General features: G+C 46.3%; 1 protein-coding gene across 6 annotated transcripts; it reads right to left on the reverse strand.

Annotated features, from left to right (window-relative positions):
* Nucleotides 1–1,364: 1,364 nt before the first annotated feature.
* Vps8 (VPS8 subunit of CORVET complex) lies at nucleotides 1,365–214,164 on the reverse strand. 6 transcript variants are annotated; one of them, XM_087902096.1, is made up of 49 exons: nucleotides 214,063–214,150; nucleotides 208,014–208,167; nucleotides 201,305–201,397; nucleotides 198,805–199,166; nucleotides 198,039–198,107; nucleotides 187,146–187,276; nucleotides 184,579–184,672; nucleotides 181,240–181,272; nucleotides 180,147–180,201; nucleotides 171,444–171,568; nucleotides 169,682–169,768; nucleotides 167,203–167,270; nucleotides 165,915–166,068; nucleotides 165,751–165,810; nucleotides 163,159–163,266; nucleotides 159,394–159,474; nucleotides 157,049–157,219; nucleotides 152,379–152,453; nucleotides 151,168–151,203; nucleotides 150,074–150,164; nucleotides 149,782–149,828; nucleotides 149,161–149,250; nucleotides 134,448–134,494; nucleotides 129,532–129,754; nucleotides 127,302–127,391; nucleotides 123,662–123,713; nucleotides 119,092–119,134; nucleotides 117,727–117,799; nucleotides 116,950–117,069; nucleotides 112,572–112,643; nucleotides 107,700–107,819; nucleotides 106,629–106,685; nucleotides 102,511–102,593; nucleotides 101,457–101,541; nucleotides 100,471–100,569; nucleotides 93,179–93,268; nucleotides 90,429–90,475; nucleotides 79,762–79,909; nucleotides 74,920–75,009; nucleotides 73,791–73,833; nucleotides 70,192–70,295; nucleotides 61,221–61,302; nucleotides 60,822–60,904; nucleotides 54,379–54,459; nucleotides 52,713–52,882; nucleotides 48,992–49,154; nucleotides 31,384–31,437; nucleotides 4,282–4,362; nucleotides 1,365–1,933 (listed from the first exon to the last, which is right to left on the reverse strand). In XM_087902096.1, exons 4-49 carry the CDS (start codon nucleotides 198,955–198,957, stop codon nucleotides 1,784–1,786), a joined length of 4,278 nt encoding a protein of 1,425 aa, XP_087758222.1. In that variant the 5' UTR covers nucleotides 198,958–199,166; nucleotides 201,305–201,397; nucleotides 208,014–208,167; nucleotides 214,063–214,150; the 3' UTR covers nucleotides 1,365–1,783. The 6 variants fall into 6 exon arrangements, with proteins under 6 accessions (XP_087758222.1, XP_087758221.1, XP_087758212.1 ...); XM_087902095.1 differs by lacking the exon at nucleotides 201,305–201,397 and having other exon boundaries at nucleotides 208,038–208,167; XM_087902086.1 differs by lacking the exon at nucleotides 201,305–201,397.
* Between the last annotated feature and the right edge of the window lie 74,194 nt (nucleotides 214,165–288,358).

The raw sequence follows: 288,358 nt of genomic DNA on the forward strand, positions 1-288,358 counted from the left end.
AATGTTTCTATCCACGCCTGAGAAAGATGGCAACTTTAGGAAACAGTAGTGACACTTGTTTGTAGCCGAGCATGGCACATGCTTGGCACTCAGAATCTGACTGTGCAAACAGAACGAAGAACACATACCCTCCTGCCGCCCTGAGCAGAGGAAGAGGCAGGAAAGATTAACAGGGCTCAGGAGCAGTATTATGGGGAGTGCTCCCTGGAGCACAGACAAGGTGAGAGCCAAATGCTGCTTTCTGCTCTGTGTGTGTGTGTGTGTGTGTGTGTGTGTGCACACACACACATGCATGTGTCTGAGAAGAGCTTCAAAAAGTATGTGCAGAGAAGCCTGGAGCCAAAAGAGGGAGCTGGGTGTCCTGGGGAGGAAGGGCCATGCACTTCCATGCTGGGGCAGTCCCGGGAGCTCAGCTGTGCTCTGGCCTTCCCTGGGGTGGCACTGACCTACCCAGAAGGCCACACTGCAGGAGGCCTTGTTTGTACTCTGGGCACAGCAGCATCTTTGGGAACCATTTTCCTGCAGACAGTGCTGAGTGGAAGCACGGCTCTAAAAGGATCCCCAACGCTCTGAATTATTTATCTGCTAAAGTATTCATCATGGATGAGCTGGTCTCCTCCTGCAGCTCCCTCCCCGCCTGGCAGCCATATTGGGTCACGCCTTTATAAAACATTTTCTCATACATTCCCAAGAGCTTTCTATGGCTGGAGTTTTCCAGAGGCGCCAACTGCCTTCCTTAGCTCTGGGTGTCTTCAGGGGGGCAGCATGGGCAGAGCCTGGAGCCCAGCCCCTGGCAGGCAGCCCGGCGCTGTCCCGAATGGGGACATTTGCAGCAGCACATCTCTGGTTCTCTGCCCTCAAGGCTGGAGCCTCACAGTTGTCAGAAAATTCTGTAGAGGGGCCTCACCTGACCCAACAAAAGCCGTGACCAACACTGGTGCTTCATGCCCTTGCCACCCCAGGTACCAGTGTGGCTGAAGTACAGACCAGGGCCTGCCCGCCTGAAGCGTTAGCTTAAGGGTCTCATGGCTAAAGGACAGCAATGGGTCATGATGTGCGGTTGGGAGGTGGGAAGGGAGGGGCTCTGTGGTAAGACCACTTGCTAGTCAATCCCCAGAACCTACATAAAAGCTAGGCAGGGCTGCATGTGCCTGGAACCCCACCAGAGAGGGGCAGAGACAGGTGCAACCTGAGAGCTCTCTGGTCAGAGCTCATATCTGGGCTCTTCTCTTTCCTGACCACACTGATCTGACCACAGGGGCACCTGGGTGTTGAGACCCACGTGCAGCCTGTGATAGAGCTGCTTATCTGAACAGTGTTAGGGTCCCTGACTTGACAGACTGACATCCGGGGACCGGCAGGCATGCAGGACAGGACTCAAACACTGAGACATTTATTGTGTTGAAGCACAGGTCTCGTGCTCACAGGGGTTTTCAGACAAACACCAACAGGCACGGCTGGCTCCAGACTGCTACTCTTTCTTGGCCGAGCTTTGCTTTCCACAGTGATGCGCCGTTCCCCATCTCCCACATTATTTATACGGAATGCCACTGGGTAAATGTTAGAGTCCAAAGGGCTGGGCAGCACTGTGAGCAAAATGGAACCGGCCTGTCTGCAGGACTGATGCTACCTACAACAGGGAGACTGCATTGAGATGGGAGGGTGGCAGGGCGGGCACAAGGGCCTCCTCGGGGCCTCTGTGCAGGAGTTTGGGAGGCAGAGGCTGAGCTGGTCCAGGAGGCCCCTCTTGCCTCCTGCAGTGCTGGGGTCTTCCAGGGAGGCCTCAGTCTTCAGCCACAGGAGGAGGTGCGAGCTGCAGCTGGAAGTTCTCATTCTGGAAGACGCTGTTGAAAGCAGGGCCACTCTGGGAGCCCGCAAATGGCCTACAGCTGTCACCGCTGCGGTTCTGCGAGAGTTCCGTAAGGAGAGCCAGCTGCGAGGAAGAGGGCACATGTGAGGTGTGGGAGGGCACAGCCTGTGGGGGGCAGAGGGAGAGAGGGTCCTGCTCTCTGCCTACAAGGAGTGGAAAACACTCAGTTTGGATCACAAGGTGGTATCTCCTGCAAGGGATGCCCCCCTCCCCCATGGGCACAAGAAGATGCTGCTCAGGTGGGAGCGCTCCAGACCCAGTTGCCTTCCTGTGCACAGCCTCCCTTGGACTCTCTCCTCCACACCTTTCCCATAGGCTGCCTGTGCACAGCCTTCCTCCCTTAGACTCTCTCCTCCACACCTTTCCCATAGGCTGCCTGTGCACAGCCTTCCTCCCTTAGACTCTCTCCTCCACACCTTTCCCATAGGCTTCCTGTGGTACCTTCCCGTGGTCCAGAATTATCATCACTGCCTTTCACCTCTCTCTATGGTACCCTGGATATCTGGCCACCAATTTGGTTTGGCCACCAAGTGACAGTCGTGGATCCCACCCCTCCTCCAACACACCCTCCCTACTCCGATCTGTTTGTAGTCACCAATGGCCTTGGCACTGCCCCTCGTCTGCAAGTGGTTTAGTCCTGGAACACCTACCAGGAGGAACCCTTCCTGCCAGCCCCCTGAAAGGCCATGCTGTACACCTGGCTGCCTCCTCTCGCCCAGCTGGCTTTCTGCAGGTTAGAATCTGGCAGCCTGGTGCTCAGATGCCCTTGCCGGTCAAAGGAAATGAGTCGGTAACCAGGAGCTGGGACTCCTGCCTGCTGAGCAACAGCACCTGGCTCTCCCGCAGTGCTAACCTGAAGACTCACTCAAGGTCAGGGCTTAAGCCCAGAACTGTGGCTGGGGCCTGGAGATGGAGCATAGTGCCCCAAGGCTGCTCTCAGGAGCTCTGCTGAGGCCTCATGGGAGGGCGATGAATGCCTTTCTGTAGGGACCGCCCCCAGGGGAGGCAAGTAGCAAGTGAGCCTTCAAATGCCCCAATGCAACTCTGTGCATCTGTCTCCTGGCATCAGTCCTCTGGCATCTCTGCAAGGCAGAGGCAACTGCCTTTACAGGGCCAGACAGGCTGGGTGCTTTTCATGGGTGGCATTTCTAGTCCTCCACAGAACCCCGAGGACAGACTCACTCCAGACCACCAAGCTGTGACAGGGTAGGATTCAAACTCAGATGCATGTGGCCATTTCTGCTCAGCCAAGTTGCCTGTGGTCTTGCCTTCTGGAGGTTACATTCCCATCACGTGTGCCCTGCTTGCCTGCCCTGACCTGGAGTGGAAGAGTTGACCTGTTCTTCCCTCCTTCCAGGGGCTGGGAGCTGGCCTGGGCTGTGCAGAAGGGAAGGGACAAGTCTCGCCAGTCAGACTTGCATGGCCCCCGTGCTAACATGGAGCCTTACCCAGAGCACAGGCAGTCTGAAGGAAAATGTCTAAGAGTGCAGAAAAGATGTTTCCAGGTTTCCACAGGGGAAGGCTGAGCCCAGGGTGCTGCCAGACCTGTGCTCTCGATGCCTGGATGGGACATGGACCATCCTGAAGGAAGGCAGGCGAAGAGCCCAGAGACACGCTTCCGTCTGCCATGGATGCCTGTGCAGGACTGACTGCTCTCCTCCCACAGTTGTAAGAGACCAAGAGTTCAGTCATGTCCAGTTCCCCAGTCTTCACCGCAGCTAGCTAGGTGGTCACAAACCTACCTTGTAGACAAGGGAAGTAGGATGTACAACTTCTAGCTACTGTTCCTGAAGAGAGGGCTAGCCTCATCTTCCTTTTACTCTGCTTGCTAGCTACTGTTCCTGAAGAGAGGGCTAGCCTCATCTTCCTTTTACTCTGCTTGCTAGCTGGCACGCAGAAGCAGTGGGCAGAGCTGGACCGACCATGCTGAACTAAGTGAGCAGAAGCCTCAAGCTGGGGGAGACCTGGAGGTTCAGGGAGGGTGTCCTGGCTTTCCGCATTTGCTCTTCCACCTAGTTCAAGCCACTGTTGCTTAGTATTGGTCTTTCGTGGCCCAGATACAACTAAAGCAGATGTTGGGGAGGGCATGGCTGTAGGGCAGGTTTGGCAGTCTCGGATGCGAGCATAGTCTTCCTGAAGGAGGACGTAGGCTTCTAGCTTGCTCTCTATGGAGACAGGCCATGCACAGCCCACCTGTGTCCTCACGGCCCCTGCCCCCTGAGAAGTAAGTAACAGATACCTATCTATTGCCTTTGTCTTTGCGGCAAATTCTGAGTGCCCTGGGGGGCCAGGACTGGTGGGCCATGTGGTCAGAACAGGTATAACGGGGCACCTTCCAAGCCAGAGCTGGAAGCAGGACTCCAAATAATAAGTTACAAATCAGAAACAGAAATATCAACCATAACCATTACCCGAGAACTTCCTCGGTAGAGCCGGCACAGCTGCTCGAAGGCTTGGATTTGCTGTGGATCCAGAGCAGGCTCTGAGTTTGCCTAGGGAATAAAAAACGGTCAGATCAGTCGTGACATGTCTATCCCTGGGTAGCCTCTGGCCTTCCTTACATGGATGAAGCAAGACACATTAGTTCCCTCATGTGGCTGAAGAAAATTAGTCCTGGCAGCTGGGAGATTTGTTTGAGTATCCTTCTGATGGCGGCTCTGATGCTCCTCCCAGCCGCATCCTCTATCCGTGAACCTAGCATCCTCCTGAAGGATGCTCTGATGCTCCTCCCAGCCGCATCCTCTATCTGTGGACCTAGCATCCTCCTGAAGGACGCTCTGATGCTCCTCCCAGCCGCATCCTCTATCTGTGAACCCTTTCCCCACCATGACCTCTGAACTTGCCCCACTTGTGGCCTCCCTGAGGGCTTCTGAGCAGAGTGCCTTTGACCCATCCACTCCTGGGCACCCACAGCCATTACCTAATGTGGCTCCCCCAGACAGTCTTTTTTTCTTTTTGCTATTTCCTTGTTCATTATAACTTCAGCTTCAAGACCAGTCTACTACTGCTTGCAGAAGGGACGCTGGAGCACCTCTGTCATCTGTCTGTCTGTTGTCCCCTGCCCCCAGGAGCCTGCCAGTGCTGCAGCAGACTTTGTCTGACTCACACTTGGGGAGGGGAGAGGGATTCCCGGGAAGGAGCCAGGAGGTCAGCAGCGTATCTGAACACTAGTGTTCATCCCACGTGACCTCGGGAAGTCATTTCAATCCTCTGACCCTGGAGGTGACCCTTGGGAGGTCACTAACAGTTAAGCTAGATGACAGCCTGCTTCCCACCAGGCAAGGGCTCAGTCATGCTAGCTGTTATAACTGTACCTGAGAGGCACCCTTGGTTAGAGGTTTGTCTCTGAAGTGTTTTGTATCTGTGCATTAGGCTAGTGAAAACCGTCTGTTGTTCCCTTACACTATGAACCTCTCAGGCAGAAAGAAAAAGGTTTCTCAAACACCCCCCCCCACACACACACACGGGTGGGGCTTCAGAGCTGAAGTGTGTGGGGTTGACTTTAGCTAGAGGGCAATAAGCACTGAGGCCTGGTGCAGACACAGCCATGAGGAACATCGCTGAGCGCATGTGGAGCCCTGGCTGCTGCGTGCCACCAGGGGCCATCCCACCAGGGTCTCAAAAGCGCTCTTAGAAAGGTCCTGGCAGATTCGTTTTCCCAGCCAGGAGGGTATTCACTTTAATTAATTAAATAAGTAAGTAATCTGGGGCATGTGTGCATGCCATGGTTCCTGAGGGGAGGCCACAGAACAACCTACAGAAGTCAGCCTTGTCCTGCTACTATGTGAGTCCTAGGGATGGAACCCAGATTTGTCAGGTTTAGTGGCAGCAGCCTTTACACTGAGGTGTCTCACTGAGCCAGATATGAACTTAAGATAGTATGAGATCTAGAAACTTTGTTCCCTTAACATTTGCACACCCCTCCCCCCCTACCCCTGGAGACAGCTGCCTAGGGCTGGGAATGGAAACAGCGCTGCACTTCCCGCGGCCTGCAGGTACCACAGCTGTCTTCCCGCAGGAGGAAAGGAAGTCTGAAGCCCCAGAAAGCAGCAGCTGAAGCGAAGAGCGCTCACATCTACCCAAACATAATGTCACAGCTGCTCTAGCGTGTGACTGCCTCCTTCTTGATACGTGTGATACTATGGCCGGCTGAGGAGGTACAGAGCAGATGAGGAGGGTAAGAGGGGGAGCTTTTGGGGTTTGCTCTCATTCGGCTACACTCATTCCAGTGGATCATGCGGACAGACGAAGGAGTCCCGACAAGCTGAGAGCGCTGGAGCTGCCTTGACACTTGTTAAGAGCCACTTGGCTTCAGCACTATTCGGCAGGAAAAATGATATTGGAGAGAGTACGTATCACACAATCGACAGATTTATAAGATGTCCAAGGAGGTCCTAATACCTGCAGGTCAGATAAATACACATGGCTCAAACCGAAGCCCAGCAGGGAATGCCACCACCGCTAAGGCACAACCACTGGCGAGCACGGCCCAGCACCTCTTTCAGACCCCTTAGCAGCGGTGCCCAGGCTGGGGCAGAGCATGTGTCCTGTACTGGCCGCTCTACACCACTGCCTCGTCCTATATAAGGGGCCCTCCCTGGCTATCGTGCGGCCTGGTGCTCTAGCTTCCTTTCTTTATTGTGGCAAACACCCCGACAAGGAGCAGCTTAGGGAAGGCGTTATTAGGTTTACAGTCCAGGTTTCGGCTCATTATTTCATGACGTCAAGGCAGGAAACTAAAGCCTTGCCCACAGTCGGGGCAGACAACACAAGCATCGGCCTTGCCTCCTAGAAGCTCCCTCCTCTCTGCATTGCTCAGGAGCCCCTTTGAGAGTGGGTGGCTGGGTAGGGGTGGTAGAAGGGGATATGGCTGGGGAGGGTATGAGTGAGGGATGGGAGTGGTAGAGGTGCGCTGGGAGGCCCCGCTGGTCAGATGCTGCAGTCTACCATAATTGAGCAGCCCTCCCAGGGGTCGGCACAATATGGAGGACTCCTTCTCCTGTCCTAGAGGGGCTTCCTGCTCTCTTCCTAACCTTATCTGGAGGATGTCTCTAGGCCTGGATGTCTGACTTATCTGTGACCCTTGACACAGTTCCCTGAAAATGTTCTTCCCCTGCTGCCCACATGGTAATTAAGTAGCATGTTCTAGCTATTTTCCTGGGGCCATGTTGCCATTAGCCCAGCTTATGACAGGAGCAGACCACCTAAAGCAAACTAGGGTTTGTCTCAGCTACCACTCCAATCATATGTTCCCTGTACTCTGGAACAAAGCTGAACTGTCTCACTTAAGTCGTATCCCAGAGGGCTAGCTCCGCCCTGTCCACGGGCTGGGTGCAAAGTTCTCTGTTGCCGCTTCTGCCCCCTTGTCCTCGTGGACTGGTGGCCAATGAACTGCTAGAAAAAAGGGAGCCCCACAGGTGGGTGTGGGAGTGATGAGGTCCACAGTGGGCTGGGCCCTTCTCCATCAAGTAACAATCAACAATCAAGTAACTCCCACAGACACCCCACAGGCTAACCTGGACTGAGATTAATTCTTCATTTAGACTCGAGGTGGTGTCAGGCTGAAAGATGAAACTAACTGGCACAGGAGGGCTTAATAAGAAGGGTCCAGCAAGAAGCAAACAGAGCAGGGACTTGTGGAATATTAGCTTAAGATGTGTGACATTTGTTTATGCTATGGAACATTTATTTAATGATGCAAAGATGTGTTGTACTCTTTTGTGTCGTGTTTGTTTAACTCTGTGAAGCTGTGTTACTCTGCCTGTCTAAGACACCTGATTGGTCTAATAAAGAGCTGAATGGCTAATAGCAAGCCAGGAGAAAGGACAGGCTGGGCTGGCAGGCAGAGAGAATAAATAGACAAAAAAAGAAGCAAGAGAGATCAAGGAGCAAGAGAACAAGAAGGGGAGGATACTAGGGGCCGGCCACCCAGCCACACAGCCAGTCACAGAGTAAAAGTGAAAGAAAGACATACAGAAGAAAAGGAAAAAGCCCAGAGGCAAAAGGTAGATGGGATAATTTAAGGAACTTTGGTTAGAAAAAAGCCACCTAAAGCCAGGCATTTATAAGTAATAATAAGCCTCTGTGTGTGATTTATTTGGGAACTGGGTGGCGGGCCCCCAAAAGGGCCAAAGAGCAAAGACAACCAACAACAGGAAAACACTAGGGAAGGCAGGCCATTTGAAAAAGACGCTGCAAAAGCCAAGTGACCACACGGCTGAGCGGCGACAGCAAGGAAAGCTGCCGCCTTACGGAGATACTTGTGTAAACTGTCTTTGGCCTGAAGAAATACTGGATCATGTACCAAATGTCATTAAACTACATGTCATGTAGAATCATATCATGATGGAAAATGCAGAGGTCCTGTCACTTCTGAAGAGCTACGGAAAGTTCCCTCAGACCCTGTAAAAAGAAAACCTGTGTTGGACACTGTGATCTCTTAAGCTTTTTGTTACTAATTGTGTTTCCTTCCTTCCTTCCTTCCTTCCTTCCTTCCTTCCTTCCTTCCTTCCTTCCTTCCTTCCTTCCTTCCTTCTTCCCTCCCTCCCTCCCTCCCTCCCTCCCTAACTTCAACCAGGTCTCCCTGTGCCTCAAACACACATTAGGCCTCTCTCTGCCTCCTGACGGCTGGGCCCAGTACATGCCACCTTGTTTAGATCAAATGGTCTGCTGCCAGAGAAACAGTGACTGACAGGAGCTTAGTCGTAACTATTTCTGGGGGCTGAGAGAAACGCTGGCTTTATATTATCTCTCACAGACATGCAGTTCTACAACATCTAGACCGTTCTCACTTACTCTATTCCAGCAGTTATATTTTGGACACAATTACGATCTTCTTAAGACAGTGAAGGTCATGTCACAGGGTAGCAGAGTGTGACGCTAAAAACAGAGTCATGACAACAAGCCCCTGGGAAATACTGGATAGCTGTGGGTCTGCTCTGGGCATGGGATACACTGTGCCCACCCTGGGAGTTTGCTGGTTGAGTGGGAAGTGCAGGAGCTCAGGTAAGGTTCACTCCGCAGTTTCTGACCCAGTGTGTCTCGGATTTCAGTGTGGAGGAGAAGTGCTCAGCATGCTGTTAAATGCCGCCTCTGGACGGCAGTGTCCAGTGGAGACCCCACAAAGTGGGAGGCTGAGGCAGGAGGAGAGTTTGTTCTAAACCAGCCTGGGGTATATGGTGAGACTCTCTTCAATGTTTTTGTAATAAAAGATTTGGGCTAGCAGGTATGGAGTGGGGGTTGAAGATAGGCACCTCACGCAGATGGTATCTGCACTGTTCCTTACAGTGTCCTGATGGTGACAGGCCACGTTTAGGTTATATGTTTTAGCTCCTGGTTCAACTGTATCCAGCCAATTAATTAGCGCCCTTCCCCCACCCCCACAAGATGACTCAATTAGGTATATTGCTTTCAACATTTGTTAGATTTACATGCACCCTGGAAATCCTTGCTAAGACTATTTAATTAGACCATAGTGTCCTTGCTAAACAGTTTGTTCAAATCTTATTGGATTGAACACTTAACATTTTTACCATGTACACAGGGGTATACAAACTGAAGATAGTTGGGAGGTTTGCCCAATAAAACATGTAGAATATACATGCCCATGGGAGATATTTTTCAAATTATATAGCATACCAGGGTGAGCTCTGGCCTTGCCAAGGTGCCATTTCTCCTATTAGGCCTTTAAATTTCTTGAAGCTGCCAGGTGAAGGGGGTTTTAATAATGTATCTGTGGTGGTCTGACTGAGAATGGCCTCCAATGGCTCATGTATCTGAATGCTTGGACCCCAGTTAGTGGAACTGCTTGGGAAGGATTAGGAGGTGTGGCCTTGTTGGAGAAGGTGTGCCACTAGGGGTGGGCTTTAAGGTTTCAGAAGCCCATACCAAGTCCATCCCCCTCCCTCTGTCTGCATCTTTCGGATCAGATGTGAGCTCTCCGCTATGCTCGAGCACCATGCATACCTGCTACCACCATGCGTCTGCCATGGACCAACCCTCTGCAACTACAAGCAACCTCCCAACTAAGCGCTTTATCTATAAGTTGCCTTGATCATGGTATCTTCTCACAGCATTCAAAGGGTGACGAAGATAACATGCTAGAACAGTGAAGAACATATCACTGAAAGTAACAGGTTCTTTCTTATGACATGAGCCTGTCACCCTAAGCACCAAGAAATTGCCTTCTAGGAGTTATGGGAGTTCTGAGACCATCCAAGAAGTAGAGCACGGCTGTGCTAACCCATGAGCGGCCAGAGCCGCACACAGTAAGCGTCTGCAGACAAGTGACTCAAGAGGCAATGAGACAGCTGTCTGTTGAAGCGCTTAGGACCTCGTAGGTGCTTGCTGCCATGGAGCCCTTCCTGAGCTGAGAGCCAGGAGTTTTAGGCGGCAGCAACAGATAGTGCATACAACAGTTGAGGTGACGACCCGAACCCTATGCCTCTAATGGGAGGACAGCGGGGGTGGACAGAACTCCTGCAAACAGATGTACCCAGAAGGCTGGGCATTTGGCTGTGGCCATGAATCTTCTGAGGTGCTGACTGGCTCCTGCCCACTCCCTCCAGGTTCATGAACTGGGATTTCTAGTGTTGCTAGAGTCAGTCCCTGGGTACAAGGATGAACGATGATGCCTTCTTCTGCAAGTTGTCTTGGTCATGGGATATCTTCACAGCAACAGAACAGTAACTAAGACATCTGTCAACAGCTCCCTGGGCACGAGTTTTCATTCTTAAACAATTCAGATCATTCTCTTCCCGACACTCCTTCTTGTCTCCCTCCCATCCCTACCACACTCTTCCCATCTTTAGCAGTTCTCTGATGACTTTTGGTTTGGTTGGGTTTATCCAGGGCCATCTGTGTACCCACTGGGTTAGAGGTGGAGCCTGGATGGGTCATTGATGGGTCCATGCCTGAAGGCAGTGATTTTCTCTCCCCTGAACTATCAGTAACACACAGCTCAGCAGTGAGAGGGAGGGCCTGGTAGGGCCAGCACTAGATCTTATTTGTTCTATCCTCAGCACTCTGTACCCCAAACCTGCTCAGTAAACATTTGCTAAAACACACATCATGCCTCATTCCGAGCCATCAGTTCTACAGCTGGATTCTGTAAAGGTTCCTGTGATCTCAGGTATGTTTGTCCTACATGTCAGCCAAACCATTAATTTCATCTTATTTAATCCAGTTTGGGAAAGGTATTTTTAAATGTCAGGAGAAAATGAACAAACAAGGCCTGTGCCACTGCAGATGCTGGGGCTGGAGGTCTGTGCTGTGCCCTTGTACCGGAGCTGATGCTCCCTTCAACAATCCTTACCGCACAATCTTAGGTGAGGCCCCTGCTCTCTCTGAGCAGGGCACTGTTGTTGACTTTTGGTAACCCAGGGAAACTGATCAGAGCTTCCAATATGAAATGACTAAGCAGCTGGAGGGAAAGCCATGCCCAGGACTCCAGGAGCTCTCTCAGGGGTGGCACTCAGAAGACACAATAACCTGCAGGCCCTGCATACACGGCCAGTCTCTATCATGTGCCTGCATGGGACATCATCCTAATGAGACCAGAGACCCAGAAACGGAGCACTGAAGCTCAGTGCAGAGTCCACAGTGATGGGGCCGGGGGACAAGCAAGGGTGTGCTGCATGAGAGAGTATGGGGCAAGAGAGAATGGCATCCTGGAAACAGAAGCTATCCGAGGGCAGGACCGTGCACGGCAGCCTGATCGCTAGTACCAAGCTTAGGCTGAAGCAGCTCTGGGATGAAGATCTGCCCATCAGATGACCAGAGACAGCATTCTCACTTCTTCCTTACTCAACAGCAGAACAGCCTCCTCCTGGGTTCCAGCTGAGTGGCTCTGGAGATATTTAGTGTCTCTCGGTCTGGTTTGCTGTCTACGAAGCTCTGCTTTGCAAAGCTATCACGAGACTTATAGACACCTGAGCTCTCACCTGCTCACCAGTTTCCCGTGAGCACCTCTGGGCCCACGCTCAGTGTAATTCAGAGTATTGCTACTATGTGCCAAAGTCTACCATCCAGGGGATGTAGATTTAGGGCAGGGAGCTTCAAGGCATACAGTGCTATTTACCGAAGTCAATCATGGCTTATAGTGCGAATCAAAAGAAAACTAGGGCAGCCAACTAGAGGCACTGCCACAACACAGCCCTGAAGGGAGATGAGAGTCAGTGAGAAGATGCTGTGCAGGAAACTGGTCTGCCAAGTCCGTGTCGTGCACAGGGGAAAGTGGGAGCAACAAGCATTCCACCCAAAACTTCTAGAAATGAGCAACACTTTCAGCAGAGGCAGGATACAAAGCCAAGGTAAACGACAGCCTTCCTACATGCCAATAACAAGCAATCTAAGGAACAGATCACGGACGCGTTTCCATTCACAATAGCCTCAAAAATTAAAATATCTAGGAATGAGCAAACCAAGTAGGTAAAAAACCTTGACAACTGAGAACACTAGAGGATAGAGAGCCCTCCCGTGCTCGTGGATCAGCAACATTAGAACTGTAAGAATGATCATCCTACCCAAGTCAAGGCAGCCCCAACTAAAATCCCTACAGAAAAAAAAATAAAACAAAACTCTGTACAACACAAAGGTGTGGGGAAAGTCTTTCTAAACGGGACTCCATTGGCTGAGGAACTGAGGCCAACAGCTGACAAATGAGACTCCATAAAACTAAAATGCTCTGCACAGCGAAGGGAAACAACCACGTGACGAGGACGCCCGCAGAGTCGGAGGGAACCTTTGTCATCTACGCTGAGATGGAGGATTCATGTCTAGACTACAAAGAACTCAAAAAACAGTAAAACAAACAAGCAAAATGACTCAAACAAAACAAACAAACAAACCAGGCTATAGATCCAAACAAAGAGGTCTCAAAAGATGAAATAAAACTGGTTAAGAAATACCCTCAAAAGTGTTCAGCTCAAGGCATGGTGGCATATGCCTTTAATCTCAGAAGGCAGAGGCAGGTGGATGTCTGTGAGTTAGAGCAGTTAGGGCTACATAGTGAGCCCCTGTAGACACTGTTCCCACCCCACCAAAATGCTTAACATCCTTAGCAATCAAGCAAATGCAAATTAGAGTCAGTGTACCCCTTACCCCTCCCCAGAGCTCCATCTGCACGATTCCTTTTACTCTGCTGGCTTTTGTGGTTACTTTATGACATATACTCAATTCTAAAGATTCAGAGCTAGGATCCATGTATGAGACAGACTATATGGCATTCGTATCCACAATATTTTCCAGTTCTATAGATTTACCTGCAAAATTTCATTTTTCTTGATAGCCGAATAGTATTCCATAGTGTGTGTGTGCATGTGTGTGTGCATGTGTGTGTGTCTCACATTTCCATCCTCTCAGTTGAAGGGACCATCTCCTAGCTCTTGTGAACAGAGTTGAGATGAACACGGCTGAGCAAGCAGCTGTGGAGCGGGATGCTGAGTCCTTTGCATGCTGGGCCAAACCTACCTTTAGCTTTTTATTTATTTATTTTAAAGCGTTCACCGCACTGACTCCCTTAGTGGCTACAGCAGTTTGTAACAGCATCAGTACTGAAGAAAGGCTGTCTTTCCCCTACATTCTCACCAACATTTGTTGTCTGTTGTTTACTGACTGACTAACCATTCTGACTGTGTTATCAACAACTGTCCAACTGAACTTAAGGCCTACTTAAAGAGGGAGTTCACACCTGGTACCATAAGCCTAGCCAGCTACAACAGCTGGAGAGGCTCTGGGCCTCCTATTGCCATTTCCCTAAATCAGTATAACTTCTAACTGTATTTTTCTGCAGCAGCACCCAGTTGGACATCTACAATGTTACATAAACAACTAAGGCTTTTGGGAAAATTACAGAGAAGGGGCAGAGAGACTGTAAGAGTCGAAGAATCATGATAGTGTCTTGTAGACATATCAAGATAGTACCTTCTAGACATTTCAGGGATGCTGCCCCCATGAAATCACTACAGTGTTGTCACCTAAACAAGACCTGCATAATGGCAACAACAGTTGACGTGACAACGTGGATGGGGACATAATGACAACAACAGTTGACGTGACAACGTGGATGGGGACATAATGACAACAACAGTTGACGTGACAACATGGATGGGGACATAATGACAACAGTTGACGTGACAACGTGGATGGGGACAGTTCTAAAAGGCTCCACCCCAAGATGAAGAGCTACAGGCAATCAATGGCTGCTGAAGAAGAAGAATCAGCTTTCTCCAGGGACAAGTCCCTCGATAGGCTTTCTAATCCTAGCAATCAACCCTAAACACATATGTATACACATGACATTAAATGGATTCAATAAGTTGTATGCATGTATGCATGCAGGCATGTGTGTGTATGTATGCATGTAGGTGCATATGTAACAATAATAATTAAAGAAGGTCATGAATTTGAGAGGGATTAGGGGCACAGGAGGAGTTAGGGAGGAGAGCAGGAATGGTGGAGGAGATGGAAATAGTCACATATTTGTAAACAAAATTCTTAAAAAAATTACAATTTAGATTAGAAAAAATGGGAGAGAAAAAACTAAAACTAAAACCCTGAGCAGTGTGGCAAGCCACAGCACAGAGCCCTACCCCATGTCCCAAACCATCCCAGCACAGAACTAGGGAGCACTGATTCCCCCAGTCACGAGAGGAGAAGCGACTGGTGCTAACCGCATCAAGTTTCTTTCCACTGCTAAGGGCTGGAAGTTAAATTGGAGCCGAACATTTTAGGGGAAGAAACAGTGCCGCTCTGGAAATGACCTGCAATGCTCAGCATTAAAGCAAATCCGCTCGAAAATGAGGTCTTGGTGATCTGCAGGAGCCCTGGGGAGAGGCAAGTGAGGTGAGCACAGATGCCGACGGGCGGGCTGCAAAGCCGGGCGACTCAGAGAGGAGCTGTGAGCGAGCTGTAATTACATCCGCCAGAGAAAACCAACCAGGGCATTCCGGACCCATGGTCCTCCCAGCCACAGAACCAGCTTCACTGCAGAAGCACCTGAGCCACCTCCACCCTGAAGGCTCTGCTCCCAGGAGGGATGTGAGGCTAGGGAGCCTGCACGTGAGCCTTCCAAGCACACACAAGAGCACGGACAGGCACAGAAAGCTGCACTCTGCTTGTTCATTTCTTGCTCATAATCCATATGCGAAGTTATCACCTCCTAATCGTCTTCCCACCTAACATGCTTCTGAGAGCCTTGGGCACTTGGTGTACTGAACCAACACAGTCTGTGTCTTCCATGGGCAGAACCATAATCTGTTGGGGTACGAGTGCAACAAAAACTGCATTTCTGCTGTTCTCCTGCCTGTCCTCAACTTCACTTTGAAACCTGTTATCATCGTAATTGGCTGCAGCTGTCAGCCAGACTTTTGCTACCGTCTGAGCTGTTCCAACCTAGAGCCCTAACCATTTAAAGCTCTTTTTTAAAAATGAAACCCCGGTCTCAAAGGTAAGAACAAACCACAGCTCCTGCTCTGCAAATAGAAAGCGCCCTTCCTGAAGGTCCAACACGGAATGCTCTCACACTGAGTACCCGACCCTTCAGGCCCTCCTATGTCCCAGTGACTCAACACTCCACAGGTCACAGCTAATAATGAGTTAGATAATGAGATAACACTCGGGCTATTAAGCAGCCCGAGAAAGTGACAAACCGGGCGGGACAGGTTGAAGAGGCAGTCAGGGCTCTAGGGTGATGGACACGCCAATGCTGGCAGTGCTGGCTGAAACTTCTGTGACGGGCAAAGAGCAGCCAGCAGGACTGCCGCAGCCCAGCGTCGCTGCCGGGCGCCGGGCATCTCTGCAGCATTCTATGCACTGTCTCTTCAGGCCCCACTGCACCCTACAAGGGACTTCTGTTGCTGTCTCTTTAGTGATGTGCCAAAGGTCACACCCACGGAGAAGCACAGATCTGAATGGAGGCAATCCAGTTCCAGGGACTTCTTTATCTGTCATGGTCTCAATATCAGTCTGAAAGACGCCTGACAAAAACAGTCACTTACAAGGAACACAAAGAACGGAAACGGGCCTGCTTGGTCACACAGGTGACCTCTGGCCTTCTAGGGAGTCTCCGTGATCCTGCTCTGCAATGACAAAGTTCATTCCATCAGGCCTTCACAAGACGATGAGAGGGAAAGCTAGCTGGGAGGTAAGCAGGCCATGTGAAGAACCAAGCCTGCTGCAGGGAGGAGCCTCAAGCCTCACGTAAACCAGCTGTGCCATCCTGGTGCTAACCATGCCTTCTGCAGCCCCGGTGTGGACTCCGAGCCTGACTCTGAGGCTGCACATTAGCAACACGAATCAGTTGTGCTTCTGCCCTTGATAGTCATTGCCTCATCTGTGAAGCAGGAGGAGGAGGGCAAGCAGGAGACGCAGGCCTCCTGCTGCCTGGAGGGCTCTTGGTCTCCTGTCGGATGCCTGTGTTGAAGTACACAGCAGCAACCCAAGGAGGACGGAGTTACTGTCTGTATCCCGCAGGACACTGAGGTTCTGACACGCTTACGTACTGTTTGGACATGACAAGGTGAGCCATTAAACCACATCTGTGGCAGACAGAAGGTGACAAGAAGTTACAAGGCATTATGGGTGTCCCACAGGCAGATTCAGCTGCTTAATTTGCTAGAGTGCTGAGTCTGCACCTGCCAAGTGACTTCCAGGTCACCCAAGAGGCAAGTATCACTAAATGCTGTTTCATTACCCAGAGAAGCACAAGTGTTCTGTGTGAAACGGTGTGTGGCGGCCTGGTGACCATGTGGGGTCGTCTGTCAGTCTCTTGTCTCTCTTTCTTCTTCCCCCTTGGGTATGGAGCTCATCAACTCGCTAAACAGCCAGCTTCGGGGATCCAGCTGCCTCTGCCTCCCCAGACCTGGGCCCACAGACCTGCCCTGCTTCTCAAACTGAGTGGTTTTTGTGTGCTTTGTTTGATCTATCCATTCTGTGCTCTCTCTTTCACACACAGAATGTCCCCGAATTAGTGGGATGTTTCTGAAAGCCATATGCTACCCATGCACACGCTTGGCTGCCCCCTGCCTAGCCTGCTGTGAGAGACAACACCTGGGGAACAGACACTGATGATCCTGTCACACCAGAGTGGATTTTGAGAGCTGTTTGACAACTTCAGAATGTACTTGGAAGGTTTAGACATGTAATGTAGTGTTTTGGCCAAATTCATCAAAGCCTGTCTGCCATCCTGACATCAGGGAGGGCTGATCACAACCGCCTCCTAGGTGGGGCAATCACCTCACTGCAATGCAGGCAGTACTCAGTCACCATCACCCAGAGGGCTGGACTGGATTCACTGTAACAAAGAACTCCTGCTGAGGTTGGGGCCCCCAGTGCATGCTCCTAAGCAGACTAGAAGTTTTACCACAAGGTATATTATGACCTTCCCATCACTGCTTTCTGTTCTGTTCAGAAAGGGAAAAATTTTAAATAACCTATTAAGATGTCTTCTTATGGGAAGCATGGTTTCAAAGAAGGCACCCTGGATGGTGGCATTCTTCCATTAGCAAAGAACCCTTCTCTTTTCATCACTGGCCAAATGTTTGGTCTTACTTAAAAAATGACTGAAAACAGGGAAAGACTTTGTTTTCATATAAATAAAATCAAGGTCTGCTAGTCCCTGGTCCCCACACTGATGGTTTCTACTTAGGAAAAAGTCAACAATTATCTTCACAGGCTGCTCAGAGCAGTAACTCTCACAAGCCTCCTCTGAGGGGCTGAAGCCATCATGATTGTTCTATCAGAATCCTGAGTTCTGGATTGCATTTGGCTCAAACATTCCCGCCCATCAGAACCAAACATGCCTGGAAATGATGGCCAGATAACAAGAGGTACGGAGAAGAAACCAGAATTGCGGGTTTACCTCTAAAATTATTATGCTAGTTTGGCTAAGAATGGCCCCAATAGGCTCATATACCAGAATTGCGGGTTTACCTCTAAAATTATTATGCTAGTTTGGCTAAGAATGGCCCCAATAGGCTCATATATTTGAATGCTTAGTCATCAGGGAGTGGCATTACTTGAGAAGGATTAGGAGGTGTGGCCTTGTTGGAGGAAGTATGGGGCTTTGAGGTTTCAAAAGGCCATGCCAGGCCCAGCACTCCACCCACTTTGCCTATGGATCAGGATGTAACTCTGAACTACTTCTCCAGCATCATGCCTACCATGCCGGCTGCCATGGTTCCTGCCCTGATGATTATGGACTAAGCCTCGGAAACTATAAGCAAGCTCCCAATTCAATGTTTTATAAGAGTTGCTGTGGTTATGGTACCTCTTTACACAGAACAGTGACTAAGACAGAAGTTGGTACCAGGGAATGGTACAAGGCTGTGACAAGCCTGACCATGTTGCTAGCTGGAACATGAAGAATTTAGAAGACTTTGGGACTTTGAGAAAAGTGGCTGGATGCTTTGGGGTGGGTGGTGGTCAAGGGGCCATCCCAGTAGAAATATGGAAGACAGTGTGAAGGCAAGCTGAACAGCAGGGGCCCAGCTCAAGAAGGTTCAGAGAGGAGGAATATTAGCAAGTAGTGTAGAGACCACTCTTGTGATATTTTGGCAAAGAATATGGCTGCTTTTTGCCCTTATCTTAAAAATATGCCTGAGGCTAAACTGAAGACTTTTCAATTAATGGTCTTGGCAGAGGAGATTTCAAGACAGCCCAGTATTGACTTTGTCGTGTGGTTATTAGTGACAACTCTTAAGCAGATCTATAATGAGGAGGACAAAGAGAAATACAAAATGTTTACTTTGAGGAGAAAAGGAGCACCAGGAAGTATAATGGGGATAAAAAGTTTAAAGGAAAGCTAGATGCTGAATGGAATAAAGGGAGTGGTGACCTCAGGGCAGGACCCTGTCCTTCTAAGCTTCCAACTTGTAAAAAGGAATTAAAGAAATCATTAACCAGTAAAGGAAACCACCGAAAACAAAAGGCTGATACAAATGTAACTGAAGATGAGGCCAAGTTCCAGCCACACCAAGCAGCAGAAGTTGGCAGCTTTGGTCATATGGTTCTAGCTTTGTAGTCAAGGATATAAGAAGGGGGTTGTGGAATCTCCCTCAGTGGTTAACGAAAACTTCCAAGGCCAGGCACATGTCAGGGATATCCCTGCATGGAGCCCCAGAGAGGCCACTGTATGTAGCTGTGAGGGTAAAGCCTGGATTGTGTTGGAGACGCCAAGATATTGAAGATGCCAGAGTTATAGGACACATGTCAAGGAAAGATGCTAACAGGGAGTGGAATCAGCCCAGGAGAGAGACAAGTGTGTTACAGGCAACAAATCTGAAAGGAGTTGGAGGTCTGAAGAGCACCTTGACATCTGTCATGGAGATGCTGAGTTTGGAGTTTGCCCAGTTGGTCTTTTGTTGTTGTTCAATATTTCCTCACTATGTTCCCTTCCCTCCCTTTTAGAACCATAATGCATATTCTGTGCTATTACATGTTAGAAGTATGTGATCTGATTTTTGATTTTGATTTCACAAGGGGATTTCAGGTTAAGAGATTGCCTAGAGTCTCAGAAGAGACTTTAAACTTTTAAGCAATCTCAACACTGTGAAAGACTATGGGGACTTTTGAAGTTAGACTGAATGCATTTTTGCATTAGATATAGCTTCAAACCTATGGCGGCCAGGGAGTGAAATGTGGTGGTTAAAATAGGTCATTCTTTGAATGAGTAAGTTTGAATTCTTAGTCATCGAGGAGTGGCACTATTTGAAAAGATTAGAAAGTGTGGCCTTGTTAGAGGAACTGTGTCACTGGGGTGGGCTTTAAGGTTTCAAAAGCCCATGCTAGGTCCTGGCAGTCTCTCTGCCTGAAGATCAGGATGTAGCTCTCAACTACTTCTCTAGGGCCAAACCTGCTGCCATGCCTCCTGCCTTGATGATAATGGACTAAGCCTCTGAAACTGTAAACCAGCCTCCAATTAAATGTTTCCCTCATAAGAGTTGTTGTGGTCATGGTGTCTCTTCAAAATAGTAGAATAGTGACTAAGAAGATTAGCAAAACCAAGTTAACAATCCACAAGGCTGTGCTATAGTTACTCTCAACAGAAATTTGCTGCCTGAAAAAGACAAGCATGTCTGAACTCTTGCAGAGAAGTAAAATTTTAAAAATTGTTAAAAAGGAACCAAGAGTTTCACACCAGCAGTGGGTAGAATTTGAAGAGGAGGGGCTCAGTTAAGCTCCAGAAATCCATATTAATTACTGGACTTAACACATTACTCACTTGTGCAGGTTCAACCCCAGAGGCCTGGTAGAAAATTTGGGACTCTGAAAGGCACACAAAAATTCCAGGCTTTGCAAAACAGCAGAAGACAAGAGACTAATGAGCCAGACTGGAAAGAGTGTGGCTAAAGATTCAGGTGTCAGAGAAGTCCAGCCCCAAGTCAGGCATAGGATCTGGGATACTTCAAACCTATTCCTAGAATAGCTAAGAACGAATTCTCTGAAAAATTTATCAGCAACTGACAGCCAAACTCGCATGCCACTAAAAGACAGGAAAATGCAGATGCTCAACAACACTGCTGTCAATGCACAGCATCTAATCTGCAATTCCTTGACAGGAGCAGTAGAAAATGTGACCCACAGCAAAGGGATCAGCAGCAGCAATGCTCAGAGATGCTCGAACACACAAAGAACTGGAAAAATAATTATGTGTGTGTGACGTGCATATGTGTGTGTGTGTGTGTGTGTGTGTGTGTGTGTGCATGTGTGCGTGTGTGCATAGTGAACAGCCTCAATATGGAAGTCAGCTGAGCCAACAACTATAATGTCGGATGCATTCAAAGATGACAGACATGATGGTATAGTTTTGATAAGTACTCTTTCGTTGGAAGAGAGGGAACAAAGATGGCCCAGAAAACTAGACTGGCACCCGAACGGTCTATGACAGCCCCACACCAACAGCCCCTGAGCCTTGCAGGAGCAACAATGAAATGCCCTGGGAAGCAGAAGAGCGGCATGGGGCTCTGCTCATGGCCTAGAGCTGCACTGCCAGCTCCAGTGTTGATAAAGGTGGGAGCGGCCTCTGTGTGGATGGGTAATAATGACTCCACACAGAACCAGAACAGGCCTGCCCTGGGCTCTGCAAGGCAGGAGTGTGCACATCGATGGCTGGTGTGAACGGACTCAGCAGCGTGATTGTGCCATGTTCACTTCAGGGCAAGCATGCAAAATGGGTGCTGAAAGGGACAATGTTCCAAAAGAAAGCCTAGGATAACGACAGAGTACTGGACTGGAGAGATGGCTCAGCAGTTAAGAGCACTGCCTGATCTTCCAAAGGTCCTGAGTTCAATTCCCAGCAACCACATGGTGGCTCACAACCATCTGTAATGGGATCTGGTGCCCTCTTGAGTAAGAGACCTGGTCAGTCATCCTCATCAACTTAGACCATGACACCCGATATGGACAAGTTCAACAAAACCACCATATACGGACTGCCCATGCCTGCTGCATAAATTTCATTTTTTCATTTATTGTTCATCAATGCTCTCACCTTTGTAGCATGACAAAGAATAGAACTGAGCCTGTTCTCCAGAGAAGACCAGGGCTGGGCCCGCTGGGGCAAACAGACTGCAAGCTGCCCAGAGAAAGGGGTTGAGTAGCCGTTGTGGCTTCCAGAGAGTAACAGCAGCAATGGTTGGTGGTGTTACCCCACTGAGAGCAGGCTAAGCCCCATTCTAAGTTACTCTGTAGTGTACAAGCCAGTAATTTTCAGGCTGAATGCCCTAGGAGACTCCATTTACAATCAGTTTTGACTCTACTTTGAGGGAGAAGGATGACAGCAGGCCCTAGGTGGGCCTAAAATTCTACCATCCTGTAGCTACCTCCTATCTAGAAGAGATGGACAAATGACTTATTCCTGTGACTAGAAGAAGGACCACCCTATAAATGCACTGGGGAGAATTGAAATGGTGGGGACACACGGGCATATGAAAATTCTCTTGAGGAGACTAGGTTCAAGAATTTATTGGGCTCACCAGATTTAGGAAAAAGTACAAGTCTCTTACCTATACCCCATAAAGTGAATACTTAAAATGTGGTAGCACAGCCCCAACACAATGGATCATCTGAAACCAGGTGTGCATTAAGGTCCGAGGGCTCCTGAACTCAGACTAGTCCCCCATTGTTAATGCAGCCTACTCCACACTGCCTGCCCACCTGTGTGCCCATCTGCTGTATCCTTTTCCCTTTGCAGTCACATTCTGCAGCTTTGCTCTCAAGCCCGACTACAGCAACTCTCTCTTTGCACTGGTCTAGTTTGTATCTGCTGCAGCCTCTTTATTTTATATTCATTCTGTAATACACGCACATGCACACATGCACATGCACGCATGCACATGCACACATGCACACACACAGTGTGTGTGCTATGTGATTTGAGAATTAATATTAGTAATTATTAGTAATTAAGACTGACCAGTGTTAAGTTTCAAACCCCAAATCTGGGACAAAAGGCTGAGGTGTCTATTTATATCAAGTTGGACCTGGCCTCCAGGTTCTCCCAGCATCCCTCAGTCCCTACCTATTACAGGGTATGGCTCACAAACCCTTCCTTCTACCCTGAACTCTCCAGCCCAGAGGCTGGGCTGCCTTTCCCCCAGCTACCCTTCCCTTGTAATCCGAATTTTGGTTACCCACTCTTTTCTGGATCTTTTGTTTCCTGGATGCTGCCCTGACTACCCTCTCTCCCTCCCCGCTTCTCCCACATGGCCCAGCTCAGCCTGGTCATGCCCCCTCTGGAGTCTCCCAGATGTCCCTGCGTCTGCTATGCTCTCCTACATGTCTACAATAAACCTTCACCACCAACCTAGGCACAGTCACGACTTTTCTTCTCCTTTTTCTTTTTTTCATTTAGCCAGGCTACCAAGATGGATGGATTTAATGGCAAAAGCAGTCACTGAACCACAAAACCTTGTGAATTTGATTGTACTCAATAAATTCTGACACTGTGGAAAGACATGCATGTTTCTTGTATGGCCTGTTCAGGAGAGGCCCCCACTATTAGGAAGACAGCTCTTAGTCAGGGCTTTTCAAGGTGGAACAGGAGAGGCAAGAAGCTCACCCCTGGCATGGCAGCCCAAGGGGCTCCACACATTCTGACCCTAACTGTGACTGGTGAAAAACACTAAAACCAAATCAAAAAGCCATGTAAAGATTATAGAAGAAGTCCTGGCAAAAAACGGAAAATGAAAAACTGAAGAAAAAAACAAGCCAATGACCTCAGTGAGAATAGTGTCTGTGTTTGAACAAAGCCTCTTCCTCCCAGCATCCAGCTCAGCAAGGGGGACTCCAAGCAGACACTGCACCCAGGAGCACGGGCACTCTGGGAGGAGGCAGCCGTCAGTACTCCTCAGCCTGCCTCCCATGATGTGTGTCTGGGCTAAGTCCTAGATGGACACCCCTGTTGGTGGGGTTCTCTCTGGGAGGCTGTGTGCTACCCTCCCACCCTTCCCCAGCTTGTGAGGCTGCTTCACAAGCCGAAAGCAAAAGAACTCAAAAGATAATCCTTTCTGTCAGACCCTCTAAAGCTTTCATTTATGACAAGGAATAAAATCTTTTCATTTCTCCCACCTTGTAAAACCTTAGGCAAATGTCTTAATCTCCTCCATGTAACTATTGTGTACAAAAAGGCCCTGTGGCATTCTTGGAACTGTAGGGACACGAGTGACCAACCCCTTCCCTAATTTCTTTTCTTTTGGGTCAATTGCAGGACTGGAGCAATGACTCAGCAGTAAGGAGCATGACCATTTTTGTAGGGCAATAGGATAGTTTTATAATTGCTGCTTTATGTCACATGGTTATATTAACATGGTGACATCACATGGCATGTACCTTTTAACTTTAGTAAAGATGGCTGCCAGCCATGTGACATCATCCATTTTGATGAGGTCATCAGTCAAGATGGAGGACAGCCATAGGGTTGCTATTTAAAAACATCTATTCTCCTAAACAAGAGTCAAATCTAAGTTATACAGTACATTCTAGACAAGAGATGAATCACATATATACCCATGTATAGATATTTAATTGTAAACCTTTTGTTAGATGTTTAAAGCCAAATTTTGTTACAGATTGTATAGATTTTTAAACCAACCCAATGAACTTATGTAGGGGACCTGAGTCCAGTTTCCAGCCACCACATGGTGGCTCACAATTGTCCAACTCCAGTTCCAGAGGATTCAATGCCCTCTTTTAGTCTCTGAGGTCACAAGGCGTGCACGTGATACACAGACATATATGCAGACAAAACACCCATACACATAAATATCTCTATCTCTCTGAAACTAGCCATCTGTTAAAGGCTGTGCAGTTGGACCCCAGCCAATGGGGAAAGGGCACAGCCACCACCTGTCTTAGGATGAAAACCTGTCTGGTTGAGCATGTCCTTCTGTTTCTGTGAACATGGCAACCTGCTTCATGGAGACACTTTAACTGGGGTGATGGGCTCTTATTTGTGACCCTGAGCTTATTTCTAACTGCTGACCACAGCCGGCACCGTTCTAATGGGGTGATACAGAACATTTCCATTGTCCCTGTCCAGAGCCGTAGATGTGGAAGGGAAGATTCTCCCCACAGGCTCATACATGGACAGCTCCTGCCCGCTCTCTTCTAAAAAGAACTTGCTTCATTAAAATTAGGCTTAGAGACGTTTAAACCCAGTTCTTAAGGACACAGGAGTTGTGAAAGGTAACAGAGAGATTTCCAGATGTGAAGTAGATACAGCCTAGACTACAGGGCGACTCTACAGGAGAACTGAGGAAAACGACAATTGGGAGGAGCCCTGGGGCAGCAGGAAGAAAGATAAATATAGACTTCAGGAATGATTACTTAGAAAGAATCAGAGTTGACACCCTAAGCTTGTACAACTATTTCTGTCTTAGTTCACTGTTGAAAACAAAACAGCTGGGTGTGCCCAAAGAGTGAAGCTAGAGTCTGCCAATACCACAACCCAGGGCTATCCCAGGGGACAGCAGCATTCTTCCCTAGGGAGCAGTGTCGGAAGCTTAATTGTGGAGGCCAGGCCATGGCTGCTGTTACTTCAGTGTGTACAACAGTGCGCTCGGCTGTGCCTGGCTTTGGGGAACTCCACAGTGTATACAACAGTGTGCTCGGCTGTGCCTGGCTTTGGGGAACTTCACAGTGTGTACAACAGTGTACTTGGCTGTGCCTGGCTTTGGGGAACTCCATTTTACAAAGCAGCATTTGGCTCCATTTTGAGCACAGACACAGAGGCAGGTGACTTAATCTCCTCCTTCCACCCTACAGTACCAGCTCTCAACACAATTCAGGTGGTATGGCCTGATAAGAGCTTATTCCTAAAGTAAAAAAGCACTACCTATAAGCTTATCCAAGTATACATGGATATCTGGGCTCATGTGCATATGAAGAACATATCAAAAAGCCAGGCCAATAATGTACCAAACACGCCAGGCTGACAAAGGGCAGAGAGCATCTTCACCTGGACTGAATAGGTTCAAAGCAGCCCCTCTAAATGGCAGTGCTCCTCTCCTAAATGACAGCATGGGTTCAGTTCAGGCTGGACTCTTGACCAGGTAAACACTATTGCTAGCTGTCTTAGTTAGAATTTCTATTGCTGTAGAGAGACATCATAATCAAGGCAACTCTTATAAAGGAAAATATTTAATTTGGGTTGGTTTACGGTTTCAGAGGTTTAGTCCAGTATCATCATGGTGGGACATGGCAGTGCAGACAGTCATGGTGCTGAAGGAGGAGTTGAGAGTTCTACATCTTGATACCCAGGCAGCAGGAAGAAACAGTAAGACACTAGGATCGGCTTAAGCTTCTGAAACCTCAAAGCCTCGCCTCCAGTAATAAAGATCCTCTAACAAGGCCACACCTCCTAATAGTGCCACCCCCTATGACATTATGGGGCCAATCACACTCAAACCACCACACCTTGGGAGGATTGCAGAGGTGGCTCAGTGGGAGAAAGTGCTTGCTCTGCAAGCCTGACCACCTGGTTTGATCCCTGGATGGAAGGAGAGAAGTGATTCCTGCAAGTTGTCCTCTGACCTCCACATGGTACAGAGGCATTCACATCCATGTCTGCCTCTCTCTGACAGGAGCGACTAAAGGGGTTCTTCAGAATGAAAATGATTCCAACTATTTCAAATGTACATGGATAAACAAGGAGAACCAGAAAATGTAACGTGTAATTGTAAAACTCTCTATAAATTCCTGTTTTCACAGTTTCTCACAACTGATTTTTAAAAAGTAACTGTATAATATGCATGCAATGGAAACAGAGCCTGTAACAAATCAGACCTATACAATCGGAATTGGTTTAAAACAGAAACAGAACCACAAAGTAAAACTGTGTGGCTCCTTTAAGAAGGTTTCCTGGTTCACCAGGACAAACAGCTTTGATTCTTTTGGGAGGTCTGGCGATGAATCATTTAAATAGGGTCTGTGAGCAGAGTACCACAGTTTGCTTCATGGCAACATAGACCCGCTGTGTGCCTAAAAATGGGACAATGTTCATGGCTCTCAGAGGCAGTGAACACACCTCTACCACAGAATGATGTGCCAATGTGGTTGACTACATCCACATAAAAAAGCCTGAGAGATCTCAAAAAGAAATTCTAAACACCAAAAAAAAAACCCAAAAACCAAAACCAAAACAAACAAACAAAAAAACCCACAGAGTTTAGGCAGCTTTTTGGTAGCAGCATTTTCTTGGGTGGGCTCTGTTTGATAGAAGGGAGAAGAAGTGTGATTCCTTTGAGAGGTCTTCCTGATTCAGCAGTAGCAACCCCCCAAAACAAACAAACAAACAAACAAACAAACAAACAAACAATGCATGGTTTCGAAATGCAGCTTCCTGGACCATGCTGCCAGCATGGACTGTCTCTTTCAGGAGGCCGAGCACTTGAATGGGGTTTGGAGGTAGCATGCTGCAAGTTACTTGATGGCAGCATGGGCCACCTGGTTACCAGAGTTGAGGCGGTGAGCCACGCTCCCACCTGGCAGTCTCAGAGGCAATAAACAGACCTCCACCTAGCGCTTTGCATTTTAAGAAGTACTCTTGGACAGAAAAGGATTCCAGATACACAATAGGACAGATTCAGACATAAAAGATCTCTAAACGAGACACTGTGTTTAAAAATGTATGTAGGGTTGGGAGAGAGAAGAAAAAGAATAAAGAGACAGAAAATGTAATATAAAAGAGTACAGACAGTCACAGATTAAAGAAGTAAAGATAATAAAATAAATATTAAACTTGCAGAAAAAGTAATAGAGTAAGAAAAATAAGACATGAAAAGATGGAATATACACAGATAGTCTGGATTATGTATATTATTGTGTTTTCTTTGAAAATTTTGATTGTGAAGGGGCTAAGTACAGAGAGACATTTCATTGTATGGGCTGCTAAGCTAAACCAACATATTTATTTTAAAGGTGTCTTGACTTCAAAATTTGGGTCTAAGGATATATCATTTTGGAAAAGAGGTTTTTCTTTTGTTTCCACAGAGGATGAGAACCTGTGGAATCCTTCCAGACTAATGTGGTTTGATGGACCAAGAACCCTCCCAAAAGGTCGCTGTGAACACCCCCAAAAATTACTGTGCCCAACAAAAAGCAGGAAGCAGTTTGGAGAGAGCTACACCCAAATTCCCTAAACAATTGTTTATAATTGTTTGTTTACATTTAAAGGAGGATATGATATAGATATGACTAATTTGCATTGGCATGAATCTTGGTTTACTGATACAAATTTTAAGGTCAGTTTTGTTATATGTATATTTCTGCTCTTGATTAAGGTATCATGTTTGTGCAGCTCATTTAAAAAGGTATGTATAATTAAGAAATATAGGTTAATAGATAGTCATCTATAATAGTCAAACTTGTAGCCATGTTAGTTAGGTTTTCTAGATCTAAGAGATGTATTTCAGATGGATAGTTATTCTTCAAACCTTTCAAAGACTACAGAATATGGTATTTAAAATGTTTTAAGAACTTAGACTTTTCATGACAATGAGACTCATCTGCTCCAGGCAGCACCAATTACTTCAAGAGATGTTGAGCACTGAAGAGGCTCCTTATGGTGTTGGTTAGCCATTGGGTAAGAGACTGCTCTTGCCTGGACTGCTTGATGCTATACTATATGAACTGGACATGCAGGGCCCACAGAAAAATGACTGCTGAAGCTGCCTTAAAAAGGTGAGACAGTCCTTTGGGGTTCCTGCTTCATGAAAGAGTCTGCTAGACATTCTGCAGGACACAGAAGAAAGCAACTGATGGACTTTGCCAGTACAAGGTAAAACAGATCTTCAAATTTTCTGCTTCATGGAAAAGTCTGCTGGATACTGTGGGTCTGTAGGTTGAAGATGGGTGCCTGCAACATTACAGAAGAACTTTGGGTGACTGTCCAGGCATCAAGATGTCTCTGTCAATTCCTAGAGTTTTGGAAATTGCTTACAATACACTTCCTGTTTACTTAGGTGATTTTATATCCTTCTGGAGTCTTTGATGGAGTTGAAGAATAGATAGTTATAATTACAGTTTTCCTTAGTTATGATAAAAGATAAAGTATATATAAATGCTGTAACTGGAGATACTTAAGACCCTGCAAATGAACTAAAAGAAAGATCAAAATTCTTAACTGGTAAAATTAATGGCTTTTAAATCAGTACAGTGAATGCTAGAAATAGATTCTCCTTGATAAAATAAAAGCTATTCAAGATGTGTAGGTAAGGAAGAATACTTGAAAAGTACCCATTCTTACATGGGGAAGAAACAAGTGTACACCTGGCCAATTAAAAATGACATGAAGGGTCATGTGCATGCAGTCCTGGCTTGGGAAGTTTCATTCTTGAAACAAAGTCTCACTATGTATCCCTGGCTGGTCTGGAACTCACAACACAGACCAGGCTCAACTCAAACTCATAGAGATCCACTTGTCTCTGTCTCCTGAGTGCTGGGACTAAAGGCACTCACACACATTCAGGACATTCCTTAAGATGCCATAAATTAGTGGAACTAACAGACATCTGAAGGTGGGCACCCTTCTCAGGTGTTGGTCAGACATCAGAAACTACACAGCAAGGCATTACCAAGTCTGAAAAACAGGTTGCATTAATCTACTTCTACATGAGTATTTATTTAATAAATGCCTAGCTGTGTGGCATCTGTAGAGGGGCAGCTAACCATCCTTCTGAGTCCCTCATTGCTCTTCTAATCACAAAGAACGCGAGGTTACACCGGACTGCTCAGCCACTCGAAAACAAAGCCCCATCTTGGTGCTGGCACAGCTTCCTGCACTCTTCACTTGGCATTGACACGCAGCACAGCAACTGTGAGATCACCTGTCTAATGCTGAGATTCATGAGGCCAGAGATAGCACTTTCACCTCTAGTTCAATGCTTAGCTCTGTGTCTCGCATTAAGAAATACTTGATGATTGGATGGTAATATGTAAGTGGCATGATTAACTGAAAACACACGTGGGAATCAGAAGGCCCATGTTAAACAGCAGTGTTCATTGCGGTATTTGCCATGCATCAAACATAAGTGTTTCATTTAGTTTTTAGCACAGTTCTAAGGTCATCACTATCTTACACAGGAAGAAGATTGATATGAGATGTCCTTCCATATGCTATTAATATTGGTTGATGAATAAAGGCTGCTTTGGCTTATGGCAGGACAGAATATAGCTAGGCAGGAAATCCAAGCAGAGATAACAGGAAGAAGGCAGGGTCAAGAGAGGCACTAGCAACCATCAGAGGAGAAAGATGTCAAAGCATCACCAGTAAGCCACGGGCCATATGGTGATGCGCAGATTAATAGAAATGGGTTAATTAAAAATAGGAACTAGCTAGTAATAAGTCTGAGCCATTGGCCAAACAATTATGGTTACTATTAACTCTCTGAACGATTATTTTTTATAAGCAGCTGTGGGACTGGGTGGGATGCAGAAAGTCTCCAGCTACAGAAAATAGAAGCCGCCTTTTCAGAGACTTTGAGTCTAGGTGAAGCCTATGCTTTAATTACCGTGCTGGAAGTGTTCTGCACGGATGGTGTTCAGGAGCTTCTACAAACCAATCCCTGTCTTCTAATTCATTCCTGTCTACTGAGTGAAACTAACGAGGCTCTACTGTGACTGGCTGCTGACTATACCCAGAGGTTTGTGAAGGTCTTCACAGCAGTTGCTATGGACATTTGGGAAGGGGCCTGATAGGAGTCTTTGGGAACTGTGGGATGCTGGCTCCATCCTCTCTCTGCTGTCTGGCTCATGATATGAACACCTGTTCAAATGTGCTCCTTCCATGATATATTTGTTGCTCTTAAAGCCCACACCCACAAAGCTGCCAGGACATAAATCCAAACCCCCTCGGGAAACGATCTCCTCTTCTGTGTAACTGTATTTCACAGGAGCGACAGAAAACCGCCTGGCTGCTCAAGTGACAACGAGGTGGCTCTGAGAAGTCACACTCTCCCCCTCATTCTTCCTGCCCGTGATGCCTTGAAAGAGCAGAGATATTCCCGTAAACCACGTTTCAGGACTTTGCAGACGTTGTGTCTAGCTTTCATCCTTTTCTGTTTGAAAACGTCAAGGCTTCCAGGCAGAGAAAAGGGACGGGTGTGTGTCACACTGCTTTGAAGCTAAAACCAGCTGTTAGTAAGCAGAGCCACAAGTTGTCATTTTTGTTCCACAAATACTTTGCTGACATCACTGCTAGCTAAAACTTAAAGAAAGGTTGGGAAGGGTACAAAATCAAAATAAAACACCAAAACCCAGCACTTCAACTATCAGAAAAAATGGTAAACGAAGGAGGCAGAAAGCCTGGCTACTCATATCCTTCAGCGCCAATGGCTCTCAACCTTCCTAATGCTGCGGCACTTTAATACCCCAACCATAAAATTATTTCATTGTTACTTCATAACTGTAATTTTGCCACTGTTATGAGTTGTAATGTAAACAGCTGCTATTAAGGATATTTGATAAGTGACCTCTGTGAACGGGCTGTGACCACAGGTAGAGAAGAGCAGGACAAAGAAAGGGGCTGCAGTGGCTCTCCTAACGCCGTCTGAGTACTGCTCAGGTCAGAGTTCATCAGCAGGATGCCTAGTCCAGCATCTACTGACGACCCTTTGTGTGGCGTGTGCTGAAATGCAGTTTCTCTAGACAGTTTATTTTGGGCACAGCTCTCTGGAAGGAAAAAGTGTCAGTGAGAAAGCTAGACAGCTTTCCCCTCAGAATATTCTTCATCTACCACTGCCTTGGACATGAGGATGCCAGCCCTGGCAGGCTGTGGGTGCTAACCCCACAATGCATCAGTTCTTAGTTGCCAGGAGACTGATTGCTGGGCCCGAAATCCCACAAGGCTGGTCTAGAAGAAGCAGGGAATCCTAGCAACATACGGAAGTACCCAATCAGAAGCAGCCTGAGAACACTATTGTGAGTATAGGGCATTGCTTCTTACAGAGGACTGACCACAGAGCAGAGGTTCAGGGGAGGAGGAGGCAGCTCTCTGGGCAGCTTGCCTTTGAGCTCACCTTTCTGACGGAAGGGTCCCCTTTGGTCTGATGATACGATAGTGGTGCTTTTGCCTGGAAAAGAGGGAAACATTTCAGTAACTTTTTAGATCTGATTAGACTTTATTTGACCCACACTGCCAAAAATTCAACTAAAATGGTGTAGGCAAACTTAAAACAACAAAACAGAACCTGAAACTCAAGCTATTTTCACAGGAACAATGAATAGAAATTTATGGAAAAAATTTCTGGAAATCACAGTCAGAAACCACAAAGTCAGAAGTATGAAAAGGGCACAACTGAATGATGGTGTGTGTCCATATGATTAGATGTATGTGGACGTGTATAGAGGCCAAAGGGCATCAGGTGTCCTCAGCCACACCTCCACCTCATTTTAGGACATATGGACAGGATCTCTTGCTGCATCTGGACTGGCTAGACTGGTTGACCAACGAAGTCCATGGATCCACTTGTTCCTGCCTCCCCAGAGCTGGGGTTACAGGTGGTAACCAGGCACCTGGCTTGCTATGTGACTGGTGGGAATCTGAAGAGGGCCCTTATGCTTACGACAAGCACTTTACCAAGTGAGTCATATGGCACCTTTACCTTCAGATTGATCAAATGGTGAGAAACTAAGGTGCTGTGGAGCCTCCCTGGTAATGTTAGTCAGTGGAGCATAGACAACACTCAGCATCGTAGAGGCCAGAAGAGAAAAAACTTTTACTACATCTGCTACAATGTGGGTGAATTGTAATCTGAGCTGCCTAGAAGTCAGAGAAAAAGCACATAGAGCGTACAGTTCTGTTTATCTAAAATTCGAGATAATGCAAATGAAGTTGGTGTGTCAAAGAACTAGTGTGTGGCTGCCAGAGGCGGGAGTAAGTTCCTGGTGGCACTGGGTGGAGGCAGAGCGTGATTGTGAGTGCGGCGATAGTCACTTCATTTGTACAGATCTCAAATTCATGCACACTATCTGGAATTTATATCAATGAGCACGTTAAAAACATTTAGGTAATTTATAGACTACAGCTACATCTTAGAAACTTATAGCTTTATGTGCTGTGTTAGAAAATAAGAAAGGCTTAAGAGCAAGAATCTACATTTCAAATTTGAGAAACTAAAAGAAGATTGAAATAAAATCAAACTAAGCAGAAGAAAGAAAAGCAGAGACATCAAGACAATCCAGGCCACTGCCACTCTGGTCCCCACTAAAACTTGCTGGCAATAGCATCCTGTTGACGTCCACATATACGAGTCACAGGAGAGATGAAGTTGGCACTGACCAAGAAGCTCCTCCTGCTAGCCTACTTTCACATTCCCAAGCCATGCTCACATTACCAAGACCACTGGCACTGGGGAGAGCCATCAGCAGTCTTCCCAGTTGTGAGCCTTGCGAGCTATAATAATGACAGGAATGGCAAGATCTGTCACAGGGGTGCATGAGTGTTATAGGAGTAACCAACTGCTTTGTGGTTGGATTTAAGGCCTGCTCTACAGGAGGAAGCACATGTTTGACACTATAATCTAAGAACCTGTGGCCTGGGAGCTTACAGGCCCTGGGGGAAAGTCTGTTATGATTATTCCTCTCGGTGGACACCGAATTAAACTGCCCTTGAAATTCCCATCTCCATACCCACACATTAGTACGGCTCTCGGGCTTCATCACAGGAGTCTGTGTGTGCAGGAGATGGCAGCTAGCACAGAAACTCACCACAGTCAACGAGACAGTTACATCACACCCACCCACGGCTCGGAGACCATGACAGAACAGGAATCAGAAAAATTTAAAAAGGCAGAGAACCAGAGCAAAACGGCATCTTCTGGACACAACAGGACCACTGCACTCATGAGCTCAGAGCAGTGGTGGTTGCCTGCACAAGGTCAACCCAGCAGACATCCAACGTGGACTGGGGAGACTCATGAGCCCAGCCCCTAACTGAGACGCCACCAGGAGGTGGCAGCTTATGGACAAGGGGGAGCCGGTTTTCTTTAAGGATGTGGCCTCTGGTAGGGAGACCACATCCCAGTGGATGGCCCCACAACCAGGGGTATAGGGTAGCACAAGCTGGACCTGGGGATTATTTAAAAAAGGAGATAAAGGTGGGAGGGAGAGGAGGAGGGGGCAGTAAGAATTAGGGGTGAGGGATGAATATGATCAAAATACATCATATGCATATATGAATTTCTCAAAGAATAAAAATATTAAATATGTTCAAGAACCAGCAGAGCCGCGGCCAGCAAGACGTTATCAATGCACATATGAACAGCATCAGCTGGAGATCAAATCTGAACACAGCCGGCAGCGGGTAAACAAAGGATGCCATTTGTGAGCTAAGTTAGGGTGAAAGAGGAAACGGATTCAAATTTTATCCAAAATGAGCTAGAAATGGTCAAATAATATAAAGAAATAAGATACAAACAGAAACATGAAATAAGACATGATAAAGAACCAGATGAAGTGCGTAAGTTGTCAGAAGCGTATAACTACAATGTCTCCCACAGGACCGTGACTACCAGCTTGCACTGCAATTTAATATTTGAAGTTAGGTTCCTAAAGCAATAAAACGCTAGCACACACAAGTTTTACATTATAACTTCTGAGATGTGGAGGAGTGAAACCATGATTCAGAATCTCATGTTTAAGATGTGCAAGCATAACCTCATTTTCCACAAAATACAGAATGAGGTGGCCGTATCTAAGCAACTTAGTTTCCCAGTGAGCATAAGCACTCATCTTAGTTAGTGTTCTATTGCTGTGAAGAGTCACCATGACCACAACAACTCTTATAAAGGGAAACATTTAAGGAGGTGTCTTATAGTTCAGAAGTTTAGTCCATTATTATCATGGTGGGAAACAAGGCAGCATGCAGGCAGACATGGTGCAGGAGCTGAGTCCTTACATGTTGATCCAAAGGCAAGAGAAAGTAGTCTGAGACACTGGTGTGGCTTGAGCATATATGAGACCTCAAAGCCCACCCCCACAGTGACATACTTCCTCCAACAAGGCCAACACCACTACTTTTGCGGTCATTTTCTTTCAAACCACCCTGGCCCCAAAGCCTTGTAGCCATATCATAATGCAAAAATGCATTCAGTCCAATTTCAAAAGTCTCCATAGTATATAACTTAAAAGTCTAAAGTTCAAAGTCTCTTCTGAGATTCATGCAATCTCTTAACTGTAATCCCCTATAAAATTAAAATAAAAAAGCAGATCACATACTTCAAACATATAATGGCACATGATATACATCACCATTCCAAAATGTAGGGAAAGGGAACATAGTGAGGAAATACTGGACCAAAGCAAGACTGAAAATCAGTTGGGCAAACTCCAAACTCTGCATCTCTATGTCTGATGTCAAAATGTTCTTCAGATCTTCAAATCCTTTCAGCTCTGTTGACTGCAACATACTTCTTTCTTTTGGGCTGTTTTCACTCCCTGTTAGCAGCTTTACTTAGCAGGTATCCCATGGCTGTCCTCTTAAACATCTTGGGGTCTCCTAGGTAATCCAAGCCTTACCTTTTCAGTTCACATAATGGCCTCCATTCAGGGACACCCCTGACACATGCCTGGCCTCAGTGGCATTTCTTAATCATGAAAGCAAATTCCATAGCCCCTTTCTTCCATCCTTAACTCTGGAAACACATGGCCAAAGCTGCCAAGTTCTGCTACTTACTGGGGCTGGAACATGGCCCCTTCGTTCAATTACATCTTCACCAACTTTCTGTTTTCAATGGTTTCCTTCACTGCCTAAGCTTGGGTGTCCTGAAACTGGATATGTAGACCAGGCTAGCCTTGAACTCAAAGACCCACTAGCCTCTGCCTTCCCAGTTCTGGATAAAGGCGTGCACCACCATGCCTGGCTCTAAAGTTTTCCTTTAGTTCCTTTTCACAGTTGGAAATTTACTGGGGTGGGATCTTGCCAGGAGGTCACCACCCCCTTTATTCCCTTTCCTAATCTGTTCCTCTCCTTGACTACAGGACTCAGCTCCAGTCCACTTCTGCTTCTTTTCTCCTCAAATATTTTCCCTTGTTCAGCATGCTCCTTTTCATTATACATCTTCATTAGAGCTACCACTTATGACCACACAACAGAGTCTACACTAGGATGTTTAGTGATTTCCTCTGCTAAGGCAATTAATCCAAAACTCTTCACTTTAGCCTCAGGAAACTTTTAGAGCAAGGGCAAAAAGCAGCCAGAAATATCATCAAAATATCAGAAGAATGATTTCTACACAACATACTAAAATTCTTCTCCTCTGAAACCTCTTAAGTTGTCCCCACAGTTCAAATCGCTCTTAGGGGCACTGTCTTCCATGTTCCTATTGGGATGGTCCATTAAGAGCAGCATTGAAAACATTCCACTGCTTTCCTAATGCAAACTCCCAAAGTCCAAATTCCTTTAAATAAAAGCATATCTGGGGCTTTCACACCAATACCCCAGTGTCATGATTTGAAAGAAAATGGCCTCCAAAGGGAGTGGCACTTTTAGGATGTATGGCCTTGTTGAAGTAGGTGTGGTCTTGTTGGAGGAAGTGTGTCACTGTGGAGGTGGGCTTTGGGGTCTCATATATGCTAAAGCTGTGCCAAGTGAGGCAGACCACTTCCTGTTGCCTGCCTATTAGGATGGAGGGCTTTCAGCTCCAGTACCATATCTGCCTGCACAACACTATGTTCCACTACGATAATAATGGACTAAACCTTTGAGCTGTAAGCAAGACACCACAATTAAGTTTTTCTTTTTACGAGGTGCCATGGTCATGGTGTCTCTTCACAGTAATAGAAACTCAAAGACACCCAGTCCCTAGAACCAACTTCTGCCTTAGTTAGGGTTTCTAAAGCTGTGAAGAAACCATGATCATGGCAACTTATAAAGGAAAACATTTAATTATGGTGGCTCGCTTACAGTTCAGATGTTTAGTCCATTACCGTCCTGGTGGAAAGCAAGGCAACATGCAGGCACACGTGGTGCTGCAGCTGAGAGTCCTTACGCCTTGATCCAAAGGCAACAGGAAATGAACTGAGACACTGGGTGTGGGTTGAGCATATGTGAGACCTCAAAGTCCACCCCTACACTGACATACTTCCTCCAACAAGGCCACACCTACCCCAACAAAGCCACAGCTCCTGATAGAATGGCACTATCCCTTTGGGTGTGATTTTCCAACCACCACAGCATCCTTACGGATTCTGGAAGCTGAACTAGTTTCAGAGCCTGCATTAAGAACAGTTACAGTACTGCATATTCAGCAAGTACCTGTAAGGAAGATGGGTTCTCTATCTGCGAAGTGTTTAGGAACTTTAAAGAAATGTAAGTTTTATTAGACATATGAAAATGTATCTACAATTATGTCTTAATTCTTACATATTTGTGCTGGTTGGTTTTTTTTTCTTTTGTCAACTTGACACAAACTGAGACATATCTGGGAATCTCAATTGAGAAAATGCCTCCTAAGACTGGCCTGTAGGCAAGTCTGCCAAGCATTTCCTTGATCAATGGTGGATGTGGGAAGGCCCAGATCGTGGTGGGTGGTGTCCCCCTTATCAGGTGGTCCTGGGGTGTATAAGAAAGCGGGCTTGGGTGTGGTGTGAGGAGAAAACCAGTAAGCAGCAGTACTCCTTCACTGCTAGGTTCCTGCCCGAGTTCCCGCCACACTGGACTATGACCTCAGAGTTGTGAAAGGCAATGAACCTGTCCTCCCCAAGCTGCTTTTGGTCATGGTGTTTGTCACAGCACAGAAACCCCAAGACAATATCTTACTACCCATATGGAGATGATTAAAAGAGAAATAATATAGTATATATTTTGAGATTTTATGTGTTAAGTACCACAGGAGGCTCACTGTGGGCACAATTTTCTTTAGTCTACACTACCTCTTCTAATGTGGCGTCTGCTACACATTTTAAGGATAAGAAAACTAAGTATAGTATTGGAAGAAGACCATGTGCTCTGAAGTGTTGTCTAAGAAAATTCAAGTGGCCTGTTTCTAGGATTTAGGTTTCTAACTGCTACATTATCTAACGTCTTGGCAGACAGAAAAGCAGGAAGGCTCCCACAGAAATGAACCTCTTCAAGCATGTTGTTAAGTTTCTAGGAAGGAACAGGGAAAAGTCAGTAAATGGCACAAAAGAGCCCCTTTCTGTTCTGCTTCACTGACACCACGAGCCTGTCGTCACACCTACGACATCTGCCCTAAGACTACTGGAATTAAACGTTTCTGTGCGGACCAAAGCTGTGAATGCAGACTCATGTCTACTAGGATGTGAAGACACTACTAATTTCTAGTACGGTCAGCTGCTTAGCAATCACAACCCTGCTGGTTTTACACGTTGCAATGCTGACCGATGCTCACGACCACTCCCCGCTGTGTCTGAGACGACAACTAGAGGCGCAGCAGTTCACCCTGTCTGCGGATACTAAAAGGGTCACAGTGGAGCATCTTATGCCAGACAAAATGAGACAGTTCTGCCAGTTTCTCCATGATTTTCATGGAAACCCCTCCCTCTGCAGATTTCTGGGGTTTCTTTATAATTCAACAAGGTAAACTGGAAAAAGACAATCAAACAACACATACTGCCTTTGTTGGATTTGTTTTGTGCTTTGTTTTTTTCTTCTGTTCTTATTTTCCCTGACAATTTCATACATGTATTTAATGTATTTTGATGATACATTTCTCCCCTCATGGATTTGACATACACAAAATCACTTCAAATCCTTAAAAGATAAAATATTCTTTAGGTTTTGACTGTTAAAATATTCAAAGTATAGTTGGTTTGCTGTTATATAGAAATAGTTATTTTTAATAATATTGACTTTATACCCTAGAAGTCTGCCAATAATTATTTATAGATTTTTGTGATAAACTTTGAAAAATATCAACAAAATTGACATAAATTAAATTCCAAAAAGGAAACATCAACAAAACTGATAATAAAGTAAATCTAAAGGGCATATTCTTTAAATACAGAACTTACAAGTATAGACCCAAGCACAATGAAACAGAAAATATGAACAGTTGTAGCTATTAAAGAAATTCAATTTCTTTTTTTTAATATTTTTTAAATATTTTTATCCTGTCTGTATGTGTGTCTGTGCAGGCCAGAAGAGGGCGCCAGATCCCATTACAGATGGTTGTGAGCCACCACGTGGTTGTGTTCTTAACCTCTGAGCCATCTCCCCAGTGCCCCCCCACCCTTCTTTTTTTAAGGTTTCTTTATTATGTACACAGTGTTCTGCCTGCATGTATGCCTGCAGGCCAGAAGAGGGCTCCAGATCTCACTGCAGATGGTTGTGAGCCACCATGTGGTTGCTGAGAATTGAATTCACGACCTTTGGAAGAGCAAGCAGTGCTCTTAATCTCTGAGCCATCTCTCCAGTCCCAAGAAATTCAATTTCTTATAGAACAAAATTCTAAATCTAGTAGTGAATTCCAGCACATATTAGTATCCCACTTGTGAAGTCAAAACATACATTTATCGATTATAAATAAAACATTACCATTACTGTAGGGTGGCAGGTTGGTCCCAGGCTCTGCATCCAAATGATATAGAAGAGGTCAAAACCAGTGCACCGAGCTCTCAGGCCCAGTGCGGTTCCTGTCTCAGCAGAGGAGCCCTCAGCACACACCAGCACAGTGACTGCGCGAGGGGAATTCTGGGTGCTTGTGAAGACGCTCAGAGAAAAGGAGTCTAGAGACCTCAGTTTCTTTAAAACATGGAATTGTTCTTGGAATTTGTTTTGTGCTTCTCCCGGGTGTATCAGATAGCAGTGAGTTTACTTCAGATTACTGATTATTGCTTGCTATTGCTATTCAATTAAATGCTTAAGTTAAGCCTTATATGCCTCTGTGGAAAAACATGGTTTTGCCATGTACAGCTTGTCCCTGTGACTGTACACAGTTTGAAGTCATGAGAACTTTACTCATGTGAGCTCTCTTAGCCCTCAGGGTATGAACTGTCTGAGGCTCTGGATAAAGTTGGTTATTGCAGAAGACTTTAGTCTGCTTCATTGATCAGCTCCATTCTCCCAGGTCCCACCACCTCCAGAGCAGAGACACCGTGTGACTTTCAGGAACTTCAGAGAGCATAACTCAGATTAAGGGTAAAACCTGTGGGCTGTCCAGACTGCCCTTTCCAAAGTCTGTAAGAGCAGGACTTGGCAGACCTTGGTGTGACCTTGCACGACATCAGTCCTGTGGAAGTCACACCAGATCGCTTGCAAAAAGCTATCCATTTTTAATTTCTGCTATGATCTTTTTGAAAAGGAAGAAAGGGAATTTCAAAGAAAAGTAGTTTAAGCTTAAAAAAAATGATCTCATGAAAGGCTCTTTAGACATTTTAAAGCAGGCCCGAAACTGGATGTGGTGGTGGTGACTCACCAGAGAAGGCTGTCCTCTTGAGGTTAAGTCTGGGAGCCTCTGGTGTGCAGCAGCAGAGGTTCAGCAGCCTCTAGAAAGGGCTTACTTTTGTTTAAAAAGATTCCTCTGGAAATGCCTCAGGCAATTCGGCTATAAATCCAGGTGCGCAGATAGCGGATCTGGGAACTTGGGCGATGCGCTGAGTGACGGCTTTAACAGTCAAGCCTTTGTGAGCTTTGCTAACACAAAATGATTTCTGACTCAGGAAAGTTTAAGTGAAAGAGTAATATCACCATTGTTTTCTCCTGGAAGTCTTATTTTTTCTGACTTTATTAGAAGGAATATATGCACACTGAGAGAAATCTACAGCCTACAGCAGACACTGCAAATAGAAGGGGGAGTCAGGTCCTACAGCAGGACACTGTGAGCACCAGCAGCCACACTCCTGCAATGTCTCCATACTGGACATTAAACAGTAGTTCATTGCATTGACATTTCCCTACAGTGTGGTATCTGTCATGGCTACAAAGTTCATTCACTGTATAGAAGAACCATAACGTAACCAACTGTGAGCTATGGGGCTATTCTGGTTCCTCTCAGTTTTTAAGTATTAAAAACATTGCCATGGGCATCCAAATCTGTAACACTTGGCACTCAGGCTTGACTGCCTACCTGTTAGAGTTCTGCATGCCACGCCTCAGGAGTGCAAGCACTTAGCAAGAATCATTGCCAGATTGTCTCCAAGATGGGCCATAAACCTTTTCTCTAAAACCCACAAGGCTCTGACACCAAAAGGATTGCTATCCAAATAATATAGTGCCAAAGAAAATATCAAGGTTTGGTATCAAACCTTAACTGAGAGCAAAATTCGACCTGAGCCACAGCAAGCTTTAAATAGTTTTTATTAACCTGCATGTGACGTTTGGTTAGGGAGGCTGCTGAGTTCACCTGGGACGACTGTGCAGCACACAGTCCATGGCTAATGTCCTCACATTATCAACAGTATGCGATTGCGCTCAGGAGCCATCTCTCTGTAACTGTCCACTCAGAGCCTCGTCTTCAGTCTGGACACTGCCGTTTTCATCTCCAGATGCTCTGACATTTTCTTTCCTAGCTCTCGTCAATATAGTCAATCTTCCTTGTGATTTCTCGAGCATATGGAATAAACTATCACTGTGATAGTTTGAATGCAATTGGCTCCCATAAGCTCATAGGGAGTGGCACTACTAGGAGGTGTGGCCTTGTTGGAGTGGGTATGGCCTTGTTAGAGGAAGTGCATCTCTGTGGGGTGGGCTTTGAGGTTTCCTATAGCCAGGGTACCGCCTAGAGTCTCAGTAGACTTCTTGTTACCTGCAAGATGTAGAACTCTCAGCTACTCCTCCAGCACCACATCTCTCTGCATGCTGCCATGCTTCCCACCATGATTGATGGTAATGGAACGAACCTCTGAAACTGTACGCAGGCCACACCTTAAATTTTTTTTTCATAAAAAAATTTAGTTATGTACAATGGCTGAAAATTCTTTTTGCATTGTTATTCTCAGGAGTCTTGGACACAGCCTTTGCTGACTGGTAGGAATGTTAGGCCATTCATTACAACAGATCTGGGAAAGAGGTAAAGACCAGGCCAGTGACAGCTATGGTTGTCTACACAGTTCAGCCCCCAGCAAGTGACAGCTATGGCTGTCTACACACAGCCCAGCCCCTGGCAAGTGACAGCTATGGCTGTCTACACAGTTCAGCCCCCAGCAAGTGACAGCTATGGCTGTCTACACACAGCCCAGCCCCTGGCAAATCCTGTCTACACACAGCCCAGGCCCCGGGCCATATTACCCGCTTTGCTTTAAAACCACCAGTGTCTCCTATCAGCAAACATGTTGTCACTGCTCCTTCCTTACCAGTTTCCACATTTACACCACCCCACACCATCTTACTATGTTGCTCAGGCTGGTCTCAAACTCCAGGATCCTTCCTGTCTCAGCTTTCCCAGTAGCTGGGCCTACATGCACGTGGCTGGCACTGTGCCTGGCCCCTCCACTCCCTTCCTCAGACCCTTTCTGCATGCTCTTCTGTTGCTACACATGTTTTGTCAACATGGCTCCTATCTTTGGACCCTTCCGAGATGCGCTTAAGGGTTCTATCTGTAGATATGTCTATTCCCTGCTGCTCAAACTGAGTTTCTCACCTTCCAACATTCTATTCGCCTCTCATACCAACTGTGTGCCGAAGACAATTTGAAACACAGTGTCTGCTATACACTTCATGGTTGTATCTTCCAGCTCTCTTGCTGGCTAAGCTAAACTGCTAGTGACAACTATGGTCTTGTTGTTTGCCAGTATGAGCTACAGGTGAGCTCGGTTGCTAACCTAACATACATGAAGCTCTGGGTTTGTTCCCCAGCACCATATAAAACTGGTCGCAGTGACACTTGGAAGGTAGGGGTGGGAAGAAGGTTCAGGTCAGTCTGGGCCAGATGAGACTTTGTCACAAGCAATAAAAACAAAATGAAACAAAGCTATAAACCAATGTATACTAGTGCTGGTTTAGAAGAAAATGGTGCCCAAAGGAAGCAGCACTATTAGTAGGTGTGGCCTGAGAGGAAGTAAGCCACCGTGGGGGTGGGCTTTGAGGTCTCTTTTGCTCAAGTTTCCCTCAGTGTAATTGTCAGTCAACTTCCTGTTACCTGCAAGATGCAGCACTCTCAACTCCAGCACCACATCTGCCTGCACGCTGCCATGCTCCTCATCATGATGATAATGGACTGGAATCTTTGAAACGGTAAGGAAGCCACCCCAATTAAATGTTTTCTTTATAAGAGTTGCCAAGGTCACGGTGTCTTTTCACAGCAATAGAAAACCTTAACTAAGACAGTTATAGTACCAAGAAAGACAACTGGCCCAAAGTAGGTGTATGTTAAATACTGGCTGGAGTATTGGTTACTTAGTACCATCCATCCATCCATCCATCCATCATTCATGTGCGTGTGCGCATGCACACACGCGCACAGTCACACACACACACACACACACACACACACACACACGATCATTGGAAAACAGACAACTCTGTTAACAAAGTTGCATTTATACTAGAATCACTGATCATCCCTATGTTTTCTGAGTCATATAAATGTTCAATTGATTTATAAAGTTTCATTTAGAAGAAATTCTTGAGAAATGCCATTATTACTAAACACTGAGATCTCATTTTTAATATACATATCTTCATTTTAATTTTTTATAGAAGAGTTAATATTCTTTAAAAATGGACTTCTGACTTTAAAAAACAAGCTTCTGATTTTATTAAACAGCAAGGTGATTTATACTTCCACAGTACTGTGGGAATTCAAAATACATTGCAATGTGCAAAGTATAGAGAACACAATATCATTTACTGAATAATTATTTGGAGGTAACAAATTCTGCCCACTAACACTGTTGTGAATTCATTCTCCAAGATAAGATGTGTTCTCAGATGTGTGCAGTGCTGAGGAACTGAGCCCAAACTCAATACAAGGGGAAGCTTGTGTCTTCTCCCCCGTGAGGTACACAGTCATCTTCCTATCAGTAAATGGGAAACTTTTATTTAGATGCCTGGTGTCTCTACAGTGGAGGCTGATTTTGAACAACATATTATAAAACTCTTAAAGAATATCTAATTTTTTGAAAATTTAAAAGAATCAACAACTTGAATGTGTCTGGTATGTGATACCTGCTGCTAGCTTACTATCTGCTCTGGAGAATGTCAGACCTGGGCTGTGGAGACAGTTCTGTGGGTATAAAAAGAAGAGTGTGCCTGTGTCTGAATCCCTGAGTCTGAATCCCAAGCCCACATAAAACCTGGACAGGAAGTTCGAGTATCTGTGATCCTGGTAACCCTATGATGAGGCGGATGACCGAGACAGGCAGATCCCTGCGAGCTCACCAGCAGCCGGCCTGTGCACACAGGGAATAAAGCACAGAGACAGAGTCCAGAGAAAGGGCGTGGGTCAATGCCCAGGTTGTTCTCTGCTTCCTGTGTGCACCATACTGACACAGACAAGGGGAACACACATGCCACAAATACATTAAGAAAAACGGAGAAACACCGTGGGTCGGGGTGGGCGCCACCGGGAGGAGAGAACAGGTGGTGAAGAGAAGTGAGTCATGGAGGGGCCGAGGGGTGCATGCGCTGTGGAAAGAGGTGGAGCTGGAGACATGACAGCAGTGACGGGCATGAGAGGCAGACTGTGCTCCATACTGTTGCCCAGCAAGGTCAGTGGGGCATCCGGGAGCTTAAGTACCTGCAGATTCAGACACCAAACAAGCTGCTCAGCCACAGGATCACTCGAGTTTAGGAAAATGATGCAGGCCTGAGATGAAGAATGGTCTACATTTTAAATTGGGCCTCCTTGAAGGACCACCATGTTCCATAAAGCTGCTGAGGGCCACATGTGTGTCAACAGCTCTGATATGGCTCGGTTCAGATTGATGTCTAAGGACCGTGTTATTACCTAATGACATGCAGATAGATGTTCATGGCCTGTCCCTTGGTGGTGTCTGGGTCTGGGCTGCCAGAGGGCCATGTCTGGGTCCGAGGTCCTGCTACAGCCAGGTTCTGAGTTGATGTCCATGGCCCATGTTACACCGAAAGTCGGGCAGAGGTCCCTGGCCTGCACTGCTGCCTGAAGTCATGTTGATGTTGGTGGGCCATGCTGTCACTGGGGGCCATACTGATGTGAGTGTGGCCTGAGCTGCCAAGGTGATGTCAGGTTTGTGCTGCTACAGAGGGCCATGTCTGGGTCCGAAGTCTTACTGTGGCCTGAATCCATGCTGATCTCTATGGTTCCTGCTACATCAGAGGGTCTGGTCTGGGTCCATGGCCCTACTGTAACTGGGAGCACTGTTTGTGGTCTGTGCTCAGGCCAGAAACCATGCCCCTCAGACCACAGAGAGCAAAGAAGCTACTTGACAGTGAGAAAGAAGAACATGGAAGACTTCCGTGACAACCCCACCTCCACTCCAGCCCGTCCCCCAAAATAGTAACAGCCTAAACAAGAAGCCATCGAAGAGAACTCTTAAAAATGGTGACAGGATGCTCAAATGTCCTTTTCCACCTTAGATGGCTTCCAGCAGGGGCGGGGGAGAGGAAGCACTCAGCTCTATTGTAAGGGGCAGGCCACCGAGAGTATATAGAGTATATAGATAACATGAATTGGACTTATTTTTGCTAGGGGAGGTCAGACACAAGGGGGGGGGGTGAACAGGGATGGACTGGGAAGCAAATGTGAGAGGGGTATGATGTGAAATCTCTAAAGAACCAATAAAAATATTATTTGGGGGGGGAAGAAAAGCAGAACAGAATAAAAATTACTAAGAGACAAAAGATTAAGAGAAACAGGACTCTGAACTTTGTTAATAATGTTTGAGAGCTAGCAAATCTTTTTTCTTTGAATTTGTACTTAAAAATGAAGATAAATTCAAGAGTCATTTTATAAAATTTAAGAGTGAGTTCACCCCATCGAATGCTTAACAGTGCCGATGAAGGTATTATTTGTTACTTTGACTCTAATAAATGGATAAACTAAGATGACCTGAGATTATTTGATATTAATATAAATGAATAAACATAAAGAGATGCTGAGTACTTCAACTGAATTAGCTTCTCTTGTGCATTCTATTTGTGCACGGAGAGAACAGGAGTGAGACAGGCCAGCCAGGACGACCTTGGCCCTGAGATCTCCCGATGTCCATACATCTGAGACTAAGGGACAAACTCATTTGGATACTTCTCTTGGTTATATAGGATTGAATCCTTATTCTAGGAGAGAACAGCTGTTCTGGGGAAATAACTCCTGCTATGGTCATGTTAATTTGCTAGAAGACAACTAACATGCAGACTGGATTGGCTGTATATGTTGGCTGACATGAAGTTAGGTAAGGATGGCAGGAGACAACACTTGACCAGCCAGGACCACAGGTGTATGTGTGTGTGTGTGGGGGGGTAGTGTTGCATGAAGCTGAGTTGGAGTCAGAAGTTGAAGAGTTAAATATCAGCTATCATGTTTCCTAAAACGATAAAACAAAAACCTATTTGACAGGATGGTGTTCCAAGGGCAATGAGATATTCCAAACACTGTACAGAGAGAAGCTGGTGAAAGCCGAGTGGCCCCAGCATGCTCTCTAGACAGACTTAAGCAGGATGGACAGACCTTCAGAGGGAACTAAAGCATCAAAGTAAAACTCCCACCACACTAGGGAATTGATAGTTACTACTTACAGACTCTTATGATCACAAATGTGAAAGAGTCATATGATGTGGAGGACCAGCAAGCGGGCCGAGCAATGTGTGTGCATCTCTTTTATTGTCAAAATTACCAGGCAGTTTCCTGGCAGGGTGGAGGGAGGTGGGCACTCCTAAAAACACAAGTTCAAACACTAGCTCTCCCGTCTGAGTTACATCTAGTTCCTTCAGTTGTTAAATCAGGGCTACCTTACCTCATGCAGCTGGTGTGAAGCTAAACAATACAAGTATCTGATATAGTTCATATCAACCCTTTTCCTTGCAGACTACCAGTTATTATGTAGAAGGGCCCTATCTGCCACAAAGATAGAACAGTCACAGGGAGAAATGCTATTAACATGGATGTCTAGATTTTAAAGTAGTCACCTTTCTGACATGCACTGAGGAGTTTTTTCTCTTCCAATGTCTGAGGCACGGAGATGTAGACGTGGGTAATGAATGTATTGCAAATGGTTTCAGAACTTATCATGCACTTAGATTTTTTATTATAGAGAACACTAAGCTGACTTTAAAATTTATAACGAGGCTTTCAATGAAAATGAGGGGGACAGGGAGGAAGAGCCCCATTTTTTTCACTATTAAACTACAGAATGTGTTTCCATCATGACTTTAAGTTGGGGGTCATGTAACCAACCCAGGCCAAGGCAGTTACAGGACAAGTCCGTCACAACCTTCAGGACACTTGTTGCAGGTAACTGAGAGGTAAGCAGGGTCCCCCAATTGTAAGCAGGTAACAGAGACACAAGCACGGTCCCCCAATTGTAAGCAGGTAACTGAGAGACAAAAGCAGGGTTCCCTCAATTGTAAGCAGGATTTTAAGATGTTTGCTTTGTTCCTTTTAGTTTTGTAAGATTTGAAACCTGGGATGCTGATGTAGACAGAGTAGCCGTTTTCACAGTACACACCATGTGATGCCCTGGAACGCCTGTTTCCCATTCAAGCAGCAAAACCCAGCACACTTTCCATCCTAAGCTTAGGAGCTACAGCTGCCGTGGCAGCTCTTTGCAAAGAGTACTGAGAAACTGAATTTACACCAGATGGACTGGCGGTAACAAGGGCTTTTACTGTTCTTTTCAGTGGAATCTTTTTGGTCAAACTGTAACTAGCTAGTACTGTATTTACATAAAGGGTCTCTCTTCCTGACAGATATATTTTTCTACTCATAGACAACCAGCAAATTCATTACTCGTTTCAAAAAACTGTAGTGAGCCGAGCGGTGGTGGTGCATGCCTTTAATCAAACCCTTGGGAAAAGGAGGCAGAGGCAGGTGAATCTCTGTGAGCTTTTGGCCAGCCTGGTCTACAGAGAGAGTTCCAGACATTCAGGGTTACATAGAGAAATCCTGTCTTGAAAAACCAAATTAAAACCAGCACACACACACACAGAAAGAAAGCAGGAGTAGACTAGTCAAATGTTAGAAATAAAAGCAAATCTGAAGGACTCACATAACTTTGCAGCCCAATTTCCTACAGAGGGACAGAACCAAGAAACTGTTTAGAGTGTGAGCTAAGCAACTTTTTACTAAGGTACAAAGACCATTCAACGACTAGGAACATGCAAAAGAGTAAGTCCCACTCCTGGTTCATGGCCTGTATGCAAAGTCAATCAAAAATGCATCAGGGGCTTCTGGTGCTTGAGAGTGGTGAGCAGAGGCTGGGTTCCAAGAGAGATGGCGACCTGTGAGGGAGGTGGCACTCATGAGGGAGCTCTTCACCTCTAGATACAGCCATGCTCACGTCCAAGGCACGCCCTCTTCTGTTGAGAGCAGAGGTTTGTTCTCCACCCGTTCTTCCTCTTACCTTTGCATCTAAACTTGCCTATCTTATTCCCCTCCCATTTCGCCTTGCAGGGGCAGCTAACATCATCTCCCATGATTTTTTACATTTGATTCAGGTACACTCATTTTCTGTTCTTCCGGCATGGTTCATCTATGTTTGTCAAGCAGCAAGAATACAAATAATCGGCCTTTGTCCCTGGATCCTAGCAAAGAGCTCCTTAAAATCTGGAACTGGGGCTCAGCAGTTAAGAGCACTAACTGCTCTTCCAGAGGACCCAGGTTCAATTCCCAGCACCCACAGGATGGCTCACAACCTTCTGTAATTCCATTTGCAAAAAATCCAATGCCCTCTTTCTGGCCCCCTTGGACTCTGCATGTATGTGGTACACAGACATACACATAAGCAAAACACACAAATACACAAAGTAAAAATAAATAAATCCAAACAACAAACAAAAAAACCAATCCCACTTTTAAATCTTCTCTGGAAGAAGAACACTCTCTTTTCTTTTTGGTTTTTCAAGGCAGAGTTTCTCTGTGTAACAGCCCTGGCTCCTGGTTGTCCTGGAACTCACTCTGTTACCAGGCTGGCCTTGAACTCACAGAGATCCGCCTGCCTCTGCCTCCCAAGTGCTGGGATAAAGGGCTGCGCTACCACCACCCAGCCAAGAAGATCACTTTCTATACGCCAATGAGATGACTGGAGCTGGGGACCCCTGTATAGTTTGGGGATGAGGGCTTGTTGTCGAGAAGATTAAGTTATGGGTCGAGGTTTAAAACTTTCAGTTCTATCCCTCCACCTCCAGGGGCAGCGAGAAGTTTATGAAATGAACACGATGCACCAAGTTCTTTAAGAAACATGCACAGAGCATACAAGCAGCTCCTTGTCCATCACCAGCTCTGAGAGAGCAGTGATGCCACACCCTTGCCAGCAGGTGCTCGTCAGTATCGGCATATGTCGCCTGTCCTCGCTGACTTGCTACTCTGTCAAAGGTCCCCGATGGGGCAGAAGACATTTCATCAGCTTGTGACAAGCTGATGGGGCAGGGCAGAGCAGACAGGCTCTTCAAATGCTCAACACGACTGAACAGGAGACGCCACACATTTCATTTCTATCAGGTAAAGTGGAGATGTGTGGGATCTGACAACGTAGGTCAGGCATAGCAGACTGACAAGAAAAGCAAAGGTCACGTGAGCAGCGAACCGGTCCTACCTGTGAGGTTACCCGGCCTTTCTTGTCTTCTGAAGGGTTCTCACTGAGTTTGCCCGCTTTACTGCTCGAGCTGCATTTGTAACAGATCCATCTCGTTTGACCCTCAATTTCCAGGGTGCATTCTTTGCTTTGTAGACAGAACGAATGATACAAATGGCCGCAGCTACAAAATGAAGACAAACAATTTGTTCTTTCCTTAGCATAAAGCCCATAAACACGAAGAGTGACAGGGTAGGGTGGTGCACTTGTGTATGGTAAAGAAAGATCCCGAAGGAACTGGTGTCTGGCTGCACAGGGACGAGAAGTCTCAAGCTGTGAGTGGGCATGCCTCCATAGTTCTCTGCCTGCAGAAGCTGAGCTCAGTAGGTGCTCAGTCCCAAACCATAGCTTTCTAACAATTGTTTCCGGTAGCTTTTTAAAAAGTAATTGGGGAAAACCATCACAATTACTTGAGTGGCTTGGTAAAAACACAAGTGCCCTCATCATGTTCAAGGAAGGTTTGAAACATGGACACAAATGCCAGGCTCTGAAGCTCCTAAGAAGGCATCCCGGGCTGGCTGCTGCTGATGCCTCTCTGTGCTCAACCCTGGATCCCTTTTTCTAACCAGAAACACAGGCTGAGTGTGGAAGGCGATCCTCTTCTCTTCGATCGCCTACTTTCTCTTCTTGGTGCTGTTTCTTTCCATACAGAACCTGTTTCTCCTACTCTTGCCTTTCCTCACCTAGCCCTGCTCCTTTAGTTATCAAACCTTCAAAACACCATGGGCTCCTGACTCCCAGGTGTATGCCGCCAGACAGTTCCCTTAGCCCTATGCTCCTGTCTCCCTGCGAACTCTACCCTGGGTGTCTGAGAGGGTCTTAAGCCCCTGACTTCCATCAACTCCACTGCATTGCACATCTTCCTCTACCCTTCCATCTCTCAGGAGCAGCGACTGCGCTCTCCCAGCTCCTCAGCGGAACTCTGGAGTCCTCCTTACTGTTTCTGCTTGCACATAAGGAGTGCATCTATCAGTAAATCCTGTTGGTTCTGCCCCACATGATACCCAGGGTTCTCACTTCTTAGTTCTTTGCTACCGACTGCACTGGGCCATCTCTCAAGCAGGCTACTGAAGTAGCCTTACTGGTCATTTTGTGTTCTTCCTCGGCCCACCCAAGTCCATTCTCAAAACAGCAACCACTGACACCTGGCATATCACTCCATCCTCAAAACTTCCCAGTGCCTTCTCAGAAAAAATGTCCAGCTTGGACAAGAACCCAGTTCTGTCCAGTTGGTCTCTGTTGTCCCTCGGGCATTCTCTCTTGTCAATTTCCTCTTCACTCTGTCCAGACCTCCTGTGCCACCCACTCACTGCCCCTCATGCCTGACATGAAGGGTGCTGCCCGACGGCCTCCCCATCCCTAACCCCTGGCTGAACACACGCCCTACAAACCAGATAGCCACTTCCTTATGTTTTAAAATCACTCAAACATAATTTAAACAGGGGGCGTTCCCTATCTGCTCTTTATAAATTAGTAGCTACCAGTATCCTTTTTCCTCTATACTGTTTTACCTTATTAATGTAATAAGCAGCTACATTTTTATTAGGTTTCAAAGCTGTCATTAAAAAGTTATTTCGACAGTGAGGTGTTTCTAACTGTGCTATACAAAACACCCAGTCCCCCAAACCTCTGCAAACCTCTCCCCGCATGTTTCATTCTTTTATTTCATAGTTATCACCACTTCATATTCCACTCGTGTGCTGGTGCTTTCCTTATCCTGAGGACTAGATCTGGCACACAGCACTGTCTTTGTTAGGGTTTCCACTGCTGTAATAAAACACCATGACTGCGATGGTTTGAATGGAAATGACCCTCACAGGCTCATATATATGGATGCTTGGTCCCCAGGTGGTAGAACTGTTCGGGAAGGATTAGGAGGTGTGGCCTTGAAGGAGGCCTGCCACTGGGAGTGGGTTTTGAGGTTTCAAAAGCTCATACCATTCCCAGTTAGCTCTCTCTGCCCTGAGCTTGTGGATGAAGATGTGGGCCTTCAGCTACTGCTCCAGAACCATGCCTGCCTTCCGTCTCCTGCCCTGCTCACCCAGGAGTCACCCGCTGAAACTGTAAGCCCCCAATAAATTCTTTCTTCTAAAAGGTGCCTTGGCTGTAGTGTCCTTTCATAGCAATAAAAAGATAGCTAGGACAATGACCAAAAGCAGCCTGGGGAGGAAGGGTTTCTTTCAGCTCACAACTCACAGGTCACATCTATCACTCAGGTGAGAAAAGGCAGGAACCCCAAGGCAAGAACTGAAGCAGAAGCCATGGAAAAATACTACCTACTGGCTTGCTTCTCATGGCCTGCTCAGCCTGCTTTCTTTTATTAATTCATTTTCTTATGCGTATGGGTATTTTGCCTGGATGCCTGATACCCATGGAGGCTAGAGGAGGATATCAGATCCCCCAGAATTGGAGTTACTGATGGTTGTGAGCTGCCATGTGGTACAGAGAACTGAACCCAACAGCCAGTGCTCTTAACCACTGAGCCGTCTCTCCAGCCCCAAGCCTGTTTCCTTATAGAACTCAGTATCACCTGCTCAAGGGTGGTACCATTTACACCGGTCTGGGTCCTCACAGAAACAATCATCAATTAAGGCCTAGAGGCCAGGCTTGTGGAGGCATTTTCTCCATTAGGTTCCTTCTAATTAGTTTGTGTTAAACTGACAAGACAGAACTAACGAACCAATCAGGATAAGTAGGTTCTCAATAACCGACTTTTGAAGGACTGGGTTCTTGGTCTCTGAGAACACTGTCCTCACTCATCTCAGACCTGCCAGCTCTCCTGCACAGCGGGCACGGACAAAAACACTCACTCATGCCAGGCACTCGGTGACTGATTACAAAACCTCAAGATTGTAGTTACTACTACTATCTCAATCTACAAATAAGGAAGCTAAGATATAATAAGATAAAATCAACTTGTCCAAAGTCTGAGCTAGCACATGTTTAATCAGTATGCTTGACTTGAGTATCTGCGAGTACTTGGACAAACTCTCTTTGGTCCTGAGACTAACCTCGCCATGTATCACTTGTGTATGAGTATCTCCTCTCCTGGTATTGCTGTGCTGCTGACCCCTAAGCATCTATTTCCAGAGTCAGCATGGCTTTAGATTTCTGATGGAAGTATGACTATTAGATAACCCTACCCAGAATCCAGCAGCTCCCTCAAGCCTAAGATCTGCAGACACCATTATTGCTTTCCCAAATCCTCCTCAACAAGGGCACCATGCTCATCCAGCTTCTCAGGTCAAAGACCTAGTTTTCACTTCCACATCCAATGCACCAGCAAGCTGGCCACACCTTTCAGAGCCCACTCTGAATCCAAACGGCTTTCCACATATCCACCTGTCTCTCATTCTGCTCAAGGTCACCCCTGAGAGATAAAGTCCCTTATCTTGCTTTCTTGACGTAGCACTGTTCTCTGGTACACACTTCATCCTCCCATTCTACTGCCTTGTGTTTATTTTCCATCTTAACTCTGAATATACAGGATATATATAGTGTCTGGGACCCTCAATCCCCCACACAAACACTCCCACAAAGACTGGAAGGGCCACGGGGCAGGAACTCTTGCCTATTTTCTCTGCGGCTTGAATAGCTGACTGTGTGGTCACATGGACAGGTGCTTGGCTGCTTCTACCACACACGTACACAGGTCTCGGCTGTTAATATCCCTACCTCTTACCTAAAGACAATGATTTCGTCGGCCATTTCTTGGCGTCTTTTGTACTGCTGTAAACATATAGAACAGTAGTCCTGTTTGGGATTGAGTCCTCTGGAGACCGAAGCCCTCAGGTTACACAGTGACCAGTGGAGGTCTTGGTTCAGAAGGCTGGTTGTTGTTTCCAGCAAGGTCTACAGAAGGTCAAACAACAGGAAAGGTTAAAACAAACAGCAGGGATTAATGAACAACACAGCGGAAGCTGGAGCATGCTATAGAGAAGATGAGATGACCCGACATCTCAAGTGGGAATCGCTCACGCACAGTGATGACGAATGTGCACATTAAAATGTTCAAATCTGTCACTAGCTCCTAAGAAATGTGTGCTCTGCCCTTCTGTGGCTCAGTTCAGCCCTGATGGCTTCCAGATGATTTGATATGCCCAAATCTATTTTGTGCATTTACAACTTCTCTCTGCACGGCCAGACAGTGGCGATAAGAACAGCCCCGATACCTGGCCTCGGCCGGAAGCTGCTGCACAGCAGTGTTTCAAGTAACAATCCACTGGGAAGATGATGGCCATGACTCAGTGCTCATTTCCCCTGGGCAGAGGTCTCGTTTTCTGATCGCACTTAAAAGTCACTTGAAGCTGCTCAAGTTCCTGCCATCTGTCACTAAGACGTCTTCACAGCTAACATGTCAGGTCACTTTCAGGTCGCCTGTGCTTGTGAGGTGCTTTCACCATAGCAGTCCTCAGCCCTCACACAGGTCACTGACAGACCTGGGCGCAGCCCACCTCCGTGCTATCCAGTTCGGCTCTTCAGCTTCACCTGTTAGTGCCCACCTTGCGCTTCTCTGTCCTGGAGGCGCTATCAGCCTCAGCCTCCTCTCTTCCTCTGTGACTCCCCAGCTGGGCTCAGCTTTCCTCCCACTCTCAGGGCCCGGGTCTGGGGGGCAATGGGCCTCCCCATACATCTGTGGCCAACATTTCAGAACAACTCTGCCTCTTAGTTCTTCTTTTGCTTCTCCTAAACTCTGAACAAAAGTGGACAGTGTATTTAACACAGTAGCTGGCACTTCAGACTGTTCCTAAGGAGATGCGTGCAGTGGCTGACACACTAGCTGGCACTTCAGACTGTTCCTAAGGAGAGACGTGTGCGTGGCTGACACACTAGCTGGCACTTCAGACTGTTGCTAAGAGGTGTGCAGCACCAGGCCAGTGCTGCATCTTAACAGCCTTAAGCAATCTTGACGTTAGAGAAGAATAATGACGATTTCTAGTTGGCAGCAGCAATGTTTCAGAATACTTAAATGAACATTCATTTAGTTTTACTTTGCTATTTTCTATATTTCTCTGACTCCTTTTATGAGCTAAAGAATTTTTAATTAATCATTTCCCAGAGAGTTTATCATATAATAAAATATCGGTCTGATTGCCAATGAATCATAAAATAAGATGCATTTCAATATTCTGTGTGTACAGGGGCACACACACACAAGTGTATAAATTAGTTTACAGGGAGCTTAAAAGTAGGGAAAGAAACATATATATCTTAATCTACGTTATTTTTACTAAGATGCAATTCTCAAAGACAAAAAATATTCGAGCAGAAGGAAAGAAAAGAATAGAAAAGAAAAGCATAAGTTTTTTCTATCTTTAGACAAACGTGGACGCAAGCAGCTCACTCACTTGCTCATAGTTAAAGGTGTCCAACATCCCCAGAATAAGGCCCTGAATTTCTCCAAGTTTTCCTTTTCCATAAATTGGGTCCTGATTGAAAAGAAAAGAAATTGTTATGATTCATGGGATTTTAACATCACATTAAGGGCTTGTTATGGCTGGCTGTTGTCATCTTCTGCAAAAGCATCTCACTCTAGCTCAGGCTTGGAGGTGGCCCAGGCTGGTGCCGGACTTACAGGAACGGGCTGCCATGGCAGCCTAGGTACTAACAGTCATGACACACTCGGTCTTCCAGGAACCCTCCCCAGAAGGTGCTTCACTTGTTTCTCTTGGGACCTCTCAAATACTTTGGAAAATAAAATGGAGGTGACCCAAGTCCCTTCTGTAAACAGCTTTTTGCAAGTCCAAACATTTTATCACTACTTCTTCTCTCAGAAGTTTCTGGGTATCAAACACCGAAGTTCTCTGAGTTCTTATGTATCCACGGCATGAAAACCAGTGTTATCTAAGAATACCAGAATAGGTACAACAATTTCTCGGTGTTCACACTGCTGCCTCTTCATTAAAAGTAGCTAAATTCTCCCAGTTTTAGAGACAGACAGCTTTCAGCATCTTTTCATAATAAAGTCATTTATGACAAATCACAACTATTTAGAAACCCATGTTCTCTCTATTATTTTTCATAGTAGGTATGCCAAGCCACTTAGTGTAGGTGGACCAAAAACTCTTCAAAAACCTCCAAACTGCAATCCGCTGTCCAGAGACTGCTGACTCTGGCAGCCACTCCTTCAGCCTTGCTTCTGGAGAGGATGAAAGAGGTTGTATTTCTCAGCATATACAATTAGTCACTTCACATCTACTTTTTACTTCATGTCATACAGTGAATGCATTCTGACATTATCAAATATTTCTGGAAACTACAGAATAGGAATCATGTTAAAATACCATTGTTTACCTAATCATTCTAAGCCGTTATGTCCAGGGTCTCCTCTTCCCCAGCCCCATTAACTAGTACCACGGTTGATGACTCTAATCTTGGTTTCAATCTTTGATTCCTTCTTAGGAGGACATCTCCAGAAAGGGAATTACAAACTAGAGGACAGTGTTATGGCTACAGGTATATACTATGTTGACAAATTGCTCTATCTAAAACATATCACGTGATTTTTCCATTTTCAAAAATTCTGTGCCCCCTTAATCTTTGACTAGATTGATATTACAATTTTAGGAATTGCTCACAAACGAGGCCTGTCAAAGATCCCTGTAACGGTGGCGGTCACTAACAAGTCCAGCTTATATCTCAGATGTGTGCTCTGGAAAGACAACTTATACCACACATCCACCAGACAACTTCATCTTTTCATTTTCCTTCCTTCATTTCATTGATCTATTTAATGTCTAGTGTCCTTATTTAATTATTTTTGTCCTTATTAATTATGTATTAATTATATTTTATTATATTTATATTTAATTATATATTATTAATTATTTTGTCCTTATTAATTATGTTCTAGTAAAGTTCCAATTAGATACACTAATTTCTTAGCCACAGTGTCTATCGATAGCACAATACTATAAACATCTGATTTCTATTCTAATCTGCCCATCGATATGCTAAGATATTAAAAGTTCTGGAGTTTGAAGAGAGACTAAAGAATAAAGAGGATCTTTTTCTCTTCTTCTTCAAGACAGGGTTTCTCTGTGTAGCTCTGGCAGTCCTGGAACTCACTCTATAGACCAGACTGCCTTGAACCCACAGAGATCCACCTACCTCTGCCTCCCAAGTGCTGGGATTAAAGGCATGTGCCACCATTGCCCAGAAGATAAAGATGTCTTAAAGGTTAAGTTCATAGAAAAAGGAGACATCTTTATAGGTCATTTCTATATTTACTTCAACATACATAATTTAAAAGGGAAACCAGGAAACTGTTCATGCTGGGGCAGCACATGAATTATAGAATTCGAGGTGAGCACAGGCTTCAAGGACAGTGTACAGCAGCCACCAGATCTCATTCTGTAACATCCAGCTAGTTCTCATAAAATAGCTGCTGATGTTTCTCTGTATGCTGCCATTAACTGTGCAGGAAGACACACTTGGTGTCACATACAATTTCAAAAGCTCACTGGCAAAAGATGTGATCTCCACTTACCCTACTGGTGACTAGAACTTTGTGGGGGTGGAGGCAGAGAGGCATGGGGGCACATGTGCAGAGACCAGGGACGACTTTACGGACCTGACTTTAACCCTGTACATTTACACAGGTTCTAGAGTTGTCAAGGTTATTAAGTTTCTTTCCCCCTGCCCCACCCAGGATGTCGCTGACTTAAGAGGTCGAATAAGGGTTCCTTAAAAGCTTCCTACTTATCAACCATTAGGCTCCTAGAGACGCTGTATAATTCAGGCCCCGGGTATCACTTTGAATAAATAAATATGCACCAGTCAAGACAATCTGACATTTCTCAGCATATGACCATCTCTTCTGAAAAAAGTAACTTAGTTCAGTTATATGTGGGCAATTATGTGCCTAAATAACTCCCCTCCCGACTTTCTCTCTGGGGACTGCAAGATTAATATGAACATGAAAAATGCATCAACCCATGCTACATAGAGTAGGAAGCCAGAGATACGAAGCTAGAAGATGCAGGAGCAGTAATTGGGGCCAGCTCAGAACGGGACCTTCCTCTCAGACACGGGAGGCTGTGAAGGACACTCAGCTAAGTCATCTGTGCGGCAATGCTAGGAGACAGGTGTGTTCTGGGGGTGTAATCACTCCCTCTTGCACAAGCCCTTGCCATATGATTACATACACTATGAGGTCTTCACAGTAGACCTGACACAAGGCATCTAGACCTGGGAGCTACAGAATAGCAATCTTTTATAAAGGAGTCTACGAGGTCAACTAGGAAAAATCACTGGAACCAATGAGGGAGTACACAAAAGCAAAGCCAAGATCTGATTATGATCATACGGAATTCAGTTTCTTTCTAATGCCAACAGCACACAGTTCACAGTGGCACCTAAAAGAGAACTGTCTAGCTACATACTATCTACACATAAATATATGGTAGATATGAGGAAAGCACAACTGATCAAGGACTTTATCAGGGACTAAATATAGAGAAACACTTCAAACCCACAGACAAGAGAGACAGACACCTGAAAAAGTGGGCAAAAGTTCTGGAATAGACATCTTGCTAATAAAGACAAACAGCTTAAGGAATATACTTAGTATGTTATGGGGAAACCGCTAATTTAAAAAGAAGATGTGTTCCAGGTCCAGGTCAGCCCTGCACATCTTACAGTGCGGCCCAGCCTGGTAAGTCTTACCTTGCCCAACCCTCAGATCTAGCCCAGGTTTCACAATCAGTGCCCAGCCTAATCTGGTGAGCCTTGCCTGCATCACCACAACCTCTGGGCTTGGGCCAGGATGCAGTTTTTGCTGCCAGTGCAGCCTCCCTGTGCACACCTGACCTCATCCCTTCTGCCCAGCCTCCAGACACAGCTGCCCTACGCCCTGCTGCCGCTCTCCCACTCTTCTGTGTAGACTGAGGCTAAGCAACGGAGATGTGCTAGCTGCTCAGGACAGTGGCAGCAGACAGTCCTTAAAATGGATGGTGTTTCCTGCATGAAACACCGCGAACACAGGAATCCAAACAAGTCTCTCACGAGAGCTCTTGTGGGCACACTTCATGTCATCTGCATAAGCAATCAGTTGAACAGGGTAAACAGAACTAATACACAATAACCGATTAGTGCCTCAAAAACACAAACTTAAACTGAGGAGCATTTAAATGACATAATCGAAAAAGTCCATCAGGAAACAAGAAGTAGTTTCGTCTGTCACCCAGGACAGGGTGTGCATTTAACTTCTCTATCCTTTAGTTTTTCTCCTTTGCCAGCAGACTCATTACTTTTACTTTTCTGGGAAAGGGTCTGATGTAACACAGATTGGTCTTGAACTTGCTATATAGCCAAGGATTACTTAGAACTTCTTCTAATCCTCTTCCCCACCTCCAGGGTGACAGCTCTGCATACACGCACCTGCACCCAGGGTGACAGCTCTGCATGCATGCACCTGCACCTAGGGTGATGGCTCTGCATGCATGCACTTGCATCCAGGATGACAGCTCTGTATACACGCACCTGCACCCAGGGTGACGGCTCTGCATGCACGCACCTGCACCCAGGGTGATGGCTCTGCATGCACGCACCTGTACCCAGGGTGACGGCTCTGCATGCACACACCTGTACCCAGGGTGACGGCTCTGCATGCATGCACCTATATCCAGGGGGTGACTCTGCATGAATGCAACTGTACCCAGGGTAACAGCTCTGCATGAATGCACATGCACCCAGGGTGATGACTCTGTATGCACACCTGAACACAGGGTTCTGATGTGGCGCTGGGTATTGGAACTGGGGTTTCCTGTAATCAAGGCAAACATGCTATCAACTGAGCTACACACCTATTAGTCACAATCTATATAACTACCTTCCTCACACCAAAAGATTGTTATGAATAAAAGTACTTTTAGAAAATCTTTGTTTATATATAGGGGCAAATGGTGCGGGACAATTCTGTATTCTGTCAATTATGTTTTAAATAAATGCCAATTGGCTAGTAGCCAGGCAGGAAGTATAGATGGGACAACCAGACAAGAAGTAGAGGTGGGGCAATGAGAACAGGAGAATTGTAGGAAGGAGGAAGCCCATTCCTCCCCAGTCCTGTCCAGACACTGAAGAAGTAGGATGTGACCTGCCCCTCTGGAAAAGGTACTGAGCCATGTGGCTAACATAGATAAGAATAATGGGTCAATATAAATTATAAGAGTTAATAAGAAGCCTGAGCTAATGGGCCAATCAGTTTATCATTAATATAGACCTCTGTGCAATTTCTTTGGGGCTTACTGGCTGTGGGAGCTGGGCAGGACAGAAACCCCAACAAGCAGACTCTCATGTAACAGGCAAAGTTATAGTAGACAAAAAAAAGAAGTAAATTTAAGACCAGAAAACCTTCATGAATAGTGAGAAGTTACTTAATGCTAGAAGCAGCACAATTATAAGAATCCCAGTGTAAGTCAAAGCCGAGATTTTCAAATATTAAAAGTTTCAGGGAGGTCAGTTTTGAAATACGAAATGTTTCTAAGTTACATGATGCTTGCAGAAGGAAAGGCAGACTTTTGCTATAATTTATACGGCTAAAGCTCACCATAAAGCACAATGTTCATACAGGACAGAACCCACTTTGGGATTTAGATTCATTTCTTCTAGTCTTATAGAGGTGCTTCTACATGTTTTCAGACTTTGGGATTAATATATTTAAAACACATGGAAATAGTCTACCTTGACTTTCTCAGACTGAATGTGGAAATACATACCTGAGGGCTGGGTGTGGTACACACCTTTAACCCCAGGACTGGGAGGCAGATAGGAGGAGATCTGTGAGTTCAAGGCCAGCCTGGGATACACAGTGAGACCTGTCTCAAAACACCAAGCAAACAAACAAATCCCATATACAATACTCATGTTTTCTTCCCTTTAGTACTGGGGATGAACCAGGACCTCACACAAGGCAAGCAAGGGCTCCAAAGCTGAACAACACCCTGAGTCCTAAATTCCTGTGGACAGAGCACTCTGTGGTGAGGGGGACTACTGCAGGCAGCACCCCGAATCAGACCGCTTGCCCAGAGGCCTCAGAGCTCATGGGAAGGAAGGAGCACTTGAAGAATCTTAGAAGGAGCTGTGGGGACATTCCAAAGGATAAGAGTTGAGACCAGTAGAGTCCTATCCCTATTTGACTGTGTGTGTGTTGGCGCACATGTGCATGTGAGCATTGTATCTGGGCTCAAGTGTGCATGTGTCACTACTGCACATAAAGTGAGAGAAGAAAGACTGATTGGTTTAATTCCTGCTGGCTCCCCAAGCATGTTCACAGGTTTTTCTAAAAATACAGCTTAGGGTATTTTTAGTGTTCTCTTTCTTATGAAGCTGGGAAGTTTCAAGTCTTATTGCCAAAGAAAACAGGAGAAAATGTTTCTTACAATAACTCTGGACAAAAGGCTAGCTAGAATTTACAGCTGGGCTGAGTTTTCAACTTCGAAGTATTTTTAGAATGAGCTAGAAAACTGAAATAACAACCATTACTTAGAATGCCTACATTCACTTCATTTATAGAGAATTCTCCTTTTTTTAAATTCTTAAAGTATGATAAGCTAGAAATAAGTGTCCATTGTCTCCCAGGGGCTATAAACAATAAGAAATGTGTATGCGAGCCCCCAAAGAAGCAAGGAAAGCCTATATACCCATGGGGTGACACCATGCAAGACTGACTCGAGGTTAGTTAGCAATTTAGGTAATGCCAAAACATAGGTGATATAAACCTCAGCCTCATTTACGGGTAAAATAACTGGAATCCATCAATATTCAGCCTCCCCTGCCCCTCTGAGCTCACCTGCAAGATTCTTTGTAAGATCGATGGGAGGGCAATGAACGTTGCCATACTGTTTAGAACTTGCATAGTCAAAGATTTCAGAGCTGTTGAAACAAAATATTAAGATTAGTTTTGCTTTTCTTTTTATTTAGGAGAAAGCAGTCACCTCACCTAGAAACTTTAGGCCAGTTTGGTATCTTAAAATTGACTGTTGGTCAGCTGCAAACACTATACATGTGCTAGATAAATTATACAAGGATCCCCCAGAAAGAAATGCACAGGTGGAACGGAGACTGCAGCAATGGCTTTACTGGGAAGACAACAGCAGAAAGCTACTGGGGAAGGAGACTGCACAGCAGGCTTTGCAGATAGAAAGTGGGCTGAAGAGTGGCCCCGTCAGGTATATTCTGATGGGTTTACCTTCACAGTGCCGATGAGGAGCAGCTGAGCTGGACAGCTTCTGTGGTGCCATCATTGCCTCCAACAATGGGAACCAGAGTGCCTGTGGCATCAGAGGAAACCAAACCATTAGCACAGTGTTGGCGGTTGAAATGTATGAGTACTGGCAAAAATCAGACAAAGAAGAAATTTAATGTAATTGGGGAAAGACAGTAAAAAGCATAGAGCTCAGACAGAAGAGAGCACCTTCATCTGCTGTGGGAAGCACACGTTGGATGCAGGATTATAATTCTGTTTCTATCTGGAGAGTTTGTATGCAAACCAGCCATGAGCGCATCCTATTAGGCTCTAACTAGTCACCAAAAAGGAATCACTGCCCCGCCCTGCGGCTCTTCGCCTCCACTCCTATTCTTCGGTTATTGGAAGACTTTCCTACACCAAGCATTAGGCTCTTTCCTAAACGCTACACATCTGGAGTAGAGGTTACGATGAACTCATTAACATTACCATTCTCACCAAGAGATAATCAGATTTACCAGTTACTTATTTACTTCTACTAAGGACTCCATTTAAGACCTTACACATATTTGTTTGCTCTCACAAACCTTATGTCATAGGTATCTTCGCTTGGTTTAAAGAAACTAAGTAATTTGCTGAAGGTAACACAATAATAACACTGACTCCAGGTCTTATTCTTCCAATCTTCACCACAAAAACCAAGTCAATCCATTTCAACATCTCAGTTAGGCGATTGTTTATAAATGCCTTACAGTACCTTAACAGGAAGCCCCGAGGAAGGGTCAGTGGAACAGGTAGGAGTGTGATGTCTCACAGGACACCAGTGTCTACTGCCGATGAACACAAACAGGTGCCCGCAAATAACAACACTTATTCTTTATGCAAGTTTGGCCTTTAGTTTAGGCATGTCCCCAGTCAGCTCTTATAACTTCAACTATTTATATCAATCTATGTTCTATCATGTGGTGTTACCTCTCTTCCACCTTGTACCTCCTGTTTCCTCTCCCTGTCTCCTGGTTTCTCCTGCGCTCCTCTGAGCCTGCAACTCTATCCTAGCACTTTACCCTCAGGCCCTCCACCTGCAGTTCCCTGGCTTGCTTTCCGATTATTTTAGCGATGTCTTATTTTACATGCTACACCTAATTTTTACTTTTAGTTTATCTATTTATTATGCTTAGAAATTTGATTTATAAAATTATTTAATCAAGATGGTTTTTAAAAACTTATCTTAAAAAGTTTTATTCTTGCTTCCCAAATGGTAGATGATATAAGTGAAGAGACAAAAGCCATGGGATCTATTCATACCTTAAATAGGAGAATTATTCTTCTACCAAATTTCTATATCAACCTTAAACATGGTAAACATGCTTTGAAAGGACTCTGGCAGGCCTTGCCCAACCCCTGGAATAGGATTTTCCTTGCTGATTACATTCCTAAAGCTAGTCACCAAGGTCTAGTCCCTTAGATGGCCACTTCCTTCTTCTGAGGTTGACTACCAAGGTCCAGCGACCTAAGAATTAAAGTACAGCAATCAAAAGTCCCCTTTTGCCCACCCTAATTAACATCAAAATTAAACACCTCATCCTAACACAGGGCTTCCCCTCTTACCTTTATAAACTGCCATTTGCCTACAGGCCATGCCTGTCTCTTCTCTGTCCAGAGGCATCTTTGGTCCCTCTGGGGCAAATGTCCCTTTCCCCTCTGTCCTTTGTCCCTTTTTCCTTCTCGTTTGCTGTCTTTGTCTCTTATTCCCTGCTCCTTGTCCCCTGGGGCAAATAAATCTCCTTTATTTTGAGAACTTGAGTGTTAGGGTGTCGGTTTTAAAACCAGTCCTTTCACCCTTTACTTTTTATTTCTTATTCTACTCTACTGATTTCTAAGATTTTTAGTTGGGTAAGTCTAAAAACCCACGTTAAAATAATGAATGACCCATAGTGTGATAATCCATCACCTGAGAAGATATAATTTGAATTGCTGCCTTGAGATATACAGGAAACAGTTAAGTTTTTAGGGACGTGTATGGTGTCATCACCCTTGTTAAGAGCAATCACAGGGCATGGGACAACAGCATATAAAACAGCTATTCAGTGGTGGGGGTTCTATATAGGTGCTATATTCAGCACATAGGAGCAGATATGCAGAAGTGGGGACTGTTGCAGAATATTTGTTTATACTGTGTAAGGATGTGTTACTATGATTGGCTTAATAAAGAGCTGAATGGCCAGTAGCTAGGTAGGAGGTATAGGTGGGATTTCCTGGGAGAGAGAGAACTCTGGGAAGAAGGGAGGTAGAGATATATCAACAAGACGTGGAACAAGTTGAACATATGGTACAGAGGAGAAGTAACTGAGCTATATGGCAAAACACAGATTAATAGAAGCAGGTTAATTTAAGTTATAAGAGCCAGCTGGGGACAAGACTAAACTAAAGGCCAAGCTTTCATAATTAGTAAGAAGTATGTTGGTGGCCCAAAAGAAAGCTTGCTACATTTAGCACCCAACATGGGGCACAACTACAGGAACAGAGAAGTTGCCATCTGGGTCTATGAACACTCAAGAGCAGTTGACTGCTGCATACAGGACTCCAAAACTGGGCTCAGCAACTTCCCAGAGCTGGGAAGGTAAACATGGCTCCCACTGGTAGGTACCCGTTGGCATGAGGCCAGGCTCTCAGAGAATGGGGGAGGGGCAAAGCCAGCCACCAGGGCCACTCTGCAGCAGAAGACTAGCAGTTTAAGATATGTATCCCGTGATCAGAGAACACTGCAAGTGTGTAGTTGCAGGCAATGCAAAAAGTCAGGTCCAGACCAAGAAATCCTCTGAACAGATATAATATACTTAATAAGGTGTTTAGGTGCTGAATAATAAAAATGGGGACAGATGGTCATAAAAAAATAAAGTTAAAAATAATAGAAAAGTCTTTAAGAGAGAGTAAAGTAATATTAAAAAGAATAAGCCACGAAAAGAAGGAAAATACACACGATATCTGAATCCTGTATGGTGGTACTTTGCTGACTTTGAATTTTTTAAATGTTAGTGAACAAAAACCAATTGCTGCTGAGAGACATTGGATGAGGGGAACTAATAAATTAAAACAACCTATATATGTTTAAAATGTCTTAACTTCAGAATGGAAGTCAGAAAATATGTTATTGGGGGAAAGGTTATTCCTTTTTTCCCACAGGACAAAATCTATGGATTTCTTCAAAAATTAATAAAACCCAGATTTGACTGGGGGAAACCTCCTGAAAACCTTGGCAGTAGACATAAAGAAAAACAAAAAACAAACAAAAAACCTACAAGACAGGTGATATATATTCTGATTCCTCTTCATTGGAACGGCTAAGACAAGATAAATCTTGTTGGTTAAGAGTCCTCATGACTTATTATTACATGCCATCCTTTCAGGTCAGGGACAAAGGTTTCACTTATAGTATGAACAGATTTAAAGCTAACAAATGCCATTTACATTTTCAAAGAGAAAACAAAATTATCTTTAGCTGATTTGTACATGTTGCATATTCCAGACAGATATGTATGTTACCTTTAAAAGTTTGTATGTTTTCAGGAAAAAAAGAACCAGACACCAATGAAGACAAGTAGCCCAGGTGATCCAACCTCTCAGAATATCTGTTACAATGTCCTCAAAATTCAACATCCAAGACAACTTCAAAGCTGCTAGCTGAGATGGCCCAGCCTCAATGACTACTCCCAGGACTTTGGATAAGCCCTGCACTTTCCCATTACACAGAGAGTAAACAAAAATAATAAGATAGCTCTCACAGGACTTGACCATTATCTCAATTTTCTCAGTGTCCCCTGAGGATGTCATTGTCACCAAATAACAGAAAGCAGTCTAGAACACAAAACCCAAATTCCCAAGAGGTGGGGTATGTGGTTTCTGGTCATTCAGTGGATGTTTGTCATTGTGTAGGGTTGGTTGCAAGTTGTTACCCATCATGGTCAGAAAAATACTAAGCAAGAAAGGTTAGATTTAAAGATTTCTTTCTGAAAAGAAAAAAAAAGGGGATATAGAAATGATAGAATAAAAGAGTATATTATTGAATCTATTTTTAACTAAAAAATACAACTACTAATCTTAAATATTTTATATTGGTATGAATCTTTTATATTGATATAAATTTAAGGCTATTTTTGTTATAACATGCTGTATATATGTTTCTACTCTTGTTTAAGGTATTGTAGTTATTCAGCTCATTTTAAAATGTAAAGTTCCACTCCCTAAAAGCTATTATTACAAATTGTTTAGGATAATTAAGAAATGCAGGTTAGTAGTCAGTCATCTATAACAATCAAACTTCTAGTCAAGTAGGTACGTTTTCAAGGTGAAGAAGAGATATAGTTTAGATAAATGATCTTCAACCATTTCATAGATCTACAGAATATAGCATTTACGATGTTTAAATAACATAAGGCTTCTCTGGACAGTGAGACATGTCTGCTCTTGGCAACACCAATTTATTTCAAAAAAGGATGATGAGCATAGAAGAACCTTCATATGGAGTTTGCTTTCACTGTGGCAGTGCCAGCCACTGGGCAAGAAACTGCCCTTGTCTCAGCTGCTGACAGTATGCTGTGCAAACTGGACAAGGAAGACACAAAAGAAGGCAACTGTCAAACTTTGCCAAGACAAGGTAGGACAGTTCTTCAAAATTCCCACTTCACAAAAAGTCTGTCAGATATTCTAGGCCAAAGATGAATGCCCCAACATTTCAGAGGAACCTTGGGTGACTGTCCGGGCAGCCAGCTGTTTCTGTCATTTCTATAGTTTTGGAAGTTGTTTGTTTGGCACTTCCCATCACCTCAGGAAATATTATATCCTTTTCAGCTCTTTGATGGGGTTGAAGACTAGATAGTTATAGTTTTACCATTTTCTTTGTTTCCAAATTCAAAAAAGAAACTCACAAAAGAGGTGTAAAGTTTATAAAGGTTGAAAGACATAAAAGCATAAATTATTTATTAAAGAAAATGCTTTCAGGTCTGAAAGGATATCTTTAGGTTGGTAACACAAGTTATGATAGAAAGCGGTTTCAGTGTAAAACTATGGGCTCACCAAGATGGAATTAATATTAAAGTACTTTCTCTGAATTTGTCACATACAAATGGATTGGATATTTTGAATATAATTCTTACCTGATGATTATTCTTAATGTATATAGTTTTACTGTGTTAGAGTTAAACTCTTTCCTTTTTACTCTGATAAGAAGGGGAAAATGCTGTGGAATATTTGATGGCATGGTGTGAAAGCCCCTTCTGATTGGTTTAATAAAGAGCTGAATGGCCTACAGTTAGGCAGGAGAGGATGGGCGGGACTTCTGGGAAGAGACGGCAACTCTGGGAAGAATAAGAGAAGTGGGAATTCACCGGCAAGATGCAGAGCAAATCGGACATAAATACTGAGGAGAGGCAATAAGCCATGTGGCAGAACATAGATTACTATAAACAGGTTAATTTAAGTTATAAGAGCTAGTTGGATACAAACCTAAGCTAAGTCCAAGCTTTCATAATTAATAACAATTTTCCATGTCATTATTTTGGAACTGATAGTCCAGACAAAGTTCAACTATAGAAATCATTATTTTATATTTACTTAAAACTCTGAGTATATGTGTATATATATATATATACATATATATAAAATATATATAAATATATATATATATACACACACACACACACACACACACACACATACACACACACTTGGGTTCACAATGCTCACCACTAAATCCAATAACACCCCCAGTACCAGGGACAAGAGAATACCCCTCTCTCTCTTTCTCTCTCTCTCTCTCTCTCCCTCCCTCCCTCCCTCCCTCCCCACCCCACCCACTGCCCTGGATCAGAAAGTCGCTCTCACCTACCTTTCCAGCACAATGCCTGCCTGTGTGCCACCAGGCTCCCTGACGTTTAAAAGCTTTACTTTAAAAGAGTAACTGTAGTCATGGTTTCTCCTCACAGCACTAAGGCAGAGGGAGAAACACTTTTCTCTAAGGACATAGTTACTCGTAATTGAAGGACCCCAACTCGTTTAACCACAGTTATGCCGTTCTGCAAAGGTTTTCAGATAGCAAGCTTAATTAAGGGCCTCCGGAGTTCAGGGCCTCCGGAATGCTGAGCAGATAACAAGCTCCATTAAAGGCCTCCGGAATTCAGTGCCTCCGGAATGCTGAGCGAAGATACCTGAGGTTAGAGCAAGGACAGCCTTATCTGTCTGCAAGACAGGAGATTTATGAACTGGCCATAGAAACAAAGAAAGAGAGGATTGCGAGGCCTGAGTCACGTATAAAGTGGGGCTCGTCACGAGTCAGAGGCTGTGCAATCAGACATCTGGTCGCCAGCCAGGAAGGAGGGGCAGGATAAGAGGAACAGTAAACCGCTGAGTAGTCCCCTCATTGTTATTTAGGTTAAGAATTTACCACCCTGCATCTTGCTTCTGTAAACCTCGCTTTTTGCTCTCCTATAAAAACCCCTCACCCCCAACCTGCGGTGCGCAAGTCCTCCAAGACTTTGCCGCCCCAGGTACCTGCGTATCCAATAAACCTCTTGCTGTTTGCATCCGGCTGCGTGTTTTCGACTGATCTTTGGGCATGGGGTCTCTCCCGAAGGAAGACGCCCACGGGAGTCTTTCAGTAATCTGACCACTCTCCAGCGAAAACCACACATCAAGGATATTTAGGCAGCAAAACTGGTTTTGAGGGAATATGGGAGAAGGAGGTGGATATGGCGAGGGGTGAGTGTGACCAGCATGCACGCTATGAACTCTCAAAGAACTAATTTTAGGAACTGTAAGACACAGGATGTGGCACTCACAACAAATCAATGACAGAGTGGTAAATTCAAGTATGCCCAGATAAAAGAGAAGGACCTTCATGTAAGACGTAAAATCCAATGGTTCATTTTCAATTGGTATAAGGGCCAGAAGATCTTTTTGTAACCTCTACTTGCTTTAAAAATAACAGATGAATGAGCCGATACAAACAGAATAATGGAGGGTGGGACTGCAGAACTCTGTGGTCTTAAAATTGCAGAACTAAAAAATGAACAAACAAGATGGGGAAATCTAGGCAATGGGAGTGGTACTGGGTGGGCCAGGCGGTTCGACCATCTTTGAGAGCTAAGCCAGAGGAAAAGAGAACGCTCGTACACCAGGACTGCAAGAGTGACTACTCTGAGCTCAGTGTCAGGTCCACCATCTTGCCTTAGCTGGAGCCCAACCTTCAGGTTCAAAGTGAAAATTGCTTTGAGTTCAAAACCATCCCTCAATACAACCAACCAACCAAAGGATGAAGAAAAAACAGCTCAGAAATAGAAAAATTATGGCATGCATTTTTGTGAATTCTGCAATGGCACGCCATCATGGTATAATAAAACTGAACATTAAGAATAAGCATAAAACAAAATCCTAACCTATTGCAGTTACTCAGACTTTACGTTGTTGGAAGGTTTATTAAGAGCTAATAAGTCAAAGAAACGTTTATATGCAGTTTAGAGAGTCCTCGGCTCCTAGAGAAGATCAAACACAGTATTTTTTTAGAGAAAGTGTCTCTGGTTAATGTTTCCCTAAAAGCGTATCAGCCTTGGCAAAAACCACACAGGGAGTATTTCCCAAATGGTACTAATGGCCACTTCTGAGTTACCATGTGACTCTACAGAAAGACTTTTCAAAATCCTTCTGTGCACTTTCTACAGTTTTTCTTATTTTCATGTATGAGTGTGCACATGGAGACCTTCAGTCAAACCTGAAGCATGTAGACGGCTAGTCCTCTAACAGACACCACATCCACCTGGAATTTATGTGGACTTTGAGGTCTGAACAGCCATTGTCCATGTCAAGTACTGTAACTGCTCCGACATGCCCCAGTCTCCACTACTGCATTTCTTTAAGGTATCTGTATTATTTCTCCAAAAAGATTTTAATAAGAAAAAGATAACATCTATATGTGAATATGCTTCATATGCATACTTTTTACAATCTCTGACAAAACCTAATAGAGAAATTATAAAATTATGAAGACAGAAGACATGCCAAGACATATTCTTTTTGTTTTAATAAATATAGTACATACATGTGAAAACTTAAGCTTAGCTCCCCATTTCAGAAACCCGGTGCATGCCAGATCAGGAGCACTGAGCGGCAAGCACAGAACGTGCAGCTGTGCACTGTGCTACAGCTGACACTATCAGCTGCCCCTGAGGACGGAGCCCAGGCCTCACAAAGGCGAGGCCAGTGCCTGTCACTTTACTTCTAAAGCACCAGAGGACTCGGCTCTCCGTCCCACGCTGCCTGCAGTGTCTATCTCACTGCACCAGGTGCTCATCCACACACCTCAACCACCCTGGGTTGTGCTTTGACTTCCTTCAGTCTGCCCTGTCAGCAGCAGAGCTTCCTAAGCTTGGCTGCTCACTAGAGTCAGGAACACAGCATTAGGACGTACCAACAACTGGGTCTTAGCTGCGGAGAATGTCAGTTAATTATACGGGGGTATAGCACAACTAATGAAAAAGTTCAAAGCCCCCGGGCCACCCCCATGTGTGGCCAAGGCTGAGAATCACCGTGTAACAGCCTCCCTTTCCCCTCTGCTGCACTTTAGGTCCCCTTGAGGGCTCTGCTATCTTCCTGCTCACCCGTACCCACTGTGAGCAGATGAGATGACAACCGACTACAAGTTCCACCACCTGGCGCAAACAGCCCCGCAGGGACCCAGCATTCCCACACCAGCACTCTGCATCTGAATGCATGGGCGTGAGGCCTTTGCGCACAAAAGGAGCCAGCTCCTCCAGATCCTCCTGATGGTAATGTCAAGAGCCTTATGCTCCTGGGAACACTAAGAAGTGATTAAAGCCCAAACAAATTAAATTCAGGTTGCCAAGAGGGCAGTAGAAATAGAATTAACTGCGAGTTTCCACACAGAACACATTTTTTTTAAACGCCTAAGCAGATATTAGCCTACCTCTCGTTGCTGCTGATTCAAATTCTGAGAATTTCTCTGGCAAAGAGCAATTGTCTCTACCATGGTATCTTCAACAGCCTTCAGTGGAAAAGCCTCTGTTGTATCTAGATTTGGAAAGAGGATTAATGTCACTTAAAAGATATCCTACTATGAACTCAGAGTTTCTGTGAATCACACACTTTTTTCCCTCTCTGTGTGTAGCTTTAGTTGGTTAATCTTCATTGTCAACTCAACTGAATTCAGAATCACCATGGAAACATACCCCTTGGGGTGTGTGTGTGTGTTGTGTGTGTGTGTAGGGGGGGATCCAAAGAGTTTTAACTGATGAGCTGGGGAGCCAAGTAAGTGTTGCTACCAAGAGGGCTAGAGTTCTGTGAGACCCCTGAACATGGGTGTCACTACCCTGAGGGCTAGAGTTCTAGGAGAGCCCCCCTGAACATGAGTGTCACTACCCCGAGGGCTAGAGTCCTGTGAGACCCCTGAACATGGGTGTCACTAACCCGAGGGCTAGAGTCCTAGGAGAGCCCCCCTGAACATGAGTGTCACTACCCCGAGGGCTAGAGTTCTGTGAGACCCCTAAACATGGGTGTTACTACCCCGAGGGCTAGAGTCCTGGGAGAGCCCCCCTGAACATGGGTGTCACTAACCCGAGGGCTAGAGTCCAGACTCAATAAAGCAAAACAAGCAGAATGCCTGTGCTTCTCTCTGCCTGACCCAAAGTCACATGACCAGCTGCCTCAGGCTCCTGCTGCAAAAGCCTGAGCTGCTCTTGCCTTACATTCTTCCTGCTGTGAAGGACTGTACCCTCACCTCTTTCCTCAGTCACCCTGATCAAGGACCCTGTCCCAGCACCGAGAGGTATCTAATACAGGAGCCAAGCCCAACCTACCTTACTCACCTCAGATCTGCTTCTCCCCGTCATTTCCAGAGCAGTTAGAGCCATCATCTCCAAGTTCCCTGGTCTGAGTCGTTCTCATCTTTGACACTTCTTTCTCTGTACCCCTTGTTCACTACCTGTAAGCCTGCTGTGCCCTCCCTGTCCTCAGATGGAGCATTGTATCTTCATTGCATTTCTGACCTCCTAAGCCTGCCTTTCTGTTCTCTTTCATACAAGTCCAATCAGATCACCTCTCTGTAAAGAAGCCACCAAAGACCCCCAGTCCTTAAAAGCAGACTCTGCCTGCTCTCACCTGTGCTCTCCCAGGGCTACTGGCTAGTCATGTCCACGCACTCCTGTCCTGAGCCTCGAAGCCCCCTTCCATGCTCTGTATAGTACGTCTTTCCGCAACACAGACTGAGTCACAACTAGTCCCTGAACTCTCTCAACTCCTTTGCCATTCCCACGGTATCTCTGGCACACTCTGTTCCATTTATATTACAAGCTTTATCTCCCTGTGTCTCCTTCACAAGACTAAGGCTTCAAAGGAGGGCAGGCTACCTATGGAAGCTAAACACAAGGCCATACACTCAGCAGATGTCTGGATCTCTTAGCACACTGACAACAGCAGATCTGAAGGCAGAAGGCTGTTACTAAATGGGTTATGAGACCATGAACTTTGGAAAACTGGCTTCCAAACAAGCTGCCTACAAATTACCGGAGCAATCAGGAAATGCCCTTCCTAATTTCCCTTGGCTATTCATATATTTGCAAAATTATTCTTTTAATGTTAGATTTAAGAAAAACATCACAAAATGCACCAAATATAACATAATCAAATTGATTGAGCATGTATTGACAGTTCAAAAGTAATAACTAGATTCTAGTTTGATCACTAATATGAAAAGTAAATCAAGTATTTTCATAGGTTCCAAAAAGTCATAGTGTAATAGAAGATGGTCAGGATTCAACACAAACTCTGTTACCTAGAACTTCAGGATCAAAAAGTCAGGGTAAATTATCTACAGACTTGCTGGATGAAAGAGTACTAGAAGAATGTATGGAAGAAGGGTTCAAGAAACATGTTTTCAAGAGGTGAGATAACCCATGAAGGATTCCCTCACCTTCTGCAAGAGAAATTAGACTGTCAGCAAACAGCTGACTAAAAATGGATGGAAGAGCAGAACAGATATTTTTCCAGGAAAAAAAAAATGTGAGTGATCAAAACAAATACAAAACATCTGATGCCACAGATGGAAACAAGGGATGAAGGGAGAGAGGAGTGGAGTGGAAGGCAGCCCCCCCCCACCCGACACCCATCGTGACTGAGGAGCTAGAAGGAGAGAGAAGGGGCAAGGATGGATACGTCAGTGAGAATGCAGTGCGACTGATCTCACGCACTGCAAAGGATGTGAACCGTGGCCTGGGTATGGAGAACCCTAAATACAGGGCTAAAGCACCTGTCTGGCAGGCATGAATGACGCTCTGGGTTCAACTCCCGGCACAAAGGAACTTTTGAAGTTACTGTTTTATCAAGCAATCCCACATTTGGCTTTATACCCAAGAAAAATGAAAGTGAGAACCCAAAAATACCTGCATACCAAGGATGTTCATAGCAACTATCTAGCAGACCAAAGGTGGGCCAGCCCAAGTGTCTGCTAACAGGGAAATGCACATGGTAGACACCCACACAGCGGAACACTGTGCAGCTGTAGAGGACCATTCTGACATGTTTCCCAACATTTATGAACCTTAAAGACATTACACCAAAGGAAATGAGCCAATCATAAACTCAAATGCACTAGGATTTCACTCTCATGAGTCAGACAAATTCAGAAATGAAATGCTGGAACTGGAGAGCAGAACAGAAGACAGAGTGGTGTTGGGGGAACTGCTGCCCATGAGAACAAAGGCTCTGCTGGGGTGATAAAAAAAAATTCAGCCAGATAGTGGTGATGTATATACTGCAGTATGATAATATTTATTGTTGCTAAGTCTTTGGTAGTTTTTTCTTGTTTTATAATAATTTTTAAAAATTAAAAGAAACATCAATGGACACAACAAAGCTTATATATCTGTGTCAGTCACTCCAGATTTACTGTGTGGGGTACAGTCGACAAGAAGCTCTGATCTGCTGCTGTTTGGCATAGACACCAAGTTTAAGCCTGTTAGTCATGGACCTACATGTAGTCGAACACCTTGGGGACCAGTGAAAAGATGCCATGTAGCCTCCCCTGGGGACAGATGAGCCAGAATCTTGCTGGTGAGTCACAGCCACGTAGTGATACACAGATTAATCGAAATGAGTTAAATTAAGATGTAAGAGCTAACCAGTAAGAAGCTAGAGCTAATAGACCAAGCAGTGATTTAATTAATACAGTTTCTGTGTGGTTATTTCGAGTCTCGGCAGCCGGGAACGAACGTGCAGCCTCTCCCAAGGCCTACACACAGCCAAATCACACGTATGCAGTGCAATGGGGGATGACCACGGGACAGTGAGAGGAGCCACAGTCCCGGCACAGCTGACCCCATCACGTCACAGTAGTGCATAACTTTCCATCGAGTGTCCTCGAAAACCACTAAAACTTCAATCTACTATGAAAATAAAGGGTAACTATGAAAATGGCTATGTGTAGTTATTACTAAATTAAGGCAGTATATTATATAAAAAATTTACAACATATGGTTAGTGGAGGAAAAGCATTTACATCCAAGAACTTACTTCCACCCTGCCGAGTTATCTCTTGCAGCCTGCTCTGCAGTCTCTAGAAGGTAAAAACACAGAGGTGACCAAACAGTTTATATGTCTACCCTCTACATACTTCCAGCAACAAATTTTAGAGGTGAACTCCAAAGAAACAGGTGATGAGATGGCTCAGTATCCGCCAGCAAGCCTTGAAGACCTGAGTTCCATCTCTGGGACCCACATGGTGGAAGGCGAGAAATGACCTCCACATGAACACTGTGGCTTGCGTGCGCCCACAGAGATATACGTGTAAACAAATAAACATACAATGTCTTCTGCTGTTATTCAGCACTGACTACTTATCTACATAGTTTGCAGCGTAGGAATGGCTACAAGATCAAATGTCACCAGTCTGCCCATACATGCCCCTCTGCACCACTGAGCAGCCACCACTGAGGGTAGCAATTTATCATGTTTTGGATGTGGGTGTAAAATTCTTATTGGGTCATGATACACATGGGTGAGTTGCACAGGTATTAACAAAAGGACACGACAAACTTATGCTCATAGCACAGGTCCCAGCCCCGGGTCTGACTTTCCCCAACATCCACAGTTGTAAGTACAACATTTGATAAAGTTTATTTTGAAAAATGAACATATTTGTGCAGAGTCTGCAAAGAAAATAGTGATCATCGCTACCTTTGCGTTATATTAAGAGAAAACCACTCATGCACTTTCTCAGTGTCCAATGTTTTCTTTTGTGTAATTCTTTCACGTCACATGACGTTTTTGAGATTTCATTCCTATTACATTTATCAGTGATGTTGTGTTGTGTAATATTCAGTTATGAGCAAACTGTCACTGCGTCACTCTAGTCTCTTGAAACCTGGCATATTTCTAGATTTGGGATCTTCAGGAATATGATTGTTTTATCACTCTTGTGCTAATGATTTTTGCAAGGGCTATACCATTTTACACTGTGGATCCTTTTCATGAATATAAATTACGACTTTAAAAATAGTGCCATACATAAATGTGGGGCTGTTCTCAATGAACCCCAAGATAGAACATACTTCTGTCTACAGCTTAGCTCGAAACACACGAGACAAGGACAGAATGGGGATTTCAGAGAGACAGAGTGACAATGAGCGCAGTCAAACGCTACCTCCAGCAGCAGGAGGAAGGCACCGTGAACATCCCCTTTCTTCTCCAGCAGATACGCAGTGACTTCGTGGAGCTGATACTTCTGCGTAATCTAGGAAAGGAAGAAAGCACTTCTGTAAACCTTGTTTACAGAGTACAAAGAGTACAGCACACGAAGCACACGTGACAGTCACTAACGAACCCGTGCCTTTGCAGCACGCTACTGCACAGTACAGAACGTGGAGCCTGTCCCATAGTGAACCATCTGGCAGCTCCACTTTGAACCAATTCATTCCTTTGTCTATTTTCCAAATTTGTCACACATCTGAGTGAGGTACATCCCCTGGAGAAAAGCCAACACACATAAACAAACAATATGCTATAAAGGAGACAGTGTCAGCTGTAATTCTACATAAGCATACAGAACAAAACGATGGCAAAGGTAGACACTGGCGGACTTACGGGGTTTAGTAAAAGTTAATAAACTAGGAATATCTAAATCAGTAAAAGAAGACTAAGTGTGTTGAGAGAAAAAAGGGGAAAGCACAGAAAATGGAAGCAAACGAATACTAAAGGAGGCTAAAGTGGTACAGTGAAGGGCAGGCTCCCAGATTGTCTCAGCTTCTCCACTGCTGTGAGGATACACCTGATGGATGACTTAAGGGAAAAGGGTCACTCTAGCTCACAGTTCAAAGCCACCGTCCCCCACGACGAAGAAGTTAAAACAGCAGCAGGTTGGAAGCGGCTGCTCACACCTCATTCACAATCAGGGAGCAGAGCAGTGTGAGGAACGGCTGCCGGAGCACAGCTCACTTTCTGCTTCAGAGAGTTCCCTCCGTGCCAACTAACCTACTCAAGATGGCCCCTCATCGGGGCCCAGAGGCTAGAGTACCCCTGTGGTGTCAACCTTTCATAGGTACTCAGAGGCTGGAGTATCTCACTGGTCAACCCCTCCTAGGTGCCCAGGGGCTGGAGCACCCACTTGTGCACCTAGTGGCTTCTTTCTCAGGTGACTCGAGAACTGATCAAGCTGACAATTAACTGACCATCACACAGATCAAAGGAGAAAACATCTCAATAAATGTAGAAAATCATTTGGTAAAACATGCTTTCACAGTCACACAACCAACCTGAGCAGAAATTTAAGAGATGTTATCTCTGATTATCCTATAATAAACACCATAATCACTGCAAAGTATCTGCCAGGCTCCCTTTAAATCAGAAACAGGATGGAAGGCACGCTGCTTCTATTCAATCGTGTCCCAGACACCTAAGAACAAGGCTGGGCTGTAGGAACCCCCAAACTCTTACTGTTCTTGGAAAGTGTCATTGTCATAAAATACATACAAACAACTTGAATTGAAAAAGAATTTAGCTGGTTGCTAAGTGCAGCCCAGCACAAATATGCCCCTGCATTTAAATGCCACCGCAGCAAACAGTGAGACTGCCCTTGTAGAGACAGGGCAGAGTGGTGCAAGGCTTTATAATGACAGTCTGCTCTACATATCAAGTTCTAGGTTAGCCAGGAATACACAGTAAGACTCTGTCTTGAAAAATAAAAAAAGGTCCTAAAACCTTACCAAAGACACAGAGGCATTTTAAAAGGGCAAATATTTCTGAATGTGAAGCATCAGGACCACAGAGTTGACGATGCCCTCTGCACTGGTACAATTTGCACTTCACAGTTGAAGCTCCAGGTCTCTAAAGAAATCTGGTTTTGTGGTTCCTGAGTGATGCAGGGCTGGGAAGAGGCAGGAAACTGATGGAGTACTGTCAAGACAGGGAGGGAGCATGGCTGTCTCTGGACAGTAAGCCTTCCTGTAAAGCTGCAGGGACTACCATGTGATGTGTATGTAGGGAAAGACGTCCAAGGAACAGAGGAGAACCACATATAGATCCGTGCATGTGTAGAGTTTAATCTAACACAGCATGCTGTTGAAATCAGTATGAAGGTCACCCGGTAGTCAGATTGAGGACTATCTTAAATGACATCATAGAACCTTCATCCAGCATCTGATGGAAGCAGATGCAGAGATCTACAAAGGAGCACTGGGCTAAGCTCCCAAAGTCAAAGACAGAAAGGAGTGAAAATATGAGCAAAGGGCTCAAGACCATGATGAGGATACCCACTTAAACAGCTTACCTGAGCTAATGGGAGCCCACTGACTTTGGCCTGACAGCAGGGATACCAGCATAGGACCAAACTAGGCCCTCTAAATGTGGGTGACAGTTGTATGGCTGAGGCAGACTGTGGGGCCATTGTCAGGACCAGGATTTCTCCCTACTGCTTGTATTTACTTTCTGGAACCCATTCTCTTTGGAGAGATACTTTGCTCAGGCTAGATAGTGGGAAAGGCCTTGGTCCTGCCTCAAAGCAACGTGCTAGACTTTGGTGACTTCCCATGGGAAACCTTACCCTCTCTAAGGAGTGGATGGGGGTAGGGTGAGGGAGGTGTAGGGAGCAGGAGGAGAGGAAGAAGTGGGAATTGGAATTGGAATGTAAAATGAGAAAAGATAGGTTCTTTTAAATAAATAAATAAATAAATCAGTAAGGAGGGTGTGTTAAGTAGTTTTATGTCAACTTGACACAAGCCAGAGTCATCTGAGAGGAGGGAGCCTCCACTGAAGACTAGGTTATAGGCAAGCCTGTGGGGCATTTTCTTAATTAGTGACTGATACGGGGACGGCCCAGTCCTTTGTGGGTGGTACCATTCCTGGGTTGGTGGTTCTGGGTTCTCTAAGAAAGCACACTGAGTGAGCCATGTGGAGCAAGTCAGTAAGCAGCTCCCCTCTATGGCCTCTGCATCAGCTCCTGCTTCCATATTCTTGCCCTGTTTGCGTTCCTGTCCTGACTTCCTTCAGTGATGAGGAAGAATAAGCCAAATCAACTCTTATCTCCCCAAGTTTCTTTGGTCATGGTGTCTCATCACAACAATAGAAACCCTGACTCTGACAGAGGCCAACAAAATGGTTCAGTGGGGAAAGGGGCTGCCTGAAAACTGATGGCCTCAGTTCAGTCCCCAGATGCCATGGTGGAAGGACTCTTGAAAGTTGTCCACACATGCATATGTCTCTATGTGTGTGTGTATATCTCCATATGTGTGTGTATAGATATATATATATGTGTGTGTGTGTGTAATATATACATATATATATGCATACAACACATGCATACAATGATAATACATAATTTTCTTTAAAAAATCAGTGAGGAAAGCTCATAAAATATCATCAGTAAGGTCATTTAGCATCATGTAAGGCAGACGATACAACCCTTTCTCTTGATCAGCCTACAGATGGATTAAAGTCTAAAATATAAGATGCTAAATTACAGAAACCAGAAGGGAAACCTTTTGTGTCAGGAGTGCACTAGCTTAGACTTTAGAAGAGTGAGCTGAAAGAGAAGTAGAAGCCATGCTAAAGATGCACCCAACAGGATGAAGACGCTTTTAATCCACAGCTGGTGGAGAACAAGGGATGTGGAAATCAAACCAGCTTCTACAAGTGAATGAGAAGGGCAAACACCTAGTAGGAAAATGGAACCGACGTGAATGCCTACCAGGGACACCATCGTACTATCAAAATGAAACATACTAAATACATTAAGTGGAAATGTTTCCAAACTGGTTAAAAAAAAAATTAAGACTCATTAAGGCTGTGGGGAAATGACACACATCAAAAATACTGATGAGAACAGAAACTGTTGGGAATACTGAAAATATCAGCACTTGGCTACTATAGCAGGCACGGGCCACCTGAGGTGCACAGGCCACACGCATCCCAGGACACCTATGAATGCATCCTAGCACATGTTTAGAAGTCACATGATGTCAAAGGATAGGTCACACCTGGGCCAACTCCATTTCCAGTGGGAAGCCAGCAGGTCACATGAATTTATGCACAAGAATACAGACTTGCAGCTCTGATAATAATAGCAAAAAAACCACGGGGTTGAAGGGTAAACACCACACCACGCATTTGGTTGATGGTAACCTCAGAGGAAAAGGGATGGGAGAAAGACAGACAAAAAGGTGCTTTATCTGTAAAATAAGTAAGGCAAGGTTGGAACTGAAATTTACTTTTTTTGTCCATATGGAGTTGATACTGTGCACATCCCCCAATACCTGAAATATTTCATAACTCAATATTTTTAAAGTACAAAGGCAGCAGGAAGTGGATGCAGAAAATACAGGTCGCTGTTGGTTAGGAGAAAAAGGAAAGAAGACACAATGTTCTATCTAAATGTTAAATGGGGAACATACTAGTCTCATAATGCACACACACACACACACACACACACACAGAGTCTCTGTCTGTCTGTCTCTCACTCATTGAGAAACAGAAGAAAGTAAATAAGAAAATTCAAGGTGCATGCCTTTAATCCCAGCACTTAGGAGGCAGAGGTAGGCAGATTTCTATGAGTTCAAGGCCAGCCTGGTCTACAGAGTGAGTTCCAGGACAACCAGGGATACACAGAGAAACCCTGTCTCAAAAAGGAAGGAAGGAAATGGAGGCAAGGAAGGAGAGTGCTGAAGCTGCTGGGCTGTTATTTAGCCTGCTGCACTTCCTGGCTCGCCAGGACTGTTTAACCTTCACAGTCTGCAGACAGGAACTTGCTGAGGTCCCTTTTCCAGGCTTACTTTCCTAGTTAGAATTTAAATAAAACCTGACTCATTGCAGGGACGGCTGAGTGTTGTCTCAAAGCAGCTGACTATTGCAGTGATGATGCCACCTTGGGTGCCAGCACTTAATACTTTCCAGCTTCTGCAAGAACCGCACACCTGGGTCTCTGTGCTCACCTGGGAAGGGGAGACCCTGCGGGGAACCTCACACTTGTCTTGTGCATGCGCACGGCAGGCCTTACCTGAATGGTTTCCTCCAGACGGTAGCACTCGAGGACTTGCAGCGTCTCTATGACTTGGTCTGGACTGAACTGACACAGCAGCTCGATGAACTGCTCTGTAACAGAAGGTGGTATCTGCAGCAACTCCTGATTGACGTGAATACCCTCCCTGAAAGCAGAAGGCAAGAGGGCACATCTATAATCAAAGGGAACAGCTTACCTCGTTAGAGCAAGGCCACCTTTATGAGCTAAAACTATGAACTCAACCTGCCTATTGTATTGGACTACTCAGCTGCACTGGACCATACATAACAGTGGAGGTGTGGAATAGGTCTCGGCTCACGTGGAACAACTGACAAAAGTCATACTTTGTCCTAAAAGAAATAAGACCCAATTCAGCTTAAACAACGAGAACTATGAGCTGCCGTACTTACCACAGAGCCCCAGTCTGCGTTGCTGTTCCCACTGTACTTCCCCTCCCAGCCTCAAGGACAGCACTGTGCTGCCTAGTGTCTGTAACCTGACACAGACTACAGTCCTTTGGGAAGTCTGCTAAGAAAATGCCCCCACCAGACTGAGCCCATCCCATGGGGGCAGTGTCACCCTGGTGGTGGCCCTGGGTCATTATAAGAAAGCAAGCTGACACTCTGCTCGAACAGACGGGCGCCTACTACATTCTACATCTCATCCTTCGGAAAAGGAAGTGCGGCTTCCACCCCCCACCAAAGAAGCGTCTCTATACTGCGAATGAAGGCTTTGGGGCAAGGTTTCACAACCTCCCTCAGTACTTTAACAAACTGGGATCACTAAGCTAAGCAACTCTGTCTACTTGAAAACTCTTTGTCCTTAGATGTGGTAGTAAACCACCGAGTACTTTTGATGCTTAGACTGAGAACTCAACTACATACCCCAATGCAGACCTTAACACGCAACCGTTAACTTGTTTTCTCCATCGCTTTCACTCGGGTCAACTTGCTTCACAAGACCTAAAGGCTGAAGTTTCAGCTTTTCACATACATTCCATGTTAGAAAGGCCACAGTTAGTCCTGGACCATCAAAGCACGCAACCGTTTCAGACTGCCTGAACAAAGGCCTCGCCCCCAGATATTATCAGTAGCAAAGAACTATAAAATCGATGTGGAACTGTGAAATAATATATACTACACTGTATAAAACTCAACAAGCAACTGGCTTAGGTAGTGTGATAATCAACACTGTCATCTTGACAAGATCAAGAGCCACCTGGGAGACAAGTCTCTGGGAACCTGTGTGGAGGTCTCAGTAAGGAGCTGTGGTGTGAAGACTCATCCAGATTGTGGGCGCACCATTCTGTGGGCTCAGGTCCTAAGCTGAGTAGAAAGGAGAAAACAGCTGGGACACAGCATTCATCTGCCCATGCTTCCAGACTGAAGGTGCACTGTGATCCCATAGGATACCTCGTGCCCCACCTTCCCTGCCAGGACGTACAGTCCAACTGTGAGGCACATAAGCCCTACCTGCTTTAGGCTGCTTTTTAACAGCAAATGGAAAAGGAACTGATACAGATGGAGCCCTGTTCCCTGGCAAGGAGGAATCAGTGGTATTGATTCCTCCCCAGCTGTCTGTAATGACTCTTCACCTTGTGAATAGCTGTCTGGAGTTCCTCAGATAGGAACAGTTGCAATGCCATAAGTTTTGTTTGTTTGTCTGGATGTGGTAGAAACCAAAGAAAACAACATATCATTCTGTGTGACAGCCCACCCCTCTGTTACATCATACTGACATAGCCATAGACCTGGGATTTGGTCACTTTCTGCATCCTTAGATTGACTAATAAGTCAGATTTTTCTAATTTCTTCTGCTTGTGTTATGTGTTGCATGTGTGCATGCATGTTTGCGTGTACGCATGTGTGCACGTGTGCATGTGCACCGAGGTCTGAAGTTGACATCAGATGTTTCCACAATTTCACTCCACTCTGTGTATTGAGGCAAGGTCTCTCAATGAATCTTGAACTCAACAATACCAACTACTCGTTAGCCAACTTGCCCTAGGGATTGTCCTGCCTCTGCCGCCTGAGTGCCGGGGTCACAGGTGGCCTTAATGCCTGCCCAGCTTTTATAAGATTCTAAGATTCAAACTGTGGTCCTTATACTTTTGTGACAAGTGCCCAATTCTCTGAGTCATCTTGCCAACCCTCCAAGTCTTATTAAAAATTTGGCTATTCCTATGATAGTCATGAAAAAGAATGTTTTATTCCTCTTGCTCTCCCACGTGGACAGAAAGACAGCCTTTATAAGTCACCAGGAAAGACAAAAAGAATCCGCTCAAATGGCATCCGATACAGACACTATTTAGGCCAGTCCAATGTTGTACAGACTAAATTAAAAGCTCATGGGAAAGGGAGGGCCAAATACACAAAATACCCATAGGTAAATAAAACTATTCCAAAGTACCATTAATTATGATACGAGCTCTGAAACCATCCTCATCACGTATGCAATCTTCCTTAAGCCGATATTCTTCTGAATGCAAGGCTCTCACCCATCACTAGAATCGGTTAGCTGTCCCTAGCAAGGGCTGTGTGCCCCAGTCTGAAGTCTGGAAAGAGGCATCTCAGCAGTCTCCACAGGCACACTTCCAGGCTCAGGTGAGGCTCCTGACGCGCCCTCCTGCTCCTGTGAGGCAGACCAGAGGCAGTTCTGTGACACCACAAGACACTCTCTAAACATCTCCCAGCAATGGTTTGGGAACCAATGCTGGGGCAGCTCCTAGGCAGTCACTGTGAGCACACAAACCAGCACAAGCCAATACCTGGCTGACCTGCTCTGTAAGAAGACTGAAAACCACCCTATGCCCCCAAATGAAAACAATCAAAACTCAAAGGCAAACAATCATTTCATCCACGACTTAAGGCAATGCCAGCGGCAAAGACAGGTGGGAACAATCACTACAAGCAGAAGCCAGAGCAGACATTAGGCTTCTGGGTTCCTGCAGGAGACCCATTGGTCCAACTATGAAGGACATTGAAAACTCCCCTCCTGTCCACCAGGAGGAAGAGAGAAACAGACACCTCAAAATACACATGGCAGGTACTCTTCTCAACAGGCCTTCCTGGGTGGACGGGGCTGTATCACGCCCACTTGATTCGAATACCTTGGCTGTGGCGTTTGAAAACACAATCTTCGCAGACACAGTGAGTTGAATAAGGTCGCAGGGGAGGTCAGTGCACCTCTTGACTGGACAAATTTCCCATGACAGAGACATGCACTCTGGGAGAATACTGGGTGAAAATGGGGTTTCTAAGCCTAAGAAAGTCAGACTGCCATAATCCACCAAAAATAGTGAAAGGGGACAAGGGCTCTCCCTTGTGGCCTTTGGAGGGAGCAACCCTGCCAGTCCAGCCTCTAGAGCTAAAGCAGGGAGCTTCTCTGCAGCTGGAGTTCTTGGGTTGCTAACACTGTCAGGAAACAAGCACACCTGCTTCTGAGCAGCCCACATACTAGGGTTCACAGCGCTTAACTGACCTGGAGGAGACAAAGGCCAACTCCAGCCTTTCTGCCTCAGATATGGGGCTGCAAGAGAAAGGCTGACACTCTATGAACACAAGGGACAGGGCCTCAATGGCTAAAATCCAGCTGAAAAACACTGGTGGAAACCAGTGTCCAGATTTTCCTCAAGAAGCAACTTCTACTGGAACCCAAGGAAAGGAAGAAGGGGGGAGAGGCAATTCCAGCCTCAGACATTTCAGCTACAGCAAGCAATAAATACAGACTCTTAGGCAGATGAACATTAGAACTCCAAATCTGAGAATCCATTTACTTGGGTTTCTTACACATAGAGATGTCTAACTTTCATCCCCAAATTACAAGACATACGAGGAAACAAACAATGTGGTTTGAAAAGATGCAGCAAGCAACAGAAGCAGACTGAGCGGTGGTGCTGGGATGTGAAATAACGCCCTAAGAGTTTTGAGAGGAAAAGCAGGCAAGCAAGAAGAGAATACCATAAGCACACAGACTCGAAAAATGGATGAAAACCTAGAAGAAAAAACAATACAGAAGTGAGGAGCGCTTTGACATGTTCACAGGACTGCAGGAACAGCATTTAAAGTGCCAAAGGGAAAAGCAACCAGCGACTGGGGCAGCTGAAGGCAGAGTCTGGGAACTTCTCTTGCAGTCCACAGACATGTCCCAAACTGGAAAGCAACAAAGAAAGGCAGAACAGAATATCCAAGAACTACAGTGAGACCTGAAAGAATAAATACATAGTGGAACTGTGAGAAAGAAAACGAATGTAGGAAAAGAAATAAATAGTAACCAAATTTAAACCATAGATCTGAGAAGAGTAAAAATACAATAAATGCTTAAAAAACAAAACAGAACAAGCAAACAAAACAAAACAAAGCACCCCACACAGAGGAGCATCAGACTCAGCACAGACTCAGCATCAGTGGAGGGGACCCGGCTCAGCAGAGCCACGGCACAGGCAGCACAGCTCACTGAGCACAGCACGGCCTGAAAGGAGCCATGGACTTCTGATGCCCACAGCTCTCAGACTCCATTACTGTAAACAGATCTGGCCAAATACAGGGAAGCTGCTGGAAAGGAAGGGTTTTTCTCTTTTAAATAATTTTTAATAATTACTTATTCCTCTGTCGTGTGTGTGTGTGTGTGTGTGTGTGTGTGTGTGTGTATCTGGGGATAAAATGCACATATGGTAGCCAGAGGACAACCTGTGGGAATTGCTCCTTCTACCATGTGATTTCTAGGGACTGAACTTTGGTTGTCAGTCTTGGGTGCAAGTACCTTATGAAGCCATCACATACCTCTAGTTTTTTGTTTGTTTTGCTTTTTGTTTGTTTTTTAATGGATGCACATAAACCGTCCAATTGCAATCAGGGAAGGCGGAAAATAAGTGAAGAGGAACAGGTGAAGAAGAGCAATGTCTACTCACAGAAGAGTAGAATTTTAATGACCCCTTTTGATTGCAAAGTGGAGAAATGTGAGTATTTTTCAAAGCGGGTTAAAAATAGCAAAATTTATGGAACTTCAGTTGTGGCACTAACATACCAGCTGTCACTGTGTCAGAAGTGTGCAGTGCAAAGGGCGAAACCTCCAAGGGCACCAAGCAAGCTTCTGCTTTTAACTTAACTGGCCAGGGCAGACAGCAGGTGGCTAGGCACGCCCACGCTCTCCTGATCAGTGTGCACTGCTAATACACATCGTCCTCGTCTCTGGTGTTCCTCACTCATGTTGTCGTGCTTGCTGATTTAGATTCAATTAGATTCCCAAGTGTTTAATTGGCCACCTTCCCTACTTCCTTCTTAGAATAGCTTTTTCTATTATGAATGCTAAGATGGTAACTTTTCTATTAATCATTCTTTAAATAGTCTCTAAAACAGAATCAAATCAAAGCACATTACGGCTGTACAGCTGGGACCTGCAGTGAGGAAGAACGAGGGATGGAGATGGCAGTGCGCCCTCCACGCTGCCCAGCTGCTGTGCAGTAACTCTTCTGTACGCTGTGCAGATGGATCACTCCGATTGGTTTAATAAAAAGCTAAATGGCCAATAGCTAGGTAGGATTTCCAGAGGATGCTGGGAAGAAAAAGGGCAGAGATGCCAGAAGATGCAGAGAAAGTAGCATGGGCAATACAGAGCAAAGGTAACCAAATCATGTAAAAGAACAGAGATTAAAAAATATGGGTTAACTTAAGTTATAAGAGCTAGTTAGAAAGAAGCCTATGCTATCGGCTGAACTTTCATAGTTAATGACAAGTCTCTGTATCATTATTGGGGAGCCAATGACCCCAATGAAATGTCCAACTACACCAAGTACTGCTAAGGGGTAAAGAGACAGGAGGAACAAGAGGAAAGAAGCCCATGAAGCTAGGCAGATGGGCCAGGTCAGGTTAAGAAAAGCTGGGATTTTTGCTGTGTGTGACAGTCGCAGAAAGAAGTTTAAAGACAGGAGGGTGATAACTGCACACTGTGCTCACTGAGGGTAGAGCAGCTGGATGGGAGAGATGAGGGTGTGGACGTCAGAGAGTCTAATACTCAAGAGATGTGGGAGAGGGGAGTTTGTAGATTTCAACTGCTTGTTCTGATATAATATAGTCTCTTACCAGGTTGCCCAGGCTGGTCTCAACTGCCCCGGCCCCCAGAGTAGCCCACATTACACATAGGTACCATCGTGGCTGGTCTGTAGATTCTAAGGGCTGTCTGACTGTGTGCTATACCTAAGAAGATGGAATGGCAGTGGGTCAGAAAGTGAAACTACATTGTCTTTGAGGATTCTACCAGAGCACATGAGAACTGCCCGCACATCAGCCTGTGTCTTCTGGTCAGCAGAAAGTGAGTTCTTTGACGGCAGGGCTCTGCTGTCATCTCTATTTGATTCCCCCACCCCAGCCACCATGCTCAGCAGGCTTCAGCTGACATTATTAAATGATTTAGTAAGTCGATAAAGCCATTTGCTATAAAATAAAGTGAAGGGAGAGGTTTGAGTTAGAAAAAGAGTACCTTTAGCAACCTCTCTGTAAGGGTAGTATAAAGAAATAAATGTGTATAGGCTGCACACACGGCGCAGGGAGAACATAGAGAGAGAGGCAAGGAGGTGGTGCTACAATTGAAAATGTTGAATCTGGGCTTCGACTATACTAGTCAAGAGGAGACAAGGTTGACCAGGCTGACAAACGTATTTCTCACTGGTGACTACTGAAGAGGGCTGTATTTCTGTATGTAAAAGTTCAAGATCATCTATTATGTTCTAATTTTTAATTTTGAGGCGCCCCATTTCAACACTGATATTGGGTATCTTAAGATGTCCCTTCAAAGATATTCACAGAAATACTGACAGATCCAATGAAAACTCAGAACCATTTCCATAATCTGTATTTTGCTTCTTGGCAAAGTGACTCATGGTCAGTTTTTACTTTATCTTGATTGAAGACTTAAAATACAACACGCCATTTGAAGTGAGAGTTTTAGAAAACCCCTATTATATACTTCAGAGCCTCCAAGATACTGTTAACAAAAGCCCCCAACATCCAGAGGAAATTCACCCTTGGGAAGAGCTTTGAGTATAAATTCACTTGCACATTCTTAAGAGTCTATGCATCTCATGTTCTCACAAAGGCCACCAGTGTCCCTTGTAGTGCCCATTAAACATGCCCTCTGCACAGATGCCAGTCTGTCAGGAGTCCTGCAGGGACTGGTGGTCAGCAGGAGTCAGGAAGAGGAGGTGGGGCAGGCCCTGGGTAGTAGCTGCCAGGGGAGAGAAATAGAAAAGGATAGAGGATCCCTTCTTTCTCAAGTGGATCTACCATGTTTCTGGAGGATTAACCCCCTCCAACTATTGAATCTTTCTTTCCAAGTACAGACACTATATTATCTTTGTAGGTCATTTAAGTCTAGACAAAATTATTATATAATAAAGAAAACTTAAAGGATTTGAGTAAAGAAAAAGATCTAAAAATTTAGCTAGATAATGTGTTCCTTTAAAAATGTTGTTGACAGCTGGGTGGTGGTGGTGCTTTAATCCCAGCACTCGGGAGGCAGAGGCAGGCGGACCTCTGTGAGTTCAAGGCCAACCTGGTCTACACCCAAAGAAATCTTAAACAGAAAGAGCACTGCCACAGTGCTGGACCTTGAACTATGTTGCAGAGCTATAGTGATGCGCACAGCATGGTACTGGCACCAAACAGACAGACCAACAGGACATATTAGAGGACCCAGAAACAAACCTGCACAGGTATGCCCACTTAATTTTTTGACAAAGGTGTCAAAAACCGTATACTGGAAAAAAGCCTTCCTATTTAACAAACAGTGCTGGCAAAAATGGATTTCCACCTGCAGAAAAATAAAACGGGATCCATATCTCTCACCCTGTAAAAAATAAATTCAGAGTGGATCAAAGAACTTCATTTAAACCCCAAAACAACAACACTGCAAGAAGGGAATACAGTGAAAACATCTTGATACATAGTATAGCCAAGAATTGTTTACATGAAATCAAAAGGATTCTGTGAACAGCAGAGGAAACCATCAGGGGAGTGAAAAACCAGCCTGCAGATAGGCGAAAACCTTTCCCAGCTACACATCAGATAGGAGTCACACTTGGAATGCATACTTTTAAAACTGCAAAAAAAAATTTAAATGCTAAAAAAACCCCATTGCCAATCATTAAATGCACCAATGAACTAAATAGTTCTCAAAGAACTATATATTGGTAACAAATATTCTAAAGAGTGTTCAACACTCTTAGCCACTGGGGAAAGGCAGACTAAAAGCACTTTGAGACCCCACTTCACACAGGTCAGAAAGGCTATAATTAAGAAGAGACTCGGGGGGGGGGGGGGGGGAGGAACTATGATGGCGCTCTCACCATGTCCAGGATCAGGCTGAAATTACCACTGCAGCAAAAACAGCATGGTGCTGCTGCAACAGGCAAAGGGTAACAGACACACAGACAAAGATGGCACAGAATTGGTGGTCTACATATAAACCCACACAGCTATAGCCCCCAATCTCTGACAAAAACATTAAGAATACACATTGAGGAAAAGACACATTGTCCACAAATGATGCTGGAAAGCTGGATGTAGAAGGACACAAGATCCCTCTCAGTCATCCTGCGTAAAAATCAACTCAGATGACCTTCATGTCAAACCTGCCTCTAAGCCTGGCAGTGAAAAAAATAAGAAAAACACTTACAATGTCAGGGGAAGTCAGGGCTTTCTAAATAGGACTTCAGTCACCTGGAGACAGCACCAACAACAGACACACAAACAACAAACCGAGTAAAGAGACAGCCTCCAGGAAGAGAGATCTCTGCTAGCTATACATCGGACAGATGGTCATATGTAGACTATACAAAGAACTCAAGATGAAGAACAAATAGCCAAAAGTGGATGGAAACAGAGAAATGCGAATAAAAATTAAATTGAGATTCTGCCTTGTCCTGGTTAGAAGGGCAATCATCGGGACAAGAAACAGCAAATGCTGTCAGGGATGAGGATCCAAGAGAAGCCTTATATACTGCTGGGGGAGTATAAACCAGTCCTGCCACTGTGGGCGTTCCTTATATACTGCTGGGGGAGTATAAACCAGTCCTGCCACTGTGGGCGTTCCTTATATACTGCTGGGGGAGTATAAACCAGTCCTGCCACTGTGGGCGTTCCATAACAATCAGCACTAAAAATACCCTGGGTGCTGGGTAGCTTTATGTCAACCTGACACAAGTTAAAGTCATCTGAGAGGAGGGAACCTCAATTAAGAAAAGTCTTCATAACATCAGGCTGTAGACAAGCCTGGAGGGCATTTTCCTAATTAGCATTGATGGGGGAGAGCCCAGCTCATTGTGAGCAGTACCATCCCTGGGCAGGTAGTCCTGGGTTCCATAAAGCAGGCTCAAAATCAAATTTAAGGAAAAGAAAAGAAAAAGGCAGGCTCAGCAAGCCAAGAGGAGCAAACCAATAAACAGCACCCTCAGTGGCCATCAACTCCTGCCTCCAGGCTCCTGCCCTGCTTGAGATCCAATTCTGACTTCCTTCAGTGATAAACAGTGAGATGAAGTGTTAAGTCAAACAGACCCTTTTCTCTCCAACTTGGTTTTTGGTCAAGGTGTTTCACATACCAGTAGAGCCCTAACTAAGATACTATGCGTCCCAGCTGGATGTTTAACACTGGAAGTCAACACATCACAAAGACACTTCACACCAATGTTTACTGTAGCATATTCACAACCGCTATGTGATGAACCAATCCAGGTGTCAATCAACAGAGGAATGGATAAGAAAGCATTTTCAGCACAAAGAACAAGTCACGCCATTTGCAGGAAAATGGATGCACCTGGAGAGCATCATATTAAGAAAATTAAGTCTCAAAGACAAACATTGTATGTTTTCCTCTTTTTTCCTGGGTGCTGGACCAAGACAACTGCATAAAATCATGTACGTACAGATGAGAAGAAAGTAGAAGCAGAACTGTCCTGGGGCCAGAGGGGCTCACGAGATGGGGAGGAAGCGAGGCATGGGGGCATGCACACAGTACATTATGTACTTGTATAAATGCTTGATGTAATCCAGCACACAACCAAAGACAGCTGTTTAGAGGATGTTACCCGTCACTACGCTCAGCGCCTAACGTTAGCATTCCACCCGGTCACAATCGAACTTCAGGATCTCACATGTGGACCTGATTTGCTCACATATCCATTACTAATTCCATCATCTCCTGGGGTTTGCTTCACTGTGATTTGGTTATTTTTAGAGCAGCAACTAAAAATTACATGTGATCTGCCCTTCCTACATTACCAGGAAGTTATACAAGCTAAATATATTGGGTGAGGGTGAATACATTGACAGGCAGGCTGGGAACTAGATGTTCACCCCATCTACACTGCAGAGTAAGGCCTAGGCCGGAGGGACTGAGGGTGGAAAGGGTCCTTCCTGAATGGACAGTCTGTAGAGAGTTTCGCTATTTACTCACAACAGTGGGAACTCATCGTGTATGCTGATGTTTGAAGTATGACTTCACATCCTTTTTCAGAGCATAGACGATTTATCTGTGTAATAATCACTCCTTGTTATATTAAAAATAAAGAGCTAATTTACTGTTTGAATGCCAAGGGCCAGTATCGTAACTCCAGCTTTTTTCTTCCCATCCTTCCACGTGTGTATTATGAAAGCCAAAGTTTATTGACATACCTTGGGTCAAGAAGACTCCTCAAAAACTTGAAAAGCAAGACCTGGTTCTGAATAGAAAAAAAATGAAAAGTACAATTAAATACAGAAGTTCCAAAATCATGCAATGCTAAAGCACTCTAGACAGCCGCTTCAGAGTGCAGAGGCTGCACCGTGGAGCCTGTTCCTACCATGGCGCTGCAGACTCTCAGTGGCTCCAGTGACTGCCATTAGCACGTGGGAGGACACACAGAGCTTCCCCAGCACGAGGGGCTCCAGCGACCGGTGCTCGGACCTTGCTGCTGACAGTGGACCTGGGCTGTAGAGACAGCATCAGCCTGGCTCACCTGTCCTCTGTCTCTCACGGGGGCTGCTATGAGAGTTAGCAGTAGGGGGTGACACTTGGGGGAAATTTAAGGTCCAAATTAAAAATGACCTCCAAGTCCCACTCATCATCTCTGCAACAGAATCGACTCAGCTGTGAAGTGAGCTATCAGGACACCATGAAATCTGGGTCCTAGTTCCAGAATTCACTAGTTACATGGCTGTGTGACTCAGTATTCAGTTTCTTTACATGAAAACAAAACCAAACCGCTCCATGGCTACCATCACCTCCAAACCCCAGTTTGTCTTCCTGCCTCTGTCACAGAGTAGCGACAGTGAAATAAGGTAAAACTCTTATACCACATAAATATAGTTTCCAAATTATTAAGAAGCCTAAGCAAAAATGAGGGCTTTTTTTTTCTGTGTATTCAAATTTCTTCTGTAAGAAGCAGGGAACATCCAAAGTAAAAATAATAATAAAAAGTAAAAATAATAGTATCATTTTAAATATGATTTTGAAATATATTTATAGTTAGGGGTGTAGCTCAGAGATAGAATCTATGCCTAGCATGCACAAAACCTACGGCTTAATCTCATACTGGAAAAGGGCATGGGTGCATGTTCACGTGAGTGTACACACTCACACATTTATTCATGTGTATATACAAATATGGTAATACACACTCGTTTTTAAAAAGGACTGACTCAGATATAGTCATTAGTATCATCAGTTTTCATATCCTGTCTTCTCTATACTGGTTTATTCTATTTTACATTACTTCCTTTGGGTTATAACTTAATATTCTGGCTAATTTTTCATTCCAAGCATTCTGGGAACTATTCTTCAGAAGCAAATTGCACTAAAAGTAAAGGAACTACCTAAGATCTGTATGCGGTTTATATGATCACTAAAACTTGGCAGTAAAATACAATTTCTTTAAAAGAACAGCGTAGGACTCAACAAACAAACCAAAGGCAATCAAACAGTTGCCTTTTTCTTACACCCAGCTTTTACTGACTTGACTGACAAATGATATTCACATTTATTTATTATATATACAGTGTTCTGTCTGCATGTATGTCCACACGCCAAAAGAGGGCACCAGATCTCATTACAAATAGTTGTAGAAATAGTTGGAAGAGCAGTCAGGGCTCTTAACCACCGCGCCATCTCTCCAGCCCTTGAGCTACTTTCTAAGAGGACAAATTCATCTGGAACGCATCTCCTTCAATGCCACTGACTTTGTTCTGGTCACCACCGCGTTGCCTGGCCCTCTTGCTTTTCAAGACCTTATTGCTCCATTTGTGCTCTTTTCCAAAGTTAATTTTCTGTAAAGAAGGTCTAAGGAGACCATCCTTTGCTTAAACCACTGGCCATTCTCCAACACAGAAATACAGTTTCTTAGCATTACAACAGGCTCGGGCCGCACCTGTGCTTTCTGGGCTCTGCCATCATAACTCACCCTTCTACACGCCTTTACGTCCTTCCATACCAGAGCCCTTTTAACCAAGAAAGCCTTTCCCAACCCTGTTTGCAAATCAGACACCTGTCCTAGTCCTGGCAGCTTTGGAGCTGTTTTCTCAGCCCTCGCCCACCCATCACTCTCCTGTGCCTTGTTCTCATGGTCCCTTTAATGTATTTGTAGCACAGCGCGACAGCATCATACTGCAGTCACATCAGTGTTCCCATGCTCCTTGGAGTCTAACATTAAGAGTCCCGTGGTACAGTGGGGCCACACAGGTTTAAATGAATGAGTCCCACTTTCGTCTCCCGTTACTCCCTACTTACTCAACCTTTTATTTTGCCATCATTCCCGACCACTGCTGCTGCATCGGAGGACTGTGGACTGTACTTCACGTCTCTCGTGTTGCCCTATTGCCTAGCTCTCTTCTGATCCTCATAAGCCAGCTCCATACTGGTGCTGTAGGGGTAAACATTGAGCAGCAGCAGGCACTCACACAGTACATCTCGCAAGCTCCTCAGTGCTCACCATGCGTGCAGCCACATCTAGAGAACCTGTCCCTTGAAAAAAACTCTAAAACGTTACTCTGGTTCAAGTTGGGGGTGGCAAAGTGCATAAGCCACATGAACCACCAGCAGAATAGGATTGTGGGTCCTAGAGCCAGAGAAAATGGGAGCATCTTCTATGGGCTAAGATTTTCAGACCAGTGTAGGTTAGAGCTTCAAAGATACTTCTTTAGTATCAGCATTTGATATCCAAAATGAACTCAGAGATTAATACACATCTGCTCCCACCCCCACAACACATACACAGAACACACACAACATACTACACATACCACACACAGTACAGACACCACATACACAGGGCGCACATACACACCACCATTAACCTACTATTATCTGGCAACTACGAATTCAGGCGACAACTACCATCAAGTGCCCTCAGACAAAGACGCCCCTTTCATCATATGCTCACAGTCCCTACCTGTAGCTGTCCAATGACCACTTCAATCTGTCCGGAAAAGTGAGTAGCAACCAGCTCTGCAGCTTTACAGGGCTTCAGGGACACAAGTTCCTGCAGACAACAGAAAAGACAAGGGTTTTTTTTTAATGGTACACTTAATGGGCTACACATAGACAGCAGGGTCGGTATTGTCACGAGCTTCCATAGTGTCCTTTAAGATGACCTGCTATGGCCTTAATTTAGGGGTCACATTACCAATTAGCAAAGTTAGAAAATCCCATATTGTAAATCAGAATTAGGGTTTTGTTTTTTTGTTTGTTTGTTTGTTTTAGCTACTCTAGGATTTCTGGAGAGTGACTGCTTTATGAAATTCTGGATTCTGGCCATGGGAGCTATTGGTAGACAGAAGAGAGAAAGATCCCCAAACTCCCCGCAGAGTCTCACATTTTCTTTAGCTAAAATTCTAGCTTCGCCTCTGGTGCAGGCTGCATCTCAAGCTGGAAGTAGAACTTAGCAATGTTAAAGAATCTTTCACGTGGTGCTGGTTTTGAAGGCATGAAGGGGTCATGGAGAGCAGCGGAGGTTTGGCGCCATGTGGCAATATTAGTTCCTGAAGGGGTGGCCAGGAGGCCATTGTTGAAGGTGCAGCTTCAGCTGCAGTGGAGACTCCCACAGACTGGAGATGCCTGGACCATGGGATGACCATCCAGAGCAGTGGTAGTTGTGGAGTGGAGCTGGCCTGAGTCAAGGAGACAAGCTGTGTAATGTGGATGGCAGAATTGGAGAAGTGGGGCTACCCAAGCCCATCGGAGTCCAGAAGACCACGTGTGACTCTCAGAGGTATCATACATGAAGCATTTTACATTATTGGATCTGAGTTCTGCTTTGCTCTGATTGTATTTGTGCCCTGGTTCAAGAAGTATATAACTTATTTTGAATTTTCCAGGTACCCAGAGTTAGTAGATTTTGGATTTTTTCAAAGAGAATTTAGACTTTTCAAACTGATAGGGTTGTGTTGTATATTATGGTATCAATATTAACATGAGATCTTGAATATAACCCAAAAAAAGGCAAGTTATTATTTAACCATGATATGTTTGTATGTCAAGTTGACAGGGAGTAAGTGGGCTCATGACAGCTAATCTTGCTTGTCAACTTGAGCCGGTTCTCTGGGCATGCCTGCGAGGCATCTTCCTAATTGCTAGCAGGAGGGCCAAAACACTGTGGATGGGGCTGGGAAGGCAAGCCTGTGCATCAGAGGAAGAGAATCAGTAGGCAGCCCTTCTCCATGTTTTCTGGTTGGGTTCCTGGTTCAGGCTCCTGCCCCCCCGTGACATACCTATCCTGAGAGCCAAATGAACCCTTTCCTTCCCCCAAGCTGCTTCAGGTCAGTGTTCTCTCAGAGTCATGGAGACCTAACCAGAACAAAGGACAAAAAAAAGCTACACGTGCTAGACATAAACCAAATGAATTCATGACAACCAAGGTCACTACAGAAGATACTTGAAGGAATCCTTTATATTGAAGAGAAAAAGAAGCATCAGCGAAGTCGTTAAGAATAAAGTGCACTTAGAAAAGTAGGCAAGCCAAAAGAGTAGTAAAGTCCCAAACCACAAAAACAACAAAATAAAAGGAATTAATAAAATAACTATTAAACATTAATGGCCTCAACTCTCCAATGAAAAGATGCAGACTACCATATTAGATTAAAATGGGATCCAACAATTTGTATCTCTTCTATTCTGTATGATCACAAGGGACTAAAATAAGAACTCAATACCAAAGTGAATTCCAGGAAAAGTAAAAGCAAAAAACAAAAACAAACAAACGAAACCCTCACAGAGACTGAACAACACACCAATGAATGATGAATGGTTCATAGAGGTGATCAGGAGAGGAATTTAAAATTCCTAGGATCAAATGATAATGAAAACACAACATATCAGATGTAACTGGATACAATGAAAGCTGTTCTAAAAGGAATGCCTGCAGTCATAAACACCTATATTTAAAAACCAGAGATCTCTCACATAATGATGCATTTCAATGTATTAGAAAATAAGAACAAAAAAATCCCCAAACCAGTAAGATTAGGACAGAGGAGCTGGAGAGATGGCTCAGTGGTTAGGACCACTTACTTCTCAATTATAAGGACCAGAGTTCGGATACACATGGGGCAGTTCACAAATATCTATACCTCCAGCTCCAAGGGATCTGATGCCCTCTTTGGGCCTCTGTACACACATGTACACATACTATCACATACGTGCATTAATAAAACAAATTAAAATATTTTATAAAACAATGGGGTGGAGTCAATGGAATGAAAACAAGGAGAACAGATGAAGAATCAATGAATCTTCACAACGTCAGCAAACCCAGAGTTAAAACTAACTCAAAGAAGAAGATCCAGATTAACAAAATTAGATAAAAACCGAGGCATTACAACACACCAATAAAATGCGGAAGATTGTAAGGGCATGCTCTGAAAACATATTTCAATAAATTGGGATGCTAGAAATGGATAGATGTCTATACATCTAACCCATCAAATTAAACCACAAAGACAGAAACAAGTAAAATAAATCTATAACTAACATACAATCAAAGCAAAAAATAAGTCTTCCAACTGAAAAAGTACAGGCCCAGAAGGGGTGGCTGGGAGGTTCTGCAATTCCTTCAAGGACTAACACCAATGTTCTCAAACTATCCCACAAAATAGGAGGAGAAAGAACACTGCCACACTTGTAGTGAAAGTCAATACTACCCCAATATTAGAACCAGATAAAGACACAATACAAACTAGTACTGTCATCAATATCCCAGATGAACATGAATGTAAAAATTCTCAAATAGTAGGAAATTAATTTCAACACCTCTCAACTTGATCTCAGGTATGTTAGGATGGTTCACCATATGCAAGTCCATGAATGCGATACACCGCATGAGTCGACTTAAGGAGAGAAAACACAGATCATGTAAATATATACAGAAAGGCTCTACCAAAATGAAAGAGCATCCCTTCGCTTCATGATAAAAATCTTGGGGCAAGAAAGAATAGTAGGAACACATACCTCAGCATAATAAAGGCTTGCTGCAGCCACATTATACTAAACACGAGAAAAACTTAAAGCCATTTCCATTAAAACATGGAATGACACCAAAGTCGACTCCTATTTGTGGACAGTATGATCTCATATGTAAAAGACTGTAAGACTCTGCCAGAAAATTCTTAGAACCGATATTTTCCAAAACTAGCAGAATGCAAAATCAATGTGAGAAAAACTCAGAACCTGTCCCTATATATCAGCAATGAACATGCTCTGAGAAATCAGGAACAGAACCCTATTCACTATAGCTAAGAACAAAACAAAACAAACATGAAAACTCTTGAAATAAATCCAAGGAAATGAAAGACTTCTACAGTGAAAGATTTAGAGCACTGAAGAAATTGAAAAAGTCGCTGGAAGATGGACAGACTTTCCATCTTCAGATGACTATTATGGATAAAAACATGAAAAAGTTTATATTACCAAATATTATTGTTCTGGCTAGTTTTATGTCAACTCAACACAAGCTAGAGTCATCTCGGAAGAAGGAACCTTACTTGAGAAAATGCCTCCATCAGACTGGCCAGTAGACAGGTCTGTGGGGCATTTTCTTGGTTGACAATTGATAGGGAAGGGCCAGCTCACTGTGTGTGGTGCCACTCCTGGCAGATGGTCTTGGGTGCTATAAGAAAGCAGGCTGAGCCCAGCTGAGAACATAGCGGAGCAGGTCCTGCACCCTGCCTGGACAGCACACCAGAGCTGACCCTGGTGTGTGTGTGGGGGGGGGGTACACAACAGATGCATGAGCCCTGAGGGCACTAGAGGTGTCCCCCATGTCTCCTACAGCAATTGAGAGAGAGGACCCTGCACCTTGCCTGGGCAAAACAGTAGAACTGATCCTGGTATTGTGATTACAGTAATGTTGGTGCCCAAGGGCAGTGCTACTGCCCAGGCCATATAGATCTGAGTAGTCCATGCTGTCACCTGGGGCCATGGTGTCATCCAAGTCAGGGCTGCTGCCGAGAGCCATGTCAAGGTCCATGGCCCTACAGCAGCCAGGGTCTGTGTTGATGTCCATGGGTCCTGATACTGTCAAAGGCCATGCAGATGCCAAGGGTCAGTGCCACCACCTGAGGTCATGTTAGTGTCTGAGAGCCATGCTGCCATGGGCACCAAGCCAATCTGATGGCCTGTGCTGCCACCTGGGGCCATGGTGACATCTAAGCTCAGACTGCTACTGAGAACCATGTCTGGATTCATGGTCCTACCACAACTGGGTTCTGGGTGGATGTCCATGGCCCATATACCATTAAAGGCCATACACAGGTCCAGGGTCTGGGGTACGACCTGTGGCCATATTGGTGTCTGAGGGCTTTGCTACCACCATGACCATGACTATCTGTGTGGCCTGCACTGCCACACAGGGCCAAGGCGTCGGCCAGGCCCAGACTTCTATGGTGGGACATGTCTGGGTCTGTGGCCCAGCAACAGCCAGGGTCTGGGTTGTGTCCGTGACTCCTATTGCCACTGGGGGATGAGCAGATGCCCTGGATCTGGACAGCCACCTGAGAACCATGCTGGTGTCTGAGGGCCTTGCTGCCACCCGGGCCATACTGATCTATAGTGCTATTTTGTTTGTGTTTTAAAAAGTAAAACTTGTCTGAAGATCAGAGTGCAGAGTTAAGCCACTAAAGACCAGGGAGTGGTGGCACAAACCTTTAATCTCAGGACTCAGGAGACAGAGGCAGAGGGATCTGTTAGTTCAAGGCCACCCTGGACTACAGGAGACTGAATCTGTTGAAGAGAAACAGATCTCACACAAAGGTGATCCCAGCACTAAGGAGATAGAGACAGGAGTATAGGGCTAGGCAGAGAGGAATGTAAGGTGGGAGGAGACAGAAGCTCAGGGCAGCCTGAGGAGCAGTGCAGTCTGAAGCACTCTGAGGGCGCAGCCTGAGGACAGAATCACCCTTTTGGTCTGAGCACTGGTAGAGGAGAGAACTCTCTAGTGGTTGGCTGTTCTGCTTCTCTGATCTCTCAGTTTTCACCCCCTAATATCTGACTCTGAGTTTTTATTATTAAGACCAACTAGAATTCGTGCTACACTGATCTTGGTGACTTGTGCTGCTACAGGGGCCATGGTGACATCTGAGTCCGAGTTGCTGCCAAGGGCACGTCTGGATCCATGTTCCTGTTGCAGCTGGCATCTGTGATGATGTCCATGGCCTGTGTTACCACAGGGAGTAACAGGAATCTTATGTGTTAAAATCCAAGGGTCACGCTGAGCTGGCCCCGCCCCTCACTAGACACTGCAGCAGGAGAGCTGCCCCCGCTTGCTCCCGCACTTGGGAGTAATGGTCCTACCACTCACCACGGGTATGGGAGAGCTGGGCCTGACGGCATGAGCCTGAAGAGAACAGGCTCTGTCGCTTTCCTGGGCGGGGGGGGGGGGGGGGGGGAGGGCAATGGTCACAGTGGCCCAGACCAACCAGTTCGGCTACCACCCAGACCCACAACCTGGGCCTTAGGTTTGCCTCCCCTAGGATCTACCCCATCTATGACCTGCTGGAGTGCATGAAGGGACTGGTCCTACAGAATGGTAACTGCAGGACATCCGAGGGGAGTTTCAGTGAGGGCCCAGTGATGATGGTGTGCCAGAGGCCTTGAGCCTGACCAATGACTCATAGCAATGAACATTTTGTGGGTGGGGCTGATTGGACAAAGGGCATACATACTACATGACACACCACAGCTCCCCATGCCGGTAGAATGAAGAGGAGTTGGAAAGATGGAGGAGTGAGGTGCTTTGTTTTGTTTTTAAATTAATACTGGGAGGACACATGCTGCAAGGTGAGGGACAGATATGGAGGGACTGGAAGGTGAGAGGGATTGGGGTGCATGATATAAAATTCCCAAAGAATCAATAAAGAACTATGCAAAAAAGAACAACAGTTACAGTTCCTGCGGAAAACTCCCGTAATACCTGCCACTACTTAGCTAGCAAAAGTTAACTTGAAAAACGCCCATTCAAATGGTACAATTTAGAAGGTGTAGCAGCCACAGCTCTGGTCACCATTTGAGGTAAAAATGTGCCCATTCTTCAGCCCCAGCTCCATCTGGTCAGTGGAGGTTAGTGTTGTGCCCAGCCCTAATTAGTAAATCTCACAGCAGCAGGCAGAGGTTAATGCAGAAACCCAGAACTGGCTACAGCGCTGAGAACACGTGGTGGAGGCCTACTCAGGCCTGCATGCTCAGGCCTGCATGCTCAGGCCTGCATGGGATGGCTCAGGGAATATCTAAGAAAGCAGGGGTAGGAAGAATTAAGAGCCGGAAGAAGGGGAGATATGCAGCAAAAAGACATCTTTTGGACACGACACAGCCGATGCACTCACGGACTGACTGTAGCTGTGGTCATCTGTACAACAGAGCCCATCACCATTTTATCCTGGAGGAGAGGCCCATGAAGCCCCAGCCCACCCTTAGAGACTATGGGCAATTAGTGGTAGTTGGGAGAGATGGGTGTTGTTTTCTTCAGAGGCATAGCCACTGCTCCAGCAAATAACCTCTCACCTACATCTGGGCACTCAGTGGGTCACACACAAAAAGATGTGAAAATTGTGGTGGTTTGACAAAAAAAAAAAGGCCCCCAAAAGGAATGCACTATTAGGAGGTGTGGCTTTATTGGAGTAGGTGTGCCTTTGTTGGTGTCACTGTGGAGGTGGGCTTTGAGGTCTCACATATGCTCAAGCTTGATGTGGGATTTCTCTCTGTATGCTGTGATTACCATTAATGAATAAAGAAACTGCTTTGGACCTATAGCAGGGCAGAACTTAGGTAGGCGGGGAAAACTAAACTGAATGCTGGGAGAAAGAAAGGCAGCACCAGAGAGAAGCCATGTGGCTACGCTGGAGACAGATGCCAGAACTTTAGCAGGTAAGCCACAGTCACGTGGCAATACACAGATTAATAGATATGGGTTAAATTAATATGTAAGAGTTAGCCAATAAAAAGCTAGAGCTAATGGGCCAAGCAGTGCTTTAATTAATACAGTTTCTGTGTGATTATTTTGGGGCTAAGCAGCTGGGAACCAACAAGCAGCCTGTTGTCTCTTCACAACAATAGAAACCCTAACTAAAAGTAAGAGGGGGGACTTGAAAAGCAGGGTTCTAGAGAGAGAAGGAGGGGGAATGAGGAGAAAGATGCAAAATCATTACATAAACATGAAACTGTCAAAAACAATCCTTAAGGATTTGGAGTGCGTACCTCCATGTGATCCATTGCTTTCTGCCACACAGACTGCTTCTCCTCAGCACTGTGGCCAGGAATAGACAAGATGTTGTGGATATAATTGAAGACGTCTTCCTGTGAGCACAAGACAATGCATTCAGCCCTTCACTCAAGCAGAACTCAAAGACGGCTGCTATCCACAGCAGCCTCCACAAGCATCTATTATTAGATGAAAAACTATTTGGGTTTGGAGATAATTTATAGAAACTGGCATTAAAGAGGAAGAGTAAGTGCAAAAGCCATAGGGTAGCCTCTCTGAAGTTCTAAGTTTATTCCACCTACATCAGGTCTCAATTTGTTAACCTCACTGACAAACTGAACAGTATCCTTTTGCTTTTGGTGATGCCCTTGTCAACTACGCTCCATCTGTACTGATTCCCATTTCACCCTCTGATCTCCAGTTCTCTGAAGATGTCCTTTACACCCTGCTTTGGGACCTTCACGTTCACTCCTCCCTGTGCACTCCTCCCTGTCCGCTCCTCTCTGTGCACTCCTCCCCATGCACTCCTCACCATACACTCCTTCCCATGCACTCCTCCCTGTGCACTCCTCCCCATGCACTCCTCCCCATATACTCCTCCCCATGCACTCCTTCCTGTCCGCTCCTCCCCGAGCACTCCCCTGTACATTCCTCCCTATTTCAGAGCTCATCTTGGAGTGGCTTCTGTGATGCTAAAGGTCAGTTTACACGCTACTTTTCTGAGACTTCTCTGCATGCTAAGTGTAAGTCAGTCCCCTGTTACCCTCCAGAACCACACACCACCCTCTTCCCTTTACAATATTCACAATATTTAATTCTACAATTGCTCACTATCAGTATCTGTCACTGAGTTATATACTCAAACTTTGGGAACTGCACGTTTTAATTATAGCAGAAACTCAACAAAAACCAAGTGACTAAGGCTAGGGGAGTGAGACTGTGGGGGAGGCTCAGACACAGGTGAAGCCATTTTTAAACTTACCTCCCTCAATGGGTCATGCAGGTAGCAGTCAATGATTTTGTCATACTGGTGTGCTCGCTCATACATGAATTCACAGATTTGATAGCTGGAATGCGAAAGGACAAACTTCAGTTGCCAAACAGGCAGGTGGCAATGCGCTTCTGACATTCAGAACTTTATTCAAGCGTGTGTAAAAGGGAATGATGTCATTTTTAGTGCCAAATAAAGGTCTAAGAATGTTAAATACAAGGGCGTCTCAGACTTGGAATTCACGTCAGGGACAAAATAAATGACATGAATATTTGAATGCTGCGAACCTCTGAAATCTGGTCCCAGGTATTTCAGACAAGGGTACGTGATGGGTATTAGGTATCTAAGAAAGATGAGTGCCTGCCTCTCTCCTGCCTCCTGACTGAAGATGCTGCTAAATGCTGTTTACAAAGGCCTTAAAGAGACAGTGTGCTGTCTATTTTCTAAAGAAATAGCTGGTGTTAGGTATCAATAATTTTCAATATAGTTTCTTTGTTCAAAACTAAATACAATAAACTAGGTAGGTGTTAGCGTACTGCATCTTATTTATTATGCTAAACTGTACATCATTTCTATTGCATATAACTGTCATAATCTAACAGATACCACAGGTATATTACTTTAAAAAATCTAGAGCTGGGCATGTGTATGGTGCCAGCACTTGGGAGGGAGAGGCAGTAACAAGACAAGCACACGTCATACGGTGCACATTCCAGGCTGCACAGTGAGAACCTGCCTCAAAACACCAGACATAAATAAATACGAGGATAAATAAGGTGAGCACAGGAAGACTACTTGTTCACCTTCGTGTTAAAGCAAATATACATTTCTAATTCAGGCTATACATTTCTCAAATTTTGCTAACTTTTAGAATTCATGTGAAAGGCAAAAAACAAAAACAAACAAAAAACCTTATGTTTTTGTTACTGAGGCTGTTATTCCTATGCCCTTTCTTAATTAAAATAGCAGAAATGCAAAATAAAATTTCATGTTAGAGAATTAACAGTACTATGGAAAATTAATACACAACTTCAAAACAGCTCACAATTCAGCCTTTTCTGCCATGCGGATGAGCCGACTCTCTTCAAATTGAACTACGCCTCCAGCCTGCAGCAATTCTAAAAGGACCTGAAGATTTAAAACAAATGAGAAAACACTGTGAGGTTTATTCACCCATGCAAGCCCATGACCGTGTCTCCCTTGTGTCTTACTACTGCGTTCACTACCATGTGCTGACTCTACTTTTCAAACATGGAAGGAATACCACAGCATCCTCAGGTACAGCCCGCACACTCACACTAACCGCTAAAAACCTGTGTATACCATTCTAAGAAGTCTGTTTTTATTTGTTTGTACTTTATATGTATGAGTGTTTTGCTGCATGTATGTGTACCATGTATGCATGCTTGGAACCTGCAGATGCCAGAAGAGGGTGCTGCATCCCCATGGATGGCAGGAATCAAACACAGTTCCTGTTGTGAGGATCTAGCAGAGTGACTCTAGGGTAGACATTAAAACACAGTATTTGTTTTCTAGAAGTACTCTGATCTTGAAGAAATCTTGGAAAAGCAGTGACTGTTTTCTGTGGTTTACAGAGTTGTTTTTCTGAAGCAGTTTTATAGCCCACAATCCTCACACACAGAAAGATCAGGAATTCAAGGTCAGCTCACATAGTGAATACACCTAGTGTACTCAAGGCCAGCCTGGGCCACATGAGAGTCGCCTCAAAAAAGGGGGGACATTTTAATCCAAGTGTCACAACACACACATAAATCCCAACACTCGGAATGCTGAGACAGGAGGATCATAAATTCTACACCAGCCTGGGCTTTAAACAAGACCTCATTTCGAAAACAAAGACAAAAAGCAAAAACAATAAAAGCCCAAAATAATGGTGCTCGCATCACTTTCCCATAGTAGCCGGAGATAGAGTTTGAGCAGAACAACGGTGCGGTTAGGATCTTAGGCCTGCATGCCAGCTCAGGATGCAGACGAACATGACCCTTGCCAGGGTGCCAGGAAACCTTCACCATGAACTTTTTATTATTTTGATGTTAAACAAAACTGATCTGAATTTTATATTCAAGACCCAAATTTAATCTGTTTGGAGCAATGGAATGTACTGTCATATGCAATAAAAGAGGAAAGAAACCTATTCACTGTGTCAGTTTGGAATAAAATAATGTAATGAATTGAAGACAATCTTACCAACTCATTAGAGTATCATCACAATTTTTGTGAGCAAGTTATTCAGTATTATTAAAAATTAAATTAAATTTATAACTATGTATATTAAAAAACAAAAGTAATGAAACTCAAAATTCATCGTTTCCCATTATTTCATCAAATTTTGGTGCTCTATCTGTTCTTGAGGCTGTTTATTCCCATGCAGCTGCCTCTAAATGGGGGCAGCGGCACACAGGTGTGCATGAATGGGGGTGGTGGCACACAGGTGTGCATGAATGGGGTACTGACACACAGGTGTGCATGAATGGGGTGGTGGCACACAGGTGTGCAGGAATGGGGTACTGACACACAGGTGTGCATGAATGGGGATGGTGGCACACAGGTGTGCATGAATGGGGGTACTGACACACAGGTGTGCATGAATGGGGGTACTGACACACAGGTGTGCATGAATGGGGATGGTGGCACACAGGTGTGCATGAATGGGGGTACTGACACACAGGTGTGCATGAATGGGGATGGTGGCACACAGGTGTGCATGAATGGGGGTAATGACACACAGGTGTGCATGAATGAGGGTGGTGGCAGACAGGTGTACATGAATGGGGGTGGTGGCACACAGGTGTGCATGAATGGGGGTAATGACACACAGGTGTGCATGAATGGGGTACTGACACACAGGTGTGCATGAATGGGGTGGTGGCACACAGGTGTGCATGAATGGGAGTGGTGGCACACAGGTGTGCATGAATGGGGTAATGACACACAGGTGTGCATGAATGGGAGTGGTGGCACACAGGTGTGTATGAATGGGGGCGGTAGCACACAGCTATGCAGTTAGGCATCTTCCAGTTCCATAATTTGTAACAACACACTGGAAGACTAAATAAGTCATAGTGACATGTCTATAAATCATCAAAATGTTGTTTTAAAAAAAAATCTTACTTTTTGAAGGGTTGTAAAAACAAGAAAGCAAACAAAAGAAGTTAGACCCATTGTGGTCAACACAAGCTAAAATGTTTATTCATTGGTTCTTTGACATAGATAGTTTGTTAGTCCCTGGTGAAGAACGTGGAAAAAATATTAGTTAAGCAGTTAAGCTAAAAAGTGTGACTGTCTGGGCTGGCAAGTAGGTGAAGGGGCTTGCCCCCTGCCTGACAACTTGATCCACTCAATCCCAGGGCCTATGTGGTGAAAGGAGAGACTTAATCCTGAGAGCTGCCTTTGCTACCTACACTGCGGCTCATGCTCGCACACACAAGTAAATAAAGGTAATTTTTTTTGAAGTGTGTCTGTCTGTAGACATTACATTGTGAAGGGGAAAAGGCGTTATTTATTTTTTATTCAAAATGTTCCCTGTGAGGAGTAGCAAGAGAGTAACGGGTAGGGTTGTGCAGGTGCCGGTATGAGTGTACAGGACTGCACAGAGTGACAGGAAATGTCCAGGAGAAACCCTCATCTTGTCTGCTAGCTAACAGAAAGTGATAAAAACACAATGTGCTATCTGATTGGGCAGAACAGTCATGTTTTGCTCTCACCTTATCATTTACATAAATTTACATAAATGGCAACAATCATATCAGAACTACTTGGGGAGCTAATCATTGACTATGAGCACACCACTGGAGAACACTGAGACATACTGCAAGAACTAAATCTGATACATGACAACCTGTAGAAGGAATTCTGGGTTAGCAGGGAAGGAAGTTGCCAAATCTTTATCTGAATTGTGACCTTGAACAACTTTTTATCAATCTTCAGTATCTCAAAGACTGAGGAGGGAGAGTCATCTGAATGGGGCACCTCTGTAATCAGTGTGGCTAAGGTGTGGCTGTTTTTCAAGGTTTGGCTTTAATGTTCAGACTTGGCAGCATCTAAGCACTAAAGCCAAAGCTGAAGAGGAAACACACTGTGTTAATTCACCTTCTGTCAATGAAGCCTTTTGTACTTGGAGGTTATATGCTCACACCAAGCACACCACGATCTGCCCTCACCGTGTAGACAAACAGGTATATAAAATAAGAGTTCCCTCGCTGCTATTTATACTCAGTGTAGTTAACAGGAAATCAAGTGCTGGCCTTGTTCTCAGGCAGTCTGCACCGTGGCTGGGCGACAGCAGAGCACTAGCCTTCGCGGAGTCTCCGTGCGGGGTCTGTGCGCTACACCCAGGAAAGCCACTCAACAGCCACGCTCTAAATCCGTGTGACTTGTACTTACAATTTTAAGTGGGCTGGCTTAGCACCCACAGTTTCAGTGCACAGGCTATGAAGGACCTCTGGAGAAAGTGGCGTGAGAAGAAATGGTAGCCAGTAACTGTCCCAGTGATTAATGGGGTGTGTGGGAGTGGAGAGGCGCATTCTAGTCCCCAAACGAGGCGCTCCATTCGGCAGCACCTTAGTGTACCCCCAGAACTGAACGCACCAACACTCAGGGTCCTGTAGTTTGTGGTTCTGGAACAAGCTCTGCCCCCGTCTTCCTGCCCACACTGACTGCCACCGCTGTGAGGTCGGGTCTGTTGTGCAGCGCAGCTACCACCACAGAGCTCTTTCTGAGAGCGCTGGCTGACAGGAGCTGAGACCATTCAGGGAGGCTCCAGGCACACCTGGGGGGGAGTGTCTTGACTAGGTTAGCCTCTGGCCATGCTGTGAGGGACTGTCTTGATGTTTGTGGAGTGGAAAGAGGAAAGAGTCACCGTACAGGGGGCAGCACCATTCTCTGTGCTTGGGTCCTGGACTGCAGGAAAAGGGAACCACTGGCTCAGTGCCGGCTTTTGTCAACCTCTGCTTCCTGAGTGCGTGTTAACATAGCCAGCTGCGTCAAGGTTCTACAGAGGAAAGTGCTCAGCCACGATGAACTAAAAGAAATTCTGTCTCCCTTAAGGGCTTTGGTTAGAGCATTTTATCAGGTAACAGCAAAGGTAACTAAGACAGACTTTCCTCCCAGTCTCTATCTAGCAAAGGGTGCTAGCGCTCATACCTGCTGCCTTTCAGAGTGGCGGGAGTCATCGTCAGGGCTGCAGAGGAACTCGAGGACCTGGCCAAAGGTAACAGCAAAAGTTACCCTTCCGTGTCAGCAATTCCTGCTCACCTGTAACGACACCGCCTTGTGCAGTGCTGTCCCAGCTGATGGAGACTGTGTGAAGCATGGGCTTCAAGGAGGCCTACAATTTGACATGTACACCATATGCGGTTTTGTTTTTTATTAATTAGTTTGTTTTTCAAGACAGGGTTTTTCTGTGTAGCCCTGGCTGTCCTGGAACTAACTTTGCAGACCAGGTTGGCCTCATATTGAAGAGATAAAAACTGCCTTTGCCTCCCCATGCTGGGATTAAAGGTGTTTGCCGCCATCGCCTGGCTGCGTATACACATTTCTTTACTGCTGAGAAATATAACTGAAAGCACTTCACTTTGAGGAAGCATAGACTTCAGTCAGGGTGCTTGAATCTGAATCCTATCCTAATATATATAATAAGATTTCTGCTAGAAAAAAAAATAATAATCTGAGTCTGGCTTTAGACAAGTTGTTTTAACCTTTCTAAGATTTCTCTGAAAAATGAGGATTATTAGACTGATTTTAGAGCATCTGGCAGACTTGGTAACACACACAGCGCTCTCCTGGCTCTAAGAAGTGCTCCCCACAGCACACGGTTATCACCGACTTCTGCAGACAATGGAAGTCTTCGTGCTCCCTGTGGACATGCAGGGGAGGGATGTTCACACTGTGACTGAGGACACCTGGAGACTCAGGGTCATGTATAAGGAGACTAGGATTTTCCAAAGTAATCTCTTCTCCAAACCATCAATATGGTCTTACCATCCGTCAAAGTTAGCAAATTCAGAACAAGAAATTCTCGGCAACTTAGAGTAACCAAATAACTGTTAATAGAATATTGATAAGCCATGCTCCCATAATGCTAGGCATCCGGCAGAATCATATCGCCCAGAACATATCATTAAAACAAATATCTCAAATTCAGATCCTGAACTTGAATACAGTCCCCAAGAGAACAGAAGAACCCAGCTCCAGGTCTCACTATGAGACACTCACTTGATCGAAGAGAGTTCTGTTCACAAACAAGGTGTTGTCAGGCTTTGCGAGCTGCCGAGCGAGGAACGTGAAGAGACACCCCACTTGTGATGGGGTAAAATCTGAATTCTCCACCATAACCTGGTGAGAAAAATGAATCCTTTAGGCAATACTCATCTGGTTTGAATCAAAAGCATGCACACACACACACACACACACACACACACACACAGGAGCTTCATGAGTAAAGACTCACAAGAATTTGTTTTTGTTTTTGTTTTTCGAGACAGGGTTTGTCTGTAGCTTTGTGCCTGTCCTGGAACTAGCTCTTATAGACCAGGCTGGCCTCAAACTCACAGAGATCCGCCTGCCTCTGCCACCCGAGCGCTGGGATTAAAGGCATGCGCTGCCACCACCCAGCTAAGAATATTCTTTTATGAGTGGTACAGGAGCTGGGCTCAGTACCGTCTTGAGAAGGAACATAGCTACCTGTACATTCTCAAGGAAAACACCAGGGTGGTCTTGTCATGTTTCTAGCAAACGAGAACTACACTCCAGAAGAATTCGAAGAAACAATGATTGCTTCTCTCTGAGATCCTTAGTGACTCCTACTAAAATAATTTTCATTTAATTTTGCTAACCTTACTACAGATCTGCCTATCAACAAGGAAAGAAGAATGCTGCTTTGGGGATTAAAAGTAAGATAACCTGCCAGCTACGGAATCCCAGAAGGAAGGCAGTCAGTGCTGCCTTCCTGGGGTGACGGCTGCTTGTGTGACCAATCAGTCATTGCTCTCGTGTCCTATGTCCCCCAGTACACACGGTGCTATGACAGGGGCCTTTCACAGTGTGATGGTAAGCACAGATTGCCAACCTGACAGAATCTGGAATCACCTGGGCCACAGACCTCTGGGCATCCTGTAGGTGTGTGTAGGGGGAGGGGGGTTATCTTGATTGTGTTAAGTGAGGTGGGGACTTGCCATCTTGGAGAAGGGGGCTGAGAAGCAGCATTTGAAGTTATGAACTAGGAAGGAAGATGAGTCAGATAAACATCCTAAAACGTATAGTCAGATTATATCATTATAAATGTATAGTCAGATTACATCGTTATAAATGTATAGTCAGATTACATCATTGTAAACGTATAGCCAGATTGCATCATTGTAAACACAGACAAACAAAAAAATGTGGAAGTCTAATGTTTTTCTTAAAAAAAAAAAACAAACAAAAAAAACCTACAACACAATAGCACGTTAGATTCACGGTTACAGAAGGAATCTCTGAGGAAATGAGAGAGAAACCGCTCCTAAGCAAAGCTCTGAAGTTTTATAGAACCGTAGGAAATAACAATGGAGAGAGGCGAGAACAATGGTGTGTGTGGGTATTGGGGCAGTCGTCTGCCAGGGAAACCCCCACATTCTTCTGGGACGCAGAAGCAGAGAGAGGAGAAATCAGATGACAGCCTTGCTAATCTGGAAGATAGGACACAAACCATGTGACGAAGGGGTGGACTGAGACCAGGGCTGTGCTGAGAACTGATCCTGTGTACAGAGGGGACAGTGTGTGAGGGCTGCATGGGCCCGCGGGAGGAAGGTCCCACACGGCAGCAGCAGTGACGGAACAGATGCTCAGTGCAGAGAGCGGTCAGGACAAGTGTCCCCGCATACGGACACACTGTGAGCGTGATCAGTGGGCGGATGATCCTGCCATTAGCAAAGAAAGAATGCAGACATTTTGTGACTGAAGATCCTGGATGTTGAGGGCTGTCAAGTTGGATTAACTGGGGTAAATTTACCACAAGTGAAGGTGGAGAACCCAGCACATCCACTTTAAGACTTTCAAGTTCCATTCGTTACCCTCCACTCAGAGACAAAGAGATGTGAGATCTCGCCTGCTATGAAACGCTACCCCAGGGCACTTGTTCAAGTATGCTATCATCGCTAAGTAACAGTACCAAGACGCACAGCCCCGAGTTACACCTCCAGTTATACACTCCCAGCCAGCTACATCACCACATAACACATGTTCCAGGCTGCGATCTTTAGGGAGATTTCCCAGGCTCAGTCATCAACCTGCTTGGTGCCCAAGGGCCCTTGTCCAGGACTCCAATCTCAGGGCCCAACTAGTGCGCCTCTCTGCCATTAGCCCTTCTTCTGCTCTGCAAGGCCCCAAACTGCCTGACTTTACACAAACATTTTAAGAAAGCAGTTCAAACTCACAACAGATTCCCTTGCCAACTCAGCAAGTGTCTAACTGATTCTATCTTATAATTTCATTTTTCCTCCAAAATACTTCAAAGGCCTTAAAAACCTTCCTAGGCATCCCTTGGTCTCTTGAGTTCTTTCCCTCTCTGCAACCACACAGCCCAAAACCTCGGCTACCTGTCCCCTGCCATTCATCCTCTTGAAACTTCCCTTATAGCACACTTCAGCACACGTACAACACTGTCACCAGAAACCAGTGGCCTCTATGTTCACGCCTTATTGATTCGAGGTTAATTGTATGAGGACAGCATGGAAGCACAGTCGCCTGCTGGCCGTCACGGGGAGTGTCGGAGCCCCAGCCCAGCCTCTGCATCTGCAACATCCTTCCAGACTACCGTAACTTCAAATTCAAATTCCAACTTGACCGATGTATAAATGTTTTCTAGATAGGTACTAGATTTCAGGCACTGGAAAGCACATGCTCTGGGCATCCTACAACAATGGGCTTCGGTGAATATAGTAAATACAGCACAACATAATAACACAATTAATATAGCAAGTACCACTAATAATAATCCTCAGTTCCTATCTTCAGAAAGCTCAAGTCGAGACAGGAAAATCTGTAAACAATTCTAACGCAGTGTGCAAGTGCAGCACAAAGTCTCTTGAGAATACTGAGGTGCCCTAGCCCGCAGAGAAGGGTGTGAGAGGACACAGAAGGCGGTCCAGAATCTAACAGATAAGGGTGGAAAGCGGCGTTGAGTAGCTGAAAGAGCGTAAGCCGTGATGCTGACACGGAAGCTTGGCGACTTCCGGTAAGTAAGCATGGGTGAAGAGCATGCGGAATAGCGTGTGTGTGGAGGTGGGGGGCAGAGAAGGGAAGGAATCAGCTAGAGAGTAGTCAGGGACTATAAAATATAGAGGATCTTAGGTATCATAGCAAACCACTTGGATGGATATAGCAAAAATTGCTATATACTAGGCAATAGTTTAGATAAAGTTTGTTCCCCCCAGGTATACAAGCTGGAAGCTTGGTCTCACTTGGAAAACATGAAATTTTTGATAGGCAGGGCCTGGTAGGCAGAACCTAGGTGATGGCAGACATTGCTCTGGGACAAGATTAATGCTGGCTGTCACAAAAAGAGTTCACCTGGTCCCTACACTCTCTCTCTGACTGCTTGACTTCCCCTCACATTCCCTGATATTCGATGCCATCCACCATATTGTAACAAAATCGAGGAGACCTTTACTAGAAGCCGGACAGGCAAGGCTACCCAATTTTATGCTTTCAGCTTCCAACACTGTGAGCTAAATAAACCCCTTCTCAATAAAATCTCGGGTCTGTCTGATGGTAAAAGTGCACTAACACATTTTCTAGGATCTGTTCTTCCCTCCTAACCGATAAACACAAGTTCTCATTTTTAGCTGAGCATATGGTAACCCAGAATGCTTTGGTCTCTCTTAGTAGCTCTCAAAGTTCTGGATAACGTGCCATAAGCAGATTTATAGTACGCAACTTCAAAGGTGTTTCCTTAAGGACACAGCTCCTCCTGGGTCTGGATGACATGGGCTTGTTAGCTGCAGGGAACAGCTGGCCCTGAACAGCTACACTGAACTAGACAGAACCCATGTGCTAAGTGTAATAGAAACAGAGCGGGCTCAATCCCTGGGGGTTCTGAAGCACTCTATTGGATCAGATTGCCTAGCTCCAGCTTATAAAAGAATAATACATCTCCGTAATAGACTACTGTCACTTTGAGTTATCTCTCAGGTACAATTTAACTGCAAATGATCTAACAGAGAGTCACAGAAAAATACCAGATAGAAGAAAGGCAGATCTACAAGTAGGTAGACTATCTGGGAATGTAGACGAAAATTCTTTATATTAACCACCTGGATTTAACTGGCTTTGAAAATTCAAAAATTCTGTTCTCATAGTCACCATTGCCTGTCTTACAAGGCTAATAAATAGCTGAGCTGAGCTGATGTGTACACTGCATGCACGCTCTGTATGTTACCAAGAATATCACAGCTGCAGTGTGTTTATGCTACATATAACTAGAGGACATTTTAATTATGGCCTTTTGACCACAGTAATCTAAAAGGAATAAACCTCTACTTTACGGGCAGATGAAGAGTGGTAACGCTAAGCTTTTCATGGAAACCTTCTGAAGAGCTGAGCCAACACAGGACAAGAGCCCGTCTGTCTCTGCACGCATGCATAGCAACAGCACGAAGCCTAAAATAGGTCTTTGCCAACTCTGAAGCTGGGTTGAGATAATCCTCAAATCATTTTTAAGTGACAACTGCCGTCTTCATGCCACAGCAGAGCATGGTAAACCATAGTAACCAATGGAGGCTGGGAAGAGACAGCTCCTTGGCATTATTACTTGTTAAAGCTGTCTCTATTATTACATACAGTCAGACTAATAAAGTGATTGTCACAATAAGATTTCTAGAGGCTCGTACACTGTACCCCAGCATCCAGTCTAACACTATGACACAGTAAGCTTTTTCAATTAATCACTAATATTTCATTCACCTCTTGAGGACCAAACACCATAATCTAATACTAGCACTGCAACAAATGGCTCCACTGAACAAATTGTTTCAAATCTTGCTATAAAAAGTTCAATTCGCTTAATATAGTATCAATCAATAGAAAGACATGCACTCTTTGAATACTTGCTTTCAGTAAAATATCCACAATGCGTTGCTGGTATTCCACGGCTTGTTTGTCATTTTTAAAATCTTCAAAGGTCTAAAAGAGAGAAAGACAAAATTGAAAATAAGTGCTTTTTGCTAATTTTGGAAGGAAACAAATTGTTAAATCCCCCTTTTAGCAAGAAACAACAGAATTTATTTTCTTTTATAAAATGCCTCAATGATTATTAAAGCATTTGAGAAATAAAATGAGGATAATCTTTGTATTCTAATTTTTAAGGAATATTATTCAGTAATATCCAGTAATTTCTTCAATTCAGATACATTTTGTGGAGAAAATATGCATTCAGAATGTTATCCACCCCAGCATGGTCAAAAGTAACTGGAGTCTCATATGGTGAGTACAAATATTTCAAATACAAAGAATGGCCATTCATAGGTGATGTTTCTTATATTACAGCAGCCAAGCCAGGAACATGGACAGACTGTCTTTCCACAGAAATGACACAGTGTAAAGCCTACACAAATTTACAAATACAGTTTGTTTTTGCTATGTGGTAGTGGCACATGTTTTTAATCCCAGCATTGATGAGGCAGAGACAGGTGAGTCTCTGAGTTCAAGGCTAGCCTGGTCCAGGATAGCCAGGGCTACACAGAGAAACCTTGTCTTGAAAAGAAAAAAAGATTTATTTTTAAATATTTACTTTTACTATTTTTAATTCCATGATTATATAACTTGTATAATTAACTACATTATATATAATTATATATACACACATAAGCACACACACACGGGGTGGGGGATAGTGGGAGTTCTCTACAAGAGTACAGGTGCCTGCAGAGGCCAGAGGTGCTAGATGCCCCTGGAGCTACAGGTGGTTGTGAGCCACTGACACAGGTGCTGGGAATTGAACTCAGGCCCTCCAGAACAGTAATACATGCTCTTAACCACTGAGCTCTCTCTCCAGCCACTCTTTAAGATTCATTTTCTATTTCATGTGTATGAGTGTTTTGCCTACATGTATGTGCATCTACCACATGCCTACCTAGTGCCAGTGGAGGTCAGAAAAGGACATCAGATCTCCTGTAACTGGAGTTACAGATGGCTGTGAGGTGCCACATAGGGGCTAGGAATCAAACCCAAGTCCTCCACAAAAGCAGCAAGTGCTCTTAACCACTGAGCCCACTCTAGTCCCAGTTATGTCTTATATTTATGCTAACATATTTCTATGAAATTAAGCAGAAAACTACAGCATTTAATATTTCATGACAGTCTACATTCTAAGGTCTTAAAATGAGTATGATATATGATAGTGTTGTCATACAACCGAAGTGATGAAGAAGAAAGTAGAGTAGTCACAGATAAACACTAGGGAACCTGGGATGCTAAACACACAGAGCTGTCCATTAAGGGGAGGAATGCAATGTTAGCTGCCCAAAAAGCTGGGGCGGACAAGCTTTCCAGCCTGGTGTCGCTGCTCTGTGTCTGTGGCTGGAGACCACACCAGATCCTCCCCCACGCCATTATCAAAGACTTGTTTTTCTCAATCTATAGAACATGTCTTTATGGAAAAATGTTAAGTAATCGTTATTTGCTAATTTCAGATGGAAACAAATTACTAAATTCTCCCTCATCTCTGTACTCTATGTACAGAGCCTTTCTTTACAGAAGGCGTCCTGTGGAATCTCAATGCAGTCATGTCCAATCTTTCTTTAACTTACTTTGTTCCTCAAGGAGATTTATGTTTAATTTGTTGTACACATGAGACTGAGTTAATTATCACCAGGAAAATTTTCACCGAGTTATTCTGCACTTAAATATGCCTATGATACCAACACCAGCTACTGAACCGTGTGGAACTGAACCTTCTTTCCTCCCTTTGACCACCTCTCTGCAGGCCTGTGGACTGGGCAACCTGGAACCAAGTCCTCAGGACAGAAAGGTGCAAAGCCACAGGTTAGTCACTACTCAGATTAGTGCTTGGAAATAACTAAAGTGCCATTTACTGTCATGAAAAATTATTTTCATGATTTCTACAATTAAGAAAAAGGGTTTTCAGGGATAGGCATTTTAAAATAATCGTGGTTTACAGCTGTGCAATTCACAACAGCCAGGAAATGGAGCCAGCTTTGGTGCCCATCAACAGATGAATGGATAGAGAATATGTGGACCATACACACAACACAATTTTATACAGCCATAAAGAAAAGTGAAATTAGGAAATCTGCAGGAAAATGAATGTAATTGGAAATCATTATGTGAAGGAAATAAGCCAGACTGACAAAGACAAATATTGCATGCTTTCTTCACATGCAGAACCTAGTTTTACAGTGTTTGTGCATCTGCATGTTTGTGTGTGTGTGTGTGAATTTACAAAAACAAAGTATAATGAATGCATGTATGAAGATGCCATGAGGAAACCAAGGACTTAATATGATAACCTAAAAAATTTTAAATGTATTTTAATAATAAAAAGTGTAAAAATAAAGAAAAATAATTATGGCATGGCTTCTGAAAGGCCAATATTTTTAAGCCTAATTACCAGAACGAATTACCATATCCTCCAAATAGTGCCAAGCACAGCACTTAAAATTTTTTTATTAGTCCTTAATGTGTTCTGAATATAAAATGCATCAAGAACACTAGATTCTGAGTGGCAACATGAAAGTAGAATGTTACAAAAGCACTAAGTCCATACAGGACTACACACAAAGGGATGGAAACTGAGTCACATGGGGCACACTGAGCAGGAGTGAAAAAAGACCCCGGAGCATCTTCTGCTGGTTTGCACTTAGCACCCCTGGTTCTGAGGAATGCTAAATAACATAGAAACAATGGTTGCTATGTTCTTGATCAAGGAAACAGACTGCATGTTGTCCTCGTGGACGGTTTAAAAGGATCTGCACAGCCATGGGCTTTCAAGACTCTATCAGTTCTATTCAAGAACCTGCTAGCCTTTAAATGGACCACGGATTTTCTCTAGCCTCTCTTTCCTCGGTTTCGCATGCCTTCCCTTTCTATTTCTGCCTGGCATGTGGCAGGCTTTAAAAACAACGACTGAGAACATAACAGCTTTTCATCTATTCTCCTTTGGGCCTCCTAGCTGCTGCACCTGCTCCCCATCTCCCTCTTCTCCTGTCCCTTCCCCTCCCCTCAGATGAGCGTCCACTCTGGACCCTCTCAGGTGTCCCTGCCTCTGACCACGTCTCCCTTTCATCAGTAATAAATTTTTTCCTCCACTACCAAAAAAGGAAGGAAGGAAAGAAGGAAGGTAGGAAAGAAGGACAGGAGGGAGGGAGGGAGGGAGGGAGGGAGGGAAGGAAGGAAGGAAGGAAGGAAGGAAGGAAGGAAGGAAGGAAGGAAGGAAGGAAGGAAGGAAGACAGCCATTGTATTAACAAGTCAATTGTTCACACAGAAAAATAGAATAGGAGGTCACAGGAACATTTATTAATCTGGAAAGTTCAACCAGGAGATATTTCTATACTTAAATATGTGAAGTGTGTCTTAAATATGACCCTGTCTGAGGACAAGAGGATGGGTAAGAAAATATCTCAGTCCCATCTTCTGACATTAGAACGTGAAACACACACACACACACACACACATACACACACACACACACACATATTCTCTCTCTTCCTCCCCCTCCCTCCCTCCCTCATCCCAGGCTGCTACTGCCAGATGTCACTCAAGATGCAGAGGGCCCTATTTGCTATAAAGTATTATTCAACTGCTAATCAAAGGCATGGAGATTTAGCAGGTGTTACAACAGTGAGACGTGAAAGGGAACTTCCACAGCACGTTCCTCCCGGCAGTCTCCAGCCACTACCCTAATTAAATGAAAGTGATTTCAGCTGGGACCTTCCACAGTCCACTCAACTGCAGCTAACTCTACCGCACTCATTACATCTCCCTCAGAGCTCATCCGTACTGTGGACACTGATGACGTAATGTACGGAATCAGAGGTCGTACCACCTAGCCAAAAGCTTTTTAAAAAACAAAAATGTTGCACTGGAGAGATGGCTCAGCAGTTAAGAGCACTGACTGCTCTTTCACAGAACCCAGGTTCAATTCCCAGTGCCTGCATAGTAGCACACAATTGTCTGTAACTCCAGGAACTGACATCCTCACACAGAAATGCATGCAGGCAAAACACCAATGCACATAAAATAAAAGTAAATAAATTATGGGAAACAGTACTCTGATTTTATAGCATTTTATAAATACAAAAAAAAACTAACAAAAATGCAAGGAAGGAAAGAGCTGCATTTCAACTCCTTACTCACCTGCTGGAGCATTACTAGTAGGTGGGATCTTCTCCTAATTCACACACATGCATTCACACACGCATGCATCTTTGGATCACTTGGAAATACTTTAAGAATCACAGTGTCCCTTACCAGTGCCAACACGTTCAGAAATTCTCTTGTGTCAAAATGTAGCAAAGTCCGAACATACGGATAGACTTCTTCCTCAGAGGACGCCTCTACGGAGTGCAGCCGAATCAGAAACTCAAACACCTGCGGGTTGGAAGCAACTGTTGATTATCTCCATCTTACTGGAGCAAGGATCACACGTGGAGGAAACACAGGCGGGCTGAAGGTCACTTTAAACTGCCACCGTGTCCCACGGTGTTTCTTTTAAACCCTCTCTTAACCAGAATGTTAAAGTTGGTGATGGTGCAGATTCCTGTCCTTAGAGTGGAATTCCCGAGTTATGTTTCACGTCTAACTGCAGTTTGTCTGCAGCCATTACACTGGCTAGCTTTATGTCAACTTGACACAAGCTAGAGCCAAATGAGAACAATGCCTCTGTAAGATCAGGCTATCGGTAAGCCAGCCTACAGGACGTTTTCTTAATTACTGATTGAAATAGGAGGTTCATTTCATTGTAGTCTGCCTGGGCTGGTGGTTCTGGGTTCTAAGAGAAAGCAGGCTGAGCAAGCCAGTAAGCAGCTCCCCTCCATGGCTTCTGCTTCAGCTCCTGCCTCCAGGTCCCTGTCCTGTTTGAGTTCCTGTCCCAACTTCCCTCAGTGGGGGAGTATGTTGCACAAGCTGAAACAAATCCTTTTCTCTACAAGATGGTTTTATCGATGGTGTTTACCACAAGAAAAGCCCTAACTGAGACAGCCATCTTAAGAGGTCCAGACAGCAAAACCACTGCATAATAATACTCACCTGGTTTTTAACCAAGGGAACAAGATCTTCAGGGATGTCACCGAGGGGATAGGCACGACCTGCCAGGCAGCAGCTAGAAAACAAGAAGAGGTCTGATGGCCATAAGGGGATAACGTCACATGTGTAACAGCTTCAACCCTGAGACGTTGCTTCCGTCATGACGCAGACTCAACTTTTGTCAGGTCAGGGTCACAGCCAGGTCGCTGCTGCTCTGCAGAGCTGAGACCAGATAAGGGCAATGTATACTTCCAGAGGCCAGAAGAAAGGGTCAAAAGAGAAGAAGGCTACAGTGATTGGTCCAGAAAGGAAGCTGACATATAAATTGCCCTCACAAGTGAGGTCTGTTGTAATTAAAGTTCCTCCAGGCCATGATGAGGTCTCAAGGTGGAAATAAAACATTAGACAGAAACAATACAATATGGAAATCTGAACATGATGGGGTCTTCAAGGGAAGGAGAGACTTCCCTTTAAATTCCGGAGATGTCTTGCATTAAGGGAACAAGAGAGGGAGGAAGGGGAGAGCGGAGAACGAGGGGGGAGAGGGAGGGAGAGAAGAAGAACGAAAGAGCTGCCATGAGCAGGATGAGGAGGGAAGGCCAGAGGAACCAATACAGCCATTATTGGTCCCTGAGGACTTTTGGACCAATCCCCCAAACAACAGCAACGTTGGACTTATTATAGTCTTTTAGAGTGGGTGAAGCTTGTCACTTGAGCCATCACCGCATGGGGGACCTGGCAGGGAGCACAGTGGAGCCAGGTGCCACATCCTGAGAGCTGTCAACTACAGTGCAGCTTCCAGGGAGCGATGGAGGGAGTCTGGCTTAACTCAGACTGTGGAGTCAGGTCTGAAGCTGCAGGCCCATGTTCTAACAAAGACTTCTGAATTGTTTCACCAGAAAGCTTCCAGAAAGAACCGTACTAACACTTAAACACCACATGGTAGCCCATAAATATGCATAATTTTTATGTTTTCAAGTGCTAGTTCAAGGAAAAATATAAAGATGATACTCAGTTCAGAAACCCTGGGTGATGGGTACAGTTTCACCTCTGTCACTAATGTCTCTGTGACTGAAGCGAATCTCTTGTCCTTATTTGTAAAACAGGGTAACACACATCACCCAGACCTTCTGGAGGAAAACGTAGAATACACTACACAGCAGGTCTCTCGACCACCAACAGAGAATTCTTCATGGAGACTAGCTGGGCACTGTTGGGAGTTAACACAAAATGACTTTAGATACTGCCAGACATGGAACCTGCTCTACAGAAAACAGCTTTGAAAGATTGGAACTAGACAGACAGGATATTGTCATACCACCTCAAACACGGGGAGTCAGGGACAGTTGGACACATCAGAACTCTCACCTGATGTACACCAGGAGCTTGTTGCCCATAACAACTTGCTCATCTGAAACAGAAAGAAAGGCACTGAGCACGTCTCTCTCTGACCTTTTCAGAGCTGAAGCATCTATGTGAAGAAAACTGTCAAAGCTGGCCTTAACAGGAAGTAAATGTGTTTCCAAATAACAGAAAAGTGAGATGCTGATTACTGCCATGTATTAAATATTCCATTAGGTTGTATCTGTAGACACATGAAGAGTTAAGTAGATGCTTACGTATTGCTGTTGACAGCCTGGGGACAGGGAAGGGGAGAAAAGCTGGCGACCTGTAGACCAGGGCCAGTTACTACTGAGATGCAGTTATGGTGTGTTCTCATCGGTCACACAAACACCTACCAGCCACAGTGCACAGGGCGCAGGAGGCCATGTTTCCAAAAGCTTAGAATAATAAGCCTTGAGTAAAGAGCCTATTCTAAACTATGTTTAAGAGATTCTGTTATTTGGTGAGACTTTTAGAACACCAAAAAGATAACTCGATGAGTTTTTAGCCTAAGGGGTAAAGGTGCACGCGAGGGACTACCATCAGTGAGGTGAAGAGCCTGGGAACACTGTGGAGGGAAGGATGTTGGGAGCTGTTATTGGTAATGAAGAGCTGGAACTTCTGGTTTTGTAAAAATCCTAGATATAATTCAAGGAAGAAAATCTCTTTATCAGTAATCTTCAAAAATACAAAAACTCCGTGATGTTCCGACAAATAAAATTGAACTTCTCAAAACTAGATGAATAGTTATATTTTGCTTTAATTAAAGTGCTATTTGATCCACCCCAACTAGTATGGCACATGACAGCAATCACCTCATGATGCACCAAGTTCAGGCTCATTGACTGATTCAGCGCATGTGTGCAGGCGTAAGTGCATGCCAGGAGGTTAGAAGAGAACTCTGGGAGCTGGAGTCAGTCTTCTCCTTCCACTGTGTGGTCTTGGCAGCAAGAGCCTTTACTCACTGAGTCATCTTGCTGGCACAAGATTTTATAAATATTTTAGTTGTTTATTTGTTAGAAATCTCAAGAAGAGTATATCTAGCTTGTAGTATATTCCTAGTGAGCTGAATCTATGAATAAGCATGCCCGTCTCCACCATCCCCTTCCCAGGAGCTCCTTTGGAGTGGGAAGTCTGTGATCTGGCCTCGAAGCAGCCAGCATAGATAGTGTCTGACATGCAAGCAGGTGGTCAGTGGATGTGCAGAGACCGCAAACAAAATCTAATTCGCTCTCCACTGCTCAAGTCTTTCCAGTGTGTTCTAGAGTTTTGTCATAAAAACTCAACAGCTCCATCTAGATTCTTCAGTGCTATATTCCACATCCATTTATGGTAGATTTGTGTGTAAAAGCCAACTTTCAAGCCTGTTTCAATAATATAAGGTTTGTGCTATAATTAAATATAACAGATTAAGACTGAACGAAATGACTCCCGCCTCCATCATTGTAAACAAACAAAAAACCCTGCAATCTGGCACTTAATACACAAAGTAACTATGCGGATTTACAGAAGAGCAAGAAGATGCTAACAACCTGAGGACACCCAGAGTTCTCTTCTCCTGAGGCCTTTCCCTTAGGATTAAGTGCACTGTGACCTGCACACCTGAGACAACACTCAGGAAGACGTCTAGTTTCTCTAGCTTAAGTGACAGACAGAAATCCCAAGAATGAGGGCTCTGGATGCAGCTTGGTGGCAGCACTGCCTAGTCTGCATGGGGCCCTAGGGTCAAGCACACTACCAACCCGCCAGCTCCCTTAAGAGCCATCCTTACTACAACTGCCCAAAAAAATGAACGAGGAACTACTCAGTGGGGAAACAGCAGAATCCAGAGTCTCCACAGCACCCTTCCGAGAGGAGAGCACTGCTCTCTCTGTGAGAAGAGTCACTGCAGCTGCCTGAGGCACTGCTATCACTGAGGACTAAGAAGAATGAATCTGCAAGGATTTAGAAGTCCAACCTACTCCTGGGATCCCAGCAGCACAGCACACGTGAGAGCTGCACACACCCAGGGAAGACCAGTGGTGGTCGTACTCACAACCAGAGGCCGATGCTGAAGCTCTGCCCATGAAGCTCAAAGGAAAACTCTCACCTGTCAGAGAACTGAAAACTCCTAAACAAAAGAAACAAGTAGGTCTCCCTGACCGCTATTAGTGGGAGGGGCTGGCCTGGTATTCTTGGGTGGAGTCAGTCTCAGGGCCACGACCTTGTAGACTGTTACTGTGAGGTCCTCACAAGTCCCAGCAGAGTCAGCACCACACTACTGGACATCCAGATCTGAGGACTCAGGAAGAACCAAGACAACTACTGAACCAAATGAAGGAAGGCAGAAAACAATCCCCATAAAACGCACTGTCTGCCATGACTGGGTCTGGACTCTGTGTCCCTGATGAGAGAGTGGCAACCGGAGTGTGGGTGGCATTTTCAGAAGGAAAGGTGATGGAGACAATATGGTGAGAAGCCAACGGTGACTGAGAACAGAGACCATCAGAACACCATCATCCTAGTCTGGGGCTGCCTCAGATAAACTCAGAAGAGGGCCATGTGCCACAGGACCGTGTCAAGGCATTGGCTACAATGAGCACTTCATCAGAGGTGTGAAATCCGTATCTGAGCTTGTCACACACTATCTACCAGTTTATTAACGAAAAAACAACAGACAGACAACTGTCACACGAGATTCCTGGTCAAAGACACTAGGAGGACAAGGATCCAGATAAAGATCAACAGGTTCTGATGGTCTTAGTTAGGGTTTCTATTGCTGTGAGGAGACACCATGACCAGAGCAACTCCTATAAAGGAGAGCATTTCATTGAGATGGCAGCTTACAGTTCAGAGGTTTAGTCCCTTATTAACATGGGACATAGTGGTGTGCAGGCAGACATGGTGCTGGAGAGCTGAGAGCTCTACATCTTGCGCAGGCAACAGGAAGTGGTCTAAGCCAGTGGGCATGGCTTGAGCATATGAGACCTCAAAGCCCACCTCCACAGTGATGTACTTCCTCCAACAAGACCACACCTACTCCGCCAAAGCCACACCTCCTAAGAGTGCCACTCCCTTTGGGGGCCATGCTCTTTCAAACCACCACAGTGACATTGTCGACCCTTGGAACTGTATCACTGGCTAGAGAGTGTAGATCCTGCACAGGCTTAATGAGAGCAGCCACAAGTCAGAGGACTGACAGGGTGGGTGGAAGCGAAAGGGGAAGCACTAATCTGTACAGTTACTGAGGGCGAGAGACAGGAAAGACCCACAGAGCAGCAAAGGAGCCCTAGCGGGAGATGTACTGACACTTCTCTCTGATTGCACAAAGTCACAGTTTTTTAAACCGTGGAGAATGGGGCTTTTTGTGCACAGTTTGGTGGCCGCAGCTTATCTCTGGGTGGACTGAGCAGAGGCTGGGGTGCCCCAGATGGAGCAGGGCCTCTGAGTAAGCAAAGACCTTCTCGGGTTTGTCTTCCAAGTTTCCCAGGTACAAATGCTTCAGATCCTAATGTGTGCACGGTGTGACTTAACAATTTCATAAACAGCAACTTCCATATGGAGTCAAAACCTTCAATGCAGCTCACAAACTTTTGAAAAGCAATAAAAAATTAATTTATACTGTTGCTTCAGTTCAGCTAAATGGTAATTAGGAGAGTCTGGTGGGAATCTACTTTCCCATTTGAACTAAAGACATTCTGATATCAGTTACCAAGTCTTTAAGAATTACTTCACAAAAGGAGTTAGGCTACATTAAATTTGAAACATTAAATATCATCACAGATATAAGCAATTTGAAGATGTCCCATGAAACCGTCATTCATCCAAATGATAAACATTTTCTGAATATTAGCTATAAAAACTGGAAGAACTGAGGCATGAGACAGAACAATGAAATAACAGTAAAGATCTCTGTACCCATTTTCAATAAAGCAATTACAGAAGACAGGCAGGACCTGGAAGACTTGCATAAAACCATAAGCCAATACCAGGAAATCCCCCTAAATAGAATACTCTCAGCACATTCCCAGTATTTGAAACACCTCTAAAACAGACCAGACACTAAGACATAAAATAAATATCACTACAGTTCAAAAGGCAGATACATAATGATGCACCTTTTCTAGTAAAATAAGAAATCCATATCAGAACAAAATGTAAGAGGGGCTGGCAGCATGGTTCAGTGAATGAAGCACTCACGGCCCAAGCATGAGAGCCTGAGTCTGGATCCCCAGCAACCATAGAAAAGCAGGTACGGCCAGTCGCACTGTAACTTCAGCACTGCCAGGCACACCCCAGAACTGGCTCACCAGCATTACCCAATCCGACAACTGCAGGTTCGGGCAGACACCCTGTGTCTGGAAGGAAGGTGGGAGAGGGCCAGCGAGACAGCTCGGGTGTGAAAACGCATGTTGTCTGAGCCTGGTGGCCTGTGTTTGACCTGAAACCCAAGTGAAGGTGGAAGGGGAGAAGCAGAGGACTCTGCAGTACTGCCCACTGACCTCCACGTGTGCACCGTGGAGCATGTGTGCCCCCATCAAATATATCAGTCACAACGTAACAAAGAAAGTCATACCTGTAAGAGTTTTTCCTGCATTCAGAGGAGGGGCAATGACTTTGAAAAGTTTCTAAATTCAAACAGAAAAATCATCATCATTTTAAAGCATAATATTTTAAAAAGTAATCAAGAACATTAAAGTTACCAATCCTTTCGTTGATGGAGTCATTTGCTGTTGTGCTTAACACAAAACTTACTACAAACAGAGCTATTCAGATGAATCCCCAGGGAAACGCTAAAGCCACGCCCTAATTTAATAAACCCCAGCCAGATGAAGGTCTTTGTCGTGATTGTGGTTTCTGATATAAAAAGCCTCTTAGGTTCAGAAAGCGCTTTAGTATTCAAAAGACCAGTAACAGAATGAAGAACACTGTCCCAGTGAGTGGTACAGCGACATCTCAACAGCTGCAGCCCCAGGGAAAAGCACATTACCTCCCAGCCTCAACCTACAAGACCCAAAGAGATCACAGCCAGGGTCTTCCACAGGAATTCTTGGCTGGTTTTGGAGATAAGGTCGTACTCTGCGGGTCAGAGTGGCCTATAATTCATAGCATTCCTCCTGCCTCAGCTTTAAGTACAAGGATTCTAGGCATGAGTCACCATGCCCAGCATTCCCAACTAGAGAGAAACTGCCTTCTTAACCAAGATATTTATGAATACTTATTATTTGGGATACACAGAGTCGACCCCTCGAAGTTGTTCATCTTACTCCCTTCGTCACACTAGGACAATGACTAAGGGCCCTTACAGAATCGCCCTGGTGGCTCTGGACATTCAACTGCTTCAAGTCCCTTGCTGCACTTGTCATTGTAACCAAACACAAAAACTGCTTACCATGATTAAGGCAGGTTCACAAGCTTTGTTTACAAATTATTTTCATCCACCTTATTTTGTTTTTTAATTGAAAATAAAAACTTTTATACAATATATTCTGATCACAATTTCCCTTCCCCAAACTCCCCTGAGAGCCTTCCCACTCCATACCTTCTTTCTCTCTCTTTAGAAACAAAGAGGAAAATAAAAACAAATCAGATTTTTTAAAAAGTAGAAGAAAAAGCATCTCTCTCTCTCTCTCTCTCTCACACACACACACACACACACACAGCCATAAGAACACAAAATGAGAAACCCATAATATACAAGCAAAATACCAGTAAGGTGGAAAAATGCCCAAACAAAGCCATATGAAACAATAAATCTCAAAGGCTACCACTGAGTTTGGTTTAGTGTTGGCCATCCACTGCTGGGCATGGGGCTTGTGTACCCAGTGAGACTCCACTATACTGATTGCTAACACCAAGAAGTACGCATTCATCTGTCCATTGGCATCAAGAAGCACAAAAAACTGGAACAGACACCTACAGACCCAGCTAATTCCAGCTACTCAGGTGGTAGAGACAGGAGAATCCCAGAATGAGAGGCTAGCCAATATGGAAAGAGGCTCACATGATTTAAAGGGAAACAAAGCAAAAAGCTCTCTGGAAGCCCTAACTCTGCCACCTTCCCTTCTGGTTAAGGCCTTGGATGTGCCGGCCTTTACTTCTGCCTACTTGTAGAACTAACCATTAGTGAGCGGTCAGCTCTAAGAGCGAGCCGCTAGCTGATTCTAACACACACTGGATGGCCATGCTTTTTCCGCTCTGCACACTGCAGTCCCTTCCCCACTGCCCCTTCACTCCCCACCACACTCAGACCTAAATTAGTAGAGAAGAGGACTTCCCCCCGCTCCAACACGAGGTACTGGGGAGATTTCAGTCTTTCATCCTGGAAAACCTAGCAATTTTCAAAAGATGCAAACTGTCTTTTAACGTAGACCTCTTCAGAATGAAGACAGCTAAGCCTTACACACTGAAAAAAGGAACCACGGCATGAACCCACTGCCTACTGCTCACGTCTCCAAACCGCTCAGTAGCAAATACCAGGCTGCCCCACTGAGACCCATTCGAGGCAGAAACTACTCTGAACAAGAGGCAAGCTCAAAGCCATGTTCCACCTGACACGTCAAGCTAGAAACACAAATCAGACTGTAAACGAACAAAAGCAGATAAAATGAAACTGTCAAAAGAAACATAAAAATCCAGCAGTCAGTTCAATTTTTTTTAATTAACATATTTTTCTAAGTGGCTGTTTGGGGATGTGGAGGGGGGGGTGTGGGGGTGAACGGCAGCACGTATGCACAGGTCAAAAGAACCTGGGAAAACTGGTTCTCTCCTTCTGCCATGTAGGTTCCAGGGATCAAGGTCAGGTTGTCAAGAGCCTTTACCCACTGAGCCATCTTACCAACCCTACCTCAACAACCATTTTTTTTTTTATCAAAGTGGAATGAATGCCTCAAATTAGAACTTGCTTTAAGGAATTATTTTGGGGAAAACTGGACACCACATTAGTTCTTCCTAATGGTGGTCCTGAAGTGGCGTGAGAACATTCTGCATGTGAGGAAGGACGAACCTTACTGAGGGGACAGTTGGCACGATTAAAGCAAAGAACAGAGTCTCAATACCACCAACAGTCGGGATTAGAAACTGACCATGGGAAAGCGGCGTGACCAAAACCGAAGGTGGTGTGCTCAGAGAAATGGCAACTGAACAACTACAGGCCAAATCACATTAAAGTGAGTGTCTGGCTCCTGGGGTACCTTTGCCACTACGGCAATAAGCAGGAACTAAGAAAGCCACATGGATCTGTGGTCACACCATCCACAGAGACAAAGCCTCTGTGCTCCTACATTCTCCCAGGGAATTCTCCCAGCACCACCAGAATTGCACCATCTGAGCAATTCTGTACTCAGCAAAGCCACACAGTAGCAACTCACAGGCTCCTGACGACTCTCAGGACCTCCCACAGACCATACTCACGAGACAGCAGCGCCCACCAGCACTTCATTCCTTACCACAATTATACAAATTTCTTATACCTTTGGGGAAAGTTACATAAAACACAGAACAGAACTTAAAGTTAACAGTAGGCATTACTACTGTCACTAAACTGTCTACTGTTTCCTGATATTTAAATATTCACATATGCAACTAAAGACTACTGGGGCTAAAGGTGTAGCTCTGTTGTAGAGAATACACAGCACGCAGGTCCTGAGTTCAATCACCAGCAACAAGAAATTTAAAAAATAAATACCACCTAAAAGTCTCAAGCTAAGGACCAGTGAATAAGGTGGCTCAGTGCGGAAGGAGCCCTGGCAACCTGAGTTTAATCCCTAGGACATATGTGGCAGAAGAATGAGAATCAACCGTCCCTGACACACACACATACACGTTGTTCTTGACAATCACACACATGCCTATTCACACATAAACACACAGGCGTGTAATGCACACACAAAAAATAAATAAATGTAATTTTAAAAAATTAATTCTTTGGAAACAGGCATGGAGGTACACGCCTTTAATCCTGGCACTTGGGAGGCAGAGGCAGGAGGATTTCTGTGGGCTGAGATCAACCTGATTACAAAGCAAGTTCCAGAACAACTAGAAACCTTCTCTTGGAAAACAAAACAAAAAAAAATAATTTTTTAAAATAATGAATTCAGTTCTAATAAACCAGTATAAAATTGTAAAATGATCAGATGAAAACAACTATTCCAAGTATATGGAGAGAAGAGGGACATCAGACAATGTCAAATGCGTTGCATTAGAAAGCATCTTACCTCCATCGGGCTAATGAACTCATTCATGCCTCTGTTGTAGACATAGATCATGGCGTCATACAGACGATTTTCCCAACACATGAGAACCACCTGTAAAAGGAGGAGGCCCATGAGCCATGCAATACTGCCACACCAAAGATTTTCCTTCAGACTCTGAGAATGGAGATCTTTCTTACTCCTTCTTCTCTGGTGGAAACGGGAATTTAAATCCTCAAACCCAATGGAAGGATGTTACTGCAGGTTCAATAGTGGTTCAAAGGGCACAATAGCTACTTTAATGGCCCTCAACCTCTAACTTTGTTTCTTTGTAGCCTTTCCTTTTCAACTTTCATTTTACTTTTAGTAATTAAAACTGTTCTTCAAAAATTTACAATCCATCTCTTTAGCACTAGAATAAAGTGACAGACAATTCCAGCCTTGAGCTCTACCTTCCTAGAACATACACTCAGCTTGGACACACATCAGAGAAGACAATGAAATGGTGTGAGTTAAGACTCATAAAGAGGGATATATGAGAGGGTTTGGAGGGAAGAAGGGAAGGGGAAATGATTTAATTATAATGTCAAAAATAAAACAAATAATAACAAGACTTGTGGAAGATATTCAGCTAAAGACACACACACACACACACACACACACACACACACACAGCATTGTTTACGATTACAATAAGCATTCTAAAGGAACCTGACTCAATATTCAACATCTAAAGTCATTTGGAACAGCATACAAGCTAGGACCTCAAGGACACCTGGCACACGAACCAAAAACCGAAATGAACAGGACGGGTTGCATGGGCAGAAGACAGTGAGGATGGGAAACTACATGGAAAAGGACGTGGTGTGGATGAACAGAGAGGAGAGAGAACGTTTAGAAAAGGGCAGGTGGCTAGAATGAGGTCCTTGTCTTCTCTTCACTTGAGGGCTGTGTCGTAACCAGCCCTCTGGCAGAGGCAGAAGCAGAAAAACAAGAGGTATTGCTAGGATTTCCGCCCTGTCTCCTGAGTTACGGTCTCCTTGCCGTAACTGATACGTACATCTTCAACCCTAGCCTCCCTCGGCTCCCACCCAGCTGCTTAATATTCTTCACGAGATGTCTAGCAACTATCGCAAGACAAACAGCAAACAAGACTCCGGGCCTGCCTCTCAAGCTCGGACCGCTCGTTCTCCAGCCCCCTCCAGGCGACCACTGCTCACCCTGTCCGTAACACAAGTCTTCACAGACTCTCATTCCCTCACGCCAACTTACAGTCTCGCTAACATCAGAGCAAGCTGACGCCCCCCAGCACACTGCCATCCCTGGCAGCACAGTGATTCTGCTGAAACAGCCTCCTGACTTCTGTACAGCACTCAGAACACAATGCGCAGCGAGCTCTGCTTCTGCCCACCAGGCTCCGGTCTGCTCGTCTCTTCCCCTGTCATTCTAACGCTCAAGGCAGAACCTCTTCTCCCTTTGGTGGTTTTTACCTAAAACGATCTTCTTGTCCAAAATACATGTGCTATTATTGATTTCTTCTCTCTCTGTCTGAATGCCTTTTCTCTCTCTCTTTGAAAGAGAGTCTTATGTATCCCAGACTGGCTGTGGTCTTACTCTGTAGCCCATAACTTAAACCTCTATCCTCCTGGCATTGCTTCCACAACCACAAATCCTGGGGTGATTACAGGCATGCACCACCATCTCAGTTTTCTGATACTTTCCACCAGTCAGAACAATTTTCTATAGTTAGCCAACCTCACGCAGCCTATCTCTACTATATTGTCCTGTTTGATTTGTAATGTAACATTTGTTTTCAAAAAGTCTCTGGTTTTTTAACTTATCTTTCTGCTCACTGCCAAACTTCTCTCCTTAAATCTAAGCTTTATGAAGAGACACTTGACAACTAGGATGCCTGAACCCCACATATACCATCAGCCACAGCTGCCTGAACCCCACACACACCATCAGCCACAGCTGCCTGAACCCCACATATACCATCAGCCACAGCTGCCTGAACCCCACACACACCCTCAGCCACAGCTGCCTGAACCCCACACACACCCTCAGCCATAGCTGCCTGAACCCCACATATACCCTCAGCCATAGCTGCCTGAACCCCACATACACCCTCAGCCACAGCTGCCTGAACCCCACACAATTGGGGTCTGTGGAAGGCAGATGGAGGCCTATTGGTCAGGCAAACACGATCAATGAAGGAACAGTGCTTACTCGAGCGGGCAGACTGTCGACTCACCTGCTGAATGTCTAGGCTGGTGATGTCCATGTGCACAATGAGGGCTTCCACACTATCCATTAGCTTTTTGTCTTGAAAATGAACAATCAAGTCTTTCATGACCTGAGGTGTAATTCCCACCAATTTATCACTTAAAATATATGGCTCAAGGCACTCCAAAAACACTCCTTTTGCCACTGAGTTTTCACTTAATTTGTCGTACATTTGGCTAAATAAAAGATCCCTATAAAAGAAAGAAAAAAATAGTAGCGTTAGGAACATTCCAAATTTTATTTATTTATTTATTCCAAATTTATTTATTAAATTTAGTCTAAGTATGTCACATCTTTTCCAAACTTCAATTTACATCAGTTTAATAGAAACATTAACAAGGTTTGCATCGAACTTTACATTGCAATACTGCACAAAGCAACCCTTCCCAACAATTCTTTTAGAAGAAAAAAAAAATGTTGCCAAACACAGTGATACATTCCAGTAATCCTACCACCCAGAAAGCTGAGGCCAGGTGATTATCAGGTTAAGGCCATCTTGGACTAAACACAAAACTGCCTCAAAACAAACAGAGTCAGCAAGATTAGTCAGTGAGTAAGGGGGCTCGCCACCAAGACTGACAACCTGATCTCAGGCCCCAAGGGGTCGAAGGAGAGAAACAGTCCTGCAAGTTTTCCTCTCACCTACACACTCAACGCTGCAGCATGTTCTCCCCACTAAAATAAATACATAAGTAAGTATAAAACAAATGAAGCTGACCAAGTTCAGCTGCCTGCTGAAAACCACGCTGGAGATACCAGTGAGGATCCGAGCCCAGCTCTCTGGCCTACGGCCTGTGTTCAGCGGTGGGACAACTGCTTCAGAGAGCAGTAACACTGATAGTGGGTGTTAAGCGGGAAGACTCGATGGAGGAGGAAAAGTGTCAAAGAACCATGTACCCTGCTCCCGTTTCCGGCACCTAAACATTCCCAGTGAGGTACAGATGAGCTTCATCTCCGTCTCTGATCCTTCACTTTCCCAGGAAAACCACAAGTTCAGCAAACAGCAGAGACACCTCTGTGTGAAGGGCAGGGACAATGTTGACAAGACTAGGGCTAGACCACTTGGGCTAGGACCAAAGGACAAGAAGAACCAGGCTCAGGAACGCCTATCCATATCACTACCTCAAATGAAAAGGAAACAGAATTCTACAACATGAAAATCTACTCAGCATCAGGAAGGAGATGAAAGGCACACACAGTTTCTCATCAGGGAGGAGATGAGAGGAAGGTGCACACAGTTTCTCATCAGGGAGGAGATGAGAGGAAGGTGCACACAGTTTCTCATCAGTGAGGAGATGAGAGGAAGGCACACACAGTCTCTACACTTCATCTTTATTCTCTGGGGTGCTGACGCATTTCCTGCAAGGCTAACGTCAGCCTATTTTGTGCTGAAAATGTGCGCTATTTTCAGCTTCACCTTCTATAACAGAGTCCATTATGAATAACAGATAAGGTTCTAGTGGCGTCACTTTTACTAACACTCACATTAACGGATATGCTTTAGAGAGCTTTTTTTTTTTGCTGCAAACGAAAAAAATAATTAAACTCATCTTACACATTACGAGTTTTATAACTTTTTTTAACGTGAAGAACTTATTTGATAATACCTGCAAATTCTGAGAGGAAAGAGAAGTGGGCATTGTCAAAGCAACAGACTTGCCGATTATCTACACTAAGTACACCGAGCCAGAGCCGATATCCAAGGACTACTGTGTGTCCACTGGGCTTCCTGAAGGACTTGCCAGCTTGGCTCCCATACAGTCGAGTCATGAGCTTAATCCCTCTGGATACTGCCCACAGTGATGAAAACTTAATGTGGTCAGCTTCATTTCACTTTACTAAAATAAAATCCAATACTGCACCCATCTTTACACGATTTTTAAAATTATGATTACTTCACATGGGTGATAAAACTGATATTAAGTCTAATAAAATGATATTTGCACTGTACACAATTTGCTCCTAGGGGAATCTCAATGACATGAGTCCTTCTCGGAGAATACCAGCCTACAGAGAAAGATGGGAAGTGGCACACCCTCCCTCTGCTCTAGCAAGCCTACCACCTACCGCTGTGACTTCATTATCTGTGGCATCTCTAAAATGTTACAAAACCTCTAGCATTTAGTACTGATTTAACACTACATATTCACCTCTAACACTTTAATTACCATGTTTGAAACGGAAGGAACCTACCAGATAGATGGCTTAGGAATAAAGAATCAATGCTGATCAAACAGCTTATTCTCTCCTTCCCCTAAGCCCAGGACTAGACAGGATCTTAGGCCAACTGAAAAGAAAGCCAGAGGGGAAGAAGCTAAATCTAGAGGAGCTCAACCTCAGGTCTTTGAGCCACGGTGATGATGCTGCCCTGACCCTCCTGCGGCTGCTGGACCTTAAAAAGCAGGCTAGGACCAGACCAGGAGCGAAAGAAAACAAAGGCACGTGGGACCCTCACCCAGTAAAAGCTGGACGGATAGAGTCTAGTTCTGAGACTCGGGGAACTGTAGCATTTCTATCAGACCAGACAACGAGGACCTGTGCACGTGAGCCAAGGAGGACGGAGGGAAGGCTGCGGAAAGACCAGATAGTCCTCTGTATACCAGGTATACCATGACTCAGGTATTCCTCCGTGAGACTCCCAGTGACACTGTATTTACCCTGGCACAGTCCAGAGGAAAACACGCTGAGGTATCAGAAAGAAGACTGCTGGAGAGAGGTTTGTGGGAACCAGGGGCAATAATGGGATTCTAACGTGAGAAGGGGAAGAGTTCCGGCTTCTCTTAACGTGTTCTGGTTTAATGAGAAGTCCCTGATCTCAGGCTAGCTGACAGACTGGAGAATATTTTCTTTTCAAATCATACATATAAGAAATGTCTATCTACAAATCATTTCTGGGAATAACATGAAAAGTTTCTGGCAAACTTCTTACCCTATCTTGTCCTTCATTTTACAACTGTTGGGGTCATTTTAACTTCGTACCACTATGAGAGCACCCAGAACTCCAGACAGTGAGCACAAGTCACCTCTGTCATTCAACCGTCAAGTATTAAACAGTCACTTTGCACCGAGTGTCACGCTTATTTAGTATGAGACGCATGTCCTTCTATAATCAGAACTCTCTCAATGTGAAGAGTTAGGCCGACTGCAGTATCTAACACCATTAGGAAGCCTCTTTATCTGCGCTTCCTGCTCCGGAAACAAGGCTAGCATTGCCTCTCTGAAGTATGAGAGTTAAACGAAACAAAATATATAAACCTAAAATTACTAAGGTTATTTTAAAAATTAAAAACATAACTAGCAAGAAACTGAGTGTGAAAATGGGGTAAAAAAAATAACACTAAGTCAAGAAAGGAGGACACAGAGGGCTCTAACAGCTTTACGGCGCTGAGACTCCTCAGGTCTTCGCACCTGAAGAAACTTCTCACTCAATGCTGACTTATCAAGAGGAAAATGTACAATACAACACTGTCAACAGTATCTCTGCTGTGGGCACAGTACATGTCACCGATGACAGTTAAAACACTGGGGTCAATTTAAGCCATGAGGGTACAGGAATTAGGGTTCCTACAACTCAATCAAAATCAGACACAGCAAATGACTGTCCCTAAATAACCTTCACTTCCACTTCCACATGAATGTGGCTCCCAACAGACATGTATATTCATAAGTCACATGAATGCTGTAGGGTTATAGCTGTACGAGAATTATATACTCACACGTGACCTTCAGCCTTAGAAAGTGGCCTTAGCTACCGGCTAGGACAAAGAGCACAGGAGCTGGACTCCTGCGCTGAGAACCCCACCTTTCCCCAACAGTGCCTGTGTGAAGCGGACAAGTCTCTTAGCCACTTGCTACCGTGGAGCATCGTCTATAAAATAGAAGAGCAAGGCTCAGCCCATTGCCGTACACGTTCACAAGGTGCTACAATTAGAGACACCGATGTAAAGGACCTAGGAGCTTGGCCATTACAATGAGTGTTGAAGACTATGAACTAGTACATGTTGGAAATCAATAAACTTAATTTTTAAACCTAAAAAATCTAATCCAGAGTTTTACACTGACTTCATTGTTAAATAAAAAAGCTCTGGGGGAAAAAAAAAGGTAAATTAGCAAAATGAACCTAGCCTCTTTTGAATGACATGAAATACCGTGGTGAGTGACAGCCCATAAGAGTTGTACCACCCTGCAGAGATCCACAGTAAGCGCTGGGCTGAGCTTCCAGTCCAAGAGAGGGAGGAGCGATAATATGAGCAAAGGGGTCAAGACCATGATGGTTAATACCTACCAAAACAGCTGACCTGTGGGAGCTCACTGACCCTGGAAAGATAGCAGAGAAACCTGCATAGGATCAAACTAGGCCCACTGAATGTGGGCAACGGCTGGATGACTTGGGCAGTCTATAGGGGCACTGGCAGTGGGGCCAGGATTTATCCCTAGAGTTTGAACTGCCGTCTTGGAGCCCATTCTCTTTGGAGGGATACCTTGCTCAGCCTAGATAAGGGGGGAGGGCCTCGATTCTGCCTCAAAGTGATGTGCCAGACTTTGTTGCCACCCCTTGGGAAGCCTTACCCTCTCTGAAGAGTGGATAGGGGCTAGGGTGGGGGCAAAGTGGAGTGGATCGGAGTGGGAGTGGGAACCTGGTTAGCTATGCAAAATGAGAAAAAGATTGTTTTAAAAAAATTTTAAAAAGAGTTGCATCACCCTATGTGATGCCCTTCCCTCTGTTTCGGTTGCACACAAGCACAGATGATAAACCACAAGCTTCTGTTGGGAAAAGTTCATCGTATGAAGGGTCTGAAAATGAGAGAATGAAGCTGTGCAAAGTAAGAAAAATTCTAGTTAAATCTATAGAATTACTTGGGCTGACGAGCAATGGGCACTCACCTCCGTTGAAGCAGAAGGCAGTAGTCCACTATGACGGGCACTGTATCCTGGAAGACAACATAAAAGGGCATCAGCTCCCCGACCCACAGCCACTGGGAAAGCAAAGGTCGGCATTAGGTGCTGGGAGACTCCTAGGATGATACAACTTTGGACCGGCTGTCCACAAGCAAATCTGCACCCACAATTCGAGGGTAGGAGGTTTGTTTTTTTAAGACTTTATTTTTGTTTTATATTCATGGATGTTCTGCCTGTGTGTATATCTGTTCACAATAGGCATATAGCCCACAGAGGCCAGAAGAAAGCATCGAATCCACTGAAGTTACAGACAGGTGTGAACTGCCATGTGTGTTAGGAGAATCAAACCTAGGTCCTCTGGAAGAGCAGCCAGTGCCCTTAACTGCTGAGTCATCTCCAGCCCCCTGCCCAAAAAAATGTTTAAATCCATTTTGGGGGTATTTACTGTAGTTATGTAACAGAAGGAGAGGGCAGCAATGGGCAAGAGAGAAAAGCAATAAGAAATTGAATTAAATTCAATATAAACATGAGAAAATAGTAAAATTTTCTATTTTTAGCATTATTAAGTATAAGCTTATAGAGTTTACAATGACATTAAAATAAATAACAGACATCAAATTGGAAATATATTTAGTGTTGATGGTGCTTCAAGTGACTTAAATTTACCTATGTTTTTGCTTACATTCTAAACTAACTTTATAGTTGATTTAACTTCTCAGTTTTATATTTCAGAGTTCATCATGTATAGTCTCATATAAAGTGGGTGGCAACTCATAATTTTGGCCTTTTTCGAATAGCAGCTCACTATGGCTGGAAGCTAACAGTCTGGGCTTGCTGTCGTCTCTCATCCTCAGTACAGGACACCTACATCCAAGAGACCTAGACCCAGGCAGAAAAGCAGTCCCATCAGGGCTAGTGGACCACACAGAACACAGTCCACACTGGACACAGGTCACAGCAGGAAAGCCTTCTTGCCAGAGGGAAGATGTAAAGAGAACCTGTAATCCTGATGTGATCACGGGGCTGTCCTTGGCCCGTCCCCCTTCCTTGTCAATATTCCTCGGGACCAGATTTATAACTTTATTGAGACTCTTGGCAAATAGGACCTGTGGGCTGGTCAGATGGCTCATCAGTAAAAGCACTTGTCACCCGGCCTAACGTCCTGGCTCAAACCCACATGGTGGGATGAGGGGCCTGACTCCTTCAGGTTGTCCTCTGATGCCCAGACCTGTGCCACAGTACCTAAATGCCCACACATACACTCAAGCAGAATAAATAAATGCATGAGGTTTAAACCAGGAATTAAACTCCCAGAGTCACTAAGCATTAGAGCTACATAGGATCTCAACGTTCTGGAAGAGAATACTGCAGGCTGGATAACTGGGTGGGACTACTCAGGAATGCTGGGGGTGGGGAGGAGTCCAAAGAAACAGTTTAAAATACACAGATAAGGGTTAGAAATCTCTCAGCAGTTAAGGACCCAAGTTGAGCCCCTAGTACCCACATTAGCTGTAATAGTTCCAAAGGCTCCAACCCTTCCACCTCCATGTGCACCTACACTCACTCACAGACATACACACACACACACACACACACACACACACACACACACACACACACACACAGAGTTCGTGTATTTGTGTCTGGGTGTGTGTAATACATATAATTAAAAGTCATAATACATCTTTTAAAATTACATAAATTAGTAAAATTCACAGCCGGACTCTCACAAAAGAAAAGACGAGCAGGGTCTGAAGTGGACGGATGTGGGAGCCCACAAGGGTTATACAGTCAATGCACAGCTATTGGACTATTCGCAGGAAGGGCAGACGTACACTCCACCTGGAGAACCCTTCTGTCCTTTGGATAAGTCATTGTCCGTTCTGTAGAAATCCTGTGAAATCATGGCATTTCTCCCTTCTATAGTATCCCAACCTGACTTTTCCTGTAGGGCAACTGGATACCTCCCCCACACCATGAAGCCATGGTGTGAAAAGGATTCAGTCAAGTCCTTGCTCTCACAGCCAAAATCTACACAAAAGTGGTCCCCTCACACTTTATTGACAGCAGTCACTGATAAGAAAGGAGGTAGTATGTCTGCTCTAACATCTACTGGTCTTCTGCTCTGACTTACCAGGCTACTACTATTCTGTCTTTACCCTTTACCTTGGTTTTAACTAACATAGGATCATAACCCAGGAAATTAATTGTTTATACAGGAAAAAGCTAAAACTAGCGTCATAGAGAAAAATTCTCACCTGGCACCCTGCTGGAGTCCCCAGAAGAGATCCCTTTTAACTCAACCAGCTAGAGCTAAAGCAAATCAAGCCCAAAGGTCAGTACGGCTACCAGTGTTCCCAGCCACAGGGGAACTTCACAGCCACGCCCGCTCTGAAACATAAAGCACCTCTTTGCCAGATCTGTGAAAATGCACGCTTGATACTACTGTTGCTGCCTATGGGGTTGTTAGCTTGTCTGTGTGCGGATGTAACCCAAAGCTTTGTGAGATAGATCACCTCCTTCTTTTACTCTTATGCTTTATGCTTTGCCTTTCTCACTTTATTACCCTGATGCCCTGTGCCTGAAGCCTTTACCCTTATGCTTTGCCCTTATGTCTAAGGCCTTATGCCCTATGTCTTATACCCTTATCCCTTATGCCCCTATGTCTAAGGCCTTATCCCTTATGCCCTATGCCTTATACCCTTACCCCTTATACCCTTCTCCCCCCAAGGAATAAAGAAACATGCAGGTAAAACAGTCTGAGTCAGTCAGCTAGTTCTACCCCTCAGACCCCGTTCCCAAGCCAGTCTTCGCTGGTGGTAGAAGTCCTGTTCTGAACCCTGAGGGAGTGCTGGGCCTGGCACTCAGTAGCTTTTGACAGAGGACTGAGAAGCAAAGCGAGGCAGCAGAAGTCAACCAGGTGGCGCTGTAGGTCTGTTGGTCACGTGAAGAGGCTTAGAGTGGAGCAGAGGAAACACCTAGAACTGGGGTTCTTACCTACCCTGCATCCTCAATAAAAGGAAATTTGAAGGTGAAAACCTAGCTCCTGGCTGAAATTGCCCTGGCAATGATGCAGCAGGCATGGGCAGCCCATATATGGCAGTTCGGTTGAACTTGTCCAATTGGGTTTCATGGTCTAAGTTGATGAGGACGACTGACCAGGTCTCTTCCTCAAGAGGGCACCAGATGGTTGTGAGCCACCATGTGGCTGCTGGGAATTGAACTCAGGATTTTTGGAAGAGCAAGCAGTGCTCTTAACCACTGAGTCATGGCTAGGTGGGATAAACTGTCCTCTTTGAGACTGTCACTAAGACCCTGGTAACAGACTGCCACTACCTCCTTAGAATGGGAACACCCAGGCCGAGAAATTAACGTACTGGTTTTGGGAAAAGGTGCGAGTAAGGCCTTACCTGAAAGAACCAGGTTCCCAAACTCCCCCAAGGAAGAGTAAGCACCACCCATAAAGCCCCCCTTAAAGATGTACTGAAAATAAAACATCCGAACATCTCATGAGATAATGTACCACGAATACGGGCCACTAAGGGTTGCCAATGCCTGCAGTAAAACCTTAAAACTTACCAGTTTCTGGAATCTATTTTAAAAACTATTAGAGGCAAAGAAGAAAAGGAGAACTACATTTAAAGTGTTCTTAGAAAGCAGCATTCCATCCCTCGTCAGTTCTTCTCCACCAATACAGGTTTTAAAACAAAAGGGGAGGGGCACGCACTGCTGTTTAACAGCACTGGAAATTACTAAGGCACTTATGCATGATTCCACTGCTGGGAAGTGGCTGGTGTGTCAACTGAGGGCTTTGTCTTCCTAGTGTCAGGGAGAGCCAGCTGCAGAGGCTGGAGCGGTGAGTGAAGTGTTTGGGATAGAGGACATAGAACAGGCAGGAAGGGGGGAAGAGAGCAAGAGGCAGCAGAAAGTAGAAAGAAGGAGTGCCCGTGTGTGCATGACCGGAATCCCAAACAGGAAAGTGAAAGCGCTGGGAGACCGCGGTAGCTCAACAGGGAATTCAATAATGTTTCCATCCAGAAAGAGCACACCACACACAAGAGGGAAATGGCCCGAATGACTCTTGGAGATGCAGTGGTTCTAAGAATAAAGGCCAGGAAGTAAGCCTGCCATCTGGGAGAGCACTAACTCCTCGGGTTGACCCCTGACTTACCCAGCGACAGTCAATGCCAGAGCTAACAATGTTTCCTACAGCCTTAATGAAATGACCTCTCAATATAAAACCCAGAAACCAGCAATTTGAAGACATGGCTCTAAGAATGCTGATCTCACAAACCTTCTTGAAAATGCTCCTAAGTCAGAAAGTACATAGTGTTCTCTAAGGTCCTTCTCATTCCAACCTTACCCACTTTCCCATTCCTTCCTTACGCTATTACATGAATACTGGTACCTTCTTCCTAAAAAAACTACAAGCTGCATTCTCCCCAACCAGTACCCTAATGCTGCTGTCTTGAACTTCATAGGGTACACAAGGGACAAGTGTGTCCTCCTGCGATAACACTGCAACCGAGCCAGTGCATGCGTTACTGTACTTGAATTTTCCCCGAACATAAATCCAAGAGGACAATTCACCAGGATGACTTATGTTAAAAACAAAACAAAACAAAACAAAAAAAAGACAGTAGGAAAAGAGAGAAACTATAAACCAGAAGATACAAACATCCAACAGATACTCAAAAAAGAACACACGCAAAAATAAATAGGCAAACAAACAAATAAATAGGGCACATCCATAGGCTAACAACTTCTCGGTACTAAAAGATAATGAGATGACTGAAGAGCCAGAAATAGGGGCTACTAAGCAGATGAATAAAATAGTATCAATTCATACTAAGAAAGTAAGTTATAAAATTAATTTGGAACCAAGACAAGAATGATACCAAAGTACATAAAAGCATGAGTAACTAGACTGGAGAGATGGCTTTGCAGCCGAGAGCACTGGCTGCTCTTGCAGAGGACCTGGGTCCAATTCTAAGCACCCACATGGTGGCTCACTATCATCTGTAACCCCAGCTCTAAGGGTTTTTGGCTTCTTTGGGTATTTCATGCACATGGTACACAAACACCCGTGCAGGCAAAACACCCATGAACATAAAATATTTTAAAAAAGGAAGAAACATTAGCTTGAAGATAAAATTTGAAACAATGAAGAAAAATTCATCAAAAAAATTGAGATCCTGAAAAATAACCATACAGAAATTTGGGAAATCAAAGAATAAATCACACAGAAGGACCTGCATAAAAGCTTTAGATACAGATTGGAACATTTCTGCCTGGATGGGGGAGGACTATGAGGTCCCACCCCTATCTCAGGCCCTGTTGACAGCTTATGGCTGTGGGCTCTGGTACATCCCCACAATCCAGTAAATGCCCTACACCCAGGCCTGTGCAAACAGCCCTGATTAAACTCAGTGGGCTATTCAAAAACAAACAAGCAAGGGTATGCTAGGAAGAAATGCGGTTGCAGAAGGAGACAGGAGAGAGGGGTGGGGTAAGTATCATCAAAATAAATTATATATATAAAACAGTAAAAAAATAAAAGTTATTGTTAAAAAAACTCAAGGTGGGTGGTACACACCTTTAACCCTAGCACTCAGGAGGCAGAGGCAGATGGAACTCTATGAATTCAAGCCATCCTGTTCCATAGAGCAAGTTTCAGGACAGCCAGAACTGCATAGTGAGATTATGTCTCAAAACCAACAAAACCAAACTGAACAAAACAGCAGAAAATATCACCAGAGACATGATCAAGCCCAAAATGAATTCCAGGTATGGAGACAATGTCAAGACAACAGCACATAGAGATGTATAACAAGAAAAGGCAATTAATAATCACAATTAATGGTCACAACCCAGACTTCCAAGAACTCTGCAAAATGTTCAAGACCCACCTACAAAGCCATGAGGCAGAAGGAGAAGAGATAAAGGCTAAAGGCATATACAAACACAATGTGAAAATCTAGTAAAGACTTCCCAGACCCAGGGGAAAACATCCAAACTCAAAGACATTTAGACGTGACCACAGAAGAACCTAGTCACGGCATGTCATAGCAAAATGTCAAAATACAAAGCTGAGAAATCATACTAAAAGCTATAAAGGAAAGACTTCCAAACACACACAAAAGCAGACATAGCAGATTTGTCACCGGCACCGAAAGCCAGGAAACCATGGCTCCTGTAGATTTTAAGCACTAAAAAGTAACTGCCAACCAAGTTCATTCCATGAAGCCAAGCTCTCTCTTAAAACTGACAGAGAAACGAGTGTTTCCAGAACAAACTGAGGCAATTCATGACAACAGAGCCAGCACTGTAGAAAATTCTTAAGGGATACTCTATGCAGAAGAAGATTATTCTGCCCACAAGGACACAGGAGAGAGTGTATTTCACAAGAAAACAGATAATGGAGCACAACAAGGCTGGAATCAATTCACCAGCAAACCAACGAGAAGGAAAAAACCTGCCATTTATCCACCCAAACAGAACCATCAACAAAACCGTAGAAAATAGCAAAACCTCAACAACTGGAGGCAAAGACTGCTCATTCATTTCCCGGCTGCCCAGACCCAAAATACTCACACAGAAACTATATTAATTGCAAGACTGTTTGGTCAATAGCTTAAGCATATTTCTAGCTAGCTCTTACATCTTAAATTAATCCAATTCTATTATTTTATATTTTATCAGGAGGCTCGTGGTTTACCAGTACGGGCTCGCAGGCGTCTTTCTCCTCAGGCAGCTACATGGCGTCTCCCTGACTCCGCCTACTCTCTCCTCCTCTGCTTGGAATTCCCACCTTGCCCTATTCTGTGCTGCAATAGGCCCAAAGTAATTTCTTTATTAACCAATGGTATTCTAAGAAAAAAGTCATTCTAAGAAGCAGGTATTTCCGACAGCAAAACAAGACAAGAACATACATGTCACACACACAAACAAAACAAAACACAACAGACAATTTCCCTGATAAACACACATGCAAGGAAGACGTCAGACTGTCCCTGTTTTGATGTACTTGAAGGATCTCATGAACTCCACCAGAAAAATGCTAGATCTGATGATACTTTCAATAAAGTTGCAGGAGACAAAATCAAAGCACATGACCAATTTTTATACATACCAATAACAAATTTGCTGAGAAAGATAATAAAATAATAAAGAATAATAAAATTGCCTCATCCACCACTGAAGAAGAGAGGAAGAAACATAGCCACAGAGGTAAGCGCCTGCACAATGTGCAGACACTAGAAAAGAAACTGAACGAGACACCAGGCACTGAAGAAGTCTGCCATGCTCCAGAATTGGCAGGATTAATATTATGGAGATATTACAATACTAAAAGTGTTCTGCAGGTTCAATAGAACACCTTCAAAAATTCCAATGGCAGGTAGAGGAAGGCAGAAACCTGAACAGCAGGCATTGCATACTGATTCCAAAAGAAAAGTGAGGTGGCTGGTAGCAGGCATGAGGCGCCACCTGCTGGTAGAACATAATTAGCACTACTGACATTTTAACTAGTTGGGTTAGTTTTCCTGTTTTCAATAATAGTTTTATTTTTAAAATTTGTTTTTCTTGAGGCAAGGTCTCACTCAGTGATGCAGGCTGGCCTTGCACCTATGATTTTTCTGCCTCATACTGCTGAGCAGTGGGATTAAGGATTAAAGTACAGCAAACCTAGACTAGACACTAACTCAAATGATCTCACCCAGCAAAGGAAGTCTTTTTAAAAGTACTATTCCTAAGTCCCGTGTATAGAGGGAGAAAGCCAGTCTCAGAACATAAAGCTATCATATGAAAATCCCAGGGGTATGGGGAGATGGCTAAACTGACAAAATGCTTGCCGTGCAAGCATGAGAACTGAGTCCAATGCCCAATCCCCACGTAAAAGCAGGGCATGGCAACATATGTGTAACCCAGCACACGGCAGAGATGACAGGAGAACCCCTGGGGACTGCTACCCAGTCGGTCTACTCAAATAGGTGAGCTCCAGGCTCAGCGAGAGGCCCTGTCTCAAAAACTAAGGAGGAGAACAATTGAGGAGGACCCTCAGTATCCGTCTCTGGCTTCCATGTGCACACACTCACACATGTGCACACACAGAAGACAGAGCAGAAACAGGCGGACATAGATGGCACAGTCACAGACAGGAAGCAAGGAAGGAATGAAGAATCTAAATGCTAGGGGCAAACTTCCTCTTATAGGTCGTTGGCCAGAAAGGTCCTGTGGGTCCCCCGAAACAATAGAGACTATGGCCTCTGCTGTCGACTGCCCTTGGGAACTAGAAGGGAAGACCCCACTGTGTGAGACTCCAGGTGCTTTGGTCCAGGACATGAAGGAACAAAGCTGAAACTGAGTCGGAAGCTCCCTCCCTGTTGGCATTTCATGGTGCTAGAATGTGCTCCCAGGCTGCTGCGGGAGAGCTGTCACCAATGGTCTCACTCAGCTGGTCAGTTACACTAAAGCCAGCAGTCAAGGTGTGCCCACTGGTGCGATTACGGAGAAAAGCCACTTTTTTCTAATTGAGTTGAGGCCTGCTCTACAAGAGGGAATTCACATCTGGTACAGTAAACTCGGACAGGAGTCTGCTCCTAGTGAGGAAGTTACTTCTGCTGTTAGGCTAACTGGGCATGATGTACCCGCCTGTCAACTTCCTTCTACATAATCACGCTGATGCCAAAGCTCCTGCTGCCCTTGGGCCTGGTAAGAGATGGGTGGTGGTCACTGCAGACACTCTTGGTTTACCTAAGTGATGTCAAACACTCAGTCCTAAATGGGGTATCTACACCACCTGCTCCCAAGCACATCACAGAAGAGGCTCAGGAAGAATGTGAGGGCCAGAGGAAAGGGAGTGTCATGGACCATTGTCTTCTAAGCATGGCATTAACACTGCTCTCATGAGCTCTCTACGGCTGCTACTACCTATACAAGACCTGCACAAGACCTGGTCCGTCGACATTCTGTCCTAACATAGAAGAGGGTCTTCCTCTTCCTGCGGGTTTATGGGCAGTTCACTCTCTGATGTGGGGAGAGGCTTACAGGCTCTACTCCTCTTCGAGATCTAAGGTTAAAGAATAAAAAGACAAGTGACAAGACATGCAAGTAGAAGAGGATGGGGGAGGAAGAAGGGATGAGCAGGGAGAAAAGGGAGAAAAGATATGGCAACAGGGTGAATAGAATCAAAACATAATACATACAGGTACAAGTATAAAATATTATAATATGAAATAAATATTAAAAAGACAATGTCCCTCCTAGTCAGAAGTCATCCTCCCTTTATTTGAATACATCTAACAACAGAAAGGCATTCATCCAAGAGCTATTTCATCAGCAGGACTTCATCTCATACTAAAATGCGCGAGCTCCTACTCCTCCCCCTCTCCTTCCTGCTCTGCCTTCTCCCCCTCTCATCTTCTAGACACCAGACTGGCCTCAGAAATCACGAAACAATAAGGGACAGCCTAAAACTGAATATCCTCGGGTCTCATGCTCTTGCGACTCACAGTTACACGAAGTCTTTCACCACATTCCACACCGTCTCCTGATCTCACCCCACTTAGACAGCCCTCTAGGACGCTGTGTGCTGCAGACAAAGTCCAAAGGTCATCCATACATGTGCAGTGGCCCTCTTACACATGCTCTCACCTCAGCCATGGCAGAGAAGCTTGCCCATGCAGCGGGCCGTAGTTAACACAGAGACTCCTAACTGGCGAGTGCTGAGAGCAACAGAGTGCCCAGCCTGAGGTGAGGCATTTCCATCATCTCCTTCAAGGCTCAGTGGGCACCATGAAGAGGAGACAGGAAGAACTTGGGAGCCAGAAGACAGAAACGAGTGTTTTGGTCCTAATCGGTGTGGACCCTGTGTGTTGTGACTGGTAAGGTACCCAGTTGTTTTCTCGTGAGATGTCAGGCTTGCTCGGGGAGGAAAGTCACTTCCGATGCTATAAACCTGGCCAGGAACCCACAGCTCAGGAGTTCATGGCCCTTATGGGGACCACTAGATCTGAACAGACTGAACCCTTCACAGATGAGGACACACACATTGCTGAGGGCTATTAGCTGTTAATGTTGCTAAGGGAGGAGGAGGCACTCCCTCCAGTAACTGACCCCCACCTATGCAGATGAGAGCAACCCTTACTCTGTGGGTCACATGAAAACAGAGTGAGAACAGGTTAGAAGAAGAAACACAACAGGAGAGGTTGGGTGGTTAGGAGGGTACTGGGGTGAATACATATTAAATTTAAAAAATAGTTTTAAAGCCTATCTAGCTAGATCTTCGGAATCTAGGTCATTTTCAATATAGATTCCTGGTGCCATCTCTGACAGGCTCATCACTAAATCTTTACCTAAATTACTAATAAACATGTGGTATGAAGTATGTACACACATGTATACTACATACACTTATACATACATGTGGAGATTACTTACAGGAGTGACAACAAACTGGTAGAAAAGGAGTATAGGATCCACACAAAACTCTGAAGTCTGTATAGGCAACTGCGGATCAATGCTCTTTCAGAGGAAACGAGGAGACCAGATGCTGGATATCAAGTGCTGTGGTAAGAAATTCACTGAAAACTCCCAATTTCACCCAGGCAATAAAATGACAGTACAGAGAGGAGGAAAAAAAAAACTTATATACAAAAGAACATTAAGAGAGAATCAATAACAGGTCAAACTATCTCCTTTGTGTACGGATGTTTAAGCATCCACACTGATCCAAAGCTATTCACAGATTATTAATCGTGACTCCAGAGTGTTCCTGAGAGTTAGAATACCTGGGGTTCTAATACTGGGTCTTAAGATGTAAACAATTACATTGTAGCTGTACATGTCACACGTGCTGGGCTCCAGGTCTAACTTCTCTAACACATGACATCTGAACTTTTCCAACTACGTTCTGTGCTCATGAGAACTGTCTTGTTCAGCTGTGCAATGAAGCGCTCCAGATGTAAACCCCAAAGTCCAAATGTTTACATTCAAGTGCTGACTTCACTGTTTCCTAGCTCTGGATACGAATGACTCACCTCGCCTCTCTGTGCCCCAATGTCAGCTACAAGGCTGAGCAGCAACTACACCTGCCTTGGAGAGTTCTGCCCAGACTCACATGGCTGATGTGCATTAACAATGCATTGCTTTAATACGGTCTGAAAAGAGCTTACTCAAGCCTGGTCCCTGGTGGAGGCCTGCTGAACGATGGTTGAACCTTTAGGAAAAACAGCCTGGTGAGAGCTTAATTAGGTCTCTAAGAGAAATAATTTTTTTCCTCACAGGAACCCATGAGAACAAATTGCTTAAATGAGTTCAGAACCTTTGGAGCACTGTTCTATGAGCACAACTCAACAATCAATCACACACACCCTACTGCTTACAATGCCATTGAACACAGAGCCCACCCCGAAGCTGATCAGATACCAGTGCTATGCTCTCAAACTGAAAAAGAAAAAAAAAAGAAAGAAAAGAAAAAAAAAAAAGGTAAGCTGAATGAATCTATCTGCCTTTATAAAGTAACTAGCTTTAGATTTTTTCATAACACTAAATAGATTAAGACAAAGGCTTTGTGATGTAATAGAATCTATCAAACGATGTGCATCAGCTGTTTAAAAACCAGAAGATTAGATGTCTACTAGAATTATTTTGTGCTGGTTTGAAAGAAAATGGCCCCCAAAGGAAGTGACACTATTAGAAGGTGTGGTCTTGTTGCAGGAGTTTCGTCACCATGGGGGGCGGGCCCTGAGGTCTCCCTTGCTCAAGCTTCCCTCAGTGTGACTTTCAGTCACCTTCCTGCTGCCTGCAAGAAGCAGCACTCGCAGCTCCAGCACCACGTCTGCCCATACGCTGCCATGCTCCGTCACGAATAGACTGAACCTCTGAAACTGTAAGCGAGCCACCCCAATTAAATGTTTTCCTTGTAAGAGTTGCTGTGGTCATGGTCTCTTTCCATAGCGATAAAAACCCAAACTAAGATACATTTTATTTTAAATTTTGAGGTGGCCCCATGGAGCCTGTTGCACTGAACTTGCTACACAGTCAGAGACGATCTTGAACTTCTGATTCGTCATTGCCTCCCCTCCTGTGTGCTGTATTTATAGGCATGGGCTACCTCACCCAGTTTATGTAACACTATGGCTCAAACCCAGGACCTGGTACTTGCTAGGCCAGCACTCTACTGGGTATAAAGCTAGCCATGAAATCATCGTTATCATCTACTTAGTTCATTCCTGCTCATCTGTGTGTTCTTTTGTTTGCTCTGAACACAGCACTACAATGACTGCTAAGCACCGGGCTCTGAAGTCAGGGACTGATTCAGACCTGAGTTCAGGCCTGACCACTTCAGTGGCAGTACTAGGTTGAGAAGTAACTTAACCTCTAAGCTTCCTTGGATAAAAGGAGGGCAAAAATGATACCTATACTTCATGGAACTGTGAGACCTCGATGAAATCAAAGTCACACACTTTGCATGCTGTCTGGCTCATGCAGTATTTGCTCAGTGGATCTTTGTCAATGATCACTATTTTGTTTGCTTGGATGGTTGGCTGGTTAAACTCTTTAACACTTTTAGAAGGCAAAATCTGAACTGTATTGTTCTCCTCTGAAGTCTTGGCACTCTTCTAGCATCTAACTTTAGGTAACTGCCTCTCTCCGTATCTGTAGATGCTGTCATTTACAAACTGTTATAGTCCGAAGACAAAATGTCACCCACCAGTTCATGTGTTGAACACTTGGTCCCTAACATTGTGTTATGTGTGAATACATATGTCTATCTCTGCCCACTTCTCAATTAATTTCTTCCATCTTTCCCTAATGGATGATTCTTTTTAACAAAACACACTTTCAGTGACTATCATGTCACTACCTCTTGGTGAAGTATGCTCTTATAAAAACATTAAAACTTTCTTTTCAATCAACACCCCACGGCATACTTTTTATTATTGTATGTGTATATGTGTATACAAGATATAGGGGGCACACCATGGCTTACAAGTGGATGTCAGATGAGAACTTTTTGGAGTCAGAACCCGTGGGATCTAGGGACCAAACTCAGGTCATCAGGCTTCCACTGCAAGTGCTTGTACTCACCGAGCCACCTCAACTGGCCCAGAAACCACCAATGCATACAAGCTATTCTTCCTAAGCCATTTGCTTCCTTTCTTTCCTATGTGGTTTCCTCCTCAGGCTACTTATTCCATAACTATCGGAACTCATTTATCCTTCTCCATTGACAAACTTAATAAGACCCCAGCCATGCAACAATGGAATCTGCACTGAACAGTGCAGTTTGGGAAACCAAATGCTCCTCTGTGATGCCAGTCTGGTCTACACAGCAGGTTCCAGTCTAGCCAGGTCTACACTGTGAGACCCCCGAAGCAAAACAAACAAACATACAAACAAAAATGGTGGGGACCAAGAAGGTAAGTCAGCAAGTAAAGGCACCTGCCACCAAGCCTAGTGATTGAGCCCAAGCTGTGGGACAAGCATGTGGAAAGAGAGAACTCCTAGGGACTGTCTTCTGCATTCTACACATATACCATGGCACATACAAAAGAGGTGGGGAACTTGCACGCAGTTCAGTGGGACAGTGTGTACTGAGTGTGTGCCAGGCCCTCAGCTTGATTTCCAGCAGTAAGAGGACTGACAGAAATCATTTGTGACTTAAGATGCCAAAAATTTACCATCTAGCTCATTTTAGAAAAGTCTGCTATTCCTGATACTCAAATATTTACTTAAAGAAGACTTAAGATTGGCTAGGAAATGTGATTCAGGGCTGAAGGGTTTGTCCTGTGGGGCTGGAGGGCGGCTCCATGATTAAGACACTGGTTGTTTTCATAGAGGACCTGAGTTCAATCCCCGCACACACATGGTGGCTGGCAACCATTTGTAACTCTGGTTCCCTCATGAGTCAACACCTTCTTCTGACTTCCATGGGCTCATTGTACACATACATGCATGCAGACCAAACACTCATACTCATAAAATAAATAAATAAATCTTGAAAAAATAACAAAGTATTTACCCAAAGGTGAAAGGCCCTAGATTCAATACACACACACACACACACACACACACACACACACACACACACACATGTGCACGCGCGCACACACACACACACACACCACACACACACCACAAAATACAGGGAGAGAAGAGAGCTGCCGCTATAGGGGTTTTTTGTAAACAGACTTAGAACAAATATAACTGGAGATCACTGCAAATAGGAAAACCAACATAATACATATGCAAATCTTTAAGCTATTCCTCGGCTTGCACTTTCATTAAGTTCTAAGATAATCTAAACATCTTTCATTAGCATATTTTATAGACTAGAATATACATGGATATATTTATTTTATGTCTATCTGGAGTCACAGGTGTTTGGGGAACTAAATTTAAACCTTAGCAGCCCACTCCCTCCTTCACAACCCTAGTTAATATAAATGTGAGCCGGCAGCCACAGTAAGGTGTCAAGTCACAGGTGTGTCCCTTCACATAGCAGCGAGCAGCAGTTCACTGTCTCTTCCCATGTACCAGACACTTCTTCAAAATTTAGTCTTGTACGATTTCCCTGCAAACGCTGAAACAAGGCTCTCGACACTAAAGGATGCTTAAGGGCCAAAACCTGGAAGGCACGTCTGCAAGGCAGAGGAGATGCGTGAGAGCAGCTGCAGCCGGCCGGCGGGCATACCTGAAAGTGCTGCTCCATCACCTGGATTTTCCCCTGCTCTGGGCACTTTTTCAGAGCCCGATCTGCATAATGGAACAGGATCTCTACCATCTGCAGGAAAAACAGCTTTGTGTCAGAATCAAAGGGTACGGCTACATTTGTTCAACATTAACATGCATGGTTAGTACTGAATTATGCTTTATCGTTGTATTAGAAACACAGTTGGGATTTTGGTGGCTTTATTCCCTAATGCTCTCAGATGAAGGGCTAGTATTAATTTGCTAATCTTTCCTAAGAAATGTATGTTCCAGACCTCGGTGGTATTATATTGCTCAGGAAATGAAAACCTGGAGTCGAGTGCCTCAGTAATCCTCCCTGCAGAGAATGGACAAACCATTCGTGAGTCTGGATCCCCCAGTGTTCCTTCTCCGTGGTGCTCTCCCGACTGTTGTGCTGGTTTACCAGCTTGGGGGAGGGCAGTAGTGAGACCTGACCCAGCACTGCAGATCACACGGGGGACTTAGAGCCTGGCTCGCTTCTCTCCTCGGTACAGCCACTTGCTTGATCATCCCCAAAGATATTTGCAAATGTGAAAAGCAAATCTGCACTGTGCCCTGCTGAAGACAGCACTGAGATGCTTACCCGATCTGCGACGACAGCCTTCCTCTTACTGACATCCCCCGAGAGTCCTTCAGAGAAACAAAGTCCAACAGGAAACAAAAGTTAGTGCTCAGCTCCAGAAGGGAACCTGGGTTCTGGTCTTCCCTCCACAAACTACACTAACACATTCAATTACAAAAGCCTCAGTATCAAAGTCCTGGATAATGGAACTATCTCAGATCCACTAGACTAATAGCCTTACCAGTGTGCTTCCCATTTGTCTCAGTAAACTTCCCTTATGAAGATTCCAAGCCCACAGCATTTACTTACTTACCCACGACTGCTTTTGCCTTTCCTTCATGAAAAGACCACGCAAGAGCCAAGGCTTCTGTAAGACAATCCTGCTTCAGGAGATGATCCATTCTCTAAAATGAGTAAAGGAGACAAGCCAGACCCTGTTAGTGGACCGACGGCCAACTGGATTTCCTCTTCTACCCTCACAGAACGGCTGCTTGAGAATGAACAGTACGTTAGCACAGCGTTACACGTGTCGGTGAGAGACTGGCTGAACAAAGCTCTTCGTAAGGCACTGGGCACTGTGCGGACTTGGATGACAGATAACAGGAGAGCCACACAGAAATGGAACAACAGGACTACCTCGGAGAGACGGCTGGTCGCTTAGCAGCCTGCCCCTACTTAATAACAAGCTCCGAGTTCACCAGAGACAGCAGTACGCTGGCTGAAAGTAATTTCTAAGATTCCCTTGTATATTTTAGGGGCAATGCAACTAAACTTTTGTCAACAAGTGGAAGTGTTGTCTGGTGTTTCTAAATGTATATTATCTTTAAAAGGCGCGGCTGGCCTTTATTTTCTCTGTCCTCCTTCATGGACCTTAGACATAATAGTTGGAGCCTCTAGTGACACCATGGATGATAAAGTAAGCTTGAGACTAGAGTTCCCACACAAGGATGGTTTCGTGGACAGCATTTTCTGACAAAGGAGCTCCCATTCGAGCTACAGCCTGCCTGTCTCTAGACTATTTCAAATGGGAGTAAACTCTTGATGAAGCCACTGTTATCTTGGATAAACTCAAACTCAATTATTATTTTACACGTCTTCATTTTAATAACTTAAAACAACAGATTATCACTTGTAAATGAGGACTCACTACACAGAGCTATGCCCTTCTAGCCCTCAGCGGTGAATAAAGCATTCTTCCTCATGCTGTGTTCTGACTGCAAAGCAGTCACAGCTGTGAAGAACCCAATTCTGATAGCATCAGTTTTAGCATATCAAATGCCTAACAGTAAAAATGGCTTCTATGTATTCTTCTGATATTAAAAAGTCCAAATTATCATCTACAAAGTCAACGGGAACATGAAGCTGCCGATACTTCGGTTTCCGCGCAGAGAACCCCTGTGAACTCACCTCCCTCCAGCTCCTCAGCATCATCACGTACACAGACTAGAAAACAGTAAGGAAATGAAGATGACCGTTAGCAGATTCGCGCGGAGACACATCTCATCTCCATCTCAGATGGAACTATACCTGGAATTTACTAGCGGGTCCTCAAGTACCCGCACTGCAGAGTTAAAAAACAAACACTCAAGGGAAACACAAACCATCTAGGCTCACTTCTTGCACCAACTTGGCAATATTCTGCTTTAATTTTAACAATGAAGAAAACTGTCCACTTTATGTTGAAAAAGAAACTGCCCTAACATCAATTATTCTCAGTCAAACACCTCAGTGCACTCCACTGTATCTCAAGCTATGTACCTTAACGAGCATTCTAATTATCAACAAATAACATAATTAGGTCCCACCTGCCCGTGGTATCTAGTATCAGCTGTCACCATGAGAGATGGGCCTCTGAACAGGCCGACAGGAGTTCTCTTGATTACACTAACTGATGTGGGAAGACCCATCCTAACTACGCGTTCTCTTGATTACACTAACTGATGTGGGAAGACCCATCCTAACTGCGCGTGGGATCCTGAACTATATAAAAGAGGAAAGGAACCAAGCCGCAGTGTGCAGCCACTGCCCACGCCCTCTGATTGTGAACACAGCATGGCCAGTTGCTGCAAGCTCCAGCTGCCCTGACCCCTCGCCATGATACATACCATGAACTGTGAGCCAGATCAGCCCTTTCTCCCCTATGCTGCTCTTGTCCTCACAGCAACAGGAAAAGGATCGGGCTACTACTACCTTAAGTTTACTAAGGAAGCTGATCTTAAGCGTCCCCACCCCCCACACAAACGAGAACTAAACAAGGTGATGGATATGTGATTAGCTTATTATGATAATCGTTTTGCAATGCATATGTTGATCAATGCAAGACATAAAAATTCTATTTAAAAAAAAGAAACTAGGTATTTGACACTAAAACAAACATTAAGGAAGTCCACAAAAGCATATCCCCAAGGCAAGAAACAAGTGTCCTATTAGCACCTACACAAAAGTAAAACCAGGTCTGAAATGAAAAGGAAAATGTTAAATAACTAAGTTTTTAGCTATATAACTATTGTAGGATGTGGACTGACACTGGCCAGAATTCACTTTGCAATGCACTGTCCTTCTGAGCCACCATCTTCCTCAGCTATCCTGATGACGCACAAAGCAGCATGAGATCTTACCTTTGTCCCCAGATAGAAGATCTGACCACCGTAGCTGCTGATAGATTGATAGCAAGCCTTCTCTCCAACCAAAGCCTGTCAAACACACAAACAAGGTAAAATTACACATACCGGAAATTCCACTGAGAACGTCACTCACAGGGCCTGTGAGAGGCTCAGCAGGGTAACACTCCTGCACAGGCCTGATGACATGGGTTCCAGCCCCAGCACCCATGAAGGGGAGGAAGAAACAGCCTCACTCCACAGAGCTGCCCTCCGATCTCCACACACACTGTGGTGTACACACACAAATAATACATTTTAAAAAATGTTCAACAATGCTGAATGCAGAGACACTTTGGGTGTTGCTTGATTGCGAGTGGAAGTGACGAAAGACGGAGTTGGAGAAGTCATTCCCCATGTCTGTAAGGAGCCTTTCCTTTCTCAGAATGTGTGCAAAAGGAAGGAAACAAGCGAACTTGTAACTGCGCCGCAAACTACTGCGACCTGCTACTTCCCGGTGACAGCTACACCTCTAAGGGCATCAGGACAAAGACCAGGAAGCAGGTAGGAACGTGGCGTAAGAAGTGGCAGTGGCAGGCTCTCCTCTGCAATGAGTGCTTCACTAGCCACAGGCTAGATTTTCAGTACCAGGAAGGACTTCCCTTTGCTGAGGGGGTCTTGGGTCAGACAGCTGTTAGTTGTCACCAAGATGAGTGCCACAGCTGTAATTTTGGGGGTACCTTGTCCTGCTGGCCAGGGTGGTGTTCAGGTGTCACAGCTGGGGAGGGTCACTGAACACTTTCCTCCTTTAGCAGTTTGGATGGCACCTTCCCGTACTATGGAAGCCAGTCCTCAGGGAGCGTGCCGGACAGCGGACTTCTGAGTCACTCACTGAATTTGTGAACCGGGGACACACCCTTTAGGACACACCTTATGCATAGCTGTGTTCCCTGGGGAGCAGCAGGGCAGCTGCTCACGCAGTTATGTCTGGTGATCTGCATGACTGGCCTGCTCTGGCCGAAGCCAGCACACTGTGTCATCACTGTTCTGCGTGCCCTAATGCCGGCCTCACAGGTTTCTCCAGCTCTCGTCTTGGTCTCTCTTACATCAGGGTCGTTCATTTTCACTCTACAGTCCCGACCCTGTCATCAACCTCCTCCAGCAGCTCCACCTTCATCTCCAGCACTGGAGTGCTCACCACTGGGTATCCGATTTGCACTTTTTAAAGTGTCTTGTCTTTCACTCAACTTTAAGAAGACATGGATTATGATTGTACTAATACATACACAACACTGAGACCTGCACATCCATGTTTGCTGTCAGTACTGACAAGAGGCAGGAACGCAACCCACCTAAGTGTCCTTCAACAGATGAGTAGGTAAGGCGTGGTTCAGACATGATATGAAATCGTGGCATTTGCAGGAAAATGGGTGCAAATGGAAATCATTATGTTAAATCAGCTAAGTCAGACTCAGTGGGATCAGAACTACATGGTTTCTCTGCAGAACATAAATTTAAAGTGGGGGGGGGGGTACGCACTCCTAAGTCACAAAACTAAAAAGGAGATTGTGAGAGGACAGGAAGAGATCTTCAGGCAGGTGGAGAACACAGGGAAAGACAACATGTACCGTGAAAGCAGAGGGAGAACAGCTGGAGATGGGGTGAGGGGGGCTGAGAGGAATGAGGACAGAGTGTAACAGCCTCTATGTATGGGACACCATGACGAAACCATTATTGTCACGTTAACTTTAAAAAATTAATACAAAAGAAAAGGACAAAACTGGTTGCACCCTTGTCTGCTCACCCTAACACTTGGGTCAGAGCTGAGCCGGTCTTGACTGGCTCCCCTTTCCCAGTCTGTGCTTTTCTCCCTCTTTGGATGCGGAGTGATCTCTAATGGAGGCACACACAATGTGAGCTTTACTTCGGTGATGCTCAGGAATTTCCATACTGATATTCTTGTGTTTTGTTTGTTCTGCTCCCTGGCCTCTGGGTACTGGGCCCAGGACTCAGAGGCGCTGGGGAAACACACTACAATTGAGTTGTTCTCCCGCCCCATGGGCTTTTAGCATTTGTTAGCCCAGCAAGTCCTCTGCTTCGAGGGCAACTACTACTGAGGACCCTGGCCAGTGCCCATTCCAGCTGGTCTAAATCAGCAGAAGTACAGTCTGTGGGTGCCCTGCACATAATTCCCTCTCAGCCTCTCTAGGGCTCCTCCCCGTCCTTGAGCAGTTTCCCTACACATGAACAGCTGTCCATCAGAGCACTCCAGGCAGTCCCAGCACCGCACAGACACGAACCACCTTGTTTGTCCTGTACCCTCAGCTCTGTTTCCTCAGTGACAGTGTCCACCAGGTCTACTGTGTTCCTCTCCCGTAAGCCACAAGCCAGAAAGTCAGAGAACTAACAAGCTCATGTCATTTGTTTCCTGCTAGGTCTAGGTTTGCCAGCCATCATTACTGCTGCCCAGAGTCCAGAGAACTGTCTATTTTGTTCCTTAGTAGTAGTAGCAGCAGGGTTTTTTTTTTGGCGGGGGGGGGAGGTTGGTTTGTTTCGGGGTATTTTAAGCTGGAAAGTAAATCTAATTCCCCATTCTCTATCCTGGCTAAAAGTGCAAGTTTAAAATCTAATAGTATTCTTTTTAAGATTCATTTCTTTTTGTGTGTGTGAACATCTTGCCTGCATGAATGTATGTGCACCATGTGCATGCCTGTTGCCCAAGGAGGCCAGAAGAGCACACTGGATCCTCTGGAACTGGAGTTGTGTTGTGTTTGGGAGCCACCATGTGGGTCCTGGGACTCAAACCCAGGTGCCCTATAAGATTAGCCAGTGCTCTTAGCCACTGAGCCATCTCTCCAGCCCCTAACTGCCACCCTACCCCAGGCAATGCCTGCATTTGAGACACTGGGTGCTGTTGCGGTAGTGCGCTCACTGCATGGCCTATTTTGTATGTTATGTGGCTAGAACACCCTTCGCGTATAGTGCATGCTCTGAAGTCACAAAGCACGAGAAAGACAGAAGCAAACCTAGACTGTCTGCCGACACCACTGAAGATGACCACTACGACTCTTTGTATAAGACGTTCCCACAGATGGCTCACAGCAGTCCTTGTTCCCGACTTAAAGATGAATGGCTTAGGAAATCACATGATCACAGTTCACAGTGCTTAACTACATACTACTGACATGAGTAGCTTAAGGTGTTACCATAGCTGCCTTTCTACAGTAATATTAATACCAATATGAGCCGGGTCCTCCTCCTCTATGGTCCTGCTCAGCTCCTAAAGCATCTTCTTTCTTCCTCTCCAAGCCAACTTTGACTCCTAATGTCCCAAGCTACCCCACCTGGACAACCTGCTGGCATATCTCCCAAATACTTCTGAGGTATGACCCCCAGTGACTCATGTGCTTGGCTGGTGTAGGAGGTCCTTCTGTCTATGTGTTGCTTTCATTGGTTAATAAAGGAACTGCTTTGGGTCTATAGCAGAGCTATAGGGGAACAGAGCTAGGCAGAGAAAACTAAACAGAATGCTGGGAAGAAGAGGCAAAGACACCATGGAGCCACCAGAGTCAGACATGCTGAATCTTTGCTGGTAAGCCACTGCCACATGGCAATACACAGATTACTAGAAATGGGTTAAATTAATTTGAGTTAGCCAATAAGATGCTAGAGCTAATGGGCCAATCAGTGACTTAATGAATAGTTTCTGTGTGGTTATTTCAGGGCTAAGCTAGCAGGGCAGCCGGGAACTGGGCAGCAGGATGAACAAGTGGGCCTTCCTCCTACACTCGGCCCAAAGAGGGTGGCACTATTAGAAGGCATGGTCTTATAAGAGGAAGTATGTCACTGTGGAAGAGGGCTTTGAGATCTTACATGCTCGAGTTATACCCAGCACACAGTCTCCTTCTGCTGCCTCTGGGTCAAGATATAGAACTCTCAGTTCCTTCTCCAGCACCATGGCTGCCTGCACACTGCCACACTTCCTGCCACAACGATAACGAATTAAAGCTCTGAAACTGTAAGCCAGCCCTAACGAAATGTTTTCATGTATAAAAATCGATTGCCATGGTCATGGTGTCTCTTCACAGAAATAGAAACCCTAACTGAGACGGCTACCAAAGTCCTGAAGGCTACCTGTCTCCAGTTATTTTCCCCTTCAATCTCCTAGACTTATTGTCACCAGCTCAATTCCTAAACACTTTGACTTTACAAATTCTGTCTCACAAAAATTGTTTCATTTTTTTTCCTAAAGTATAAAAGTTAAAACTCCTGGTTTTGTTTTGGGTTTCTTTTTTCAGATTTATTTTTATTTTATGTGTCATGGGTGTTCAGACTGCACCATGTGCATGCAGTACATGTGGTGGTCAGAAGAGGGCGTCGGATCCCTTTGGAACTGGAGTTACAGACATGCTGTTGGCTGACAAATCGGAGTTGGGAATTGAACCCAGGTCCTCTAAAAGTGCTCTTAATTCCTGGTCCATCTCTCCAACCTAACCCTTGATATTAAGTAAGGAATTACTATTTGGGATCATAATCTTGAACCCTTACAAACACATCCATACCCACTTCAACATACCATGGCAGAAAAACTTTAGTACCCCTATTTTCAAACAAAATAGTAGTTTAAAACAACAACAACAACAGCCACCACAGTGAGCAGAGTGATGCTGGGTAAAGGCGGCACTCACCAGAGCCTGGCTAACATTTCCTCCAGTGGCCAGGGACTTGAAGTGGCTGCTGTTATAGACCAGCTGGACTTCTGAGATCTCCATTGTCTCCAGTTCCTCCTGCGTCTGCCGATCAATCACGTGCAACTTCTCCACGCTGTCTAAAAGCACAACTGTGCGTGAGTTTATCCACTGCAATTCAAGCACATAACAAAGCGAAAGTAAGGACCAGGCCAGACCTTTCATGACAAAAAGGGGGCTTGGCCACTCAGAACATGACATCGAGGACCTTGTGCACGTAACTTCAACAGCAACGGAGTTAGAGTGGGAGCAGCTCTGTGGTGGCCCAGAGAGAACAGCACCAGGTCACCGTGTCAGATGACGCTCTGTTGGTACAAGGAGGGCTGACTAGGAAATGTATTGCAGAATGTTTTATTTTTTTTTTGAAAGGTATATTGGCACATATGACCTTAGTACAATAACAATTTTATTTCAAATTTTAATATTAGTGAAGCAAAACAGCAACTTAAATCTCACAAACCTAGATGGTCAGAGGACAATTCTTGGCACAGAAATAATGCACATTTTTTAAAAAAGGAGCAGCTGAGACATCCAGCATCGTGGATTGATCAGGTCCTGGACTCTTGGGCTGAGGGCAGACACCATTATTGGACTAGCTAGACCATGGCCTGTAAGCCGTTCTAATAAATCCCCTTTATTATTCTATCATATTCATTCTATCGGTTCTGTTCCTCAAGAGCAGTGGTTCTCAACCTTCCTGTTGCTGTGACTCTTTAATCCAGTTCTTCATGATGTGCTGACCCCAACTATAAATGTATTTCATTGTTGCTTCACAACTGTGATTTTGCTACTGTTAGGAATCATCATGTAAATATCTGCTATGAAGAATATCTGATATGCAACCCCCAAAAGAGTCATGAACATCGAGTTGAGACTCGCTGGTCTAGGGAGCCCTGACTCACTCACATGGCATGACTGTATTTCAATTACAATCCCCTGATGCCAAGTGTGCGGAGTTCCCATGTTGGTCCTCAGAGCTTTAGATCTGGAGAGCTTCACCTTTTGTATTTCAGGGTTAGGGATGTGTGGCGGTGAGAAAGAGAATGGTCCCCATAGGTTCATAGGTTTGAATGCTTGGTCCCCGGTTGGTGGGACTGTTTGGGAAAGATTAGGAGGTGTGGCCTTGCTGGAGGAGGTATGTCACTGGGGGTGGGCTTTGAGGTTTCAAAATTCCACACCATTCCCAGTTAGCTCTCTCTCTGCCTCAAACTTGTAGATCAGATGTAAGTCCTCAGCTAACGCGCCAGCACCATTCCTGCCTGCCTGCTGCTCCCCACCATGATGGTCATGACTCTGAATCTGAAGCTTTCTTCTGTAGGTCGCCCTGATCATGGTGTTTTGTCACAGAGGTAGAAAGATAACTACAGCAGGATATCCAACCTGTATTTCTAAATTAACAGAGTATCGAGTGAGCTTACAGGAGCACTGTGGGCCAGGCATGGCGGGACACTCTTAAAGCCCCGGCCTATGTGAAGCTGAAGCAGGAGGGATATTTGAGCCCAGAAGTTCTAGGCCAAATGAAGCAACGTAGGAAGACTTGGCTGAAAAATGCACTGAGTTTGTGCATCAATCTTAAGATCTGACTCTCTAACTATATTCTTAAAAAATTATAGGTTAATGGATCGAAAGGAAAATTTCCTCAGTTTTTTTACTGAATAAATGAGCCACTGCATTATAATTAGAGCCAGCTATATTCATGATAAAATACAATGTTTCACCAGACATCAGCTATTAGATGCTAAAACGAGTAAAGGTAAATGCTGAAACATAAAGCACACTATTTTCAAACTTAACCCACTACTGAAAAAGAAAACATAAAATCTGACACAGAGAAGAGTCTCATTTTTTAAAACCAAGGCACCCTGATGACTGAGAAGTAAAGTAAAAATTTGGCACAGTTTTAAGGCACAGGAAAAGAACTGGTAACACAAGCTAAGTCTCTTAAGAGAAGCCCACAAGTGCAAACGTATCCACACACAAAGCAGCGCAGCCACGGCTCCGGAGAGACCTGGGCTCTTCTGAACCCAGACCCCTCTGAGGTATTAAAGCACTCAGGGAAGTGCTACCGTCCCCTGCCAGTGCTCAGCAGGAGTTTTGGCAAAAGGCAACAAGGACCTGGCATCACACCAAAGCCAGACTTCATACCACACCACAGCACTTCATACAGGATGTGTGTGTTAACATGTGCCTGATGGCCCTGGCGAACGGCAGAAACCCTGCAAGCTTTAATACTCCTAGGATTGAACTGCACAAAATAAATGGGACGCGGCTTAAACAATACTCACGGTAAAGTTGATCAGGTCGTAGTACAGGTGAAGGTGCTTCTGCTTGGTGACGTGGATTGCGCCTGACTCGTCTCTCTTAACCTGAGGAGAGCAAAGACAGCCTAGATGTCAAGCGTTACGTGGAAGAATTTTCTTTAAATTTATACTCCATCTAGAGTATGATTCCCATTCAGTATAGAGATTCCAAAAATACTGACAGAGAAATTTTTATAGAAATGAAGACACCTCCATTGCTGCATGGTCTCCACCTGAAGAGGGGCGGCATCCAGGCCCGCCTGGCACCTGAGGTACTAGCTACACTTCCCCCGGAGTCTTCCTGTGCACCCACGGTAGTGAGTGCACAGATGTCCTTCTTCCAGTTTCCCTTCCTCCCCTCCAATCCCACCTCTTGGCATGCTGACCTCAAGCGTGTCAGCTTCACCATGCTCTGCCCACATGCCACTCACTCTCCGTTTCACACCTGCAGCATCGCACAGCTATGTGCCTCAGGTACCAAGTGTCTCCTGCACCGCCTACTCCCAGGGCTCTCTCCAGCCCGCCCCGCCCCACCCCACCCACTTAGTGCCTTCCTCCCTTTCTAGCAGACTCAGTTGCTCTTCTTACAGATCTGCTTCCTTCTTTTGCGCTCGTATTTCCCTTGACTTACTTCTCACAGACAGTATTTAGCCACACTCTTCCCGGCACGGCCGAGCACTGTGGTGGCACTACTTCGCTCTCCTAGACACTCACTTCTTCATCAGATTCTGCCATGGAGGTCCCACCCCATCCCCTACCAATCAGACATCTAACAAGGACCCAGCAAACCACGGTGCCCTGAGCTCATCTCTCCAGCCTGCCTTCCTTGGTCATTCTCTAGCACTGTGTTACCTCGGAACTGACACTGTCCCAGAGGCTCTGTCCTCCTGTCTGATGCCCCTCGGTTCTTCTCCCCTTCTACTTGTCTTTACAAGTAGAAACGCCTTTCCTGTTACCTTCTCTTTTTCCTTTGCCTTTCGTGAGCATCCAGCAAAATCCCACACTGTGGTTTAGCAACTTCTCCACCAGTGGTCCCTGTGCTAAGAACTTGGTTACTGGCCTGTGATATCATGGGGGGGGGGGGGGGTAGCGTCTTCAAGATACAGTGCTTCCTAGATGGAAGTCAGGTAGCTATAGATATGCCCTTTCTCTTTCTGCCTCCCTCTCTCCCTCCCTCCCTCCTTCTCTCGCTCTTTCTCTCCCTCCTTCCCTCCCTCTCACCACCATGAACTGGGCACCTCTGCCCTACTATGTGCAGCACTATAACGCAGCACCTTCCCCATGTTAGCGTCCTGGAGGAGTCCCACACCACCATCCACACATACAACCAGCGAGAGCGTTTACTATCCCAGCATGCTGGGGTCGACCACCCCACACAAAGTCAAGATGTAGAAGACCCTGAGAGGAACGTGTGGATGTGTAGAGTCCTCAGCATGGGAGTTCCTAGGGCAGTTAGCTCATCTTACCTACAACTGGCTTAAGCAAGTGGCGATCATATTAGTACGTTTTAATTGGGCAGGGCTAGTCGGAGGCTGATCAGAGTTACAGTTTTCCATTTTGGGGCAGGCCTGGACAAGTCCCAGGCTTTGTCCTTATTGGGTTATCATCTTGAGCTGTTTATGGCTTAGGACCCCAAACCTCCTCATTCTTGCTGGTGGGGGGCTGGAGATTGATTGTCCTTTGTTCATGGCTCTTCCCCAGAAACAGCTTGTTTAGTCTCAGGGAGCTGAGATTGAGGTCTGATCTCTGAGAGAAGATCGAGCAGGCTTATGGCGTCTGCTTGGTCAACTGACCCAAGGACCAAAGCCCCTGGAATGTGAGCCCAGATAAACCCATCCCCTTGCACTAGGAGTCACAGGTACTGGGCTGCACATGCACGGCAGCCGGCACACAAGCGCCCCTTTGGTTTTCATCCTCTACCTTCTCTGTCCTGAAATGTTCATCTGCTCTTCGCCCCGTTGTCTGCTCACTGGGCACCCAGTGTAGCACTGGGTCCCACTGTCACTCCCAACTCAGCGTGCTGAAATCTGAAGTCACACAAGAGTTTTGCCTGACTATTCCCTGACTCTACCACGTAGAGATATAAGGCCTCCAATTCACGACTCTCGGTTCCTAGACCCTGTGTGATGAGAGCTTGCCTTTCTTTTAAAATGTATTTGCTTAAGCACAACATATCGGCTTCCACACAAGCACACAACCTCCTACCTTTGAGAATCTACTATTTGTGCTACTTCCAGACTGATCCTAAAGCTGCATTTCAATTACATCTTTGCCATCTTATTTACCCAGAATCTATAACAGCTCCCCATTACCAACCCATGCTAATCCTACTAGATCAGGGATGTCCCATCGAGGACTGTCAAACTTTTCTGTGAATGGGCAGATGATAAATACTTTCACATTTGTAGACTGTATAGTCTGTCGGACCTACTTAACTCTACCACTGCAGTGAGAAAACAATAAGAGACAACATGTGAGCTGGGTATGGTGGTGCATGGCGATAATCCCAGCACTTGAGAAGGCAGGAGAATCAAGAGTCTAAAGTCAACCTTAGCTACAGCGTGAGTTTGAGACCAGCCTGGTCAAACTTTATTTGAGTTTGTCTCGAGTAAAGAAAGAAAGAAAGAAAGAAATGAAAGAAAGAAATATGAATATGACTATGTTCCACTAAAAATTTACTTACCCAAACAAGTAACTAGTCATATTGGTACATGAGCTTCCCCTACTCTGGTCTAAACCCACCCCATATATTGAATTTCATGCCCACCCTCACATTGGTTCTATAAGCATTTACCAGCCATCCTTTAGACCAGGTGCCATCCCAGTGCTACCGAACAGGAGAGCCAGCTTCTCGACTTGGGTTTCAGCTTAGTGAGGGAGAAAGCTAGGCAATGGTTTACGTGTGCTCACTGTTGTGACAGGGAAGGTCTGGAGTACAGAGCGGGGTCGGGGAAACAGAGTAGGCAGCCTGATCATGAGCTGGGGCAACCAGCAGATAGCAGAGCTTTACTGACAGAGGAGTCGGCATGAGTGAAGAGACCAGCTGGGTAGTGCCTGCAGAATCTAGGACAAACACGCATGTGGTTTACACTGGGGAAGTGATCAGCCATGATGGGGTCAAAAGGAAGAAAAGTCAAGACAATATATAGAGAGAGTCAACGGGACACTGTGACAGAGCACACTGAAGGGGGCAGGGACCTGGAAGGTTTCTGGCCTGGGAAATGAGGTGCACAGTGGTACACCTGCCTCACTGAGGAAGACGACCAGTGTCTGACTGCACAGACACATGCTTAGCTCTGGGACATCCTATGTGCTCTGATCAACAACTTGAACTCTCATCAAGCAGCTCAGCACTTCACCTGCCCTCTCTAGCAGTAACTCAAACAGTCCATAAGCTGTGGGAAAGAGTGTTCTATGCTTCCTTCATCGGCTTCCTGTGCAAATGGCCCTTGACTACAGACATGCTCGTAATCATACATGCGATTCACATATACAGACGGACCATTAATTATTTGTTAGCTGAAAGAGAAGGAATCAATAAAGGAATAAACCATAAAGATTAAGGAACCAAGAGAGTTTTTTCCATTTTTAACATGAAAGTCTTAAATACAAATCAAACAGGCTTCACACTCTCTCTCCAAAGACTTATGACAGTGCCATAGATTTTTTTTTTTTTGACATAACTTTAAATTGCCAGCAAATCTGGTGGGGGCGGGGGCGGACGGCAGACACCATCACACTGCAGCTTACCAAGAGAAAATGAACCACATCTCCTCTGCAGAAGGCAAGCATGGGGTTCACACAGTTATTCACGGCCACAAAGTGCCAGGCCAGCAGCGGAACACTGGACGGATCCATCTAAGTCAAAAGAGAGACAGGAAATATTCATCACAGTTGACAAAGTAAAAAATCCGTTTGAGAAACAGCATCTGAATAACTACTTTACTAAAACCCTCCCCAGTTTCCCACAAGGCTTCCAGCGAGCAGGGGATGGGTGGGAAGTGTCACAGGAAGTGTCTGGTTGGTGGTCACATTTGTTGCCTTAATCAGAGAACTTCAACAAATGTACACTCGAGATTTGTACATTTATTGGGTATGAATTTACACTAGCAAAACCTAAACAAATATGAAATGCTAGATAATTATATACATGCTGAATGCCTAGAGCAGAAGGTGCTGGTTTCTGTATTTTACTCTGAAACCCATTTTAAAAAAACTAAAATATCTTGGTGGGTAGAAAGATGGATAGATGCACAGATACATAACACAGGCAATGCAATAAGACGGTAAAAGTAGAATTTAGATGGAAAGACTACTGATATTTCATTAAAATTCCTTAAACATCTTTCTAAAAATGTTCATAAATGAAAACATCAAAAAACATTCAAAAAGATGCAAACATCATGATAAAAACCTCCACGAGTCAATAAAGATAACCTAAGAAATGTCAGTGATATTCTCTACCAGTCTGCCTCTGGAAGGACAGCAGGACACCCACAAGGAAACGGGAGCCATCTCCCTCCATGTCTGCACTGCTGTGCTGTTAGATGAGAACTGCACCCCATCCAGGCTCACATACTTGAATGCTTGTACTCTACCTGGTAGGACTTTTTGGGAAGGATCAGGAGGTGTGGCCTTGCTTAAGGAGGTGTGCTGCTGGAGAGGGCTTAGAAAGCCCTTGCCAGACCCTGTGTCCCTCTCTCTCTCCTCTCCCTCCCTCCCTTCATCGTCCTCTGCTTCTAACTTGGGGATCAGATACAAAGCTCTCAACCATAGCTTCAGCACTATGCCTGCCTATCTTTGGCCACGCCCCCCCATGACAGGCACTCACTCTCTAAAACTGTAAGCAAGGCCCCAATTAAATGCTTCCATAAGCTGCCTTGGTATTGGTGTCTCTTCACAGCAACAGAAAGTGACTAAGACAACAGCATCTCATCAATGTCCTTCCGAAGAAGACCTAACTCTCTTACAAACAATAGCAAGAACAAAAGAAAAGGGAAAAGGGATATCTACATGGAATTTACTCCAGGCTTACCCCTTACATATAGTGGCTACATGTTTACATATAACCTATGAACACTCTCCCCTCTCTAGAACACTTTACAAGTGAGCACAAATGCTATGTAGACAGGGGCTACACTGCATCATTTAGAAAACAATGGCAAGGAAGCATGTCTGTCCACAGTCAGTATGGACCTGAACTTTTCTGATAATGATGTGTGGCTGCTTAAATCCACAGATGCAAAACCCATAAAATCATCTGTACTTCCTGAAAAATAACAACTTCTAAAGCAACAGATATCAGAGATGGAATCCATGGAAAGCATGCATCCTGCTAATTCACACTGGCTTTACAGTGGGGTACGTTCACTCACCATGTTAGAGATGCAGACAGTGAGCATAACCCTGCCTCAGCACAGCTGTCACTCGGCACACCTGTCACTCGGCACACCTGTCACTCGGCACACCTGTCACTTGGCACACCTGTCACTCAGCACAGCCGTCACCTGGCACAGCCACACCACACAGTCACTCGGCACAGCTGTCACTCGGCACACCTGTCACTCAGCGCAGCTGTCACTCAGCACACCTGTCACTCAGCGCAGCTGTCACTCAGCACAGCCGTCACCTGGCACAGCCACACCACACAGTCACTCGGCACAGCTGTCACTCGGCACACCTGTCACTCAGCGCAGCTGTCACTCAGCACACCTGTCACTCAGCGCAGCTGTCACTCAGCACAGCCGTCACCTGGCACAGCCACACCACACAGTCACTCGGCACAGCTGTCACTCGGCACACCTGTCACTCAGCGCAGCTGTCACTCAGCACAGCCGTCACCTGGCACAGTCACACCGCATAGTCACTCGGCACAGCTGTCACTAGGCACAGTTGTCAGTCACTCGGCACAGCTGTCACACGGTGTTCTTGAACACTAGGCAAGGCATTCAATATACCACCTTGCCCATCAGTGTCACATCCAGTGCCCATCTTACTGACTCAAAAGAACAGAGAATGAAACTAAGAAAACCCGAGCATGAGAGCAGGCGTAATTACAAAGAATGAGGACAGCAATATACAAGTTGTTGAACAAGGTTAGAAACAAGCTGATACATTGTTCATGAAAGAAAAGCTTAAAAATTAAAGACACAAAGTACAACCTAGCACAACTCCTAAATGCCACTTTACCCTGCTTGGTTTTCTTAAGCCGATGCCCTTGGGAGCTCACTTGCCTTCTATAGCTGGATTTTTGGACAACTGCACAGAATTCCCCCTGTATATCACTCCCTCCATCCTACTGACTTGCCCTTCCTTTTGCCAACAGAACAGAGCCGTGCTCACCCGTCCATACGGAAAAGTCATCCACACTTTCAGGGATGGTTTCAACCCAATGACCAATATCTACAGGAGAAAATATATATGTTATTTTCAATGTTTACCTTGCAATTCTCAAACTGTGTTCAACATCTCTAAAAGCTAGAGTTCTGTCTTCTAACTGCACCTACCTTTGTTAGAGATGCCATGGCCAATAGTGAAAACTGTGTGATGGGGTGATCCTTCAACTCGGGCTTAGAATGCAGGGGCTCAATGCAGCAAACTTCACCCTTGGAGCCGCTGAACAGACACCTTGATTCACATGTCCTCACTCCCATCACCCTCCTAAAAACGTTAAGACATCACAACCAATGTAGTGAGAACCTCCAGCCTGCCCAGCCAGCCGCTCCCCGCTCCCCACAGCATCTCCTGGCTGCACAGGTCAGATATGCCACTCCTCTAGCAGTGACACTCCACTGGTGACCTCTGAGAAAATCAGTCCACTCTCTCCCCAGGTCTCAACCTTGTCAGATGTGGCTCTTGCCGCCATTCCTCTTCTGCTACCGTCATCCCTGGCAGCCATATTCCAGTCACACTGACTCCTTTGCACCCCCATGTGTGCCTTGTGTTGGGAGGTCTGTCCACTCCCACTGATTTTCATTTGCTGACTCTGATCACTCAGCTCTTTCTTATCACGTGTCACCTTCTACCCAAGACTCCCTGAGTTACAGCAGGTGCAAGCCAGCACAATGGTCTATCTCCTCACGCCATTCAAATCTACTCAAGTTAGATTTATTTTTCGACTGTACCTGTCTCCCCATGCTCACCAACTATTCTGTAAAGAGTCGGGACTCTGACTGGTTCAGAACTAACTCTGGTGTCTAGACGAATGTCTGCATACAGGAGATGCTCAATAAACACTAGCTGGACAAATGACTCATACTGTTTCAGCATACTTTGTGCCTAGTATCTAAGATGCTATGAAAAACCTAAGAAACAAACAGACATTAACCTTGAGAATTTTTGGAAACAAAATATACATGATATGTTGTATGAGGCACTTCTTAAACCTTGGCCTCACAAGTGTTCTTCCAGATAGACAGATAATTTTTACTCCTATTTAACAAGTAAAACAGGACAATTCTAAGGCAAGAAAGCCCTTTTGTACCTGGCTATTACAGGTATAAGCCAGTGGGCTTGGAGCCCAAACTAAAATTAGTTGACTATGAAGAATAGTTTCTAACCTGGGAGCACAGAGGAGTCTCCCAGGGAGTCCGAGTCTAGAATCCAAATCAGACCTGAGATAGAATCAGGGAGACCAGGCCTAGCCTCCCACGTCTTGTAAGGTCCCCAGGTAACTATAGCACAGCCAGAAGCTTTCTGCAAACACCTGGGCTTTCCAGGCTTCTCCATGTTCACTCTCAAACCACTAAACAGCTAATCTTTCCATTTCCCAACAAGCGTCCATTAGTCTCTTACTTAAATGTTAGCTCAAAAACAGAGCCTCCGCTGTCATTGCAGATCGCCAGAGTGGGGTCATCTGTAAACTAAACAGAGAAAGAGTTTATCTGAGTTTATTTTCTTGTCAAGAACCAAACAAGACAAGTGTTAAGAAGATCATGGTGACAAAATTATAAATTTTGAAAACAAAATACATAGTTAGTATATGAAATAATCCCAGCTTGGTTCATCTCTTTAAAAGTACAAAATTTGTCCTTACTTCCAATAATACTAGCTCAGTACCTTTAAGACAACTGAATCTTTCAGAAAGCAAAGCAGGCTGCTGAGAGTCTCAGAGGGCAAAGGCATCTGTCACCAAGCCCGGCCTCTCGTGTATTCTGTCCCTGGGACTCACAGCAGAGACCTGACTCCCACAAGACGTCCTCCAAGTTCCACATGCTCAGGATCGCATATGCCGCTCCAACAACAAACACACAATAAACAATGTTTTTAAAAAAGAAAAAAACTAACTTCAGTCGATAAAAGCCTGATTTCCTGGCTTGGTGATTACACTTAGGTTTTATAACTTGGTATTAAGTAGGCAGGACCATGCAGATACACTGAAGTTGACGGCGTTTTATAAAGACATACACAATAAGATCCTTGGGATCACTGGGAAATAAACTTGTTTGAGTAAGAGACTCTTCCTAATTTGTTGTTATTGCTGTTGTTGTTGTTTGAGACAGGCTAAGATTAAAGGCACGCACTACCACTGCCCTGTACTCCCCAACCATTTTGAAAGGCGGAGTAGAGTGATTACAACCTAACTTGGCAGACTCAGAGCAATGGCTTTCACCGTGATGCAGTCCTGAGTTCAGGTGTGTTACGGCAAATGCTACTGGGTGCAAAGGGAATGGTGGCATTTATAACATTTCCAGGGACTTGCCTCACAAAGCCTGAAGGTTAGTGAATCATTCTGGAAGAGCCGCTTTTGTTCAGAGACAGCTGCACTACAAGAGGCCATTACTGTACAACACTCCCTCGAACCTCCCCCCACATAACAGAAGTCCCCACCCTTTCTCTCAAAGCCTAGGTGAGCAGCTGCCATGGGGGAGAACATGAGCTGTCCATTCCCACACAGGAGAAGAGCACTCACGTTTCTGTTTCATCGTTCCTTTTAGTGTATGGACTTTTTAAAACTGGTCAGAACCTTTGGAGAATTACACGCATGCACTAGTACACAGGATCCGAGCCTGGACTGCTGCTGACGGCATCAGAGATGGATGAGTTAGTGACTCAAAGAGGAGTAGATGTTAGTCCACGACCCCAGTAACACTGAAGCCTGCACCTCCTTTCTCTCAGGCCCGTGTCTGCAAACCCCAAATCCTTCCCAAACAACACAGCTCCTGGAGCTGCATCTAAATCTCAGCCGTGTTCTTCTCTGTTCCCTCTGCCTTTAACTCCTCTGTTTCTTATTGTCTCACCCAATAACTTACTACTTCAAGCAAACATTTACTGAGCAGTTACTATGGGCAGAACACAAAAATAAATGACAGATAGATTCTGCTTTCAAAGATCTTAATCTATTAAGAGAAATAAAACATGCACAGACAACAGTAACATTAGCAGTTGGCACACGCTCTAGAAAAAGAGGTCGAGATAAATCAGCTTTGTGCTCCAAGAGAGGAAGGACTAACTCATCTCGGCTGTTTCCATCATCCCTAAATGCTTCAATGCCGCTCTGTCACAGAAGGCTTTCCGTAACTAACCTAGATGCAGATATATAAACTCCAGATGCTATGGGCTTTAAAAAGCATGTGTGTGGATAGGAGAGCCGCAGAGCTAAGCAACCAAGTATGCACACGATTAAATCTAGAAGAGCTGAGTTTAGAATCCCCTTGATATAGTCCTTTACCTTTTATGCTTCTGAACATGGGCTTGCCAGCATGAAAAGGCAGGCTTCACATGAACTATAAATGAAGCCTGTTACCTAAGTCAGTTTTATGCTTTTCAAGCCTGAGTTTAAAAAAAAAAAAAAAAAAACCAACACAGCGACCTTAATGCTTTTCCTTTAGAGACTTGAAAGAAAATAAACCAAACGATTCACTTCACTTCTTCTAAATATAATCCAAGCCCTGGCTCTTCCACAGTTGGAGCCTGGAGTCTCAGGCACTTCCCAACAATGGGCAGCCATATACCCCTTGGCAATAAAATCTTGGCCAACTGAACATGGTGAAGAGAGTGTTTAAAATCTCCATGAGTTTTTAGAAGGGTGTTGCTTCTCGGCTGCCAAACACCCACTATGGGATCAGATCAAGTCAGCCTTTTTGCCGCTAGACTTCAGTGCACTCTAGCCCATCTCTGGCTTTGAACTTGAGAAAGTATCATTGGATTCATCAAATCATATTCAGCTTCGTGTTAAATAAATTTAGAGATGTCTGGTTATCAAAAAGGTCAATGTGGCTACTGAGGCATGGTAACAAAGATGGTTAGCACAAGGAGGAGAAGCCGTCGTCACCTTGATGTGCAAGATGGCTGTCCCTGGAGGGTGAGCATCTGATATTGACCTGAGAAGTTTCCCGCTGGCCAAATCCCACATGGTGATCTGTAAGACAGGCAAAGGCTTTAAAAACAAATGGATTGCTTTTCTGCTCTTACATATCCTGCCTTTTGGCTGAAATGACCTATTCCTTGTCTATAAATATTGCAGGGAAAAAGTCATCAAGTGCAAACACAGCTACTAGCTGAGACTCCATTAGAGCCCTGGGCCTTTATGTACGCTTCCACGGCCCGCCCTCTGCCTGGTCCTTTTAACACTTCGATTTTGCCATTTCTGGTAAGTCAATCTGTTGAGGACTGACTAAACACTCACACAAACAGTGTCACAGCAAGCCAGCTGTGATGCAGAGATCAGGGAAGGAGAAAAACCATGACTTGTCACCACAAAGAAGGGCCTGTCAGAACTACTGCCCAAGAGCACAGGGATGGGAAGAGTGGTTTTAAAAGTAGCCACAAGGGGTGAGGAGATGGCCAATTGGCAAAATTCTTGCTTTATAAGCATAAGATCCTGAGTTCAATCCCTAGAACTATAAAAACGCCCAGGGCTGGAGGGAGCAAGAGAGCAGGCTCGGCCATAAAGATCACCGCTTCTCTTGCAGGGGATCTGAGTCCGTTTCCTGGCGCCTACATAGAAAGCTCACAACGACTCAAGGAGATCCATCACCTCCAATCTCAGTGGGCGCCTGTGCTTGTGTGCACATACCCACACAGAAAAACACACACACAGTTTAGAATAAAATAAATCACTCCGTGTTGGTGGCACACACCTTTAATCCCATCTCTCAGGAGGCAGAGGCAAGTGGATCTCTGTGTGTTCAAGGCCAGCCTGGTCCACAGAGCGAGTTCCAGGACAACTAAGGCTACACAGAGAAACTCTGTCATGAAAAAGAAAACGATAGATAGATAGATAGATAGATAAATAGATAGATAAACAGACAGACAGATAAAAATAAATCTTTAAGAAAAATGGAGCAGTCAGGCAGACAAACAGACAAATAAAAATAAATCTTTAAGAAAAATGGAGCAGCCAGGCAGTGGTGGTGCATGCCTTTAATGCCAGTACTCAGAAGGCAGATCTCTGTGAACTTTGAGTCCATTCTAGTCTATAAGAGCTATATCCAGGACAGGCTCCAAAGCAATAGAGAAACCCTGTCTTGAATAACCAAAAAAAAGAAAAAAGAAAGAAAGAAAAAAGAAAAGAAAAGAGGACCCAGGTGTTCCAGCTCTGGTGACGGAGACAAGAAGATCCTGGGGCTCACGGGTCCTGTATAACTAAGGTAGACTGAACTTCTCCTTCAGACTCTACACATGCGCACATACCATGGGTGCGCTCGCTTTCTCTCTCTCTCTCTTTCTCTCTCTCTCTCTCTTTCTCTCTCTCTCTCTCTCTCTCTCTCTCTCATCAAAAAACAAATAAAAGCAACCACAATTACGAACTACTACCATAAGAGGATATATTTTATAAAAGTCCTCTACCAAGATAAGCACCATTAGAATACGAAAGCTACGAAGTCTAGTTCAGTCTGTAACAATTATTTAAAAAATTTAAATAAGTCAAAGGTCAGACTAACAGACCCCAGGCTACACTAACAGGCATGTCACCTCCAGATACATCACTTTATAATACATAACATGCATTTTGTTCTTCAAAATATTTACCTAAAAAATATTTAGATTCCACTTTAAAGTCACCTTGAGGGTCAATGAAGCCGTCACCTTACCTGTCCTTTAGCAAAGCCACAGAGAAGTCTCGAGCAGTCGTTGTTGATGCTGAGGGCAGAGATGGCGCCATACTGCCCACCGACACTCGTGCTGCCCAGGCAGAGGCGCAGGGCTTGATTCTGATCTAGAGGCAAGCGCATTCAACCCTGAGATAAGGCACTACTGCCCACAAGAAGACATGATTCAAACCCGCTGGTGACACAACAGGAACCCCTATAAAGTACATTTTCTTAAACAGACCAACAATCTCTAAGCTGCCTCATCCTACAATTAACTTTTTTTCTATTTCTAAGATGTTAGGATACAGGGAACACCACCTTCTTTGTGTGTAGTGGGGGAAGGGTGCCTGTGGTGTGTCTGTGGGGGGGGAGGTCTGTAGGGTGTGTGTCTGTGTCTATGACCACAGATGCCCGTACATTTGTATGCCACGGGAGGATGTTAGGCATCTTCAATATCGCTCTTCCCTTATTTTGAGACGGGGCTCTCACTGAACCTGAAGTTCACTGTTCAGCTATGCTGACTGTCAACAAAGTTTCTACAATCCACCTGTCCCCACCTTCCAACCCTGAGTTAGAGGCAGGCTTGGCCATGTGGCTTCTACATGGGTTCTAGGGACTTGAGTTCACACCCACTTACTCACACAGTGGGTATGTTCTGACCCACTGAGCCATTCCCAGCCCCACAGAGGGCACTGGTGACCCCCAACCATAAAGTTATTTTTGCTGCTACTTCGTAACTATAACTTTGTCATTGTTATGAATCGTAAAGTAAATTTCTATGTTTTCCGATGGTCTCAGGCGACCCCTGTGAAAAGGTGGTTCAGTCCTGAAAGGAATCATGACACACGGGTTGAGAACTGCTACTTTAGGACAAAGCCATGATCAGTACTAATTAATAAAGGAAGAGCAAATTCTAGAAGCAAGGGAAATAAAACACAGGCTATCATACCCTGCTATGCAAATCACTTATACCCTTGATCTCCTGCAGTGATTAAACTTCAAAATTCAAAATGTACTAATTTAAAATTGGCTCAGTGGTTAAGGGCACCAGTTGCTCTTCCACAGGGCCCAGGTTCAGCTCCCAGCACCCACATGGCAGCTCATGAGAGTCTGTAACTCCAGTCCCAGGGGTCTTACCCCTTCTTCTGGCCTCAAGCACTGCACACACGAAGTGCACAAACGCCCATATGCAGAAACTAACATGTTTTGTTATTAAAAATAGACTTAAAGGGCCGGGCGGTGGCGGTGCACACCTTTAATCCCAGCACTCGGGAGGCAGAGGCAGGCAGGTCTCTGTGAGTTTGAGGCCAGCCTGGTCTACAAGAGCTAGTTCCAGGACAGGCAGGGCTGTTGTTACACAGAGAAACCCTGTCTCGAAAAACCAATTTAAAAACAAAAAGACTTAAAAAAAAAAAGCATTTGTTTAAATTTGCATTTATGCTATCCATGTAGAAAAGGTTAACCAAGAGAATGAACTGAATAGTGAAAGCAAAATTTTGGAGTAAATATTTAAATTACCTTAAAATTTGTTTTTTTAAGTTTTTGTAGGAAGTACTCAAATATTTATTAAATGTTATTACCTAACAATTAAATACAATTATCCTAGGTCCACTCCTAGGCAAAGCTCATTTTGTAGAAAGTTTGTGATTATCCCTACATGAAAACAACAAGATAAAAAAAAATGTAATGAAGGCCGGGGGGGGGGGAGGCTCAGTGGCTGAGGGCACTTGCTGCTCTTGCAGAGGAACCAGGTTTGGTTCACAGCTCCCACAGGGTGGCTGTCCAGTCCCAGGGGTCCGCTACCCTCTTCCAGCCTCCACAGGCACTGCATGCAAACTCAGACCATAAGTAGACCCTTTATAATCTTTAAATGTAAGAAAGTCAACTGCTTCAAGGAATCAAAAGCAAAGTGCAGAGCCTGGAGCTGCCCCTGCCCTACTGGGCTTCCATCACTCCTGGGAAGTCTACATGTGTGTTCCTCCTCAGTTAGGCACGACCTCTCTGAGGGCCAAGACTGAGTGACTTAGACTTCGGAACACCCGATGGTCATCCCCATGGCTCTCAGTAGTATAGCCCTAAATACTGTAAGAGCTGCCTGTCACCAAAGAGTCTGGAGGATGCTGTCAGGCACAATGAGCAGGACTGGGTAGTTACTCATTCCCATCTAATATGAACACCATAGGGATAACTCTGGGTTCATAAACCAACTGCAGAGGCTGCACTGCATCAGGCACACAGAAAATACTCAAACTCCCAAGGTAAATATTTGAAAAGAATAAACCCATAAATATACAAGGTCTCATATGTTTTAAAGTCCTACCTTTATCTCATATCCAGAATCATATAATTACAATTTTCACACACACATTCAAGCTAGCCTCCCCAATTTTTAACTTTAATTTAACCCTTATTATTAAAACCTTTTATTCTAGAATTTCTTGCATCTAAATAGGATATTATGCTTCTTTTGTTCTTCTGAAACTGCCTACAGCTGGGTTTTTCATTTATATATTTCATTTATACATTTATACATTCCTTTTATACATTTCATTTATACATTTAGAGGACTATCTACACCCGATTGCAAACTGATCATGACTGGGCAATGGTATTCTGTGTGTACTACTGATCTAAGTCACAAAGACAGCAAAGAACTGATAATGAAATTTCACACTAACTTACAAGTCCCCAAGTCTGGACTTCCTACCTTCCAGGCACAGAGTAGTGGCCAATGGCACTGAGACTTTCTGCAAGCCTATTTTGGGACCCATGTCTTACAGGTCCTGATGCTTTAACACACTTACAATTGCTTTGCACACATAAACCCCAATTTAAGTTTTGGGTTTTTTGGCTTCTGGTTTTTTGAGACAGGGTTTCTCTGTGAAGCCTGGCTGTCCTGGAACTCACTCTAAAGACCAGGCTGGCCTAGAACTTAGAGATCCACCTTTCTCAGCCTTCCAAGTGCTGAGATTTAAGGCATGAGTCACCACTGCCTGGTTTAAGTACTCTTATGTGGCAGAGAAAGCAGGAAAACAGGGAAGTCTGATCAAACAGATAGTATATGACTTAAGACAAGGGAAAGATCTATCTAAAAACCTATACATGCCTATGACCCCAATACTTGGAAGCAGAGGGAAGAGGATCAGGAGTTCAGACCATCAGCTATATAACAATTACAGGGCCAAACTAGGTTATATGAGGCCCTGTCCAAAGAAAAGCCAGAAATGCCTAAGCTTCCCTGCCTACAGTTCCTACATAATAAAAATTAGGAAAGAAACTAAATTACCTTGGTCACTCCTGCAATACATGCTAACTTTATACTGTACAGTTAATGTCAATGAAAAGATTCTCAATTGTTCCCTTGGTTTTTCCCGAGTTTTTATCTTGTTTTTATAGCATCCGTGATAAGGTATCATGCCTATGAAGTCTTGCTTTCAATTTCCCCTCCACTAAAGAGTTACAGGCACTGCAGCTATACATAGAGGCAACTTAGGGCTGTTTCCTTCTTTCACTTAACCCCCCATCTTCATCTGTGCAATGTAGAGAACAGCCCATCGCCTCACTGCTTCAATGAGAGGACAGATTACTAAAGTAAAATGATATATACAAAGGACAAACTCAATGTCCCTAGAATATGACCAGGTTTCCACTGAAAACTAACTTAAGGTTATATTTACACATGGCATTTTTCAAGTAGCAAAGATGGTGGCAGAAGACGGACTACATATAAAATATAATCTACTTTGACTCCACGAAGTTATCCTTCAACTTTTATTCTGCGTTTATACACTGTTACGGCCTGCTAAGCCTGCTATGAGTAGCCTGTCTAGAGGCAGCAGACAGCTACCCCATGGGAAGAAGAGTGGCTTTCTGCATCCTGCGGTCTGTACGAACCTGAACAGCCGGAGAGTGGTGGGATGAGATAACACGTCTTCTAAACACTGAGCTACAGGGACAGGGACAGGGAAAAGCACACACACAGCAGAAAGAAGAGTGAGGGTGAGAACTCTGCCTGGGCTCCTGTTGAGTTGTTAACTTTAAAAGAAAGCTAGCTCTATTCTCCCCTGCATCCTGGAGCCTCCACTGTCTAGCACTGAAAAAAAAAGTATTAGATTCATAGTAAATTCATCTACTTTCACATACAAAGCAGCATAAAATTATGTCTGGCTACCACTGTTGATTTAATATTTTAAAAATGTTGATGTAATAAAGAAGATGACCCAGCCAAGAAATATAAAATGAGATTTTTCCCACATGCTTCACAGAGTTTAAAATTTGAGCAACAAAATGTCTATGAACAATCTGAGCATTATCAAGGATAATTAGTGTCAGCAGCAGTAATACAGCTTAGATATTAAGAGGACTCTAGGTCCAGAATCACAAAACATAGAAGCTGGGCGAGGTGACCTATAATCTCAACACCCAACACCGGAAGCACAGGCAGTTGTCACAAATTCAAGAAAAATTTGGTCTACTCAAGTGAGTCCCAGGGCAACCAGAAATACAAAATGATACTTAGTCTTAAAGAAAGAAAAAAAAAAGGCTATTTGCCGCTGCAGTGAATTACACTTATTTGTTATTAGTCCTGGGTAAGCATCCCCAATCCAAACAAAATCAAAAGTATTGTGAATCCAGTCCTTCCTGAGCTTGATCAAACTGACATTGCAACACTTCAGGTTTTTGGAGCATTCTAAATTTTAGATTTTTAGACTAGAGGTGTTCAACCTGCAAAGTCTATGCAAATGTTCCAAATGCAAAAGACTCAAAATCTGAAGCATTCCAAACACCAAGCATTTGGATAAGGAAGGCTCAAACCACTTTGCTTAGGGCGGAGCTCATGCTGGGCTGGACAGTAATGTGAAAATAGCAACGAAAAAAATCACAAATCATAGCTTAAAATCTAAAGTTGAACACATTTCAGAATTCCACAAGGAGTCAGACTGACTTGTAGGCAGATGAGTCTAACCTTAACCTGTCAGCGGCCACCACTCTCAAGCGCCATTGTTTTTTCTTGGTTTCTCTATGTAGCCCGGGCTATCCTGGAAGTCACAGAGATCCAGCTGCCAGCATGCCAGGCTAAGTGCTACTTTCTTACCCTGTATTTATTCCCACTGTAACAAGCTCTAGAGCCAAGGGAAAGTTAAAAAGGAGACCTCATTGTAAAGCATTTGTCACATTTGATACAAAATAGTGTTGTGCTTTTACCTGATGGCTCATATAGCCAAACCTTCCTCCTTCTGTGAAGCTTCCTAACCAGGGCACCCTGAATCCGGCACTGACTGGCTACCTTCTAGAACACTGCTACTACGGAAGAGCCAGTGTACATTCCCAGGCACCCATGCCGCTGTGATGTTAGTGTGCTTGAACTGACAGGCCAGAGCACAGAGCTGTGGCAGCAGTGAGCACAAGGCAGAGGCTTCAGAAAAGCCTGAGAAGGGGAGTTATTTTACAAAAGTATCAAGAAACTGGGTTATCAACAAGGTAATGTTACAATAAAACACCGAAACAATATCTCCTTAGAATCTAGAATTTTGTACTCAGGTACAGAATGCTGACAGGTGCTGAAATTCTGTGACTCATCATTGATAAAGTTTATAACACAAATGTCACCTCCACTGGCTGACCCAGACTTCATGACAAAGCACAGGGCTGTATTAAAAGACTGGAGGAAACAGAACATACTGAAAACTTCTTAAAAGAATTCCATTTTTTCAGCTAAAAATAAGCATTGAAAATATGCATATATTTTTAATTTTCCACAGTGCCTGTTTTAACCAATTTCTAGGTTGCTATTTACCTTTCTTTTGTAAGAAGGCATTAAGTGTAATTGACAACACTCTCTTAAAATGTTAAAAAGCTCAAAAGAAAAAGAACTATTCATGCATACAAATTTACTATACCTTTTCCTTTTGAATCCATGGGGAAAAGATCAAAAGAGAGGGAGAAAAAAGAAATCAGTTCAAAAGTTCAGAGAAAAATGTAGGCCACTCTGAAGGGTATAAATGATGAGCTCTGTTTATCTACGGGGGTGACAGACGCTGAAGTGAATTAAATGATATTCCTAGCATTTGTGGTTACAATCAGGTAAATATTGGTTCTGGGAAAAGCGAAAACAAAGAACATTCAAATTACAGCACAGGTAGAAAATCCATGTTCAGTTAAACAGAAGCAAAACCATTTCAAAGAGACACATCACCAGAGCACACCGAGGGCAAAGGGAAACGGAGGAGTAAGGGAGAGAGACACCTGTATTGAGACCCTGTGTGAGGTGAGAACCCAGACACGCTCGATGTCGCACGCTGGAACTGCACAAGTCTTCCCAAAGTGCGGGATTTGTATTTTAATGACTCAGACCTGAATCCCAGAGAACATATCGGTGCTCAAAGTTAGTCTTCCTGCTAGGTTTCTGGGCTAAACAAACATATTTTTTAAAGACCAGATCTACCCAGACTCTAGTCTAGACACTCCACGGGGTCTGCCATTTGTTTGTAAGCTTTTTAACAAACTTTAATATATTTGTTCAAAAGCACTGTCCAAACATCTGGCGCGTACAAGCAAGTAAAATTTAACTGTACTATTAAAACTCAATGCAAAGCCAGACACTATGGTTCTTCCTCAGAATGTCGACTCCGTCACACTTTCTTTCCCACGAAGTCGTAAGAAAAGATCATTGTTCCATCCGTCACTTCCACGGGAAACTGCTGAGGGCTTTGGAAAACCAGCAGGGAGGTTCAAGGAAAGGAAGGAGCCAGCACCAAGAATGAGCGCACTCCTCCGTGCTAACACGCCTGTCTGTACCAACACTTCGGGCACAGCTATGAACTCTCGTACTCTTCCTACTCTCGGTAAGGGAACGGACAGAGTTTGAGCAGAGCTGAGGAAAACCAACCACTGCTACATAGGAAGGAAAAACTGACACACACTCTCCTGGCAGACAAACATGTGACATCTTCTGTCCTCTGTCGCCTTTACTCCTCGTCTCGCCTTTGCTTCTCGCGGTTCTGCCTCATTTTCTCTCAGGGGAAAAGAACTGCTTAAAACAGGAGACAGCTGATCTAGGAGCCAGCACTGTTTAATTCTGAACCTGACCGCGCGTGTCATTCACTTCAGACACTTAAAACCAGAGCAGTGGGACACAAGACTCTGAGACCCTCCCCCCAGATCTAATCATCTAATAGCGATTATCCCCTCAAAGAAAAACAAGGCCCTCCCCACCTGCTATGTTTGTGGCCCAGCCCAAACAATTCCACTTGTAGGAATTTGTTCTAAAAATGATCATACGCAAAAAAAAAAATACAGAAAAAAAGCTGCTTATGACTCTACTGTTTAGAAACAGCTGAAGTGGCTTCCTTGAGCAAAAGGCTAATTAAATTTTCATGGATCCATTTGAAAGAACATTGCATGTCCATTAAAATGATGTTCCATGCCTGTACTCTCAACACTGGGAGTCTGGGGCCAATCCAGGCCATATGAGCAAGTTCTGCACAAGCCTAAGCTACACAGTGAGACATCTCAAATGAACAAAGATGCTGCGTTCAAACACAGAAATGCATGGGGAGGGGCCCCCAAGAATGAAAAGCGACTCTAAATTATCATGTTCCTCCTTAGGAATATGCATACAGCTATACACATTTGTGGGGAAAGGGCTGGATGGCTACACAGAAATGCTGAAGGTTAGTCCTAGATATTATAACTTGTTATTTTATATTTTCCAATTTGCACAATCTATGGTTTGTACATTTCCTACCATGGATTCATATCAATTATACAGGAAAAAGATACCATTTTAAAATTCAAATCTAAAGCTCTCTTAAGGAAATGACACTTTTGTTTCTCTCCTTCTGCGCTTCAAGAAATAAAACTATTATTTAAATCAACCACATTTGAAAAGACCAGGTAATATAATTATGTGTCAAATAGAGCTTTTGGAATAATGGAAAATTTATAAATGGAAAGTCAAATTGTTCAGTAACAATGGGAAAGAACTAGTTATTTGCATGGATGGTAAAAACTATAAGACTCCAGAAATCAAACTATGGTTCTGCTAATAAAACGCCCTCAAATAACCCTTACCGAGCAGCCCTTGCTAGTTCCCATCTAAGAAATGCAGGCTCTGAGCCCCAGGGCGAGCACCCGCCCGCACACACAAAAAGCTGAGAATACTACCTGACGGGTTTCATGTTTTTAAAAAGATCAAAATAACCTGAATTCAAAAGCAAAAGACGAAGGAAACTGATTACTTAGTCTCAGAGAAAAAAAATGTAACGAATTTCTACCATATAATCAAACTATTCATGCTCTCTTAACTCAGAAAACAAGGTAATTACAGGCTAACTTATTTTCGGTTTAGAAAGAAGTATAATGGAGATGACTCAGAAACCTGGGGATCCTTTTCCCTGGAGTCCTTTCTGAATACCTGTTCCCACCACCAACCAGAGGAGACACGCTGACAGGCAGGTTCTCCCGCCCAGGTGTGCGGCACAGCGGCTGTGCAGCAGCTACACTTTCCCCATGCAGACGGAAGTAGGAAGCACAGCCAGGAGCCCATCATCTTTAACTTCACTGCACCCACTGTTACTTCTTCATGGCTTCCTTGCTGTGTCCTTGAAAGATCAAGTCTATCATATAAAACATAACTAAAGGGCATTATAAAACCTAAAAGGAATCTCGATATTTAAAAGAAGAAAATTCTTAGAAAATTACCGAATATTAAAGCCAATCCATGAGATGTACCCACTGCTATGAGACTGGACACCGCCTGCAAACAGAAGGGAAGGCCGTCAGTGTTGGATTTGCTGGCCCACCTTCCTCTCAGCACCCACTAACTTGTCGACCACCGAAACGAGGAATTTCATCCAGAAAACAAAACAAGAAATCAAGTCCAGGGCACTTTTATGTCTAAGAATTCCCCTAAATTTAAGAGAAATGTTATCAAAATATCACATATCCAGTATGATAGATGAACTATATCATTTGGCTTCCTTTAAAGCCATGGTTCTCATCCTGTGGGTCACAACCCCTTTGACAAACTTCTATCTCCAAGACTATTTATATTACAATCCATAACAGTAGCAAAATTACAATTATGAAGTAGCAATGAAAATTATTTTATGGTTGGGGGTCACCACAATATGAAGAACTGCATTAAAGGGTTGCAGTATTAGGAAGACTGAGAACCACTGACTTAAAGCAACTTAAAATTAAACACCAACCATCTCTCTGGCCAGCTGAAGAGGTACTTATATGGCTCACCCAGGGCCTTCTAGCAATGTGGAGAGATGAGAATACTTTTCTCCGGTTTATCACCAGCAGGCAAGAGACACCAGAATGGGCCACTTGAGCCCACTTCCTCACCAGTGACTAATGAGACAGCCACAGAGGTGGCTGAAGAAAACCAGAAGGCAGGTCCTTAATGCACTTTCCAGCCTCTCTAGCTTGCCACAGTCGTTCCAGACACTATCTGCAGGCCCGGCCCTGCAGTCCGTAGCTGTGGAATGTGTATTACCAGAGTGAGCTCACTCACTACTATTCCAGTCCTGACAGACTAGGGGACACAGCTCACAGGGGAACTAACGCTGGAAAGGTCTGTTTCTCCATTACCTGCTCTCGAGCAAGAGCCTGGGAGCTAAACAATAAAGTAAAAAACTCAAAATCCAGCAAGAGCAAGTTTTAAACTTGATTACGAAGAGGAAAATGACTTGAGAATTTATCATACTAGCACTCAATACTTAAATAGTAAACCTGAGAATTCAGTGAAATTAAAAACCTTACCTTGAGGGATTAAAGGTATACTTACAATTGCTGTGGGTAAGCCAGCATCTACTTTGTCCTAAAAGAGATTTTAAAACAGAAGAATTGGAAAAGTTACTGGTATTGAAGGTAAGCGTGCAGCCTCTTTTTATGCACACCTGGACCTGAACAGCTGAGGAGGAAGAGCACCCTTCACCTCCCCTCAGTAAGAATGACAAACCTGCAGCCCTCAAAGCAGATTAGCCTAAGAGAAGACTGCTTTATTTTACTAATGGTAACAGATGCTTCTGTGCTAATTCGAAATAGAAATTTAAAGAAGGAAAGGAGTTTGTTTCCCATAGTGTAAACAGACTAGAAGTCCCACAGGATCGAAGATTCAAGGAAAGGGGTCTCACTGCAGGCACAGCGCCTCTGAGTAGGACGTTCCTCTCCAGTGACTAAATGAAGCTCTTCAGGGAAGACCCAGTCCAGTCTCAAGCAAGCCAAACATCAAGTACAGTTCAGCTCCTTGCCAGTAACTGTAACACATTAAGTCACCTAAGTGTTCTGACAATGATCTCTATGTGTTCAGAAAAACAGCAAGTACTGCTCTATGTATCCTAACACACCTGCGGACAGAATTAAACACAAAGAATGCTCTAAGGTGTCTCTCTAGGCTATTTAAGCTTTAATTATAACAGCTTGTGGTAATACAGCTCTGGGACAGCATCTTCATCCTGCGTCCTGTCTGTCAAGGGGGAGCAGAGGAACACAGGGCCTGATATAAATATTTGATAGACGACTTGTGTTCTGTTCTGCATGGAGAAAGCAGGGATGAGGGCACAGATGAAAACCATAAACTACATTCAAATGAGTGCAGAAGTCATCTGACTTCAAAAGGTATAAATGACAGATGTAGGAATGAAACACTGTAGCATCGAAACTGGAATTTTCCTGGTGGTGGAGCAGGGAAATGAGGGAGAAGAGTGTAGGGGGTGGGTCAACCGAAAGCAAGCATTATGAAAATGCCACAAGGAAGCCTGCGATTTGGGATGCTAATTAAAAAGCAAAAGCACTCTTGAAGTGGAGATGAATGGGAAGCACACGGGAGAAGAAAAGTGGCACAGCTGAGCACGGAGCTAAAGCAAAGCCAGTGGGAGGGAGGGAGAGAAATGATGGAGGGAAGGAGGGGGAAGGGAGAGAAACAATGGAGGGAGGGAGGAAGGGAGGGAGGGAGGGAGGGAGGAGGAAGGGAGAGAAACGATGGAGGGGAGGGAGGAGGGAGGGAGAGAGAAAGAGAAATGATGGAGGGAAGGAGGAGGGAGGAAGAGAAAGAATGAAGGGAGGGAGGGAGGGAGAGAAATGATGGAGGGAAGGAGGAGGGAGGAAGGGAAGGAGGGAGAGAAATGATGGAGGGAAAGAGGAGGGAGGGAGAGAAACAATGGAGGGAGGGAGGGAGGGGGGAGGGAAAGAAACGATGGAGGGGAGGAGGGAGGGAGGGAGGGAGGGAGGGAGAGGTAACTAAGGAAGTTATGGACCTGGTGATGACACAGCTCTTGAGAGCCACTCTGTGACCGTCCCTGGGATGCTAATTAGAACACAGATCCCTATTCTGCTCCACTAATGACTCAGTTGAGAAGGTGTGGGTGAAAAAAAAAAAAAAGAAGGTGTGGGTGAGCCCCCAAGAGAGTCCGGCACAAGGGACTTGTTTTTAAGCAATAATAAAAAGTGCTGAGGCATCTATAATATCTTAAAGTTCATCCTTAAAATGATAAATTCCTTTAAAAACCTAATTTGAATTCATTTTAAATATAGTCATATGTCATTACTTTGAGAAGGATCCCAAAATTAAGCAAAAAGACTCAAAAGTTTCATGTTTCCTAAGTGTTTTTCAAGCATGGACTCCAAAGGCAGGATGATCAAGGTCCAAGCAGGTCTGACAACAAGGCTGAAGGCACACGTGAGCAGCTGTTCAGGAATAATACCCCAAATAGAACCAACTTTACATGTTAACAAACCAACCGTCATGGGAAAGCATGCAACTTAAGTCGAGCTGGTGATCCAGGGTTAGGAAAGCACTGCATCGTGCCTGGCACAGGAAGAGCAGCGTCATCTGAACATGCCAAAGCAGCTCAGCCAGAAAAATGCGGAGAGAGCAGAGTGCACACACTCTGGGATGCATTAGAATTGCCCCCTCATCCTCAAGAGGGAGGAAGCCCCTTTAAGGAGCAGATTTATCTAATCAGTGCTCAGTGTCTAAGCGCTAGCTCAGTCTCCATTATCCAAAATATTTTTTAAACTGCACAGGTGGGTCAAATGACTGCTCTGGTCCATCTTGATTTCTAAAGGAATGAATTTCATCACCTACATAAGGATTAGATTCAGAAAATGTCATGGAAACGTGATCCTCAACAGGTGGTTTCCATTCTTGCAAATATGAGTTACTCTCTGCTGAAAGCCGGAAGGGCACTGCCCACGCTCCATTGCGTGGCCACCTCTCCAGCTAACATCTGTCTGATGTGTGTGCATCAGCTGCATCAGGACATGCTAGCTGCCCAGGATGCACATCACCTCCTAGCTGCAAACGAGCTTTCTCTAACACACTGGATGTCATGACTCCTACTGTCTTACCCTCTTGTTCTCTTGAAAAATAACTTTCGTCTCTTGTTCAAATTAAATATGTAAAATGTTAAACGCCATGAAAAGAAATAAGACAATACTGAGGTCCTGCTGCCACCATCATTGTATTGTCATCCTTGTCATATACAGGAAACAGACTTGACGGACTAGACAAGAGTACGGGCTGTGGGGTCAAAGGGAGAATATCTAAGAGACCACGGTCTCCAATACACTAAATATTACTTTTTCACCTAACCCAGTGTTCTAAGACATTAAAAAAAAAGTCACAAATTCCATTGCAGCCATTGTATGCACAGCCCTATTCACCAGGGCTGCCACCCTTCACAGTGGCACCTCTCCCCTCGCTCAGCTTCCTTTGAGTCACCAAGTCAGGGCATGGCTTGACCTTCTTTCACAAGGGCACATGAAAAAGACCTGCCCATTATTTTGAAGCAATTGGTTATAATCCTGATCAATCATCTGTCTATATAAAGTGGCTAAAAACAAGCACTTTGCCTCAGCCAAAGACGGCAACTACCCTGGAAAGGAACCCAAGGAGACGCAGACAGCGCTTCCTTTGCTGGCTGCCATACTTCATTTGGGCATACCGCAATGCTCACAGACCTTTACTCTCAGGGCGCAAGGACTCCTATGTCAGGATGTGCAACCATGTCTCACAAGTCAAAAATAATGGGAAAAACCATAAGGAGAGCCGGGCTTTGCTTGTGCTCACCCCTACTTCACCAAGCCACTAGAGGCCATCGGCTGTGGAAGGACAGACACTCACAGCGGCAGACACGATCTGCGCAGATATTCCCTTCAGGAGTGAATGTCGCATAACCGACCCATGCAGTGAGAAGGCGTCAGGCAACTTCTTCTTCCTGAGAGAGAGAGAGGAGGAGAAGGAAATACTTAGCAGAAGGATGGAAAGGTAGGACCCCATGGCTCTGAGAGAAGAATATACATCTTAAAAGAAGAAGCTAACACTGCTGTTATTAATTATCAGTAATTACATAATTATTAATTGTTATTAAAAGACCAACCTTCAGATGTGCTCTAACTTGAGGCTCAGAGAGTCTCAAGCAAAAAAAAAAAAAAAAAACTAACATTCTTCTTCCAATTGCTCCAAATGTTCCCTGTCCACCTGGCACAGGATTGACTCCCCCTGCTCTCCCGAAGGATGGCTCCTGCCACCACTGCTCCTGCCCCTGCGGATGGATCTGCACCACCCCACTTGCCTGAAGACCTCTTCCCCCTCCCTTCCCCAGTCTGCCGTCACTCGCTCTGCTGCTCCTACTTACACTCCTGAGCACCTGAGTCAACGAGGATACCTTAAACTCTTACCAAACATTAATCAGGGTATGCCTGTTCTGAATAAAAATGTGCTCTGCTGATCCCAAAATGAGGAAGTCACAGGTCCTACTACAAGGATCCTACAGCCTAGCTTCTAAATACAAAAGCACAGACCAGAAATAGGAATGTCTGATGTGGGATTCCCCTCTGTATACTGTGAATATCATTGCTTAATAAAGAAACTGTCTTAGGCCTGTGATAGGGTAGATTAGAGCTAGGCGGGGAAAACTAAACTGAATGCTGGGAGGAAGAAGGTAGAGTCAGAGAGAAGCCATGGAGACAGACGGGCTGAAACTTTGCTGCTAGGCCATGACCTTGTGGTGATGCACAGATTAATGGGTATGGGTTAAATTAATACATAAAAGTTAGCCAATAAGGAGTTAGACCTAATAGGTCAAGCAGTGATTTAATTAATACAGTTTCTGAGTGGTTGTGTCAGAAGTCTGGGTGGCCAGGAAATGAATAAGAAGCCTCCTTACAACAAATGTGCAAATGGAGACGAATGGACCCTGTTTACTGGGGGAGATGAGGAAGCTACCAGGAAAGAGACATCTAATTTGCCTCAGCACACTGTGGGGAAGAGCCAGAACAAATGGGCATAGACTGGGTAGGCAGGGTCAAAGTGCTCAGAGAGAGGGCTCAAACAGGCAGGCAGAGCCCAGCCTGACTGCACACCAAACACATCAGTCCCGTCCAACTCCTGCCTGGTGAGCCACACACAGCCCAGGGGAGCTAGGAACACAGTTCAACACAAAATCAGAAACTTGTTTAATGAGATTGTGTGTGTGTGTGTGTGTGTGTGTGTGTGTGTGAGAGAGAGAGAGAGAGAGAGAGAGAGAGAGAGAGAGAGAGAGAGATTTTTTTCCTTTTAACTAAATTACAAGTTCTCAAATGTGAACCTGTGACAATTGTCAAAAGCTTGGACACACCTAAAAAGCAACAAGAAACCACCCTCACTTGTAAACAGGGGATGCAGGTCATTGAACTATGCATCTGTTTGGAAGACACTGTGATGAGGAGATGAACACACCTCAGGAACCGCTGTCTGGAGACGGCAATCTGAGGAAGACGGCGCTGGCATGGAAGACCTAAGCGGAAGAGTGCAGGTTCCCTGGCCCACATTCAGGCCGCATGCAGACTCAGCAAAGCATTTTACAGCACCCTTTCTCCATGTCTCTTGTCTCCGTGTTCTCCCCAAGAGTGTGGAAGGTGAAAGGTAGCTGAACCTGGGGTTATTGACAGTTCGAACCATCCTGTCCCCATCCCCTGATGCTCTCCTTCATTCCAAGGAAATGAAGAGTTCTGGAGTTGACCTTGCAGAGTGGGTGTGAGGGAGCGCAGGGAACACAGGTGGCCAGGAGGGCCAAGCCCCACAGTGTGTCCCTGCTGAGCTATACCCACTCCCACAGCTAATTACACTACACCATGAAGACAGTGACTTTAAAGAATCAAACTAGACTATACCAGTGAAGAAGGATTAATAAAAACTCAGAGACAGATATCGGGGTTCAACCTGATGGTCAGAAAAGCAAAACAGCCACCCACTAGCTCTTAGCTCTACCTCAGTCCGAAATGGTGGTCCAGCCTCCAGGAATCTCAGAATGAGACAGAGACTGAGGGCTGTCTCCGCTGGTTTTATATTCCTCTCTAGGTCTGGGATGAAGGGCGTGCCCCACTACCGCTTGTTTTCTATGGCAAGCAAGTGTGGCTACTGGGATTAAAGGTGTGTGTCATTGCTGCCTGGTCTGTAAGGCTGGCTAGTGTGGCTGTTTTACTTATCTGATCCTCAGGCAAGCTTTCTTTATTAAAATGCAAACGAAATGCCACTCCACACCATGAAGACAGTGACTTTAAATCATCAAGCTAGACTGGACCATGCATGAAGACACTGGTTTTAAATAACCAAATTATACTGTGCTGGAAAGAGAGAGACTAAGAAGAGAGAGACTAAGTAATCATCTATTTTGGCCATATACAAGTATGATTCACAAGAATATTTACCTCTTTAAGTTGGCCCTGTCGCCGCTGTCTGAGCTCGCCACAGAGGAGGTGTCGTAAGAGTGAGAATCAATGGTGTCGATGTTTAGCAAGGTAGGATCCTCGAGAACAAAGGACTCATCTTCATCATCAGTCTAGGTTGAAAGAAGATACAGTCAGAAAGTCAAGTCGGGTGAGCCGGGCACTGCTGGCTTCACAGCACCCAGCACCTGCTTCTGCTTCTCGTCCACGTATTCTCAGTTCCCAGAGACACGTGGTGCAGGACTCCACACAGAGATCACCCTCTAAAGAGTTCCTGGCAAACCCTCTCATACAGCAGGAAGAAGCAGGAACAGTTATGCAGGTCATTGCGGCTGCAGGGTATTTTGAAAACCCAAGCCTGAATAGATGCTTCACTGGTGAGCTAATGAGCAATGGGTAATTAGCAGAAAACAAATGGCTGCCATGAAAATATGACAGGTATACAGAAGAAAGTCACTCTTGGTGGAAAACATGCAGAAACCTTGACTTCATAACATGGATTGGACTGGGTAAAGGAAGCTGCCATAAATAGCAGGGGTGTGTGAACGGAAACTGAAGCTGGGCCAGATGAGCCAGAGTCCAGTCTCTACAAAGCACTGTTTTCCACCCGTTTGGTGGCAGCAGAGCCTACATCAGCCTTGTCTGCCACTGTACCTACAGTACCTGGTACAAGGCCTAGTATGTAACAGCACTTGCTTATTTAATTAACTAGAATACTATCTCCAGCAGGCAGGAGGGAGGGTATCAGGTCCTCTAAGCAGCAGAGACAAGATGGGAACAGTGTTTTAGGAAGATAAAAGGGGACACAGGCTGAAATAAGTGGGGAGGAAGAGGTTGTGGCAGAGGAAGGCTAAGGACCAGTTAGAGAGCCGTCTGAATACCAAGGAAGGAAAACAGAGTTCAGCTGAGGACCAGAGGCCAAGGGAGGCCACGGGGAAGGAGGCATTACTGAACTAAAATTCAGTCCCTGGTTATCCTTTAAAGGAAGCCAGGCAGTGGTGGCGCATGCCTTTAATCCCAGCACTCGGGTGGCAGAGGCAGGTGGATCTCTGTGAGTTCAAGCCTAGTTCCAGGACAGGCTCCAAAGCTACAGAGAAACCCTGTCTTGAAAAACCAAAAATTAATTAATAATAATAAAAGATAAATTGGAAAATAAATAAATGAGGTGGACAGGGCTGGAAAGGTAAAAAAAAATGTCAAAGAAGATTCTGAGGTGTCCATCTTGACACCCCTTGAGGGACTTGGCAGGGTGAGGCTCCTGCCCTTCAGCCACAAATGGCAGATAAAAGAGGTGAGGAGCTGGTTTGTACAGCTACCTCTGAACCAAGAACAACGCCTCCCTGGCCGCTCTCACCTCACACTCCCAATCACTACTCCAGGGTAGGCCCTACACTCATTGCCTCCCCACTGGAGCTGCCGGTCTCCAGTGCTGCTGAAGGTACTAGCCTCTGCCTACTGCAGTTAGCACGTCCTCCATGCCCCATCTTCCCTACTTACATACCCTCTCCTTGGTTCCCAACACAAGTGCCATTTCCTAGCTTCTCCTTAGCCCACCGCCAAACTCTGTTAATCCCCAGGAATATCTGAAGCTCTCTTCTGCTCCTCAGACACTCCCTATTTGAGGAAGCTTTTTCATGACCACAGCTTTAAGTGCCATGTGGTAATGGCTCTGAAATCTGTCTTCAACACCAACATTAGTCTATAATTTCACCACATTCCAGAATCCTCCACCACACACAAGTCTGCTAAGAATGAGCTTGTACTTGGCACGGAGACAGTTAGTTGAGAGCTGTGAAGGACTGCAGCAACTGCTGCGGGAGAAGGAAATAATTGGGAAATAAGAACTGCAAGGCAAAGGTCATAGCAAGAGAGCCAATCAAAGCCTTATTTGATTTTCTTAAGGAGCCTGGACACATAATTAAATAAAGCAGAGCACCTGAGAAAAGCCAGGCATGCAGGACAACTGAAAGAAAAAGAAGGAAATAAAGGAATGGAGGAAGTCAGGAGGAATTTAAAACTACTCTACACAGCAAAGCTATCAGCTTCCCCCAACTGTGAAAAATCCACACTCTTATCAAGTTTAGCAGACTTGTGTGCACTCCTGAACCCTGCATGTGAAAACCCAAAACTGAGACATCAGTCTCAGCAATAACAGAGCTGGGACACCTCCAGCACTGGGTGTCAAGGCCTACGCTTGTTTTGTTTACTGACTGTGTGTGTCCGTCTGTGTGAGTGTTTTGTCTGCACGTCTGTGCAACCTGTGCATGCTCTCTCTGCAGAGACAAGAAGGCAGCATCAGATCCCCGGGAACTGGAGTTACAGATGGTTGTGAGCCACCATGTGGGTGCTGGGAATCGAACCTGGGTCCTTTGCAAGCACAGCAAGTGTCCATAACCACTGAGCTAGCTCTCCAGCCCCATAGTTACTTTGAGGCAGGGTCTCAGGCAGCCTAGGCTAGCCTTCAGCTCCCTATGCAGCTGAGAAGGACCCTGAATTCCTGATAGCTGCTCCTCTGCTTCAGCTTCCTAGGTCCTCTCCTTCCCTCTCCCCCCATCTTCTCTCCTCCTTCCCTCCTTTCTTTCTGTGTGTGTGCATCTGTGTGTGTCTGTGTGCCTGCGTGTGTGTTACTGGTAATGAAACCCAGGGTCTCACATGCTATGCATGTGTTCTACCACTGAGCTACATTCCCAGACTTAAGATCTAAAGTCTCAATCTACTGAATGTGGATAAATGATACCAGATCATCCTCATATTAATACAAACAGAAAAAAATACAGACAAATTAGATTCAAATATGAAAGGAAAAACAATAAAGATTTTGGAATAAACAGATCCTGGCCTCAGAATTGGTAACATTTTCTTACCCAGAGAAAACACAAATAAATAATCACAATGGGAAAGTCTAAGAGCTGGGCTATGTTAATAACCTCTGGGCATCAAATGAAGCCATCCACAGTGTGAAGAGACACAGAATGAAAGAAGAGATTTTAATAAATATATCTAAGATGGGGTGCAGGTTGCATGGCACATATAAAGAACTCCTGGGCTGGAGAGATGGCTCAGCGATTAAGAGCACTGGCTGCTCTTCCGGAGTCTTGAGCTCAACTCCCAGCACCCACACGGTGGCTCACAACCATCTATTACAGGATCCGATGCCCTCTTCTGGCATTCAGATGTTACAGCACTAATATACATAAATAAATAAATCTTAAAAAAAGGAGGGGAACTTTTCACAAAAGATATCCAAATGGTCAAAATCTACTTGGAGGCATCCAAGGCCATCAATATTCAGGGAAATTCAAATTAAAAACCACTATTTACTTTTCAATAAGTGTAAAGGGCCAAAGAAGGACACAGGAAAACCCAACAGTCAACAGGTGCATACACAACCAGACATTTCACACCCTAACGTCTCAGACCTGTCTTCTAAAGAATATATTCAAACAGCGTTGTGGGATATTTGTACACTATATGAAAATGTATTGCTGTGATTGGTGTAGTAAAAAGCTGACCGGCCAGCAGCTAGGCAGAAGGTATAGGTGGGACCTCTGGGCAGAGAGAGAAAGAACTCTGGGAAGAAGAAGGCGGAGTCACCAGCCAGACTCGGAGGAAGCAGCAGGAACCATATGGAGAGATGAGGTAACGAGCCACACAACAGAATGTAGACTAAAATAAACGGGTTAATTAAAGTTCTAAGCGCTAGTGGGACGAGTATAAGCTAAGGCCATGCTTTCATAATTAATATTAAGTCTCTGTGACATTATTTGGTCTGGCTGAGGGGACATTACCAAACAACCATTGATAGCCCATGGCAGTGTTCACAAAAGCTGAGCTGTGCACAATCACTTCCCACTTCTAAGGGACATGAACAAGAAAAATGTGAGACAGGATGAAAGCATCCTCAGCTGTCACCACACAAATGTCACCAAGGGTGGGATGAGGAGATGAGACATTCAAAGAAACGCAGGGTAACGGTGATGAACACATGTGACAGAACCTCGGAACAGTGCGCTAGAGGAAGCAAGTCAGACACAAGCATGTATGCCGTGCGTGTGTGCATACACTCCCCTGTGCATGGAAGGTTCACAGCAGGCGATGCTAGTAAAGCTGGATTCACAATCACTCGAGGACAGGGCACTGGAGCCCAAGAGGAGTTTGGGGACAGGCTGTGCATCTGCCTCTGCATCCTGCTGTGCAGGCTGTTCAGCCAGGAGGGGCCTCCTGCTGCACACTTACGATTTGTTCACATTTCTGTGCACACATTGAAAAAGTTCACACTATATTCCTGGCTTCTCCACAGCATAACTGAAGCAAACCCAATATTACTCTGAGACTGGGAAACTATGAAAGATCAAGAGACAAGGTCATGATGAGGTCAAAGAACAAATTCAGTGAAGGAAAGTGACCAGAAGAGAAAGGTTTGGATTAGAGAATTTCCAGTTTAGAACCTCCAAGGCAGTCAGCCCTGGAATGCTATTTCATGTCCTAAGTCTTGGGTCCACAACATCTCAGAAGATTTTAACTTTCCATTTTAAAAACAGCCAAGGTCCATTTTTCTCCCAACCTCCCTTCAGGTTGCTGTAATTGAACATTATAGAATACACACATACAAATATTCTAAAGGAAGGGTTTATGCTGCCTTTTGGTTTTTTAATCATTTTCTTTAATAACCTGTGGTAAGCCTTCACATGAGTTCCCTACACCTGCCCAGTTTCAAATCCCATTCATTTCTCTCTCAGAACAGAGGCTGCCATATGGCACTATTCGGTCCCAACATTGACCACAGAGCGCTACCACAGTGGGCACCAAATTATACCCACGGAGGTAACAGTATTACCTTCTTGGTGAGCATGCATGCTCCTCAGGGACAAGAATGCTGTGCTGGGATAGTCTGCTTTCACGATGAATGACAGTCTCATTCACAGGAACATTTCTTTTAAATTTATTATCATTTTCAATTTATTTTTATTTTATATGTATGAGTGTTCTGCCCTCATACATGTATGCACACTATGAGGGTGCCTGGTGCCCAAGGAGGTCCAAAGAGGGCATCAGACTCCTTGGAACTGGAGTTAAGAATGGCTGTAAAGAAGTGTGGCTGCTGGGAATTGAACCCCGGTCCTCTGCAGAGCAACAAGTGCTCCTGACTGCTGAGACATCTCTCCAGCCCCACAGGAGCATTATTTTTGTTGTCAATGTTTAAAGATGTGCAAGTAAGGCTGTATACAGAATCCATTAAGGTAACTTTATTTCATACTCAGTAAGGCAGCTCAATGACAATGTAATTAAACTATGCTAACCAGACCAGCTAAACATATTTTCCTTACCTCTAAAAAGATTCTCTGTTAGAAATATTTATTAACAAGTTAATAAATTAAAATTTCACTACAAGAGATTCTTTCAGAGTACAATGCTACCAACATAAAATCTGAAAATATTTTTTTTCTAAACACAGATTTACAAAACGCTTTTGAAATTAAATATAGTCAAAGTAACTAACCATCAAACTGATTTAAAAAACCACCGAGGTCGAGATAGCTCAGAGGTAGGGCGCTTGCCCAGATGCACAAGACCCTGAGACACTCAAAAACATAAACTAGAAATTCAAGCCAAACAATAGCACAATAATGTTCACAGAGAAAGTAGCTGGTAAACTATGCGGCACTGTCTACAACCCTAAAAGTATATAAGATTCAGATAGAGGCGCGACCCTCAGAGCTAAGAGGCATCAGTAGGCATCTCTCCAGCCTCCTGTCTCCAAAACGTTAAACAGTCTTTAAAGGACAGAATGCAGCATGCAGTGGGCCCTGAGAGGAAGGGGGAGAAAAGGAGAGACAGGAGGGGAGAAGATAAAAGGGGAAAGAGGGAGGGAGAGGGAGGGACGGAGGGAAATAAACAAACTTGTAATTCAGAGAGGCTGTTCTGGGTGGTATAGGAAAGGCAACTGTAAAGAGTCTGAAGAGCCCGGTAAGCAGCATTCATCCGTGGTCTCTGCTCCAGTCCCTGTTTTCAGTCCTGCCTTCGGTTCCTGCCCAGGCTTCCCTCGGTGATGGACTCTAACACAAAAGCTGAAATAAGCCCTTTCATCACAGTGTCTGAAACATGTGGCTCTGGCAGGCCTTGTCCTTCTCCCCCGATTTCCCTCTGCCTTGCTAAAAACCATTAGGTTACATTCCCAAAGCCAGCCCCCAAGGTCTATTATTCCCTGAGACTGATGACCAAGGTCCAGCTATCAAAGTATTAAAGTCCAGCAATCAAAAGCCCCCTTTGGTTCACCTAATTGACATGCCCAATTAAAACTAAACACCTCATCCTTACATGGGGTTTCCCCTTTACCTTTATAAACCTCCATTTTCCTACGGGCCATGTCTGTCTCCTCTCTATCCAGAGAATTCAGTCCTTTGTCCTCCCTATGGGACAAATACCCCTGCCTCTCTCCCTCATCCTCCTGTCTTTGTCTCTTACTACCTGCCTTCTCTTCATCTGGAGCAAATAAATCTCTTTTGTGCTGAGAACTTGATCTTGGGGTCCTGAGGCGATAGTGTTCCTTGGGTGTTTATTAAGGCAATAGAAAGAAAACTAGGACACCCCCGCCTTGGTCCCCAGGCTGGTGGAGGGAGCAGCAGAAACCATCTTCACTGGGAGCTCATTAGAAGGTAGGAAGGTGCACTGTGGCCCCGGAACAGTGCCCAGGGTGAGGGGGTGAAATGATGTATGCAAAATGCTTCTAGACTACAGAGAGTTAGATAAGATAGTACCCACACACACTCCATCATATCCAACATTTCTCTTTTAACGCGAGTAGATCTTTATATGCCGCACCAGATCCTGCTAATTTTTTATTTTTTATTTAGTATCCACTTAGCAGCCAAAATCCCAAAACCAACTGGCTTTGCTCAGAAGAAACAACAGCGAGCCATTAGAGACCTCACGTCTGAAAGAAGTTTTATTACACAAATGGGATGATGCTGACAACTGTCATACAGATCTAAAAAGGTGGCTCAAAAAAATAGCAAAAAAAAAAAATAAAAGAGGTGTTAAGAGAGGATGGAGTCCTGAGTAGATGTGTGAGGAGAGGATGGAGTCCTGAGTGGATGAGGAGAGGATGGAGTCCTGGGTGGATGAGGAGAGGATGGAGTCCTGGGTGGATGAGGAGAGGATGGAGTCCTGAGTGGATGAGGAGAGGATGGGGTCCTGGGTGGATGAGGAGAGGATGGAGTCCTGAGTGGATGAGGAGAGGATGGGGTCCCGAGTGGATGTGTAAGGAGAGGATGGAGTCCTGAGTGGATGAGGAGAGGATGGAGTCCTGAGTGGATGAGGAGAGGATGGGGTCCTGAGTGGACGAGTCTTGGTCACATGAGCATGGCCATGTCACGGATTCCAGTGCCCCAAACCCATGGAATGGCAAAGTCTATCCAGGTCTTGTGGATACTAACAGTATATACTGAAAATGTCCCCTACAGCTTTTTCCTCCAGGATGTTTAGAGCCTGGGACTACTCCTGCAGAGAGCCCTCCTGAGATTAGCTAGGCCTTCCTCCTGGTTCAGATGATTACAGTAAACGGGCTTCTCCAATCCAGAGAGGTAAAATAAACATGCTGAGTTCCCAGCTGCTGCTTTTGTATCTCCATCAGGACAAGCAGAGCACCATCTAATTCAGGTTTTTCTGTTTGTGTGTCTTGTTTCTGCATTCATCATCGCTACAGCTAGGTCAATCCCTAAAACTGTACAAGACAGTTGGGAAAAGGCATCCTGTGTGGATGGGAACAGACATGCCATGAATGGATTACCTCCCTACAAATTATTGGTCAAAGAAATCCTTGAGACTCTCCCAAGCCATAGAAGCCAAAGCTTTGGGGAGCACACTAGATGGAAGACCACTGTTGGAAACACTCACACTCTGACTTTAGTACATGGAGAAGCTGAGCGGGGCTGGGGGTGGGGGGCTCTCCCTCACTGTTTAGCTTTTGTAGTGCCAGAAGCTGCTATCCAGGTTACTAAGGACTTGTCACTGACAGTCCTGCCAGCTATTAATCCTGTGTGCGACATTATCAACAGTATTTGAAAGATCCGCCCACTGGATACAACCAGGCGCTTTGGGAATGAGTTTGAAGGCCACTTCAGAAGGAAAACCACATTCTGAACTGTACCCGAGGAAAGCACATAGGTTGGGGGCAGGCTACTGCTATTACTTTGTTAAATGGCTATTATAAGCCTGTCAACTGCCTTCTAAGCATCTGTGTCTAACTTCTGCTAAGCATAGCCTTGGCTATAGAGGAAGGCTTATTTGCTATGGGATGTGATTACCCACAGAGACTCCTAATAACCAAAGAGATGAAATTCAACACCTGTTGTGGTACAGAGGCCCAGTTATCAGTACAGACTTACTCATGTCACCCTTCCAAAGCTCAGACAACAGTGAAAGAGAGGGAAGAAAGCCATTGGAAAATGGGGTACAGACGTAGAGAACTCTCAACAGAGGAATCTAAAATGGTTGAAAGACACTTAAGGAAATGCTCAATATCCTTAGCCATCAAAGAAATGCAAATCAAAACAACTCTGAGAGTCCATCTTACACCTGTAACAATGGCCAAGATCAAAAACACCGACAACAACTTATGGTGGAGAGGATGTGTGGTAAAGGGAACACTTCTGCATTGCTGGTGGGAGTGCAAGCTGGTACAGCCTCTTTAGATGTTCAGGTGGCGATTTCTCAGAAAATTAGGAAACAACCTTCCTCAAGACCCAGTAATACCACTTTTGGGTATATACCCAAAAGATGCTCAATTGTGCCACAAGGACATGTGCTCAGCAATGTTCATTGCAGCATTGTTTGTCATAGCCAGAACCTGGAAACAACCTAAATACCCCTTGATTGAAGAATGGATAAGGAAAATGTGGTACATTTACACAATGGAGTACTACACAGCAGAAAAATAAAATGGCATCTTGAAATCTGCGGGCAAACGGATGAATCTAGAAAACATCATATTGCGTGAGGTAACCCAGACCCAGAAAGACAAATATACGTACTCACTCATAAGTGACATAAACTTAAATATGTTTTTTTTAAACATAAAGCAAAGAAAAACCAGCCTACAAATCACAATCCCAGAGAACCTAGACAACAGTGAGGACCCTATGAGAGACATACATGGATCTAATCTACATGGGAAGTAGAAAAAGACAAGATCGCCTGAGTAAACTGGGAGCATGGGGACCATGGGAGAGGGTAGAAGGGAAGGGGAGAGAAAGGGGGGGAAGCAAAGAAAAATATATAACTCAATAAAAACAATTGAAAAAAGAGAGAGGGAAGAAAGCATGTAAGAGCCACAGGACAGGAGTGGAGCGTTGCAGTATAGCTATCACCTCTGGAAATAACATGACCATGGCATTGCCATCACCAGCAGAGATAATCCTGACTCAGTTCTACTGCAGGAAGCAAGGGAGAGCCGCCAGGTCTCAGTATCTTAGTGACTTTTCTATTGTGCTAAGACACTGTGATCAAGCCAACTTCATAGAGGTTATTTTGGGTGGGGGTGGGGGCTTACATTTTTCAGAGGCTTAGAGTCTGTGACCATAATGCTAGGACAGACAGCGGCTTTTGAAACCTCAAACCCCCAGTGATGCCCCTACTCCAACAAGGCCATACCTCCTAGTCCTTCCCAAACAGCTCTATCAACTGAGGACCAAGCACTCAAATACAGGAGCCTACAGGACTATTTTCATTCAAACCACTGTAGCTGGATTCCACATACACCGTCAGCCTGCCTCACAGTTGTACATAGTTTGGAAAGGTCCAAGAGTATACAGAAGTAGAAAGTCAACTGTGATGGCTGTTCTCGGTTATCAACTTGACTGTATCTGAAACTAATTAAAACCCAAGTGGCTGGGTACACCTGTGAGGGATTTTTTTTTTTCTTAACTGAATCATTTGAAATTAGAAGACCCATATTTAATCCAGATCTTTTGAGATGGGGAAGAGCCGAGCCACACCCTCTGGTGGCACCCTATATAAAGCACATGGACAAAGGAAACTTGCTCTTGCTCTCCATGACACGTCATTCCTTCACTGGAATTAGAGCCTACTTCTTCAAGATTCTGGATATACTGAAGATCAGCCAAAATGTCAAGCCTTGTGGACCGAACAACTATTGGATTCTTGAACCTCCCATTGGTAGATAGCTATTGTTGGACTAGTTGGACACAACCATTCTAATAAATCGTGTGTGTGTGTGTGTGTGTGTGTGTGTGTGTGTATGCCCACATATTTCATTCTATAAGTTCTATTAATCACTTGAGACCCTGACAAATAGACCAACTAAAGACAGGACTCCTGAAACACAGCTTTCATGAGGGATGCTGAGATGGGAATTTTCAGTGATATAACTATTTTTGAGTCATGTATTCTCTTAAATTAAGCCGAACAAATTCACTGGCTCACCAAGGCAGACTTATGTAGAATATCTTCCTTGGCCGATCACTGGTACCTTATCTTATGTGAATTACAATTATTCATAGGCCCCCAGAGAGACAGCAAATCAGCTGGGCACCAAGACAAAAGATGAGCAAGATGTAGTTTCTACCCTTGAGAAGTTCAAAATCTAGACCAACACTGACCAACAGAGTTTTCTGCTGTGCGGAAGATACTGTGTCTATGCTGGCCACTGTGGTAGCCACTATTGAGCTCCTGAAATGGGCCTTGCACAACTGAAAACCTCAAGTATTCTGTAATTAACATAAATTTTAAGTTGACACATGTAACTAGGGGCCATCATACTGAACAATATACATCCAAATGCATACAGTGTAACTAACCGGAGAAGTATGGAAAATCAATGCCACAAAGTGATAGTGACGAACACTATTTACCTACCTCATTAAGTATGCTCTCCAGAGTGGGAGGGGTGTCCACTTGAGGAATATCAAACTCCTTGTCGTCAATCTAAATAAAGAAATCAAGGTTCACAAGGCTTTTCCTCTTATAACTGTCGGATATTTTAAATAACCAGAACCGCTGATAAAGGACAAGCTGACCACTGACTGGATCATCTCTCAACTCAGCAATTCCCATCCACACATTCATCAGCTCTCAAGGCCAAGAACACTGCCTGTGTTGCTCTGATGGCCCTATACCTTTCTGAAAAGTTGAAGGATGTTTGTACCTCCTTTCTTAGGATAACGAAACCACGTCTCATGCCAGGCCCTCCCACTTCCTCGGTTCAGACTTGAGACTGAAATGACACGCCAAAGCATGGTAGAATTTCCTGTTTCTCTCACTAGCGTGTCTAAAAGTTGTCATTAAATACTCTCAGAGTCACAGAAACATTACTACTCAGTCAAGAAGGAAAGCAGATAAAGTGCCAGGTAGAGTTCTAATACCCGCATCAGCTCTGTGACCCTGAGAAGGCATTCAGCACAGCTGCACGCCGTGTCCATCTGTGACGTGGATTACCAGTGTGCAGCTCACGGGACAACACCAGAGCGCTCCACACATGGTAACGAACTGACTCCACAAAGAAGAGTGACGGGACCCCGTACCCGGAACAGACTCCTGCTCACTAGGCTGCAGATACAGTAGGTTCAGAGCATTTGCATCACACAGCACACCAGCCATCACTTGATAGAAATTTAACCTTTACCAGATCATTTTTGAACTCCAGCTCCTTATCCAGATCTATGCAAGAAAATTTTGAAAGAGAAGCTTCTAGACTGAAAGACTTGTTCAACTCTTCCTCAGTAGTCCTGGCACACAGGTTCTGTTCCAAATTCTCCTGGTCTGGTTCATTTTCCATATTTGCTCCCAGTAACTGTACTCAACCAATCCAAGCAATTATGTTTCTTGTTTCTGGCCTCGGATTACAGAGATCCAGTGACGATTTCTTCGGTAGGGAGGTAGCGTTGTCTAGATATCCTCCTCTCAGCTGAACATTTCAGAGAAATCCTTGCTTGGGTTCCACGTGGCCATCTATAGATTGGAGGAGAGCACGTAGGTGGAGGGTTCCTACGAGAATACAAACAGGGTAAACTTAGCTCTGACTTGTAGAGTATAGGACTGGAGTCTCTACCCACCCAAGTCGTGAGACAAGTAACAATGGCATGAAACGTGGTAGGTCCTAGACAGTATCAAAGTGGATTTATATAGCTACAGCCAGAGGGAAAACTGGTGTCAAAAGCTTCTAAACAATCATGCCCTTCTATTCTGGGACCTCAGGGTAGCTCTCCAGCTTCCCTGGCAATAGCACATACGCTGGTTTGGCCACCATCAACTCCAGGCCAGCTGAGCATACCTACCCAGGACAGGCAGTTATTTAATACCACACTATCAAACCTAAGAGCCGATGGAAAGGGGGCGTCAACAATGACTGTAGGATAAAATAATTACACAAAGCCAGCCACGGAAAACATGGCTGTCTTTAGAGAAGAATAAATACTGAAGAAATCTAGAAATGTGTACAGAAGCACTGTGTGTGTGTGAGTGAGCAGAGCCCAGAAGAATACATCGAGTGTCCTCCTTGACTACTGACTCTCCACCTTTTCCTTTGAGGTAGGGTCTCTCCCTCACCCCAGGGTTTTCCCAGATAGGCTGGAAACCAGCAAACCCCGTGAGGCGCCTGTCTCCACTTCCCTCAAAGGAAACATAACTGCTGTATTACAGTCATGTGCCTTACGCCTGGGTGGTTGTGAGGGTGCCGAGAGCTGAACTCCTTCCTTCACGATTGCACAGGAAACAATCCTAACTACACTCCTAACTCCTAACATCCTCCAGCCCTTAGAAAACTTAGCTTTTTAAAATTAACTTAAATGGATTCAGAATACCATCTGCCAGCAGTAAAGATAACTTTTCTAGTGTGTCCAAGATCTTTTCTTCTATTCCTAGCACATGCGTGCACACGCGCGCGCGCACACACACACCCACACACCCACACCCACACACAGTAATAAAATACAACACAAAAAAAATAAAAATAATAAAATAAATAAAATACAACACAAGTAAGCTTAGTTATCTTAAAGCAACATGCCCAAACTCACTGACAATTTTTAGCACCTATGATTAGGGTATTAAAATAAAATGAATAGCTAATACATGTAAGACATATGGACTTATGAAAACTGACTTATTACAACTGAAATTGACTCTTCTATCCCATCTGGAATATTTCCAAACACAGACTAATTTCTTTGAAACAAACTCTAATATTTTTTCTTCAAGACACATGCTATCAAAACATTCCTAGGAACATAGCTGAGGGCATTCTTCCTGACCACATCTGAACACATCATATCCGGTACTTAATGCACTGCTCCTTATCAAACACAGGCAGCAGCAACCATGATGCTCACACACCTGCCTTCAAAGACTCTGGACAAGTTACTTCTTTATAATCTCCTCCCATCATCCTGTGCATCCACTCTGGGATTTGTGACCCTTCTTCTGTTCTTATTTCACACACACACACACATACACACACACACACACACACACACACCACTAAGTCATTTAGTGTTACTTATATGTACATGTGTTTAGGACACAATATATCAGGACTCATGCTTGGAGAAAATTGACTGCCTATAGTCCTTTATCTAGGGTGGGTGGGGCCTTGTGGACTTTCCCCTATCCCTATTGGCATGTCCACTGCTGTGGTCAGTATTTGGGTCTTGTTTAGACAATCACACTGTTACTATTTCAAGAGTTAGCATCCCTACCATATTATAAGGTACAATCTCGCAGCAGGCATCCTGGTCATCTAGAACTTACAAACCTTTTTTTAAAGATGTATGTATTTGTATTTTATGTGTATGTTTTTAAGATGTATATTTCTATCTTATGTGTGTTTTTTAAGATGTATGTATTTGTATTCTATGTGTATGTTTTTAAGATGTATATTTCTATCTTATGTGTATTTTTTAAGATGTATGTATTTGTACTTTATGTGTATATTTTGCCTACATGTCTATCTGTGCACCATGCACATGCAGTTCCCTCACAGGCCAGAAGAGGGCATTTGAACTCCTGGAACTTGAGGTGCAGCCGGTTGTGAGCCACCATATGGATGCTAGGAACACAGCCCAGGTTTTCTCTAAGAGCAGCAAGTACTTTTAACCAAGGAGCCATCTCCAGGCCCTGGTTCTTACCATCCTTATGTCTCTTCTGTAATGTTCTCTGAATCTTAGGTGCAGGAGTTGTGTTACAGATGTACCAACTGGAGCTAGGTACTTCTGCAGCCTCTTAAAACAGTGGGAAGAACCACATGGAAGGAGAAAAGAGAGAGAAGGCAATAAGCAGACGGAGACAGAGAGACAGTGGGCAGCCAGACGGCAGAACCGTTTCAGCCTGTAAAAGCACTTGCCACATAAGCCTGATGACCTGAGTTAACTTTCCAGAACAACGGCAGAACAAAAGAACATACACCCAACAGGCTGTTCTCTGATCCCCACACATACATGCCCCCAACAATAAATAAATGATACTTAAATTATAAAACCAGATATGGTGGCACACATGTGTAACCTCCAAACTCATACAGTGAGATGAGAAGGGACAGAATCACGTGGAAGCTTGCGGGCCACCTAGCCTGGGAAAAGGTGGCAGGAGAGACAAGAGGAAGGCAAGGCCAACTCCTCAAAGGCATCCTCACTTCCATCTGGGAACTGATTGCTCTCACTCCCTTCCCTCCTCCCTCTCCCTCTTTCTCCACACAAAATAAATAAATAGAGAAATGCTTTTTAAAAAACAAAGACCCTGAGAAGGACTAGATGAACTGTTCTCTGGCCTCTGCATGCCCATGCACACATGTGCACACACATCAGGTTTCAATCTGGACTTTACCAGTTCCTATCTGTGACGTTGGGCAATCTGGTTGCTCTGCAACCCTTTTATTTCTACATCTGTAAGAGGAGCCGTGTGAACATCTGTGTTGTTTGTACTGCTTTGCCAGAACAGTACCTCTTCTGGAAGGAGTTCTCCAGTGGCGCTCTCTGCGGAGGCCGCCAAACATCAAGGGGACTGGGGAGAAGAGGCCTGAGGAACCCTCTGTTACACAACAGAAAGGTCAGATACAGGTTTGGAACCCGCCTCTACCGGCAGGACTTTACTCCAGGCCCACACTCCCCAGCGGGAATAAAATCAGTCTTTTAAAAAGTATAGATGGGCAGGGAGGAATCCAGGTTCTAGTTTTCTAAGTCAGCTCTGCCCACGGCATCGGGCAGTTTACTATGCAGGCCAACAAACTCCTCCTCCACACCTACCCTACCTCTCTCTCTTCCCCACTTCCTCCATCCCTCCCCTCCTGGGACTCTTAGGAGTCCTGACAGAAGAATGCAGTTCCTCTCTTCTGGGACACCGTGGCAATAAAAGATACACTGATTACAAGGCACTGAGTGATGCCTAGATACAGTAATTTTCAAGAAATAATATATGTTATCATTTACATGTTCCTCAAGATTTCCAAAACCTTCAAAGTTAAAGACTCTAATTGAGATTAGTAGTTTTGTAAATATCACACACATCTTCTGACATGGCAGCAGTTTGGTCACGTGACAAATGTCAATAGCTGTGTGAGACTAACATGAAGTTATCAGACACCTTCAACACCCTCAAAACTGCCCTGAAGATTCTCTTCCACTAACCCAACCGACCATCCTGCTTGGCCCCATTCCTCTTAGCCCTGCTCTCCATTTCCACTGATGAAGTCAACTGTCTCCTCATCATCACCTCTTTGTCACCTGCTGTGTCTTTTCTTCCTCTGTTAGCAAAGACTTTCCCTGAGTAGATACATCTGAGTTAAAAGTTACTGTGCTGATCTTTTAAAGGTCACTAGGAGTTACTCCATCACTTACTCTTGTCTCCATTCAGAGATGGATTAAGAGGCTGGGGTGATGGCTTGGTCAGCAGAGTGCTTGCTTTGAAAATATGAGGACCCGAGTCTGAGCCCTAGCACCCACATGAAAAGCTGAGTACAGTGGCACATGCCTGTGAGCCCAACCTGTGGGACTTGGGAGAAGGATCCCTAGGCTTCTAGCTGAACTGACAAGCTCCGGGTTCAGGGAAAGACCTTGTCTCAAAATTATAGTAGGGAGTGACTGAGGAAGACACAAGACATTGATCTTTGACCCCCATACACATATGAACACATCTAGACTACACACACACATACGCATGCAAAAATACAAACATGCATATGTGCATGCACACACATGGGGGTACGCCTGAACATACCTGAGGGAGGAAGCACGGGGGTGTCTGATGGTGTCTATCTTAATTACAGGAATTTGTAATTATGTAGTTTCTTATAGCAAAGGGAACTTTGTTAATATAACTAGATAAGGACCTAAGTCAAGTGGTGGTGGTGCACATCTTTAATCCCAGCACTTGGGAAACAGAGGCAGCCGGGTCTCTGTGAGTTCAAGGCCAGCCTGGTCTACAAAAAGCAAGTTCCAGAACAGCCAGGGTTGCTGCACAGAGAAACCCTGTTTCAAAAACCAAAAAGAAAAAGGACCTTGAGATGCGGACCTTATTCTGGGTTATCCGAGTACCCCCAATATAATCATGGATCTTTAATAGTAGAAGACAGAAGCGGAAAACTGTCACAGTCAAAGAAAGCATTATATTATACAACAGAAACAGGGTCAGGAGGCCAGGATGACTCCCCGAAGACGAAGGAAAGTGTTAGGAGTCAGAGAATGCAGACTGCCCCTAGACATGACAGATCCTCTCCTACAGACCCTAGGGCAGTGTTCTCAAGCATGGGTCACAGCCACTTCGATGGCCAAATGACCATTGGAAAACACAGATATTTACATTACAATTCATAACAATAACGAAATTACAATTATGACGTAGCAACAAAAATAATCTTATGGTTGGGGGTCGGCACATCACGAGGAACTGTATTAAAGGGTCTCCTGGTAGGAAGGCTAAGAACCACTGTTTTAGATCCAAAAGCCTCTCCTGACACCCTGACTTTAGTAAGACAAGTTACAACTTTGAACTACAGAACTAAAATCCTAAGTGTACTGTTTTAAGTCACTGAATGTGCCATGGTTTGTACGGCAACAATAGGAAGTAAATATGGTTAGCAAACTTCAACTAATTTGCTTCTGGCCACACCTCAATGTTCTGAAATAGCAAACTCAGTGAGTGATCACCTGAGTTTGTGAGTTCCAGAACAGCCAGGGCTGTCACACAGAGAAACCCTGTCTTGGGGGAGAGGGGGGACACAACCAAAAGAGACCAACATCTTAGTAATTCTCAAGATTATTTCCTTTTAAAGTTATTCTCAAAAATTAACAGCCAGGGACCATTTTTAAAAAAAGGGGGAAGGCTGGAGAGAGGGCTCAGCAGTTAAGAGCACTGGCTGCTCTTCCAGAAGACCCAGGTTCAATTCCCAGCATCTATATGGCAGCTTACAACTGTCTGCAACTCCAGTTCCAGGGGACCCTATACACTTACACAGACATGCAGCTAAAACAACAATGTACACAAAATAAAAATTTATAAACTAAAAGAGAGAGGGGGCAAGATGTACCATATAAACAGAAAGGTTCCATTGTACCTGTGGTCAACTAAAAGCTGATGCAGTGGTTCTCAGCCTTCCTAAAGCTGCAGCCCTTTAATACAGTCCTTCATGTTGTGGTGACCCTGACCATAGTTACTTTCGTTGTTATAACTGTAATTTTGCTACTGTTATGAACTGTGATGTAAATATTTGTTTTCCAATGGTCTTAGGTGATACCTGTTGGGAAGCCCCCACCCCCCCACCCCACCCCACCCCCCCCCCCCCACCCCACCCCACCCCACCTCACCCCCCGCCCAGGAAAGCCCACCATCGGCAGCTCCTCCCCTGGAACCACTCAAGACGGCCTACAGGTTACTTAAGCCCTGGCCCATAGATCTGCCACCTGTGCTCTGTGGTTCTCTCTCCTGGCTTCCTGAGAGTCCCCACCCCCACCCCCAGTACTCTGCTTTGCTTTGTCGTTTATTAAATCTGGATTTATTTATTCAGTTTGATGTGGCTTATTACCTTGGCAGAGGAACCCAGTAGCTGGGTATCCGAAACTTATCAATCCCTGTGACACAGTCCTTCAAACTCAGAGGGGTCGCGACCCACAGGTTGAAAACCAATGTGGTGAGCACCGGCCTAGGTTCTGACTGTAGCTAAAGTTCACACCCATCCTCCAAGTCCCAAGAGTCTGGACCACACCGATGCTCTTCTGAGAGTCCTCATAAGATGCTTGGGGACACCCTGCTTAAGGAATGTTTTCCTAAACACTACCTTGGAACTTCCATTCTTTGGATTCACTAGTTATGTACCACAGTAAACATTAAGTTTTTTAAACTTAACATATTGTAGCAAATACCATGCAATCCTGGTAAGGAAGCACTGTTAAGCCAGCCTTGCTTCTGCTCATCTTAACCTAGGGTTTTCCTTCTTTGCTCTGCTGTTTTGTGAGTTAATTTATATTCATGTTCTACTAACTTCCTCTAGTGAAACATCTCATTTTTAGCAGCCCGCCAAAGGCCACGGGATAAAACTCCAGATTCTGTGCCTGTACACAGGTACTCCCTACTTTCTCCACACCACCATGAGTTCTGGAGATAGAGGCCTGCAATCAGAGGCAAAATGTCTTCTACTTTCCCTCCTCTTCCCATTGTTTTCTTCTGTACTAAAGTTCCTTCCTTCTTTGTGTCCAACTGTGACCTGAGAATCTGGTTCCCCCCCCCCCCAAGAAAGTCCTTTTCCCAAGGTCAGGCATTTAGACAAAAGCCCCAGTCCCTCAAGGGCCAGAAAAAAGTTCCTGCTAACTACAAAGAGAATCATTTTCCTTATCTCAGACTAGAGGAACTTGTGGCCTGTGGTGTCTATTAACTTGTCAAGGTCAGAGTTAGCCTGGGGGCTCCCTCGTCCCCACTCAGGAGTCCCACTAGCTCAGGAGTTCCCTTTCTTTCCCTCCCCTTTAACCCTGGAAATCTCTCCCCATCACTGCTTCTCCTTGCTTTCCTGGCAAACAGCCTTGACAGTTTAAATAAACTTTCCCCTTTTCACCCAGAGTGGCTATTTTGGTTACTTTACTGCGCCCATTTTCTTTCATCCAGAGCCCGAAACCTGTGAGGGGCATAAGTGAGCTCTCCTTCCAAGGGGCTGGGCCTCTCCTAGCTGAACCACACTGCCAATTTTGCCCTCCTGGGTGGAGATCACTTGCCCGTGCTGGCTTCTGCCACCCAACACATTTGGTTCCAGATTCTGGAGTCCAGTTGCTCCTCCTGCTCTACACATCTTGGTCTCTCCTTACCTACTTGGTAAGTGTCCTCTCTTTCTATGCCCTTTTGGGGAGCCCACCACATGGGCATCTCCCTTCTACATCCTTTGGGGCCCCACTGTATGGGCAATTCTCCCTACTAAGACACATGCTCCTCTCTCTGTAATGGTTGTTCTGTCTCTTTAAGAGACAAGCCACACCTACTCCCTCCCCCATCTGCTGAGGTAGGCTGATCTTCAGCTTCCAGCCTGAGCTCACTCTCTTTTCTGTCTTCCTCTTGGAGAGGCAGCTTCCCTTCTGTCTCTCTCCCCACTTCTCTGCTTCCCCCCTTCTCTGTCTCTTTCTCTTCTTCTTCTTCTTCTTCTTCTTCTTCTTCTTCTTCTTCTTCTTCTTCTTCTTCTTCTTCTTCTTCTCTCTCTCTCTCTCTCTCTCTCTCTCTCTCTCTCTCTCTCTCTCTGCCCTCTTCTCCCTTCCCCCTCCATAACCCCCTGAATAAATATTCAATCTCACTCTGCGTGTCGTGTCTATCCATGTCTCTGTCTCCTGCCCGCCCGCCATGTGTTTCCCTGCCTGGGACCAGCCATTGCTTGGGGACAGGCAGCCGTCTCTTCCTGGGACTGGCTGCTCCCAGGGCCTGCTGCCTGCCGCCACATGGCCCTGGCCCGCTACCACCATTTGGGACCTATAGCATTTGTCCTGCCTACTGCCGCCGGGGATCTTGCAGCATTTAAAAAAAAAAATCATAAAACCCCCTTTTCCAAAGCCTCTCCCAGTGCACCTCTCTGGCCGTTTTCTCCTCTGCCTGCTCTGACACTCATCTCTCCCCTTCTACTGGGTGTCACTATGGAGCTCCCTGCTTTGTCTGCTTGTACTATGAAAGCCACACCAGCGTGCTAGGAAGCATCCTCTCACCGTACTGGACCTCTCTCATGTAGAGAGGGATGCCTCTCTTCGTGATTTGGGACATTTCTCTCTAGTCTGCTTGGGGACACCCCAGATAGAAACTCCTGTCATTGCACTTAGTCACCTCAGCTCCCTTTGTGGAGAGAACTAAGGAGTCGCCGTCCCCCCATCTACCTCTCTCACTCTTAGACCATGGGCTCTTCCCACTCAGGACCTAACCCTCAATTCCACTTGCTGTCTACTCAAGTCCCAACACATCTCAGTCTTGGTGATGTCATCGGTTTTGGTTTTTTGGTTTTTTTTTTTTTGCAGCACAGCCTGGCCACAATACAAACTAGATGGTCAGTTTCAATGGCATATGTGACTACCAAATCCTCACTGAGCTTGACAAACACTGCCAATGCATGGGCAAACAGACCACGTGCAGGCTTTCCTCACTCTCCGTTCACACCCTTCCCTCTGTAACTCATGCTATGTTCACTGGGTTCTCCTGACAAAAGCCAAATCCCCACCCAAGGCTGACCAGGACCCAGATCTATCTGACTCTTTTTGACTTAGATATATAAAGGATTCGGCCCCACCCAAGGTACCTCCTCAGTCTAATCCACTTCCTCAACCTAATTCTCTGGTACCTTCGGCCAACTCCCAAGCCCAACCCTAACTGGACCTCAACTACACTCACCTCATCACCTCCCACAACACTCACGTGCAGGGCTGGAGAGATGGCTCAGCAGTTAAGAGCATTGCCTGCTCTTCCAAAGGTCCTGAATTCAATTCCCGGCAACCACATGGTGGCTCACAACCATCTGTATTGAGGTCTGGTGCCCTCTTCTGGCCTGCAGGCATACATGCAGACAGAATATTGTATACATAATAAATAAATAAATATTTAAAAAAAAAACACCCATGTGTCGCACTGATGGCCTTTACCCAGCCCGCTATGAGAAGTGCCGGGTCCTAAAGGCTCCCTCCACATACATGTCCCTTTTTCTATGGCTGACCTCTCTCAGACAGAAGGGCGCCTTGGTTCCTTCTCTGTCGACTCTTCTAAGGTCACCAAAGAGTTCAGGTGCCTTACTCAAACCTATAGCCTCACCAGGCACGACCTTGATGCCATTTTTTCTCTGCTCTCACCCCTGAGGAAAAGAAGAGGGTCTGCTCAGTTGCTCAAGTCCACGCAGATGAGGTCTGCCACACAGACAAGTCCTGACTTGTCCAGTAGAGGCAGACACAGCTTCCTGGAACTACCAGGTTAAATGCTGAGGATCAGTTCTCAAGCAGGGTAGCCAGAGACAAAATAGTTACTGGCCTCCTGGCTAGCCTCCAAAAGGCCTCTCATAAGTGTTGGAGCATAGTCCCCAGTCCCTTGCATCCATCCCAGCCCCAAGGCCTGAGAGTTGTGTTGATCTGGACTCCAAATCCCGGCATGCCAAGTACATACACACACACACACACACACACACACACACACACACACACACACACACACTGTGGCCATATTCGCAAGAGCGCAGGATTATTATTAAACCTGAATATTTCTTTGGTGCCGGAGAATTGTCTGTATTCTGTCAATCATGTTTTAAATAAACACTGATTGGCCAGGCAGGAAGTATAGGTGGGAAAATCAGACAGGAAGTGGAAATGATGCAAGGAGAGCAGGAGAATTCTGGGAAGGAGGAAGCTGATTCCTCCCAGTCCTGTGCAGACCACCAAGGAAGCAGAATGGGATCTGCCCCACTGGAAAAAGGTACTGAGTCACATGGCTAACATAGATCAGAAAAATGGGTTAATCAAGATGTGAGAGCTAGTTAATAAGAAGCTAGAGCTAATGGGCCAATCCGTTTATAATCTTATGGAGTCTTCTGTGTAATTTTCTTTGGGGCTTGCCAGCTGTGGGGTACTGGGTGGGACAGAAAACCCCAACAAGCCAGCCCTTCATGTTACAGAATGGTGCCCAAGCCCCTCATGTTACATTTCTTAATTTGGCTTGTTGTGATATGACTTGATTGGGATTTTTGCATCGGCAGAGAGCTCGCGTTAGGAATAATTCCTAACAATAAGGTAATTAATTTTGATAAATTGAGGGAGTTCCTTGCCCAGCTTACAGAGGCCCTCCTCCAGCACACAAAGCAAGACCCTAATTCTCAAGAGGGCATGTTTGTCCTCAACTCTCACTTCCTCTCTTCCTGATAGTAGAAAGAATCTTAAAAGACTGGCTGTGGGCCCTCAAACTCCCCAGAGAGATCTGCTGAATACAGCGTTTAAGGTGTTAAGGGAAGTGAGGAGCAGGTAGAGATGGAGAAAGCTTCCTGAGACAGAGAGAAGTGCCAGCTCTTAGCAGCTGCCCCCGAAATGTCCCCGAAAGATGATGGGGCACAGATGAAATCCACCTGAACTTGCTTTAAATATGGCAAAGTAAGCCACAGCAGGGTCCCTGTCCAAACTGTGGACAAGCAGGACACTGGAGAGTTGATTACCCAGCTTCCCCTAGACAAGGTAGATGGGTCCCCCAGGATCCTCCTCCACAGGAAAGTCTGTTGGATCTTCTGGGCCTGGAAGCCAAAGACTGATGCTGCCCTGGGAAACCTAGGATGGTTGTCCAGGTAGCCTCTTGATCAACACGCCAGCCTTCCTGGGCCCTAACAACTTCACCCCAGTTCAGCAGGAATAGTTACAAAAGAGACATCACCCCTTTATTTATAATCAACAAAAGATTAGAACATCCAGTCCTCCAAGAAAGTCCTTTTCCCAAGGTCAGATATTTAGACAAAAGCCCCAGTCCCTCAGGAGCTTGAAGAAAGTTCCTGCTTGCTACAAAGGGAGTCATTCTCCCACCTCTGGCAAGAGGAACTTGTGGCCCTTGATAACACACCTGTGGCACCTATTTATTTGTCAAGGTCAGTGCTAGCCTGCTAGCCTGTGGGCTCCCTCCAACCCCTGCTCAGAAGCCCCCTTTCTCCTAGTCCCATGGAATCCTAAAGATCATTCCCCACACTTCGTGCTTTCCAGGAAGACAGCCTTGGCAGTAGAATAAACTTTTTCTCCTCCCACTCATGAAGCTGCTACTTTGGTCTCTTTACTTTGTCCATTTTCATTCACTGGGCATTACCTTTCTTCCTGAATCATCTTCCAAATCTTGTAGGCTGTTCGTTCTCTCTCTCTCTCTCTCTCTCTCTCTCTCTCTCGCTCGCTCTCTTGCCCTTTTGTGCTCTTGTATGTTTGTTCTCTTGAACTTTCTTCCCTGCTCCTCCCTCTTCTCTACTATAAAGCCCAGACTGACTGAGCCCAGGATGGCTTTGAACTCATGATCCTCCAAGGCTACACTCTCAAGTGCTAGGATTATAGGCATGCTCAGTGACACCCTATTTAAGGCATGTTTTCCTTAGCATTGTCTTGGTACCTTTCTTCTTTTGATTCACCAGTCAACTTACCATATGACTATGCCTTTTCATGACTATGCCTTTTCTCTCCAGCTACACAAAAGCTATTTCCAAAGGCATCCCACCTGCATCTAGGAGAGAGGTTTGTTCATCTAAAAATGATTTTTAATGACCTTTCAGCTTTTGACACAAACTCCTCCACGATCTCGGAGGTTTTATAATTTTTCACATTTATTCAGCTTATTCATGAAAATAAAGAAACGTATCACGTGTCTCTTTCATTTAAAGGAACCCAACCATTAACTACAGAAAAGAGAGAAAAGGTATGATTCACACAGCCAGGGTACTCCATCCAACTAGGCTTCACAGGAGTGCAGACTAGGAAATGGATACCTGCTGTCCCTTTGGTCAGTCTCAGCTCATGCATGCCCATGTAACGGCAACCGACTTCATATGCACCGACAGGAATAAACAGTACTTTGCTCCAGCATGGAGCAAAAGCCGGCTGCACTGCGACAACTGGGTTTTTGTTTTGTTTTGACTTGATTTTTTTCGAGACAAGGTTTCTCTGTAGCTTTGGAACCTGCCCTGGCACTTGCTCTTATAGACCAGTCTGGCTTCGAACTGGTCTGGATCACAGAGATTCGCCTGCCTCTGCCTCCCGAGAGCTGGGATTAAAGGAGCACCACCACTGCCCTGTGGTTCTTAAGAGCACGTGCCTCTTCCTGGAATGCCTCAAAGGTACTCAGTTGGGAAGCTACTCTAATCACTTTAGTGGCGCCACCAATCATGTGCACATGAACCTAGTCAAAAAAGTATGCACAGGACATCTGTCTCCAATCTGGCCTGAATCAAGGTCCTTCCAGGAATGTGTAAATACTGTAGACAAGAGTTTTCTCTCAACTCTGGGGTACACCAGCTTGGAGAGGCCATCAGGAGCCTATTTTTCACACAGAATAGAATGAGTCGGAGACCGAGACCTTGGAGGTTCTTTGTGAGGGGGTAGAGGTACACACATTCAGTGGTGTAATGACACCCTACTGTGTCCCAGGTTCATAAACTAATAAATCTCTTTTGGTCTAAGTGCATTCGAATTGATTTTCTGACATAGAAAGAGACATAACTTTGAAAAATATAACTGTTACCAACGTAAGCCTAAGAAGTCATTAACAGTGAGAAGTCCAGGATAGGCCTGCAGCTGCTGACTCAAACCCACAATGTACTTACGATGCCAGATGCAATGAAGTAGCCCAAACAATAACTCAGTCCCATCTAAAGGGGAGCACACTAGCCTCATAAGTATACACAAGGGTGGCTGGGAACTGTGGGTCAAGAAAAGATGTCATCTAAGGTCTTTGAAATCTAATAAACAAACCAAAAGTTAAACGTATTTCACAATGAATCGGGAAGACAGTTCAGTCAGTACAGAACAATGTCTGCCATGCAAGCGTGAGGACCTGAGTTTGGTGATTTGATGACATCTGTTAAGTCCCCAAGACTCACAGAAAAAGTCAGGACAACTGTGGCCCACATCTGTAATCCCAGCACTGGGGAAGTGGTGACAGGCAGATCCCTGGGGCCCAGTGACCTGTCAGCCCAGCCTACATAGCAGGCTGGGGTCTCAAAAGAAGGGTGGGAGGCTGTCAAGACGCCTCAGTGGGCAAAACACTTCTGTGCGAGCCTGGCAACCTAAATCTGATTCCCACATTAAGGTGGAAGGAGAGAATCCCACAAAGTTATGCTCTGACTCCCACATGAATGCCTTGGAAGACACACATGCACACATAAAATAATAACTAGATTTAAACTTTTATTAAAAAAACAGAAAGGGTAAGTCTGGGAAAATGGATCAGTAATATGATGTACAGATATGGGGGCCTGAGTTTATACCCCAAGACCTATATTAAGACGCTGCACATGGTGGCAGGAGCCTGCAATGCCAGCACTGAAGAGATGGAGACAGGAGGATCCCTGAGGCTGACTAGCTCGCACTTCTAACTGAATCAGCAAGCTATGCATTGGGCAAAAGGTCTTGTCTCAAAAATAAAATAGAGGGTATGAGAGAGATGGTTGAGTGATCTGGATCAGAGATGGCTCTGAAAGTACACTGGTCTCACAGTAAGAGGCTGGTTCCTGCACCAGTCAGGTGGCTCACAACAGCTTGTATTAAGTCCAGCTCCAGGGTTGTGGAAACCTCTTCTGGGCTCCACCGTCAACCTCTGGCTTCTACATGCATGTACACACACATGAACACTCACACAGTCACAAAAAGGCAGATATGCACATGGCATGAAAAGCCATGCACAAAGGCCTTACTTCTTCCATGGCAATGGCTAAAATGTCTATGGAATAGTGGGATAGAGCTAAGAGAGTCACCAACAGTCCTCCAAATGCTGCGGGACAGAAAGCACTCGCCGGCTGCCAACAGTCCAATTACAAAGGAAACCTATAAAGAAAATAAGCAGCATCTCATTTTGTTCGAGGTCTGTAAAGAATTTTCTCACATAACTCAGTCACTTCAACCATACAAAGCCCACAGTTCAAACAAAACTCCATTTATCTTTATTGTGTATTCTACAAACCGGGTCAGCTATTGCCAGATGATTCAATACTTTCCTGCTTAAATGTCAACATGAGCAAACCCATGACTTAAACACATGTGGGTCCCCCATCCTCGTCTATATTGGACGCACTTCAAACACAGAAGTGTAACACAAACCCACACACCACGACGTGTAATTTTCTCCCAAACAGAGACACCTGGAATAGAGCTAGCAGCACAAGGCAACATCTGTGCTTACATTACCAGCGTTTTGAAGGGCGGGGTAGGGGGTGAGGGGTGCAGTAGAGTGGGCAGTTCAGTCACTAGCAATCCGGGCAAACACAGCCCCGCCTACTCAGAGAAGGCTCGGTATCCACTCTGGATAACCCAGCACAATCCTACTTTCTTTGAAACACGCCCATTTAGTACACCCAAAGTCTGGATTGCTGCGTCTTTCTGTCCACCGAGTGCCACACCTGGACAGCTAGCCAAGGTACAAGGGTGCCCCCAACTTCCACCTTGCGGCCCTCGGGCTGGGGCACACTGGCAGGAGGCGAAGAGGAACCGGCCCCACAGGCAGCATATCAGTACTACGGGGTGAGCGCCTTCATCCCGAGCGGTGTGGGAGGGACGGCATCCACCTCCCAGCCGCGGTGCCGGGTGGGCGCGCCTGTCCCGCAGCCTAGCAGACCCAGTCCCAGGCCAGCCCGCGGTGACCGCAGGGTCTCCGGGAGCCACCAGGACGCAGGACCCGTCTGCGCACTCCTGCTGCGCCGCCCCGCCCCTCCCCGCTCGGGGACACGCGTTACCTGAGCCTGCGTCCGCCTCGTCGGGACCCCGGCCCACGTGACCCCGCGAGGGCAGCCCACGCACGCGCAGATTCTCCTGCTCGCCGGCGCGCTTCCGCTCTCTCCGCGATCGACGCCAGGCGCGGGGCGGGGCGAGTCTGTGCGCCACGCCCTCCTTAAAGGGAGACTCCGCCCCGTCGCCTAGGACTGTCACCGGCGCCGCTGGGGCCTCAGAGCAGGAACACAGACTAGTCAATAGAGATCCTCAGAGGGGAGAGGAACGTCTCTTTCAACCCTGATCAGTGAGTTTACCTGACCTCCCAGAAACTGACCCCAAAACCGGGTACCGTGGCGTATGCCTGCCGTCCTCGCACGCAGGAGCTTCAGGCAGAAGAATCACCGTGAGTTCAAGCTAGCCTAGGATACAAAGTGAGGCCTGTCTCAGATTCTATGGACGGACGGATGGATGGTTGCATGGTGAGTTGGGGATAGAGTTGGAATTAATTTCTGCTAATTAATTTTCTTAATTAATTAAAAGGCAAACACAGAACCCAGAACTGTCAGTTTGGGTGGATAGTTATTGAGGAAAGAGGAAGCATTGTTTTTGCAAATAAACATGGATACTAAAAACTGTTATTTTTCAATTTATCTTTTTTTTTAATCGTTGTTTTGCCTGTATGTATGTCTGTGTGATGGTGTTGGATCCTGGAGTTACAGACAGCTGTGATCTGCCATGTGGGTGCTGGGAATTGAACCCAGGTCCAGAAGAGCAGTCAGTTCTCTTAAACACCAAGCCATCTCTCCAGCCCCCTCGTTTACCACTTTAAAAAGTTCATCTTAACATCAAAACTACAGGGTGGGTCACATTATCAAACAGAGAAGCCATCTTCATATTTTTATTAACTTGCTGCTGGGAAAAGATGAAAACTTTCAGGACAGCTTGGTGCTTTACAGTCGCCGCTGTGTCATTAACCCCAGCAGGCAGGCACTGTGCTTGATGGACCTGTCTGTGGTCCAGACGTTAGGAGGAAGAGTGGAGGAAGATGCCTGAAAACGCCCAGGATGGCTGGCATCAGTTGAGTATCAAACAGGCTCACTCTACTCCTACACTTGGGTTCAACGCCTGGGTCAGATCCAGACATGGGAAAGACAAAGGACTGTCCTGTCGGTACTTTGGGGCTGAGAACTTGGCAGGCAGATGACAATGATATGAAGAAATTATAGGGGTGTTTAGGATCATGATGGAGGAAAATAATCGACACCTTAGCTAGAAATAGGACTACTGTAGTCAGGAGCCCAAGAGGCTACCTGAGGACAAGTGGGATCAGTTACAACCCGAGGTGAGTTTAGGGACCAGTGCTGGCCTGATGTGGTTAGGGTACCTACAGTGATTCTCAAACACCTTTCATTGCCACCCACAGAACCACATTTCAGCCGTGACTAAGCATGTGCTCATGTGCACTGTGATTAGTGACACCAGAGCCCCGAGTGACAGAACTCACGCAGTTCCGGGCAGAGAACACACATGGGCGTGGGGTTATAGGAGATGAAAATTGAGAAGGTTGTTAGTGAGCCTTTTCAAAATATCTCTGTGGCAGTTGTGCCCTTATATTCCCAAGTTACAGACAGTTGTGATCTGTCGTGTGGGTGCTGGGACTTGAACCCAGGACCTCTGGAAGAGAAGTCAGTTCTCTTAACCACTGAGCCATCTCTCCAGCCCCTCCAGTTTACCATTTCAAAAGTTTATCATGGCAGTAATGCACCTGTTCTGGGTAACTCCAGAAAGCAAGCCTACGACTTTGGGTAGATCTACCTCTGAAACCCCTTCAGTGTAACAACCTTTCCTGTGCCCTTGTTCACAGTGCGGACCAGTTGGAACGGCGTCACATGCTTGCCTGTCCATTGCTACCTAGCTAAAAATAAAAATAGTGGATGCTTATTATAGAAAGCTTGGAAAATCCAGGAAATGTTTAAAAATAAAAACTACCCATATTTCTCTTTGGGGCCTACTTTTATTAAGTCTTTGTCTCTGGATAATTACTTTTTAATCATTTTTTTTATTTTGGTTTGGAGGAGAATTAGCAGTAACATTTTTATTTTTATTTTTCACTTTTATTTATTTGTTCTTTGACATATATAGAATACATTCTAACTATTCCCAGCCAACCCCTGCCAGCCTCCCAACCAGTCCCTTTCCCAGACTCATGACTTCTTAAAGACTTTTTTAATTTTTATTTTATGCATATGAATATTTGCCTGTGTGTATGTGTGTGTACCATGTGCATGTCAGATGTCTTTGGAGGCCAGGCAGATGGTTGTGAACCACCATGTAGATGCTGGGTACAGAACCTGGGCCCTCTGCTAGAGCAACACATACTCTTAACCCCAGATGCCACATCCCTCCAGCCCTAGGTTTTTATTTTGTTTTGAGACAGGGTCTCACTCTAACTCAGGCTGGCCTTGAATTCACAATAGTCCTCCTGACCTACCTCCCAACTACTGGGATTAGCTGTTAATCCCCTATGCCAGGAAAGTCTTAACATTTAAGAAATCTTGAACTCAGAAGATTGCTCAATGGGTAAAAGCACTTGCTGCCAAACCTGGCAACCTGAGCTTGTTCCCTGGGGCCCACACAGTATAAAGAATTGTCCTCAAACTTCCACGTGTGCACTGCAGTGTGGCATATTGCACGTATGCATCACATATACACAAGTAATAAATGTAACTTTAAAAACCTGTATAAATAGTAAGAAATATATTATGTGGAGTTGCGGGTGTTACATGGTGTTTGCCTAATTTGGGGTTTGATCCCGAACACTGAAAAACAAGGCCATACATTTTTGTTTGTTTGTGTGCTTGATAATGATTGTGTAATGGCCCTAGCTGTCCTGGGTATTCATTTAGTGGGTTAAAGAGGAGAAGGGCAGAGAGAGAGGCAGAGTGAGAGAGAGAAACAGAGAGATAGAGGGGGCAAAGAGGAAGAGTGTGGAGATGGGAGAGAGGCAGAAGCTGCCTCTTCAGGAGAGAGACATGGAAAGAAAGGAGCTCAGGCTGGAAGTGCACGCTAGATCTGCTTGCCTCAGCGGATAGGAAGGGAGTGGGCGGGGCTTGTCTCGTAAAGGGACAGGACAGACCATTACAATTACTCTTATTGCTAGTATTTCTTAGCAATAAAGCATTCCTAATTGAGGCTGTGTATGTTGTCTTTTTATAATGTGATCGAATACTGACTATACTACAGAGCAGTGTAAATGTAACTTGTACCCACTGAGAAACCAGAAAGTTGGCGTGACTCACTATTGCAGTGTTTGCTTAGCTGCAGTCTGGAACCAGAATCACAGCATCTCCAAAGTATGCCTGTACTTTAATTCCTTTAGTCCACTACTTGGACATTTGGGGACTTCTATTTTTCACTGCTTTCATATTTCCATAAATATCCATACAGAAATCTTTTGCCAGTAACTTAAAATTATCTCCCTAGGATAGAAAACTATACTGATTCAAAGGTTTTTGAACTATATTAAGTCCACCAGATTGCTTCCTACGAAGGTCAGGAAGATTTTGTTCCCGCAGTACGTGTTTAAGAGCGCCTGTCACACATGCCCACCAGCATTTACCTTTCTTTAAAAAGCTTTGCCAATATGACAGATGAAATGGAATCTCATTTTAATTTGCGTTGGATTGATTGCAAGGTAGGAAAAACTTTCCAAATGTCTGATCCCTTTGTAGTTCTTCTAGGACTGAAATTCCACTGCCTGTGTTTGGCTGTGTGGTGGGCAAAGAGCAGCAAGTGAATTGCTGCAAGCTTGAGGACAAATCAGCAACAGAACCACTTAACAATAAAGGGTGTGGTCACACCAAGCGGATTGTCACATTGTTTTTTGTTTGTTTGTTTTTTATTTTGTGGAGGAGTTTCTCTGTGAAGCTCTGGCTGTCCTTGAGCTCACTCTGTAGACCAGGCTGCCCTTGAACTCCCAGAGATCCGCCCACCTCTGCCTCTCAAGTGCTGGGATCAAAGGCATGCACCACAACACCTGGCCAGCACGATCAGGTTGCTGTGCTGTGCTGTGCTGTGCTGTGCCATGTTAACAGAGACTGGGGGAGAACTGAGTCATCACCTAGCAGGTCACCGAGTGGACCATGCTGTTGCCATCGACAGTGCTAAAGTTTGGAGGGTGACTTGGTTTCAGCAGTGCATCATTCCTACTGTTAAATAAATGTGACAGATTTGAATTTCTCTTCATTTGCTAGTTTTATTTGTATTTAGTTAACCAATTTGTCTTAGCTTTCACAGCTGCATAATCTATAAATCTGAGTCCATTCCTTAGTTTTGTGCTTGCATGTACATGCGTATGTATGTGTGCAACTTTATGAAGGATATCTTAAGCCAACTCGAAGTACTTGTGAGAGTGCTCTTCCTGTGTGAGAGATTCAAGCAACATTCAGTTTGAAAAACATTGTTATAGGAAGCTTGTCTCTTTTATGGTTCTCTAAACATAGGCATCAAGGGTTTAAAAGAAAGGGGAGTGTAATGTCCACTTAAGTATTAAAGTTTTCTACACATATTATTATTTTCTAGCCTATGGAAACTGTAGCAGAAAGAACTATACTCTTTAGAATTCAGAGAGTGTTTTGAGTTAAAACACACTATTTGTCAAAGTCAGCCTCGTATAGATATAGAAGAATGTCTGCATTTGTCCAGCTTGACCCTTCAGGACACAGGTTGTAAGTAGATAGTGCCTGAGTAGAAATTGTGTGAAGTGCTGGGCAAAGCCGCGCATGAGCTGTGGAAACCAGCAAGAGCTGCCCACCTTACCATCCAGCAGTCGGAAAGGATGGAGACCTTGATACTGACACTGCTGTTAGCTATCTCCAGCAAACTTCCCGGCCTCTGAAGGCAAAGGATGCCTGCACATCAGGTGTCCTGCACGTCCAGTCCTGGCTGGAACACAGAGGGCATGACGTCACTCTATACACTGCTAAGACGGCAGCGAGATGTCGGTCTACAGTTGTAATATGTATAGGACATACTACAGACAGCAAGAGTGAGCCCTCTGTAAGCTATAAACTTGTGATACTGATGTGCTTGCTGTCCTAACAAGTGTGCTGCTCTTGAAAGGGGGAGGTTGGATATATGGGACACAGGAAGGAAATACACGACCTATCTATGAACCCTCCTCGCAATCTCACTGTGAACCTAAAACTGCTTTTTAAGAACTTCTATTTAAAAGCCAGGCAGTGGTAGTGCACACCTTTAATCCCATCAGTTGGAGGCAGAGGCAGGTGGATCTCTTTTGAGGCCAGCCTGGTCTACAGGACAAGTTCCAGGGCTACACAAAGAAACCCTGTCTCGACAAAAAAAGAAAAAAGAAATTCTATTGAAATAAAAAGAATAAATAAGCCGAGTACACAGGTTCTTAATTGATTCAAGCATCCAAGTGGGCCTGACAAGTGAAACTGTTGATAAAGTAGCCAAGCCAGTGCACACACCATTGGAGTGTTCTCTCTGCCTGGGACATTCTCCAAAGTAACCATATGGCTCGCTTCCTCTCCTGCTCAGGGCTTTGTTCAGGTGTCTTTGAGATTGTCTAAGCAGTCAATACAAAAAAGATGGGAACAGTCACCCTCCTCCATCCAGGTCTCTGGGACTCAGACCATTCCATCTGTGGCAGTCTCAGAACACAGGGCCTCCAAGTTCTCCACAGAGGAAGAAAAGAAGAAAAGCCCTCACTAGCTGTGAATTGCTTTGGACTGTAAGAGAGATGTGTTCATTCTGCTTAGCCTGTCGCTTACCAGCCACCTGACCCTACTTCACTGCCGAGGAAGCCAGGGAACAAGGAACCGCTGACATCGAGGACAACCCAGTTATGTGATAGGAATTCCAGAAGTGGTTTTTTGGGGTTCTTTGTTTGTTTGTTGGTTGGTTGGATTTGTTTTTGAGGGTTTTTTTTGTTTTGTTTTGATTTTGTTTTTCAAGACAAGGTTTCTTAGTAGCTATGGAGCTAGTCTTGGAATTCAAGCTCTGTAGACTAGGTTGTCCTTGAACTCACAGAGTCCTGCCTGCTTTCTGCCTCCAGAACGCTGAGATTAAAGGCGTGCACCATTACAGCACGGCTTCAATGAGTCGGTGATAACCCTGGTTAATGTTTCTGCACCAGATAAGCCTCTCCAACCAAAGCGATTATCTGAGTCAGACCAAATCAAACTGAACTAGAAAAAGCCCAGGTTTAATGGAGACCAACGCCAAATGGCCTTCCAGCCCCACAGAGAGGAGATGAGAAAGAAAGACCAGAAAACCAAGTGTTTATTCTCGGGGTGGGGAGGCAATTTAAATACCCTGTGGGAGTGGTCTTGAGTATCTCTGTGGCAGGCTTTCTGAGGGTGGAGTCTAGACTGAGGCAACTCCCAGGGGAGGGACTTGGAATGAAACTTCACCCCGACAGTCCAGACTCTTTGGATCTGTGGATGATAGGGGCTTCCACCCAAACAGTTAAGAATAGTTACTGCCTTGCAAAGGACCTGGGTTTGATTTCCAGCACTCACACAGCACCTCACAACTGCCTGCTACTCTATTTCCATCGGATCCAATGCTCTCTCTCTCTCTCTCTCTCTCTCTCTCTCTCTCTCTCTCTCTCTGTTTTGTTTTGTTTTGTTTTTGAAGACAGGACTTCTCTGTGTAGCTCTGATTGTCCTGGAACTGGCTCTGTAGACCAGGCTGGCGACGAACTCACAGAGATTCATCTGTCTCTGCCTCCAAAATGCTGGGATTAAAGGCATGTGCCACCACCACCCGACTGGAATTCCAGAAATGTTTATGAAGCCAAATAACAAGTTCTGCAGTAGCAGTCTAGTGTGACTTCCTAAAGCAGGACTAAGATAATGAAGACTCTTCCTTCCACCAGACCCAACAGTTTATTGAATGTTTATTATGTACAAGACAGCGTGCTGGATGACAGGAACACATAGGAATGAGAATTCCTGATACCTAGTCAGGAACACAACACTAAAAGATGCAATATTTACCCAGACCCATAATAGAAATAAACTATGAGAGCTCCCAAGGCCAGATCTCCTGCGTTTTAGTAAGAATGAGATTTTATATCTGAACACTGTTGGTATAACAGGCATAAGGCCCTTGGTCAGGAATGGCTTCCTGAAGTCCCAAAGGGGGGGTTTAGATCCCAGTATCAAGCTGCCTTTGTGCTTCTCCCGTTGATTTTAGCACATCCCTCACTCCCCTTCCACTCAGCACAGAGTAGGCTGCAGCCCTCGACTCTTAGCTCAAACTAAGGTTGCTCAAGTATTTCAAGAATTTTCCCTTCTAATGAATTTCAAAAATCTGCTGAAATTCTCCCCACCCACCCATACTCCCCTAGTCCTTTGAACTCTAACAGAAAGAGGCAGGTATAGGGAGCTCCGGGGCCGTTGAAGCTCAAAGGCAGGGGTGGTAGAGGATTGGGGATTAGACAAAGAAAATGTCAAGGTAAAGGTGGACCTTAATATGGACATAAAAAGTAAGCCTGGCCAGGCTCACCACTCTGCTTGGAGATGGCTTCATTTGCATAAAAAGACACATTACCTCCTTAACACAAAAACATGAAAAATTACAGTCAGCTAAGAAAAAGTCCAAAATGATAGCAATGTTCCCTCGGGTTGGGCCCAAACTCCTCAAACTCACCATCCTTCCATGCAGGGCCTTTGTGAAATCAATCCATAGCTCAAGAAATCTATTCCAAACATTTATCTATTTTCTAATTGACGAGAGCAAAGTGTATTGCCAGTTCTCGTGTGGTGGGTCAAACCTACAGGCTTAGAACGCTTGTTGGGATTGCCCTGCACTTCCTTCAGATCGGGGATCCAGGCGCCGCGGCATGACTGGGCCCTCTGACTCAGACTTTCTCACAAGCCAGCAACCGAGGTGTCAGCCCAGCTGCTCAAGGTGGGAAGCCTCTGTTCCCAGGACACCCAGTTTCTAGCGACACCCTGCTTGCTGCAAGCTGGCAGACAGGGGGCCTCGGATCCTCGCTCATCACCGGCCAAAGGCGCACTCTGCTCCTTACCGCACGGGTGTCTTCATAAACCAACTCATTATGTGGCAGCTTCATCCCAGCAAGCAGAAAGAACCAGCAAGACCGTGGGGGAGACAAGCCAGAGCCTTGTGAAAGCTGCTCTTGGAAGTGACTCCCCAGTGGTTTCCTGCCACATCTGCTCATTCAAAACACTAGCTCGGCCCACACTCAGAGGGCAGTTACACGGGACTGCTGACCAGAAAGCAGCGTCTCTGCTGTCTTATTTGGGTTTGTTTATTTATTTGGTATGTGTTTGTGGAAGCCTGTGTGAATGCAGGTGCCCAGATGTTGTGGCTGTCGGAGAGTTGGTCTTCTGCCATCTCATGGGTACAGGCTGCCAGTCTGCACACATAAACACCTCTACCCCCTGAGCCATCTTACCAGCCCCCGAGAAACCATTCCAGAAGCTGTTAGCAGCGGAAGGTCTGCCTACTCCTTTCTAAGACTCTTCCTAAAATTTTACACACCAAGCCTGCTGGCTTGCTATTGGCCCACATTTAGCTTCAAGGTAGGCTGGAAAATGGAGTATTCTGACTGCCAGTGGGCCCATCGAAAATTAAAAGCTTGAGCCAAGGAGATGGCTCCGTCAGCAAAGTGCCTGTCTTTCAAGCATGAGGGCTTGAATTCAATTCCAGAACCCAATTTTTAAAAAGCTGCACACATGGTGATATGTGCCTGCAATTCCAGTTTGATACTCTCTGGCCAGCCAGCCTATCCAACTTGGTGAGTTCAAGGCTAGTGAGAGACCCTTTCTCAAAAATAAGGTAGACATTGTTTCTGAGGAGTGATATCCACTGACCTCTGTGATACATCTTGAATGCAGTAGGGCCTCACCTGGAGAAAGAGCTGTCAAGGGTCCAGAGAGATTGCTCAGTGGATAAGACACTTGCCTGAGTTCAGATCTCTGTCACCCACATAAAAACTGGGTGTTGGTAAAATCCCTCAGAAGGCAGAGTCGGGGATCTTCAGGCCTAAACTAACTGAAATGGCCAGGTTCAGTGAGAAGCCCTACCTCAGACACCCGATATCAATCTTGTGCCTCCACATGCATGCACAAGCACATACATGGACACCACACACACACACACACACACACACACACACACACACACACACTCACACTCCGGCCAAAGACTGTGACGCCAGGCTGTGACAGCCAATGAGCTTGCTGTGTCCCTCCATGCCATTCTCCTAACCTCTCTGAAAACTGACTTCCTGTTCCCTTGCTCTACTTATCTTGTTGGGTTGCTAAAAGGATGGTGTGTGTGAAAGTTTTCAAGGATTTTTTTTTTAATATGTAGGCAAACTTTGTGGCATTAATGGCCACCGGGTGGCAGTGGGGAGCAACAGGCTTGGGTTATGGCCCATGGCCACCAGATGGTGCTGGCATTCAGTAGATGGCACCTGGCTCTTGGAGACAGTTCAAGGAGCCCTGGAAAGGTAATTGAAGGTAGCCAAACCTCAACCCACAAAAGAGAGGAATGGTAGGGGTTGGGGGGGGAGGGGTAGGAGTCCACACAGCAGCGCTGGCTGTGCCTTGGCTTCCTGAAGCCCAGGCTAGCGGCTCCTACCCATACACTGTAAGGACGCTCTCACGTTCTCTCTAAATTTATACCGGAGCCCAACTGAGTTTACTGTCTTCTTCACAGAGTTACCCTATTTTAAAAGCCTGAGAAGTGCCCACAAATAGCATCTGTCTGGCTATATAGAAAAGGCATGGCTTTAGAGCCAAGGAAGACCTCAATTTCTACCTGTAATATAGGCTGCAAAATTGGCATAAGAAATCGCCTCACGGGATTGGTAGAGATTAAATGGGATTAGTTATGTGATAACTAATCAAAAGCACTTACAAAGTACTCTACACACCTGAATGGTTACATATACTTAATTCTCTCACCACCTCGTCTGTGTCTGTCGTTTTTATTAAGTCCATTCTGCAGAGGAAGAAACAGACGTGCAGAGATGCTAACTTACCCCATTTGTGGCTAGTAATGGAAGAGGCAGGATTTGAACAGTCTTCAGAACTGGTGTCTTTAGAGCATAACCACACTCTCAGCTAAGTGGAAATGCCCAATAAGTGACAGATACCGGTCCACAGAACAAGTTGGGGACCTCAGCTTTTGGGACAGGCTGCAGAATGAGAAAGTGAGCCCCACGATCCTCCTCTTCCACAGCAGTGAGAGGAACGCACGTGAAGGGAAACGCTAAGCACTCAGGTGAACTAGGATGGACACAAGCTTTTTTTTTTTTTTAAAAAAAAAAAAAAAAAAAGGAACCAGAAAGCAGCTGCAGCAAAACCACATGCAGACGGACTTTCGGACCAGAGACCAATGCTTGAGCTCATCACTATGGCTTGCTGGCTCTGGGGCGTTGGCAGGTTTGTTTAGCACAGTGGAGAATTGTGTTCCTCCTCTGAAGGTGGAAGCCAGTCATCTGCCTCGCAGAGTTACTATGCGGGTTGTGGACCAATGTGATTAAAAGGACTTTGCACCAAGGGGCAGAAGCGTAGGTTTTACTTTTCCTATTATTCTACAAATCCACACACAGCATATATTGCTTCTCAGTAGAGCTATAGCCAGAGAAACTTCCCTTTTATCTATGTGCAAACTGGCAAACACACAGACTACAGTGGCTGCCAGGGACTCACCAGAGTATTCAAAGCTCATCATGGACAGAAACTGATCAACCGCTGGTGGAAAGGGATCGGGATTCAAAGACCTCGTGCTAGTGTGCTTTCCTTCAAGACGCTTACACGGCAGGGGATGGTGCATGGACGTTTAACGTGTGACAGGAAGGACAGAGTCTACGGTACTCATTAGAAGGCAGAAGTTTTGCTGTTGGTACAAAATGGCAAAACAGATAGATAAATAGTTTAAAATTAGGCTTGAAGAATAGAAAAGAATTCATTAAGGAGCACATTCCAGAAATTATCAAAGGCAAGGGGACCAGAAAAGGTGGGGCTCATTTGGAGACTAACAAGCAGTCCAGACTGGCAATGTTTAGCAGGCCTGAGAGTGTGGAGGCAAGAAGTGAATTGTAAGCTAGGCATGGTGGGCACTCCTTTAATCCCAGCACTCAGGCAGAGGCAAGAGGGCTGGTGAGGTGGCTCAGAGGTTAAGAGCACTGACTGCTCTTCCAGAGGTTTTGAGTTTAATTCCCAGCAACCCCATGGTGGCTCACAACCATTTATAGTGAGATTTGGTGCCCTCTTCTGACCTGCAGGCATACGTGCAGGAGGAACACTGTATACATAATAAACAAATAACTCTTTTTAAAAATGAAAAAAAAAAAGAGGTGAATTGTGGACTGAGCTCAGCAGGTTACACATGCGCTTGCCTGTGCCCCTAAAATGATAAGGTAGTAAAACACAAATCCACAAGGACTCTAAACACGAGAAGAGATGGCAACTAATGGAAAAGTCAAACAATATGGGGGAAAACGACAATACTTGGATGAATCTTGAAGAGAAGAAAGAGCTACCTGCCAGGCAGGTGGGGTTCAAAGAGGCTTTCAAACAGGAGTTGATTTGTTCTGAAAAGTAAAACTAAAATAAGAATAACCACAAAACTGAGAAATGGACATACTGACGCCTCTGTTGCTAGTGGGATGGGGTTGGTCTGAGAACACAAAGATGAAATGAAAGTTTACTCTGCACTCCTGAGCCCAGGCTGATACTCGGGTGGCCTTCTCCATTCCTCTCCGCAAAATAAACACAAGGGGTTAGAGACACTGAAAGTGAGCCGCTGTGCACTTGAGGAAGACACCAAAGACAGCAGACAGACTGAGGTATCTGACTGAGAGCAGGTGGATGTCCATTCTTCCTAAGGGGAAAGGGCCAGGGAAAGCCCTGCTGTATAATTGGTCTAAAAGAAAGACCTGCTGGTACCACCATAGGTGAGAAGTCCCTAGTAGACAATGGCTTCCCACCTGATAGCCCTGAGCTGTGGCCTACCACTCAGACAGCTACACACACACACACACACACACACACACACACACACACACACACACCACTCACACAGATACACACAAACACACATACATACACACCACTCACATATCTCTGCACAAACCATACACACACCACTCACACATCTACACACACACTCCCACAGATATACACAGAAAGAGAATACTTTCAGTGAGCATTATTAGAGAATTATCTGAAATGAAAAGTGAGGAAAGGAAGGAAGTCTAGAACACAAAGATTCAGGAGGAGAGAGAAAGTGGGATGGAGGGAGGGAAGGAGAAAGTCAGGAATTAGAAACAATTCAGAAAAATCCAAAAACTGAACAGCACAGTTAATACCCTAGAAAGCTAGGGAGCCATTGTACCCATGAACCAAGATGAGGGGCGCAAAAAAAAAAAAAAAAAAAAAAAAAAAAAGACAAAGTCAGAGAATAAGAAAGGCTCTCAGGATAGCTAAAATGTAAATATGTTTATGTTTAGAAGGCAAATGAAGACATCTTCTAAAAGTAAAGTCATCAAAATCATGCATGCAAAGACCTTGTTTGAGGAGAAAAAGAATGTTTGGCTATTATTCCAGAGGGTTAATTAATGTCACCATAACAGGATTCCAGAAGCAAGAGGTGGGGTGTTGGAGGAATTCTTGCAGAGACAGAATTTAACTTTTTTCTAGGACAATAAAAGAAAAACATATCACATTAACTTACACTATTGTAATATTTCACACATCAGACAAAAAAAAGCAGATACTCAGACCTTTTAGGGAGAAAGCTGGGTCACCTACAAAGGATTAGGGTTCAGAATACATTAGAAAATGTTGGAATGGGCATATGGGATCTAACTGGGAGGTGAAAATGTTCTGAAGACTGGTTTGTGGTGATTATTGGATAACATGGTAAACAGTAGAAATCATTAATTGAAACTAGTGAATTTTAGAAATTCAGAAATATACTTCAGTAACAGAATTCATAAAGTAAAAATCTTGGGACCTAAATGCATAAAGATTTTAAATATGGAATTTATATTTAAAATAGTAAAATAATGCATGTATAAATAGTAAATGCCATTAAAAGAGATTACCAATAAAGTAAAGAAGCTGGTTGTTGTGGAGCACGCCCACTATAGGGTTTGTCGGAGGAGGCAGAGGCAGGTGAGTGACAAGTTCAAGGTCAAACTGTGAGGTTAAGGTCATATTGAGTTCCAGGACAGCCCAGGTACAGAGAAACCCTGCCTCAAAAAGGACCCCTCCCAAAAGTGAAACAAGGAATTCTGGTGCTGGTGGAAAGGTTCAGTAGGTAAAGGTGCTTGCTGACAAACTGGGCAGCCTGAGTTTGATGTTAGGACTCACCTGGTAGGAGATTGCCAACTCTCACAGTTCCTCTGACTTCTATACACACACACGCGCGCGCGCACACACACAGACGCACACACTCACTCACACACACACTCACAGGCAAACACAGGTGAAATAAATGTGAAAAGGAATGCTAAGAGATAGCACAGCATTTCTTCTAAATTCTGAAAGATATTATTTTGTATCTGGGATTCTCTAGTTGTCAGAGTCTCTACACTACCCATAAACCAAAAACTAATACCTTCATTTCAGATATGCCAGATTTCAAACACTTTGTCTGATATACCCGTGCTTATAACGATATGCAGGAATAAGCAAAATGAAGGCATGAGACCTAAGAGAAAGAGAAACAATACAGGCCAGAGACCTAAGAAGTTTCCGAACGAGGGGGCCTCAGCCTAGCGCTGCGGTGATGAACCAGGAAAGCCGCCAGTCCTGCTGGAGCAGGAAGACTTCAGACTTCAGCACTGTTTCTGAGGAAATAGAGACAGTGTAGACAACATGACTCATTTTACAATACTATCATCTCCAGGGGGAGATGCTTTTATAAAGAAATGTAGGTACTTATGGTAATGCATGCTTATAATCCCATCTGCTTGGGAGGAGGCAGGAGGATAGCTGAGTCCAGGAGTTTGAGACCAACCTGACCAAGAGAGCAACGCACTCTCTTGAAAATAAATAAAGTAAAATTGTAACAACTTTATTATGTTGTTTAACTAAGAGTAATATCAACAAAGTTGTAATCGTGCAAATTCTGAGTATCGATTCAGCTAAAAACATACTCCTGTGATGTGGAGAGAATGTGGTGTTATAAGAAAGTGTGTTTGTAAAACTTAATCTTCCCAGGAGTAGACCCTGAGACAAGGATCTGTTCCATAATTTACCCTGGAAGTGCAGGGGACACTTAGAAAATTGAGAAAGCATTGGAGGGAAGGAACGGTAGGTGACTGAACCCCAAAGCCCAAACTTTGGCCATTGGAAGTGAGGACTAACGCTGCATGAAATGTATGAAGAATTCAGGTGAAACATAAAATAAGCAGAATCATCCTGAGAAGACATAGGCCGTGTCTGTAACAGGACAGTCTAACAATGCAGTCATGGGGTCAATACCTGAAGAGAGAGAGAGAGAGGGATGGATGGATGGACGGTCGGACGGACGGACAGACAGATAAAGACAGATATATACATGTTTTATGTAACACACACAATATACACGTATGATGTATGTTAGCCCCTGAGGTGGCTCAGCAGGTCAAGGTGCTTGCCATCATGCCTGACAACCTGAGTTCAGCCCCAGGACCCACACGGCCGAAGGACAGACCTGACCCCCAGTCCTGGGCTTTGCAGCAGGCAGTCATCCATCTAGAAACTTAGGAATGGTAGCTCTCTGCTAAGGCCATGAAGGAGTAGCTTTGGGAGGAGGTGAGATTGCTTTGGGGCACAGCACAGTGAGGCAGCAGGCCAGACATCTGGAGAAAGTCAAAAGCCTCAGGAGCGCCTGGAAGCCATTCCCAGTTGGGGAACAGGAGACAGTGTGGGAATCCTAGCAGGGAGGACACGGATGAGAAAGTCAAAGCGGAGGACTGAGAGACAGGATCTGGACACATCTGGGAAGCGAGACGGGAGATACCGAGCAGATAAGAGGCCTAGAGACAGAAGTGTGAAAAAGATGTGAGGTCAGTGTTTCCAGTTCTGCGGAGAGAGCAGAGCTATGGACACAGCCCTTGCCTTGCTCAAGGAGTCCAGAGCCTGACGTTCGGTTCTCTTTTCATTCCTCATTCTGGACAGGTTTCTAATCTGTCCTGACCTCAGTCCCCACATCAGCACAACTGAACTGATTATCAGTCTGCTGTGAGCTTGGTACAGTTAATGCTTTAGAAGCAGAAATGCATCCAGACCACTCGGTAAATAGCCAGCCCCTGCCTTCAGCTGTCCTAGTGTCCCTGACTCCTCCCCAACAGCCCTGCCCCCCAACAGCCCTGCCCCCCAACAGCCCTGCCCCCCAACAACCCTGCCCCCCAACAGCCCTGCCCCTAACAGCCCTGCCCCCGCCACCTTCCTGCAGTAATGGAGGGAGGAGGCTTCTGGGGCCTCTCTAGGGTCTGTATCTATTCCAGTTGGTTGAACTTGCAATACAGGGGCTGTTCAATATTTTGACTATCACTCCTGCTAATAATACCATCTCGGCCTACGTGACAGCAACCTGGTTAGGATCAAATAAAACAGCAGACGTAAATGGCCTCTGCAAAGGCTCCAAGTGCTGCCATGTAGTGGGCAAAATATTGTTTTAACTTCAAAACGCAAAGGTATTGCCGGAGAAAGATGTGGTCACAAAGGGCATGAACACAGAGCTGTGATGAATTGCAGGCTGGGAACAGCCAGGGGAGGGGACAGGAGGGAGCAGGGGGCAGACAAGGGAGGGGGAGGCTGAAACCAGGCCTGTGAGGCCTCCATTCTAGGTCAGCGTGGTGCTGTGTGCAGGAAGAAGGGATTGTGTTCCCTGTGTCCCGACCTAAACCCAGAAGTCATCAGTCGGACCCCATGCTGGGCCACTGCCCTCATGCATATGCACTCATGGGTCTCACCACCACCACCACCACCACTACCAGCACCCACTTTATCCTCTTTCTCTCTTTCCCTCCCACCCTCCCTCTCCCCCTCCCTCCTCTCTTTGAAGGTTGCACTGGAAAAGCAGGCAAGCTAAGTCCATATGCAGCTTGATATGTTTTGTGTCACTGGTAAAAGTTCCAGAATGGCAGACGCCACAGCTACCTTGAAGTTTGTGATGCCTCTACTGCCTGATGCTCTTGGAACCCAGCTCCCCATGGGGGTCTTTCCTAGACTCCTAGTGCCAATAATTCTCTCCTCTCCCAAGACCCTCCCCTGATAAACGTGCGGAGACACTTTTCCTCCCTCCTGTTCTATAGCTGGGAAAACAAGGCTCAAAGTCAATGGCCAAAGATACACAGGGGACAAAGGACGAAGCTGTGACTTAGATTCGGGTTTGTGTGCTTTCTTCCCCTTTACCAGCAGACCAGACAGAACATAATGGAAGACGTAAATCTTCTCTTTCAATTCAAACCCATTAAGTTCAAGCCCAATGCCCCCTTCTAGTGATGTGGGATTTCCCTCTGTATGCTGTAAATATATTTTATTACCACTGGTTAATAAAGAAGCAGCTTCAGCCTATGGCAGGGCAGAATAAAGCCAGGCAGGAAATCCAAACAGAGATATAGAGAGAGTAGGTGGCATCAGAGAGAAGCCATGTAGCTGCTGAAAGAGAAAGACGCTGCCGGAACCTTAGCAGTAGGCCACAGCCTCATGGTGATACTCAGATTAATAGAAATGGGTTAATTTAAGATGAAAGAGCTAGTTAGGAATATGCCTAAGTTATTGGCCAAACAGTGTTGTAATTAATATAGTTTCTGTGTGATCATTTGGGTCTGGGCAGCTGGGAAATGCAAGAGCAGCCTCCATTACACTCTAGAGGAATTGCTCATGACTCAGTGGCCTAGCCATTGCTTTCCTGTGTTTGCCCGGCCTACCTTTTGTTCTTATTCCACTGTATGATGTTTAATAGCCATCAAAGGGTCCTGGACTCCTTCAGGGTAAGAATTAAAGTTGTCAGTTTGCACACTTGACCTTCTGAAACTGAGCTGCAAACGCCAAGACCTGGAAGAGCCTGGTAGCTTTAAAAAAAAAAAAAAATGCGTGTCACAGGCAAGTGCCAGTGAGAGATGGGAACAGTCACAGCCAGCACATGTCCAGCAAAGCTGACCACGTAGGCTACCGTCCTCGACTCAGGATTATCTTCTGGAAAAGCTGAAAGTCTAGAGTTTTTCATGAGTCAGTCAGTTTTAAGTGTGCATGTGTGCTTGTCTGTCTCTCTCTGTGAGAAGCGGGTGATTTATCTGGTTGTGAACTTGAGAGAAAGACGTGACTGCGAGTGAGGCTTGCCTTCTCCTTCCGCTCCTCTCCCCGAGCCAGTTGGCCCACCTTCGGGTCCTGTACGAGCCGGTCTCCAGCACTGAGGACACAGGGCTATTGTGGTTTAGTTTCCATCCGGTTCCTTGGTGAAGGAGGAATCTCCTGAGAGAATGCAATGGAAGGTGGAGATTGTGAGCGCTGGAGTCAGATCGGTGAAAGACGTAAGGATGTTGTTCAGCTCCCATTCTGACTTCCGTAACTTGAGGTTGACACAGGATTCTGGGTCTGTTCCAGGGCCAGCAACACCTCCACAAGTCACTGCTGAAATCAAAACTGGGGACCTGACGTATCGCCTTGGTTTTCCAGGCCTTCTGTTTCCCGATGAATGGCACCTCCATTCTTCTATGACTCAGGTCTGAAACCCCAGGGTCACCTTTCCTTTGTCCTACACTTGCGACCCATCCACCACTTCTGTCTACCTTGAACGTGGTCTCTCAGATCTGGCCATGACTCACCACCACCACCACCTCCCTCATCTGAGCTGCTGTTGTGTCCGTGTGATCATTTCTTCCTCTGCTTCGCTCTGGCCTCCCCTACTGCATTTTCAATCCAGTGGGTGCTCATGGAAAATGAAGTATAATCATGCCACTCCTCCGATCAAAACTCTCCAAAGGCCTCTTGTCTCATTCAGAGTGTAAGTCTGTCTTTGTGGTGGTCCGTAGGCACTATCTCAGGCCCAGCAGCTGCCCCTCCCTGTGCCAGCCACTCTGGCCTCCTTACTGTCCCTCAAATGCAAAGGGCATACTCTTGTCTTAACCCTTGGCACTGGCTACGTCCTGCCTGGGAATCTGGCCCTGGGTCGCCATACAACTTGCTTATTCAGTCCTTCTGCATTTTTGTTCAAATGTCATTTGAATCCAAGTCTTCTCTGGCCACCCTGTTCCTAATTGTATTGCTCCTCCCCTATGTCACCTGTGCCCCCTTATCTTGTCTCAGGCAAAGGGCCACCACAAAAGCTTCGAAGGAGGGATGCTTGACTGAACAAGGGTAGGCTCCAAGTCTACTTGCAAAACCGTACACTGGACAAAGGGTGCCTCAGCCCTCAGAGGTTCCCTCTACGACTCGCATGGGGATGTTACATAAACTGAGAGATGCCCGGAGAGCAGCTGTTTTCTTTCTTTTGTTTGCTTGACACATTTTCAGTCTTCCATCAGGGCCTCAAGGACAGGAATGCTTTCTGGTCATCGCTGTATCCTCTGACCACACGAAGGCTCTAAGCACACAGTATGTGCTCAACAAACCAGAGAACAAAGTAACGGCTTGAAAACTTTTGTTGTCTCGAGTTGGAGGTTGGCACTGAAAATAAAAATGAGCTATGCCTTTATTGAGCTTTCATCTCCTCAGACTTCAAGCTTCCCACCTCCTGGTGGAGTGGAGACGCTAAACATCCATTACCACCTTCGTCCCATCTTTTCTGATCGCTTTCTGCCGAGCCTAACAGCGTCTGGGGTTACTGCCATCCGATACTGACTTCATGTCTTCTGCATTAATCACCCTCCACCTTGCCAACTCCAGTTCCACCAGCTAATGTTTCCTGCCATTGTGCTCCCAGTGACGGCCTGTCTGCGGGGCAGGGTAGAGGAGATAGACCTGTGGCCAACAGACTGTCTGGATCTGCACATCCAGTTGCCTGCTGCTCTCTGTGGACCGGGAGCCTCTCAGGTATCCTTGAGGCTATATGTCCAAAAATGTGCTTCCAGGTTCTTCACCTTAACCCAGAACAAACTTACCCTTTCTGCTCTGCTGCAGCTCCCAGTCAGCTCTGGAGGACCCATCTTCGACACTCCCTCCCTCATCTTCATATTTTAATCACCAAGGCCTACCCCTGGCTCTTTAGCGCCTCCCTTTGCTGCCTAGGTCAGTGTTGTATGCCCCACCATTCTCTACGGGGCAGCCTTCTACCGCTCTCTTTTGTCCTCTCACCCCTTCACTCCTGTGGCCAGAGAAACCTTAAAAGTGTATCCGAGCCCCGTGGCAGCAGCTGGCACCTTTAGTCCCAGCACTGAGGGAGCAAAGGCAGGTGGATCTCTGCGAGTTCCAGGCCAGCCTGGTCTCCAGAGAGAGTTCCGGGACAGCCAGGACTATACAGAAACACTGTCTCAAGAAGACCAAACGAAAAGTGAATCTGAGACTCTATTAAAATCTTTGTGTGGTCCATGTTGAAAGCATGAAGTTCTAAGACCCGTGGGGTCTGGGACCTCTGTCCTCTGCCTGCTTCTCCAAACTCAGCCTCCATGCTGTCTGACTGTCATTCTGCTCCTGTGAAATTGAGGTGTGGATGTTCCCAAGGCTGTGGGGCCTCACGCTCTTCCCCCACCTCATCCTCCCAGGGTACAGTCCTTTTTTCTGTTTGTTTGTTTTTGTTTTTGTTTTTCAAGACAGGGTTTCTCTGTAGCTTTGGAGCCTGTCCTGGAACTAGCTCTATAGACCAGGCTGGCCTCGAACTCACAGAGATCCTCCTGCCTCTGCCTCCCAAGTGCTGGGATTAAAGGCGTGCACCACCACTGGCCGGCCAGGGGACAGTCCTTTATCCTTTGCCATGGGAATAACAGAACCCGAGGCTAGACAAAAAGACAGAGGTGATTCCATGAGGCTGAGAGGAGGGAGAAGAGCCCAGCATCTCCGTGTCTCGAGCTGAGAAGGGAGAACTGCTGCACAGGTGGCAACATTCACTGTGAAGGCTGCCTACATAGTACTCCTTCCACACACACACACACACACACACACACACAGAGAGAGAGAGAGAGAGAGAGAGAGAGAGAGAGAGAGAGAGAGAGAGAGAGAGACTATATCAAAATAGTAATGCCTCAGGCTTAAGACCTATGGGTGTCCATGATCTTTTGTAAGCATCCTTCCAATTCCCTAGACAAAACCTCTTAAAGACATTCCACCTTCTCACCCCACACCCCATGAGCTAGATTTTACCTTATTGATTGTGGTCCTGTGAGATACCCCTCAGGAAGTACCTCATGATAGGATAGTCCGTTCAAACACCACCAAAATCCTCCATGTGACATAAAAAAAACACGCACCGTGCCTCTCCGGAGGAGCCCGTGGCCACACTGGGTGTGGCTTATCTCTAAGTGCCTCTCTTTCTCCCGGTACTTGTGCTTAAGTCAGTATTAAAGCGTCTTTAGGAAAATCTGTTCTGCCTCATAAACTGGCTGCGCCCAGACTTCTTTTCAGCCATGCATCCTGGGTTGATTGGAATCTTGAGGAGCTTCTCAGGCTGACGGGGGTGACAGTGGGAAGTGTACCTTTACCTGTACTCCCAAACACTGACAAACCTACCTCCTAAGGTGTTTCTACCAGGGGAGTAGTGATGGAGAGCCATGGTCCTGCAGCCAAGTGAACACTGAGCGGTGGTGCCCTGAGCACACGCTGCTCCACCGTTATCACCCAAAACCCTTCACAAAGGGCCTCGTCCCTCTTTAAGCCACTCTCACAGCCATTCAGACACCTGTGGCTGCACTTAAAACAAGATGGTGGGTGTCCTTGGTCAGTGTCACACTGGATAACTAGACCTGAGGGCCAGCCTTTAAATGTCAGCTGGTCAACACCGATTCCATTTAAACAGACACTGCGGTTGGGTAAGGCGTTCGGACCGACGAACTGGCTAAGTGGGTTAAAGCACAGGCGGTCAAGACCAACAACCTGCCTGCCCTCCCTACTCCGTGGGAGGAGAGAACTGGCTCCTGCAAGTTGTCCTCTGACCTTCACCCGGGCACCGTGGAGCAATAGCAGCCACACACAGAAGTAATTAAACATAAGTTCTTAAAAGCTTTCAACAGTGGCTCCCGCCACTCTTTCACGGTGGCCTAGAAGTGGCTCCACCCCCACGGCTGAGACGGTTTCACACCTCCAGACTACCAAGACTGTGGAGGATTGCTTTGCCAAGGATTGTCCGGGCAGGGGGCCTGCCTTGTACTGGTGGTGGTGGACAGGCAGCATTCCAGAGCCTGTGCTGACACCCAGGCTCATCAACTACTGCTAAGTAGGTCTGAGAAGGAACCGCTGATGAAATCGCTCAAGAAGCCAGGAGCGGGACTGCGGTGGGTCCACGTGTGGCCAGGCAGACAGAAGCCGTCTCGGGCTCTCAGCAGCTTCAGCTTGGCCTGGAGTGCGAGGCTCCATGGCTCTGTCCGCCGGCTAGCCTCTGGAAACAGACTGAGTTTCTCCCTCCATCATGCGCAGTGTTCAGTCCGTACTAGCATTACATCGGCACTTACACGTCAACGCTTCTTGTGCCAATGGGAAAAATCCGTATGCTTGCTTTCCCAGCCACCGAGAAATGTGAGAGTGCGCCCCCCCACTTATATGACATGTATAGATGAACCATTGCCTCCTCTTTTAAAAATCTGAAATCCCCAAGGTCGTTGTTGAATCTCCCTAAGAAACCTGCTTCTAACCAAGTTTTTGCAGTGTAAATTTCCTGCCAGTCTGTTTTTTAAAAATGAGTCCCCTGTTGTGCCTGACTGTGCCTCTGTGCCAGCCTCAAACCACAGGAGTGATGTCTGGCCAGCCACTGTCAGACCTCAGTGGGCATGCTGAATGTGCTGCCCTAGGACTGAAACCCCATTGTGAAGCACAAGGAGCCCACCACTTTGTTAGCATTTTGCAGACCCTGAGAATCCCCATCTGACTCATATTTTTAATTAACCCCAAGAATTGAAGTGGAGGGCAGGGGACACCTAGAATAATAACCCCGGTGGGGAGAGAAGGAAGCAGTTTGGGTTCCCCAAGTCTCACAAACAGTAATGTAGTAAGAAGCCTTTGAGTGTGTATGTGCATATGTGTGCGTGTGTGTATGTGTGTGTACGTGCCCATGTGTAGAGCTGTGTGATGGGAGTGATGTCTTTGTATGTGTGTGTGTGTGTGTGTGTGTGCATGTGTGTGTATGTGTGTGTGTGTGCCCATGTGTAGATCTGTGTGAGTGGTATGGGAGTGATGTCTGTGTGTGTGTGTGTGTGTGTGTGTGTGTGTGTGTGTGTGTGTGTGTATGTGTGTGTAAGACAACAGCCTCCACTTGGCTTAACTCATCGCTGGGCACAGGCTCTGTCTCCCACCCTATTCCTGATTTTCCTTCTTTTCTACCTAGTCCCGTGTTTCTGGCTCCTTTCACTTTCTGAGAGGCCTGATCCTCTCTCAAAGAGCCTTTTTCCCTACCAGCTGTCACCTGCCCCGCTCATCTTCCTCCTCAGCGCCTTTCTCCAGGGATCCCACCTTCCCTCTAGCTTCATTCTTTTATGCTCCATCTCCCGGCTAGCTCTCCATCCCTTCCTTCTGCTTCTCCCCCTCATCCCTCGGTCCTGCCTTGGTTACTCCTCTTTTGTCTGAGTTTCTGAGCATTTCTACTACCGGTTAGTCAGAGCCCACGGACCCTCCTCGGGAACCTGTGCTCGGAGATCCGTACCCTTCTGGGGGTCAGCGCCTGGTGAAGAAGAGCGGAAATCCAGCTATTGTTCTGGGGGAACTAACTGCCATGGACTGGGGCCATTGAAAGGCTGCCCAAGAGTGGGAGGCTCTTGGCTACAAAAGCCCCATTCATTGTAATCCATTTTGCAGACACCCCGGAGGCTGTGGGCACCTCTGCACAGACATCCTGGTCCATGGAAGAGAGAAGCCCTGGCCAGTTCTAAATGGTGGATCTGATTGCCTCAGGTCATCGCTAATCGGGAGTGTCTCACAAACAGATAGACTTCCTGTAGCCTCTATGCAGAGCCAGTCTTCTTCCCTGAAGACTGGAAGGGGTGAGCCTGGGAAAACGGCCCATCTTCTTGCTGCGCCTGCTTCCCCAGCCCCTTTTCTTTCTAATCATGTTTGTGTGAAGGCAAGAACATGGGAAATGTCAGAATGTCGTGAAATGAATGTATGATTAAATTTATTTCTGCAGAAGATAAAATCGAGACCTAAAATACCACTTTAAGTCATATGTTCTGAGAACAGTCAAACAAGAGAACTAAGAGGAGGCCCCACGTGTGAAATGCGGCTGAAGAGGCCCGGTGCTGCACAGCGGCCTGCTTATTACATTGAGTGATGTGAATAATTTATCTCGTTTCACCCTGCATTAAGAGCTGGGAGGATTAATCTCCAGTTTATTTCAGAACACATTAACCCCTCCCTGCCTCAGTCTACCATTTCTTGGGGGCGATGGGGGGGTATCCTGGAAAACCTCTCTACTGCCATTGTGCCAGACGGTAGTAACTAGTCTAACCCACTAGTCCCTTTCCAGGAATCCACAAGGAGCACAGAGTGACAGCCGATCTTGCTATGTACGGGGCATTTTCCCCTATGTGACCTTCAAACCTTCGCGGTTGGGGCTGGTGTCCTCCTACCACCAAGTCCTTTCATTCTAGGCCAGATGCACTGTCTAAGCTCCTGCTTCTCACGCTGGGCCAGAGCCCTTTACCCAACCCCTGAATTCTGACTTCTCACCAGTCTTCCTTGGTGCAGAAGTACAGGAGGACCTTCTTCCTCTAGACATCAAGGTCTCCTCTGGCCCGGCACCGCCTCTCTGCCTCCACCCTCACCTTTCTGCTTCCTCCCACACACCTCCTTGCACACAGTCCAGATCCCCCCATAGCCAAGCTTCCCCACCTCTCTCTCCACTTTAATCTCTGCGCTCCTCTTCGGAGGACTTTCTTCCTGCCTTCCCGGTGCCCACTCCAGCTAAGATTCCTGTCACTTCGCAGGCTTCTGGCCGCGCTGAGCTGTCACCGGCAGCAGAGTTCTCCTGGAGAGGCGACACTGGGACGTCTGTCCGGCAGAGACTGGGCACAGTAAACTCGTTGGAAGGAGGGCCTTGGAGACACCCCCAAACTGTGATGGGAACTTAACTGCTCCTTGAGAGAGCAATAAAAAGGAAAGAGCAAGCTTTTCTAACAGGCATGCGCTCACATTTTCCATACGGTTAAGAAGGCATTGATTGCCCATGGCAAAAGCGTGGTTTTTAACCTGGTCTTTCAGGAGGAGGTTTATGACGGGGAGGCGGACTTTTCCGAACTGCTCCTTTGCCTTGCTGTTGCCCTCATCCTGTTAAGGAGGTGGAAAAGACGCTGAGCCGAGTCCTTTGTCTATGGAAGTGACAGCAACAAGGGGTCGGAATTATTTCGCAGAGCTCCATGAACCCACGATTTTGGAATCATTTCTGGGCTTTGCATCCTGCCATCCTAGCTGGTAGCCCAGGCTTCTTAGAATATCACATCGTGCCTGGGCAGCAGCCCCTGAGGCTGGACGGCAACGCTGTGAGAACCGGGCAGCCCTAGCTGCCCCTCCCTTCTCCAGATGCCCCCATCTCCATCCTGGAAGGTGTCATCTGCCTCTTCCTCCTCGCTTTCCAAGCTGCACCCCCCCCCCGCCTTATCTTTTACTGCAGAATCTCAGAATACTTTTTCCCTTTGTCCATCTTCCAGCTCTGTCTCTTGCCTTACATCTCTTTTAGAATGGGGCAGGAAATGAATGAGCAACCAAATGATTTATCTCTCCCTCCTCCCCCTCCCCTCTGTGTCTCTTATCTGTGTGATACTACCAGAATTGTCCGCACAGGCCTTCGTGCGCATTGTCCGGCGACAGCCGGTATCAGAAGGATGATGTGACCGGCTTGGGTGAGGCAGCCAGCTGTAAGTGGGACGCTCGTTCCTAGAGAATTTCAAGAATCCCGTGTTTCTGATTAAGCTTAAGCTTCTCACAGCAAATGACCTTGCCTGCTACTGACCTACATACCCATCCGAAGGACAGAGGAGGGACAGGTCTGTTAGCCCAAACAGGACGGGTGACAATTTTCAAGTCATCCCTCTATGGACTGAGTAGCTCAGTCTTCTGGCAGGAGTATGTCACAGGGCTGCCACCTCATTGACTTCCTAGTGAACTCCCCCTTAGCCTCCTACTAGACTCATTCCCTGCTGCAGACTAGGCCCACAGGTCCAGCAGACGCCTGGGCAACACCTGCAGGTGACCCGGAGGGTTTGTGGTCAGGCCCAGCCTGCAAAAGGTAATGCATAAAATCAAAGGCAGTCCCAGGGACCCCATCAACTGACCAGGGAGGCAGTTAGGTGGCCGACCGCCCCCGGGGCTGCGGTCCAGTGTCAGAGAGGCTCTGCCGCAGGGCTGCAGGAGTCGGTCGGGTGGACCCAGAGGCCCTTAACGTCGCAGCAGTGCCTCAGTCTGCACAGGGACAGATCTGGTCCTCTGCTCCAGTCTGTATCTGAACCAGCATCCTACACAGACTAAGATGATTCAGCATGGAGGCACAGATGTGCAGGAATCTGGGTGTCTTAATGAATTCTCAGCGCTGGAAGAGAGGACTGGCACCCAAGTGAGGCTGAAGAGTGACAGGAAGGGAACCCTCACGTGTGACAAGAGAAGTAGTAATTAAAATAGCGGATTGCGGTCCTGGGGGTGGGGGAGGGGAGGAGGAGGTCAGAAGGCAGTAGGTCGGTGTGAAGACCAAGGGGCACCAGGAAAGTGTCTGACAGAAATGATTCCCAGAGATGTTCCCGGGAGGAAAATCCATCTGGAAACAGAATGGGAATGAAACAAGAATTTGCTGCATTATTTAAAGCTTACCGGAGGAGGGGGTATTCAGGAGAGAGGAGGTTAAAAGAGAGGAGAATGAAATTGCTTTACCAACGGGGATTAAAGGAATCATAAGGGCTTTTTAAGATGGCTCAAGCAAAGAAAAGAAAAGGGGGGGTACAAAATAACGGAAGCTGTGAAATTAATGGCGGCCAAGATTCTTGGTTCCTTCTTTGAATCTGCTTAACGGGAAAAATGAAAGAGGGCCATTGGCATGCTGGGGAGTGATGGGGTCCTCGAGTTCCCGAGACCACAGGCAGAGCTGAATGTGAGGTAGGGGGTGTGTCCCGGGATGGGCAGAACTAGTTAGAAACCAGGCCCCACAGCGGCCGTAGTCTGCGTACATCAAAATGCCCGCTTTCTCTGCTTTGGGCTTTGGCTTCCTAAACATTTCTCTCTTTCACGGCGGACTCCACGTCATGTCCAGAGTCAGCAAAGCCAAAAGAAGCCCTGGCAACAAAGCATGCTGGCATTAGGAAGCCCTTTTGTGGGTGCTATTGCTTCCTGGCTTGGTGACCTTGGGCCGTTTCAGAACCTCACTGAGGGTTACGCGTGCGCAGTGAAGAGGAGATAGAATGGAGTCTAAGCAAGCGGCTGTCGGCGCTGAGCAGGGCCCTGCAGACTGGGAATGAAAGCTCAGTGGATCTGCCTGCCCTGCCTCTTGCCATGCGTTGGTCTAAGGGACTTCCTGCATGAAGTTCTGTCCTTGAACATAGCCCTGCTCAGGATTTCTAGTATGACTTTACTAAAGAATACTAAAGAATCCTGTTCCAGGACAGGCTCCCAAAGCTACAGAGAAACCCTGTCTTGAAACACTACCCCCCACCAAAAAAAAGACCACAAACAAACAAAAAACTTAGTCCTAAAACCCCAAGAGAGGTAAAAAGCATCCCCTCTCACCTGACTGTCCTTCCACCAAGCTACTGTACACAACCACCGTTACCACTCTAGTCCCACCCACAAAGATGTCCGTGGGGTCCCGCCTCCCCAAAGAGACCCCTAGTGATGGTGAAGCACTGGTAGAGTGAGCCGCCAATATGCTGAGGCCACCGTGCCATGGGAGCATGTGAAGAAGGGAGAGAAGGGTCCGGAAACAGCTGGATTTCTGAGCACAGAGCAGCAGGGTCCTTGCGGGGAATCTGGGGGAGGAATCTGCAGGCTCCATTGGAACCGACTCTGGGATAGAAGGAGAGGAAGACATCTAAACGGTTCCCATCCCTCTTTGGCCCCTGTGTATCTGTGAGGCTGGCAATGGCGGGTGATTTCCAGGCTTATACTCTGCCGTGGCTCCTTCACATTTGCCGGTTTCTAAATAACTCCCTGCCCCGCAAAGAGCAGGGTTTCTCCGTGTAGCCTTGGCCATATGGGATGCACTCTGTAGACCAGGCTGGTCTTGAACCCAGAGATCGGCTTGCTTCTGCCTCCTTAGAGCTGGGATTAAAGGCACGTGCCATGGCCACCATTGCTCTTTATGAGGGGGACCTCCGACTTGTACTTGACAGTGCGGATGAGATGGAGGATGAGGTCAGTGCCTCCCAAACCCCCTGTGCTCCAACCTCCGGTCTAGCCGTGCTCCTGACGGTGGCCAGGAAGAAACTTAGTCCTCTATGCCCACCCCTCCAGGCTGTGATGAGACTGTGTCATAGCTACCAAGCCAAGGATCCTCAGCTTATAGCTGCCCTTGTTGGGCTCAGCAGGCACCACTGGATAACTTCAGAAGAGAGCTCTGTTCCCTAGAGGATGGGAGAGAGCCACGTTATTGGCCAGTCCTCCACTTCCCCAACTGTTTGTGGCAGAAGTGGCCAACAACCACCTGCACCCTAGCCTTGTGTGCCTGCCTCCCAGAAGGCCGCCTGGCCCAGCCGGGATCTGCAGTCACTGGAGGGAAGCCTGTTACCAAATTGCTGCTTGGAGCAAGTCGTTTGGGTTCTCAGACCCTCTGTCTGCTCATGTCTAAGACGAGGACATTTACGGACACCTTGTGGGACTAAAGCAAGGCAAGCGAGGAGGTGTAAATGTGATGCTTTGGTGAGCACAGATCTTAGACGAGGACTGTGTTATCCATTGTTGGCTGTACCTGAAGCACATCAACCCGTACCTCTTAGAGACCTTTTTCTTCAGGGTTTCTCTGTGTAGCAGCCCTCGCCGTCCTGGAACTCACTTTGTAGACCAGACTGGCCTCGAACTCATAGAGGCTCACCTGTCTCTGCCTCTCAAGTGCTGGGATTGAAGGTGTGTTAGATTTTTTTTTTTTTAATGAGGTCTTATTACATTGTCCAGGTAGGTTGATTCCTCCTACCTCACCCTCCTGGGTAGCTGGGACTGTAAGGTCTACTCCATTATGCCAGTTCAAGGAATTATTTTTAGATACCTTATCTGGGAGCTGGAATGCAACCTCACCCTTATTTTTTCTCTTAGCGTCTATTGTACCCTGGGCTAACCTCTGCCATAGCACTTATTAACCTGTTTTGTTTTACATATTACTATTTTACAGTCCCCTGTTGACCTCTTCTTGACTATAGAATGTTCATCCACTTAACAAGAGGGAATCTCTACTCCCCACCTCTCCCAATACACAGCAGGGAGCCTCAGTACATATTTGACAGAATGGCTGGACCAGGCTAGGTGGAGGGGGTGGAGTCGATGTTGGAGATACCAGACATGGCCACCAGGGGGCAGTCGCGTTCTTCTAAGCAGGATCACTTGAGTCATCGCAGAGCCCCTTCTCAGAGGCAGAGAGAGGACTCTGCAAAAATTACCCTAGCTAATAAAGGCCAGAGTCTAGTGCCTGAGTTCTCTCTTTGTGTCTGGCACCAACTCCGTACAAAGACAGGTCCGTCTACCATGACGTCCTGAGTCCTGCTTTCTGCCTGAAGTCTGCATGCCCAGCAGTGAGGAGGAGTAAGCCAGGTTGCTCCTAGCGAGGAGAACTGATGGTCTCTGCTGGCAGGATCCACGGACCAGTGTACACATAGCGCATACATATGAGCTCGTGAGTGGCATGTCTACTGGGATTCTCAGATCCATCCTGTCATGCAGATCTGGCCATTCCCACACTTTCACAAAGTGGGCCAGCGCCAAACAAACGGATGTCTGATATAGGACTAGTCCACCTACTGACTTGCTCTGCGGCCTGGACAAGTAGCTTCCATTCTCTGAGCCTGAGTTTCCTCACTTACTCCGTGAGGGCTTTGAGGGGCCGGAGGGATGGCTCAGTGGTTAAGAGCGTTGACTGCTCTTCCAGAGAACATGGATTTGATTCCTAGCGCCCACACAGTGACTCACAGCCATCTAGAACGCTAGTTCCCATGAATCCATCGCCCTCTTCTGGGCTTCACAGGAACTGCACTGTGTATGCAGTACACAATCCATGCAGGCAAAACACTCATACACCCATGCTCATAAAACTGAAACAGGGGAGTGGGGGATGATGTGGATTTTGGGCTAGATGGCCAATGGCCTTTCAGGCTCTGATACTGGTGCTCTGTTAGTGTCAAAGCATATACCACCAAGTCAAAGGCAAGGAATTATTTTTAGATTCCTTAACCGGGAGTTACAGTGCCGCCCCCTTCTTCCTTTTCTTCTCAGCATTCGTTTTATCCTAAGCTGACCTCTGCAGCAACACTAATCAATCTGTTTTGTAATTGTTGTTTTGCATACTAACCTACTACTGACCTCTTCACCAGGCACCTGGGACCTCTTCTTGTCTCCGAGGTCCAAACTAATTCAGGCCTGTGGCCTCCAGGTGATGGTGTGGCTCCTCGGCCTGGATTGGAAGTTGAATCCTCACAAGGGGCCTCTGCTAGCCCTGGCTTTTCACCTGATGAAGCCCAGCCTCCCTCGGCTGGACACTGACAAATGGCACCGTGAAGGTTCTCAGCGGCTCTGGGGAGGCTGTCCCTCAGCTCTTCCGTGGATCTTGACCAGGTGGAACTGCTCCACATGGCTCTTCTTGACCTCAGTTTCCCAGGCCCTTCCCCCCTGCTCGCAAACCACCAAGGATCCCTTCTGGCCCTGGATGTTGCCTCAGCTGGTAGGGAAAGGACCTGGGTCCGACCTGCTGGTCTGGGATCCCTGTCAGCAAGCCGAGGTGGAACCTCTGGGCCTCTTGGGACTCACGCCAATCCCTTCTTTTCACCTCCAGGAGGGGCAGGCCAGATGACAACCCACCAAGCACAAGCTGCTGTAGAAATGAGGAGAGAAATGTTTCTTTATAATTTCCCCCCTTGAAATAAACCCAGACTTAAGAACAACAGAAACACGCAAAATGTGTTTTTAGTGGAACCCAGATGGAGGGCCAAAAGCCCAGCGGGCTGTCTCCACAGAGGATTCTTGTCTCTGGAATTTTGCCCTCTCCTCCCCACCCCCTCAGGCACATCCCCTCCCAACCTCTGGGCTTTCTGGACTGGGGTAACCTCCCCCATGCCATCTTACTGGTGGTGTTTCAGACAGGCGCGTGATGGGAGAAGGTGACGTGGTCACCTCCTCAGTCTGGGGAGATCTATGGCTTCAGAGATTTGGGGAGACAGGAGTGGGGGACCAAGACCAACTCCGTCCAAACACCTGGGTTTGTCGAAATACAACAAAGAGAGTAAATTAAGACATCTGAAAAAAGTACTCTAAGGAATTCCACTCACCCACATGGCCCACTGCTTCTCATTACATAGCTACAGTTTTCCGTATTAACATATGCAAATCCAGGCCGGTGCGTGAAGATTTAGGACACAAAGGCCTTTTTCCCTCCCCCCCCCCCAATCTGGTCCAAGGGTTTCCCTGTGGGTAAAGAACTCTCACCAGCTCCCCGTGGAGTCCACTACACCAGAAATGTTGGTGCAGTTCTGGACGAGAGCGATTTCAGGGAGGTGCTGCCTGTCAGCAATGCCAGTCGCTTTGCAGCAAATACTCCTGAGTGGCCACCATATACCAGGGGCCGATGTGGGGACTGGTGACAAAACAAAAAGGCCAAAATCATGAGCGCTGGCCTCAGACTGTTCGTGGTCTTCTAGAAGAGAAGAAAACCAGAGACAAATAATTAACCAGCCTGTGGAGGGGCTGGGCCTGGTCAAGGATGAGCTGCCTCCGGAACCTCAAGATGGAGATAGTTGGACAGAGAGCCGATACCACGGGTGAAGTTTGGCTGAGAAATGTAGAGAAAGTCAAGTTTATCTGAAGATAAACATGGAGGGCTGAGAGCCTTATTGCAGGGAGTGAGGGTTCCGATGAAGGAACAAAAGGGAGGGGGGAGGACCGTGAACAGTCAGATGAGCAAGGTCAGAAAAGCGTAGGGAGGAGGGAGACAGCATTGAGACTGACGGGAGATGCTGGAAAAGGGATACTCCAGAGGGTCAGTAATGGCACCAGTAAGGCCCAGAATGTGTCCTTCTGAAGCTTAATCAGGAGATCGCCTGGACCCCGACCAGCAGGATGGGAGAAGAAAGTTAATGGAAAATCAGAACAAGTGCAGTTAGGATGAAGGCCTAGCCTGTACACCCAGGCTGTGCAGCCGCCGCTGAAGAGATCTGGCTGGGTCTGCCAGGACAGAGCCGGTCTCAAGCCTTCAGCAGACAGGAGTTGCTTCTCAATCCCACATTCCTGGAGAGTCAAAGGCCATCTTGGGTAAGAACGTGGTGAGAAACGGTGTGTCCTCTTCTGGTTACTGAACTCGTGCTGTGTAATGGGCTCAAGGGCAGACGCTGAGGATGCAGTAGAAGAAGAAGGGCCTGCCTTCCTCCGCGGGAAGAACTGCCAGCCTGCAGGCCAGGGATGCACTTGGCCGGGGGCCTCTGGGGTTGCGCTCTCTGGAGGCCCTTCCCATTCCAGACTCTTGGCCTGGCATCTCGGGACAATGATTTCTTCTGTGGACTGAAGGACCTAGGAGCAGCTCTGGGGTGGCTAAGGAGCTGCATGTTCAGAGATGGCTCTCAGAGACAAAAAGCAGCAGACTGCCAAAGGGCCTAGAGAGGGGAGGAGAGGCTTGGTTTGGTTCTGTTTTTAGCAAAAGGGAAGAAGTGTCATTTGGGCTCCCCGACCATTCCAAGTCCATTTTTCTATTTCATGGCCTCTTACACGGAGGTCATCCCTGCCTCTATTCCCTGGTTCTTACTCCCCCCATCTCTTTCCTCTGCCCATTTGACAGTCACCTCCTGGAGGACGGTAAGGGCAGAGAAACGGTGGAGCGAGGTACCCAGAGGACAGAGGGTGCACCTGACTTTGCCTGGCACCCAGTGCCTGGCACACAGAGGGTTCACATACAGGGAGAGAGAAAGCAGACAGGCTCCATTTCCCTCCTCCTTCAAGGCCTGTGGGGAAGGCAGGCCCCCAGAGAAAGCGCCCTGGGGTCTCCACCAAGGCCCAGCAGTGGGCAGAATAGGTCACGTGCATCTGGGTCTGAGCTGCCAGGCTTCCTGCTTTCAGTCATGGCGCTTGTCCTGAGTGTAGCCCCATGCCATCCCCTGGGGCCCTCACACATGAGCCCTGATGCATGCGCACTGGGGACAGGAGTGGAAGGAAGGACCCCGAGAGAGGGAGAGGCAGCATTAAAGCCTCACCGGCGGACCCGTGGGAAGGTTTAAGCATCCTCCTGACAGGTCTTGGAATACGTCACCCTAGCATCTCTGAGAAACTGACACATTTCAGCCACGCTTTCCCCAGAGTCAAGGGCGGCTGAGTCCCACAGGGACAGGCAGCAAATGACCCGGATTACTCTGATTTCAGAGGCTAAGGGAAGGAGGCCACACTCAGTGGAGGCTGTAGAAAGGGCAGTGGGGAGCAGAGCTGAGGCAATAGCCTCTGTCTGGGAAGGCGGTTCCTTAAGAATCCATCTCTGGGTGGAATTCTGCTAACCTGGAGGGAGAAATACATTTTCTCTCTCAGCGGAAAGCTCTGAGTGGCAGGTCCCATATGTCTTTTATTAATAAAAAATGAGAAAATTGCATCATTATTACTACATAATTGTAGTTCATTTGCTAGGCCAACTCCTTCAAAGCCTGGGCGTTGGGCTAGGGCACCGGAGGGATGAAAGGGACCTTGGTATGAACTGCTTGGAAGCACCTGTGTAGGAGCTGCAAAGGGAGCCATGACTTTCAGAGCCTCTCAGAGCCTCTAGACTGCACCACAGCCCTGGCGCCAGCTCCAGAGGCCAGGTGACCTCAAAGCGAGGCTCTACCCCCCCCCCCCCCGGAAGAGCCATTTCTTTCTTTCTTCCTTTCTTTCTTTTCAGGAAGTCGGAGCTCATATTCCTGTGCTGTTGACTTACGCAGTTGTTCTGGGAATCAAATGACAGCCCCCCAAGGACTGTTTTTCCTTCACCCACAGTCACTCTCCCAGGTACCTGATGAGACAGGCCCTGTGCTAGGTGACAAGAACGCAAAAAAAAAAGTGTAGAATTAAAACCTTGCCATCGAAAATCTCACAAACTATTGAGGGCACACAGAGAAGTCTAGAATGATAACGCAATGTACGAACGGGAACCCCAGAACACCAACTGTGCTTGTGCTCGAGAGACCTCTTGGTATAAGTGATGGGAGAGGGTCTCACCCTTATAAAAGATAAGCAGAAAATGTGGCGGTAATCCACATTCCCCCATGCAGCTCTGAGATGGTGTGTGTGACCCCGGTAATGGACTTTGATACTCTGGTCTGAGTAAAGTCACTGCTGTATCCATGTTATGACTGTGGCTGCCCAGGATGAGGATGGAGGAAGGGGATTTTGGTCAGGCTGCTTCACTCCATGTGACATTAGCATCCCTCCGGCCCCCTTGAGCCTTGTCCACTGCTCTAAGTCTGTCGAGGATATAGAACACCCCTCGACTGTAGCTGGAGGTGGGCAGAAGGCCTCAGTAAGCGGCTAGAATGGGAGCGCGTGAGAGGAGAGCTCAGGATAGGGAGACTGACCAGAAGGCATTAAGATGGGTCCTCACGGGGCTGATAAGACGGCTTAGCGGTTAAGAGCACTGACTGTTCTTCTGGAGGAACTAGGTTCAATTCCCAGCATCTACGTGGCAGCTCACAGCTGTCTGTAACCCCAGTTCCAGGGATTTGACACCCTCACACAGACAGACATGCAGGCACAACACCAATGATCATAAAAAAAGAAAGAAAAGAAAAGAAAAGAAAAGAAAAGAAAAGAAAAGAAAAGAAAAGAAAAGAAAAGAAAAGAAAAAGATGGGGCCACACATGGGTCCAGGAGAACCCAGACCAAATGTCAGATTGCTTCAGCCGTTTAGGGCAAGGAGAGATTTGTGTTGGAAACAAGACACCTCTGCTTTGAAGATGTGTCCCCTTCTGCTTGCAATAGTTTCTCTTCTTTGGGGACCTCCTTTGGTATTTGATGAGGTTCTTCTTAAGATGCCAATCTGTGCCAGCACTAAGAAACCTGGACCGCACACTCTTGAGAGCCAGCGAATGGTGACAGAATTAAAGGAAGGACCCTCTCCTGTCTGGAGGGTGAGGGTTCACAGGAGGCCAAGGTCAGGCCGCATCTCCTGACCCAGATCAAAACTGCCCTTCCACTATTCCTTAGTCTGATACTTGGAAGACTTTTCTGCTTCTGTGTGGAATCTCTGCGCTCCCTCCAGCGGCACAGAAGTAGATCCAAGACAAATCGGAGAGAACCTCCCTCCTCCGACATGAGGGAGAAGCCCCCACCAAGGGGGTCCTATGGGTGCCACAGTCTATGTGGTCAGAGGGGCCAGGCCCAGCCAGAGCCGGCTGCAAGACTGACTCTGTTGCGGAACCAGAGAGAAATGTGTATTCCTCACCTCTCGGCGCCTAATGAATTCTGATTCGAGCCACACAGACCTAGGGATCAATACTTTTAATCATTTCAAAAACGAGCCCCACTCTGGGTGAAATCACAACGTGCAAAGACCCTCAATGGAGCTTAAAGGCCACAGCCTCATTATCACCCCATTAGATTCACATTTCAGTGAGATGGGAAGAAATGTTCTCACACAGCACCCACTGGCCGTCCCCGCCCCTCCCTCAGCCCTGCGGACCGGCTCTGGAGGACAGCCGTGGTTTACAGCAGCTGCCGCTTCCAGAGCCACTGGCCCATTCCCAGCATGCACTCTGCCTGAAGAGGAAACATGCTGAAGTCACTGGAGACCTCAGCGCAAATCAGCGCAAATGCCTCCCAAATCAAGTTTGCGATCCTGGGAAGTTTAGTGAAAACAGCCCCGCTGTCAAAGTTTGGCCCCTCGCAGCTGCAGGGGTTAAGTTATCAACACAGAATAAACCCGGGCCGGTAGAACCCTGGCCTGCCCCAGGCCCCAGACGCCCTCTGGGATACAAAGGGTTTGAAAATGTCTTAAAACTTTTCCAGTTTGTTTATTTTCCGACATCTAATGATATTGTCCATGCGAGGAGCAGACCCCAGCTCTTGCTAACAATTAAAGTTTTCTAATTTCGGAGACAACATGATTTAAAAGGAAGAGTGTGGGGGTCACATAGGAAGGAAAGCCAGCGCCAATGGCACCGTGGGGAGACCGTGTGAGTGGAGAAGTCGCTGGCCTGGTGAATGTGCAGAAGGCAGCTGTTCGGGAGGGCCATGCCAACAGGGAGACAGCTTCAGAAAAGACCTCACTGTGCTGCGGTTCCCACCATCAATTCCATGATTAGGGCTTGTGTTGATCTGTGTGACTGGGAGGTTCCCTGGGGACCCCCACACATGCTTGTGAACAGCCATCATTGCGAGGAAGTGTTATGTCTTACCATGCGTTCCCCACCCCATCCCGTCCTTGGATGCCAAGCTGCCCACATTCACTCTAGAGCAGGTCCCAACACTGGTCTGTCCCTGTGGAGTCTCCCTGACAGCCACAGCTGGCGCTCTGGAACAGTCCCCGGAGCCTCAACGTGTCCTGGTATGTCTCTCCAACCATATTGTCACCTGGATGCCCAACAGGACTGGCCTCTTTGACTCAAGTCCCCCTAGTTTCCTCCTCCACTCCTAAAAGATGTGTGTGGCCCGCACTTCTCCAAATCCAGCTGTTATATCTGATTCCCAGTGGTCAGATGGCTGAGGCTCACAGCAGGCTTCCTCCTCTACACCCTCATCCTGGTACTTCTCAATCTTGGCTACCTGACAGAATCACCACAGAGCTTGCCTGAGCTACATTCCAAACCAAAACATCAAGATCTTTGGGCATCTGTAATGTTTCAGCCTCCCCAGGCAATTCCTGTGTGTCCTTCTGCCATATATGTGGAACAGGAAGGGGTAGAAGGAGTAAGGAGATGTGGGTGAGAGAGAGGGACCGATGTAGGATAGACCCTGGGCCACACCCAGGGAAGCACCGAGAATATTCAGGCTGCCGGTGACTCGCGCTACTGTTGCCAGTATCTTTCAGCTGAATCATGCTGGGAGAGTCCAAAGAAACAAGTGCACAGAAACTCACGGCCGGTGACTTCCCAGCTCAGACCCGGTGGTACTGAGGTGCCTGAAGGGAGGAGGTTAGTCAGTGGCAGAGGTAGAAATCCTGTAATTGCCAGGACTTTGGGGCCGCCTCTGATCTAGCCTTGTGGAAGTTTCCAAAGGACCCGAGGCAGCTGGCCATCTGTTCCACACACAGGTGTGACCAGGAACTGACCTGTATTAGTTAGGTGCACAGACGGTTTATCACACGCCCCCCCCCCCACTTCATTCATCTCCGTCCATTTATGCAGCTCGGAGCCGTGTGAGGAACTCAGATACTTTTTTTAAAAAAAAGATTGATTTATTATGTATACAGTGTCATCGGATCTCATTATAGATGGTTGTGAGCCACCATGTGATTTCTGGGAATTGAACTCGGGACCTCTGGAAGAGAAGTCAATGTTCTTAACCTCTGGGTCATCTCTCCAGCCCCAGATATTTAAATGTAGCCCCACGTTTCTTGAGTTTCATTTTTTGGGGGCTCAGAAATGCTAGGTCTCAGTGAAACCCATGGTGGCTTAAGCAAATATGAGGGGATCCACTCTTAGCTGCGGCAGCTATGGGGCCCTGAGACCTAGCCCGACCAGATCCTTCTGTTTCCAGGAGAAGCCGAGGCTGGAGATCTGGGACGTGAAGACACGGAGCAGGTGGTTCGCCCTTACCCACATTACCCGTGTGACTGACTGGCTGTGGGTGATTCCAGGGCTGGCTAAGACTGGCTTCACCATCGTTCGCCTTCACCATCTTGTGTGCTAAGGCCGAGCCCCCATTTCATCAGGACACCTGGTTCTCTCAGCTTAATTTCCCAAGGACAGCCCTGACTAGGCCCTGACTAGGATGCTTTCTCAGCACATGACAGCCGGAGGCGAATGTTAGCCATGTCTCCAGGCTGCTCCTCCACTGGGGCGGGCTCTTTGGGGCTCTTTGATGCTCACCTGTTTGTATGTTTTTTTTTAAATATTTATTTATTTATTTATTATGTATACAATATTCTGTCTGTGTGTCTGCCTGCAGGCCAGAAGAGGGCATCAGATCTCATTTCATATGGTTGTGAGCCACCATGTGGTTGCTGGGAATTGAACTCAGGACCTTTGGAAGAGCAGGCAATGCTCTTAACCGCTGAGCCATCTCTCCAGCCCACCTGTTTGTCTGTTTGTTTTCAGTATTTTCTGTGTCACCCTTCACGCCTCCACCAGAGTTTTCAACGTGTAACAGGAACCAGACAACAGCAGACACATCAGTGCCGAAGGCTCTGGACTCAGCTTCTCGGAGTTCTCACTCTCGGCCCCATCTGTCTGAGAGCGTCCAGAACAAGGGAAGACCGTTCTTTGCAGGGACATTCTGGAGTGGGATTTTTCCATTCATACCGAAGGATGCTTGCTGGCCCATGGTGAGAACCCTCACCTCTAAGGTGTATTAAAAGCCACACACTGCCTCCAGCAAAATCCTGGGCTTTAGAGTCAAGGCAGACAGGTGACGAGCTTATTTGGGAACAGAGCTGTGCTCGGAAGGCAGGTGGCTCTCTGACCTGCAGGACAGTGTGGGTGGCTGACACCTCTTTCAAGAGCTGCCCTTGGATGCAGGCAGCCACCCTTCCCAGGGATAAACAGCTGCAGTCCCATCCCGGTGCCTTTAAGGGGGAATCTCTTTGAAAGGCACCTAGGCTTCAATGCATTCCTTGGGAACAGCTGGTCCCTTGACTGGCAGCAGTTTCTCTGTGAGTAACACCCAGCTAACCTGCCCACAGGTCTCCCTCTCAATCTGTCCTTGGCGATTCTCACCTACAAATCAGAAGCCATGAGTCCTGCCTTTCGGGAATGACATGAAAGCGTCACTCAAAGGAAATGATTGACACACTTGAAATCTAGAAAGTGACCAATGCCCTTCTGCTATACTGGCATTCAACCCCTCTCCCCAACACACACACACACACACACACACACACACACACACACACACACACTATAATTCTGTGACCTTTGTAGCGCTGCGGTGATCTGATGTGTTATACCATTGCTACACGACAAGAGAGCTGTGTGTATAGAAGCCTGCGTACATCCTAGGAAGGGGAACCTAGGAGGCTTCAGGAGGGACATTTGCCATAGCTTTAGAAGATGGGTAGAGACTGAGTAGGTAGGGAGCGTGAGAGTGGCTTTTCTGGTCAAGGGATGCTAGAGCAGTAAGCTGTGGAGTTGGGAAAACAGGAGGCATGCCTGGGCCAGTCCTCCAGGCTGGCTGAAGATTTCATGAGGTGAGGGGCGGAACCCCTGGTGGGAAGAACGTTCAGGACCTGACGGGGTGAGGCCCCCGTGTGTTTGACTGAGGCTCCTGGGATTCTGCTGGGATGCTGAGAAATAGAGAAGAGCTCCTAGGAGGCCAGCCTTGGGGGAAGAACTGGGTCAGGGCACCAGGAAGAGGTCAGTCCAACAGCAGGCTAGCAAGGACCACACCCTTGTTGGGGGATTGGTGGACCAGAAGGGCACAATCTCAGGACAGGAATGCTGACCTCTTTCGCATATGGCTCTTACTACCGCCTGCCGGCTGTGCAAAAACTCTGAGCTAGTGATCTTAGAGTGGGTAAGAAGTGAGCTCACTCCCCAGCAATTGTTTGGGGAAGTGAAAGAGGAAACTTACCTCAAAATAAAGATGCCTGACTCACTGTCTCTGAGTGACCTTGTGCTTGAACATTCTCTGAGTCTACCGCCAGACACCTCCTCTATCCACGCCTTAGCTCCCAGGAATGTAGACACCCAAGAGGGCGTCCTACGTTCAAAACACCTACAGACCTCAAAAGCCAGGGCAGATTAAGACCCACTTCCCCATTCCTTGCTAGAGGGCCTTCAGCAAATCACTTACATTTTTCTAGGCCTTGATTTTCAAATCTATAAAATGGTAATCATAATCATCACCACCCATTTGTGGGACTTTTATGAGGTCAAATAATCTAATAAACTTGAACGTGCTTGAAGCTCTTTGGAAGTGGGTGCTACAAAAATTCCGGCCGTAATTGCTGCTGTTGTTCTGTAATTGGTCATCACTATCGCCCCCCACCTGCTGCTGCAGACTCGCATCAAGCGCTGTTCGCCGTGTCTGTGTAATTGTCAAATGCCTCCTCTTGTTTAGACATGGGTCAGACTCCAGAAAGGATCCACAGATACTGCCTACCTGAAAAACGGGCCTTGCGTCAAATCCTAGGAAAAGCCAAGGGCCTGGCGAAGAGCACCCTGGAGAGGTGATTCAACCCTGCTCAGCAGGGAAGGTGCCAGGATGCCAGGCAGGGAAAAGCATGTGACTCTGGGTGGGGCTTTCGGGGTGCAGAAGAGCTGTGATCACTCACCCCTTCAATCCTCCAAATACTGGGCTGCATCCTCCCGAGCAGGCCCCCTCCCGGTCCTGGCCTCCCTCCTGATCCTCCTGCCTAGAAATCTAACACTGTAGCCAAGTGACTCACCAGCCACGGGATTGTGAATGACACCAAGTCGTTCTCATTCTGCTCACCTGGGAAATGGGTCTAATAGTCCAGATCTGCCTGCCATTCAGGGCTAAGGCTGGGGATGGTCCCATGGACTGAGGAGGCTCAGTCACCATAAGGACAGGATTGGTTGAAGACCTGACTGTCTTGGATGATGTCATGCACAGGGCTGAGTGGTAGTGGCTGGGTGATGCTCTACTGTAATCACAAAAGAAGATGTAGGGGAGCCTAGCAAACAGGTACCCGAAGTCTGAAAGCAGGACAGAAAGTATTTCTGGGAAATAGCTTTGAAATACCTCTTAGCATTAAGAAATATAACTCACCTCCCCCGCAAAAAAAAATTAAAAAAACAAACAAACCACAAAACGAAAACTGATTTAGGAAACTAGCACAATATGTGGTGGTTGTGCTCCTCCCAAGTGTCCTGAACTTTCTGGAAGGAGGCGGAGGTTGGCTGCAACAGTGGCACCCAGGACTACCATGTGCGTGCATGGGAAGAGGCCACGCCGGAGCTGAGCTAAAGGAGCGGCTCCCATCCCAAAGGGGCCAGTACAGAGAGAGGAGACCAGAGGCGACCACCAAAAGGGGCTGCCCTGACTACAGGGCAGCAAGCAGTCAGCAGGAATAGTGCCAGCCCAGGGGAGGTCCTGAAGGCTAATATGGGTCTGTATGCCCTGCACAACGCACAGTGGGAGAAAAACAGGTAGGAGCTGCCCAGAAGGAGCCTGGGAGCCACTCTTGGGGACCACTGGGACAGGGTAGATGGAGTAGTAAACCTGAAGGCCCCTGGAATCAAGATATTTATGGATGTAGAGGGACTTCCCTCTGTCCCAGTCACCTCACTTCAGTGTTCCCCAGCCTTGGATGATTCCTGAAGTCACCAGCGTAGTGTGTGTGTGTGTGTATAGAGTACGTGTGTATGGTGTATATGTGTATATATGGTGTGTATGTGGTATATACGTGGTATATGTGTGTGGTGTGTGTATATGGTGTGTGTGCAGTATGTGTGATGTGTGTATGGTATGTGTATATATGGTGCGTGTGTGGTATATGTGGTATGTGTGTGTGATGTGTGTATGTGGTGTGTGTATGTGTGGTGTGTGTGTGGTGTGTATGTGTGGTATGTGTGTGTGGTGTATCTGTAGGATGTGTGTGTGAAATGTGTGTGTGGTATATGTAAGTGTGGTGTGAGAATATGTGGTGTGTATGGTGTGTGTGTGTGTATATGTGTGTGTATTTATAGTATATGTGTATGATGTGTGTGTTTGGTATGTGTATGTGTGGCATGTGTGTGGTATATCTGTAGTATGTGTGTGGTATATGTGTGTGATATGTGTGTGGTGTGTGCATGTATTGTGTGTGTGTGGTGTGTGTATGTATTGTGTGTATGTGGTGTGTGTGTGGTGTATGTGTGGTGTGTGTATCTGTAGTATGTGTGTGATGTGTATATTGTGGTGTGTGTATTTGTGATATTGTGTGTTGTATGTTTATGTGTGGTTTGTGTGGTATGTGTGTGGTATGTGTGTGTGGTGTGTGTGGTATGTATGCATGTGGAGTGTGTGTATCTATGTGGGTGTATGTGGTGGGGTTAAGTCTTTTCTTTCATTGACCTCTCGCATCCTCAGTTAGACCCGGATCACACTCCCAGGCACCAGCCTAGACTGACTCCACCCACCTCTGCATGTCAGGGCACTTCCGTTACCACACTGTCCCTCCCTGGTATCTTGGAACAAACTCAGGAGCTAGACTTCTGGGTTCAAACTCAGGTTGGTTACCAGCCACCCATGTCCCCTTGCGCAGGGTGTCTAACATGTCTAGGCTTCTGCCCCCACCTGTACCTGTGGGTCACAATGGTACCTTGCCACAGCTTCTTTGAAGGAATAAATGTATTGATGTGTGAAAATCCCATCACTTTGGAGAGCCCTACTCCTTCAAGACTGGGCTGCAGGGCTGTGCTGAAGAGGCCATCCTGACTGCTCCGGACTCCCACTGTCTCCCTGCACGGGAGCTCTGTCTGTGCCATGGTGGGGTTCTCCTGACTTCCTGGCAAGACAGTTTATGGAAGTCCCTAGAACGAGAGTCAGCTCCATCCTCCTTAGGAACCCTCAGTCCTCTCACCTGGGCCCTAGATCACCTTTCCAAAACTGAGTGCCTCCCATCTTCCAGAGCCCTGCTTAAAACCCAGTGTTCCCAACCCACGGTGCCATGGGCAAAGCACAGGTTCCGGGGTCAGAAGGACCTGGGCTGGCATCTCAGCTTAACATAAGCCAGGTGAGTGACTCTCGGCAAGACACTCAGCCTCCCTTAATATCCTAAATGATGCTAAATGAGGTAAACAGCCCTCCCTGCCAGAATAAAGACAGGACAATGTACAACAGGGGCTGTCTGCCCAGGGCAGTGATGGAGGAGCACAGGCGCCCAGCGGCTGCTGCTTCTCTCTCCCTCCACCTTGTTCTGATGGCACTTCCTTTCCTCTGTGCTCCAGCACCTAACATCGGCACAGCCATAGTTAGCGTTCTTCCGGTTTGTCCGTGGATATTTATTGTCTATTGGGTCTTCTTTCATCCATTTGAGGTTTGCTGGATGTTTATTATCTGTCCTAGCCTGCTCTATGCCCTGTGTAGGGCTCTGGTAGAATTCTTGCCTTGGGTGGCTCATAGAAAATTGAGGGATCAAGGACATGTGTGGATAATCTTGGGGTCCTGTGATGAGTGCCACTGTGGGGGACTTCATTGCTTTCAATAACTGAGAACCGTCAGTTTAACTCAGTGAGCCCTGGCTAAGCCAAGACCTGTCCCGAGCATTGCACTAGGCACTGGGCATTCGGGATGATGGTGCCTTCATCCTCCAGCAGTGCAGAGGCCAGTGTGGAAGACAGAACGTAGATCTAAAGGTTAAGCTGTGAAGACAATATTCCCAGAATCACAGGTCAGTGAAGTGGGAGGGGTAAGGAGGACCTGTACGGAGAAGGCAGCACCCGGGACTTGGAGGATATGTTGGTAACCAAAGGCGAGGTGAGGCCTGTAAAGCTTGTGGGAGGGAGGCCAAGCATGGGCTCACGACATCACAAGTCCTGGACAGTTTGATACACAGACAAAACACTCAGAACTCGCAGCGAATTCTTCTCCTCTTTCTCCTCCCAGCTCCACTCCCCAGTCAGACCCCTCGGTCGCAGCCCAGAGTCTTCCTCTGCTCAAACCTTCAGCCTCTGTGATGACAAGGCCTATCTTAATAGAGCTGTACAGCCCCATCACTTCCTAAGGAACAGAGACACGGGGAGGACGTAGAGGGGAAACTCGGGTGGAGCTTAGGCTGGACCAGAAGAGGAAATCTCTGAGACTCCCAGTGCCTCTCACCTGCCTCCGCCATGTTGTCAGGATACTGACCCCTGGCTCAGGTTAGCCCTGTGCTATGGTTACTCAAGCTAGCAGTAACAGCTGGGTAACATCAGGAACCCTGCTTCCTCCTGGGAGCCACTTCACCCTTGCCTCCAATCAGATCCCTGCTCTGCCAAATCAGTTCCCACTAATTCGGTCAAGGTGATTGGTCAAGGTGCGTCTTACTGGAGCTTTCCCTCCACCACCAGCACGTCATGAGATGCCCAGCCCAGCCCACGTGAGAGACAGGTCCGTGAGCGTGTGCACACACACACACACATACACACACACACACACACACACACACACCCTTCTCCATTGGAGCTCACGGTACCAGCATCGGTTCTGAGACTCACACAAGGATGTCACAGGGCCAGTTTACCTCAGCTCCTGTTGGAAGGTTCCGGAACCTCCAACCCAGGGACATCAAAGCCCAGGCCAGAAAGCTCGAGTGTCTTTTACTGAGAGGGCATCAAAGGGTTAAGAGAGAACATTTCCAGGGAGCCTGCCTCTTAATCAACACAGTTAATTCTTTTCCTTTTACAAACATAAATTCTTGGCAGTCAGAAACCAAAAAAGAAAGGGGTAAGAAAAAAAAACTTAACCCAGCATTAGTCAAATCTTTGCCTCTTCCTATTTTTTTTTTTCAAGTTAAGACCCAGGGGAATTCAAAGCAATGAGAGAAATCCCAGCCCAGATGGAATGTTTTTGCTAATATACGTCTGCAAGTTATTTAAGAGAGAAAGAGAGAGAGTGTGTGTGTGATTTGTGTGTGTGTGTGTGTGTGTGTGTGTGTGTGTGTGTGAGAGAGAGAGAGAGAGAGAGAGAGAGAGAGAGAGAGAGAGGAGCGAACATGAGCAAGCAAACACAGCTGAGGGGTGTGTGTGCCCGCATGTGCGTGCACATGTGTGACCAGAAGACCCAGCACTGAAGAGCAATCGCCACCCTCTCTGCCCGAGTCCCAGCTGTCCTCCAATCCCAGCTCTCCAGTCTAGATTTGAAGCAAGACAAAGCCATTACCCAGGACTGCCTTTGTCCTTCAGCCCAGGTCTTTGTCCCTGAGGCTCAAGGACAACCTCAGTGGCTAGCTTCTTGTTCCCCTCACAGATCTCTCAACATTTGACTTCTGAAGGGTTCCCTAAGTGAGAGGCCTGAGTACCTTCACCCGTGGACTCAAACCTCAGCAAGAACCTCTGCGGCCCCCACCTGCCCCGGCCCCTGTCCGCTCCCTGTGAACCTCTGCGGCCCCCACCTGCCCCAGCCCCTGTCCGCTCCCTGTGAACCTCAGCGGCCCCCACCTGCCCCGCCCCTGTCCGCTCCCTGTGAACCTCTGCGGCCTCCACCTGCCCCGGCCCCCTGTCCGCTCCCTGTGAACCTCTGCGGCCCCCACCTGCCCAGCCCCCTGTCCGCTCCCTGTGAACCTCTGCGGCCCCCACCTGCCCCAGCCCCCTGTCCGCTCCCTGTGAACCTCTGCGGCCCCCACCTGCCCCAGCCCCTGTCCGCTCCCTGTGAACCTCTGCGGCCCCCACCTGCCCCAGCCCCCTGTCCGCTCCCTGTGAACCTCTGCGGCCCCCACCTGCCCCAGCCCCTGTCCGCTCCCTGTGAACCTCTGCGGCCCCCACCTGCCCCAGCCCCCTGTCCGCTCCCTGTGAACCTCTGCGGCCCCCACCTGCCCCAGCCCCCTGTCCGCTCCCTGTGAACCTCTGCGGCCCCCACCTGCCCCAGCCCCCTGTCCGCTCCCTGTGAACCTCTGCGGCCCCCACCTGCCCCAGCCCCCTGTCCGCTCCCTGTGAACCTCTGCGGCCCCCACCTGCCCCAGCCCCCTGTCCGCTCCCTGTGAACCTCTGCGGCCCCCACCTGCCCCAGCCCCCTGTCCGCTCCCTGTGAACCTCTGCGGCCCCCACCTGCCCAGCCCCCTGTCCGCTCCCTGTGAACCTCTGCGGCCCCCACCTGCCGCAGCTCCCTTGTCTGCTCCCTGCCTAGCTGACTTTAATTCTTTTCATCTTTCCCCCTAAGTCCCTCCTCTAGCCCTGTAATCAGCTGTGTGGGTTCCAACTTCTGATTTCCAGGGAGAGATTAAGCAGCTTTCCATCCAAAGACACTTGGAACCCCGGGCCACCCCAGGGCTAGTTTGACCACCCCCCCCCAGCCCGGGGTGGGGGTGAGGAGGAGTACAGCTCTCATTCTACAGAGTCCTGGCCCACCCTGAGTCCTGGGCCTTCCATGTGGACCTTCCCATGCTCTTCCCTGCCCTGACTCTCCAGAGTCCAAACTCTGATCACTGCCTCTCCACACAGAGGCCTCCAGGGCCTCCAGCTGTGCCCAGGGTGGGGAGTCCGCAGATTCCTGGACCACCAGCTTCAGGAAACAGCAAATAGAGCCAGCTGTCTGCCGAGCCCTCCGTTGGAGGCTCCCCAGCCTCACCACGTTTCTCCTCAGGTTCCTTGCCCCTCCCTCTCACTCTTGCCCTCACAGGTTTTGGAGAAAGGAGACTACTCACTGCCTCCTCTAAGCCGTGAGGGTCTAGGATCTACCAGCCATCTGCTCTCTGGGTCTACTGTGTCCACATAGATGCTGTTGTCACCTCAGTTCTGGGGCTCAGTTCAGCGCAGCCAACAGCACAATCTGAGCAGGTTTAGGAACTGAAAAGGCCACTGAGGAGGGCTCAGAACCAGCTTCCAAGACACAGAAGAAAGGAGTTTGGGGCAAGGTGTCACTTGAGTCTGGCTATGAAGCAAGGCTATAACCGTTTAACACAGAGTTCCAACCTGGAAGAAAGAGCTGCCTAGAAAGAAGCCACTGAGGCGGGAAGAGGGAAAGAGGGCCTCCCGCGAAAAAGTGCCCTGGAATGGCCCACCCAAGTGGGTGTGGCCCTGGCCCTCCACACATGGACATTGGCTTCCAAATGCCTGAAGATTCCAGAAAGATAATTCAGTCTGTCTTCGACTAAGGAATTCAGGGAGTCCGCGAGTTTTCCGACACTGTAAGCACAATTTTTGCAAGGGAGCGGCTCTGTGGCTGTCCATCCTCTGTGCTCACAAGAGGCATTCCAGGAGGCTGGAAACGCTGAGCTAAAAGCAATCCTAAAAGGGACCCTTGTGGCTGGCCAGCCTGGAGTAAGTAGCCTCTCCCTACTTACCAGAAGGCTGAAGCAGGCTCAGGCAATTTAACATGACTGAGGGGCTGGTCTTCACCTGTGTTTGTGTCCGAGAGGTGACCTGGCTTTTGGAGCTGGCATCCTAAAGCAGGTGCCATCCTGGTGGTCACATGATGAGGTCTCTGGGCCCAGGGTGCTTATTGCTGTAATCAGCTCTGTGCTGGGATTCACGTCATTTCCCAGAGAGCAGAGATGGCAAAGATGACGTAAGTAGAGCCCCCTGTCTTCCAGGACATTGGGGATGTGTGCACAGCGGGCCAGGGCCTGTATCTTTCCCAGTGCACACATGGCTCATTAGTGACAGAGTGAAAACATGACCCACTTTTCAACAGGCTGAGCTTGTGCCCAGCACCTACATGGGTACCTCAAGTGGGTTCTGGGAACATCACCAATACCAGGAGGTGACTGGAAGCAAAGCAGAGCTTCTTAGCAACCAAGTCATCACCATCCTGGTACTAGAGGACCCCACAGAGTCTGAGGGTCCTTCAGTGCTGGGATCTTAGGTTTAAAGAAACACCTTTCATGTCATCTCTCTGGAGCTCATTTTGTGGGGGTGTAGTGTGAACGTCTCAAAATCTTGGGAGCTTCCCCAGCTCCCTCCTAGCTATTTCCAAGACCACCCACCCAGAACTTGGAGTGAGTTCCCTCCTCCCCAAAGTCAATTTCCCAGAGAATAGGCAGTGTAACAGGAAAGTCCCTCTTTGTCTCTGAACTCGGTGGTTTGCTTGCCTAACTGGTTGTCTCCATTCCTGTGGGGCAGAAAATGAACAGCCAGACTCATTGAGATGTGGAAGAGCCTCCTGGCTCTGGGGAGAAGCGAATGGAGCTGCTCTCCCCTCTGGACCCTCTGAGACAGAGTCAGAACCACAGGTGTAGATGATCCGGAGGTCCGCTCTCCAAGCCCGAGAGGTCTAGGGTGCTGTCTTCTGCCTGGCATGGTCCTGTGTGGTTTGTACACTTGCGTGGGGTCCAATAGATTATACAAATGTAGGTAGGCGGAGAGACTAAATGGTGCTTGGGATGAACAGCCATGCTAACGGCTGGCAACCAAGCCCTACTGTCCTCCCCAGTGGGTAGCAGATTTGGTTTGTCCCTTCCTCCAGTAACTCCTTCCCAACTCCCCAGCATCAAGCTGTCATCGTCACCAACTCCTCCCTACAGCCAGGCTGTTGCTATATCCTCACTCTTCCTCCGCAGCGCACCGACTCTGAAATCTGTTCCTTTCTTGGTCTCCACCCCCTCCATCAGCACCCCCCCTGTGTCCCCATCTCTTTCCATGTCCCCAGTCTTCTGATCTCTGCCTCTCTCTGTTTTTCACCTTTTTGGTTCTGCGATTTGCCGGTTACATTGTTCCGCTTGCGTGTTGACCTTGCGTGGAGAGCCCTGCAAGTCTCTCCCACAGGTGCATTTACGGCTGTCTGTCTCCATGCCCTCCACAAGTAACTGAACTGGGGACTTTCTTTAGAGATGAAGAATGCCTAACCCATTTCCATCCCGGCTGTGTACTCATAGGCCTGGCTCTGGGCCCAAGCTGGAGACATCACAGGGTTGTAAAGATCCCCAAGGCCCTGCCGCTGTGCTGAGAACCTTGGGCCTTGGGAAGAACAGCGAAGCAGGGGAACCAGTGAAGCAGCCCTGCCTGTTACTAAAACAAGTGCTGGGCCTGGCTCATTTGCATGTTGGGTCTCTTTTACATAAATCTGCATGTCAAGCCGGAGGCCCTGGAGCCAGGTAATGTAAAAGGATACAGAATAAATTAATCAGCGTGCCCTGCTGCAGGTGTCAGCCAACCCTACTTTCCCACTGACAAAACAACCTAGCCAGCTAGTGGCCCTCAGGGAGGGGGTGGAGCCAGGCAGGGTGCTGCTGGCAGGATGCAGATGTGCTTCAAGCTGTGGTTGATCCAAAGGGCAGCCTACTTACCAAGCCAGGCTCAGAGCAGTCCTGCAAGGATGGAAGGGCTGAGAGAAGGCTAGGGACCTGGTCTAGAAAAGGTTAAGGACACTAAATGCTCTCTGGGGTGCAGGAAGCACCAGGAGCTTTCCAAGGGTGCCCAGCTCTCAGCAAGGTTGCTTCCCGGTACCACGGCTGCCTGGGAGTGGCTGAATATCACTGCTCCATCCAAGGATCTCTGGGAAGACAATCTGTCCATCTTCATCCCAGCCCTCAGTGAACACTTCTCTACCCCAGCCGCTTTGGGGTGCTCTCCAGAACTTCCTCACCCAGTTTCCCTTCCAGAAAAAGCAAGGATGATACAGGTAGTGGGTGTCTCTACTTTAGGACTCCTTGGCTCCCCTGGAATTGGGAAATGGCTCTGGGAGACCCAAGACTACAAAAAGAGCCTTTCACATAAGAAGAGGATGTGGCTGGTCACTAGCATCAGAACTGAGATCTGGCCACAGCCTCTCACCCTCTCCAGACTCTTCCATAGTTTGTTTAGAGGGGCTCCTCATGCATTTACCTGCAGTCAGCTATGGCTGCTCCATTCTCTGGGCAGCAGGCTGACAAGCATCACTGTGCTGCTGATGGGCCAGGCCCTGAGATGAGCGCCACCTTGGGGGCAGAGCAACCTTAGCTAAAACAGAAACTCTAGAATCCAGGCACACCTCTGCCTGGGTCCTAGGGTAGCTACCTCTGCCAGCCTTGTGACCTAGAGCAAGACACCCCACATCTCTGAGACTAGTTCGCTCACCTGCAAAACAGAGTTCTTTCTCATAGCGCTCCTAAGAGAAACACAGCTTGCCAGCACCCCACGACGCACCTAGTGCAGGTGGACATCTCTTGCTGTTTCAGTGCTCTCCAGACCAGGTCGGCCTGGGTCTGAGGAACGTGTGTGTGTGTGTGTGTGTGTGTGTGTGTGTGTGTGTGTGTGTGTGTGTATGTGAGAGAGAGAGAGAGAGAGAGAGAGAGAGAGAGAGAGAAGAGGGCTTTCTCCTACCACCTTCCCTCTTTCCATTGTTTGCTTCCATGTCAGGCCATACGCCCTGCTCACACCTTCCTGGCTCCCAAGCACACTCGAGGAACAATGTCAGGCCACTTTCCTTGCATACACCTTACTGGCTCTGAAGGAAGCCTTGACAGGGCTTCCCTGGGCTTTCTGGGATCTGGTCCCTGCTCATCGCCACAGTCTCCCACCTTGTCCTCTCATCCCACCCAGCTTGTCCTGCCTCACTGCCCAGAGCGAGGGCTCCACTCACCTCTAGGTCCTGCACAGGCTGCTTCCTGATCTTAGTCGCTCTCTCCCCTCAGTGGCGCAGAAATAGTTTCCAGGGCATCTGCCTTTTCATAAAACCTGAGAGAGGTAGTCTTGAGGGCTTCACATCTCAAGAGACGGAACCCCAGAGAACTTAGGGTGACCCTCCCCAGGCTCCTGGAAAGGAGGTAGCTTCCTCCAGACTCTGCTATCACCACCAACTCACCTTTGCCACAGAGGGTCCTACTTTCTTGGCATTAGTCCCCTTTCTGGATGAGTGTGAATGTGCAGAAAGACTTGGGGGTACCAAGGAATGACTTTCAAACCACACAAAATGCCCCTTGCCATGCGTGTATTTGGGGGCAAGGGCTGTCTCATAACCCTCCTGCCCCCTGTCCCACCCTTTCGTCAATTTATTGGCTCACTCTCTTTTAAGAGGGCAGGACTTAAGCCTAGATAAATGGGATTAAAGCAGGGGACCTCTAGAGAGCTGCAAATTGAAAGAAGAGTCTGGTGAAATTTGGTAAAGGTCACCACTGGCCCGTGGAGAGCACACGCACATTGTGGAGCCTGAAGACTCCAAGGACCTCTTCCTAGCCAAAGTCACTTCGCCTCTTTGAACCCTCTGTCAACAAAACAGCTCTTTCCTTCAGGCAAACACAAGCTTTGGGAGGTGAGGGATATGAAGTAACTCCTAGCCTGGTCAACACGCAAATGTGGAGACTTGGGGCTTTGTTTTTGCTGTTTTGAGACCAGGTCTCATGTAACCCAGAATGGCCTTGAACTTGTTTTATAGTTGAGAATTACTTTGAAGTTCTGCTCCTCCTGTATGTACAAGCAAATCTGGCTTTATGCAGTGTTGGGGGAGGAACCCAGAGTTTCAATGGTATTAGGCAAGATGGTTTGTGTTCTGTTTTGTTGGGCACTGGGGTGTAAACCTGAGCCCCTCCTGCTCGCTAGGTAAGTGCTCTAACACCTAACTATATCCCCATTTTGCATTTTGAGACAGGGTCTCATTAAGTTGCCCAGATTGGCCTTCAATTTACTCTGCATCCCAGGCAGACCCTTTTGATCCTCCTGCCTCAGCCTCCTGAGTAGCAAGGATCACAGGGTTGAGCATCCAAGCCAAGCTACAGGTTCTTAAGGAGGTGGGAGGAGTCCAGGAGTTGCACTCTGCGGTGGTCTGAAAGGCGGCAGGCTTCCAAGTGTTTGTTCCTTATGGCCCGACTTTCCCGAGCTCTATCAAGCTGGCCGATAAGATAGCCTGCCTTGCCGGCTGGCACTGGCACCTGGTCTTCTGTGTGGCGGGTCACCTTGTGCGCCGCACTCTTTAATACCCAGAAGTCAATACATAGGTTCTCGGTTACCGGTGGGAGGGGCACGGCTGAGGGGGCCTCTGAAATCAGTTCTTTTTGTTCTGACTGTGATGTCTAGAAGTGACCCACGATTCCAGGTTAGCCCTATTCATGCCAGGTGGTGACTAGCCCCGCACTCGCCCCGCCCGAGCGCTGAACCAAGAGGTTTTGAAAAGACTTGAAGTGACAGTCTCCTTTAATTATGCACAAAATCTCCAGATCTATTTCAGCCTTTGAAAAGTGAAACCCGGGAAGGCAGGTTCCCCAGCAGAGGGGAGAGGTCCGTGCCACGCCACGAAGTTCCCACCTCCGTTTCTCCTGTGTAATTTAATGAGTTGAGAAGGCTTATCAGTCAGGCTGCTTCGGCTCCAGACAAGCTGCACCCTCCAGTCAGCAAAGGTCACAGTAGAAAGGCTGGCTGGTCAGCCAGCCACCGGCAAGGTGAGCCGGGTCCAGGTGAGAAGTGAAGATCCTGTCGCCTTGCTCAGACACCCCTCTTCCCTTGTTCAGATCAGACTGACACGAAGTCCCCTGCACCCCCTGAACTGTCCCTGCCCTCCTGGCTTTGAGTCTAGGGCTCCAGTGGGAGGTGGGGGTGGGGCTCAATGCCTCCACCTCTGACATGCACCCAGACTGCTGCTGCTGCTCCCTGCCCCACCCCCATTCTGAGACGGTGTCTCCCCTATCCCAGGGTGGACTTGACTGTACCATATAACAGCTGGGAATGACACTGAACTAACTTCTGACTCTAACGTGCCTTATAGAAGAAAGCCTGCTGCCTGGACTAGCTGGCTCCCCAGTGACCCCTGAAGCCTCTCCCCAGCCAGGGACCAACCCCAAAAGAATGTTCAGGGAATCTGAGTCACAAACATCACTGTGAGAACACTCCTTGGCTGAGGTGTTTGCCTTTCTCAGTGTCTGCCATGCCTCGTGTCTGGAAGACGTACTTGGTAGACAGACACAGTGGGCCATGATAAAATAGGTTTCCCCAGAAGTCATGGGCTTCTAGAACAAAAAGAAGTTGCAAGGGTCAGGTAACCCAAATCCCTTTCAGATTAAAAGAAAGAAAATGGTTTTCTAGACAGAGTCGTATTATGCAGCTCAGGCTGACGTCAGAAGCAAGCCTTTTCTGTCTGACTTACTTTCCTGAAGGCTGAAGTTAGAGGCACACACCTTACCAACCCTACCATTTTAATTTTGGGGTGGTGGTACAGAACAGGGGCTCGTGTAACATAGGCTGGCATCGAGCTCACTTTATAACCAAAAGTGACCCTGGTTTTTTGTTTTTTGTTTTTTTTTTCAGTCTTCCCTCTGCTGTCTTCCCAATGCTAAGATTGATTATATATATATGCATATATATATATGTATATATATATATAGATAAACACATGGTTTATCTAGCCCAGAGCACCTACATACTAGGCAGGCATTCTACCAGTTCCTACCCCTTTCCAAAATTTTAATAGCCACATTCCGTCCACTCTTTTATAGGTGGCTAGACCTACCAGGGAGTTCAGGGTGAGCCTTAATTGTATCAGCTGAAGCAGCTACCCCCCTCCACCCGGGCCACCATTGAGGATATACACAGAATGTAAAGAGTAGGGGACAGAACCCTTCGGCTTTGGGAGGGGTGGCCCATGGTGAGGGTGATGGAGAAACAGTGCTCTGGGACACAGGCGTTCCCCAGATACCCCTGCGGTCATTCCTCTCAACATCTGAGCCAGGTGCTTCTCCTGTCCAAGGGCGACTTTACATTGTATCCTTTAGAAGTAGGGGCCCCCGAGTCCGGACTGTGGGAGAGTCAACCACTCTGTTCTGTTTCGCCTTCTTTGCACCTCAGCCTCATCAGCTGTAGAAGAGAAAACGGCAGGCTGATGACAGGGCGTGTAAGCCGCCCGTCTGGAAATTATCACCCTAGGCCATCGGTTCTCAACCTTCCTAACGTTGCGACCCTTTAATATAGTTCAAACTGTGGTGACCCACCCACCCACATAAAATTATTCTGTTGCCACTTTATAACTAATTTTGCTACTGTTCCGAATTGCAATGTAAGTATCTGATGTGCAGGATATCCGCTATGTGACCCTTTGAGAACAGCTGCCCTAAGCTCTAGGGTCTGGACCACAAAGTCAAGGGCTGCGCTTCACTTCCTGCTGGATTCTGAGGGTCTCGGACAGATCCCGAGGGTCTCGGACAACGTTCTGTTTGTGCTTATTATTACCTGGCCCCAGTAATTATTCTTTTGGTGTCCTGGAGTTCTCCTTGCTCTGCCTCGATCACCTTTCCTGGCTTTTTTTTGGTCGTGGCCAATTTTACCTAATTCCCCAATTGCATTTGCCTGTGCTCCCCTGACCCTGCACACTCAGTGGGCTGGGGCTGCTGGGCTCCCACCTCTCCCACCTGCAGGGGGAGTGGAAGCACTACCCAGTCTACCCATCCCTGGCTCCGCTGCCCATCCTCCTCCCACGGCTGTTCACAGTGCTTTTCTATATTTTGAAATCCTGGCCATCCTCTCCTGACTTACTGGGCTCTGCTTAATAAGTCAGAAGTGGCAATAAAAAAAAAGAGAGAGAATCTACATTGCTTTTCCCTAAGAAGGTTGTCCGGTTATTTTTGTTTTGTCTGATTCAGAACTGTCTGATGTAATTCCCTTCTGCTCTGACAAATGGGACCCTCAGCAAAGAAGGAAACAGAGCCAAGGCAAGACGGGAAGGGGCCAGAGGCTTTCTGGAGAGTTATGAGGTTCCAGCACAAGTGAAGGCAGCCGAAGAGTTAGCTCTCGTCTGTGTTGGGGCCTTCGATTTCAGGAAGACAAAACACCTTCTGAGTGATTCTGGCAGGGCTGGCCCAAGGGCTTCTCATCTGCCTCTGCTTCCTGAGGCAGCACAGATGAGGCAATGGCGCCTCCTTCCACCTGAGAGTCCAGCATAGAGGAGGCAGTGGCGCCTCCTTCCACCTGAGGGTCCAGCATAGAGAAGGCAGTGGCGCCTCCTTCCACCTGAGAGTCCAGCATAGAGAAGGCAATGGCGCCTCCTTCCACCTGAGGACCAGCATAGAGGAGGCAATGGCGCCTCCTTCCACCTGAGGTCCAGCACAGAGGAGGCAATGGCACCTCCTTCCACCTGGGGTTCATCACAGAGACAGGCCCTGCAGCATCTCAGATACCCACTCACCTTAGATTTTCTCAGCAATTGAGAATTTGCATTCACTTTGATTTTGTGAAAAATTAGTAGGATTTGGGAAAATATAAGATAAATAATTCCGCTCTGCAAATTAACATGTAGACTGGGTGTGGTGGTTGGTAGTCTTTTGTAATCTCAGCGTTCAGGAGGCCAAGGCAGGAGGATTGCACAAGTTTGAGATCAGCTTGGCCTATTGAGGCGTTTATCTATATTGTTCTATTATTAATAAAAACTCAGGAGTCAGATGTTTGTTGTAATAAGGCCGCTTGGTCGTTCTGGCCACTCAGCCCCAAAATAATCACACAGAAACTATGTTATTTAAATCACTGCTTGACCCATTAGCTCTGGTTTCTTTTTTGCTAACTCTTCCATTTTAATTTAACCCATTTCCAGTAATCTGTGTATTGCCACATGACTGTGGCTTGCTGAGTAAAGTTCCATCTGGCTCCTGTGGGGTGTGTGTGTGTGTGTGTGTGTGTGTGTGTGTGTGTCTAAATGACTTCTCTCTGACTCCACCCTTCTTTCTCCCAGCATTCAGTTTAGGTTTCCCTGCCTACCTCTATTCTACCCTATCAGGCCAAGCCAGTTTTCTTTATTCATTAATGGTAATCACAGCATACAGAGGGGAATCCCACATCCTCAGATATTGAGGTAAAACCCTGATAGACCCAAAGAGTGGCAACGGCGCAATCAGCTGACCCTCTCTCCACACTTCCCAGATCAAAAGGGCTGCCATTCTTTCTAAACTCCTCCCTACATCTTCCTGTGACTCCCCCCCCCCCACACACACACACACAGATATGGATTCTCCAAAATCTCTATGGCTAATTCTAGTCAATTCTGGTCAGCCAATTGCTGACTCCACCTCCCTATTCAAAGTAATCTTTTGTGTTTTGTTTTGAAGACAGGGTTTCTCTGTAGCTTTGGAGTCTGTCCTGGAACTCACTTGGTAGACCAGGCTGGCCTCAAACTCACAGAGATCCGCCTACCTCTGCCTCCCGAGGAGTGGGATTAAAGCACCACCACAGCCTGGCTCTCAAGGTAATCTTTATGAGCAACTTTTGAGTGTCAGTGCAAAGAAATATCCCGCAACATTCTGTGTAGCAAGTTTTATGCCCACCAGAACAGCACAAGATCCTGAATCAAAAAGGTGGAGTTAAAAGAGTTAACATGAGCCCACAGGTCCAGGGCGGAATGGATCAGATGATACCGAATAATACATTGCTGAGGAAAAGGAAATACTAGCTAGGTGCAGCTCACACCGGTAAGCGGGAGGTCTGGAGTAGTTCAAGGTCACTGTCAACTATACAGTGGGTTGAAGCCTGGATTACACGAGACCCTGTATCAAACAAGCAAAAGCACAGACAGAATAGAAACTAATAACTAAAATAAGAGCGACAGCCTTGGACATTTAGCTAAGGCCTGCCTCGGGTTAGACTTCCGCGACCTGCATGGAAACTACAAAGAATTCCCAGTTGCAAAGGTCTGCTTGCTTTCACAATCTGTGGTGGTTTGAATGAGAATGGCTGCTCACGGGCTCAGGTATTTGAATGCTTAGTCACCTGGAACGACAGTTTGAAAGAATTAGAAGGATTAGTGGGTGTGGCCTTATGGGAGGAAGTATATCACTGGGGCTGGGCTTTGAGGTTTCAAAGCCCAAGTGAGTGTTTCTGTTTATCTCTGTGTGTCTTTCTGCCTCTGTCTCTCTTTGTCTATGAACCAGGATGTAACCCTCGGTTGCTACTCCAGGGCCATTAAATGTTTCCAGCCTCAATGAAATGTTTCCTTTATAAGAGTTGCCTTGACCATGGTGTCTCTCCACAGCCCTAGAACAGTGACTGAGACAATGTCTTTGTAATGACAGTCAAACAGGGTCCAATGAACCAAGTGAGCAGGACTGTTAGGTCTGTACAGTGCTTTTAGATTGTATTATCTGGAGGGGAGTGGGTGCATGTGTCATGGCATACACATGGAGGCCAGAGGTTAACTTCAGGAGTCAGGCTCTGTCCTTTACGTCTGTGTAGATTCTGAGGATGGTCCAGTCGCAGGCTTGTGGGGCATGTACCTTTATCTGCTGATGTCATGTTTTTATTGTTTATTTTTTATTTACTTATTTATTTATCTATTTATTGAGACAGGGTTTCTCTGTGTATCTTTGGAGATTGTCTTGAAACTTGCTCTGTAGACTAGACTGGCCTTGAACTCAGAGATCCACCTGCCTCTGCCTCCCAGTGCTAGGATTAAAGGCATGCACCACCACCCCTGATCATCTTCCCCCCCCCAACATTTATTATGCCTACAGTGTTCTGTCTGCATGTATGCCTGCATGCCAAAAGAGAATGCCAGATCTCATTACAGATGGTTGTGAGCCACCATGTGGTTGCCGGGAATCAAACTCAGGACCTCCGGAAGATCAGCCTGTACTCTTAACCACTGAGCCATCTCTCCAGTCCCCGCTGACATCCTCTTACTGGGTCCATGTGTGTGTTTTAAGGTTGGTATCCTGTTTGTACGACTGCAGGTCTTCTCACCAGCTCTCTCAAGCCTAGCAGGTGGCAAGAGTGTCTCTGACCATGACCACGGTTGTGGCAATAGTATCTCTCTGTATCGTGGCCTTTTTGTGGCAAGTGTCTCTAACCACGACCACTGGCCTTTTGTGGCTGCAGTGTCTCTATCATGGCCATAGGCCTTTTGTAGGAAGAGAGGTCTTATGTTCAGTCTGAGGCAGATCTTGGTGGTGAGAGGCATGGGGTACTCTCTGATATGCACGGCTTCAAGACTAGGGGGTGAAGCTAGGGAGTCCCAGAGCTGAGGCCATCTCCACAGGCAGAGCCCAGTACATCTAGAGAGAGCTGGTGTTTGACAGCTAGGGCCCATGGCTTCATGGTGTCCAGGCTTCATACATAGGCTACGACTTTGTCCCCTCTACCTCCTCTTTACCCAATGTGGTGTCTGCCTCCAGCCTGTTTCACAACTGTCTTAGAAATCTAAGAATGACCCCCGCTCCCTGGGCACCAAAATCACCTCAGTTCCTGCAGCTGAATCCCACTCCGGGTTTGGGGTACCCCAGCCGGCATCAGAACTTGTTGCCTGGGGACTGGTACAGTGAGAAGAATGGCTGCAAGCTGGCACAAGGAGGAAAGTGTGGCTCGATCTTAGATAAAACTACACTCTGTGTGCTGCCGCGGTGACAGCGTGACTGAGACACCGAACTGGAACTAACTGATTTACTGGCCCTGTGAGATAAAGGAAGACCACCAGCTGTGAGCCTCAGTGACCCCCGCCTGCTTGGTTCTTTTGACTTTCAGATGCCTGTGACCTCTGAGGAGCGAGAGCAGGGCAGGTGGCACGAGAAGAAAAAGCATTTTCAAGTCCCCAGGCGCATGCGCGGCCCGAAGTAGCCCTGGCCTGCCTCTCCTCCACAGCCTTGGCTCCCAGGGACCTTCTTCTTGCTTCTGGGAGGCTTAAGGCTCCGTGATCAGCCGGCCGTGCTCCTGCCTGGGAGTCCTGATACCTCATCACAATGGGCATTGCTGCTTTCTCGTGACGTTCTCTGTTCCATCCTGGGTCATTGTCACTGGGGCGGCACAGAAAACAATGGACTCTGGTGACCTCGAACACTATCAATATTTGCCTTCCTGTCTCGTCATGGGCAGCAGGTACTGACGCACAGGTGACGCTGTGTGGGTCTTCACCTGGCTACCCAGCCACTTGCATCCGGGAAAGCCTAGCCCTCACCTGCTCTTATCAATCCCAGCAGAAAGTTCCCTTGGGAGTCCATTTATCTTTACCCATCTTTCTGTGCAAACCCGACCGTGGAAAATCTGCCAAGTTTTAAAAATCAACTGCTGATAAGCTTCAAGGGTACACAGACAGCACAGTCATCCAACTTCAGGTGCTGGGGGCTTCAGTGTAGCTCCAGGCAGGAGACCCCAGGTACCATCCCTAGCATGGTAAAATAAAGTAAACCAAGATTGTGGATGATAAAAACTTTTCGTAGAACTGGGCGGTGGTGGCATATACCTTTAATTTGGCACTTGGGAGGCAGAGGAAGGCAGATCTCTGTGAGTTCGAGGCTAGCCTGGTCTACAGAGTGAGTTTTAGGACAGCCAGGGCTACATAGAGACATCCTGTCTCGAAAAAATAAATAACATTTGTAGAAAACCCTTAGGTAGGGTCACAGGCAAGGTTTCAAACCATCCTTAGGGTGGAACAAGGAACTGAAATTAGTAAGATGATTGACTACCAGCAAATAGGAACTCCCGCTGCCAGACTCAGACCCTAGCAATACAGCGGGTAGTTTCAGTGTTTGGACAATGGGTCTCAGAGACTGCAAGATCAGTGTGCAGGAGTGTGGCACACACTCAGCAGTCACAGGAGGGGTGAGGCTCGGTGTGCCAGGATCGTGACACACTCGGCGCATAGGGGCATGAGTCTCAGTGTGCCCAGAGTGTGACACACTCAGCTATCACAGGGGAGTGAGGCTCGGTGTGTGCAGGAGCGTGACACACTCAGCAACCATGGGGAATGAGTCTCAGTGTGCCCAGAGTGTGACACACTCAGCTATCACAGGGGAATGAGGCTCGGTGTGTGCAGGAGCGTGACACACTCAGCAATTAGGGGGGCGTGAGGCTGGTGATGTGCTGTCCCCATGGAGGAGGTGAAACAGACAGTGTTCTTAGCATTGTTGAATCCAACATGGTGGCACCCACCTGTGCACGAGAGTGTGGAAGCAGGAACATGCGAGAATCTAGAATTCAGATAGGTGCAGGCCATAAAAGATCTAAGGAGGCTTACATTTTTTGTTTGTTTGTTTTGTTTTGTTTTTTCGAGACAGGGTTTCTCTGTAGCTTTGGAGCCTGTCCTGGAACTAGCTCTTGTAGACCAGGCTGGCGTCGAACGCACAGAGATCCACCTGCCTCTGCCTCCCGAATGCTGGGATTAAAGGCATGTGCCACCACCGCCCGGCTTAAAGAAAATATTTAAAGGGAACATAAATACTATTTTTAGGGCTGGAAGGGCTGCTCCATGCAGGAGATAAAGAAGTCTGGCTCTAGAGGACAAAGCAGGCCCACGGGAGTAAAGAAAAGGGCTCTGGAGGCTCAGGCAGCGAGCTCCCCAGCACTGGAGCCCTTCAAGCAATCGCCGGCGGGGGAGGGGCAGAGAGAGCACCTGTACTCAGCAGAGAATCAGACACTGATTCAGGGGTGTCTGTCCTGGTTCTTTCCTACATGCGAGCGTCCAACGCTCGCAAAGCAAGAAGGTCACTGGGTTTGGCAGTATTTCTCAGCTGATTTTAGACCAAGTTTTAATATTTCAGATAAAGGGCTGGGGGAAATGGCCCAGTAGGTAATATGCAAGCCTGCAGGCCTGAATATTATTCCTAGTTTTATTACTGTTAATAATGAGTTTTGTTTCTGAGACAGGCTTTCTCTGTGTGGTCCTTGCTGTCCTGAACTCACTCTATAGACCAGGATCAGGCTGGCCTCAAAGTCATAGAGATCTACCTGTCTCTGCCTCCTGAGTTCTGGGATTAAAGGCATGTGCCACCATCGCCCAGCATAAAAATTTTTAAAAAATAGTGAGGTGGGGAGGGAGACAGTGGATCCCTGGGTCTCGAGGGCCAGTCGATCTGGTCGTATCAGTAAGTTCTGGTTCCTAAGAGAGGTCCTATCTCAAAAAGTTAAGTGGAGAGTGATTAAAAAAAAAACATTGGATGGGCAACCTTTGCCCCCCAAACTTCAATATAAATATGTGCACACACTCAAACATTGTCACATACAAAAATAAAACAAAATTTCAGATAAAGGACACAGTTCCCAGGGATAACAGCCTGAATCCAAATCCTGACTTGGTTAGCTTTTTAGCTGTGTGACCTTGAACAAGTCACTTAACCTCTCTGGTCTCCACTTTGCTAGCCTACAGAGTCGGGATAATTATAGACATGTTCGAGGATTAAATAAATTAGCCTTTGGGAAGCAGTCGGAACACTGTGGGAACATCACGTTGTAAATGTGCTTGTTACATCCAATAGTCGTATATAATGGCTGAAGACAGATGGTTCAAGGTCTTCGCTCTTAACCCCCTCTGCAGCAGCAGCTCTAGTCGTAGAGTCAAGAGCCCAGAGGCAGCAAACAAACAAACAGATGAACTACAGAACTCACAGGGACAGACTCTGCCAGCTCCAGACACAGAGTGACCCTCCCGGCAGTCAGGGTGGCCGACTCCCCCTCCTTCCTCTGCAGCTCGGAGCAGCCGGAGTGCACGGGAGGGCAGCCTATGTTTGTTCCAGGGAGACGCGGGGTCTGTGTCTCTCCTTGGTTGTAACTGTCGTCCTGGCTTCTCCACATATTAGCCCAAATTAGTAAAAGGACTCGTAAAAGCATTTACTAGGCTCAGGCAGCAGAGCCGCTTTCCCCGACTGTAGGGCTTGGCAGCCACAGCTGCTGGTGCTAAGGGCTGAATGGGGGTGCCCATTGCACCCTGAACCCAGCTAGGTCCTGACCAGCCATCACCTCGCTCTGAGAACCATTGTTGGGGAGGCTCTGCCGTGGTACACAGGGGTGGGTCAGATAGGACACATTGGCTACAGGCTGTGCAAGAGGACAAGCCCTAGTCGGACTTGAAGTTGCAAAGAGAGTCATCCAGACGGGCTTAATATCTGAGGCAGGATCTCCTTCGGTATGAGGCTGGCCTCAAACTCCTCATCTTTTTCTATCTGCCAGTTTTTCATCTGGCAGGATGTCTAGCTCATTTTACAAAGAGGAGAAAGGGGAGCATGAAGGATTAGAGCTGGCTCACTCAGAGGACATGGGGCATGTCGAGCAGAACTGACCAGAAGCCTGTGTTCCCCCAACCCAGACTCACAGGTATAAAAAGATTTGGGTATAAAAAGAATGGGCGAGGCCGTGCCCATGGGCGGGGAAGAGCGTGATCGTTGCCATCACGTCTCCAAATTATTATTGTTGTTATTATAATAACTAGTGGGTTGAGTTGAGTGGGCGGTGGATGCCGGATAATTACCAAGACCCCCAAATTAAAGTGTGGAGCCTTGACTTTTCCACGGCTGCTCAAGGATGAAAACGAAAGCTGGCCTCGGGGAACTGGGGAGGAGCCCTGATGGGTAGGCCAGAGAGCTAGGCTGGACCGGCTATGGCCCAAGGATTAAAAAGCTAGAGTGAGACCTTAGGATCCTGGGCTACAGAGCAACTGCCCTGCCCAAAGGCCCCAGACTGCGGAAGGTCTGCCCTAGGAGCACTGAGAAGGTGGTCACACCACCTGGGTGTCCTGTCCTGCATTCATACTTCCTCATTGCCTGGACCTTAGATTCCTTGGCTCTGAAGTGTGGACAGTAGTCACCCCTGCCTTGAGGGGCTGTGACCAGCAAAGTAAGGGTTAGAGGAGGACTCTGAGAAGTCAGGAAAGGTGGGTCTTTGTCCCCCTCAACTGTGCTCAGGACCATGGACTCCCTTGACAGCTGGGTGCGTTAGGAGGCAAGGCCAAGCTCTCTATGGAGTTCAGTGGAAAAGCTAGATGGAGCTTCCCTTTCCTTAAGATAGAAGAACACAGTCTGTGCCTCTGGCCCCTCCCTGGCCCTGAGGACTTTGAGATGGACAGAGATACAGTCCTGGGAGGCAGGGTGGGAGCTAATGACAGTGGGCTCTGTTATTATTGTCATTACTGCTCTGTCCAGCAGGCAGCAGGAGGTGATTCACCGTCTGCATTCTGAGGCCTGTCGGGACCTGCCGGCCGGGATCCCTCCATTTCAAGGCCTAGTTATTCCCAGCTCCCTGGCGGCCAGGGAGGTGGGGGGGGCTCCACTAATGGGTGGAAGTAGGTGTCAGATTTGGGGAACCAGGGTGTCCAGTTTTGAGTCAGGAGCAGCAGCAATAGCAGAGCTCAGGCAAGAGGTGGCAGGAGCAGATTACTGGGCGCTGTGACCCCAGTGCCTGGGGAGATGGCGAATCCTTCCAAAGAGTCAGGGAGGGAGCAAGAACTTGGACCTGATGGGCCCCTCTCTTTGGGGACCCCATATGAGGGCCTGCCCTGCCCTGCTTTCCTGGCCTCTAGGGCAGTGGGTCTCAGACACCTAATGCGACCCTTTAATACAATTCCTTGTGTTGCAGTGACCCCCAACCATAACATTATTCCATTGCTACTTCCTAACTGTAATTTTGCTACTGTTAGGAACAGGGATGGAAATAATCTGATATGGAGGATACCTGCAACCTCCACAAGCCCCACAGGCGGAGAACCGCTTTTCTAGAAGCTGGGGAGGATGGTCTTACACTGCCGCCTTAGCTCCTAAAATCCTCTCTGCAGCAGGAGGCAGCTTCCAGCGCCCTCAGACACAGTGGAGGACAGGGGAGGAAAGGGGATCGCAGGGCAAGCATCCAGACCACAGGGTGGGAGTTCACAGTACAGGAGCTCTGTCGCCTGAGGGTCCGGGTGAGGGTGAAGTGTGGGTTAGTGCTGGGTTCTGACCAGACACACCTCTTCCTCCCGGGTCTCTGCTGTGGTCCCTCAGCTGTCAGAGAAGGAGACTTGAGTTTGCTTTTAATTGGAGCTGGGAGGCATCCAATGGGACTCACATCTGTACACAAAAATATGGCTGTTGGAGACCCCAGGGCAGAGCGTAGGCCCTGATGCAGACTCCAGGGTCTTCCTGGGTACCTGTGTCTGTTTGACTCATGGAGAAATAACAATAGTGTCTGTAACTATTTGCTGATAAAGTTGGGGAGCCAGAGGAGGCTCTGGCCTCTCCTTCCAGGTGGAGGAGCATTTCCACACATGCTTTCATGTCCGTGGCTGTTTAGGCAGCACTTGCTTTACCCATCAATCTGGTACTTTTTGTTGTTGCTGTTTTGAGACAGGGTTTCTCTGAATAGCTTTGGCTGTCCTAGAACTCTATAGCCCAGGCTGGCCTCGAACTCATAGAGATACGCCTGCGTCCCGAGTGCTAGGATTAAAGAGGTGCACCACCACCTCCTGGCTTGATCTGGTGCTTTACGCTGAGACTTTCATTAGGTTCTGGGAATCCAGAGACAGAATACGGTAGGAACCTTGACGTTACCCTAGATCAATGGTTTGCTGGAGTTATAGACCAGTGATCAGGGATACAGAAGGAGAAAGATGGGTTTTGAAGGGTAAATAGGAGTTTACTAGAGAAGGCTGGAAGTGAAAGAGATGAAGCAAATGCAGAGAAAATGCACATGGAAGAGTTGGTAGAGAGAGTTCTGTGTATTCAGGAAAAATAAATAGTTGGACAGTCTGGAAAGTCCGTCCCACAGTTAAACATACTTGCTACACTTCCAGAGGACCGGGGTTTGGTTCCCAGCACCCATGTTGGTGGCTCAGAACCTTTTGTCTCCAGTTCCAGGGACTCCAACATCCTCTTCTGGACCCTGTGGGCGCCAGAACACATGTGGCACATGCACACATGCAGACACATTCATGTACATTAATAAAAATAAAGTAAGTTGAAAACAGAACAACCCCAATAGCTTGAGATGGTGTGGAAGAATGAAGGGGGCCGTGGGAGACGATGTTGCAGGGTGGGCTGAGACCAGTCTAGGCGCTAGTTCAAGGAAGGCACCAGTCAAGCATGCATGGATCCTTCACACTCCTAGCTTCCGTACTGTATCATTTGCATCTAATTTGCATCTCTCCTCCCCCACTCCTCATTGCCCACCCCTCCCTTCCTGAGAATATATTGGTCCTCTTGAGGCTAAAGTTAGGCTTCTAGAGAGGCTGACTAACTGCCGGTTGTGGTCACCAATGGCAAGCTCTGCCTGCACTGGGGCTTCTCCACGCTCTTGGCCCCGCCTTTCACTGTGTGGCTGTCATGGAGTCTTCTCACTGGCATACAACAGAACCAGGCTCTGAGACTGGGCCGATCCAGCTCCTGGCCTACCAGCTCCCTCAGCTGGTACTTCTGAGTTGTCTTTAACATTCTCCCTCTCAGGGCGGAAAGCCTTCCTACTTTCTGGCTGGTGGCTTTGCAGTCTCTACTCTGGGAGCCTGGGGTTCGGAATCACGCTTCCTTTTGCCTAACTAGGAAAAGAGGACTCGCTGGCAGAGGACAGAGGTGCCTTTGGGGAGTGACAGTTCTTGAACTGGAACTGGGCGGGACGTTTGACTGACCACGTCTCCTATCTGCAATACTCTCACCGGGCAAAATGCGGACATCAGGCCTCTCTGTGCAGGTGTTAAAGGGGATCACACATGCCAGTCAAGGCAGGGCAAGATTGGTGAGAGACACAAGCCAGAACACATTTCACTGTTTGTTCTGAGATGGGGCGACTAAGCTTCCAGCTAGAAAAACAGAAGCAAAACAAAGCCGCGTCTCTGTCGAGGCTCCACACTGTGTGGTAATGACTCAGGAGGGAGGCAAGAGGGGAAGGTGCCCCCCACCCCCATGGACCAGGAGAGCCTCTACTAGTGGGAGGAGATAATCACTTCCTATACCAGAAGGAAGGAAAGACAGTAATGCGGGCTTCCCCCCTCCCCCCAGAGCCTCAGACGGGTGACTCTTGCTGACCTGGGCCAGGCCAACCAGGTTGCAGTCTCGCTGCCCAGCCCGCAGGCTGGCTGTGGAGCTGGTTGGTGGAGTTGGCTCAGGGAAGAGGATTTTGTATCTGGGATGACTAATGAATGAGCTGTCGCCACTGCGGGAGAATTATGCCACTTAAGCAAAACCGGGAGCTGGGCGGCTCTGAGATAGCGAATAGGAAACGCCTGTCAGGCTGATGCTTCAAAGCCAAATATACTTTCTGCGTAGCTCTCTCTCTCTGTTTGCTAAGTTTACTTTATGCAAAATATAACTCCGCTGAAAATATGTAGATGGCAACGAGCTCCCTCCCTCCTCCCCCAGAGGAGCCGGAAGGTGGGGAGAAGAGCAGTCCTCAGACAGCCTGTGAGCCTCAGGGAGGAGCTGCCAGGCTCTTCTCCAGAACCAAAAAGACAGGGCCTCGTCAATGTGGGGCAAGTACTGGGGAGAGTTAGGGAGCTGGGTTCAAGTCCCGCTGCTGCCCATTTTCTGGGTGAGGCCTTGGGTCATGGCCTAGAAATGGGGAACTGGACTAAGCCACATCTAGCACCCTACAACACACAGGACACAGCGGACGCAGGGGTGTTTCGGGGTGCTGAGAGATCTCAGCGTAAGGATAAAATCATCTTGAAAAAGACAACATGGATTTCTTAGTCCAGGATGCAGAGGATGTTCTGGGGCACAGAGCAAGGAATAAATGCAGGTCCCTAGCAAAGAGTCCAGACACAGTCACCCTGAGCCCTGGTGGCCGCTCATACCCTTTCCCATTCAGGTTTATCCTTGGGGAAAGAGCTGGGATAAGGTGACTGAGGCTTCCCAGAGCTGGAGGGTGGAGCAGGGCTAGGTCGTCCTGGGAGGGTGGGTAAAGGAATAGCTCCCTGGGTGGCTGCACTTGCGGGGGACTGGAATAGGAACCCCCCTGGGCTGTCACAGTGTTAGAAGTCCCAGCAGACAAAGCACTGAGTACACTGAACCTTTCTGAACCTTGGCCCTAGTCTAAAACAGGAACAGTGGTTGCCAATCTTAGCAGAACAGAGGTGACATGCAGCCTGCTTATGGCGGTACCTGGCACATTTTATCCCCCTGTTAAAGGGAGCAGCTGTATCTTTATTTCCAGGGCTTACCGAAGAGTTCTTGATGGGACAGACAACCCATGAGCTGAATCTAAGTACAGCCCTTGAAACATGTCATTCGTTCTTTAGGCTACTGGCAGCGCCCCCCCCCATTTTATCCTGTGTGTCCCCCATGGTGTAAAAAGGTCATAAGGAAGGGTTAGAGAGATAGCTCAGTCAGTAGAGGACTTAATATACAAACATAAGGACCCGACTTCAGAGCCCCAGAACCCATGATTTAAAAAGAGAATACTGGGAAACTCTACCTCCTAGGCAATAGGAGGCTTCAAAGAGCTCAGGGACTCTGGAGAGCGATGGGGAGGAGCGAGGTTTGCTGTAAAACAAAGAGTCCTTGTGGAGGTGTCACAGAAAAGCCTTTAATCCCAGCCAGGGGGCAGAGGCGGGCAGATCTCTGTTCAAGGCCAGCCTGGTCTACAGAGCAAGTTCCCAGAACAACCAGAGATGTTATATAGTGAAATGCTGTCTTGAAAAATCCAAAGGAAATGAGAGAGAGAGAATCACAGAAAATAGCAAAATAAAGCAGGCACAAGACAAATGGTGATTAGTTGGATGCAGAGGGTAGCCAGGCTCAGCCCCTATGCAGATCTTGCATATGGAGCCCCAATGCCTGGTGCCATGGCAACTGGAGTAGAGACCATTTCAAGAGGTATTGCAGGGAAGGGAGGACAGTGTCCCCTGGAAAGGGGGGATGGGCTAGGCAGGGCTTGGGGCTTGAGAGATGGGTTGAAACTTAAGAGTTCCTTCTGTACAAAGATCAGAGCAAGCAAGCAGAAAATTGCAAAATCGAGGGAGATCAGTAAAAGGCTGAATCCTTGGGGCAAAATGGGTAAGACTCTACCCCAGATTGGGACGAGCTGGGAAGGGGGACCCAGTCGCAGGGATGAGGCTTCTACTCACTGCTGCTGCAGCTCTGCGAAGCCTTGGGAAGTCAGGCAGAGGCACTGAAACCTGTTGGGCCACCTGAGAAACCCAGTGGGGTACAGGACAGATCAGGGACAGGAGGGCAGAGTGTGGCTGCAGGCGGCTGGATCCGGGTGGAGTAGAGTGGGGTCGACGGCTGCCAGATGCAGGCCCCTGGCAGAAGGCGTTCGGACTCTGCCGAGCTTGACTCCCATCTCCAACCACAGTGTGAGTCGCTCTGGGGTGTATGCACGCCCATACAGCTAGACCTACTCTAACTCACCCCGGGGTGGGCTTCAGATGCATCCCCAGAATCACGTGGCAGAAGCCTGATCCATGTAAGAAAGGGGAAGACAGCAAAGGCTGCGGCAGCACAGAAACCCAGATGGAACTCTTCCCACCACTGCCTATCTGTGAGCCCCTCAAACCTCAGTCCCTCACCTGTGCAGCGCAGGGACTGACAGCAGCCTTTCAGGGTGGCTGCGACAATTCAATGGGAGGACATGCACAGAGCCCCAGCCAGGGGGTGCTTAGGCAATGCCACCCATGGCCTAGGTGGAACCATGAGGAACCCGAGACTAAGTGGAGCCCAGGGTTGACCTCCTGCTCTCCTGATCTCAGAAGTAACAGCAGCCAAGCCAGGGATACACAGAAGCCCCTCACAAGCTGCCCCACATGCTGACAGACCCCTCCTGCATGCAGAGTGTTGACTCAGAAGAGCCACGTCTGGTGGTGAAGGGGGCGGTGACTCCAGCTGGGAGAGCCTGGGAAGACAGGGCTGAGGGAGGAAGAAGAGGGGAGAAGACACTTGCCTTGGCTCAGTAAGCAGACAAGCGATTGTCTGTCTTAGTCGGGTTACTACTGCTGTGATTAAAAACACCAAGGCCACAGCAGTCTGGGGAGGAAAGGCTTTATTTGGCTTACACTCTCACAACATGGTCCACCACTGGAGGAAGTCAGGAAAGGAACTCAAAGGGCCTGGAGGCAGGAGCTGTTGCCGAGGCCATGGAAGAGAGCTGCTCACTGGCTTGCCCAGCCTGCTTTCTTATAGAACCCAGGACTACCAACCCAGGGATGGCACCACCCACAGTGGGCTGGGCCCTCCATATCAATCAGTAATTTAAAAAAAAAAATACCCTATGGGGCTTGCCTACAGCCCAGTCTTAGGGAGGCATTTTTCTCAATTGAGTCTCCCCTTCCTCCAATGACTTTAGCTTGTGTCAAGTTAACTTACAACTAGCCAGGGCAGCTGCCGCACACACTGCCTATATGAGACTCAGTAGACGGCATGAGGAAGCAAATAGCCATGGCCCCTGCATCTTCAATACAGGCTGGCAGGGCAGCAAAGAGGAGAGCTGTGGGAGGGAAGACCATCCATGGCCAGGTGCCGGCTGGAAGGAAGCAGGGAAGCTGTCAGGCGGAGGCCATGCAAGGGGAATGAAGGCAGGCTTCTGGCTGCCAGAATGAGCTGTGTCCTGGAATGAAACAGCTCTGCTGACTGAGCCAGCAGGAAAACTTTTAGGGTCTCTGGTTCCCTCCTCTGCAAGATGAAATTAATGGTGTGTGCCATGCAGGGTTGCTGGTGACTATTAGGTGATACATGGGAGTTTGTCCTCTCAACAAATGCCCTACACATGGTAGCTATCATTAATACGAACATTCAGTGCAGAGTGTCGGAAGGCATGACAGGATATGGGAAAGATCGGAGTTGACATGTGGGTACCATTAGCAAGGCCGAGTATCTTCTGTAGGAGCTGAACTGGGAGGTAGGGGGGTTAGCTGGTGTTAGAGCAAGAGCCCCATAGCACCCGAACAAGGGATGTAGCTCAGTTGAGGGGTATCTAGGTTAAATGCTTTTACCTTATTTTCTCCAGTTTCTTCCCAGACAGATGTGTGGGCTCCTAGAATCCCACAATCGGAGCCAAAGACAGGCTTGCCCTGGCCCTTGGCAGGCATGCAGAGGCCCCCCAGTGGGAACACACACACACACACACACACACACACACTCAGTTCTCTTAATAGAAATGAACCAAAAGTGTCAAGAAGCCTCGGAGGATGTAGGAAATGCAGTGTGTCGCGGCCAGTCCGAGAATCGTCTCCCAAATCTGTGCCCACTACATCTTAACGAGGCACTTTCTCTGTACTCTGACAGCAGAGAGGATAGGATGTTAAGAAGCCCCCACTCGGCCCTGTGGGTTGCCGTGACTACCCAACTTCTTCAAACAAGCAGGAACTACCTCAGCATCTCCTCGTGATACCAAATGAAATTATTGCAGACCTACAGGCAAAGAACGCTGAGGAAGGGAACCTGTTACTACAGCAGATTTTTTCAGAGTGGCGAGAGATGAAATCTGAGCCTGGATGGATGGGCCCTCTGCTCTCTGAAGCAGCCTGAGGAGCCCTGCTCTGCCGGCTTCACTGGCGCTCTCTCCTCAGCTGGACTTCATTTGCCTGAAATGATGAGCAGCAAAAGAAAACGGGAGGATAAGGGGCCTGGAGCCTGGAGCAGTAGTGCCCCAAAAGGAAGCAGAGGCAGCTAGCTGCTCATGGGGAGACCCAGGAGGCACACAGAGGCCTCCTCCTGTGGTTGTGGTATAAACTGGTGTTTCCAGAGCAGGGACTCGGGTCACAGAGCAAACCTAGAGGAAGCCTGTCACCTAGGAGCATGTCCACCAGCAGTGCCCAGGCCCTTGCCAGGGGGCACGAGGAGGGAGAGGGCATGCACTTTCTTTTTCAAGAGCTCTACTTCCTGGGGAGAAGGGGCCACTGTCCTTAGCTAGTGGGAGACAGCAGGAGACAGCGGGAGGCTCCCCTTGAGCTTCCACCCTAGCAAACACACTCATTTGTTGAAGCAAAGGACAGAAAGCCCAGGAGCTCTCCCAAAGGAGCCAGTGCTGCAGCCACACAGCTAAATGTATCTGCAGTCTGCTCTGTGCGGAGAACGTCTCTCTGATATATTCTACTGAAATTCTGTCCAAGAAATGGCCATTTCCCTCTTTCCGAGCTGTGTTCCCTAGGAGCCCTGTAGGAAACCTGCAGGAGAGGAGAGAGGACTCCAAAAGAAAGGCCCTGAGGCACCTGGCAAGTCTTGGGAGATGGATATATAGGTGTCTTATTCAGGTGCCTATTGATGTGACAGAAGACCATGATCAACTTGGGGAGAAAAGGATTTACTCCGCTTATAGTCCCAAATCACGGTCCATTCACTGAAGGAACTTAGGGTAGGAACTCAAGCAGGAATCGGAGGTGGGAACTGAAGCAGAGGCCATGGAGGAACACTGCTTGCTGTTGTAGCTTGCTCAGCCTGCTTTCTTACGGTACCCAGGACTAACAGCCCAGAAGTGAGCCAGGCCCTCCTACACAGCTCATCAATCAGAAGTTTATCACAGGCCGATCTGGGGGAAGTATTCTCTCTCTCTCTCTCTCTCTCTCTCTCTCTCTCTCTCTCAAATAACTTACTTATTTTTATTTTATGTGCATTGGCATTTTGCCTACATGTATATCTGTGTGAGGGTATCAGATCTTGGAGTTACAGACAGTTGTAAGCTGCCATGTGGGTGCTGGGAATTGGACCAGGGTCCTCTGGAAGAGCAGTCAGTGCTCTTAACTGCTGAGTCATCTCTCCAGGCTGGCATTTTCTCTATTGAGGTTTTCTCTTCCAAAACGACTCTGGTTTGTGTCGATTTGGCATAAAACTAGCCAGCACAATAGGCATATATGGAAGTGAGAACCAGAACCAGACCGGTGTGGCGGGAAGGTTCTAGAGTACCAGCTTCACTCTTACTTAGATGTGGAAGCTCAAGCAAGTGACCACACCATTGAGACTGTTTCCTCCTTCAAAAAAACGCTGGTAACAATAAGACCAGCTCAAGGAGTTGTAAAAATGTATGAGACAAAATCTTCTCCAAGAGGTCGCCCAGAGAAGTGCGCCCCAACCATGCCAGACCAGCAAGCCTTTATACAGAACCGTTCATAAGAGCATCTCCACTATTCAGAATGAATAGGTACCATAACATATGCTTTCAAATCAGTATAGTATCACAGCTGGAAGACAGGAAACTAAAGAAAAATAACAGACTGAAAAATACACATATACACACCATAGTCAATGAGTGAGCATGAGTCTACCAAAAAATTCATCGGTGCTGTCAGGTCGGAAGGCCATTCCTTCCTACGATCAAGATATTTGGATGAAAGAAGCAAGGCAGGGTTAATTGTCCGAGTCTTTGTATTTGATGTTCTGAAACAAGATGAAATAAACACTGTACATTTGTAAAGACAGCTAACTTACCACTCGTCTGTGGACATGGAGAAATAGAGGTGTGTTGTTTGGGTAACTCAAAGACTGTGAACATTTTGCCATTGGTAGTGTTGTTTTCTGAAGTGGTGAACAACCCCTGGTAAAGACAAAATGCAGTGATCTCTAGATTTGTAACATAGCTCCCATCACAAAAAAATATGTACTCGAAAACTATGAAAGTATGTTGTGTTTACATACAAAACAGAACTAGGTTCGAAGCACAACCAATAAAAGGTTTTCCACCTATTGAAACTGTGCGGTACTGAGCTATCACATGAAGTGTAAGACAAGACTGGCCCCTTTTACTTTGTTTATTTTAGTTTTTTGAAGACAGGGTCTTACAGCCTTGGGTGGCCAAGAATTCCTGAAGTAGACCAGTCTGCTCTCAAACTCAAAGAGAGCCTCCTGCTTCTGTCTCCCAAGAATACTGGAATTAAAAGTATGCGCCACTACAGCCAGCTCAAGACTGCCGGTCCCCTCTCTCCTCCCTCCCAAGTGGCACCTCAGCCGGCCAACATAAATATGCCGCACGCTCCCAAACTGCCTCTAGGGGGCAGTACTGCCTCCTCTATAATCAGCAAAGCGGAGCGCTCAGGACGTTTTCCTTGGGTAGGCTACTAAGAAAGGTAGGGTGAGAGCCACACAGTCCCAGAAACACAGCGCGGTCGGCATTAGGAACTCCATCAGCCCGTCACTCTTAAGTTTCGGCTCGGGGTTGTATCTTGCTACATTTTTATTGGTTTGGCACCACAGGCAACGGCCATATCCTCATGTGAGATGTCTGGAAGAGGGGGAGGGAGAAGCTAGCAACAAAACAGTGTGTCGGAGAGTTCCCGGGCTGCAAAGCTGAGATGGATCCCGGGTCCTCCATACAGACAACAAGCAGAGCCTGAGCAATGGACAGATCCTCTAGTACTCCTCTGGACAGGTACTGACCTCTTTCGCAGGAGAATCAACAGCACTCTTTACAAGTCCGTCCTTGTTTGCTCACCTTGGTTCAACTATAAATCCACACCACCACCGGGTGGTGGTGGCGCACACCTTTAATCCCAGCACTCCCGAGGCTGAGGCAGGCGGATCTCTGTGAGTTCGACACCAGTCTGGTCTACAGAGCTAGTTCCAGGACAGGCTCCAAAACTACAGAGAAACCCTGTCTCAAAAACCAAAAACAAAATAAAAAAAATCCACATCACCAACCACGTCTCGACGGTGGAACATCTGGCGTCTCCACTGAAGGTATCTGAAGAAAAGCGTTGTCTTCTGTAGAAATAAAGTGTGTCTCTGACAGGACCAGTTAAGGCACTGGGTTGAGAGGTCAGCTGGTATGCACCCCAATAATCAACTAAATCTTCCTTAAGTCTCAGATCTTATTTCCCACCAAAAGGAGCAATCATTTCTAGTCACCCTGGAAAAGGACACATTCTTGACAGGAAACGAATTCCAACGCCAGCACCCAGCACCGTAGGGAGCTCCAGCCTCTGCCACTTGATTCCTTTACTACAGTGGGTGCATCTGAACTTCCAAGTGCCAGTTCCTGCTGCCAGGCCCTGGCTGCTGCTGTCCTGACCACACAGGGCCAGTCTCAATCCTGGCAGGGCAGTTCTGGAAGTGGAGACTAAGTTATGACCTCTCCAGGAAATCTGATAAGACTGGATTTCTCTTTCGGTTTGCCGCTCTTTTGTTTTCCCCAGCAGCTGTAAGGAAAGAGTGGACCAGGCTCTTAGCTGTGTGCTTTGTGGGATGGGATGGGTTTTGTGGGGTGAGAAATCCCGCCGTGTCTCTAGCACCCATTCTCCCTTCTCTGCTTTGCTTGGTGAAGGCAGACTTAGTCTCTAGGAAAAATTGGATGACTTTGCCCTAGATAGCAAACTAGGGAAGCTGTAGTCTTAAATGAAGTGGGAAAGACACGGGGAAGGAATCTGAGGCTCGTGGATTGAACCCCCTTGACAGAAATATAAAAACCAATCGTATGGAAGATTTGAGGTCCATTTTATCCAGAGACAAGATGGTTCACCAACATTTGATGTGGGCAAGCCTGTGTTTGGGAGCAAGTGGCTCCAACCATGTATCAGGAGAGGCTGGGCACAAAGCTGGCTTGACATGTGTCACCTGCATGTGTCTGTGGGACTGGGAAGGGGCCAAGGGAAAGAGCAAGTGCAGACAAAGCAGGAACTCTGAAGGCATCTTCTCTGGGTCACTTCTCATCATGGCCCATTCTCAGAGGAGTCAACACCAAAGTGGTCTCAGCCAAACCCCGGAGGCGGGAAGAACTGCATCATGGAAGTGCCTGGGATTGTGGCTTCTGAAGAGGAACTGGCACTTCTTAATGTGCACAGGAACGTGTCTTTCAGAGGCATATGGAGTTGCTTCTTTCAGCAAAGATAGCAACAGCCACGGCATCCCTGACACCTCCACCAGCGGCCTTCTGCTCTGCACAGTGACCTCCCAACTTGGGGCATATTTCAGGAGAGATCCAGAGGGGCAGATCTCTCTATAGTGAATCAAGCTCACCAAACCAGTGTGTTCACGGGTGGCTTTAAGTTCTACCAAGTATTTAAACATTCACACTTGGTCCCACTGCCAGGGATTTTGGTTTAACTAACCTGGGCCAGGCCAGGGCACAGGTGTAATTTAAAGTTCCCCAGGAGATTTTGATATGTGCCAGGGTCACTTGATTACAATAGGAGAGGGCCTCGGCTTTGCATTCAGATCTCAGCTACCTTTCATATAAGCAGACTTCTAATAATCCAGTGGTCTGGCATTCCAGTTGCTGTGAGATTGGGAGCCATATATATAATATATACACTATATATATATATATATATAGTATATATATATATTCAGAGTGAGAGAGAGAGATTGCTGATGGTATGAGCAAAACGCAGCAGGCCACAACACATCAGGTCTGATTACAAGGTAAAGATAGAAAACCCAGAAAAAGCGAACACAGCATCCAGACCACCCCACACACAGAGACATGCACACACGCTCCAGTATATCCTATTTACAGTAAGGCTGGAGGAAATCACTCAGGGGGCGTCAGGAGAGTGAGGGCTATAGTGTCTCAAGTGAGTGACACACACTGTCCGTGATGTGTAAGGCATGTGTAGACAGGTGCTACCAAGACAACGTCACTTGATTCTTATCACAGGCCTCTGACACACACATTAGCCCATTTTACAGATGCAGGGACTAAGACTCAAGGAGGATCTCTCCTGACTTGATCAAATTTGGACCAGCAGCAAGCTTTAAAGCCAGAACTTGTGGTCACTGGTTTTCAAACAGGGGTTCAATGTATACCCCAAACTGGCCCCAAACTCCCAATCCTCCTGCTTCAGCATG

The sequence above is a fragment of the Myodes glareolus genome, chromosome 2 (assembly GCF_982192425.1).
Source record: "Myodes glareolus chromosome 2, mMyoGla1.1, whole genome shotgun sequence".
In the NCBI taxonomy this organism is placed as follows: domain Eukaryota; kingdom Metazoa; phylum Chordata; class Mammalia; order Rodentia; family Cricetidae; genus Myodes; species Myodes glareolus.

What these genes read in the sequence shown, in the direction of transcription:
- Vps8 (XM_087902093.1), bottom strand. Translation starts at nt 198,957, where the DNA reads ATGGAAAATGAACCAGACCAGGAGAATTTGGAACAGAACCTGTGTGCC. An exon ending in ACGACCTGATCAACTTTACC is followed by an intron (nt 157,220 to 159,393) that starts GTGAGTATTGTT and finishes CTTGAATTGCAG; the next exon opens with TGGATAAACTCACGCACAGT. An exon ending in ATGGCAGAAAAGGCTGAATT is followed by an intron (nt 101,542 to 102,510) that starts GTGAGCTGTTTT and finishes TTCGCATTCCAG; the next exon opens with CTATCAAATCTGTGAATTCA.